Below are 288,358 nucleotides of genomic sequence, written 5' to 3'. Positions count from 1 at the left end.
TGGCAGATAAGACAGTTTCAAACTGAAGGCTAAGTGTGTCCATGGACTGACTTCCTTCTGGCCCTGAATTGATTTCCCATGACTGACTTAGCCATATAACGTGTGGTAATATCATGCTAACGTGTCATAAATCTCCATCTATTCAGCGTTTGACTTTATTACAGTGGGCCTCCTGGAAATGTGGATTACTTCCCTGTCAGGCAGTCTTTACATGGCTTTTTCTGTCCTTAGCCCATTTTCTGTCCTTCCCATTTGTGGGAACTTGTGGTTTTTATGATGTTAGTACAAACAAGTATACTGATAGGCACCAAAGCACCGTATTAATTGTTAACCCAGACTGGAAAAGTTTCACCATTTTCTCTTATTTAATAGACATTTCTTTCAATAGAAAAATAAAAGTTATAAGTAGAAAGCATTATGTGTTGAGATTAGTTAAGAAAATTCCGTTGATGAGCTTTCATTCAATTAATTTTAATTAAATGCAAATATCTTGAAACCCAAAACTAGAACCAGAAATTTTGTCAAGACCTACGAGGAATACGCACAGGGAGAGCTGTGTCCCAGAAATAGAATGATGATGACTTAATAAGCTGCTTTATATACCTCACTAACAAATACTGAAGAAAATTAAGATGGAACCTCTTTTCCTTCTAACACTGGATGGTTCCTAGGTAAATCAGGGTGGAAACGTACGGTGTCTGGTCAGGTAACAAGGAGGCAAGGACGAGAGTACCGATTCAACAGCTACTGTGTGCTGGGTTCTGCAGGCTCTGAGGGTAGAGCAGGGGAGAAGCAGGTTGGTGGGGAGGGGGTTAGGTTAGGGAGATGGGACAGGCAGCTCTCTGATGGCCAGAGCTGTCTGGGCACCTCCATGGCTGAACGTTCTGGGCTCCTCACTCACTTGCCTACTTCTCTGGTTTCAGTGAAGCTCTGTTGCTTGGAAACTCACATAAAATGTGAAGTGGGAGCGTTGCAAACCAACCTATCATAACCCTGTTTTTATTACCTTTATGGCATTTCAAGGTGAAAGGCTATATTTAGCCTTGTCTTTTGCTTTCTCCGGGAAATTCCAGACAACTGCAGAGAAGCTGTGAAGTTTTTCTCGCCTGTCGGTGGGACCCTGTGCTCTCACACTCTGATGTGCAGGAAACCTGACGTCCAGAGGTCCATCTTCTCTAGGACACCAAGAGTCTAGGAGCCAGTTACAAAGCAGGGCATGACTGCCATTCCCTTTATCCCCTCTTAAATTCCATAGCATAACCTTAGGTATGGGAACTTGTTTTTTTAACCTGAGTTTTACATAAAGAAATGGCTGCTAGCTATTTCCAGACCAATTTATCTGCTGTTATGGGAACCCTCTCTAAGAAAAAGACATGATCTGTCTGACATCCTTCATTCACCCCCTCCACTTTCTCTTTTCTAATGAAAAATGTGCTGTGGTAAAGCTACCTTTGCATCAGTCTTAGACTTGAAAGGCCATCTGGTGAACACAGGACACTAGACTTTCCCATAACAAGAAAATAAGCAATTCGGGTCTTTTTAAGTGAATGAAAATAATTCTGCACATTTTTTCAGAAATAACAAAAAACTGGCAGAGAGTCCCAGGGGAAAGCTAGCAAGCATTGCCAATATGCTGAAGTCTCTACATATCTAACAGGAAGAGGGCATTTGACCCTTTCTCCACACCACTGCGTATGTGGATTCCTGACCTTGTTCCTGCTTTATTTATTTGCTGTCTCTCACATGTAAGGTTATAAATCATCACTTCATCTCACCCCAACCCTGCTGGAAAATGTCTCTCCAGTTGAGGGCATGGGGTCTGCAGTCAAAAGATCTGGATTTGAGACCTGTGTCTGTCATGTACTTGCTATATAACTTGAGCACTGTTGTTCACACTAAGCCCATGTCCTCCCGTGTAAAATAGGATACTAGTAGTACCTACTTCAGTTTCCTCATCTATACAAAGGAAACAACAACATGACAAATCTCACTGGGTTAGTGTGAAGACAAAATGAAGTAAATGAACGCAAGGTTCATAGCACAGGGTACGGTATACAGCAGGCATTCAAAAATGGTAGATCTAAAGATGATGCTATTATAAAGATGGCATCTAGAAAATGACTCTCGGGTCAACCATGTCCATTGTTTTGGATTTGTTGATTGTTATCTATCCTTCCTGCAAACCAGGACTCACTCTGAGGCCTCCGTCTCTCACCCTCGGCCTCCCTAACAATTCCACCTCCTGAAAATACCCTGAACCCATCACCCTTGGCACTCCTTGACCACCAGTGCCTTCTATCAAGTCTCGTCCTCTCTCTGCTGCACTACTGCAATGGCCTCTTAGCCACTTTTTCTCCCTAATCTCTTTGCCCTCTGCTTTCCCCTCTTACCCCCTTACCACACATACAGTGGTCATTCTGAAAAGCAGTTTGGTCATGTCACTTCTCTAATGAAGTCCCTCCAATAACTCCCTATTAATAAAAGGATTATCTCCACACTCCTGGGCCAAACATATAGCCCTCCATGCTCTGGCTCTCCCTTCCTATGCCAACCTCATTCCTGCCAATCTCTCATGATTGCCCCACAGTCCAGCAATGGGAAACTCTTCTAATTCCAAGAATATCGTGGTAGTCACACTCCAAGATGGTCCCCAATGATCCCCACCTCCTGGTACTCATGCTCTTATTAAGTCTTCTCCCACACTGTCCCAGAGCTGCTCTGGGTGACCAATAGAATGGCAGAGGTGGTGTGTCACTTGCAAGATGAGGTTATAAGTGACTGAGGCGCCTATCTGGAACTCTGTCTCTCAGATTACTTGCCCTCAGGGAACCCACGTGTGTAAGTAACCCTATGAAAGGCTCACATGGTAAGGACCTGAAACATCCTGCTGACAGTCGCATGACTGAGCTCAGGTACTGCTTTTCCAGCCCCTTCAGATGATTGTGGCCCCAGCCAATGCCTGAGAGCAACTTCGTGAAAGACCATAAGGCAAGACCATCCAGTCAAGACTCGCCCAGACTCATGACTCTCAGCAACTGTATGAGATCTCATTTATTGTTGTAAGCTTCTAAATTTGGGAGTAATTTCTTATGTAGCAACAGATAATTCATGCAAAAGTCCTCTTCATTCATACCTCATTTCCTTTGCACATTTCTTTATACATGATACCTACCGTCCATTCCCATCACGTAAGCCTCAGTGCAAAAGTCACTTACTCCATAAAGCTGTCCCACTCCTCCTCCAACATCCTGTCTGGCCTGTCATTTGTGCTTTTTATATGGCATCTGGCATTTACCTCCACTGTGGCACCTGTCACATTGTCCTGTGTGGTAGACTGAATAATGGTCCCCCAAGGTATCCATGTCTTAATCCCCAGAACCTACAAATTTTACTTTCTATAGCAACAGGGACTTTGCAGATGTGATTTAGTTAAGGATCCTGAGATAGAGAGATCAGCCTGGATTATGTGGGTGGATGGATATCATCACAAAGATCCATGTAAGAGGGACCCAGGAGAATTCAGAGTGAGAGAGACAGCCAGAGATGGTGGAAGGAGAGACTGGAGTAATGTGCTCTGAAGAAGGAACAGGGAGCTACAAGCAGGGAATACAGGCAGCCACTAAAAGCTGAAAAGGGCAAGAAAATGAATCCTCCTCTAGAGCTTCCAAAGGGACACAGCTTCCTGGCCCCTTGATTTTAGTCAAATAAGATCCAGTTTAGATTTCTGATCCCCAGAACCATAAGAGAACAAATGTGTATTTTAAGCCACTAAACTTGTGATCATTTGTTACAGCAGCAATAGGAAACTCATACATCCTGTGTGTGTTTGTTAAACACACCCCGCACCCCATATATACACACTAGACTCTTAGCTCCCTGAAAATCGTGTTTGTTTCCAGAACCTAAAACAATGCCTGGCATATATTAGTGCTCAATAAAATGTTTTGGTTAGTCAAATACATAAACTAGTTTAAATTCTTTAGGCTATAAATTAAATATTCCATTGTATAATCAAATGTAATGACTTCCTCCAAGAAATCTTCTTTCCTGGTGAAGTGTCATTAGTTTCCAGGCAGATCTAGAATTGCTGTCTACAAAAAAAGATCTCAAAGATTTATCTTTGGAGCTAAAAGGAACGTCAAAGGTCATCTCCCAGGTGTGATGACTGAGGTGAAATATATTTCTGGAGTAGATCTTTCTTTAAGCGTAAGACTTAGAAGAGACATGAAAATGTGGACAGTCCAGTGAAGAAACACAAATATAAGTAAAGGGCCAGGATTCTAGGTAGTGGCACCTGCATTTCTGATTGATAGCATCTGATCTTACTGAGGGTACATATACTCTGCCCCTAACTCACTGTGAAACCCTGAAAACTCCACTTATTCCCAGTTACTTCACCTGTATAGTTAAATGATTGATTATAATTCATTCAGTATTTATTCAACGAATATCTGTTGAGAATCTACTATGTTCCAAGCATAGTTCCAAACATTGGGAGCATAGCTTTAAACAATATATCCTACACTCACGGATTCTAGAGGGTAAGTTAGACAATAAAAATAAATACAAAAAATATATAGTATAACAAATGCTATGGAGAAAAATAAGTTAGGAAAGGAGCTCAGTGAATACAGGAGGAGAGGTCAATGAAGAAAGAGAAAGCTTCATTGAGAAGGTGAGGCTTGAATAAAGTCCAGAGGAGGTTAAGGAACAAATCATTCAGGTAATTGGAAGGAAAGGAAGGAATGAAAACAGCAGGTGCAAAGGCCCTGAAGCAGGAGAATGCCTGGTATGCTCCTATGTTCAAAGACTAGCAAGAAAGTCGGCATAGCTGTATTGGAGTGAGTAAGAACAGGAGAGAGCAGGAAACAAGATCCAGAAAGGTTTTAGGGAAGGACCAGATACTGTAGACCAGTGCTAACCAATAGAAATATAATTCAAGCCAGAAATGTGAGCCACATATGTAATTTAAAATTTTCTATTAGCCAGTCTAAAAGAGTAAACAGAAACTGGTGAAATTAATTTTAATAATATATTTTGTTTATCCAATATATTCAAAATATTATAATTTCAATATATAATCAGTAAAAAGATGATTGAATATTTTACATTTTTATTTTTTATTTTTCCAGTTTTATTGATATAATTTACATGTAATACTGTATTTGTTTAAGATGTACAACATAATGATTTGATGTATGTATATATTGCAAAGTGATTCGCACAATAAGTTTAGTTAACTTATATCACCTCACATAGTTATGATTTTTCTTATGATGAGAACTTTTAAGATCTACTCTCTTAGCAACTTTCAAATATACAACACAGTATTGTTAACTATAGTTACCATGCTGTACATGACATCCCCATGACTTGCGTATCATATAACTACAGGTTCGTACCTTCTGACCCTTTCACCTCTTCCTCCAATACCCTACCCACCACCCCTCACCAGCCCTTGCCTTTGGCAACCACTAATCTTCACGTTCATTTTTTTTCAAACTAATTCTTCAAAATCTAATGCGTGTTTTACATCTCAATTCAGGCTGACCACATCTCGGGTGATCTATAGCCACATGCCAACAGTGGTCACCTCTTTGGACAGCAAAGTTATAGAGCTTTATAGGCCTTTGTAAGGGCATTGGCTTTGACTCACTAGACTATGACAGATTTTTGAGCAGAGAAGTGACATGATCTAACTTATATTTTAAAGGATCACTTTGGTTGTCATGTTGAGATAGCCTATAAGGGGTGAGGGGAGAAGCAGGGAGACAAGATGGGAGGCTGTGGTGGTAATGCAGACAAGAGATGGTGGTGGTCCCACCCAAGGGATAATGGTGGAGATGGAAGAAATGGTTGAACTCGGAACCTATTTTGCAGATAGAGCCAACAGGGTTTCTTGACTGACTGAAGTATGAGAGAAAAAGGGGAGTCGAGAAGGAGACCAGTAAAAAAATTTTCATGGGTTTTAATCACTTGGTCAAAGCACTTCACTCTTCTGAGCCCACGTGTGTTTCTCTGTAAGAAGGTGACAGCACCATTCTAGGATGAGGAACCCCAAGATCAGAGGCTGTAGGGCAAAAGTGTACCAGGTTAGCTCAGGTAATACCAGTGTGGTTGAAGAGGTGCCAACAAGGAGGAAAGTAGCAGGAATGTGGTCAGAAGGTAATGGGATGTGGGTAATAAAGGAACCATGTTGCTTTCCCTTCAATTTCAGAAAATATAGAGTATAACAAGTAAACTCACCAAAAAACAAAACTTAGGCCACCATGTTATGGATAAAAACTCAGCTTCAGACTTACCTAGGCCAAAACGATCTATTTTTATGGTCTTTTTTCTTTTCTTCTCCACAAATTCAGTTCATCTAATATATATAGAATGTGTAGACAATGTGAACAACAGAGTTCTTTTGATTTGCTCCAGAATGAGAGAGCTGTTCAGAGGCAGAATTCCCATGAAGGTGATGAAGCTTAATTATGAAGCCTTTTCTAGCACTCTAGACTGGATTTTGTATTCATACGTTTTTTCCCTTAAAGAAAAAAAAAGTGCATACACTTCAGGATCAACAAGACCTAGATCTTCTCCTACTTAGGAAAAACATTCCATCTTAGACATCTCTTGGGAATAAAAATAACTGACTTGGGTAAAAGCAGGGAGGACCTGGACACACCCGTTAAGCACACTTGGCCAGGACCAGTCATTATACCCCAGGAAAGGAGTTAACAACTCCCCTGATTCCGCCCTTTGGAAAGGTACAGTTAAACAAGAGAATTTGTAGGAGGATTTGTGTTTGTCCTTTCTAAGTCTGTTTGATCATAAAATCAGGTGTGTTGCTTTAAAAAAGTAGATTCCTGGGCCTTGTCTGAGATCCACTGATTCAATCTCAGGGGGCAGAGTCCAGGAATCTTTATTGTAAGAAAGCTCCACCCATGGGCACCAGTGTGTTAGGGCTTCTGAAACATACTTTTGAAATAATAAGGTGTAACTCTAGGAATTCCTGGGAGGACGAACAGTCTCAGTCCCAAAAACTGGGTGGGAGAGTTTCCAGGTTATTCATTACTTAGAGAGCAGTTAGGAGAGGCAGAAAAATGAGCTCAGGGTTACCCAACCCCTGTGGATGGGTTGGGTACATGATCTGGCAGATCTGCGATGGCGTTAGCCTGAAGGTGTCAGCAGGGGCAACTCTCCCTGTCCCTATTGCATGGAAGAAAAAATTTGTTTTGCTCTAGGAAAGAATGAGGCCAAGACAGAGCATCAGTGCTGAGAAATGGAAAGAGAAGGAATCCTGATGATGCTGTTGGGTCTCTGGACATATCTTTTTTTGAGCCCAGCCTTGCCTTTTTTCCTCTCACTCTTATGTACCAGTAAATTCTCTTTTTTTTGCTTGAGATAGTTTGAGTTGGGTTTCTGTAACTTGCAGTCAGAGTGTTCTAACTAATAGAAGTATTCTATAAACATTAAGAGAATAATAGACAGACAAATATAAAAGATGATCACAGTGATTATCAAATGAAAAAAGTCAATTTACAGAACCATATCTGCGGTAGCATTCTATTTGTGTATGTAAAGTGTGTTTTGTGTGTGAATTTTACTTTATTTTATCTTATTTCATTTCATTTTATTTTTGTAAATTCCTAGGAATAACTGGAAAGATACTACACCATTAGCAAGAAGTAAGATTGGGGAATTCTTACAGTCCTAGATGGGTTACTGATAATGGTGCTCTCTTCGGCAGCACATATACTAAAATTGGGTTACTGATAATGGGCATGCATTACCTTCATAATAAAAATACTAAATGTAAAAAGAAAAGGGAAGGAAGTTAGTTCGTCACTGAATGGACCAGATACTTGCCTGCCCCCCAAATCCTTGATTTTCTTGGTGGAGAGAAAAGAGAATTAGAGGCAAAAAATAGAATCGGTTCTGCCGTTACCCAATCAATACTATATTGATTGAGATAGTAAGGCAGGGAGAAACAGACAGACTTAGTTACCTACAACTAAGAGAGTTTGCGTCATAGGAAATGAAATGCTCAGAGCCTAACTGGTCGATGAAAATACAAAAAGAGCTGAAAAGTGACCATTACTCTTTAAGTCTCACAACTTGGGGGTGGGGCAGGTGGGTGTGGGAGGGCAAAGCAGTATCCTCCTCGGGGCTTCTCTGTAGAGATGCCAGTTGGAGATTGGAACCCACGGACTAGAAGACAGAGGGAGCCTCTGCAGGTGCTGAGAACTTGCAGCGTTACCACTTCCTGTTACATGGGCTGCCGAGAAGCCCTCGTTGAAACGGTCACTTTAAAGGGAAGACATGAGAGGAGAGGGGGAGGAGAGGGCTCTTGCGGAAGGATTAAGAGGAGTCAGCAAGTCACGGGAATTAAAAAGGTTAATCCAGAAGCAGAAACTCTCCCTGCCAACTGAGGTGGGATGGACCCCAAGGGGGTGGATTTAATGAATTCTGTTACCTCATTCAAAGGACTCAGAGTAAAGGAGACCCCCATGACCTTGTATATCATTAAGGAAGCAACCTAATATATATATATACACATATATATATATATTTCCTCTGATTCACACTATATATGAGTTTAGAGATTAATATAAAAGAAAGTTAATCTCTCAGTAATTACTCACAAATTTCACAGATTTTGCAAATCTGGCATATAGCAAGGAATCTGAGATGGGTTGGTACTTTAGGGCACATGTACCAGAAAGAACATGAGGTAAAAGGGATTGAGTCAGAGGCAGTATCAGCTTCTATTTTCAGAAAACATCCCCCTTGGACACAAACCAAAAAGGTAGGCGGTGTGTATGCACTTGCACTGAGACCGAGCCCACATCAATCTCTGGTCACAGCTGCACACAGAGATAGCAAAGCTCTATCTCCCTATCTGGGGAACTAAGATAAAGATTGCATGACAACATAGTTCTTCCGCAAAGAAAATTTGCATCTGTGGTCACCCCACCTTTGAGTTAAGACTCTTTCTGGCCTCCCCTCTGATCCGCAGCCTGTATTTCCAAGTTCTTTCTCCACCCAGAAGGCCACTTGCCACACTAACCGCCTCTGGACATACCTACCATTAGAGAGCTCTCCTATTTTAGCAGCTAGATAGAGGCAGAAACCCAACCCAAGCACAAGTATTCTCGGCCTGATTTCAAGTTGGCTTTGTTTTTCTTTCTTTGAAACCTGGATTTATGGCAACCCAGGCCATCCATCCATTCACATCCATCTAACCAGGAAAGTGTCAGCACTAATGACAGGTGCTAGACAGATGGAATCAAATAAGACATTAATGGAACCAGATGTGAGTATGATGCTGCCATTATAATGGCATGACCGTGCTTACTACCTCGATCTCAAAACTTCAGTTTCTTCAACCTTAAAGTGCAGCTAAAGATCAGTACCTTTTGGAGTTGGACTGGCAATTAGAACTGAGGGATGTCACCTGCCTAGAACTGCTCCCTACATAACAGTTATTATTATCATTACAGACGATTGGTGGAGGAGACAACTGAATACACTACAGATTACAAGGTAGTGCCACCTACATAATCAACTACATATCAACTGATTAGCAATCTTAGTTCTATCTGCAACCTTCATGCTCCTTTGCCATGTACCCAACCCAACCACAGGTTCTGGGGATTAGGATGTGGGCATGGGAGGGTATGAATTATTCTGCTATAAGCCTAGGTGTGGAATTGCTGAATAACAAGGTATATGGATTTTCAATTTTGCTTCATAATGCCAAATTATTTTCCAAATTAATCACACCAATTTACACTCACTCCAGCAAAGTAAGAGCTCTGCTTGCTCCACACCTCATTAACGCAGCCTGCTCAGACTTCTAAAATTTTGCCCGTCTGGGGGGTGTAAAACTATATCTCAGAGTTTGGATTTCTATTTTGCTAATATTGAGATTGAATATTTTAATATGTTGATTGGTCACATGGGTTTCCTCTTCTGTGAAATGCCTGCTTTTTCATTTGGTTGCTAGCTTTTTTCTTAAAATTTATAGCAATTCTTTATTCATCTGGATATTAGTATTTTGTCAGTTAAACGTACTACAAATGTTTTCTCCCCATTTATGTTCTGATGAACCAAAGTTTCTACTCTGATTGTGCTTGAATTTCTTCAATATTTTTCTTTACAAATTATATTTTTGTGTCTTTAGAAAATTCTTTCTTATCCTGTTGGCATAAGGGAGGTCTCCTATATTTGCTTCCAAAAATTGTAAAGGTTTTTCTTTCATATTTATGTTCTTAATCCATCTGAAATTGATGTTTTTGGTATGATGTGAGGCAAAGATCTAATTGCATTGTATCTTCCATCACCTGGATAACCAATTGTCCAAGGCCAAATACACTTACCTGTGTGCCATTTACATCATATCAAGTTCCTCATATACCATGTCCATTTGGGGGCTTTCTCTTATATTCTATTAGTCAATTTATTTCTTCTTCTGCCAATATCACAGTTTCTTCATGCATTACCTCTGTAATATATCTCTACATTTGATAAGACAAATCTCTACTACCCTTGTTCCTTTTTGAGAGTGCCTTAGATATTCTTTATCCTCTGTGTTCCCACATATTTTAGACCCAGCTCAATTTCTTCAAAACACCCTGTTGAGATTTTTATTACAACTTCACTGTGACTATACATTATTTGTGGTCGAGTTGAAATCTTTATAATAATGAATACCCCTATTCATGAACATGATATATCTCTGTTTATTTAAACATTCTCTAATGTCTTTCAATAAAGTTATATGATGTTTTCATAAAAATCTTGCACATATTTGATGAGAGTTATTCCCAGGTATATTACATTTTTGTTGTACTTGAAAATGATATATTTTTCAAAGTACGTTTTCTTACTCTTTTTGATGGTAATTGATATTAATCTCATATCTATCAAATTGTATTATTAATTTTAATAATTTTCCATAGATTTTTTATTTTTCTATGTGGCTAATTACATCATCTATTAAGTAACGGTAATTAAAACTTGTTATTCTTTTCCTTTTCTAACTGTGTGGCTAGGACTCCCATTATGTGTTGGCTAGACACAGCATTAGCAGGCATTCTTCTCGTCTTACTGATTTCAAAGGAATGCTTCTAACCTTTCACCAGTGAGTAAAATTGTTGTGAGTCTTTGGAAAATATTTTTTATCAACTCAAGGAACGTAATTTCTATTCCTAGTCGGCTAAGAGTTCTTGTTTGCTTGCTTGTTTGTCTTAAGATGAATATTAAATTTTATACAACAATTTGCAACTCTTGAGATAAGTGTGTGTTTATTCTTCATTAACCTATAATTCGGTGAATTACATTAATCGATTTTTCAAAGGTTAAACTATTCTGTGTTCTAAGGATAAACTCAATTTCTGTATTGCCTAATCATATCTTTCATGCTTTTTGGGATATTTTATCTATTAATTATTGAGAGATACATTTAAATGATTCCCTATAGTGGAGAATTTGACAATTTCTCTTTGTAATTATGTCACATTTCCTTTTATGATATTGAAGCTATGTTATCAGGTATGTAAAAATTGAATCATTTTATTCTCCCAGTGAATTAAGTTTGTTATCATTACTGAAGGATCTCCTTTGTCTATCAAGTTTTTTGCCCTAAGATGTATTTTATATGATATATATATTCCAACTCTTTTTTTTAAGTATTTGCTGAAAATATATTTTTCTATCTTTTTACTTTCAACTCTTCTTTATTTATATTTTAGGCATGTCTCTGATAACCAGCACAGACACAGATTTTGATTTTTTAATCCAATCTCACAATCTCACTTTCAACCGGATGTTTAGTCCATTTACTTTTATTGATACATTTTAATTTATCTCTATCATCAATTTTTATTTTTTTTAAAGATTTTGTTTATTTATTCATGAGACACAGAGAGACATAGAAAGAGAGAGAGAGAGAGAGGCAGGCTCCCTGTGGAGCAGGGAGCCCGATACGGGACTCGATCCTGGAACCCTGAGATCATGACCTGAGCTGAAGGCAGATGCTTAACCGACTGAGCCACCCAGGCGCCCCAATTTTTAAACTTTCTATTTGTTCTGACTTTTCTGTTGTTTGTTTTTCCCTTCTTGCCTTGTTTTAATTGATTCAATTTCTTAATTCCAAAATTTTCCCTCCTCTAGTTTTGGAATTATAAGCTTTATTTTTGTTTGTTAAGTAGTTCCTTTGAAATCAGAATATGTATACTTAACCTAACAGAGTCTGTACTTATTATTTTTATAACCTTCCCAAGTATGTAAGGATGGAACTCCTATCATCACTCTACCTTAAAAGCTATTATTTTTTAATACCACACGTTGTACTTTATTATTTATTATTTGTATTCTCTGTATTGTTCAGGTTTACTCAACCATTTGTCTTTTCCTTTACTCAACATTAGATTTTGTCACTCAGACGTTCCTTCTAGATCAGACGTTCCTTCTTCTTGTTCTTTAAAATGTTTAAAGATATATATATTTTTTTATTTTTAAGTAATCTCTACACCCAACATGGGGCTCAAACTTACAACCCCAAGATCAGGAGTCACACGCTCCACCGACTGAGACATCCAGGCACTCCTCATTTACCTTCCTCTTGAAGACATCCTTAGTTCTTTTATTAAGAGTTTACTGATGTTAAATTTTCTCAGTGTTTGTTGATCTAAACTACCTCTATTTTATCCCCATTTTGAAAAAAATAGTTGTGTTAGAGAAAGTTAGTATTTACTAAATATCTGTGTAATTCTCTTCATTTCTCACTCTCTTTTGTATATGGTGTGGGACTTTGTGACTCATTCTGGTCAAAGGACTGTAACTGGAAGTAACGTGTTTCCCTTCCAGAGAAAGGTAGTTGGAATCTGTGTTCTTCTGTGTTCCTCTTTCCCTCCTGAAATGACCTCATCGCTCATGAAGCTCTGGTGATGGAGCTAGAAAGAGCAGAGCTTTGGTCAGCCTGGGTCCCTGAGTGACTGTGTGGAGCAGGGCACTCTCTGACCTCTCCTTAATGCATAATGCAAGAGATAAACTTTTGTTAAGCCACAGAGGTTTCAGAGTTAATTTGTTACCACAGCATAATCTAACTTATTCTGACAAGCAGTTTTAATGGCTAAATAGTTATTTCAGTTACTATCTCTCAGCACATTTAAAATGTTTTCCCACAATCTTTTGTCTTCCATTTTTGCTGCTCAGAATTCACCTTTCTCAATATCATTCCTTTATTAGTAAACTGTATTTTTGGTTTATGGATAATTTTAATATCTTCTGTCTTTGGTATTCTGAAGTTTTACAACAATGTGATTAGGTGATTATGTGTCTGTGTCTGTTTAAATTTATCTCACTGAGGGTTCTTTGGGTTTTAGAATCTGAGGTTACTATCTTTCATCAGTTCTAAAAATGCCTCATTCATTGGGTCCTCAAATATTGCTTTGTCCTTTCCTGTTTTATCTCCTCTTGAAATTCTGATTAGAGGCATACTGAGCCTTCTCATTCTATCCTCCATGACCCAACCTCTCTGTCGTATTTTCCAGCGATTGTCTTTCTGTGCCTATTCTGTGTAAGGTTTTCTAATCTATGCTTCCCACTCCCTAATTCTCCTGTCAGCTATGGTTTCCTCCATACTCTTAATTCTTCCACTGTGTTTTTAATTTCAATCTTATCATCTTTCATTTCTAGAAGTTCTATTTTGTTCTTTTTCAAATGTGATGGATATTTTTATATTCTCTTTCTCCTTCCTCACATTTTTATTTCCCTTAAAATTTATCTTACCATGTTAAACATTCATTTTACTTTTAAATTTATCCATGCATTTAACAAATGATTTATATATTTTATCACTTACGTTAAGTGCTTCAGAGTAAGTGCTCCACCTATTTTTATTTAGTGTTTTTATTACTTCAAATTGCTTAAACTTTAGGATATAAGAAACTTAACACTGGATCCTTCCCTGTTCCTAGATATCTAATTCTGTGTCCAGCTGTCACTCTGGGCACACATCTCACTATATAACATCCATTACTCTAGGTAAACCAATCACCCTACAACTGCTGATAAGTGTGTCTTTCTTCTGCCACTGAGTCAGCCTCCAATTGGTCATGTCTCTACTGCAAACTTCATGATTTTAATTCAGGAGTTTATGATTATTTCTAAATCTCAAGATCTACCCCCTCCTTTCCATATCTCTAGACTGCTGCTGTGTTTTGGAGAATGTCCAAAAATTTGACCTTTCGATAAGGGGATGAGGCTGCACAAACTTTTGCTTCTTAGTACCATCTGCCTGGGAATAAAAATCTCTGGACAGGAAGAAATAAGAAAGGAAGGAAGACATTTTTGGGGAAGTCTATACATACATCCTTCCCACTATGGAGAACATGAGGGCAGGTATCCTGTATTCCAGTGATGAGTTTTCAATAATTAGAGGTAGTTTCAACAACAATTTGATCTACTATTTACTCATTGTTATAAATCCTGGCTTATCAAGTATACTAAAATTATCCTGCATTTTCTAACTGATCTATGGCTTGTGATCCTGTGTCAGTCCAATTCTTACAGTAAGGGAAAGGTATTACATTTTGTAAACTTTCTAGACTAAATTGTCTCAGCAATGTTTATTTATTTCATGTGATAAAACAGATCCCACATTGTTAAAAAAAATACAAAAAAAAACCGGAATTGGTTTTCAAGTGTACACTTGACGCTTCATACATGTAGGTGTGATGGCCAGCGTTCCAGGTGTGAATTTTAGGTATAACAATGTTCACCAGGAACATTTACTTTACCAATATTTATAGGTTTATCATTTAAAGCATATGGATTCATCCTCAATATCAGAACACAAGACCTCCTTTAGTCCCTTAATAAACTCTCTACTGTCCAACACCAAATGTCAATATCCAATATCAAAGTGGCCAATATCAAATCTTGGTTGGGAGAACTAATGTTTATAAAACACTGTTGAATGAAATGCAGTCCATCTGTATTAGTGTCCTAAGACTGCCGTAATAAAGTACCACAAACTGGGTGCCTTAAAACAACAGAAATGTATGCTCTCATAGTCTGGAAGCCAGAGTCTGAATCAAGGTTTTGGCAGAACCAACCTCCCTCTGACACATCCACGGAAGGGTCCTTCCTTGCCTCTTCCAGCTTCTTGGAGCCCCAGGTGTCCCTTAGCTTGAGGCAGCACAATTCCAGTCTTTCCCTTCATCTTCCCTCTATGATTCTGTCTTCACATAGCACCTTCCTCTCTATGTCTCACTTCTTCTTACAGGAATACCTTTTACTCCAGTACAACCGCATCCTAACTAATTATACTCATAATGATTCTATTTCCAAATAAGCTTACATTCTAAGGTACTGGGGATTAGGACTTCAACATATCTTTTTGGAGGATACATTTCAACCCAGTTACATTATTTATTCCTCCAAAGAGAAGATTTTATCTTCCAAATAGGCTTGGATCCCACTATATTTCAACCACAGGAATTTGTCTTCTCTGGACTACATGTAGATGCCAGGTTTCCACCTTTCATTAAACAATACTATAAGAAATAGCTTAATGAATGCCACTATTGTATTTACTAATCAAATTCATTAACAACCCTGCCCCCTTTTATTTTTTTTCAGAACCAAACATTACAAAAATTTTCCCCCTGAATAACTCAAACACTTTCATTTAGAGTCAATGAAAACCATATATTGAAGTACGTGTTTTTTTTTCTTTTTTCTTTTTTCAATTATGTGTTTTTTCTTGCTTTGGTTGCCAGGAAGCTTAAAAATTCAGCCATAATTTAATTTTAACAACTTTGTAGGATGCTGCAGCTTCATACCTTCATTTTTATTTCGACCTGTGGTATTGATATTTTATTTTCATTTGAATATTGAGTAGTTTTTAAAATTGCTTCTTATATTATTATGAGTCACTTGAATACTTTGTTTAAAAATATTAGTAATAAGTAAGGGGGAAAAAAAAGAAATAAGTAAATCTCTCTCTCTCTCCTTCTCCCCCTCCCCCCCTTTCTTTCTCCCTGTCTCTTCTATTTACAGCAGATTTTCCTCCTGTCCCAGCTTATCCATCACTCAATGACTGATCAAAGACTATGAACCATCAACATTCAGTACCCTGGTTTACATTTTAGGTGGATGATTCAAACAGTACACAGGTAAACAGGGAAGGGGAGGCAAGATACTCACTTTATTCTTGAGCAAATCAACGAGATCTCACTGACTTCCTTCAAAGATTAAGAAAAAAAATAGCACAGGACCCATGCAACAGTAAAAATAAAAGAAATCTGGAAAAGCAGAGGAAATAAGTAGAAAAAATTAAATCCCTGAAAATCACACTGAAAGCATCAAGGAGTAGAATTTAAACTGAAGAAAATTGGGACATGGAGGGCAAGCTATTGAAAAAAAAAATCACGTAGAATTTAGTGGAAAATGACACAGAATGAAAGTGACGAGGGGGAAGATGAAAGAGGCAGAAAACAAGTAAGAGAAAACTGACAAGAATGACTGCAATCTTTGAAGCTGTGAATGAATACATGGAATCAAAAAAATTTACATAATAGAAGAATTTTCTGAAATAAAAAAGATCTTAAAATTACATTTTGAAAGGGCTCACCACATTCCAAGAAAATTTAATAAAAGCTTTTTTCTGGAAACCTCAAGGACCGTAAAAAAAAAAAAAATCCTATGGTCACCTAGGCTGAAGGAAAAATGTCATCCTCAAAAATGAAGAAAACAGACAATATTAGATACCAGAAGAAAATGGAAGAGTGGTTAATGAATATTAAAGGAAAAAAATTTTCTATACCTGGTCTAACCTTTCATATGTAATGGTAAGAAAAAGAAAATCTCAAATACATAAGAGCTCAAGAAACATAACATTTATGAACTTCTGAAGAATTTATCAGAGGAAAAAAAATCAAGACAATGGACAGATGAGTAACAATAATGAATTCACAAATGAGAAAGTCATGAGGTAGAAAAGGTTTGGTGTTGAGCTTTGAATCTCTTTGTACATAAAATTATATTTAAGTAACTAGAATCCTAAGTCATAAAATGAAATATAATTGCTATAATGCTTAAAAGAAAAATTACATAATATAAAGAATAATATTTTGATGATAATAGGGACAAGAATCATATTTGCTCTGAAAACTAACATAAAGGGGGAGGGCAGGGAGAAGAAAATAGTCTAAGTAGATTAAGTTCATCATCTTTCACCATCATTTCATTTTAAGGTGAACTGAGAAATATAAATATAAACATATTATTTAATACACTTTACAACTTCCAAATTGCTACAGTGTGGTCGGTGACCTTCTAAAGTGGCTCCCAATGCTCCCCAACTCCTGGTATCATGCCTTTATGTGTAGGCTAGACATAATGACTTGTCTCTAACAAAGAGAATGTGGCAAACTGATGGATTTCACTTCTGAAGTTGAGCTTTGAAAGACTGTGATTTCTGTCTTGCTTACACCCTTTCTCCACCTCTTCTCCCACACTTTCTTTGATTAAGCCAGCTGCCATGTTGTGAGTTGCCCTATGGAGAGGCCCACGTGACAGGAAACTGAGGCTCTCTAGGGCCCATGAGGAACTAAATCCTGTCAACAACCATGTAGGGAAGCTTGAAAGCGGATCCTCCCCAACTGGAGCCCTCAGATGAGAATGGTGCCCAGTACAACACCTGTGAAAACCAAACAGTACAAAACCCTGAAGCAGAGGACTCAGCTAAGCCATGCCAGGATTCCTGACACACAGAAAGTACAAGGTAAACGAGTGTGCTGCTTTAAGCTGCTAGGGTCGGGGGTAGCTTGTTACATAGCAAGAGATAACTAATACACAGAAGAAGATAAAAACAAAAACAAAACAAAATAAAAACAAAGAAAATAGAACATAAAGCAAAAGAGAAAACAAAGAAACAATAAGCATTCAAAAAATAAACAGACATAACAGATCAAGTTAGAGATATCTAAGTAATATAATTTCAAGTAGGATAGAATAAACCGTTTTTAAAAAATGATTGAATGGGACAAAGAGAGACACTTTATAATGGCAAAGGATATACAACTCACAATGAAGTTATTATTGCTAGTATGAATCTTCATATATCAAAGAATAGAGCATTAAAACACATAAAGGAAAACGTCAAGAAATAAAAAAATAAATAAAAGAAATGTTAGGAGACTTCTCCCAAAATCTCCTTCCCGCAAGTCTCCAAACATCCCCTAATCTGTCTCCATGTTCCAGCCCTCCCCAGCCCCTGAAACTCTTCCACCGAGTCCTCTGGAATTTGTGATTCTTCTCCCACATCAGTTTTCATCGTTACCCCTCTGGTTCAAGCCACTATTACTTCTTTGCCCAGGTTACCGCAATAGCTCCTTGCCTATTCAGCTTCCGCCACTGCTCTCTATGATCTCTTCTAGATAGAGCAGCCAGGATAATCCTTCCAAAATATGCCTGACCATGTCACTCCTCTGCTCTAAACTCTCTGGAAGCTGCCCGTTTCATTCAGCATGTAAGCTGAAGTCCCTACAACACCCTACAAGCCCTACATCGCCTGTCCCAACCCAGTGGTCACCCTCGGTCCTCCTCCCTCTCACCCCGGCTCTCTCCAGTCCAGCCACGCTGACATCCTGGCTGTTTCTTGAAAACTCCAGCCACACACTCACCTTGTGGCCTATGCCTAACTGTTTTCTCTCTCTGGAATGTTCTTCTCTCAGAAATCCACGCGGTAATTCCCTTACCAACTCCAAATCTTTTCTTGAATGTCACCTTCTCAATAAAATTTATCCTGATCACTATATTTAACCTTTCAACCTACACTCTCCTGTCTTCCCAATCTCCTTTATCCTACTTTATTTCTTCAAAACACTTTCTAATATGCCATAGAATTTACTTATTTAGTTTATGTTTATTATTTATTGTCTGTCTCTTCCCACATTCACGTTAGAGTATAAGCTCCATAAGGGCAGTAAACATCTCCTGTTTCATTTATTTATGTAGCTCAAGTATCTAGAAAGGTGCCTAGTACATAGTGGGCACTCAAAAGATATTTGTTAACTGACTGAATACATGATTCTCAGCCTTGTCAGACCTAATGCCTCTTTTCACAACAAATATGGGGCAATCCACTCTTTAACATTGTGAAAGGAAAGTCGTAAACTACCTACACATATAATTTTTTTAAAAAATTCAAAGTGATGCCTTAACTGTAATATAAAGGAAAAAGTAAATGTGTGATTCATTACGGAACTGCTCAGGCATCCCTAAACTACTTTTAGTAGTTTACTAAAACTGCTTACAATGAAGCAATCAGATGCTTGATTCACCTGTAGAATCATCGTGAAATGGACAGCCATAAAATCAACTGTATTGGTGATTTGAATTCCAAACACTGTATTGCCATTATATGTACTGCATTCTAGGAAAAGTCAATACATCTTAAAACTGTGTGAAAAACACTTTATGTTTATATATAAAAGAGATTCTAGGCTCCGATAAATATAAATAGGTTTTTGATCTACACGAATGGACAGTAGAATAGTCGTCACACAGCATGTAGGAAATTCTTTGCTATGGCGTACTAGCCTGGGCACTGCAAGATATCTAGCATCTTTTGGCCCCACCAACTACATTCCAGTAGTTCTCCCCAGTCCCTGGGACAAGGAAAATCACTCTGGTAAATTTCCAAAACAACTCCCGGAGGTAGATCCATCCCAACAGACTGGTTCTGTAAATCCAGTAGCCTGCTTTTCTATTGTCACTGGCTACCTCTCTATAGCATTTGACCTGTTAATGAGCTCCTCTTCACTTCTCCTTCCTTCCTTGACTTCCGAGTCACGGCCCTCCTGCAGCTTTCCCAATTTCACTTCCGCCGTTCCTGCCAGGTGTCATTGACTCTTTACCTCCCCTTGCCCATCTCCGTTGACCTTCCTTAAAAAAAAAAAAAAAAAAAAAGGGATTTATTTATTTGAGAGAAAGAGAGAGCAGGGGGAGGGGCAGAGTGAAAGGGAGAGAGAATCTCAAGCAGACTCCCTGCTGAGCACGGAGTGCCAGGCAGGGCTTATCTCACAACCCTGAGATCATGACCTGAGCCGAAAGCAAGAGTCCGATGCCTAACCGACTAAGCCACCCAGATGCCCCTGCCCTTCCTTTTCCCACTCCACATGATCTTCAACTCCCTCTCCTAAGGAATTGACTCTCAAAGTTCTGTTTCTACACAGGATACCCAAATCCACACTTCCAACTGACACTCTGTCATTCATACACAGAAAGCCTGAAGTTATACATGTCCAAAATCAAACTAGTCATCTTCCTCTAAAACCTATTATTCCATCCGTTGTACCTATCATCCATTTAGGCAATCTAGAAATGACAATCATCTTTGTTCCCTAGTCCTCACTGCCACATCCAGCTGACTGCACTGCTCTCTGTCGATTTTGCCTTGGAAGTGTCTCATACCTGTTTCCTTTCTTTTACTGTAGTTCAAGTTCTCATTACCTGTAACTTAAAATACTGTCACAGCCCCCTAACTGTACTTCTACTCCAATTTATCTTTTGATATTTCCACAAAAGGAGGTAATAACAGTATTTATTAGTATTTATAAATAATATTTATATTTAGTATAGTGGTGATCGAGTACTCATTATATGCCAGCCACTATACTAAATGCTTCCCATCTCTTTTAATCTGCACAACCACATCATAAAGTAGGAATTATTATTATTGAAATTTTCAAGATAGGAAAAAGAGGTTTGGGGAAGTTAAATAACTTACCCAAGGTCATAGAGCTAGCTCCGAAGTGACACCAGGATCCCAGCTCCATCTGGCTTCTAAAATCCCTGTTGTTTTTGCCTTTTTTTTTTTTTGATATAACTTTTTCATATTGCCTCTAGTCTCATCACAACCTTCTATTCAGTCTCTACATTTTTCCCACCTGCCATTTCCTTCCTTATCCATCTACCACTTTTCCATATTGCTTCTAGACTGATGACAATCTTCCATTCTGTCTCTATCCTTCCCAGTCCATTCTTCCAATCCATAGGTTCTTTGGTTCTACTTATCTCCTTACTTTGTAAGGATTTATTCATCAGCTATTTCAAGAGAGGCCTTCACAGCAGGTTCCTCTTCTTTCGCTGCGCCCACATCTGCCCTCCTTCTCCGCATTCTCTTCCCAGCTGCTCAGAGCAGGGTTAGAAAAGGGAATGAATAAAGCGGATACAAAAAACTCCCTGCATCTTAAGTTCTTCTCTGCCTAACTCAGTGTTGTTTTATGGTTCCAACATAATGAACCAAATAAAAGGTGTTCTGTAAACTGTAGAGTGCTCTACAAATGTAAAGTGCTGTTATACATTCACCCTACCTTTGCATGCCCCGGGCTTCAACTGAGTTACTCTGTGAACGTCAGCAAAGGTGTTCCAAGTAGAGAACGCCACGTTCGCCTTCGGAGTTAAGGAAGAGTAAGGTCCCAAATAATATGAATTTGGCTCGGGAAATGTCTACTTTGTCGTTATTGCCCAAACCCAGCTTAAAACTTCATCAGGACGTGAGCAAGACAGGGCGATAATGGTATTGGCCTGAAACCCCCCAATTTAAAACTCTCTCTCGGAATGTTCCCCTCCCCCCAGCTCCCTGGAGGTTTTAAGCTGTTGCAAATGTCTTCCCCGACTTTCACAGGGCCCCCTCCCTGTGCCCTCCCTTCCTGACCTCTCCGCTTCCTGGTGGCCCCAGCCCTCGGACCCCCGCCCCGCCCGCCGGCGGAGGACTACAAGTCCCGGCGTGCCGCGCGCCCGCCCGGCCGGCTGCACCAGGGCTGGGCGCGTGGCGGCCGCCGAGCTCTGCGCGGGGGAAAGCCTCCCGGCGCCGGCCGTGCGGGGAGGTAAGTGATACGCTGGTGCTGCGAGGGCACTGGGAACGCGGCCACCCTCTCCCCTCTCCAGGATGAAAGGAAACGAAGAAAACCACAATAAAAATCGCCCTGCCCTCCCTCGTCTCTGCTGTGTCCGGTGCTCCTGCAGCTTGTTGCACCCACGAGCGTGGAATCTGTCACTCTGGAGTGGAACTGGGGGCAGAAGCGTGCCTGGCTCCGCGGAGAGCTGCGGCCCGCCGGGGCTGCGGGGCAGAGCTCGCAGGATGGGACCGGGTAGTGGCACGGCTCTGCTGAGCGCCCAGCGAGCGCCACACCCCCACACTCCCTTTCCACAGACGGGCTCCCCGGGGAGCCCCCAAACTCAAAGACGAACGGTTTCTTCTTGAAAGTCTTAGAAACTTTCCCCTCTTGTCGCCGGTGCCACCAGCGAGTCGTTTGTCTATCGGACGGCGCCGCTCTTCCAAGAGGCTTCCTGGCGTCCCCTCTCCTGCCCTCAGTCTTGCCCCACCGCTCGCTCTCCAGGCCGCTCCTCCCTCTCCCCCGAGACGCCCTTAGGGACGCGGTGCGCTTGGCCCTGCCCTCCGGCGACCTGTCGAGATTTCTTCTGCAGCCACGTGGACCCAGGTCTGCACTCTGCGATGTGGGCTGGACACTCCTGCGGGCCGATTCCTTGACGGGAGGCAGGGCGAGTGGTTCCTTTGGGACAGCGCTGGGTCTCGGGGTGGGGGCTGGGGTGGGGGGAGATGAGTGCTGATCAATAAAAGAAGCCCGGTCGGAGGCACCAGTTTCCCACCCTTGCTGATTCATCTCCCCTCCTGAGCCCATTCCCAGGTGTGCCTGAAAGTTCTGCTTCAGAATCCCAACACGAGGATCTTCCGAGTTATTCTAACATTCTGTAATATCCTGGATCAGAAGATCTTCCTTGTCTGCATCTCTCTCACCCTACACTTAACACACTCCAAACACTCGCCCATAAAAACACACTATGCACACTACACCCTCTACACACGCCACAAACACAGAGCATACACATTACACACAGCATGCACATTACATTCATCACGTAAACATACATACACACACTTCGTTTGTGCTACAAGGCTACACACACATACCATATACAACATACATACACATTTTTATTAGCAGAGGGTTAAATCAGTTTGTTGGAGAGAGGAGGAAGTGGGTGAGTACTAGTATATATACTTATACCCACAAATGTCAATTTATTCCAAAGTTAGAAACTAGATAAGTGAAACCTGCTGTTGTTAGAATTTAGAATGCTTTCTTGACTCCTTTTTGTTTTTCTTCCATAAAATGGGATTGATTTCCTACATCACCTTCTGAAACCCTACTCTTATCTAACAAGCAAACTTTTGATCACAGCAGGGGAGAGAGAAGATGTCCTCTAGGCATAGGAAGAAAATCTTGGAGAAACTTCACAGAAACCTTCCTACTCTAGGGATGTCTAAGGAAAAGTTAGGTGTAACTACATTTTCTTTGCCTCTCCTTCCAAGATTCAGAGCTGAACTGATTTTGTTCTGAGCAATGGCATGACAGTGCTGTTGAGACACCTTTCCCAAACCCCCCACTTCCCCCCAGGACTCACAGCCCAGCCCGTTTGAATTTAGTTGGAGTACATTTCAGGAATTTCAGATCAAGTCCCAAAACATTATGAAATCTATTGGTGAAAGGGCTCTCTATCTCCAGAAGAGTTCATCATTTTCATCAGTGGTGATAAGACTCACCTGTTTGACTGGACTCAAAAAATGGTCCTTAAAAATAAATTAACACTTAGAATTTGTCCCCAAATTATTGTTGTTGTTATTATTATTTTTAGAATTTGTCCCTAAATTATTGTTTGCTTTTTCAAAGGAGCAATGATGAAGATGGGCAGAGAGAGCATTTGAAATCTTTATCAGTGATGATCTTTCATGAAGTTGAACATTTCTAATATTCTTGGGATGAATAAGGGAAAGAAATTTTGACTTTGAAATTCAGGTTGCAAATTTAGATTATAGTTTCTGATCTTCTAGGGCCCTTAAAAATTACTAAAGAAAAGGGAGACCTGCCGCTTTCTCCTCAATTCTTCCTGAATTCTACACAGTCATATAGCAAAGGTGATTTTTTTTTTCCCTAGGATCCTTCTTGGGAACCTGTATTCTCTGCCCTATCTTGAATGGTTTAGTTGGCATCTTGACCTAAAAGTGTCCAAATATTGTTTATTTCGATGACAGCTATGCATGCTTCCTGTGTATCTATGGCATATTTGTGGAATGGGAATGTTTCCCTTCAGCCGTGGTTCCCAGCCAAGCAAGGGAACTGTGAGATTGACCAGAGTAACTTAAAAGATCATGCCTAGTACTCTCTATGCCACCTTCCCATTTCCTGAACGGTAGGAGATACTATGAGTTTGGGGGTTGGCATAGTATCTTCTTTTTCATGTGTAACTAATATAGGACCTGGTGCTCATGGATAGTGTTAGTTAAATTTGTTGAATTATGCTTTGTGTGCAACTGGGATAAACAGTTAAGATTAAAACTCCCAGAACTAATTGTTTTTGTAGAATGAGATTTGTTTCATTTTGAATTTTGGCTGACTTCATCTGGTAGGTTGAATGCCAAAATAAAAGAATGTAGGTGTTCTCAAAAGATCTGGTCATCCACTTTTCATCCTCTGAAATATGTTACTTCCTGCATAATGAAGAAAAGGATTTTCTGCTGGGCAGTGCTTTCCTTATTCTTAAAGAGATTACTTAAAAAAAAAAAAAAAAAAAAAAGAAGCCAGCCCTGGGAACTTTGTCCATGAGTCTCCGTTAGGAAGAAAGAGTAACACAGGACTACAGCTTCTGAGTATTCACTGGTTATAGCCAATGGTTCCTTCTCTTATTTTCTCTTGTTTTTTTCTCCCATGGGGGAGAAAAATAGTTTTCAAAACATGACATTCCTCTTCAGAACAAGAGCAAGGATCTATCATGCAGCAACAATGCAGGGGAAGGAGAAAAATAAGAGGCTATTGATACCGCTTGTTTTTCTTTACAAGACAGGTGCAGGGAGAATTCTGCGGTTCTTGGACTCCTGATTCATTCACTTCCACTAATTGTGCTGAAGGTAGTTAGCAAAAGTGAACAGGCACACTGTAGCTTTAAAAAGTCAGCCATGAACCAGAAGGCAGTTGGTGCAGCTTGTGTGTGATTCCTAACGTCATGTTGGCTGAGAGCCAGCCTGGTTTTATTTCACTGTGTCAAATTGTACCTCCTTATTGAATTCCTTTGCCAGCCTACTTTGTGAAAGAAAACATTGGGGTTTCTTTGGCTGTTCTTGATAAGCCTATAAAAAATGACATGTTTTAGTTGCTTCTAGGTAGGTTTTCTTTTTACTCTTCCACAAAAAAGATAATAATAATAATAATAATAAGACAATGTAGTATGGTGTTACAGAGTATCATTGTGAGTGTTTTGTTTTTATCTGAGATGCTTAGAAAATGGTGAATGTGTAACAGTTTCCAACTGAAGTGAAATCATTCTTTTGGCATGGAGCTGCAGCACTATCTTCTGTCTACTCTGTAACGGTGTGTGAATGTATGTTAATATCTATATGTATATTAAATGTTGGATTTCTCTATGAATGATCTAAGTGGTTTAGCAACTGGAAGTTTGTGTGTGTGTGTGTGTGCGTGCGCGTGTGTGTATGTATGTGTGTATATCAGGAGTGAAGATTATCCCACACTTAACAGTATTATTTGTTAATCATCTACTTCTCGAACAGTGATAAAATCTTGTGACTATACTAAATGATGCACTTGTCATGTCAGAGTAATCCCTAGAGAAGGAGTGCCGAAGTATAAAGTAATCTGAGAGGAAATGTATTTAATTTATGGCTTCGGCTATAGAACAAGCACGTTTCAGAACTAGTTTTTTTAAAGCAGTTTTGTTCATAGCTTTTTCATCTTGCTAATTGCATATTAATTGTGGAGGGTTTTAATTTTTTTCACTGTCCTCATCCTACTAAACAAAAAGACAAAGTGATGGATGCTACTATATCTCCTTGGATGTTTTGGTGATTTTTACCTAAATCTAATGAGCTGCCTCCCCTCTCTTACACACACACACACACACGCACACACACACACACACCCACACCAGCACCACCTTTCTGTGCTAAGGGCTATCTGACATTTTTGTGAGCTTCCAGCTTTACCACAGCATGGCCATCTCACAGACTGGTTTTAAGGCTTTCGTTGAGAATATGTGAGGTAGGGGAATACTTGCTGACAAAAGCTTTCAGTGCTCTTTTGCATTGCAATGAAAAAATAGAAGGTTTGTGAGTGGACCCCCCAAAAAATGCAATTAAAAAAAAAAGAAAAAGAAATCATAGCCCGTGGTCTGAAGGGGCAGGAAAAGGGGGATTGTTTTTCTCGACTTTGACTCATTTACGAGTTGCAGCGTCTTAAGTGAGAGCTTGGCACCCAGGGGAAGCTGTGCCAGTTCACACAGCACTTGTTTTGAACGAGGATTCAATTTCATTTGCAAATGCTTATTGTCAAGGCAGGGAGTGCCAGTACAGATGAAAGCACCCCAATCCGTCTCCTCCAGTTCTTTAGGTTTAATCACATCTCTCCAATCACCGAGGGAACTGGAGGTTTAAACAAACATATGTGAACTGGTGTGAAGCTCTAAAAGGTACCATTATGGGGTTTCCGATTCAGAATATATATTCTTCTCTCACTTTCTAAGAATTAAACACAAGCTTTTCTCCCTTATTGATTAGTTGCTGAAGTAAAGGAACCCTGCAGTCTTCCCATGCTATCTGTTGACATGGAAAACAAGGAAAATGGCTCTGTCGGTGTAAAAAAGTAAGTGAAACTGGCTTGTGAGTTCTGCTTCTGCAAACAACAGAGGGACTTGGTTTCTATTTTTATACTTCTTGCTTATCTACTACAGTACACTGTTTGGGGGTGATTTTGTGTCCCCCCCAACCCCAGTTGCCTTTTTCTTTATTCCATTTCTAAGACAGAGATGACTCAGGCATCAAACTGTGCATAAAGGGTTAGGGTGTCAGGCTTTGGAACAGGGACCGTGGAGGATCTCAGCCCCGCATTCTGTATATTGAAACAAAACACTGAGCAAACAGACTCTGCCTTCCAAGTCCATAGGCTATAAGGGTGGGGGCAGAACAGAGAATTCCAGTCCTTTTAAATAAAATCACCTCTATCAAAACTGAGACCTGTAGTAAAGGAGAGAAAAAAGCTTTAGTTAGAATATGAAGTTGAACAACTCTGTCCTACTAATTTTATGAACTGATCCTTGAATGTGAAACATTTCAGTACATAACATAGTGTTCTGTTTTCATGTCTGTTCTCACATTTGAAACTTTGTTGTGAGTTATATGCTTGATTCTTTTAAAAAGGAAAATTTAGTTGCATTATGTAGCATATTCTGAAACATGCTACATATTTCAGGGTAACTCATAAGATATCTGTGAGTATATGAAAAATATGTATGTCCCTATTTAGATGTTATTTTGAAGCTATAACTACTTTGACTACCAGGAGAAAGTAAGTTCCAAGAGAGTGTTATCTTCCATTTTTCCATGTCATTTAGTTTAAAACTGCCCTCAATTTGAGCTTTGGAGAAAACTAATTAAATATAATCCACAGAAGTTATGATATCTAAATGAGGAAACAGTGTGCTACATGTTTGTGAGTATAGGGTATATTTTGTTTCACAGAAAAGTTACATTAAGATAAACTTAATAAAACTGCTTTTAAAGATTCTCCTGTAATGTATATATATCAATGCCATGCTGGCATGCTTATCCCGTTCTTGAAGTTTAGGGTAGGTAAATGTAGGAGAAATAAAAAAACAGATGCACTCTCCGCGCCCCCCCACCATGAGTTAGATCAGTGCTTTCCAGTAAGTAGTACTTTGAACAGTGATGGAAATGTTCTTCACTTGCGCTATCCAAAATGGTAGCCACTGGCCACATGTGGCTGTTTAAAATTTGAAATGTGCCTAGTGTAAACTGATTAATTGAACTTTTAATTTTAAGCAATTTTAAAAGTTAACAGCTTTGTTGAAATATAATTGACATATAATAAACTGCATGTGTTTAAAGTATAAAATTTGTAAGTTTGGGTATTTGTACACACCCGTGGAACCATTACCACAATTAAGATAACCCCCCAAATTGCCTTATAACCCATTATAATCTCTCCCTCCTGTCCTTCCCTGCCGCCATATCCCCAGGCAACCACTAATATGCTGTCACTATAGATTAGTTTACTTTTTCTACAATTTTATATAAATGGAATTATTAAGAATGTACTCTTTTGAGGGAAGTGTGGGGGTGTGGTTTCTTTTACCCAGCATAATTAATTTAGGATTCACCCATGTTATAGTGTCTATCAATAGTTCATTACTTTTTATTACTGAGTAATATTTCATTATATGGATATACAACAGTTTGTTCACTGTTTATCCATCCACTTGCTGATAGACATTTGGGTTGTTTCCATTTTTTAGGTATTACAAATAAAGCTACTTTTACCATTTGTGTACAGGTCTATGTGTGGACATATCCTTTCATTTTTCTTGGATATATAGGAATGGAATGGCTGGGCTATCTGGAAGGTGTATATTTAACTTTTAAGAAACTTACAAACTATTTTCTCAACTGGTTGTCATTTTACATTCCCACCAGCAATGTGTAAACATTCCAGTTGTTCTATATCCTCATGAACTCAGTATGATCAGTTTTTTTCATATTTGATAATTATATTCGCTATAGTTTGCATTTTCATTTCCCTAATGACTAAAGATGTTGAGCATCTTTTCATGTGCTTATTTGCCATCCATACATCTCTTAAGTAAAATATGGTCCAAATCTTTTGCCCATCTTTTTCTTTATTTATATATTATTTTGTAGACAATTTTCATATATTCTGGATACAAGTCCCTTATATACATGATTTGAAAATATTTTCTAGTAGTATGTGACTTTTCTTTTCATTCTCTCTACAGTGTCTCTCAAAATGTAGGAATTTTTAATTTCAATGAACTCTAGTTTATTAATTTTTTGTTTTATGAATAATGTTTATCTTTTTTTAAGATTTATTTATTTATACAAGAGTGTGCACAGCAGGGTGGGGGAGGGGCAGAAGGAGAGGGAGAGAGAATCTTAAACTGGCTCCATGCCCACAATCGCCCAACATGGGGCTTGATCTCATGACCCTGAGATCATGACCTGAGCCAAAATCAAGAGTCAGATGCTTAACCGACTAAGCCACCCAGGCGCCCCACGAATAGTGCTTTTATTGTCATGTCTAAGAATATTTGCCTAACTTAAGGTCACAAAGATTTACATTTTCTTAGATTTGGGACTGTGATTTTTGAGTTAATTTTTGTGTATGCTGTGATTAGTTTCTGTTGTTGTTGGTGGGTTGGGGCGGGGGTTGCCTATGAATATCCAGTTGTTCCAGCACCATTTGTTGAAATGTTCCTGCAACTTTGTTGAAAAATAATTGATTATATATGTGTGGACCTATTTCTGGACTTTTTTATTCCATTCATAATTTTGTATGTGTTTATGCAAATATGACATAGTTTTATTAACTATAGCTGTATAGCAAATCTTGAAATCAAGTAGGGTTATCTATTTAACTTTGTTCTTTTTTCAGACTTGTTTTGTCTCTCCTAGGTTCTTTGCATTTCCAAATGATTTTCAGAATCAGTTTGTCAATTTCTACAACAAAACACCTGCTGGTGCTTTGATGGCATTGCACTGAATTTATACATCAACTTAGGGAGAACTGATCTCTTAACACTACTGTGTCTTCCAACCCATTAACAGTATTTTTCTCCATTTACTTAGGTCTTCTGAAATTTTTCTCAGTGATATTTTGTAATTTTCCATCTGTAGGTCCTGCACGTCTTTTGTCAGATATATTCCTACATAATTTTATAATTTCAGGCTATTATAAATTTAATATCCAGTTGTTTGTTGATAATATTTTTGCATATTTACCTCATATTCTACAATTTTGATAAACTCATTTATTACTTCTAGTAGCTTTTTGGTAGATTTCATTAGATATTTAACATAGATAATTATGGGGGCGCCTGTGTGGCTCAGTTGGTTAAGCATCTGCCTTGGGCTCAGGTAATGATCTTAGGCTCCTGGAATCAAGCCCCGCATCGAGTTCCCTGCTCAGCAGAGAGCCTGCTTCTCCCTCTCCCTCTGCCCCTACCCCTGCTTGTGCTCGCCTGTTCTCTCTCTGTCAAATAAATAAATAAATAAATAAATAAAATCTTTTTAAAAAAACCATAAATTGTCTTGTGAGTAAAGACAATCTTACTTTGTCCTTCCCAATGTGAATATATTTTACTTCTTTTATCAGCCTTATTGCACAAAATAGGACCTCCACTAACAAGTTGCATAGAAATGGTGAGGTTAGGCAAACTAGTTTTGTTTCTGTTATGGAAAACATTTAATCTTTTTCCTATCTTTGGTTTTCTATATATAATGTGTCTCTTTTTTGTCTGCTTTTAAGATGTTTTTCTTTATCATTGATTTTAAAGCAATTTGATTATGAGACTTTGTATAGTTTTCTTCATCTTTCTTGTGTTTGGAGTTTTGTTTTGTTTTTTGGCTGTATGGACTTAGTTTTCATTTTTTGTTTCCCTCACTCCTCGTTCGGTGACTCCAATTATGTTGTATTTGATCACTTGATATTGTGCCACAATTCATTAATGCCCTAGGTTTTTTTTCATTCTTTTTTCTCTGTGTTTCATTTTAGATAGTTTCTATTATTTTGCCTTCAAGGTCACTAATCTTTCCTTCTGAAATGTATAATCTATTGTTAATCCCACTCAGTGTGTTTTCCATTTCAGGCAGTGTAGTTTTCATCTCTAGAAGTTCAACCTAGGTTTATTTTTATATCTTGATATCTCTATTTAAAATATTCAGTATTTCCTCTTGCTTCTGAACATGTGAAGTACAGTCATTGTAGCTGTTTCAGTGTCCCTGTCTACTAATTCTATCATCTCTCAGTCCACTTCAGTTGACTGATTTCTCAGTGAGAATGAGTTATATTTTTCTACTACTTTTCATACCTGGTAATTTTTGATTGAGTGTCAGATATTGTGAATTTTACCTTGTCAGGTGCTGGATATTTTATAGGAATTATAAATATCCCTGATCTCTGTGCTGGATGCAATTAGGTTACTTGGAAACAATTTGATCCTATTTCGTCTTGCTTTTAAGTTTTGTTAGGCAGGACTAGGGCTGCATTTAGTCTAAGGGTATTTTTCCCCTCTTACTGAGGCAAGACCCATCTTCATACTCTAGCTAATGCTCATGAATTATGAGGCTTTCCTCTCTGGCAGTTGGAAACAAGCACTTTTCCCATCCCTTGCATGATCCCTGAGAATTTTGCTTTCTAATTATTTGGGGTGGTTCTTTCCCCAGACTCAGTTTCCTCACAGGTATGTGATAATCTGTGCCCTGCTGAGGACTTGAGGGAGGCCTCTGCAGATCTCCAGAGTTTTGTGCTGCGAGCTCTCTCCTCTCTAGTCTTCAGGACTCTAAACTCTTTCTTCAGGCAGTAAGTGAATAGAGCTTATCTTGCTTGTTTTCCATCCCTCGGTTGGAAATGTCCAATGTCTTGAGTGCCATTCTTTCATATATTTTTTTCTACTTTTTTAATTATTTAGGCAGAAGGATAAATCTGGGCCTCGTTATTCCATCTTGACCAGAAACAGAAGTTCCAGTTAATTAATACAGCCACAAATGGCTAGTGGCTAACCTAATGGACAGTGCAGAGTTAAATTATAATAAAATCTCAAAAGGCACAAAACATAGGCTCTTATGGCTGTTTCTGAGATCTGCCGAAACTGGGGCTTATTTTGCTTTCATTTCATTTCCGGGCATGGAAAATATATTTGCTTTACTAGGGAAAGTACTGCCACAAAGGGTCATTTCCAAAGAAGTCTGGGATAATAACCCTTATTCACTGGCCACATACTTCTGATCAGAGCTTTAGTTTTGCAAGGCTACTGTTTATGAAGTCCCTTTGTATGTTTAGTACTTTTTTGTGAGACTTGTCAACCTCACAACCATATTTTGAGGTATGTATTATTATTCTTATTTTATAGATAAGAGAACTAAAGCTCTGGGAGGTAAAAAACATATTTACTAAAGAGGTATTTTACATGTTTTGTACTAAATTTTCTAAATCCATTGTGTACTTTGTGCTTTATATCTCAATTTGGATATAAAATTTTCACTGGAAATATTTGATCTGTATTAGATTTCATAAGATTTACAGTTGAAAAAATGGTAGAATCACATACCCAAGTAATTCCAAAGTTAAAAGTTCCAATAAATGAATCAAGTACCAAAAAATTATTTTTATATTATATGCAAATATATTGACACAACTGGTTCTTCTTTTTTAGAAGATTTGATTTGACTTTGAAACAAATGCATATCAGTTTCAAAATGTCTGTCCAAGTTAAATAAATTTACTAAAACTTATACCAACTCAATATAATTAACATTGAATTCAAAGTGGTGTTGTATAAATTTGTAAGCAACTGTAAGGTTATCAATGTCAATATATCATTTTTCAAATTTTTCTTAAAGTTGATTTATGTAAGAAAAATGTAAAATTTCATTGTATACTACTATTGCTCTATTGTATACTCTGACAATTTTCAATTTCAAATTTTATGCCTATTTGGCTGGGTCACAATTAGCTTTTCCTTTTTTTTTTTAGAGGTATAAATTTAGTTCATTCACATGTAGTGTGATATCAGTGAGAAGATATAATATACTGTGCCATTTTTTGATCTTCATTGAAAATTTGGCAAGCAATCATTTGCTTTAATAAAATCTTGAATTGGAACAATACAGTAGATCTTTGTAAAATTCTTTAGGACTTATCCAACAAGCATTGGCAAATAATACACATCATTACTCCTTGTGTTCTATTTTTTTTTCACAATTCCATTATTTGGCATTGATCCATAGCATTTGCAAATATATAATGAATGATTTAACAACGGTATCCATGACATTTCAAGAGTCTGCTTTAAAAAAAACAAACATGAATATCATACAGTGGAGTAAAGCAATAAAGGAAACAGTCAGTTGTTTTAGAATTAAATTAAATCCAGATTTTCTTTAGCTAATGTGACTGAAATACCATCCATCAGAATAGAATTTAATTTTTTCATATCTAGCTGAAATTTGTCTTTGACAGATGTAAAAGATTTAAAAATATTTAAAGTCTGAGTTCAATTTTTTGGTCCATAAATTGACAATATTTCATCATAAATTTGGAAGTTTTTTGAGACAAAGCATACTTCAAGTATTAATTGAGCAATGTCTTTTATGTTCCACTTCATCTAAAGAAAAGTAATTGTATTTTTCAAATTTTGAACCAGTTGATCTTAGATATTGTTAAAAGATTTTGTCTTCTTCAGGCAATTGTTGGGTGGCTTGACTGAAAAATCTTTCACTTTTTGTGAAGTACCTTTTTAGTCTTTTCTCATAATATCCTAAGAAAACTGAACATAACCAGATGTCTATGGAAAAATTGTTTTCTTTTTTGTGCAAGAATCCAAGCCATTTATAGCTATACAAATTTATAAGCTCAGATTCTGTTTGAAATCACTTCAAAACGTTTTGTTGGACATTTAATTATGAATTCAAGTGGCTAATGTCATTAATTCTTTTTTGATTGTTGAGAAGATAGTTACCAAATTTAATATATATTCACTGAAAATGTCTCTTAATAATGTCCATTTTATTATATTTACCATTTTTTTACACAACAAACAGCTTTTTTCCTTTTGCTCTGCTCCAGCAAATTGCAATTGCTATTCATCATGAAATTTCCAATATACTTTCAGCCAGCCTCCTTTTTTCTTTTTCTTTTTTTTTTCCAGCCTCCTTTTTTCTTCACTGTCTGGTTCTAGTGCTAGTTTCTGCATCTCCTCTCAATTCTGCATCAGTAGTTTGATACCTTTTTAAACTTTAAAATTTATCCATACTTATTTTAACTAAAAAATATTTATTATAATTAAAATGTTAAGAATGTCAACTTAATTACCACTTATGACATACAAAGAGATTCCTATAACTTGAGCTGTCTACATCAAACCCATTACAGTGTTACATGGGTATGTAGGAAAACATAATTTGAACTGAATCAATCAGTTGATACCAACTGGATTGGTCATGTGTTTATGTGTAATACTAGAGAGGACACATGCATCTAATAGAAAAACTTCAACAAATTAGCCTAGGTGATGCAGCAGTAAAAGTGAAATGTTGTCACACCAAAACAGTGGAGTGTGTTTAACCAGAAACATATTTTATATCTGTTCAAATTTTTACATTTAAACTAATGAAAATTGAATGCAATTAATAATTCAGTTCCTCAGTCAAATATTAAATGCCTGATAGCCTCATGGGACCAGTGGTTACCATATTGCACAGGTATATATAGCCAGGTGAAGCTCTTGCACACCTGTACCAGGAGAAAGGTTACATGAATATGAAACAGGATGATGATTACCTCAGGTCAGGGGAATGAGGGGGAAGAGATGTAGTTATTGTCAAGATCCTAACTTTTATTTTGCCTGGTGGGTTACTGGGTGTTTATTACGTTTAAAAATAACTAACTAAATAAGTAAGAGGGAGCCATTTTAATAGTTTGGATTATATCCCTGTAGACAGTTTGTATACAAATACTTTCTGTGTCCATAGGTATACACATGGTCATAAATACAAGAATGTACACATGTATTCAAGAATATACACATACATACACACACAAGAATGTATACATATATTCAAAGGACACATAAAATAAGCTTTTATTGAACAAGTGGGATTATAGTATTCTGTTTTTGTGGATTGTAGATGCACAGATTTTGGATTAATCATAAACCTTGTTACATGACACTCTTACCATTGATCTATGTTTGGACATGTTAGATCAATGTTAGAATTTTTACTAAGTTCTAAAAAAAAATTCTAGGTATTTTACATGTATGTGCCTATCTGTACAAATCATGAGTATTCAATGTCAAATTTATTTATTTATTTATTTATTTAGCCATTCACTTAGTCTTCCTCCCTTTTTCAACAGTGGGACCTTTTTTCCTTCTTTCATTTTCTTCTAGGATAGAGGAGGAACCAATGCTCCCACACAATAGATGCTTATAATAAGTTAGCAGCTTTTCAACAGGAAGCAGTTTATTTCTCTACCACCACCATGCCCCTCACCCCTCAGTGGGGAAGCTCTACTGCAATAGAAAACTCACAGTAGCAATGTTTAGTAAGGACTTTTGTTCTTTCTTTCTTTTTTTAAGATTTTATTTATTTATTTGAGAGAGAGAGAAAAGGAGAGCACTAATGTGGGGAGGAGCAGAGGGAGAAGCAGACTCCCCGCTGAGCAGGGAGCCCAACGTGGGCTCCATCCCAGGACCCCGGGATCATGACCTGAGCTGAAGGCAGATGCTTAATTAACTGAGCCACCCAGGTGCCACAGGACTTTCAAAAGAAGTTGTTTCTTATTGATGTCATGTCTTTTTTTGCATCCATATCTCACCATATCCTCTGCCTCTGCACTCAGTGTATGGTTTCATTTTGAAGAAAGACTTTTTTTTTTTTAATTTTGGAACTAAATTAGTAATGTGATACTTTTCTTTGTAACAGGTGCTATAAAATTTTTAACTTGCTTTAATAGTATAAAACTAACTTTTGAGAGGCTGTTAACTGTAGTAACTATTTTTTTTTAACTGTAGTAACTATTAAGCTAAGCATTAAGTTCTTGCCCATGTGAATTAGAGGGTTAGCAGGTGAATGGTAGAAGTAAAATATTAGAGTTAGAAATTATTATTAGCATTGTTAGAATTTCAAAATGCTGACCTTATTGTAGAATTATCAAAGAGACTTTTCATATAACAGTAATAACAATGGCTATTATTATTTAACCTCATTAAAAAAAAAATCTAACAATACTTATGGGTACAACAATCCACCAGTCAGGTCTCCATCTCTAAGGGAAGCAGTCATATCTAGGGTTAAATAAAGAACTTCATGGGATATAGGATACTTGGTTACTTGCCTGGAACACTTGCCTGGCTCCTTAGCGAAGGAAGAAGAGGAAACTGATAGAAATAATTGTGTGTCTGATCACTGGGTTTCAGCTTTTGCTCATTTACTCCTGTCCTTTTGTGGTGCTGCGTAAATAATCAGCAGTCCTTAGACGGATGTTATTTGAAAGCAGTGAGGGAATTGTATCCAGCTGCTAGGTAGTTCCTAGGTACTCTCTCCCCATCAGGCCCCTCTCATCTGTTCTGTCCACCTTTCCCAGACCCACAACCACACTGCTTGACTGTACCTGAATGCAATGAATGATGGTTCCCACCATGATGTTCTTTTCAGGGAACAGCAATCTGGAACAGGCAGGTGATCATAATGGTAAGATTATCTCTATACTAAAAGCAAGGGAAATAAAACTCCCAAAACATTGTAAGTGGCTAAATACCAATGCCTCTTAATGGTTTGTTAGGAAAGAAAGAAGGAAAGGAGGGAGGGAGGGAAGGAAGGAAGGAAGGAAGGGAGGGAGGGAGGGAGGGAAGGAAGAAGAAGAAAAGAATAGGAGGGGAGGGGAGGTAAACTGAGTCCATAATTCAAACTTGAAAAATAACCTTTCTAATCAGGTTATGATGTTATAACTCTTCTGCAGATACGTTTGGTAGGATAAGTTAGGGTGCTATATGGTTTTTTGAATGCAGAAGATATATAGGAATTAAAGGTGATACTTGTAACTGGTACAGTTTTCCTTTTCTTAGTGGAGGCAAAATTTATTCCTTAATATTTTATAGTAATCTGTTCACTCTAATATATACCGTATTGGCTCAGGCAGCCATAACAAAATACCATAGACTGGGTGGTTTAAACAACAGAAATTTATTACTCACAGTTTTGGAAACAGGGAAGTCCAAGATCAAGGTACCAGCAGATTCGGTTCCTGATAAGAGCTGTCTTTCTGGCTTGTAGATGGTCACGTTCTCACTAGGTCTTTACATGGACTTCCTGCGCTATGTGCACGCTGGCTCTTATAAGACCACCAATCATATTGGATTAGGATCCCACCCGTATGACCTCATTTAACCTTAATTGTCCTACCTCCTAAAAGCCCTGTCTCTAAATGCAGTCACATCAAGGGGTAGGGTTTCACCAGATGACTTGGTTGGGGTGGGGGCACAATTCACTTTTGTCATATGGCCTTATGATAAATATTTCATTATTCCCTTAAATGATAACTTAAGAATTGAGTCTGTTTATTGTTTTGATTTGTACCGTTATGTCCATTGCAAATGACTACCTTAAAGAAGTGTACATTTCGAAAGAGTAAAATGTATAAGACCATAGAGTCAGCCAAGCATATCATTCAAAACATGAAAACAACAGGAGTTTCATCAAATCCAGCAAAATTCGTAAACATGCATTATATATGTTTTATACATTATCAGCCCTGAATGGTTGCTGTTTTCTACATAGTTTCTGGCATGCTACTGATACCCCTACAGAAGGAAAACTGAGTTTGTCTAAGCAATAAAGCCACATCTAAGTCCTTTGGAATAGTGACCACTGTGCCGTGGCTCAGAGCAGGGAGGGAAAGCTCTCCAGGTGGTGTTTGCACAGTTGTCTTTAGTTTTGATTGAGATATGAAATATACGCTTGTCTGTGTTTAGCCTGAATTTTGGCATGACTTGGATCTCATAGTGAATAAAAAATTAATTCATTGAATCCTCTTGAGAGGAGTGTCCTTATTTACACTTGTTCAGAGGTCTTTTTTTGCACTACCAAAGTTGAGAACAGGTAGGGAAAGAGGCAGTTAGAGAAATCCCTTGTTTTCAGAAAGATGGGGTGGAGTGCTGGGGAGACATTACCAGCAGCGATACGTCAAAGACAGAGTGCCATGTGATTTCAGAGGAGAGCCATCAGCCTGAAGGAAGGTATCTATTACAGAGGAAAGAAATGCAGGAAGATGTCCTGTCTGTCCCTGGGACCTGCTCCTGGTGTTTCTTCTGATTCAGGGCTCCGAAGCCTCTCTACGTACCTAGCACAGCCTGACTCACCTTGCCATAGTGACTCTTACTTCTCTGCTCTCCTTCCTCCATCTCTCAATTCCTCCTCCTCCTTAACCACTTTTTGGAAGAAGGCAGGGGACACACATAACCATAACCTTTTTTATCATTTAGCTGAGTTGAGATTTTCCCCTTTGCTAGACGATGAGTTCCCATGGCTCATCAGATGCCTGGCTTATAGTAAGCAGATTAAAATTAATGTTGGAACAAAAGATTGGGCATATTAGGAACAGGACTTTTAACCAGTACCTTTTAAAAATGAGTAGGGTTCTGATCTTTGGAAGCTGAACCAATGGAGCTCTGAACAGCATAACCAAGCTGTGGATATGGGAAAATCCAGGATGTTGCCCAGTTGGATTTCAGTACAAACTTAGAATGGGAAATAAGCCTGGAAAATTATGTTTGAATCAAATTTGTGAATGCCAAGCTAAAGAATTTGAAATATACCAAAGGCTTGAAGAATTATTTGCTTTTTTAGTGCTTTCATTGCTTGAGTATGCTGCAGCTAAATGCAGTCAACTCTTATTTATCAGAGTATTAAAAAATGAAAAATGTACTGTCAAGAAACTTTGAATCATCTTTTCTCTTTTTAGCCTGCCTTTTAGCCAGAATCCTGCTAGTTTGGTTGAAGGGAGAGGAAGAAAGGAATAGAGATAAAACTAAAGCTCATTTAATTGCTTCATTGTTAGATATGTCATAGGCAAAAAAAAAAACCCAAAACGATCAATATTAATTTATTACAATCAGAATTATATTGCTTTTAGCCAAAGGCTGTTCTAAGATATGGGCAAAGAGTAATTTAATTTAATTTTGAAAATAAGTTCTAAAGATCAAGGCACTACAAAATTAGAATGCATTTCTGAGTGGAAACATAAGTAACATTGAGAATTACCTTTATAAAAAGAGTAATGTGATAAATATATCACTATAATGTATTAACTAGTGTCTAAAATAACTTTTGCTGTGAACTTTAAAGCAGAAATGCAATTAATGAGTATAATGGGGTTTTTGAAATCTCATGTGGATTACATTTATCTACAGTTTCCTTTTGGTCTGATCAACCCTCAAAATCTAGAATATCGTACTAAAAACTATACACGTGCTAGGTTCTGAGAAAGGGTTTCAACTATGTTCCACCCACCTTCATTAATGTGTAAAGGGGGAAATGGAGACTTCTGCTGCTAGTGCTTAAAATTATAATATGTCAATATGAAAAACACTCACAATAAGGTCTCCATCTGCATGTACCTGGCAAATTTGTTATTTATTGCATTTCTGTCCCAATTATTATGTCTCTAGCTCTCTTTAAAAGTGAGGTGATTGTTTAATTAAGGGATAATTGTTTCCCAGTGTGAATTATCCATGCATGATATAATTTTTATCAATAATACGATGTACTTAACCCAAATGCACAGGGACTAAATGGTGACTCGGTTAAATGAAACATTGATTTGATTAAGTGATGGGATCATAGATAAATTCTGCCCTTCATTTCTTGCTAGTATTTTGTAATAAGTTAAAATACATACATATATATATCCCATACCTGGAAAAATATTCATGAATTTATCATCTTTATATATCATATTTTAAGAAACATTTTTGCTATGATGATAGTGAATAACAAGTATCAAATGATAATGGATTATCATTTTATATCTGCCATCTCATTTCATTGGTGCAAAATTAGCAGCCACAATGGGAACCACCATCTGGGAGGTGTTTTGAACAGTGCCATTTAAATTCCTTCTGGAACTTGACATGCACAAGTTATAAGAAAAGATTTGGAGAGAATGGTCCATTTAAAAGGGAACAAAGTGTCTCAGTTTGGTTACGAATAGCAGTCCTTTAGGAGACGTATGGCTTTCCCAGTGGGGAAGGATGACACTTAAATTCATCCTCTGAAATGTACTCATAATTTCATGTGGCCTCGGCACTCCGCCCCCACCCCCAGCTCCCACTTTCATGTTGCCCTTGATCATCACCAGTTGTCTCCTTAAAACTGTTACCAAAACCACTGGAACCCCAGTGAAATTATTCATCATACTTTATCATAAACAACCTTGAAGTGACATGTGCCTGCATGTACCTGCCTCTGCAAGACATCCCCCCTCAAGGCCTAACTTAGGATGTGTTTGGAGCAATAGACGCGTTTCAAAATTGCTGTTGAAGATCCTGAGGTGTATCAGGCAGAACCTTCTGGGCCCTCCAGCAGTTGCATCCTCAGTAACAGTTGTGCAGCCCTCAGTTCGAGTACTACTTAGAGGTAGCTGTTTACATGTCTGCTTCCCTCACCAGATTGCTAGCTCTTTGAGGGCAAGGACTATGCATTCCTATCCTCATAACCCTGCATCTAACCCTGGACTGAGAAGTCGGTAGGCTTGAAGTAAATATTTGTGGTATCAAGGAGTTGAGTGGAAAAGCATAGATTTGGAAGCAAGTGTATATGGAATCCAATCCTGGCTTTATCTACTATGTGGTTTGGGGTGAGTTTCTTAACCTTTCTGAGCCTTAGTTTTCCTAAATACAGGTTACAGTAGCCAGTTGACAAGGAGTTAGGAGGCTGATAATAGGAAATGTATGAAAAGCATATTGTAGACTCTACATACTCTCTAGTTCTTAGTCCACTGACATAACAGAGCTTTGCTGTTCATCAACAATGCACCTGAGACCTGCGCTAGGTGCAGGAGAGATGAAGAGATGAAGATAGACAGGTTTCTCCTCTCGGGATGTGAGTAGTCTAACACTGTGATTTGTCTTCTACGTTATTTGGGGGTTTTTTGCTCTCAAGCCTAAACTTAGGGTGGATCAATCACTAAATGCACTGATTGGTTTCATGCTCCTCGTTTCTTCTGCATGGGTCTCCTTACCCTAAATATGAGAGAGCGCCTGGTTTTCCATTGCTCCTCTTCCTCATGCTACACTGTCAGCAGTATTGTGACGTCTTTGTTCTCTGCCGCATTGCTGATACTCAAGAATAGTTCACAATTATGGAAGTGATGATGTCCTATCCCAGCGGAATAAGAATCAGGAAAACCTCCTATCCTAAAATTACAATGTAGCATAATTTGTTATTACAATTAGATAACTATTCTTTATGAGGAAATGCAGTTAATTGAAGTCCGCCACAGGGAGAGTGAATTCAGATGTTTTCTGGGGCACTTAAAAGTATATCCGATGAGACTCTCTTCTCACTGCTAGAAGTGAGCTGATTAGGAAACTTAAAGGATTTGTTAGAACAATGAACTCCTTTCTAAACATTCTTTGAACCCACCTTAAGCAAGAGAAGGAAGGAAAATGGTACCTTAAAGGAACTGCCCAGTGTCAGCTCATGATTGCCTATGTTAATGGGATGATGGAAAAAATCCCAGCATATGGATAGTTTTTATTTATTTTTTAATTTTTTTAAAACCTCTGCAATTATTAGTTTATTAGTATCATCCAGGACTCAGATGTTCAGTATTCCTCCTGAAATTACATAAACAAATGCAAATGGAAAGAATCCAAGTCAAAATTATATAACAAACAGCACTCCATCACAAAAGCGTGTAAAATTACAAGCATGCTATTTTAAAACACTAGCACTTTAAGAGAACGATAATCTCAAAAAACCACAAAATTGCCAAATTGTTCCCTAAACTGCTAAGTAGATAAACATGACTCTAATGAATGAGTTAGGGTTTTGTAAAAAAAAATCAAATTCAAATCAGATAACTCATACTGAAATACAAAGTTTTAAGTGTCTTCTTCCCTTAGGTCTATTTGACTTTTATAAAGGAGCAAACTATAATGTAGGAAAATATACCTGATTTTAAATGTGGCATACATTTTAGAAGTTGGCCCAATTAATTAAAAATACCTTTAATGGAAAATCAAGTTTCCTAAGAAATCCATATTCAGATAAATAGAAGACATTTACAGCCAGCACGTTTTTCCAGAGCCTTTGCTGGGACTACTGTCAACAAAAAATTTAATATGGCAGTCTTGTATTTTAAGCTCACGCTTTTGGGGATACATTCTCAGGTCTTCTTTAATGTGGGAACTGCAAATATAACTGCCATTACATGGTGATGGGAGTTAAAGAATGTCGAGTCCTCATGTAAAGATTAGAACATACTTTTCTCTTAGTCCTTCAAGGACAGACTTTTCAAAATTTTTAAAAACCCATTTAACTTTGACTTTAAAATACATAGTTAATATTTGGCAATGTTAGGGTGAAAATAGTTTTTTCCCCCTGTATATTACCTGTTAAATGGTAAGAAGTTGTGTGTGTGTGTGTGTGTGTGTGTGTGTGTGTGTGTGTGTTGTAAGCATGTATATATATGAGTGCGTGTGTACATGGGCATGCAGTGTTTATAGATTCACAATCTCTAAGCTCCAAAGGGAAAACACTATTAACTAGTAAGCATTGCCTTTCAATTAAATGTTGTGTTGATAAATCATTGATCCTGTGTGCCATTGATTAAAGGTTCTCTTGTCTTGAGTTAGGACAGAAGTTTGGTTTTTTAATCAAATATTTTAAGTTCCTACTATGAGCAAAACGTTATGCTGGGGGTGAGGCAGAGATACAGCTAGTCCCTTGACTTTTGGATGTTTAAGGTTTTCAGGAATCCTCAGAGCCTGGGCAATTTCATTTCCATTAAAAGTAACATGAATCCTTTCAACTTTCACTAGCATGTTGAACCTCCCGCCCATGCTTAGTTCTAGGCCAAATTTTCTTCTCACCCTCTCCCAAGATTTCAGTTACTGTCTAAAAATTCTATCTCCCAAATGTGTACCTCCAGCCCACTCATCTGCTTTGAGTATCAGACTCAGTCCCAAATTAAATCTCTGCTTGGATGTAGATGGTACCCAAAATTCAGTGTATTCAACTAAACCTGGCAGTGCCATCTAAGTGAAGTTACTACCATCCATCTAGTTCCATGACACTTCCATCTCCTTCATTCTCTATGTCTAGTCCACCACTAAGTCATGCCGATTTTCTTGGTTAAAAATCCTTTAAATCCACACACTTCCTCCCCCTGTCCATAGTCACCACTCTAGTCTGGATCACCATGATCTCGTGTGTGGATGACTGGTGAAGGCCACCTCTCACTGGTACCCCTTCTTCCCCTCTGGCTCATCTCCAGTTCTCTTTTTCAAAATGCAAATCTGATCAGGTCACCCCCTTTACATAAGACCATTTAGCAAGCTTCATTGCTCATAGACAAAAATCCAGAATCTTCAGTGTGGCCCCCAAGACCTGCATGCTTCCCTTGACTGTATATATTCCTGCCGAGAGCCTGGAATAATCTTCACCTGATTTCATACGGTTAACTTCTGGCTGCTTTCTAGACCTTAACCCAAGATAAACTTCCACAGGAATGCATCCCCTAGCCCCTTAAACTGCCGTAGTACAATGTACCTCTCCTTCATAGCACTTACCACAATGTGCAGCTGTGCATTTAGTTGTATGATTACTGATCATTGTCTATCCCCACAGGACTGTAGGTCCACAAGAGTTAAGGACCATGTCTGTTTGCTCATTAGTGTATTCCTAGCAGGAGAGCTGGCAGGAGCTTTGTTCTGAAGGATTTCCCAAGCCAAGTTAAGCTATTTGGAATTCATCTTAAAGGCAATGGAAAGCTTCTGATGGGTTTTAAGCAGGGGAGCAATGTGATTAGATGTACACTCTGGAAGAATCACTTTGGATGAGGTGTAGAGAAATCCAGACAAATACTCCTGAAAGAGAAATGAGGCAAAGTCGCAGTAATGGCGGGTCCTTGCCATTCTTTCTCTATTTTCCTATCCCTCTTTTCTAAATCCAGTGAGACACATTACCCATAGAAGTTCTCAGATGCGGGCGCCTGGGTGGCTCAGATGGTTAAGCGTCTGCCTTCGGCTCAGGTCATGATCCCAGGGTCCTGGGATCGAGTCCCACATCGGGCTCCCTGCTCCTTGGGAGCCTGCTTCTCCCTCTGCTTCTCTCTCTCTCTCTCTCTCTCTCCCTCTCTCTCTCCTCCTCCTCTGTCTCTCGTGAATAAATAAATAAAAAATCTTTAAAAAAAAAAGAAGTTCTCAGATACTTGATCATCATCTAGTCATGTGAATATTGGTTGAGTTCCTAAGTATATGCTTGACACTAAGAATAATAAAATGGTTCAGGCCCAGATGTGTATCCCTAACCCACACCTCCCACTCTGATGGGAAAGACTGTCCAATAAGTAGAGAGTATAATCCAGTGTGGAAAATGCTGCAATGGGAGTTTGAATGGAGTTCTCAAATGCAGAGGAGTTTATAACTAAAACAGTTCTCTGGTGGGGCCAGAAAATGCCTCACAGAGGAGATGGCATGGGAACTAGGATGAAGTAGGTAGGAATGGTGGATTGTGTCAAGTAGAAACAAACGAGGGGGCATTGTAAGTGGCTGGAAGAGCACGTGCAAAGGCCCAGAACTGTGAAAGGGCACAGCATTTTGGGGAATGGCTTTAGCTCTGCAATTTCACAGCCGTAGAGAGAATGTGTGGGCATGGGAATGGGCAAGGTGGTAGGAGATGGCAAAAGACAGGTACATGGGGGCCATATTGTACAGGGCCTGGTGTTCTTAATTCAGGAGTATGAGTATCATCCTGTGAGTTGCCAGAAATCATGGAACCACTCCTAATATCTCTGGATTAAAAACCAATTCATGAGGAAGCACTTCATATGAAGGGTCTAATGGTTTATTAGGAAAACAATGACTGAGCCAGTAAGAGTAATTATGTCCTGAACCCAAGAAACATAGGAATGATTATGTTCCTGAGAGGTAAACTGGGATCTGGGCCTTTGAGGGACGAGAGGACCATGGTTCTAGCAAGCTTACCAGGGCCTGCCCCTAAGAGACTGAGTAGTGAGCCAGGCCACACACTCTTGCCCTCTCTGCCATGCCAAGTGTCTGGGTTTGTGTTTTGCAGTTCCATGGAGAATGGGAGGCCGCCGGATCCTGCAGACTGGGCCGTGATGGATGTCGTCAACTATTTTCGAACAGCAGGATTTGAGGAGCAAGCTAGTGCTTTTCAGGAGCAGGTAAGTCTGTCTAGAGAAACCCATGATGAACACAGTTACCTCTTCCTCACAGTGAGCAGAGGGAGTGAGGAGGAGGAGGACCGGAGAGCAGGGAGGGATCTGTGAAGCTCTGCATGTCCTCCACATCAAACACCAATCATACCAGAGCACTGAAGGGGGTGGGAAAGGAGAGAAGAAAAGTGACGAGCTAATGACTCCTTCCTGAGAGAGGGGAACCCAAGCCCTGAGACACAGTGACAGCTGCAGGAAGGAGGGCTAACACTCAGTTACATCTGCATCTTCTGAAAGATGGGACAGCCCTACCCTCACCACAGACACACTGGAAAGCAGAAACAGAGAAGAAAGGGAAATGAGGGGCAGATCTGACTAGAGACATGCGCACCATCCACTACTGGCCCCAGCACAAACCGAGCTAGGAAGCCCCCTCCAATTTGTGTTCCAGGTGCTTAGCAAGGTAGAGGGGAAAGAGTACAGATTTAGAGTCAAATCCTGGTTCTTCTAACTCTGTGTGACCCTGGGCAAGTTACTGTCTCTCTCTGAGTGTTGCTTTCACATCCACAACATGAGGCTATCAATGCCCAACTCAATAGGGTGATGGTGTGAGAATTAAGGAACTTTGTTTGCACAGCTGCACATTGTGGTAAGTGCTATGAAGGAGAGGTACATTGTACTACGGCAGTTTAAGGGGCTAGGGGATGCATTCCTGTGGAAGTTTATCTTGGGTTAAGGTCTAGAAAGCAGCCAGAAGTTAACCGTATGAAATCAGGTGAAGATTATTCCAGGCTCTCGGCAGGAATATATACAGTCAAGGGAAGCATGCAGGTCTTGGGGGCCACACTGAAGATTCTGGATTTTTGTCTATGAGCAATGAAGCTTGCTAAATGGTCTTATGTAAAGGGGGTGACCTGATCAGATTTGCATTTTGAAAAAGAGAACTGGAGATGAGCCAGAGGGGAAGAAGGGGTACCAGTGAGAGGTGGCCTTCTCCAGTCATCCACACATCATGGTGATCCAGACTAGAGTGGTGACTATGGACAGGGGGAGGAAGTGTGTGGATTTAAAGGATTTTTAACCAAGAAAATCGGCATGACTTAGTGGTGGACTAGACATAGAGAATGAAGGAGATGGAAGTGTCATGGAACTAGATGGATGGTAGTAACTTCACTTAGATGGCACTGCCAGGTTTAGTTGAATACACTGAATTTTGGGTACCATCTACATCCAAGCAGAGATTTAATGTGTTAAATCTGTCTTGGCACAGTGTTGATGCCCCTCAAAGTGTTAATTCCCTTCCCTCAGGTCCAGGGTTGGTATTGAAAGGAGGGAATAGGGGGTCCCTCTCCATTGTCAGGGTGATTCCCTACTTCCATTTTTTAGGCTGGGCCAGCTCTGTAAGGATGGTGCCCAAGGGGCTTTGACCATGAGGAAGCATATTGAGGAGGCATGTTGTGGTCCTCACCAGACCAGGTCTGTAGGGAAACAGAGATCCTATCTCCCTATCAGTGAAGGCTGCAGTTTTCTAAGCATTACATTTACTTTTCCAGTATTGTAATATAATTGTTAGAATTATAAATTGAAGAATGTGTCTGGATGCTTCTTCCATATCCATTTAGCTATCTCTTATGCTCTTAAGCTGGGTTTGGCTAGGGAAACTTTATATATATATATCTCAATCTCTAAATCTCCTTCAATATTTTCTTCAAACCTGATACCTCTCTCTCTCTCCTTCCCCCCCATATATATATACACACATATATAGTTGTTGCTTAAATTTGGAAAATTTGCTGAAATAGCAGCTTAAATCACTTCACACCCACCAGAATAGCTAAAATTAGAAAGATTGATAAATTTAAATGTTCATGAAGATGTAGAACAAACACATTCTCCTGTATTGTTAGTGGGGATGTAAAATACTCATACATCTACCGCATGATCCAGCAGTTTCATTCCTGAGTATTTACCCAAGGGAAATGAAAACATATGTCCATAAAAGATCTGTACAAAATTATTCTTAGTGGCTTTATTCATAATAGTCTAAAACTGGAAGCCTAAGTGTCCATCATTGGGAGAATGTGGTATAGTCACACAGTGGCATACCACCCAGTAATACAAAGGAACAAACGAGTAATGTGTTAAGAAGTTTGGATGAGTCTCAAGGTATCATATTGAGTAAGAGAACCCTTACACAGGAGTTCTTATTGAACATTTCCTATCTTGGTCTGTTTGGGCTGCTATAACAAAAATACTATAAACTGGGTGGCTTATGAGCAACAAACGTTTATTTCTCACAGTTTCAGAGGCTGGGGATTCCAAGACTAATGAGACTGCGGACTGGGTGTTTGGGGAGGGCCTGCCTCCTAGACAGCTGTCTTTTTGCTGTGCCGTCACGTGGAGGAAGGGATGAGAGAGCTGGGGCTCCTTTTGTAAGGGCACTAATCCATATAATCACCTCCCAAGGGCCCTACCTCCTAACACCATTACCAATTACCTCTAATACCCCCTGGAGATTACATTTCAACATATGAATTTTGGGGAGACACAAACATTCAGACCATAGCAATTTCATCTAGATGAAGGTTGAGAACAGGAAAATGCATCATTGGTAGCAAGAAGTAAAACAGTGGTTGCCTCTGGATAGGTGGGAGTGGAGAATGGCTGGAAAGCAGCATGAAGGAACATCCTCTGTCTTGATGAGGGTTTGGGCTACATGTATCTGCTTCCAGTAGATGCACTGCAGATGCACAGGCATATACAGTTGTTACAGATCTGTGTGCTACATAGCCTCTACATTTTACCTCAAAAGAAAAGGAATTATAAAAAAACATTAAGCAATTAAAAAATTTAAAGTAAAAAAAAACATTAAGCAATCAGTATGTGAACTGAAGTGTTAAGGGGAATACACTGATTTATATAACTTACTTTGAAATGCATCAAAATATGGATTGACAATTGGATAGAGGAATGAGTAGAGGGATAAACATGTGATAAAGCAGTATAGAAAATGTTAATTGTAGAGTCTAAGGTGGTGGTCATGTCAGTGTTCACTATATGTTCTTAAAACTTCATGTTTGAACATTTTTATAATAAAATCGTGGGGGGAAAATCGCTCAGGTTGAAAGGTGAAGGCCTATCAACTGGAACATATTTTATTTTAGTTTTTAATAGAGTAATATCCATTTGTGTCATTATAGTTGAATAACTCTCTTCTAAAATTAAATTTAAATAATATTGTAAAAGGTTAACCAAAGAAAGGAGTCAGCTAAAACGTCTCTTGGCCCAATTCCCAGCTGCCCAAAAGCGTTTTTCAGATTGGACTTTTACTCAGACTCCTCTGAGGCAGATGTCCCAGACTGGGGGGAAGGGGGTGTCCTTTGGGCCTTCCAGATTCTGTGCAGGACCTGAGAATGGAGCTGGCCAGCTCTGAGCTTGGCCCAGGAGCAGGCCCTTTCTCCCAGGGATGACATCATTCTAGCACAGGGATTAGTAGGAAGCAAAAGGGAACAGACTCTCCCAAAGCAATTCATTCAGAAGTCCTTCAAGTGGGGAAAGGGTATCTTGCTACTGTGCTGAGCCCAACTTAGGAGCCTGAGAAATGAATTCCTAGGGCACTGGAGTTTTTTTTTTTTAATTTTTTTATTGTTATGTTAATCACCATACATTACATCATTTGTTTTCGATGTAGTGTTCCATGATTCATTATTTGTTCATAACACCCAGTGCTCCATGCAGAATGAGGGCACTGGAGTTTTGCAAGCATGGTCTAGAAGCTCAAGCTCCTTCATTCTCATGGAAGGGCAGTTGGGTAGAGGAAAGAGTCTGCCTTAAATTATTCCCTGGAAGTGATCCAAATCTTCCTCCTGCCATGTAATTCTCATCATCTTTCCTCTTCTCTTTAAAGGAGGTAGAGGGAGGGCAAGGAGGCAACCACTAGTCAGCCTTAGCCTGATAAGATAAGTAGCTGCTGTGATTTCCATGAGGACTGAGAATCAGGATCCTTTACCAGGTTACCCTGCCTCTTCCGTCATCATGCCTCAGAAGGCTTTATGTTTCACCAAGGATCTTCCTGTCAGTGAACCTCAAGTTCACCCTAGATGAGAAGACCGCCACCCCCAGCCCAAATTGACCCTTTGGAACATGACCCTTCCAGGCACATCTTCTAGGTCACGACAGTGGAGAAACAATAAGAAGGACTACATGTTGAAATCTCCTCAGGGAAAGCTTTGCCCTGCCATTGGACAGAAACAGGACAGAGCTGGAAACTACCCTTACACTACCTTGGAAAAGGGCAGGTCCAGAAAGGATAGTACAGTTGCCAATTATGTGGGGAGCTTAGTGTCATGGCCGACAGTGGTGGACTGAATATTTGTGCCCCTCCAAATCCCTAAATTCATATGTTGAAACCCTAACTCCCAATATGATGATATTATGTGGTGGGCCTTGGGAGATAATCAGATTTAGATGAGGTCATGAGTGTGGAGCCCTCATGATGGGAGTAGTACCCTGAAGAGAAGAGACCAGAGAGCTTGCTCTGTCTTTCTCTGTCGTGTGAGGGTGCAGCAAGAGGATAGCCACCTGCCAGCCAGGAAGAGGGCCTCACCAAGAACCTGACCATGCTGGCACTGTGAGCTTGGACTTCCAGCCTCCAGAACTGTGATCAGAACTTAGGGCTGACTAAAATAGTGACATTGATGCTGGACATGTCCACCCTCAGCCGGGCTGACTTTGAGGAGAATATCCGCCTTCATGGTATGGTCTCACAGTACGATACTGGATATTCTGTTGTTGTAGCAACCAGACAAAGAGGTGGCTTTCTAGTATGCCTCCCTGGAAGATACCAGGCCATTGAATGAGGTTTGTCCAAAGGGCCGGAATGGCATCCCATGTTTCTTTGGTATGAAGCATCTGGTGAAGCTGGTGATCTTTGCATGACCTCCTTTTCTCTGAGCAGGCACACTGCCACATGACAATGATTTCTATTAAATTTCCTTCTGGTGTAATGATTTCTATCAAGTTTTCTTCTGGAAAACCTCCTTTGAGCCTACTGTGTGAGCCACAACTATAAGCCAAAAGAACTGTCGAAAGGGAGGTTCTAACTAAGCCCCTACCCAGACCCTTGCACCACCCGCCATGACCTAGTGTCAGTAGTATGTGTGTTTCAAGTTGTTTTACTGTTCTGGCCAGTCGCCTTTAAGACCAATGATATCCCTCTTCCTTGGCTCGCTGACCTCTTTAACATAGTGCTTCAGAGGGTTCACTGGCCAGTAAGAGCAGGAGCCAGTGGGAGTCCTTCCTAGAGGAGGCAGTAATGACAACTCTGTCAGTACTCTTTCCCATGGACACCGTGGGGTGATGGCTATTTTCCCAAGTGTCTTCTGGCAGGCAGATCTCTCATGCTGTGGTGACTCCTGTTTCTTTTCTCCTGATTGACATTGGCCACTGGAGGATCCTGAAGAGTTTGCCTTTCTAGAACTCAGATTTCTATAACACGAATGTTGATTTAAACAGACAGAATATTGCTCAGGCTGTTGCTTTAATAGTCAAGTGTTAGCTTAGAACTGGCCTTCATGAAGTATGCTTTCAATGCACAGCACAGAGCACAAAACTACTTGAGATGTTATATATGCACAGTTGAATTTTGGTGACTAGATGATAAAAAATTGGCACTTGCCCATAGATGTGGGTTGCCTGGTTTTCAAGAGTCAAAGTACTTCAGGAATTTTACTTTCCTAAGAGCATTAGTTTTTAAGAGAACCTTTTGACTAACTTCATTCCAAAGCATCTCCGCCTTCTTCACAGAACATTTACTACAAGGTTTACTGTGTCAGCCTCTGAAGGCTAAATGAGCACCATTCTCTGGTGGAAAGCCATTTCTATTGACAGTGCTTTTAGTTGCCAGTTAAGGAATGCTGGCAGTCCAGGACAGCACCAACACCACTCAGACTGGACCCTAATGCATGTCCCAGACAGCTCTGCCCCTCGTAATGTAGTCACTTCACTTCCATGTCTTCATCTGTCTGACTCGCATACTCAGATTGTATATGACGAAGATGGAAGGCAGCGATCTGCCATTCAGTCAGTGTCATATAATTCATATTGTTCGGATTCCTCAAACTAACATCAGTGATTCTGTTTCTGATACAGATACAATATGTATCACTGAGGTAATTTGTTTCTTGGAGTACCATGACAACATAGTATGCAATTCATGGTGACAAATTAATTTTACTCTATTATCTCCTCACTTTCCCAAACCACATGTATAAGAGCAGTATTTTACTCTGAAATGCCCAACTGGTTGTTTAAGCCATTCATTTAAAATGCAAAGATTAACATTTTTTTCAGATGACTATTTGCTAACTTTCTGAAGCTACTGACTAAACAAATGTGAGTAAAAATTCTCACTGCTACAAATTGCCAATAACACTACTTCCAAAAGGAGTAGTAAAGTGGGAAGGCCAATCAGAGCAACTCTGAGCCTAGTGGCCTAAGTCATTGCCAGATGGATTTCAACTGTAGTGATTTTGGTGGATATTTTCTTTTTTTTTTTTTTTTAAGATTTTATTTATTTATTTGAGAGAGAGCAAAAGAGCAAGAGAGAGAGAGAGAGAGCAAACACGAGCTGGGAGAGGGACAGGGGGAGAGGGAGAAGCAGACTCCCCACTGAGCAGGGAGCCTCATCTGGGGCTCAGTCCCAGGACCCTGAGATCATAACCAACTGAGCCACCCAGGCACCCCTGTGGTGGATATTTCTACTTAGACCCAGGACAAATCTAGGTTTGGGGAGGTCTAAAGCTTTTACAATTTTAGAGCCCTTCTTGGGGAAAGAAATTCAAAAATATGAATACAGAATTACTGAGGCAAAAGTTAAGCTTTGTTATCTTCATGGTAAATTCAGCTCTGAGTGAGACCAGTTAAAACCCCACAAATTGGTGGGTGCCTGAGTGGCTTAGTTGTTAAGCGTCTGCCTTCAGCTCAGGTCATGGTCCCAAGGTCCTGGGATCGAGCCCCTCATCATGCTCCCTGCTTGGTGGGAAGCCTGCTTCTCCCTCTCCCACTCCCCCTGCTTGTGTTCCCTCTCTCACTGTGTCTCTGTCAAATAAATAAATAAAATCTTTTTTTAAAAACCCACAAATTGGAAGTAACTCTTATTATTTTATCAGCATTTTATAATACCAACTACTGTAAATATTTAAGGTGCTTTGACACATGATATTTCTTAACAGTTGAAGGCTTCTGAAATGCTTAAAACATTTTATAACATAATCAATAGGGGAAGTGGCAACTCAAACTCTGCTGATGCGTCCTTCCAGTCTATAAATATTTAGGAAATAGTTAAAAAATAGATGGATGATGCTAACAATAAGAAAATAGCCAAGAGAACTGAAAGCAAAACTGATAAGGAAAGGACCTTTTGAGTTTTTGATTGAAATAGAGTAGATTTTTATAAGCCAAAAATCCCAAATGGTTGTTTAAGTCATTTATTTGAAATGAGACCAGTTGTAAGACATTATCACTTAGCCAGGTACATACATGGTGCTTCTTTGGCTTATTCACTCATTCAAGTGTTTCAATAGTTGTAGCTTTTTCTAACACTCATTAAAATGAATATAAAACTATTGAAGTAAATAATACTCATTATTACAAGTATTGTTTTACTTTAACAAAACCACCTGAAACCATTGTAGGTTTGGAAACCATTGGAAGGAAGCATAGAATTCCTGGCAGGGGAAGATCAAATACAAAGGCATGAGAAAACATGGTTTATCTTGAGAATTCCAAGTGCCTTGGAATAAGAGGTGTGGAACAGGGAATGTCAAGGGGTAAGACTGAAAGATAAACGGGGGTCCAGAATACAGATAGTCTGGTTTGCCTGGCAGAAGAGAGACTTCACCTGAAAGGCCCTGGGAAACCGTGGAAGGATATTAAGTGGGAAGTGAGCGCCAGGATGAGATTTGTGGTTTTGAACGATCAATCTAGTGGCAATGTGGAGAGTGGATTGGAGGACGAGGAGATGGAAGGTGGGAACACTGCTGCAATAATTCTACTGGGCAAAGGAAAAGATGGATTAGAAAATCTGGGGAAGATGGCCAGAAGAATTTAGTGGATCACTGGCAGTGGAGGTTGAAGATTTGTCCCATCTCTATTCTCCACCATAACCCAAGACCAAGTTCACTGCCCACGAGTGGGAAAGGGAGGGGCTTGGATGACTGCCAAGTTTCCAGACTGGGTGGTTGTAAAGTAGTGCCATTAGCTAGGATGTTTGGGGGAGGTAAGCTGTAAAAGGGATATGATGAGCACAGTTTGGGGTACACTAAATTTGAAGGCCTATGGTAAATTCAGGTGTAGATATCTAGCAGACAGTTCGGGGGAAGAGTGAGACCTAGAGACAGAGATATGAGGTCATCGACAGTCAGAGGAGAGATGACAGGGAGAGAGGCATTTCGAACCGGGAGAGAAAAAGGCCAAGGTCAGCACCCTGGGGAATCCCAAGGTTTTAATTGCTTGGAGAAGAAAGGTAACTAGCAAAAGCAACTGAGAAAGAACCCTCAGGGAGGCGGGGAAAGAACCAGTAATGAGAGTTGTACAGAAACCAATGAAGGAGAAAGTTTTAAGAAAAATGCAATGATCGGCAAGGTCAAATACCTCAAAAAGGTGAAGCCCTCGTGGGGTCTGTGAATGATGGTGGAGTTTCAGTGGAGTTGGGGAAGGGAGAGGGTGGGTGACTGTTTGGGAAGTGGAGGACCCTTTCCTCCAAGTTGAGGCGTGAGTTGGGAGGCAGACAAGTGAAGGGAGAACCAGTAGCTGGAGGGTCATGTAGGCATGAGGGTTCTTTTCTAAGAGAGGAGACACTCAAACTTATTTACATGCAGGAAAGCAGCCAAAAGAATTAGGTTAAAATTGAATGAAATTGAGGACAGTTAAAGAAAGCAAACTCCTTGAGGAGAAGGAAAAGGATGAGATCAAAGAGTGTGGAAGGGCAAGGACAGGGGCCAGTTGGAAACCCCATGCACTGCTGGGTGGAAATGTAAAAGGGTATAGCCACTGTCGGAAAGTTTAGTGGTTCTTCAAAAAGTTGAGCATAGAATTACCATATGGCTCAACAATTCCCCACAAAGAATTGAAAAGAGGGACTCAAATAGATACTTGTACCCAAATGTTCATTGCAGCATTATTCACAATTACCAAAAGATGGAAACAATCCAAGTGTCTATGAACAGATGAATGGATAAACAAAATACAGTATATACATATGACAGGATATTACTCAGCCATAAAAAGGAATGAAGTTCTGACACATGCTATGTGGAGGAACCTTGAAAACACTATACTAAGTGAAGTAAACCACTAAAATATTGTATGATCCATTTATATGAGATATCTAAAAAAGGCAACTTCATGGAGACACAAAGTAGATTAGAGGTTATCAAGGGCTGGGGGCAGGGGGAGTTACTGCATAATAGAGTTTCTATTTGGGGTGATGGAAGAGTTTAAAAAATAGATGGTAGCAATGATTTCACAATGTTGTGAATATAATTAATGCCACTAATTTGTACACTTAAAAATAGTGAACTAAAATGGCCTGCTTCATGTTATACATATTTTACCATAATAAAATATAATGTCGGCCATAATATACATGATTCAGTTCATTCAATTTGGTTCATAAAATATTCAATTCTTTGATTTTTTGTTTTAAAAAAAATATGAAGGGATTAATTCTGAGCAAGATAGGGATATTCTTCCTCTGTCCTTCCTGTGCTTTGGAGGCATAGGTGAGCATGTGTCCAGACCTAGCTAAGATAGCCCTTGTCCCCAGGGACATTAAGGGAGTTCCTGACAGCCTCTATTTCTTTTGCTAAACAAGAGGCAAGTTCCTGCGCTTGGCGTGGACAGGATGGGGAGAGGTTTAGTAAGGAACTGGAGGAGAGCAGTGAAGGTTAAGAGTGGCCATGAAGGGAAAGGGGAGAGGGAACTGAAAAAGGATACATAGAACTGCTAAGGAATTTTCCTGACCCAGCTGAGACTGGCACACGGCTCCTGGATAGTGTTTTGTCTTCACAGCTTGTTTGTTTTCCACAGCTGCACCAGGCATAGGAATCAGAGAAGCTGGATTGCTATTCTGCTCCTGGATGGGGTGTTTGTGGCATGGGTACAGCGGATGACTAATGGCCTAAGAGGGCAATCTGAGAGAGCATATAAAAGAATGGTTCCCAGGGCCAACCAAGGGATGCAGACTTGATACAAACGAGGAGTCTGAAGGAGACCCATGACCCTGGAGAAAGTGAAATTGAAATGTGAAAGTGGGTGTAATGAAAGTGAGGAGCAAGAGATAGGATAGGATTTTGGACTTTAAGGGTTGCAGAGGTAAGACTCTGCTGGTTGATGATATTACTGAAGGTGGAGTTGTGGAAATGGTGTATTACAGTAGACTAACTGCTGTCACAAGTAGATGAAAAGATGTATAATGGCTTAATTATAGTAGAAGTTTATTTCTTATTCAAGTAAAGAGTCCATGGTGGTCTTAGGAGTGTTCTCCTTCACTATAATTCAAGAACCCAAGGTGATGGAGGCTCTGTCATCTTCAGTCAGATCAAGATCATCCAGACATTGATATCCAGTTGGCACAAAGATAAAGAGCAGGGAGGAGCACACATAGGTGGTCTTATGGGCCGGGTGCACAGGAGGAGGTACACATCATCTCTTCATATGACATTGGCCAGAACATGGTCACATGGCCATGCCAAATTGCCAGGAAGTCTGAGAAATGTGTAGCTGTGGGTCCTGGAAAAAAGAGCAACCAGCAGCCCTGGTTACACTTGAGCCTCAAAGTCATTTTTTTAAAGCATCTGATGTTGTGATGCTGCTACTTAGTTTTGTTCTTAAGTCCAGAGATAAGTTTCAAAAAGACTAACTTTATAAAGATAGCTGAAGTGAAAAAGCCTTATCTGACCATACATGGGAAGCCTTCACTTCTAATTCTGTTCCTTGTATTTATTCTGGTGGGTTTTTTTTTTTTTTTTTAATCTAGGCAGACATCTCTGTAACCCAGTTTCCTCATTTGATGAAGTGAGTTTCATTCTTTTTCCTTCATCAGAAATGTGTACAAGATTTTTTGGTAATAGAGCCCCTTTATCACCCACTTTGTGCCAGCAGTGAATATTAAATAACGGGGCGATACCCATTAAGTCACTGAAGGCATTAGCCCTCACAATGAGCCCAAATGGATTTTGTGTCGGATTTAAGGGCAAGACCCATTTTGTTCTGTTACTTTAACAAATGAGGTAAAGACTTCTTTTTGAGCCACACAGATGTTTTTTTTCTGTAAACAAGCTGCTCAGTGTTGGTTTTTTAAACTAGGTGAAGTCTTCCTAATATGTATATTGTCCACCTCAGATTTTCCACCAATAGGAACGCAAGGCAAGCACAGCATCAGCTGAGAGTCATTGGCTGATAATGTTGAGCTCATAGTCACTCCCCCCCACATTGAGCTGTTGGGGGGGTTGGGCAGGGTAGGGGGTGGGAATTGTAGAGGACACCAAAGAGGAATTTCCTCTCCAGAAGAGAGTTTGCTCCAACAACTATATGTTAAGATTCTAAGGGTCTTGGTGTAGCCTGGAGTAGTTCACCATCTTACTTTCCAAAATTACATGGAAGTTCTTCTGAAAACAAACTCTTTGTCTTGGTAAGGAGAGGTCCTTTAAAGAAACATGGTGAATTACTACAAAGTAGTAGGGGTGCCTGAAAACGCACCCCCTCTGATATTAAGAAGGCTTACCACCAGTTAGCTCTTCAGGTACATCCAGACAAGAACCCAGAAAACAGGGAGGCAGCTGAGGAGAAATTCAAACAAGTAGCAGAAGCCTATGAGGTCTTGTCTGATGTCGAGAAACGCAACAACTATGACAAGTCCAAAGAGAACCACATCAAAATGGAAAATACAAGTGACTGCAGAGACAACTGCTTAAAAGAGGAACCACGGTTTGAGAAGTCACACTGTGGGTTTCAAAATGTCTTTGAAGACAAAGACTTCTTCTCAGGAGATTATTTTTCCACTGGTCATGTGGGTAAGGCCAGGAGATTTCGCTCCTCCTCCTTTGATGTGATCCCCATATTGGACACAGGATTTTCCACGTTTGTATCCCTGGACTCCAGACCAAGTCCCCCTTCCTCTGGGACATTTGTGCCCTTTGTAAGCAGTGGAATGGGAAACTTCAGACTGGTCACAACTTGTAGCCAGATAGTGAATGGCAAGAGAGTTGTTACAAAGAAAGTTCTAGAAAACGTGAGAGGGAAGACTGAGGTGGAAAAAGACAGACTATTTCGTCAAATTCGTCCACGTCTTCGGTAAGGAGTCTGTGCTTTGTTCTTTCACAGGGAGACTTTCCTATAAGGCTGGTGAGTCTGATGCTTATCAAAGACAGAATTGGAATCTGAGAGTGTGTTGAACTAGAACGGACAGAAGTCAGCTTAGTCCAAACCTCTCGTTTCACAAAGGAAAGAAATAATGGGCCAGATAATACACAAGAAAATAAGAAGCAGCAGAGTCTGGCTTCCACCCCATCTTCTGGTTCTAACTGAGCCTTCTTTTCCTCTGCACGATATTTGGGACAGTGGAGGTTACCACCACAAATATGATCTTCTGGGTTAGTTGCAGGGCCCTACCATCAGAAAGCCCATTGACTTCTCTTTGACTTTTTCCCTGTCCTTCCTTGCTATTAACCAGTTTCCTCTTTCTTGACAGCCACTCTTTTTCTCTTCCTAACCTCTTTCTCTTTTCTCTTCCTACCTCATCTTTCTTCCCATACATTTCCAATGGACCATATCACAATTAGGCTCAGTTGAAAGATCTACCAAGGTGTAGATTAGCATTTGTAGAGAGAAAGAGTGAAAAGTAAATGGGTTAAGATTTTTTTTATATACTTTTAAAAAAATAGCATTTATTGAGTACTTGGTAGGTATCAGGCATTCTACTTCACCTGTGTTATCTCAATAATCCTTTCAGCAGTGAAATACAGTAACTATTCTTCCTCCATCATATAGATAAGGAAATGAGGCTTAGAGAGATTAAGTAACTTGCCTAGGCCCCACCTAATAAGCAATAAAATAATGTCTTACTCTAAAACACATGCTTATCTACTGAGCTGTGACATCTAAGGATCCCACCCATTTATTTTTACATCTAGGGTCTTGCGCTCATTGGAAATTTACACCTATCATCTCTAAACCTTAACTTCCATGCATGAGTACTTGCTGGAACTTATTAAGTAGGCAAAGATTTCTTGCATAAATATTATTGTTCAACGAGTACTTGGTTACTCTTACATGAAAACAGAAGCCATGTACAAAGTTTCACTGACACTGACAAATGATTATCCCTTAACACAGGGATGTAATCAGGATACCAAGATGTGAACTATCTTTTTGTTTTGGCTTTAATCATGATGTACATGCAAAATCATGGGATTTTTTTTTAATGTTTATTTAACTGGATCTGGTCACCCTCCAACCCCTTCATTTATGCTAATAAACAGACTGGGGTACAGAGGAGTGGCTGCTTGTGGAAAATTACTGATGGAGTCTACATCAGAAACTCTGTCTTCCGGTTCCCAATCTCATGCTCATTCTAGTACACCATGCTGACTGGCAAAATCTGGATTTCATTTGCATCTCAGTCTTTTATAGAAGTTATGTAACAAATGATTCGCTTCCTTAATCAAGGAACTTTTCTGTGTTTGCAATTTTTATGAGACAAATTTTTGATGTAGTCTTTGAGCTTTTTTAATCTCACCAAATCTTCTGAACTTGAACAGGAATACGCCTACATCCCTCTGGCAAAGGGTAGCATTCAGGCAGGGAGCACACTTCCAGAAAGGAAGCAGTAGATGGATTTGGAATTGGAACACATCCTGTTCTTGCCGCTTAGTAGTCATTGAGAACCTCCTGTCTGTCAGGCACTGTGCTAGGTGCCTTACGTGAATGAATAATTTCTAATCTCTAGAATCCTTCAGGGGGTTATTTTCATTTTGCAAGTGAGGAAACTGAGGCTCAGAAAAGTCAGGTCCTTTACACAGGATCACACAATAAGCTGTGGAGACAGGGTTCAGACTGCAGTTTGCTTGACCTGGAAGCTCACATTTCCATCACGTTGTATTCCACTGCCATTCATCTGAGTTGCTATAGTCATGACCAAAGAGGAACATTTGTTTATGTATGAGTTATATTCATTTCCAATTTTTAAAATGAGGATTTCCAGATGGAGCTTTCTTTTACCAGCCCTAGTGTGAGGTGAACTGCAGTGTGGCTACTGAACAAAGGGAAAATCAAATTGGAGCATGAAACTTGATTTTCCATTTTGTCTTAAATAAAATCCAAATTTCAGCATTTTTCACAGACATACTTGGCTTTTGACAGAAATGCTGAGTTGTAGAAGGACTTTTTTGCCACCAAAGATAAAAAAAAAAATTCACTTTCAGTTAGTCAAGGAAGTTTTCTTGCGTAGAAGTGAAAGCAGTGTCATCTCTTCCTGATGCCCATTTAAAATATGTAGGAAGTTAAGTATGAGCAAACAACAAGAAAGGAAAGATGGAGAGCAGGAAGGGTTTTGCTGTTTTCTAAAGTGTTCCAAGTGAGTCCATCTTCATCTCAGTCAATCTAAGATAGACGGTGAGCTTTGAAGGGACCTATGATTCAGATTTCTGTGACCTCAGAGTGCCTTCAGAACTGCTACTGTGGTTTTCACATGTCATAAGTTCCTCTGCCAATTCTCATCCTTACAGGTTTTACTGATGGGCAGTCTTTGGGCTTACTAGCTGCACAGGGAGAAGAAAATATTTTATGGTTGGAAAGTCAAATCATCTGTCCCGAAATAATTTGCCACTCTTGCCCTGTCAACTAACTGCTTTTTTATGCACCATGTTTTTGAATAGTTGTCTCTCACAAATTAATGTAAGACCTTTTTTTTCTAGTTGTCAGCAAAATAAAGGTTTCCAGAGTTCAAAAACACCATAGAGCAGTTACAAGTAATTCCTTGTCCTTCTGTTCTGGCTCATGGTAGGTGGTTGACAAATGACATGAGGACCATGGGCCTGTTGAGAAATAATGACAAGTGATCATACAACTCATAGCTCAGGGAGCATTTGCGAAAGTAATAGGTGACAGAATCCTGTCAGAAACCCAAAAATCCCCACATTACCAACCAAGGAGACAGAGGAGGAAAGAATTTACCTAAGGTCAGAAAGTGGGTGTTTCTTCAGCCCGCTAGACCAGTGCTGTTTCTCCACACACTAAGACATACAAAGCACATTTTCTTCATAGCCGGGCAAAACACAAGGGAGTTTGGAAGAATGGCCTTGTTGGGGACATTGTAGGAAAGAATCACAATTTTATGTAGTTGCAGTTACACCCCCAGCCCCCTTGTCTGTCCATCAGTGGGGAAGAAGGGTACAGACATATGTCTGTACAGACATGTCGAGGCTTACTGAACATGCACAGCTGGTCCATCTCTTGGGCCCAGGCCCCCTAAGAGCCAGCTCCCTTGTCCCCACAATAAAAAAATAACAAAAATAAGGTGGTATTCAGCATCTTTCTCAGTGATCCCTTTCCAAAAGTTCCAAACTACTTTCTGTATTTGGGATCCATATCCCTTTCATGGAAAGCCTGTTTATAGCTCATCCCCAAAGCTTTGTGGTCTCCAGGGCACTCTGGTTGGGTACCTGAAGGGGGTGGGAAGTGGACTCTGAGAGAGCTCTACCCCTCACCACCTTATTTGGAATCTTGAGGACCCACTGAGAGGAAGTATGGTAGGGCCCTCAACATGAGAGGTTGATTTTTGGGTTGAGGCAGGATGGTTCTTCTTTTAAAGGACAGGAAAGAAGTTCACAGAGAGTGAATCATTTTTCCACTGCCCATTGTTGTGATTGACAAGATTCCAGAAAACCAGGATTGTACAACCCCATTGGTTCACCTATACTACACATATTTACTTCCAAGTTTCAAGAGAAACAAAGGCGTTATGGAAAGAACATCGGCTTTGGCTTTAGGCAGATGAGTTCCAATCCTCTGTTTTCCTTGCCTAACTTCTTGATCTTAGGCATGTTAACTTGGTCCTTGGTTTGCCTGTAAAATTAAGCTGATAATCCCTGCCTGTCCTAATATATAGAGTTGTTTGAGGAATTAAGTACACAGAAATTTTGCACAAACTTCAATACATTTTATAAATGGAAAGTGTCATTATTTCTTTCAGAAACAATATCTCTGATCCTTACAGGTATATGTGCCAAGCCTGCTGTCAGTTTTTTAAGATGCAACTTTAGGGATGTGATCTTGAAAACGAGATCAGCTATGGATTGTATTTAATCCAAAACTAAAAGTGGAAGATGGAACATAAAAATAGAGGAGTCCATTTTTTTCCTTTTGACCCAAGTAAAAAAAAGTAATGTTTTTAGCTTGAGGACAATCAATATGTCTTTTTCCTTTGAACTTCTTTTGTTCTTCATTATCCTTGCACTTTTGGACTTAATGTTGGTTTTACCCTCTGCTTCCATTATAGGAAATTGATGGAAAATCCCTGCTGTTGATGACAAGAAATGACGTGTTGACGGGACTTCAGTTAAAACTGGGGCCTGCTCTGAAAATCTACGAGTATCATGTAAAACCTCTGCAGACAAAGCATCTAAAGAACAACTCTTCATAGTACAGTCAAGTTGGGGTCTTAGACCTCAAAAAATACATAATGACATAATTTAGTTTCATGTGATGAAACTTCGTAAACAGAATACATACATGTGTATATGTAAAGAATTTCAGTCAAATGAAACGTTATCCTATGGGATAGACTAGGCAATCCATCGGCTGACCTGAACTCAGCCAGGAGGAGCAGGGAGGACTTGTGGACAGCATGGGTTTCCTGGTGGAGCTTGTCAAACAGAGTTATCTTTGACATGGTTGGACACCCCTCCCCACCAAATGGGTTTTCTTCAGATGGCTTTCCCAAAATCCTTGAAAAAGTATTGAATGGCATGATCCTCTGGTTACAGATGTAGGGAGATTAAAGACAAGAAAACTTGGGGAAGGGGAGAAAAGAGAGAGAGTTTGCTGTCTCCCTTGAATCCCTCTGCTCCTTAGAGTTTGTGTTATTGGGATGGAATTGCCAACACCCTCTTTTATAGAGGGTCCTCCACTTGACCTTATTAAGGTTTCACTGGGATATACTGGAATGTTTGAGAGGAATGTGCATCATGGCCCCTACAGGAGCAGAACCTCTGAAAAGAGAAACTCTGTTGTGTCTTGGGGATCTCCATCCATATTCAGCTTCTTTCACAGGGGTAATGGTATTTTCTGCATAGATTTACTTTCAGATCAGCTCTTTGTTTCCAAAGAAGAAAGCATTTTTTCACTTTATGGTTTGTATTTATACTGATTTGTTTCTGAAGGAATTTGCCCAGAGTTACAGATCAAAAAGCCTTGTTACTAGTACAGAATATTTTTATATATATTCCTTCATGATGGTGTAATATTTTTTTAATTGCTCTGATGCTTTGTTTGATTCTTGGTTCGAGTACTTGTTTTTAAGAACTTGAAAAAAAGCGAGCTTGCTACATCTCTGTTCAAAGAGACATTTGTTCAAATCTCTGTGTGTCAATGCCTCGTTGAATTGGTGCTTTGTGGTCGCAATAAAGCATTGCTTCAGTTTATTGCCAGTGTGTGTTTAATCTTTTCTGTTTGGTTGCCTCTTCAGTTGAGATTAAGGATTAAGGTCATTCCTCAACACCAGGGAAAGAAAGTTAAGCCCTAAAAAAAAACCCAAAACAACAACAACAACAACAAACTTTCAATACATAAAACATTTTGATCTATTTGTGGGTTTATCTTCTTTATAAACTGCATTGTCCAAGTAGGCCTTATTCCTTCTCTTGCCCCCATCCAAAAACCAATTTTAGGTGTCATTTTAGCCAAAGAATTTTTCTTCTTCTTCTTTTTTTTTTCTGTAGGCTAGTGGGGGTCATGATTTTCTGGAAATTCTGATGAAAGCTATGTTCTTTCTCTCCAGGCAAAAGCTCATATTCCCACATATAAAACTTTGCAGAGTTGATGGACTCCCCGAAGTTCTTCTATCTTCCCCTTCCTCAAGTTAAGAGCTGCTATTTTAGAGGGTGTTATAATTCAATCTCCTGTGAAGATAATTTCTCTAAAGAACAGAAAGTCTGAAGATGAGAGTGGAAAAAACACAGGAAGTGGTGTAATGAGTGGGGTTGAAAAATGCATTCCAAATTAATTCAATTATGGAGTGTATGGAGTGTCTGAAATTTAAGTAATGCTTTGTTTTGCATGCTAAGTGGGAGAAGGGGTTACAAAAGACATTTTCCATCCCCATGTTTTCGCAGTCTACAGAACATGCAAAACTAAAAGGCAGAATATAGTTAAGTACTCTGGGGAGCGGTAGTGATAAAAAGTGAGAGGTGTACCTGCTGGAGATGCGGGCAGGAAAGAAGGGACACAGGATACAATAGAAGGAAAATGGGATGAAGAACTGAACTTACCCCTCTGAAAGACTTTCCCACAAGTGAAATAGTAATGACAAGTGACCCCTCTCGGCCTCAAAGGGGGATAGCATGAGAATGTCCCAGCCCCACTTCGGCACATCCACCTGATACTTTATGTATGAGTCTGGAAAAGATTTGGCTATAATCTAAAACTGCCTCCCTGCCTTCACCCACACCCTGCCAGGTAATATAAACAAGACAGAAGGGTGTCTTCATGTAAAACATCCAGGGGGACCAGGGATGGCATGGCTCTCCATGATGTTAGGGATTCCTCCCACCTTTTTGCTCCATCATGCATGCTGTTTATTCCCAGAATCCTTTCATGGCCCAAGACGGCTGCTTCAGCTTTCCCCATCACCACTTGACTTCCAACCAACAGGAAGAAAAAAGGGAAAAGAACATACTGCCTCTCTCTAAGGACACTTCCAAGAAATTGCACAAACTACTTCCTCTTATATCTTGCTGTCCAGAATTCTGTCACATTGCCATACTGAAGCTACAAGAGAGGCTTGAAATAATTCTTTTCCTTAAAGCCCATGGGCCCAACTAAACAAAAGTCCCATTATTTTACAAATAGGGGAGAAGGGATATTAGAGGACAATGTCCTGTCACCACCATCAGCTGGCCATTGAACACTTGGAGCAAATGTCACTGAAAGTATGTCTTTAGTTGTATTTTTCTCTAGATTTGAACTTGGGCTTATACTCCCTTCAGTCTCTAGATGCTTTTATCCCAGCCACCTTTCCCAACTACCGGAAGCCTTGCTCACTAATCCCAACCTGACACAACTAAGCTTTAGACCCAGGCTGCTCCATAAATGCTTGTCAGGGGGTGGGGGAAAGGAAAGGAAAGGAAAGGAAAGGAAAATATCTTAATTGAAAAGCAAACTGAAAAAAAATCATTTCTTAGCCCTCTGTTGACAGCTTTCAGGCAAAATTAGCAAATTAAAGATACTCTGCCTTTCTTACACCCAAAACAATGCCTTGGCAATAACTGAGGGTGCTTTCTCCCCACCCCACCCCACCCCCAATTCAGGGAAAAGGAAATATTATCAAAACAAGACCATCCGGAGGGCTGGAAGTACTTGAAATTCAGCAGGTAGGCAGCCTTTGTCTCCAAACAGCCCTAAAACCGGAAATGTCTGATTCCTTTCCGATCACACCAGATTTCTATTAATGTGATCTGGGTCTGCCGCTAGTAGCAAATAGACACATGGGCCAGCACTTCATAAGCACAAATGGGAAGGAGCATGCCTTGGTGCCAATATATTTTATGTGAGAGTTGTTTAATGTTGAATTTGATTATTCTCAACCAGAGGGGCAGACAGGATATCAGAATCGAGAGGGATTTTAAACAATAATTGCCACTCCACCTCTCCTCCCCACCCCACATTTGAGCCTTGGATTCAGACTCTACGAAGGACCTATAATGAATTGATTTGCAGGCGAGGTCACAAACTTGTCTCTTTTCAGTGGAATCTAAGCTGACATGTTTTCCTTCGGCCAGTGCAGGACGTGTGTGTTCTTAGGACTACATGTGCATTCTTTTAGGTGAGGCTGAAAGCTTCAATTTATTACAGTCTTTTTAATTCCCTAATACCTTGCAGCCAGCAACAGCACCCTTTTACATTTTCATTACAAGGTATATGAAATTTAGACCTCTGATGGAGGCCAAGGACCACACAGAGAGCCTCCTTAGAGTGAGTTAATTCAGGAACTAGAGCTTATCAGTAGATTTAGTTGAAAAAAGGTGGCATAGTGCATTGGAATGTACAGCAGATTTGAGCATCATTTTTGATACTTAATGGACATGATGAATATGAAAGATCTTCATATTCAGAGACCAGTTGGTGGCAGTCTCCTTGTTCTTCCCTCAACAGATACCCTATGTGAGCATGGATTCTGTCCCTCCAAACTTAGCATCCACTGTGTCAGGGGCACATACTGTCCTTCCGTTGCATTAGAGAAATAGATCATAGAAGGAATTTAGTTTGGAAAAGTCTAATGACCCTCAGTTGCCCAACCACTCCTACATTTGGAAGCCAAATGCAAAGAGTACTTACTGGTGGTGATCCATCTGCCTTTGACGGTCATTGCAAATGGGATCTGCAGGGGTCAGGTCTGGGCACAGAGCCATTAAGTGTTTTCTGTAATGATTTGGAAGATGAAGTTAAATGTTCAAAGAGCTGACTGCTGTAGGACAGATACGCTTCTTAGAAGAAAACTTGATAGTTCTGCTTCTAAAGCAGGGACAGAAGCCACAGGAAGGAAAGAGAAAGCAATGGGTGCACTAATGAGCAGCTCATTAGTTTCATGCTGTAGCTCCATAGGCAATTAAGTAGCCTGGGTACCATTTCTGGCCAGTCGTGGCAGTTCCACATAGAGAGAAAAAGATTAAAATGATCACATCTCAGGTTATTTGGTGACTGTGGCTGTGTTATATCTTTGCGAACCTCAAGGAAAGAGTTGTGTCCAGCCTAGCACTGACTGGGACAGAATAATGGAGGGCCCTGTGAGTAAAAACAAGAGGAGTCTTTGGCTGCCCACAAGTAGGGGGCTAGGCTGATATCTCTTCACCTCAGGTAGGCAGAGTGTTCCTGTCTACCATTATCTTTAGGGAGACATCGGGAATGCTGGGGATGCCAGGCAATCTCCAAATAGAAAATGTGCCCCACTTCCACAGAATAGGTGCCTGGGCAGAGCTACCACCTTTACCATAACAGAGGTGGATAAGAGGTCGGTGCGTATAGGTGTCAATAATACTGAACATACTTGTTACCTGTAGGGCAGGCCATGGCCTGGGGAGGCGAGACCTACAAACAACAAAATAAGGGGACAAGATAGAATGTGCTCTCATCTAAGCATCTGAGAGAGATCACAGAGCTTCGAGGCCTTAAGCTTCCAGAAGAGTCAGGTAAAACAACCAAGGAAATATCTTCCACAAGTTTCTCCAGTTCTGTCATCCGTGGGGCAGAGACATCTATGGCAACGTTTGCAAGTTAAATGTCTTCTTTCTAAATTAAAGATAACAGAATCTTTCAGTAAATTGTATTTTTCATTTCCTTTTTCAATGGCCTACACTCTATTTTCACATGCTGGGAAATACACAATTTGAAAATAAAATTATAAAACTCATCAGATTATAAACCTATTTTGAGGCAAACTCAGTAAAACTCTTCAAGCAACCAGCTGTTCCTGCCTTTAAGAATTAGTGTTTGGCACTATATGTTAACTATAATGGAATTAAAATACAAATACATACATACATACATACAAATAAATAAATAAGAAATAGTATTTGGGACAGTGTTCTCTCTCCTGCACCAGAACCCAATGACACCGGTTGAGATACACTGTGCTACAGTGGGTGGGAGCACTGAGGCTGCTCCGCATAGATCTGAGCTTGAGTCCAGCCCCATCATTTACCAGACATGGGAACTCAGGTAGTTGTATGGCTCCTCTTGGCCTCAGGGACCTCACCTATTCTCTAGTGCTGAGACAGAGACAGAGCAGAACAACATTTGCCTGGCACTGTCCAATAAATATATAATGGGAGCCACATGTGTCATTTAAAATTTTCTAGTAGTCCCATTTTTAAAAGTAAAAAGAAACAGGAAAGTAAAAAGAAAAATAATCTATTTAATCTAATAAATTCAAAATATTACCATTTCCATACATAATCAATATCAGAATTATTGATATACTTTACAATCGTTTTAAGATACGTCTTCAAAAGCCACTGCATATTTGACACTTACAGCACATCTCAATTAGGATAGAACAGCTCAAGTGTATCAGTTAAGATTAGTTTCAGTTGGAAACCTAAATAACAATGACTTAGACAAGTAGGATTTCCCTACTGTACAGATGAGGTCTGAAGGTAAGCAGATCAGGGTCAGGATAGACACTCCACAATCGTTGGGTCCCACTGTTTTCCTAGTATGTTCCTCCACCATCTTCAACACACGGCTTCCTGTGTGGTCCAAGATGGCAGCTTAAGTGTCATTTATCACAACTGTGTTCCAGCCAAGAAGGAAAGAAGGGTACCTGTTGTCAGAAGTTGCATACAGCCCTTCTACTTGTATTTCTTGAACCAAGAACTTGGTCATTTGGCCATACCTAGCTGCAGGGGAGACTGGGAGCTGTAGTGTTTGTTTCAGACAGCTGTGTATTCAGCTAAACAAAGACAGGAGGGTGGATACTGTGGGGAAGATAGGAAGCCTTCCATAATACCAATCTCAAGGTTGATGAAGAATTGAATGAGAGTACATAGTTCAGTCATTAGTATAACAGGAAAAATGCATTAAAGTATGATTTTGTTACGATGGTCTCACTCCATTTTTCAAGCCCAGACCAGTCACAGAATTAACAAACAAACATATGCTCAGCCCAAATACTGTTCATTTGATGCATTCTAATATTGCTAAAAGATAAAACAATTACGTTCTTAGGTCCTTGGATTTTGGGTGGTTCTAGATACTTTATTTTCATAAGGACCATAAAAGAAAAACATTTGCATTATTTAAGCTCCATGAAAAATTGTTATGCTGAGGGAAATGTGCTGAGCAAAATGCATATAAGTTTTTATTGGCCCCCAAAGGCCTAGAGAAGTTAGTTCGAGGTATTTGGTGAATTCTAAATACATCTCATCCCTAATTCAAAATGAACATTCAATGACATTCAAAAAAGTTTTGTGAGACTAATGAAAGGGAGACCTCTGATACCTTTGCGATTTTAATGAAGACATGTGTGGGTCAATAACAAACATCAAAAAACATTTTTTTAATTTAAAAATCTAAGATCTGCATTCATTAATTTGAGCCAATTAGGTTGACATCAGTCTGTTTAATTATCTGGGTAGACTTCATAATGAATTTTTAATGCTAAGGTGACTTCTCCCAGCTACCCTAATGTCTGTAGGTTATTCATCAGCCTTCTGTACGGTGTGCATGCAGAATGCAGAGTGAGTTAACATTAGCCTAACCCACACAGAGTTAAAAAGGAAAACACTGAAGCTATGAATCCACATTGGAGGAGGAAGAGAACACTGGACTAGGGGTCAGCAGACCTGGGTTCTGATCCCAGATCTGCTACTGACTTACCTGTAAGACCCTGTACAAGTCTTTTAACTTCTGTTGGTTGAATTGCCTATGTAAAGTAAACAAATCTGACTAGAAGTTTATTTCAGCAATCTCTATGATTTTCTAAGAATCAAATAATTTGAGTTATATGTGTCACTGCTCTCTCCACCATTCAGTGAAAACTCACAACACTGTCCGGTCCTACAATTTCTTTTCCCCCTCATAAACGTTCTAAGATTTCAGTCTGATTGATTGTCTCTTGGCTGTGCAGTGGGCTGGGAACAGCTGTTTTTCTTGAGAATTGCCAAGTTTGTGCATTGTACAAACCTATAGCTTTAAGACACAGCTCTCACTGTGTCCCCTGATGGAAGTATCCTCCCTCTAGGAATAGGGCCTCTACACAATCAGAGCCGAGTTGAGGGGATGCGAAAGCACAAATTTCCCAACTGGGTCACTGGGAATGATGGTGAGGGGGCCACTCTTACTTTTATCCTTTGGTTAACAGATCCATGTGTTCTACCTTCTGGGGACTTAGCACCATGTAAGAGTAAAGTATTTAGGAGATATATCACATCCTGGGGGATGGTACTCCATCATCACGTAGTATCATCTCCAAGCTGGCACCCCAGCTGTACCTTCAAAAGGCCATTCCATCAACCTCATCAGGTCAGCAGCTTCCAGATGGTACAGTATGTGATAGGACCAGTGGATCATATGGTCATTTACAGACTGTCATTATCTCCTTTATTGTAAAGTAGGTCTCATGGTCCCTTGATCTGAATAATCTTGTGCAGGATTGTGTAAGCCCTTGGACAGTGCTGCCAAGTGAATCCCTGTAGGCAGGAAAAGCAAAACCATACTCAAAATACGTATCAATTCTAGTTAAGATAAGGCACTGCCCCTTTCAGAGTGAAAGGGGTCCAATGTACTCAACTCACTGCCAAGTAGCTGCTTAGTGTTCTCAAGGATCAGTGCCATATCAAGTTCTCACTTGATTTTGGTCTCTACTGCTGGAAAGTTGGATGTTTGTGAGCAACAGTTATGATCAGTAATGGAAAGTAGAATCCCATTGGGGCCCATCTATGGCCTCATTCTCTGCTGTCATGGCTTCTTTATTCGTGAGCTCATTATGCCAACATTGAGATTGCCAGTGACAAAGGCTGACTGACATGAACTGGCCAAGTCATTCTGTCTACTTAATCGGTCGGTGCCTCTTCCATGACTGGTACTCTTTGATAGACATTATGCAATACAAAGATCCTCGCATTTAAAAGTCCACTCCCACAGTGACTTGTGCCCAGGTCTTAATTTATAAAGAAGACTCAGTGATAAAAGGGAGAAGCCAATGGCATTGAAGAAAGAATTTATTACTTACATTTCCTAAGAAAAAGGGACATGCCATACCATGCAGGGCCACAAGGGAAGCATCTGGTTTTGGTCAGAAAGCAAAAGCAGGTGTGAGGGGAAAGCCTAGAACAGAACCTTTATTGAGGTTTCCATGGGAAAGGCAAACCAGGGAAGAGCTTAGGATTGGCTGGTTTGAATAATTCTGTCAGGCTTTGGGGCATAGGAGCTGTCTCTTCTCTAGCTGTCTGGTTTCTGGCCCTGGGTTGACTTAGGACAGAAGAAATATTGGTTTGGTATGTGAGTTAGGTAAAGGAGGTGGTTGGATCAGACATGAAAGAATGCTCCTAAGTAACTTTCCTATCTTTAGGAATTAGCTACCCCTGGGAGGGGCCAACTTTCACTGAGTCTGTGAGGCCCACCAAGATGTCAAAACATAAGATACAGAGAATAAAAAGCATAATTAATACATATAGTTCCATTCACAGATCTCTTCCTTCTTCCCAATCTGCCAATCTTTTTCTTTCCAGGAGCCTGACCAACCAAGCCATTTGCCCATGAATTTATATATATTCTTACCTAGGGCCACTTTCTTTCCACACTTTCTTTCTTAGATGACCCTTTGGTGCATTTCCTAAAACTTTATTCATTGAGAGGATTTCCCTTCAATGCTGTCATAAGAGTCCCCTCCTCCTATGACCGTAAGTGTGAGAGGTGCTGGAGAAACACTGGTAGATGACATGAAGGTCGGGTCCCACATCCCTTTCTTGTGTCCTCCAGCCCTATTTGTGCCTGATTCCAGATCTAACATTTCCATCTTACAATGGATTGCTGCTCGGCTTACCAAACCCTAATACTTGGTGGGTTTGGTAGAAACCAGCTCATGATGAACAGCTCTGGACACAAAGTCCCTCCATGTCCCATAATCAGATATTTGTCTTTACCAAGACTCAATAACACACCAGGAGTTATTTTTCTTTTTTTTTTCTTTTTTGAAGATTTTATTTATTTATTTTGACAGAGAGAGACACAGCGAGAGAGGAAACACAAACAGGGGGAGTGAGAGAGGGAGAAGCAGCTCCCCACTGAGCAGCGAGCCCAATGCGGGGCTCGATCCCAGGACCCTGGGATCATGACCTGAGCCTAAGGCAGACGCTTAACGACTGAGCCACCCAGGTGCCCCAGGAGTTATTTTTCAAATAGTGAATAATTCTCGGCTATAGATGGCATGCTCCAGAACCGTAGGAGTCAATGTTGTAATTTTCCTATTGGGGCTTTCTATAAACCCCAATACAATAACTTCCTCAGTCAGGTACATTTCTAATAGCATAGTGTCTGCTAATTCATATGGCTGAAGCATCAGGAATGTTTGCACCCAGCCTGAATCTGCTTTGGGCCCCACACAAAGCTAGAAGTGTTTGTCACCCAGTAAATGGGTTGGACCAGTATTCCCATTGGAATATCCCAGTGAAATATGATGCCTCCAAAACTTGGAAAGACTACCAGGCACTGTGGTAGAAGTGGTAGAAAGTTTGAGATGCAGTAATGTGCCCTTTGGAAGAGATACCTGGAACAACCTAGACCAGAGGTCATGAACCTCCCTATTTAGGCCAGAGATTAAATATTTTGGGCTTTGTAGGCCAAATAGTCTCTATTGCAACTACTCAATACATAAACAATATATAAGCAAATGGCTGTGTTCCAATAAAATTTATTTACAAAAACAGATGATAGGATAGATTTTTCCAACCCCTGTCCCAGACCACTGGATTCCTAAAAACTTCACTAACATGGTGGGCTCCTGATAGGTTTCTCCACCATTCTCTAAAGCACAAGCACCACTTCTTGCTTTTCCAGTTCCATTAACATGATATCATGGGTACGATGAACCAATGTGATGTTCTGTGGAGTGTCCAGATGGTCCAGGTCCCAGATAGAAAAAGTAAGAAATTAATGTAGTCCTAGGGCAAGACCATAAATGTATACAGTGGGCCATCCTATGTGAATGGAAAGTGCTCTGTTCTTCCTCTTGATTTAAAAATCTGAGGAAGGGGTGAGCACTGGGGTGGCTCAGTGGTTAAGCATCTGCCTTTGGCTCAGGTAGCAATCCTAGGGTCCTGGGATCAAGCCCCACATTGGGCTCCCCACTCAGTGGGGGTTCTGCTTCTCCCTCTCCCTCTGCCCCTCCCCCATCTAGTGCTCTCCCCCCTCTCTCTCACTGTCTCTCTCTCTCTCAAATAAATATCTTTTAAAAAAAATAAAAACAAGGGGCGCCTGGGTGGCTCAGTTGGTTAAGCGACTGCCTTCGGCTCAGGTCATGATCCTGGAGTCCCGGGATCGAGCCCCGCATCGGGCTCCCTGCTCAGCAGGGAGTCTGCTTCTCCCTCTGACCCTCCCCTCTCTCGTGTTCTCTCTCTCATTCTCTGTCTCTCTCTCTCAAATAAATAAATAAAATCTTTTAAAAAATTAAAAAATAAATAAATAAATAAATAAAAATAAAAATCTGATAGGTTTTGTCCAAAACCCTCGGGATCCAGTCCCATGTATAATCCTCCAGCTCTCATACACATTGACTGAATCTTTGCCACTCTTTTGGCCTGTAAGCCCCTTCCTACCTTAGAAGTCCAAGCATGTCTCTGGCTGGTATATGATGTAACTTGACCCTATTTATAGGTCTGGTATCCTGAATGGGATGTGAAAATAGACTCCAAGGGGACATGCAGAAGGCTTTGCACTGTCTTCAAGCAAGGGTGGCAGTACTAAATTTTAACAGGGAAAAGTAGTCTACTTCTGCAGGCCCAGAGAATTCAGGGAAATCTGAAGATTTAAGGTTTCAGGTGCATCAATCAGGAGCCTAACCTTGGTGCGTGGACCTCTCAGAACTGAAAATTCAATCTTCCTTGGAGCTCTGCTCTTCTTACAAATAAGTCCTAGGCCTGATCTTAATTTTTTTCTATCATCTGGGTGTAGATTTTCTTCATAGGCTACCAAGGAGGTCCTCTTGCTTTCATGCTTTGCATTACATTGGTTATTAATCATCCTCATCTTTTTATTGTCTTTCTTAACATATTAATGGTTCCCAGCAATATCCAAATTGCATCATCCTTATAATCATTACCCCAAATCTCTCAAGCATCCAGGATATTGTCACTGCCAAAATATTCCCTTCCTCCAGTATCCCATCCCAATTCACCTCAGGGGATAGTTTTAACCATCGCATAATTATAACATTCCAGGAGCTCATCACCAGCTGGACAGTGGGTGGTTCAGCTCCCACAACCCCATTTTAAAGCCTCCTTCCTAAAACACTCTTAGATCCACAGGTTGGCTTCCCTAAGAAATGTACAGTGAGACCCCAAGATTTTCATGCAGCTTTATTAAGGATCACTTCCTGGAACAATGCCTGTGAGCAGCAAAGGAAGCAGAACTGGGCAGAGAAAGAAGTTGGATTATGATGCTGTTGCAACAAAGACCTCAGTCAGTTAGGAGCTCTGGGGCTGGAGTGTCCCCGCAGAATTGTCCCAAATGAGGCAAGAGGGTCGGGACTTTATATCTCCTCCACTAACCAGCACTGGATATGAGCGGCTCCCAGGTGGAAGGTATAAACTGGGGTGAGGCAGCTTCCTTTAGCCCAGGGCAATTCCTGCAGAGGGACCCAATGATAAGCCAGCAGAGGCCAACACTTCCAGCATCTGAGTGCTTTGGTGCCAAGGGAGATTTGGGTGATACACGCTATCTATAACAAGAGTTTACTACCCATTTTGTGACCCCAGGGGAAACATTAACGCCTGTGAGCATGGCAGAGCCAAGGATGGAAACGAGCCTGAGAACATGAAGCCATCCCTGAGTGGCCAGATCAATCCTGAGACAACTTACCTCTAAACTTCTTTTTTTTTTTTTTTAAAGATTTTATTTATTTATTTGAGAGAGAGAGAATGAGAGAGATAGAGAGCACGAGAGGGAAGAGGGTCAGAGGGAGAAGCAGACTCCCTGCTGAGCAGGGAGCCCGATGTGGGACTCGATCCCAGGACTCCAGGATCATGACCTGAGCCGAAGGCAGTCGCTTAACCAACTGAGCCACCCAGGCGCCCCAACCTCTAAACTTCTTAAGTAAACAAGGTGTCCTTCCAGTTGAAGACACTCTGAGATATTTTGTCACTTGCAACCCAAAACATTTTAACTCATGCATGCGTTATCTCAGTTAATCCTCCGTTCATCTGTAAGGTAGTTACTATTATGAGACTCATTTCAAAATTACAGAACTAAAGTTTAGGGTTACTTGCCCAAGGTCACACAGCTAGAAATTGGAGAAGCCCAATCTGAAACTGAGCACAATCTAGATCCAAAGTCCATGCTCTTCACCCTTTTATTTTTTACACATCAGTGTGACAGCTGATCAAGCTGAAAGGGGGATGTGACTATCCCCCAGGTATGAAGGAAACAGTAGCCTATGTGTAGCTGAAGATCCAATATGCACTAGAAGAGCTGCTCTCAAGAAGCTCACTGTCCGCTGACTCACGGGAGTCGGTTGAGTGGTGCCCCCCCAACCAATCCTATGTTTTTGCCTTAATTTGGAACCTGTAATTGTGATCTTATATGGGAAAAAGGTCTTTGTAGATACCATTAAGGAAAGAGATCACCTTGGGTTATTTGGGTGGGCCCTAAATCCAATGACAAGTGTCCTTATAAGAATGACACAGAGGAGACAGACAGAACAGGTAATGTGACCATGGGGGACAAGCCAAGACACCGAAGAAAGTACCAGAAGCTGTAAGACCAAGGACAGAATCTCCTCTAAACCTTTAAAGCAGACACAAACCTACCAACTACCATGACTTTGGCTTCTGGCCTCCAGAACAATGAAGGAATACATTTCTGTTGTTATGTACCATCAAGTTTGTGTTACTTTGTTATGGCAGCCCAAGAAACTAATATACCTGGAGTCCTTCTCTCTTGTTTGTTTGTTTATTTATTTATTTGTTTGGCAAAATTTGTTTTATTAAAGTGGTGTAGAACTGAACCTTCAGTTTCTCCACGGTATGCCTGCAAAACCCAATTGAAGTTTTTTTTTTAATTTTTTAATTTAAATTCAATTAGCCAAGGTATAGTACATCATTAGTTTTTGAACACACTCATTTCCCTTTCTCATATAAAGGAATCAGTATGCCTTTCTTCCAAGTTTGGTTGAATGTATTCCTTATGTGGCAAATTTCCAATGGAATCCTTCGCACTTTAAGGACTGAGAGTAAACCACTTCTATGATGGATGTTGAGGCACCTGTAGAGATGTGAATGAGCGTTTTGCTGAGAGGAAGGTCCATAGCTATTCTTTCTCAATAGGATATCCATAGAATCCAAAAACTTTAAGAATTACTGAGAAAGAGTCTGAGCAAATGGAAGAACGAAAGGCAGCTGAGCTCTGAGAGAAATGAGAACAAAGACTATGAAAAATGCAAAGAGAATAAGTTTCCAATATTTGGAAGCAGGAAGAACCCAGTGAGTCAGAAGGCTTGAAATCCACGTCTCTAGAAAGAAGCCTTGGGTTCCTCTTGAAATGCAGGCGAGGAAGCAGAAGTTACAAAGGTTTTGCAAAAGAGACTACAAAAGGCAAAGTCCGGTCAGTCCCAAGTCTGAAGGGGGAAAAAAATGCTCTTTCTGGACAGAGGGCTAGGAGGTTAGAGGGAAGTTCAGATTTCTGTAGTTAAATCTTGCATGTGGTTGAAAAAGGTAAGTTCTGTTTCAATAACAAACAAGAAAAACACTGTTTCCAAAGAGTGATTTCTATTATATTGAGAACAAAGGGAGAAAAAGCAGGTGACGGAAAGTGAAGAGAGGTATGAACTTAAGTCGGACTCTAAAAAGGAGAAAGAATGGAACATATTTTCTGAGCCTGTTTATGAAGTGGGAGATGAAATTTAGAGGATTTCAACCAAGTCTTAGAATTCTGGCTGCCAAAACCACAAGCCCCAAATGACAGCTGATCCCTTGAGGCCATGCAAACTGCCTCCCAGGCAGCAGATAGGCTGGAGTCACCTGCATTACTCCCCCCTGACTTGAGAGCGGGTTGGGGGAGGCCTGGGGGGAAGGCAGGGGGAGAGCGCTGGAGAGCAAGTCCGCTTCCCAGAAAAACTGGCACAGAGTCCCGGTAGGCTTCTTTAACGACATTACAAAGTGTTTTGATGCAAATGAGCTCACAGGCGTTTCCAGTTCAGGCTGGCCTGCTCCTTTGAGGGCACTGGCAAGACCAGGTGAAACCCCCAGCCTTGTTTTCAGCACATAGTTATGATTTTAACCACAAGAAAACATCCTTCCCAAAATAGGAATCTGGTCCTTGAAAATTTCACAGACAACAGGCTTTCCTGCCGCACCACTGGGTCATAACATCCAAGAGCTCATGTGCAGTCCCTTACAATAAATGTTTTAAGAGCTCAGGAGAAACAAAATGAACGCGTGTATAAAATGGGCCCCAATTTCTAAGGATTCTGCTCTAATACGGATTTCTTCTCAGGAGAAACTACAGTGTTTCTTAAACTTACATGACCGAGAAAATATCTAGCAAGAAGGGCCCAATTAAGTTTTTGTTCTTGTTGTTTGTTTGTTTTTAGGGAAAAAAAATCATGTTAAACTCTAAATTGCTCTTCAAACTGGATCATCAAATCAGCAGAGGAATAAAATGTACCAGCTATTTGGCCATGCAAGTGACATGCTGTAAGCACATTCTGTAACGTGAATATTCAATGTGGCACAAAACTTTCCTTATCAAATTATTTCTTCCTTCTTATCTCATGTTCTTTCCCAGCAGGCACGAGCCTGTGCCTGGCCTCCAGCATCTTCTAGGGCTCGCTGCGCTCAGACCTCCCATCTCCCATCTCACTCACAAAGTCCAATGACGATTTTCTACTTGGGTCTAGTAACACATGAAAAGAAGGCAAGCAATTTCATTTAACAAACACATATAGAAGTTTCTGTGTGTCGGGCATAAATACGACCACAGCACTGTACAGACATTAACCCATTTAATCCTCAAAAAACCTCTGAGATTCTATTCTCACCTCTATTTTACAGATGAGGACACTTGTCATATAGCTAGTAAGAGGAGGATCCAGGAGTGAAGTGAGTTTGTGAAATTAAACACTACGCCATGCTAGCTTAAGGTATAGTACAAGAAGGGGGCGGGGAATGAAGCAGAGTTATCAAACAATACTAAGCACTCATATGTAACCATTTATAAAAAATGGAGATTTAAGAAAATTAATAAATGGAGATTTTTTAAATGGAGGAAGGTTATCTAGAATGTTCATGTGGACAGGTTTTCATCATGGGCTTCTAAAATTACAGTTTATGAAGCTTTATGGTATATATCTATATACAATGGTAGTATTAATCAACTGATACAAAGATAATCACCAGTCAAATCTGTGTACACCTTTAAATCATCAATTATATTTATTTCTCTGATTATAAAAGTAATAACTCTTCATATTTGGAAGATCCAGAAAAGCACATGGCCAAAAAAAAAAAAAAAAATCACCCCTAATCCCACCATCTAGAAATCATCATCACTGATATTTTTTTAAAGATGTATATATTTATTTGAGAGAGAGAGAGAGAGAGAGCCCTCTTGCACAAGCGAACAAGGGGAGGGGCAGAGGGAGAGAGAGAATACTGAAGCAGACTCCCCGAGCATGGAGCCCGATGCAGGACTCGATCCCAGGACCCTAAGACCATGACCGGAGCTGAAACCAGTAATTGGCAACTCAACCAACTGAGCCACCCAGGCGCCCCATCACTGATATTTTTTTTTAATGTTTTATTTATTTATTCATGAGAGTCAGAGAGAGAGAGAGAGAGAGAGAGAAGCAGAGGGAGAAGCAGGCTCACCACAGAGCAGGGAGCCCGATGCGGGACTCGATCCCAGGACCCCGGGATCATGACCCGAGCCGAAGGCAGACGCTTAACCATCTGAGCCACCCAGGCGCCCCCCATCACTGATATTTTTATAGAGAGAGTCTCTCGTCTTCTTTCTCTATGGATATTCACTGATTGGTGTATTGACTTAGCATTTATTAAATGTGCTCTTTTTGGGCCAAAGTGATGCATTATTCAAAGAAAAACAAGTTATATTTTTTTCAGTGTCTACTAAATATTCTCTAAGAGTTGTAAAAGTCATAAAACCAATACATTAAGATTGCAAAAGTACATTTAGAATAGAAATAAGTTCCCAGTGATTCATATACTAGAGCATTCTTAGAAATTCAAATATTCAGTCTAACTGAAGTCACAATGGTGATAGTTTTCAAAATATGATTTTGTCATTACATTTTCTGCATTGCCCAGAGCAAAGTTTTAGCATCAGTAGGTTGAAAACAGTGCTTACTCTTAAATTTGTGCACAAACTAATTGATAGGGCACATCCATTAATTCATGATTATTTTCTTAATACATTGATTCTAAAACTTCTCTAAGATAGGAAGGCACAAGACAACTAAAAGGAAATATTGACTTATGACTCTTCTCATACTGCTTAGCATTTGTGAAGTAAACTGTATCCACCACGCATGTTATAATTACTAATCACAAAACACTTCATTGAGCTAGTAGTAGAACAATTCTTTCCTACAGGAGGAAAATTAACACTATAAATCGACACTCTAGTTTGAACATTTGCATGGCTACATGCTATGATTTCCAGCATCACAAGAGGCTGAAGGAATTCCTCAGTTGAGAGTAGACTTCCGGTGGTGGTGGCTACAATGTCACAGCTTCGAAGCCAGTTTCCTCTTGACTGTCCCAGTAATTTTGCCATATGGATTGTCCAATGGTAGCAAGACCTGTAGAAAAACCACATGGCAACTTCAGAGGCATTAAAATAGGCCTCTCCTTCTTTCTGTGAATCAGTAGTAAGTCAACAGCAAAAACAACCCACTAAACAGGAAAATGTATATGCCCTACGGTCATATAGTTATTTCAAGTATGGGAATGCCTTATTTTTCTGGCAATAGTTGAGAGATGAGTTGATGGTCCCGAAAGTTAAAGGGTTTTTGGAAAACTTTAATCACTGGGATATGAAAGTTTCTCAAATGCGTTATATATCCCCCTGCTTTTTCAATAGAATGTGGTGAACCTAATTTGACCTTTGCTTGATGATTCACTTTGAACATCAGTCATTGTCCAATGCTATAATACCGCCATGGCCTCAGGAACATTTGAGGTCCTCGGGGCTGTTAGCCCAATACTAAATGGCTCCAGACAGCTGTGACTTTAGAGCGGTTCTCTCTTCCCACCCTGTCATTTGTCACTCCTCTGCCATTGTCAGTGTATCCTGACTCCCTGCTTTTCGTGTGTTGCCTTCACTTTGTAGCCGAGAGCAGCTCCGGCCACCGCCAAAGTGCAGACACAGACCTGGGCCAACTTGTTCAGCCTCTCAGGTGCCTTCGTGCAGAGCCCTGGCCCCGAAGGAACTGGGCCTTCCTGCCTCGGGGTCCCCACCCGTTCTTCAGGTGGGAGCTGAGGAAGCTGCAAATCTGACTTCTTGGGTATAGAGACACAACCGGCAAGCTGGCAACAAGTTTTTGAGCTGGGATCGGTGCAAGCCAGAGGTGTCTGGGGGCCCTGAGGAGACCTCCTTTCTCCGCGGGCTTCCTGGGCTAAGCACTGTCTGAGTCATGACACTTGGGCCCTTTTCTATTTGGGGCCCCTTTGTTTTACCTTTGGTGGACATGGCCAAGATTACTTTCAGGTCCCCCTCCTGCTCTTTAGAAGGTAATTGCTTTAAAAGGCTTTATGGGTGGCTCAGTCATTAAGCGTCTGCCTTCAGCTCAGGTCATGATCCCAGGGTCCTGGGATCGAGCCCCGCATCGGGCTCCCTGCTCCGTGGGAAGCCTGCTTCTCCCTCTCCCACTCCCCCTGCTTGTGTTCTCTCTCTCACTGTCTCTGTCAAATGAATAAATAAAATCTTAAAAAAAATAAAATAAAATCTTAAAAAAATCAAAAGACTTTATACTCTAATTAGTGGTATTCTGGTAATCACCATGCTTTCCTTCCACCGCAGTAAACAATGTTGCCTCCCTGCTCAGCTGAGTGAACAGCCCCTTGGATCAAGGTTGCTCTCCTCTGCCACTCAGAGTTTTCTAGTAGCCATCCTGGCACCTAAGCATGACCTTCGTTTCACATGACCTTCAAGTTCCCCAGCCTCCACCTGCAGCTGTGGTGGTGCAGGCCCCGCACAGCCCAGGAACACAATTTGCCGAACAGAAACAAGGTGACTGGCCAGAGGACTGTGGCTAAGAAGAAGGCTCCTAGGCCAGCAGGCCCCAATTCTATGGCCGCAGAGCCACGTTGATAGATGGTCCCTCTCCCTACACACTAAAACAAGCTATCAAGATGATGTTTTTCAAATTCTAGAAGCCTATGCAAGGATGGATCAAATAGAGAAATCCTACCATTCTGAAAGTGGTTCGAGAGGGGAAGGACAGTTCTAATCTCCAAGGCCCTACTATTTCAGGCTGTTGAGTCAGACACTCCCACTCGGTTTAACCTTCTGTCATGGCTTAAAACAAGTCCAGGTAAGTGTTTTTTTCCAAAACAAGGTTTCCTTTCAAAAAGCACACTTCCTCATCTCGCTTTCTATAATTGCAATTGGAAACACAAACACTCTTTCATTTTTCTGTTGACATTATCTGTTTATATGCTACTTAAATTGACGACTTAATCCAAAGTTAAAGACGATGAAGGAAAATGAAAATAGAATCTTTTTCTTCTCGTCGTCGCCTCACCATGGAAGAACAATGAAGCCGTGACCTTGGGTGGCACTTTTCGGAGAAGTAGATCTCAGAGCGGTCTCTTCTGGCACACTCTGTGCTTTCCTTGTCCTTTACTCCCTGCAGACTCCAACCCTCCTCCACAATCACTCATCCACTTCTAGGGTACTCCAGCCTTAGGTATGGAAAGGCCCAGAGTTTAAGAGGACTCTAATCAGTGGCAACTATAAATACTCCAAAAGCAACAACTGTGTAGAGTTTTGCTTGGTGATGCTATCATCCCAAACTTATAAAGACAAGTAAGGGTGTGGGGGCAGGAGGGTGGATGTACTTTAAATGTTTTTAAAGTTCTCTTACCTCTTCCTTGTTGATCAGTCCCATTTTGGACATGTCTATGTTAAAGTAGTGCATGTTGGGCAGGCTGATTTCCATGTCTTCTATCTGGAATCCGAAGTAATACGGATCACACTGGGCAACTGTGAATCTCTCTCCCTCTATCACTCCTCCCCTGCAACCCACCTGCCCAGTAGCCCATTACTCAAGTTCTACCTCTGTCCCTGAGACACCCTCTGATGATCCTCTACTGCTTGACACAGTTGTCTCCTGATAGTCCTATTATTAGATGGTGGACCCAAGCTTTTCCCCTCCGAGTACACAATCTGTTCTCAGAAAAGTAAGAGTTCCTTGGCTCAGAAAGCTGTGGGACCTTCGGTATCCAACTGGCCTCCTGGTGCTGGCCAGTCAACCTCTTAAATTCTTCCTCAGTCCATTTCCTCCTCTCTAGGCCTGTCCCAAACATTTGCAGGCCCTGGGGTAAGAATATAATTGGAGGCCCACATACCAGATGTTTAAAGCTATGAATAAAAAAGTTAAAAAATAAAGTTATGAATCAAGCAAAAAACTTTTAAGTGAAATATGTTCTATCCTTCCAACTTGACAAATATACCTTCATAACAACCTGGAAGGCCAGGATGTAATTTAGAATTCTCTGACTGCTTACAATGCCATGCCAGGATGTGGTAGTATGGGAAAAGCCAGACCCCAGCCCCTGGCCCATCCCACCTTCTCTTTTGGACTCACATGGGTGGACACCCTTGCTTACATGTCAAGTCTCATCCATACCTCCCGCAAACATCTGCCCCTTCACCTACTCTCAGGCCTAAGGGTATATACACTGAGGGCATAATGTGCCTCCAGAGGATGGATCTGAGGAAGAGGTTTGCACAGTTTCTGAAAGTAGTCTCAGGGTTATTTGGGCAGTTAATTCTGGGCTGCAAGTATTCAGAGAATGATCTAGAGAATGTGGGTCCCTGAAGGTTTTGTTGCCTTGGCCCCATTGACTCTTCATGCAGTGAAGAGGGGCATAGCCAGAGAAAGGCTTGGAAAGTGCTGAGCCATGGCAGGTATCCCTCTTGCCCAGGTCTAAGGGTGGTACTCTTCCTCTCCAGGCCAACATGGAACTAAGTTCAGGCCCTTCTTGTGAAATTTCTGCTTCCCAAAAGCCTCCAACATGTCTCCTTGTCTGTAATCTATTATCCTTTTAATTTATCACCCTTTTTTAGAGTGATCTTTCTAGAGTGCAAATCCAGTAGTGCCACACCTTGCTTAAACCCCTCTGTGACTCCTAAGAGCTTTCAAGTTAAAGTACAGAATGTAAACAAGCCCACAAAGATCCTCCTGATCTGGTTCCTGCCTCATCCCTAGGCACATGGAAAGACTTTCATTCATGGAGCTTCATATATGGCAATCCTCAATGGCAAATGACCGCTCTATGATGCCTCCTTCTCTCTATACCTACCAGGCTCCCTCACCCTTGAGTGTGAACCCAGAAAGCCCCTACTTGTCCCTTAAGACTCAACCCAAACACCTCTCCCTCAGAAAGCCTGGCTGGTCCTATGCCCCATACCTGAGTTAGATGCCTTTCCCTGCATTTCCATAATAGTCTATGCTCTACTGCATCATTAGTTTACTTATTTTTTTTTCTTTTACTCAATGATGGACTTTTTGAGGGTAGGCACCCTGTCTAATCTGTCTTTGTATTCTTCATATGTTGACCGAGATATAATAACCATCCAATAACATCAGATGGATAGATGGATGGATGGATGGATGGATGGATGGAATCTGTCTGCATCTATCTTTCATTCCCTGGCTACCCTGAAACATAGACCCTTGGCCTAATTATTCCACCTTCAGGGCATTTCAGTGTCCTGATATGAGGCTTAAATTGTGGCAGGTTGAAAAGACCCACAGAATTTTCAACAAGCCTAAAGAACTATAGCAGTGGCCTGTGTTTTCAGGTTGGACAGATTTTTCCATTTTTTGCTCTCTTCTCACTTGCTATAACAAGCTTTTGAACAACAACAGATGTCATTTTTCATGTGTCTTCCACTGTCTTATTTTAACTCTCAACTCTCTGTCAGAGCTGACGGGAGACACAACAAGTTCTCTTAGTCTTCAGGATGGCAAGTGACAAAACATACCTCAGGAACCCGGCTCAAAGAGTGCACCTGGATGTCATAGAGGGTCTTCTGGACAGAGGGTGAGTACTCTCCTTTGTCATAGGGTCCAGCAAATTTCTCCAGGACAATGTCCCGAACAGTATCACTAAAACACAGAAAAGAGACCTGAGGACTCATAGAGTGGTCTTTTAGGAATGCACTATAAAGCTGGGTAGTGGTGACCTTCTGTCTCCCCAGAAAACAATTTTATTGCTGGTTTTAGAAGAGATTAATATCCTACAATGCCTTCCTCCTGAAAACACCTCACTTCCGATTTCCCTACACACACACACACACATACACACACACACACACACACGCACCCTATTCAACAAAAGTATTGTCACTAGACTATCTTCGTCATCTGGAACTAGGGTCCATTGGGCATTCCAGAGTAAATCTTCCTCACATTTGAAGAACCCATGAAAAGGACTTCTAAGTACGCTAGTGCTCTTACTGCTCAGCTTGGCCATTTCTTTGCATTATTATGTTTTTAGGTGTTTTATTCTGTGCCAGGCTCCGTGTTAAGGATTTTATGTGATTACTTCATTGAATTCTCTCAATATACCTGAGGCAGGTACTATTATTATTCCCAATTTAGACATGAGCAATCTTAAAATTTAAATGATCCACACTAAGTCCCTCTCCTTAGTAGGAGGCCCAACAAAGACCCTGATTCTGCCATGTTCAATTTTGTGCTCTTTCCAACAGAAGTACATCAGCGTGCAGCCAATGGGGAACACTTAAAATAAAAAAGGAAAAAGAAGATTGAAGTGAGGTTCTCTGTAAGCATTTTCAAACCCATCACATAATAAAAGGAGTAGAGCAAAACTACACCAGTGGGAGGAAGCTACCAGGGGGCAGATTCCAGCTTATCAGAAAGTAACGTTTCTAACAATTAGAACTTCAGCAGACGAATGAGATGCCTGGTTAAAAAGCAAACTCAGAGTCCAGAGGCCTAATTACTGCTTGTCAAGGATATTATAATAATAATCACACCTTTACGTTGTTAAGGCATTTATCATTTATAAAATACTGCTTCTGTGAATATCGTCTCATTCTGAGTTTAGCCTACAGTGACCACCTGTCCCAGTTTGCCTATGACCAAGGGGTTTCCTGGGACATGAGACTTTTAAGTATCAAAATCAGAAAAGTCCTTCGCAAACTGGGATGAGTTGGTCATCCTCACGTAGCCCTCTCTGCATCTACTATGAGGTAGTAAACCCAAATATCATTAGCCTCGCTTGATACAGTGATTCTTAAAGTGTGGCTCCTGGGCCAGGAGCATCAACATCAGCTGGGAGCTTACTAGAAATGTAAGTTCTCAGGCCTCACCCCAGACCTACAGAATCAGAGCCTCTGGAGGTGAGCCCAGTAATCTGCATTCTAGCAAGCCCTCCAGGTGATTCTGATACACAATAATGTTTGAGAACTGATGTAATCAATTGAAAAACAGAGGGTCAGGGAAATTAGGTGATCCATTCAAGGTCATTTTAGCTAATAGCATCTAGGATTTCAGTGCAGATTTACTAATTTAAATCAAGAGCATTGTCTTTCTGCTATCCAACAGAAGGACTCTGAACAGTGGGGAGGTTGACTTGGATGGCCTCTAAGTTTCCCTTTCAGATAGAAGAGTCTATGACCTTGGGGCCCCTGGGAAGAGGGCAGAGGTGGTGCCAGGCCCTAGCACAAGCTCATACCAAATAGCATCAAAATCCATGTCTCTGCACCGGTGATAGCGCCATTTGCAGTATACTTGGGTGGCAAAACACCGGTCCTTCACCTCAGGGAGGGTGGTGAACTGGTCCTTGATGAATCCTTCAAATCCAGACTGGGTCGTTTTCAAGACCTTGAGGTCTTTGATTCCAGAATGAATGACTGGAGGTCCTGTTTTAAGTAAAAACGCAAGAAGGAATAAGGTCATAAAATAGTGTCTTCTTACTGATACCTAGCTCTAAGGATCTGGGCCATTAAAACATGGTGCACTATTTGAACAAATAACTACCTCACTGCCCATATTTTCTGTCTCCCTGTCTCCTCTGAAGTCCAAGTGATGAGGATGGTGTGCCTTTCTCTCTATCTGGATTCCATGACTCCCCACCTTTCTCCAGCCCTAGGAGAACTGAAGGTTGGAGACTAAACCTTCTTGTTGTGTTGAAATGAACACCTTCCTCTCAGCTACACGTATAGGTGACTTCTAGGCCAAATACCTTCTACTTTTTGAGCTCTCCTTTACTCAACAGATAATCATGCTGATTAGTAAGCTCCTCCAGAACAGTTCTTCTGTTTGCTACTCTGACTGCCTTTATGCGATAGGGGAGAGTTAGTCCTCATGTTGATCATCTACACTGGGTGATGGCTCCAATGATCATCAGACCCTCAGTTCTCTTGTGGTCATGAGCTCACTGAAACCAGACGACTTCATGAATGGGTAGCATTGCGGACCTGGCTCAGCCTAAATAGAGAGTGGGACGATGAGGCAGTGACCCATAGGGCATAGATCTGCCTAAATGAATACCCATAACAGCTTTTGGTTTGGGCTGAAGGAGAAGGGACAAAGTTGGTTCATGGGGACCTGGGGGAGAGAGGGCAGAGTTGGCAAAAATGGAGGGGATGATAAGGCTCTCCTGCAGTCCCTGACAGCATGAGGTGAATGAGGAAGGTGGAGGGATAATAGGTATAATCTGAAGAAGCTATTTACTTGTGTACCAGGCAGGTCTAGCTTGGGGCCCAGGACAGGTGGGGCACAGAGTTAGTGAGGGGAAGATTCTCTCTTCTTCTATGTGGAACACACTGTAGCTCCAGCAGTTTGGTGAAGCCTGAATAGAACATGGCACCAGGTGACATACTGGGAAATCCCAGAGTACAATGTTCTGTAGAAAGCATCATTCTTCCCAAAGAGCAGGGACAATGAGCACAGCCAATGCTGAGCAGAGCCAGTGAAGCAGTAGTGGTACCCAATGGGTGCAAACTTCTCCCTAAACACGTGTGAAACAGACCTCCAGACTGTCAGGAGGTGGGAGAGTTTGGAGGGATCCAGCAGTTTTGTAATGAGAGAACTACAAGGCCAGAAAAATTCAGGAATTAACATCACCATAGACTTATTTGTGCAGGCTGGTGAGGCTGGATGTTCAGGGCGCACTTGGGTACAAACCCCGAGTGGCATGGTGCCATGACAGGATGACTAAGGTCATCTCTTTTCAGTCTTGAAGTTAGGCCTGATTAATATCTCTCTTTCCTGGCTGGTTTGGTGTATAACTCAAGGGCCAGAGGCATCAAGCATCACTATGTTGTACATGGTTTTAGTTGAAGGACAAGAATATAATTCTATCCTCAGTTAAAATCCAGGGCAGCTCTTAATAACCCAATAGTTTACATCTTCTCAAGTTACTGTGGTTAACTCAGGAGTTGTGGAGTTTAGAAGTAGGTAAATAATGACTATATTTTGATATTTTCCCAGCCACATGTGTACATCTACCAAAGATAGCGATGGCCAGTGGCTAGTGGTAGATCAGTTGATTAAATAAGGTCTTCTGGTCGGAGTGTTCCAGGATAATGAGGCAAAACCGAAATGATATTTGTTTAACATTCTGAAGTCCTCTTTGGAAACTACATCTGAAGAAGGATCAAGAGAAAGGCACTAGCAATGACTGCATGCTTTAAGTTGGCTTGATGTAACAGATTTTAGATGTATGAAGACATAGTTCTACAAAATCAGCATTTCTAAATGCTGTGTAGAGCTGATCCAAGTGAGTCTAAGTTTAAAATCCAAGAGGATTGTAGAAGCAATCAATAAGTATCTATTGAATGAATGAGTGAATGCATGCAACAAGATTGATGCACATCAAAGAATAAATATTTCACAGCTAGTCTCTTTTTTTTCTAGACAGTTCTCCTCCATCAATCTTTACCATTTCCCTTCCTGATCACACCCACCAAACTATAATAGACAGCATGGCAGGGGAGGCGGAGGACATCGCCATTAGCTGAGAACATCTGGACTATTGGCAAGCGTTCAGTTGCTGCCTTTTTCAGTCTTTATTTTACTTAATCCTCGCAATTCTATTAAGCATTTTTAGACAGGAGACTTTCAGTCATTTGCTCATAGTCACGTGGCTAGAAACTGGTAGGCGTGGAATTTGAACTCAGCACTTCATTATTTCCTCCTTTTTGGATCCCCTTCCCCATCCCCACGATGTTTTCCCCTTCCTTTAACTCTCCTCATTTTTTTTTTTTTACAATAAGAGGCCTTTCCAGGAGACAAGAAGGCTGCCACCTTCCCTTCCACAATGTTCTTTGAGAGCCTCAGACAGAATCCCCAGCCTGAAAAATACCATCTCCATTGATCTGAAACAAAAACTTGAAGCATCACTTTTAGAAATGGCCCCTGTGTCTGGAAAACTTTTCATTCCTTAAAAATTTCCTACTGAAATACAAAGACCCCATAAAAAGGTGACTTCTTAAGCCTTTATAAACTAATATAACCTACTTCCAACAGTTATCCCTTCTAAAAAAAAAAGTCCTATAGAAATGAAATGTAGGTTTGCAATAAGGAATGAGGTTAGAACAAGCAGTGGGAATCCTTGAGGGGGGGATAAAGAGAGAGTCAATGAGAACCAAAGGCAAATTTTACCTATTTTATCTTTCCCTATACAGCTGGACTTTATCACCAACATCCAAGTAAGCCAATAAGACCTTGGCTCCTCCAATGGTCTTAGTCATAAAAGGATTCCCGGGTGTAGTGTTGTTGCATAGTGGTTGAAGTCACAGCCTTCGGACTCAAGATTTCCTGAATTCAAACCTTAGTGCTTTCTGTGCCTCTCCTCCCCTATTTATGAGCACTATTCCCCTCAGAAAATACTTAATCCCTCTCTAACTTGAGTTTCTCATCTTGAAAATGGAGATGATCACCATACCTATTTCCTATAATTGATAGATGTCTGAGATAATATCTGTAAAGTGCTTATTAGAATGGCTGCCCCACAGAAAAGGCTTTCTAAAAGCTATCATGATTTTGCAATAATTGACTTTTTCTTATCAACTTTAACTACCTGTGAATGTTTCCCATGTTTTACAAAGGCTCATTGGGTTCTGAAAACTACTTCTGACATGCCATCTCTGTCCACCTCCAACCCTGCGATGAGATTTATTGATCTCTGGGGAGTGTCAGTTCTGCTAGGCAAATTTTAAATGATCTATTTTCTTGCTAGAATCTGAAAATGAAGAAAAAGTTGAATTTTCTAATGTGTTCTGGCCTCAGTTTCACATAGAATAAAATGTTTTTATGTTCCCAAAGACAATTAACCATTGCCACAGTTTTGGCAGAACACAAATCATCTACTCTGGTGCACTCATCATTCTATGAAGAAACAACAACAAAAAACCCCTATTCTCTTTTAATGTGAAAATTTTTTCTTCCTTGGCACACATTAGACACTCTGGATGAAATCAAAGAGCTTATTTTATCTTCTCTGTTGGCGGTGCCCCAGTTTTCTGAACACTGGTACGAACCTGAGCCTTTCAAATTCATGGACCCATCAACTAAAAATATGTTGCCTCACACAGGCTAAAAACAATTCCAATTTATACTAACAGAATTAATTCAACCAAAAGGACTGTCCTTTTCTAGGTTACTTGTCATGAAACCACTTAATCAGCTTTTTTCCTTTTTTTTTTTTGCCATGGTTATAGAGTAATGCAAAAGAAGATTTTTCACATTTTACTTTGCTAGAACATAATCTTTGCTAGCTTTTAGTGTCCTCCTACACACTTAACAGATTGTGGTTTATCTCTCAAAGAAGCATACATCCTACCCCTTAGCTCTCTAAGGGAAAGAAACTCACTGCAAATTAATAGAAAATAAGCCCAATTCCTTACCTACGCATCAGGTGTCACAAAGCACAAAGCTTTATTGAGCCAAGAAAAAAAAAATCCTGTCATGAAGAGGATAATTGCTTCCATGTTTAACACCTCCAAAAAGGACACAAATAGCTAAAAGGAGGATATTTTAAAACTATATTAAATCATTCTAGTAGAAAAACCTCAAACTTGTGAAGTGCTAGAGAAAGTGAAGATTAAATATCATTTGTCTTTGAGAGTCCATTTCACTCATGCAGGGAGAATGCAAGGTACCTCCGTGCAACTCTGGATGGGGAAAATGTGTCAGCCAGGTGGAAGGAAGTTAACTGGGCTTTTGTACAACGAGGTTGTGATAGAGATGATTTAAAAAAAAACCTTGTGTGTACTAAAAAATGAGACTCATCTTTTGGAGAAACTGAAGAGTGTTTCTGTCCTGATATCAAAAAGGACATACACAGCCTTCTTGGCAATGGGCCGTCTCTGTCCTGAGTCTCCAGATCCTCCCTCTCACTTCTGCCGCCTGCAGAGCCTCTGAAATTACTCTCCTCTAGGACTTCAGTTTCATCACCCCTCCTTCCTTGAGACCACCTCCAAGGCCCTACTGGTCTCCGTGTCAATAGATTTTTTTTTTTTTTTTTTACTTCCAGAAGACAATATCTCTTAGCTGACATGTCTTCTCCATCTACCATTCCTCTACTTGGCAATGCCTTAGCTGAATTTTTATACTTACTGTCAGATTGGGAGGAATTTGATTCTTAAAGAATTGTGAGTTATAAATCAAATACTGCACAGGTCTGGGGGGCAATTTAGTCCAAATTAGTGACTCAACCATCTCAGCAACTTCAAGACTTGGCTACGCTTATCGTTCAGGGAGACACATGAGAGAAAGAGTTTGTAGGATCCAGGTTCCCTAGAATGCCTGAACCAACGACTTGCATCACACATGCAGAACCTAGCTCTTCTCTCAGAGTTTGGCAAGTCACAAACATAACATTTGTCATCCCTTTGGGTGAACAAATTTCTCTCTCTCTTCCAGATTCTCCCTTGGAACTAACAGACTTTGAAACAGGTAAAAGTACACTTAATGATGTAGCTTTCAAAGATCCGCTAGGAAAATAGTGTAATGGGAGTTTTACAGCAATTCTAGGGCCTAAAATGGTGCTCGAGATTCAGTAGGCTTTCTATAAATGTGTGTTCAATTGATAAGAAAGAATCCAGTCCTTTAGTTACATATCCTGCTGGGAAGAGTCCCTATTGGGAGTTGCATGGTTGAATGTGTGATTAAGTGCATGTGTTTGAGTGGGCAGAATTCTCACCAACTAGCTAGCCCCTCACCAAAAGCCTTACTTACAAGTTTGTAACAACAGTCTTTGCCATGTGAATTGGGGTTTGGAGGGGCAGGGGTAGATACCCATTATTGTCTTCAGTTAGGCCTATGCAAGGGCATTTCTTATGATAATGCTTGTTCATTGACTTACCTCAAAATACCTGCAGTTTTAGCTCTTGGATAATAAGCAAATTAAGAATTAAACTTTGCTACCCTAAGATCATAGATCCTTACTTTCCAAAGAGGGACAGAGTACAAATGTCATTTTTATGTACACAACACTGGCAGATACACATACTCATATATGCGTCCACACACATACTGCATACACTTAAGGCAACAGATCCCTCTTCCCCTACCCTGATCCCTGCCAGCCCTGCATGATATTCAGAGGGACGCTGGACTCTAGATGAGTCAAGCTGGGGCTTCTGGGAACACCACCATAAGGACTGGAGTACCCTGAAGCATTGAGGCTTTCCGCAGAAAGAAAAAGCTTTCGCCTTATTATGGTGACTAGTTTTTCCATTCTGCAGCAACCAGGTGACTAGAATTCAGGCTGACGATAGCTTCCAGTAATTCCTGGAAAGAACAAGGGTGTAAAGAGTAGACGGTTTTCTTCTTATGGTCAGCGGAGACCTAACCTTGGCCACTCGATTTCCACTTCCAGGCCCTGCTAAAATATTCTTTTGGAAGTCACCAGTGACCCATTTGCCAAACTGCACATTTATTCTTCAGTCTTCTTTCAGTCCAAACTTCTGAACCTTCCTGTGGCAAACACTGCTTGCTGTTTACTAAATCTGTTTCCTCTTCCTCCTGGGTACCTGGGTAGACTACATTTCCCAGCCTCCATTGCAGTTGGGTGTGGCTGTGTGATTGGGTTCTCTCCAGTAGAAGTGCTGTGTGCTAGTCTCAGGCCTGGTGTTATGCTTGAGGGGTTTTGCCTCCTCCTTTTGCTCCTCCAAGCTCTTTTCTTCTCCTGGTTGTCTGGTAAGGGGATCTACTCTCAAGGTGACCCCAAAAAGTAAGGATTAAAAAAATGTAAGGTTGCATCAACCTGGATTCCTGAATAACTTCCTGGAGCAGAGCATCACCCCAACGCATGCACGCACTCACGCGCGCGCGCGCGCACACACACACACACACACACACACACACACACACACACTGAACTGGACTTTTACAAAAAGCAGTGAGCTTCTTGTATGGAGCCAATACATATGAACCTGTGTGTTATGTATCCTGTTATCCTAACACGGTCCCTGATTTCTTGAAATGTATTTTTGTTTTAATTCCATGACACCACTCTCTCCAATCTTCCTTCTCTCTCTCTGTCCTTTCTTCCGTCTGACTTTTCAGACTGCCCAACCCATAAACTGGGGAATTTCCCCCAGTCCTCTCACTTTTCTCCTCTCATTTCACTTGTTTTCCTGAAATGGCTCCTTCTTGCCCACAGCTTCACCCACCATCAGTCTGTTGATGGTCTCCAAATCTACCTCGATCCCTTATTACCCTCATTCACCAGCTTCCCCCGGAACACTTTTTCATCATATGTGTTCTCCTCAGTCAGTTCCTGCGAGCCCCCAGCTTTAGGGCAACTTTAACCTCTCCTTCTCTACCTTCCACCCCTACCCAACCCCTCACACACATTCAGTACCCTTGAGAAATGCCTCATATAATGCCCTCCCCATCTCTACTTCTCACTGCCTGGGATCCGACTCCATCATTTCTCCATCTCTGCAACAAGGTCCCAAATTTCTCACTACTGCCTGTTTCATCCAGGCAGTGCACAGTAACCTTGGTCAGAATTACTGAATGGTACATACACACACACACACACAAAGACCTTTCCCGGGTCTCTATGGCCATCCTAAATAATAATACTAGTAGCTTTCATTTAAGGAGTACTTCCTATGTGCCAGGTACTGTGCTAAAATGCTTTATATTAATATTTATCTCCTTTAATTCTCTGGGCCAGTGAGGTGATCACTGTTATCATCATCTCACAAATGAAAACCAATGAGGTAGCATAAGTAACTTTCTCATAGTCGCAAAGTTATTAAGTAGTGGAGCTCAAATTCAAATATAGCGTAGTCAGATTCCAACACCTATGGCTTTACCACCATGCAAAACTGCCTCCAAGTTAGACCAATCTTGCTAGCATGCTACACAAGGCCCTTCCAAATCCAGCCCAAATCAATCTCTTCATTTTCATCTCAGCTCCTTACATTCTAAGAACTAGACCCTTTAAACTTGCTACTATTCCTCAAATGCTTTGCCCTTTAAAACAAAAATTACTTGCCCAGGGTGGTGGTCAGCAAAAGGCAGATGTCCAAAATATTTTAGTTTCCCTCCTCCACTCCTTCATAGGTCCTACCCATGTACATTCTATTTCTTCCACCTGTAATTTTCTTTACCCTTCTATGCCCAGCACATCCTGAATCATTTTTCAAAAGTCAGTTGGAATATTTCCTCCTCCCCTGTCAAGCCTTCCAGACTACCCTGGGAAGAGTTAGGTTTTTGCACCTCTTTGCCTTCCTCGCATAACTTTGATTCCTTCATTGTGATTTTTAGCCCCTGATATTGCAATAAATCTTTCTATAAGTCTATCTCCTGCTATTCATCTACTGTAAACTCACTAGGGCCAAGCAATGTCTTTTTCACCTCTGAATTTACAGCCCTAGGATACATAAAAAGTCCTCAAAATCCAATTGTTGAATGAATAGTATTTCAATGAATCACATAAACATATTTCATTCATGTTCTCATTTTTTAGTTAGCTCTCCCCAAATCTAATTCTAGCCCCTACTATTATTTTACATACTTGAAAGTCAAAAGAGGGATATACTAAATATTGCAAAATCACTTATGATTTGGTTTAGAGCTATGCTAATTAATATGGTAGTGCTAGCCCCACGTGGCTCTTAAGCACTTGGAATATGGGAAGTGTGAACTGAGATGGCTTGTAAATATAAAATACACCCAGGATTTCAAAGACTTAACTTTTTAAAAAGAATGTGAAATATTTCATTAGTAATTGATATTTATAACATATATAATGGGGCATTGCGGATATATTGGATTAAATAAAATATATTATTAAAATTAATTTCTTTTTTCTTTCCTAATGTGACTACCAGAAAATTTTAATATTACATATGTAGCTTGCATTATATTTCTGCTGGACAGTGCTGTTTAGAATTTATAATTTTTTGAGGCTAGTCCGTGTGGTTTGGGTAAGAAAACCCTGGTTTGGGAGGCAGGAAACATTTTTTTCTCTTTCTCTCCCAAAGTCACATGCAAAAGGAAAGAAGGAAGGAAGGAAGGAAGGAAGGGAGGGAGGAAGGAAGGAAGGAAAGGATGGAAAGAAAGAAGGAACGAAGGAAGGAAGGAAGGGAGGGAGGAAGGAAGGAAGGAAGGAAAGAAGGAAAGAAGGAAAGTTACATTTCAACTAACAGCTCAGTCAGCAAGTCAATATATCACATGGCTAAGCATTTGGGGGATTAAAAAATCATTATCTCTTCAACTTAATTTAACAACTAGTTATTAAGTCTCCTGTATAGGACAATAATTACACAACTGTTAATTAAACACTGAGAAGGCTATGGCTGTGCCTGGAATTTAATACAGATAACGAAAATTATTAAACCACAGCTAATACAATAGAACTTTCTAAGGGAAGGCATTATCCAATAGAATTCCAAAGGGACTTATATTTTATTAACTTTGTAATATTTCCAACATTTATGAGATGCTACCTCCAATTCTTACTGAAGAGAGCTAGAGAAGAGCGAGAAGGAGATACAGCAAAGGAAGGGAAGGGAAGGGAAGGAGAGAAGAGGAGAAGAAAGGGAAGAATCTTTGAAAAGGGAAAAAGTTCAGAGTCCACGTTCTCAATTTATGATGATCATGAAAGTTTTTTTTTTAAAGATTTTATTTATTTATTTGAGAGAGAGAGAGAGACAGCGAGAGAGGGAACACAACAAGCAGGGGGAGTGGGAGAGGGAGGGAGAAGCAGGCTCCCGCGGAGCAGGGAGCCCGATGCGGGGCTCGATCCCAGGACCCTGTGATCATGACCCGAGCCCAAGACAGACGCTTAATGACTGAGACACCCAGGTGCCCCAAAAGTTTATTTTTATTAGGATAGAGACCTATCTACCACGTTTGGCTCCAAGGTTCTTAGAGGTCCTCTACTCTAACTCATAACCAATTATTAAACTCTGCTCTGACCATCTCAACCAAGCAGTGGGAGACAAGCTTTGGGAATTTTGATATTTGCTATGTTCAGTCATCAGTACTAACAAGGTCTATATTGTAATTATGTTCCTCAGTTAAGTTTTAAATTTCTTAGTAAATAGAAAGAATTATATCATTGTCATTGCTATTTAAATGGGGTTCATTCTATAGTAATTATAATAATATCAGTGGTCTTATTATGAAAATAAAATGTCAGGGAAACTCGATTGTTATTTACTGGCTATTTCCTACAAAGTTTGTTATAATTATAGCATGGTATTGTACAAAAAGTACCGGTCAGAAAATTCAGAGATTTGGGGTTCTGTCAGCCTGGACCTTTTTTTCCCTCACCTCAGAATCAGATGATAAAAATGATCTACCTTATTCAACCCCCAGATTTGTTGCAAAATGTATTATTTCATTTTTACACTAGGATAAAAAGCAGATAGTTTTTAATTGTACTCCAGAGTCACAATGCTCATTTCCATCTCAGATTTAAATGCCTTCAAAATTCTCTACAGTTTTCCTCAATGCTAATAAACAGAATTGTTTAGAAGAATAAAATATTGAAATTGCTATTGCAGAATCAAAACATGAAAAATATTTTCTCACCACCCCTCATCTGTTCAACCTCACAGAAGTGCGTTCCAGTGGGAGTGTGAATAAATGCATGGACATGCTTAACTCCATTCTGAAAATTAGAAAAAAAAATTGTTTCCAGTAAAATTTCAGCATATGTCATAAAGCCAATTTCTTTAATTAAGCTGACAGCACAAATAACTGAGGTAACCTTTTCAAAACGCTTCCAAGGGACTTCTTCCACATAGACTTGAGTTCGGATGACATGGTTAAAAGAAGAAAGAAAATGCTCACAGATGTTCATTGCAAAAGTTTCTATGCTTTTGATCTGTAAAAGGAAACAAAATGGTAATGATCAGAAACAACTGCCTCATTTAAAAATAATTTTTAAATACCCATGGAGTTCTCTCTCCTGTTCAAATGTTTCTTTAGAATCAGAGAAATAGAGATTTTGAAAGACTCTGGAGAGGTGAATTGGCCCCTATCTCGATTTTTCACAACGTCTTCTAAGTGTGAGTTAATACATCGCCATTACCAGGTGAGACTGTCCTGTTTTTAAAAGAAACCTGTTTTGCAGGAAGAAATGTGTCAGTGGATGAGCAAAATGAAACTTAACATTTAGATTCTCCTTATGGTGAGCTCAGTCATCACCCACCCCAACTACAGTACCACAGTATACTCCAAAGTGCTCTGGTATCTTTATGACATTGGCCAATGGACCTCCCAGTTTCCCAAGGAAAAACATTAATGTAGAACCACTTCTGCTTCTTTGCTTTGCAAACAGGCCTTCTATGGACCATCCCCAGCTCTCCACCCCATAAAGCAGCTCCCTACTTTCACGCAAATTCTTCATAATAATCTTTAGACAATGGGTTATGGTCTTAGCACAGTCTACAAATGATTTATGTCTGTGCCTAAGGTGGACTGTTTGTACAGGTTTCCCCAGGATAGTTCTGTTTTATGCCTCTTTAGCATCTTATTTCACTCTCAGAAGTGTCCTAGTTTAGAAAACAAAAATACTAACTCAAAAAGATGTATGCTCATTGCAGCATTATTTACAATAGCTAAAATATGGAAACAATTTAAGTGTCCATCAGTGGATAAATGGATAAAGAAAATGTGGTGTGTGTATACATATATATATTTATTTATTTATATTTATGGTTTATATTTATTATTTATACCATATTTATATGGTATATATATGGTGTATATATATTTTATATATATATAATGGAATATTATTCAGCTATAAAAAATGAAATCTTTGTATTTGTGATAACATAGATCATAGATGAACCTTGATGGCATTATGCTAAGTGAAATAAGTCAGGAAAAAACAAATACCATATGTTCTCACTTATATGTGGAATCTAAACAAAACAAAAACAAACAGAAAAAAATCAAGCTCATAGATATAGATAACAGAATACTGTTTGCCAGGCGAGAGGGGGTGAGCAAAATGGGTGAAGAGAGTCAAAAAGTACAACCTTCCAGTTATAAAATAAATAAGTCAGGGGGATACAATGTACAGCACAGCAAATACAGTTAATAATACTGTGTTGCCTATTTGAAAGTAGCTAAGAGAACAAATCTTAAAAGTTCTCATCTCAAGAAATAAATATTTATTTCCCCATATACACAAATATCAAATCATTATGTGGTACACTTGAAACTAATATAAAGTTTTATGCCAATTATACCTCAATTAAAAAAAATCAAAAGAAAAAAATGTCTTGGTTTGGATAAGAAATTATATGGTCATTCTACATATAATGAATAAATTCTAATTGTTTTTAATACCCAGGTCCATTCCATCACTTTTCTGTATCTCTCACACAGTGCAAGAAATACAAGAATCTGTGTTACCTGGTCCTCTTCTATAGCTCAAGACGAAAGCCTATTTTCAATTTAATTTTTCAAGAGAGCAATGCCTTTGTCCATAGTCATGTTTTGTTTTGTTTTTTTATTATGTGATGTTAGTCACCATACAGTACATCATTAGTTTTTGATGCAGTGTTCCATGATTCATTGTTTGCGTCCATAGCCATGTTTATGCTTGCTGGGCCACTCTGATTAGCAAGAGAAAGGTTCAGCAGGGAGGAAGGCCTTGCAGAAATTATATTTCAATTAATCTGTTCATTTCATGCATTCTGAGTGTGCATTCATGCAAAAGCATGAGAAAAGAAGTTTTCCAGTCTACATGTCTTGTCTTTTTAGACTTCTTAGCAAATAGGAAAATTATCTTGCTGAGTGAAATAAGTCAATCAGAGAAAGACACGTATCATATGATCTCACTGATACGAGGAATTCTTAATCTCAGGAAACAAACTGAGGGTTGCTGGAGTGGTGGGGGATGGGAGGGATGGGGTGGCTGGGTGATAGACATCGGGTAGGGTATGTGCTATGGTGAGCGCTGTGAACTGTGCAAGACTGTTGAATCACAGACCTGTAGCTCTGAAACAAATAATACATCATATGTTAAAAAAAAAAAAAGGAAAAAGAAGAAGATAGCAGGAGGGGAAGAATGAAGGGGAGTAAATCGGAGGGGGAGACGAACCATGAGAGACGATGGACCCTGAAAAACAAACTGAGGGTTCTAGAGGGGAGGGGGGTGGGGGGATGCGTTAGCCTGGTGATGGGTATTAAAGAGGGCGCGTTCTGCATGGAGCACTGGGTGTTATACGCAAACAATGAATCATGGAACACTACATCAAAAACTAATGATGCAATGTATGCTGATAAACATAACATAATAAAATAAAAATAAATAAATAAATAAATAAATAAATAAATAAATAAATAACATCTGCATGCCTGTGCAAAAAAAAAGAAAAATTATCTTGAGTTGCCCAGAAATCTGCTAGTGCTCCAACACAGCTTCACTCACACTTAAAGAAAGTGGAAGGTGAAGTGTTAAAATAGCAGATTCTATCCGCTTCAAGACCCTTTTGAAGAGTGCACTTACCACAATATACAGATACTGAGTGGTCATGGAGTTGGGAAAATTAGGAAGGCATCAAAAGTTGGGCAAATATATTTTGAAATATATCTTATACTCAAGATTTTCTTCTATAGTAACAGCAGGAAGAGAAATGGTACTTTTTTCTATAAATGTACACCATTCTAAATTAGCTAGAGGAATCAAAGAAATGTATGACAAAAATGTATAAAATCCTATTCTGAAATCCTCCCAGGGCCTTGATTTGCCAATGATCCTAATTAAGAGAGAACATGTAAATTTGTCAGATAGGATTCTCTTCCTAAAAGATGTAGTAAGTTGAGAACCAAAAAAGAGAAGAAGTGAGGTTAAGAAGAAGAAGAAGAAAAAAAAAGCTTTTCTGTAAGGCTGAGAATTTTAGAATAGAAATTTTTAAAAATTGGTGGCTTAAATGTAAAAATAGGGTTAAAAAATAAAGGGAACTTGCAGTAAGCAAATAATACCCTCAGGTTATAGTACAGTGAGTTCTGCATCAAGATAGGCAGCATCTAAGAAGAATGACACCTACCCCTTTAAACTTTGCCAAGACATGAACTGTGTTCTTGATGGTGTCTGTGGGGATGATGTCTGAATTATCTCCATGCACGTAATCTTTTTTGGAGCTCAGAGTAAGTTGCACTGAAGTTGCCACCTCTTTAATGTTGTGGTATTTTCCATCTCGCTGAATATGAAGAACTCTTACCATATCCTTCCCATAGCCAGTTCGGACGAACTCCACCTCATCATTCTACAACAAAAACACAGTCCTCTTATTGAAGACACTTAACGAAAGCAAAAAGTCAACTCCAAGCTCTTAAGCCTTGATTTAATCACATAATTATAAAAGGTGAGAGTTAAGAGTATTTATGAAAGCAAGACTACATCCGACCTTTGAAGAGAAATGGGAACTTTAACGGAGAAAAGAGAATTATGAGAAACAGATGAAAATATATCCCGCTAGCCTGAAGACAGACAGGTAGAGGGCTTTCCTGATAACAATAACTAATGATAACAATAACAGTATCTCCCGGACTGAACTCTTTACTCTGTTTTATTTAATTCCTGCTAACTTAATCCTTGTAACAGCTCTATATATAAACTCATATTATTCCCATTTACAGAGGGAGAAACTGAGGTTCAAAGAGTTTAAGTGACCTGCTCTACTCCACATAGTTCGTGAAGGATAGAGCCAAGGATTCCTAGTCAGATCTGTTGACTTCAGATTTTGTCCTCCGAACCACTGTGTAGACTGCCCTTCTTCTGTTAACATGTTTTGACTATGTTAACTGAGAATAATTATATCCTCTTTTTTTATACTGAGCAATACTCTGGAGAAAACGCCGTGTGATCAATAAAAACAATTTGCAAACTGCTTCTTCTACTTGCTGCCGGGAAGAAGAGTAATTAGTGACAGGGTCCAGATTACCTTTAGGAGGGCAGAGCCAGGGCCATCTGGCTGCAGAGACAGCTATGCTTTTAGCGAAGAAACACTTAATAAAAGCCTGGTGACTGATTGATTAGTAGCCTTATCTGGAGCCCAAGCTCTCACTAGCGAATGCAATCCAACCCCACTGCTAGGATTCAGAAGATTCGTCCCTGGACTTTACTGGTATTTGAGAGAAGAGGCAGGAGGGAGCAGAGGGGCAGAAAACCCTATTTTAGTTAGGGCCAAAATTGAACATTAAAATGGTAATGAAAGCAAAGTGACAAAAATAAAAGTAAATCAGAAACAACATGCAATGAGAGTCTGGGGAGGGTCACAGAGGAACCTCACCTGCTAATGGCACGTAGGCAATATGCTGATGGCAGCCCCAAATTCTGCTTACGTAAAGCGTCACCAGATCCCCAGGGAGGAATCATAAAGTATGAGAGGCGGTCTTAAGTCTCAGGGACAGAGCCTGCTAGGACATGCTGCTGACTGAAGGGACGACTCTTGGAGAGGTCCCTCAAAAGCCTCTGACCCAGTTTTGGAGGGACTTATCTTCAAGAACAGGATCAATAAGACAACACAAAGAGCGGACTTAAAGGATCTTAATAAGAATGATAATATGGACAAGGAAAGAGTCACCGCTTGTGGTTGCAGGGGCTTTGGAATCAGACCAGGTCCAAATTCTGTCTTGCTGTTTATAGCTTTGTGGCTTGCAACAAATAATTTGTTGGCTCTGGCCCTCAGTTTCCCTGGCTGTACAAACGGAGATAACCACCCCTACTTGTAGGAGTTGCTGGTGAGTGTGAAGGTCCCAGCTCAGTTCCTAGTACCTAGTGGAGCAGCGAGGGCCACCCCCAACTACAGTGACCACATCAGGCCCAGCTGCGGGCACAGCAGCGGCAGGGATGGCAAGAGGGACTTTGAGTGAAGGCACCAGGTTTTAGGGTAGAGAGCACTGCTGGCTGCAGTCGGAGGAAGACCCTGACATGACTTTTGAGCCACAGGGATTCCACCAGGGGGAGGGAGGCACTTGGCTGGCCTGGGGCCCCTGGACGGCATGAATGAGGGGCCCGAACCAAAGGTCTCCCAGATCATCCATCAGCTGCAAGACACAGCAGGACTCAACAAATGTGACCCCTCAGTCCTACGCCCTGCCACTAAATACTCAAGCTACAGTAGCTCAGTCTGTGAAAGCAAGTGGTTCCTACATGATACATAGAAAGATTCAATGATAGCCACCCTTCAGGTCCCCAACCCTGCTCACCTCTCCAACGGCATGTCTTGCCACAGCCTATTTCAAACTCTGTTTCAGCTATCCTGAGCTCATTGGGTTTGCCCAGGCTCTGCATGCTTTCTCTGCCTGTAGGCCTTTGAATATGCTATTCCTTCTTCCTTGGGCACCCTTTCTCTTCCTTCCGGCCAACTACCAACCCCTTCACCTGCCGAACTTATTCTAGTCACCCTTCAGGTCTCAGATGCCACTTCCCCTGGTTATCTGCCCAGTTCTTCAGGGCTGGAGTAGGTGCCTCTTCTATATGCTCTGGAAAGAGTTACTGCCTTAGCAGAGCCTTTATCAAATCATGTTCCAATTGCCTCATCATGTGTCTGTTTGTTAAAAAACGGGCGACCATGAAAGCAGAAACCATTCTATCTTAGTTGTCATGGCAACCCCAGTGCTCAGCACAGTGCCTAGAACATAAATAGGTGCTTAACAAATATGGCATGGCTGAATGAATGGTGCACCATCACCTCCACTTCTTGTGTGGTGACATGGAATAGTTAATGAAAATATCCCAAAGATTTCAATACAGAATTGCCACGTCAGCTCAAACCCTGAGCAGGAAGTTCCTCTTCCTGGGAAAGTGGGGAAGGCACCATCAGCTCTCTGATCGCTGCAGCCTGGAGATCACAGGCACAGCTGACTGGAGAATAAAGGCCCGGGAAGGGCAGAATTGAGTGTAGAGAGAGTCAGGGACGCAGCACAAAGTGCTCACAGTGCTAACAAAACTGAGCACTCCACACAGCGCAGCCATCAGGGAGCTCCTGCGTGATGCGTGCAGGAGAGGTCAGCCTTCCTCCCCGAGCTCCCAACCAGGCCTTGGCACCAGAGCAAAGCTTGAGTAATCACATTTACTGGGTAATAAGTCAGAAGAAAAAGGACATAACCATCTGAGGACGGAGCAGAATGGAACAACAGAGATGTGGGATGCCCGAGAGTCTCTTGGCAGGACCTGACAGATAACGGGTCCAGACCAGAAATGAGGCTGTTCTCCTCAATAAGACTTCCCCCATTTCTGCAGGCAGAGACGTCAGAAGTAGGTGCCAGAACCCTATGGTGTAGAAAGCACAGTGTGGTGCAGAGATCCATATCCAAGATAACTGCACAATAAGATAGGAAGGTGGCTGTCATGTGGAGGGTGGGCAGGTGGCTGAGAGGATGGGCTCTGGGCTCTGGAATCAGGCAGCACAGGGGTGAACCTTTGTTCTGCCACCTATTAGCTCTGCACGTGGAGGTGAATTTCTCCATCTATAAAATGGGAATAATGGTAGTGCCCATCTCTCAGGATTGCTGTGAGGATCCTGTGGGAAAAACCACAAAGCACTCAGAAAAGGGCCTGGCAAATAGTGAGTGTTCAATAAATGTTAGCCATAATTATCATTGATAAATAATAACTACATGTCAAATTTTATATCAAAGGGTTCCAATTACTGTTAGAGATAAATACCCAGATTGCACACCAATCCAGAAAGACTGCTGCTATGACAAGGCCTACTTCTGCCTTCATACTTTGGATGTCCTTCCTCAGCCTTGTGTGGCTTCAGGAAACAAAGTTACAAAAGGAAACTCAATTTCCTAGAGTAATACTCTGGATGAGTTACGTAGCTCTACACAAGGAAAATCCCCTTTTCTTAGACATGTCTTGAAAGATAAGAGGATAGAAATCATTACTTACCCGCAAGTAATGTTGGAGACAACACTTTGAGATTGTAAATTAATCTTATTTTTCACTTCTGTAATGAGATCGTGAGCATTCTCTTATTTGCAAGCCATACTGAAAATGATGAAGGCTGTCACTACAGGTCTAGGGGTCCTTAGCCTGGAGTCTGTTAACCCTAGAAGGCCCAGTGGTTGGATTTGAGGTAGAAAATATTAAGAAAGGTTTAAAAAAAAAACTTTTTTAAATTTAAAAATAACTCACATTTTCTCTTCAGTCTTAGAAGAGCTTCTGTAAGCCTTATCTCTTCCCTCCATAACAGAGACAAATACAAAAGGGCTAGCTATTTAGGACCCAACACAGGTATAAAAATCAACTCAGTTGCAGTGCACCATGATGGAAGAACTGTTCATGGAGACAGGCCTCTCTTTCTGTCTTTGGAATGTTCTGGAGAAGTTCTTCCAATTCTGTGCCCAGGTTTTTCCTTTGCCTGACTATTTTCTTGGGTATTCGTGAACAAAAAGATTTCAGAGAAAGATGCTAAACTAATACGAGAAAAAGGAGTACTCATCTGAACAATCTTAATATCACTTTGGCAGATCTTAACAATACATAAGGATAAGAACAACAATGGTGAATCATAACCTTAGAAGCAGCTGGTATTTCTTTTCTTTTCTTTTTCTTTTCTTTTTTTTTTTTTTTTTGGCTGCCTAGGATCTACTAAATGTCAGATGGGAAAATATTGATATCTGGTAGAAAATGTCATGTTGCTTTAGGCTGTAGAGTGGCTTTATTTTTGCTATCAAGGAGGGCTATGCCCTGAGTTATGTTCAAAGTGTGACTCTAAAGGGATTTGTCAAGCAGATGCTTCAAAAACAGTCTAACAAGTCATATGCATAATTATGGTAGAAGGAAGGTGACCTGTTAGCTAATGAAGATTCTATTTACAGGTGCTCAGTGATTTTCATACTTCTGCCTATTACAAAGGAAGTGAAAGTTCAGTCACTAAATGTCAGGGGAAATGCTAATTTTCTTGCCAACCTCTCCATGGCGCCAGTAGCCTTAGGGCTGGGGACTGGAACAAGGCCCTCAGCAGCTTTCTAGCACTGGGGGCGGGAAACGCCACAACAAGGAATTGATGGAGACCTCCAAGAACTCGGTGGGAAGAAAATGTCACTAAAACGCATACACTGAAAGATACCTCTTTCCAAATGTGCAAGTCTTGAGAATAAAAATAACAGTAGTAACCACTTAGTGAGGGTTTCATCTGTGTCAGGAACTGGGCATCTATTATTCCCTCTGATCCTTTACAAGGACCCTGTGAAGTAGGTTATTTTTAATACAAGCTTGACCAAGGGAGATACTAGGGGTTCAATAGCCTGCCAAGGTCACAAAATTACTCCGTGACAGAAGGCAGGAGGAGAACCCCACCCATTTGCCCCTGAATAACAGGCTCTTCCCCACTACAGGCAGAGCCCCCATCACCCCCTGGATGGCCAGCCCACTCTTTAGGGAGAGAAGGGATATAAGAGGGAGGGAAACGGCCATGCAAACTTGAGTTTCTATACCATTTTTTAAATTCCATTCATTGGAATCTACATTATCTTATCTATTCCTCCCCAGACCCCTGCAATTTAAGAGGAAGAATCCCTATTTGGATATAAAGTGAGCTGCCCAAAGCTATAGGGCTACCAGGCAGACCCGGGCCATGGACAGAGCCCTGCTGAGACTGAAAAGCCGTATTCTGCTTACACTGAACCAGCCAGAACTTATCGACCCCCAGAGAGACCCCAGTCCAAGCCGTCCCTTTTTTCTAGAACGGAAGTCATTGGTTTAAATTGCAGGGGAATTCTCTGCTCTGATCGATTCTGAGTGTATGGCTAGGATGTTTAAGTAGTGAAGTAAGGGGAGAATGAAAAGCTCATTGCCCTTGGGGGCAGGATGAAAATTCAGCTTCCAGTCTTCAGTAACAGGCACTCCATTTGAGTCAAACATTGACTTTTATCTGGGCAAGGACGACTATAAACATGAGCGATGTAGGTGTATTTGTGGTCATTAAACCCATATCACCAAAGGACAGTTTTTAGTCCATCAGCAAAGATAAAGACAGAACAGTGTCACAGAAGAACAGGAAACAAGGAGGGAAGGAACCAGCATTTAATAAGCATTCGTCATGTGCCAGAGGCTATGCACACAGCCCCTCACTGAATCCTGAGAGCACTCTTTGAAAGCACAGATCATGAGCCTCACCTTGAGGGAAGGAAGCTGACAGTGTTGAGGTTAAATAGTTTGGTCAAAACCACATGGCTGTTGTGGGGGCACTTGGCTGGCTCAGTTGGTGGAGCAGGCAACTCTTGATCTAGGGGTTATGAGTTCGAGCCCCATGTTGGGTATGGAGATTACTTAAACATAAAATCTTAAAAAAAAAAAAAAAAAAAGCCAAAAACACAAGGCTTTTTTTTTTTTAAGATTTTTTATTTTTATGACACAGAGAGAGGGGGGACAAGGGGGGAGAACCAACAACAGGGGGGGGGGGGGGCAGCAGAGGGAGAAGCAGGCTCCCCGCTGAGCAAGGAGCCCGATGCAGGACCCTGGGATCATGACCTGAGCCGAAGGCAGATGCTCAACCAACTGAGCCACCCAGGTGCCCCAAAAACCACAAGACTTTTGAGAGGCAGGGCCAGGCATGGAACCCAGGCCTGCCTGATTGTTTTCACTACACCCAGCTGCCTTTTTGACATAACATTGCAAGTTCTTTAAAATTGGATTTTGCCTGCATACTCATTTCTATTTATTTATCTGTTTAGATTTAATTCATTATGAATTCCACATAACCCCAGAATAGAAACCTCTGAAATCGTTTTCATTCAATCCATTCATTCATCGATATTTCTTTAGCTCCTTCTAGGTGATAAGCACCAGGGTAAGTGCTAGAGATACAATAGCAAACCAGGCAGACATTGTTCTGCCCTGATAGGGATTATACATTAGAAGTTTATACCCTTCACACTAGAACAAACCTTTTCAGTAAAAAATCAAGAAGTTCATATTTTAGGCTTTGCAGACCATACAGTCTCTGTTGCAACTACTCAGCTCCGCCATCACAGCGCAAGTAGTTATACATAATACATAAATGAATGGATGTTGCTGTGTTCCCATAAAACTTTATTTACAAAAACAGAGTGGGCCAGATTTGGCTTGAGGACCCCGGCTCTTAAGAAGTCTCAGAAACATAACCAAGTAATTAGAACACATTGTGATAATTACTCCCATTGAAAAAAATACAGTGAACCCTGGGATACCTAAGCCAGATTGAGGGACATCAAGGATAGCTTCCAGGAGGGCCTGGCATCCACAAAGCTATGAATGATGAATAGGAATTAACAAAATAAAATTTTCTGGCCTTCTTCCATTAATTCTACTTATGTTTTCCTTTAACAACATTTTTCATAAACAATTCTTTGTTTCACAAATACCTGTATCAAGTTGCTTGTCTCATCAATTTTCATCAAAATAATTCCAGTCCCCGCCTTCCTCCCACAATAAGGATATCAACTTTTTCCTTCAGTCTGTCACATTCCAGATTTTACTCAGGACATCAACAGTCTTGTAAAAGTTTGAACATTAAGTTAAACTTAAACAGATAAATTTTCTGGCATGTAAATCATACCTCAAAAGCTATTGAAGATAAAAAAAAAAATAAATAAAGCCAGGAGCCTGACTTCCAGAAGTCCTCAAAGGATGACCAAATTTCAGTGAAGCCAGCATAGGCCAGGGGCTGGAGAAATCCAAGTTTATCTCAATCTCAAGAGATTTTCACAGATAAGGCTTCAAAGAATATGGACTCACGGCCGAAAATAAAAAAGCACACAGAGTAGCGAGGTATCATGAGAGAGAGTTGCAGAAACAACAAACAGCAAAGACTTCATTCCAATTTTAGTATACGTGCTGCCGAAGCGAGCACAAACAGCAAAGACTTCAGATATTGGAATTATCAAACACAAAATATAAAATAACATATTTAATATTTTTACAGAAATAAAAGAAAGAACTGAGCATATCTCCTTGAGATAGAGTGTATCTTCTCTTGAGCAAAAAACAAGAGACCATAGAAAAGGCCAAGTAAATCTGAGAATTTTGAAAAAAACCCAATAGAACCTCTAGAAATGCATTACCAAGTGCATTAAGAAACAGATTAAACACAACTGAAGAAATATAATTAGCTATTTGGAAGAGGTAGATTAAGTCACAGAATAATGTTGCCTAAGAGAGAATATGAGAACTGGAAGATAGATCCAAATAAAGAACCGGGATTGATACAGACACACAGGAGACAGAGTGTACGCAAGAGATGTGAAAGGGTCTAGGATGATATGACAGAGCGAGAGTGAAAGAGGCACAATTTCAAGGAGATCAGGACTGAGATCTTGCAGAATTACTGGATGAATGAACGCAAACTTTCAACTATGAACTAAGAAGCCCATGACCAAGTGAAGAACTCTACTTTGTTCACTATACTCGGCTAAGTTATAATGAAGGGGTTTTCTACTGTTTTTAGAGGTAATTGTACTGTGAAGGATCTGTGGTATTTTTGTCATCTTCTACCACTTGGGCTTCAAAAGTGGATATTGTGAAAAACATTCTATCCAGTTTGCGTTTTCTCCATCCACGAAATTCAGTTTCCTTTTACATTACTTCACTGTTTTCAGCAAAAACCAGGACACACTGGAATCTAGTGTTTAGGGTAATGTTGACATCTCTGGAGCCCCTCAATGTCCAGGACAGGGTTTGATACCTAGTGATTGCATAAGAAAAGTCACAGACTGACAATCAGCATGATCAGGTCAGCAACAACTGGAGATAAGAAAGCTTAACTGAAAGTTATATCTGAAAGAAAGTAAGCTAACAGCATTTTTCCAGACCTTGAAATAAAAGTGGATTTAGCAAATAGCATCCTAATACAGATGTCCCCCAGCCCAACCACAGGAAGGGCTCAGGTTGTAGTAAAAATAATCTTACCTAACATTTGTGGATCATTTACTTTTGGCCAGGCCCTGTGCTAAGCATGTAATGAGGAGAAAACAGGAATTATTTTATATCCTATTCAACAAATGTTCCTTAGCCTACATAACTGAAAACAAGTTGCTTATATTCTCTGAATGCATCAATGAATCTTAAGCCTAGGGTACTCAGCTATTACCTTTATACTACCAAAAGCTATCATAAGATAAAATTAATTTTATTTTAACTTAGAAAAATAAACTTCATGCTATGAAATTTTTAAAACTTGATGAAAAGTTTACAGTTGCTGAAATCCTTTTTTTTTTTGGATGCAATAAAAACATATATAAAACAAAATGATACCCACAGAGAAATGATCAGAAATTTTCTTTTTATTTACCAAGTTGATAGGTGGCAAACCTATCAGATACAGCACAGCCTTGGCTCAGGGCAGCAAGCCTCAAAGTTTAGGGTGTACGAGCATCACCACAAACCTTGTAAAAAAAAAAAAAATGCAGATTCCTAAGCCGAAGTGGAAGAATTCTGAGTTAGCAGGTCTGCACTGAGGCTCAGAATTCTGCCCCTTTTGTAAGCACCACAGGAAAATGTGGGTGGGTGGTCCAAACATCCTTCACAAAACTCTGTCTTTAGACAAATAGAGCCCCAACCCCTCACTTTCCCATGAACCTTGAGTCCTGAAAAACTCCAACTCAACCAGAAGATTTGAAAGATTCCAGTTTGGTCTGGGTCCCTAAGTGACTGATCTAGATCCATATTCAGAGGGACAGATCAGAGCCAAAATGATTTCCAGGCAGAGGGTAAAATGCTACTTTTTATGACAGCATCTTTAATAATTGAGTCAATTTAAGAAATTCTCTTCATATGCCTGTCTACTCCCTTCCCTCCCCCAAAAAGAGAATGGTCTCACCTTTTTATAGTCATTGTGGTAATGGGCCATTTTCTCTTGGCCTTCAACTTCAAATTCAGTTTCAAGAGTGAAAAAGAATAGTTTGGGCAAAACAGATGTTTTCTAACATTTTTTATCTGACCTGAAGGGTGAGCAGTCAATATGTTTACCTGATTGCATTAAAACCAATCGGACACCAAGGCCTCTTGGGAAACGAAAGGACCACGCTGAGTGGCTAAAACCAGAGGTGGAGACAATATGTAAACATCTTTGGTGAAATACAATTAAATTTGTTCTGACTTTGAGGCAACCCTTTGAAGTACTTTAGGGAATGTTTACTTAAGACTGAGAGTATTAGAAGTGATAGATCCTAACTATTACTAAGACATAAGGTTTTGTCATTTCTGCTCAATGAGTCAACGACAAGCATTTGCTTTCACTCCTGGGCCATCATGAGGGAAAAACATGAAATATATTTAATTCAACATCTACTGATCAACATGGAGTTCCCCTGCCCACTGAACTTCCTACTATATGATGTTCACTCCAAAGAGTTAACTATATATCCTGCTTTTCTCTCCAGAACTTTTGATGACTTTGCAAACCAGTCAACAATTCAGCACCAAAGCCTCCAGAGTCACGCTGGCCTGTTGTGACAGGACCACACAATGACATGAAGTTCACCCTGTCCTGAAAATGCCCGAACAGCGGTAACAGAGGTAAATGGAATCCCAACGTCAGCACCAGCATGGACTGACTGAGAGAGACCTGAGACTCGGAGTCCTCAGTCTCGGGGGCAGGTTTCCCGCTGTGGCACGGCGTGAAGGTGGCAGATAAAAAAATGACAGCAAGACCTCGGAGAACAGCCCTTGCTTTGCTCTTCTTTAGCCTCTTTGGGGTCCTGGAGGCAACAACAATATCGTGCAGGAATGAAGAAGGCAAAGCTGTGGATTGGTAGGTAAATGCAATGTGTGGATCGGTGCATGCAGCTAGAAAGCCAGAGTATCTGAGGCAAAGCGGCTCACTGTAAAGTTCCAAAGGAGTCTTCCACCCTGCCTCTCCCTTTTAAAAAGAGAGGAAATTAAAGTGTGTAAATGGGCCAAATATCCAAATAGCGGCAGGCTCCTGAGTTGGGGGGGCTTCCCCACTGAGAAAGAGCGCAGCAGCCCCTCGTGAACCTGATTTGCTGGTCCCAGAGGGGCACGGCTGGTGGCCACAGAGGTGGGGGAGGACTGACAGCCTCTCTTGGTTGGCAGTTTCCTTTCATTGCATTGTGCCTTTCTTAACAGAACCCTTCCAACATCCTTTTAGAGATTGACAAAGGAGAGAAGGCAGATTACTTTTTGTCTGACATGGGAGCTTGCTCTTCCCCTTATGAGAAGGAGAAAGAGGGCTTGATCGAACACAGCACTGTTGGGGTAACCTTGTTTATTAGGCAGCACAGGGCAGCTGTTGGAGTGGGTACTAGGTCACTGACCTCCTTCACAGTGTCAGAGAGACTAAGCACAGCATCACATCATGGTCATGGATTCTTCTAAAGCTTTGATCACCTTTTCACTCTTTAATTAAGGTGTTTAGTTTTGACATTATGGTCGGGATCAAGCTTTGCGTAAACTTCAGGCTAGAGAACACAGATACACTCACTCAGTCTCTCAGCAAACAGTTCCTGAGCACATGCCAGGCCCTGTGCTAAGTTTTGAAAATACAGATATGAACAAAACGTGGTTCTTGCCCTCCAGGAGCTCAATTATGGGCTGAGGGCATAGATGGGGCCATTGGGGAGCAGAGAGCCCAAAAAGCTTCTCTGAGGGAGTAGTTTTGAGCTAAGTTTTAAGAACAAAGGTGAGCTGCTCAGAAAAACCAGGGAGCTGCAAGGGCATCCCAGGCCCAGGAGGGAGCAGTGAGGAGATGATACAGGGGCAAAAAGGCAAAAAGCCACAGAGAGGGCATGGCAGCAGTTCAGTGTTGTTGGTGCTTCAGGAGAACGTGGGGAGATGGCGAGAGGGAAGCTCAGCAGGAGGCAATGGCCAGGTCATGAAAGGCTTCGTGTGCTGGGCTTCAGAGTCCACACTTGACCCTCAAAGGGAGCTACTAAAGACCTTCAAGCAGGGATGTGATGAGGTCAGGTTCATATCCGAGAAAGCCCACTGGCGGTACTGTGAAGGCCAGCTGAACGGAGACCAGTCTAGCTAGAGTCATGGAGACCACGAAGACTCACATTATGGGCAAGGCAATGTGTGGACCCACGTCAGAGAAATGGTAGTCAAATTAGAGAGGAAGGAACACTCTGAGAAAACTTGCCCACAAATGGGCTGAGGGTCGTAGGAGAGAGGGAGAAGTTAAGAAAGACTTCTATATTGCTGGCTTCTCTGACCATACAGATAGATGTGTTCCCTAGCTGCAGAGAAGAGCAGAGTTGGAGCAAAATATTAGAAACTTGGTTTCAAAAATATGGAGCTGGAGGTCTCTGGGACATGTATGCATGTAGACTTCTCTGGACCTCAGCAGAGAGGTCTGGGCTACAAACAGATTCAGGAGTCTTCAGAATATAACTGGAAATGGTTGCCCCCCCCCCAAAAAAATGTTTAAAAGCATGAGTTCTCATCGGGTATGTTGTTACACTGAGAGTTCTCCAGGCCTTCAGTGGTGGGCCACCACCGTGTGATTGACACATAAAATGTATTTTTGCCACAACTTAATGGACATCTTACTTAGCAATACCCGTCAGAGGGAATGCTGAACTGAGCAGACAGGGAGGCAGCCTCCAGCTGCTACAACTCACCGTGAGAGTCAAAGGGCGGAGCAACATCAGGCCCGCAGCAAAGAATAATCTCAGGTTTCCTGCCACATGTGAGGACCCTGCCCTGAGAGTAAGAACGCATGTGCAGGGCAGGAAAGAGCGCGTGTAAATAGAAGTGAGCGTAGAATGTGAAGCTTTTACGGGCAGTGTGAGACACTGGCGTGTGGCAATAGTGAAATGCATTAGCAGGTTTGCTTCATTGTATTTGACAGTTCATTGTGGGATTTTTGCTATTAGAGAGTATTTGGCTAGACCCGGGTGACTTTGCCCCCTGGGGACTTTCAACATTGGAAACATTTTTGATTGGCACAGCTGAGGAGTACTACTGTCGTCTAATAGGTAGAGGTCAGGGAGGCTGCGATGCCCAGTACAGCCCCCCACGGCAAAGCATGATCTGGCCTGAAATGTGAACAGAGCACATTGAGAAACCCTGGGCTACATGATCCAACCACCTCTCCTCCCTGTGAAGTCCCTGATGAAGATATACAAACAGGAGATAAGAGTAAAGAAGGCAAAATGCTTACTTGATTGGCTGGTCTTGGCCCTGAATCCTCAATGCAGGGCAGTCTGATAAACAGCTGAAGAATGTGGCCTAGGCCAGAGGCTCAAGGGAGACGCCATCTACTCTGCCTGCCAGACCCAAATCTCCGACCCAGCCAGCTAGCTACAAAGAGATGAGCATGCCAAGCACTTGGGGCAGAAGAGAAAAACACATCCAAGGCCTTTGCAGTCCAGCCCTGGGCTTTGGCCTCTCCCTAATACACCCATAAGGACCGTGGAAACAGAAGAGAGCCACGGTCAATGGGTACAATTCATACATGGGTTTCCCCTACAGGGACCCTCCCCACCGGACTGGTTACTCTCTCGAGACATATCCTGTCAGATTCACATTCCTTCTCTGGGAAGGAGCAAAGCTAAAGGTGAGAATAGAGGCAGAAAGCTGGAGCAAGTCCCTTTCCTTAGGCTTAGGAAACACAAGTGAAATGATATGTTTAGGTGCTTAACACCAGGGGAGCAGTCAATAAACGTTAGTAATTTGTAATTATTTCCTTTGTTAGGTTTATCTTTTACAAGTTACCTAAAAGGCAAGACAAGGAAAGCAGACAGACTGGGTTAGAGTCCCTATACCTAGACTCTACAACCAGAAGCTGGAGGAGGAGTAAGCAGCTCATGAACACCACCAAGAGTGTGTTGGGAAGGACATTACGACAGCTCTATGAAGCCGACGCCTCCAAGGTAAGCTATAGTTAATCATTCATCTGAATCATATGAAATGCGTGAAACAGAATCTAAAGCTTCCAAAAGATTTTAACGGCTAACCTACCAAACCCCCAGTCCTAGCAACTTGAAGTAAGCCAGCGCAGAATCTGAATCAATCTAAAACCTTAAGGCATATGTCATCAGACTCTACAGCAATGCCAAATTATTGGCACATTCAGCACTAGATCCAATAGTATCGCTGGGTAAGGTGTGAACTAATTACATATGGAAGCCTTCTGGCTGCCAGACTCTGCCAATTCACTCAGTACTTGCTATCTTATCCCTCTGACAGAAATAGAAAGGAACCCCCTCCTGTTATAATGCAATAGAGACCTGCAGTCAATATGCCATGAGGGATGGATTCCTGATGCTATGGTGGGGCTGAGTGGTGGTGGCCCACATAAAGGTTTCCACTTGGTCTTCCTTTTAACTTATCATTTTCCGAATAGTAGGTTGAGAGCTAGGGCCCTAGTGCAAGGCCCAGAACTAACTTGCCTGAATGAAGACTAAACCTGCTATCTGGACTTCATCAGGCAATGAGCTAACCAGCCAAAAAGACACAGGTAAGTAGGCTGCTGGCTCACTGTGGGCAGTCTCCCAAAGTTCCAGGCACCATCTGCTGTTCAGTGACAAGATACTGCTTTCCAACCAGCGGTGACAAATAAAATCAAACAATAATATTCAGTTGCATGCACGGATGCATTCCTAACACTTATAGAGAAGTCAATGTGTATAAATGACTCAGCACTTACAGTGTACTGGGCCTTTCTATAGGTCAGTAAATCTAATCCCCACAATGGTGTGTTAGACCCTACCACTATCGTACATGTATATGTGAGTATTTACTTAAAACATGCAGAGAGCCGTCCCTGTGTGGGCTAATACTCACTTTATTCACCTGCCATTAAGACCAGCCTTCAGAGCCAAATTACAAAGTAAGAATTTATTTGTAAGGTGCACCAAGGATGGTTCTAGGTGCTTTTTAAAATTATTGAATCCCAGCAGCAACCCTGTTTTCAATTAATAGATTATTATGTAAAGTCAAAACGGCCTTCTTTCCAAGGTTGGGGATGGAGGCTGGGGGCATAACCCGTCAGTGAGAAAATCAACACTTCTACTGTTCCTTCCCCACTGGGGAGAGAAAGGAAAGAGGAACACGGTAGAGCCTCTGTCATTTACCTTACTTGGGGCAGATGGTTCTTACTTTGGCAGAGTATAATAATGATCTTTGGAGGCACAACACTAGCCCCAGAGCCTAGGAGGGCAAGAGAGCTAAACTGCTCTGCAAAATAGAAAAGAGTAGATGAGAGCTAGGAATTAGAAAGTGTAAGAAACACGGAGGGAGACCGGGAGCAAGTCGGTGTAGTGATGTAAAACCATTCAATGTTTTGTAGCCTCAGTAAAACCTGCTCCTACACAAGACCTTGAGTGATGGATTCAGGAAAGAAAATGACAGTAAAGGGGTTGATTTCCCTGTCTGATTGGCATAGAGCCAAAAGAAGAAGAGCAACAATAGTGGGTGACATCCCAGGGAGACGGGGTGTTCTTTGGAAGCTGGAATTCTGTGCCAGGCGTGATGGTGAGACATAACTCCCCCACCTCCCAACCTGGAATTCTAACAGAAAGCAGAATGCAAGATCAGACCAACTGGTTTTAAATCTCAATTGTCAAGTTGACCTTGGCCAATATCTCAGTTATATTTGGAATTGTTTCCCTTCTTCTGCCTTTGTCAATAAGAACCTTCCATACACCTTCATAGTAACACTTATCAAACTATATTTGTAGTTGCCTGTACTTTCCTGTCTATATTCCCTGCTAGACTAGGGGCCAAGACTGTGCCAGTCTTGTCCAACATCCAGTAGTCAAAATAATACCCAGCCTAGGTGTTAAAGAAATAAAGCTGTCCAGAGGCACATGCGTAGGCCTACCTACTCTTAAGTCCATGGTCTTTCCCCTTTATCAGAGAGCCTCCCTTCACTAGGGCTACATCCCATTTGGTTAGAATAATACACTTTATCTATTATAAGAATAAAGCTCCTCCGGAATCTTCCCAGAGCCCCTTCACATTGCATACTAAAGGCACACAATGGCCTCCTGACCACATTCAGCGCCAGCTCATTGAATCCCTAACTGTCAGAGTCCTCCGGCAGAGGACGTGAACGCCAACAGTAGCTATGGTCAACTGTGGAAACTGAGGGTAAGGAGACAGCTTCTTTTCCTGGATATTCATAAATATAGGAGCCAGGAATGCTTCACAGACTATAGGGTGCATTTAAAAAGAAAGTTTTTAGATTACATCAAATAATGAAGCAACTGTAAGCGACTCCGTTATTGACTTTTTTTTCTGAGAGAAAAGGAGGAGCCTTTTTTTTTTTTTTATAGGAGCTGGGTTGTTCTTTCTTGCTTTTAATTACATCCCCAGATTTTTTTAAATATCAACATTATTGGCTTGAATAAGAATCGCTGCATCATGACACAAATGAAATGGAACCACACAGAACAAATATAAGCACGTTTCCAAAACATGACATAAGAGATACCACCAGAATAATACCTTCATTTTTACTCAGAGATTTGGCCAACTGTTTAGAAAATTTACTCGTATTTCGACTTACCAGAGGAAATCCAATATCACACACTCAACTTCACCACTTTTTCTAAGCAGAAAATATCAGGCAAGAAAGGTGAAGTGACACTGAGAAATGGATTGAAGGGAAATCCTCCCCTATAGGGAAGTAGTGGGAACAGAGAATGAGGAATCCTGATTAAACACAAAACTGTGACCAAGCGGTGAAGCACAACATAGGCAGAGTCACCCCAAAAGACCCTGACAGCCAGTTCCACATTGTGCCTCTAATATCAGTGGAAGAAACCCAGGTGTAATCCTTGGCTGGTTGTTCCTACTTCAGTTCCTGAACAAATATTTAAGTACTCCTTTATTATACCCCGGTTGCCAAATGAGAAACGCGGGTCCAAAACAACCAAGAGAAATAGGAATATTGCCCGTGCATGCACATCACAATGCATAGGGTCCCTGTCACGTGAGACGAAGCCATACATGGTTGAGAATTGACTTCCGGTTCCCTGTCTTGCATGGCTCAAAATTCACATTGATGGGGAAGCTGCCTATTAGGAGAATGGATGACTTCTCATGTGTATTAATGAAAGCTTTGTACTGCAGTCTGGGCGGCTGGTAGAAATGTGGTGAGCATTTATGAGTGTAAGATTTACACCATTATAACCCTAATGTATTCCTGCAGAATAATAACACAGCCTATCTACTATACAATGATGGGGTCCCTACCTCTGTGAATTACAGCAGAAAGTATGGACACACTAAAGGTATGACAAAAGCTGTTAGGTTTCTCTTTCCTCCTGGAAATCAACATTCTCTTAAATGTTCTGTCTTGAATATTCTTACATTCCACGCTAAAAAGATAGCTTTTCTTTTTAATGGTTTGAGTTATCAAAATGCATGATTTCTATATCACAGGTTATAATTACATCATTTGACTTGGAAATCTCCTTTTCACAAATTCCATTTTATTTCTTAACATTTAAAAATACATGCTTTATAGGAGAAATCCAAGGACTGACTACTGGGAATACCAACCAGTCTATCTATGTGTGTGTTGTGTGTGTGTGTGTGTTTGTGTGTGTGTATGCACACATTTCAGTCAGATTCATTGGGGTATAATTTACACAGAATAAAATTCATTCTTCTTAGTGTACAGTTCCTTTTGAAATAAATATTTTTAGTGAAAAGTATTTTAAATAGATTTTTTATATTGTAATTTTGTTACATATATTATAATTTTTATTACAGGAAATTTTATTTTTCTATTTATAAACTATATACATATATATATTATTTAAAAATTCAAAATGCCAAGCCAACAAAATACCTGTAATCCTAGGACCCACTAGATAATCACAATAATCCTTTCTACTTACTTTTTCTATAGTATGTATTTTAAAACATTTTTATAAAACCATTGTAATGACTATTTTCAACCGCTTTTCAACTTAATACATCATGAATAATTTCCCACGGCAACAAGTATTTTTCAGAAGGTCCCAAACACAAATGCCTTCAGGGACAGGCAAATGGACGTCAGCAAGCCAGGTGGGCTGAACTAGCAGGTCACTGAAGAACTGGAGGGTGCATACTTTGTCAAAAGAGGCAGATAGTATTCAGCTTGCCTTTTAGGGATGCAATTTTTCAGGAGATGTTGAAAATTAGTATTTGTGGAAAATTTCCCCAGTGTTTAAATGTTGGCAATGAACTCAAAGTTACTCTGTAAGCATAATAATATGTATCTGCAGGCTAGATTTGACCAGTAGGCTGCCACTTTGCAACCTCTGATTAAGAATATAATTTGTAATGGCTGTCAAATGTCATGAGCATTGAAAGCTTTTGATTTAGCCAAGTTGCCTTCCTGATGGTCCTATTAGCATGGAATTCAGCAATTTTTATAGTACACCACATTCTCCAACCTCTCCTCCAACAACCCTCAACCACCATTCTCACTCCACCCTGTTAGTTGCTAAAAGGGTTTGGGAAAAAGACTGGAAAGGGAATGAGACCCCATGGCCAGAGGGGGTGTTCTCTTTGTCAACAGGTGCCTGACATCCTGTGGCATTAGTACCAGGGGGTTAGGATTTCAGGCAAACAGCACACTCATCTGGGCAGAAGAGAGCCTCTGAAGGTCATCCAGCTCTTTTAGGGAACAGGACTTTGGACATTTTCCCCCTGGACACAGGGAATAGTTCTATATCCACTGAGAGACCAATAGTGTTCTTTCCTAAAGTGTGTCCTTTGCAAAAGAAATAACTGGCAGGCATTTGGTTTCCACTCTAACAATAAGACAAACATGAATACTTTATATTTGCATGGTCATATGCAAACTGGAAAGTCTAGTCAGCATACCAAAACGATCCCAATTTATTTATAAACACAGAAATAGTCACAGATGCCTGTTGGATAGGATTCCTTTTGCCATGTCACAAGATGATGAAAATCTTTCTGTTTCCTTCCTTTCCAGTTTTCATGTTATTTTGCTTTAGAAATCTTCACTAAACACAATTAACTGGGCTGTTTTGGCATGGCTTCTCTTTTAATTCTCTTTGCCTCTTGTTTCTGGGCTTGTGGAATTGACTGGTCTTCTACACATAAGCGAGCATCAGTTTCTTACAACAAATTACCACAGGTACATTTCTCCACTTGATATTTTTCTCTTTCAGCTCTTTTTTAGCCAGCTTTTGAAAATAGCTTAGCTGCTTAGCAGTAAAGAGACTCGTTATCTGAAGCTTGCCAGGTGACTATATAGTTTAACAAGGTCAAATTCCAATTCAGCAAATTTGCATTCTGCCAAAACAAATTCTCCTTATGATTACAACATGAAATTCCTCTTAACTCTTCACAGGGTGGCTGCCCTGGCTCTCTTTTTGGTGGCTTATTATCAGTAATGGGGCAATGTGATGTGTACCTGAATTGGTTTTGAAATCTTTGAAAAACAAGCATAATCTTTGTGACTTTTAACGGAATAAAACATTGGCCTGAAATATAAATGGGCTTAAATGTTGCAGCTTTGAGCCCTATTGTTGAATGGAGATTTGTTTTTCTAATGTATCTGTATTAACTGTATTTTTGGTAGGCTTACTGCTGTGGAACAGAGTCCAGGGAATCTGGCTGATTCATTCTATTCCCCGGTTTCCTCCAACTCCTGAAGAAGGCTATGATTATCCACCCACAGGAAGAAGACATGGACAAACTGGCATCTGCATAACTTTTAAGTATAACCAGTATGAAGCAATAGGTAACACTAGAATGTGTTAAAAAAGAGATAGCAACGTTAAAGAAAGGATTTGGAAATGTATCATCTATTTCTCTATTTCTCTATTCATTAATACTCTGATACCTAGATTCTATTAGATTCTAATATTGGCGTTGCCATGGTGAGACCTTGAACAGGTTCACTTACTAGACCTTTGTTTAGCCACCGATGAAGTCTTTGAAATTGATCAGGGGTAATATTTTCAAATGTCTGCAGTGGCCAGGCAGGTAATGAAAATGGGTGAAACAGACAAACAACACCACATGGGCAGTGGGGACAGTGACAAACTGGGGTGTTGACTCTCCCCTCAAAAGCCTCAGCTCTGCCATGTGGCTCTGCAGAAAAGCAGACCTAATGGTATCAGATCTCTATATTTTTCAAGAGGAACTAGGAATCTAGGGATGGGAGGGTGGGAGAGAGTCGGAAGAAAAGTATGGTCTCAATCTTATTTAAAAAAATAATTGTGCAGATTACATGTTGCTTGCAGACCACCAACTTGACAGCTCCAAGCTGCATGATCTTCCTTTGAGATCCCAAGCTCAAGCAGCCAAAAATGCTTGGATTTGGAAAACTATGGTGGGGGAGAAGGAGAAGTAGGAACACTGTTTTACCAATCTCTTTTTACTGAGGATGCTGCTAAATTGTAGTAAAGAGTGATTTACCTTTAAGTATAGGAGATTTAGAATATGTTTTTCATTAAATTTCTTCCTTATGGCAAGGATTACTGAGGCTCTCACCCAAGTTAAGCCCTAGTTTAACTAACTGAGTTCCCGTAATGATTATAGAGATGAGTAGCATAGAGATTAGGTGTACATGCTGATGAGTTGACCATTCTTTAAGCTGGATGATCAGTGCACGGGAGTTCTCTACTTTTGTATATGTACATATTTGAGAAAGGAACATATGAGCTCCAATGCCAGACTGCCTGGATTTGAATATCAACGCCATCAGTTACAAGCTTTATAACCCTGTGCATGTGACATAAATTCTCCATTAATTCAACTGTAAAATGAAGATAATGATAAAAGAACTTACTTAATAATATGATTATTGTTAGGATTGAATTAGTACACCCATGTAAAACCCATAGAACAATGCCTGGAAAGTAGGAAGTACTCAATAGGTGTCAACTATTTTAACCAAGAGTCATTTGAAAGCTATTGGTTTAAAGAAGGGGCTATTGTTGTTTTTGTTTGTTGGTTTTCTTTTTTTGCTTTGTTTTTTAATTCACAATAAGATCTATAATATCAACAAGAATTTCCATCTGTGTCCTAATTCTCAACTTTTCTTTCTATTTCTTGATCCAGATTCTCAGCTCTTGGTCTATAACCCAAACATTTATAGCTGTTCCATCCCAGCCATCTTTCACCAGGAGCTCGTTCACATGCCCCAGCTGTGTACTGGGTCCAGCTCATCAGAGATCCCTGGCCGGCACCTCACTGCACTTCAGTCAGCCCAGGGCCAAAAATTCCTCCATTTTGCAAAGTCTGATTTCTTCATTGATGGTATGAAAGATCATGATCCAACCATATGTAACTGTGCTGTTGGACTCACTTTGGATTGTACAGAGGAAATATTCTGATTATTCAGGGATAGGGAAGTAGAAGGGAAGGGAGGAAATAGGAAGGAAAGGGAAAAGGGAAGTTGGATCAGTTCAAACATTTGCCTGCTCTGCTTGAATAGCACAATTGCTGATCCAACGGCCAAAGTATCTCACCATCATCCAGCCAGGGGCCAGTGAAAACTCAGTCTCCAGCCTCGGTTGGGCACAGGACCACAGCTGTCTCCTTTTTTTCCATTCCCTAAGCAGCTATTTTAAGCCTTCTTTACTCTCAAGTCCTTTACATTACCCTGACACCTGATTCTCAGCCTCACTTTTTCCTTCATAGAGAGAACAGATATCACCAAGGAGAAACCACTTCAAGGACAAACCCCACCCAAAACAGTAGGAGGTTCCTCAAAAAATTAAAAATAGAAATATCACATGATCCTATAATTCCACTACTGGGTATTTACACAAAGAAAACAAAAACACTAATTCAGAAAGATATATGCAGCCCTATGTTTATTGCAGCATTATTTACAGTAGCTAAGATATGGAAGCAACCGAAGTGTTCATCAATAGATGAATGAATAAAGAAGATGTGGTGTATGTATACACGATGGAATATTACTGAGCCATTAAAAAGAATGAGATCTTACCATTTGTGACAAAATGGATGGACCTAGAGGGTATTATGCTAAGTGAAATAAGTCAAACAGAGGAAGACAATGATTTCACTTATATGTAGAATTAAAAAAAAAATGAACAAACACCCCTCCCAAAAAAAGCAGAAATGGACCCATAAATACATAGAACAAACTGATGATTCCCAGAGGGGAGTGAGTAGAGGGATGGGCAAAATGGGTGAAGGGGAGTGGGAGGTACAGGCTTCCAGTTATGGAATGAATAAGTCACAGGGATGAAAGGAGCAGCCTAGGGAAATAGTGGATGGTATTATAATAGCATTGTATGGTGCCAGATGGGAGCTCCACTGTGGTCAGCATAGCATGATGTACAGAGTTATCGAATCACTATGTTTTATGCCTGAAACTAATGTAATATTGTGTGTCAGCTATACTTCAATTTTTAAAACTAGCTTAAAAAAAAAAAAAGAATATACCCACTCTCAACAATCTTATCTGTTTCCGTTCCTTTTCACGAGTTTTCTCTCATCCCAACAGAAGAAGTGCACCCCTTGTGCCTTGGAACCCCTCCCAGCCTCAGAATACCTTGATTCATCCACCTGATCTGTTCTCCCTCTTCTATTTCAACAGACCCACTCTATAAGCTCTGTCCCCTTAGCGCACAAACATTCCTAAAAACCTTCCCTTAGTTCTAGATCCCCTTCTCTCTGTTTCTTCTTTTCTTCCAAATTTCTTTTTTAAAAAACTCTTCAGAACATTCACTTGCTCGATGCTCCTTCACTGCAGTCTTGAGCCTCTGTCTGTAGAGACTCCAATCTCTCCCCAGTCACCAATGACTCTCTTAGTTGACCTCACTGTCTTCCTTTCTTCCTTGCTTGCTTGCTTGCTTGCTTCCCTCCTTTTATATTAGATAAAATTTACCGAATGCCTACCACTTGCCAAGCCCTGTGTTAGGCACCAGACAGAGATCCAAACATTAACAGGACAGAAATAGCCTCCACAGAATTTGGCACTGTTAAAACTTTTCCTTCCTGAAACACTCCCCCTCCCTGATTTTGGGGAGTATATAGTCTCTTGGTCTTCTTACCACCTCTTGTAAGTCTCTTCTGCCTACTCCTTAGGTGACTGAGTTGCCATGTGGTCCTCTACTCTTCCTTATTTCATTCTACGTACTCACTCTAGGTTCTTCTAGCAAGGCTTCGGGTGATTCCCAAGACTAGATCTGCACCCCAGACCTCTGGACTGGCAGATGTATTCAACAGTGGGTGGGACATTTCTACTTGGAGGTGGCCCAGCCACCCCAAATTCAACCTGCCAAACTCATCATTATCCTTCACAAATCCACTATTTTTTTGTATTCTGCGTAGTCCGCTGGGGACTCTAGATCCCTCCTTTTCCTCACCCGTCTATCAAGTCATCAAATTTAATCAGTTCCAGGTTCTTAGTAACAGTCACATTTATCTTTTCTTCTCCAAACTTTCTGCCACTGCCACAGTCCCACCTATGTTTATTGTCACAGTTATTGTGACAACCTGACGTTTTTCCTATCTCCAATCTAATGCACCTTTCTCAGTTCATCCTCCACATTGCCTCTCGATTGATATTTATGATCATAAACCAGTTTCTATTAATTCTCCATTAATACTTCTTTAAAAACTCCCCCATTGAGGGGCGCCTGGGTGGCTCAGTTGTGTCTCACTCTTGATTTCAGCTCAGGTCATGATCTCAGGGTCATGGGATGGAGCCCTGCATTGGGCTCTGTGCTCAGAGCAGAGTCTGCTTCAGATTTTCTCTCTCCCTTTCACCCTCCCCTCTGCTCACTCTAAATAAATAAATAGCCCCATTGATTTCAGGAAAATCCAAACATTTTGGCATGATTTGCAAAGATCCCTAGAAGCTGGCCCCTGGTTACTTCTTTAGCTTTATTCTTTCCGAAGATCTTTTCAGGACAAAAATATATATTGCTCTCGTTTGCGTGGAACAGAAGACATTTTTAAACACCAATGTCATCTTAGTAATAATGATAATAATTTTTATTTACATATCACTTTAGCACTTACAAAATGTTCTCCCATCCACTATCTCAATTATGTTGTTATTATTGTGCTTGTGACATCCACATATCAGGGGTGAATGATGATTTCCATTGCTGAGGATATTTTCAGGGACTTATCTAAGTATAAATACTAACCTCACTATCTTTCTGCCTGTAAACTCTAGACATCTTTGCAGCCTGGATGGCTCAACGTTTGAAGACACACTTGCTAACAGAAACCTGGCAGCGAAAGAGACAAGAGCTTCCTTCAAACTGCTCCCTTCCTTACCATGTCTACAATGTCAAAGCAATTAAGATATCTGAACAGTCTTATTTCAGTTCTTACCAGGATCATGCCAAATGGTGTGTTTCCCAAAAGAGGACCAAAAATCGCTGGACCTGTATTGGAGACCTAAATCGGAGCCCATACCAAGCCTTCAGAAGTGGAGGATTCATTTGTACCCAGAATCAGCATATTTACCATGCATTTCAAGGCCTGGTTTTATATTATGAGCACTGTAAGTAAACTTGGTGAAAGGACATATTTTCAAAGCTGACAGTGGGTCTTCCCATACTAATCTTACAATCTTAGGCCATTCACTTGAACTCTCTGAGCTTTGGTTTTCTCATCTATGAAATGGAAATAATGTCTAGATGTGTTTAAGCATCTAGCGCAGAGCCTGCCAGAGTTGACACTTAAAAATACTGGTGGAATTTGAATATGAATCCCCCTACCAAGTTAGAAAAGACAAAAGAAAGTGTAGAAATGAGTAATATTTTTCAAAAAAAAATTTTAAGTCAGATTAGGAGAAAGAAGTAAAACAACCCACCAACTTGGGGGTAAATAAAGAAGAGTAACATAAAGAAACCATAATCAAATCTAACAATCTTCATTCCAGTGTGTTTCATTTTGGGAGTTCTAATCACTAAATATAACTATGATATAAATAAACAGTAAATAATAATATTAATTTATTATTAAATAATAAATAAATTTGCATTAAGTACTATTGCTGAATAAAATTTGAAATATGGTTCCCAATTTCAAGAAAATTACAATCTAACAAAAGTAATCACAACAATAACTAAAGCCAGCACTTACTGAGCATTTACTATGTAGTTAACGGTCAACCCATATTTTCTTATTTGATCTTCATAATGATACTATGCAGTGAGAATTATTATATCCCCATTTTACTGACAAGGAAACTGAAGCTTACAAAGCTTCAGTAACTTGCCCAATATTATAGAGGTCTATCTGACCTCTATAACTAAGGCTATGCTCTTTACTTCTTTTCCAAGAGACAATAAAAGAAAATGATGCGAAACAGGATAACATATATATGATGTCTTAATGCCAACCAAAACTCATGGGACATAATGGCACCTGTTCAATGAAAAGCAGAGAAAAAGTTGAATTTGTCTTCCTGTCAGAAGCAAAGATAAGCTAAGGGGATATTGAACACTAGCTAGCTAACTTACATGCTTGAATATATGAAGAGGTCTGATCTTCACAGAGAGAATCTGAGCAAAAATAATTCCAATAAAATAGGATTAAAAGAAAAACTAAAAAGTACAAGATCCTGACTTTAAAGGTGAAGAGGGTCAGAACTTGATCCAATAGCACAAATACAAATGAATGAAAAGGAAAAAGAGAAAGCAAAGGTCAATTGAAGAAGAAATTTTATTGGGCTAAAAATACACACAGTAGGTATGAGCCTCCCCCAAAAGGTAAAACCAGACCTTCTAGAAAAATGGTTTTATCTCAAGCTCAACAGAAGAATCTGAACAAGAGTAGAATCAAAATCAGAATCCATAGAATAAAGAGTACAAGAATGTGACAGAGAGAAGAAAAAGAAGATGTTGGCCTACTGGCAATGCACATTGAGGATGTGCTTCCCAGTGAAGGGGTGAAGGGCAGTGCCTAGACCCTCCTTGAGGACGGAAAAAATGCTGGAAAGGAATTGAACAGCCCCGGGAGTTCAAGGATATCAAATACCGATCTTGAGAGGAAGGAATATACCTTGGTATTGTAGTTCCCTGTGATGGAGCTTAGGAGTAGCCACAGCAGACCAAAGAAATTAGTATTGCTATCTTTCTCAAGCATATACCCAAGCCCATTACCCAATCAACCTGATCCCTATAGGGACACTGGGGAGTATATTTAGGAGAATAACATCATTGGAAGGAAACTGAAACTTTTGAGATTATAGGGGATGTTTTCATTGATTCCCTTTGGGAGGAAGAGAAGGATATGGGAGATATCAATAAATGGTTTAAAATCCTGGAATTAAAGACTCATGTCTAAGATGGAAGTGTACTTTACAAAGAAGTATAAGATTGTATTTGGTTGGAAACTACTTAATGTAATTGCAGAGGAAGGAAATTAAAATCAGAAATAAATCTATGGCAATAATTAGGGTTGAAGATGGCAATTCTAACATGGTAATTCCAAATCATTTCTCCTGTGCCCTCACCCTTCTTAGGTGTGAGCTTCTTAGAAAAGCTATTTTCCCCAGTCTATATCATGTGACCCTTTCTTCTCCAACTCCAAATGCTTGTGACACCAAAGAAAATAAGCCATATGGCATTCCAAGGCAATACCATTCAGAAAATAGCTTGAGGTAAGGGTACCACAACTGAGTCTTGGTGCTTGAGCACTTGATCTGGAGGATTATGTCCACTGGAGATAAGCTCACCATCGCCTGCCTTGTGCTTGCTGAAGCAGATAATGGTGGGCTGCAGAAGCTGGAGAATGGTGCAAATACACCCTGTGTTCAAAGGAGCACAGAGTAACATCAACTCCAAATGTCCAGTTGTCAGATGAGTTCCTTGTGAAGCCCAGCTGTTTTTCCTAGTCACATATTCTGTGACATACCACTATATTCTTTCATTAAGTATCCCATTTTTAGTTTCAGTTGGTTTGAGTAGGTACCTATCTCTTGCAGGCAAACAATTCTCATTTAAGTTATGTAGAAATAAGAACGACAGTGCAAGGGTAGTGCCAAATCATTTCAATTAAGATAATAACTGAGGGGGACACCTGGCTGGCTCAGCTGGTCAACGTGCAACTCTTGATCTCAAGAGTTGTAAGTTCGAGCCCCACGCGGGGTGTAGAGATCACTTACAAATAAAATCTTTTAAAAAAATAAATAAAATAATAAAAAAATAACTGAGAGATGGGTCATGCACAATTCTCACAGACCCACAATCTCAGATTTTTTACATACTAACACAGAACATGGGTTATAAAGGAAGTAGACTAGAGATTGTAGCATGGCATGGTGAATGTACTTTCAAGGGAATAAATAGGAAGGATCTGGTGGGAAAAAAATAAGAAAGAGTAATGAGATAGCTTCAAATATGCGGACATCTACTAAGTGTCTCATTCAGCTAAAATAACTTTTTATTAATTTGTGGCTAAATACACTATTGCATTTCCCAAAGAGTCAATGAAATGACCAGAGGAATTTCAACTCTGAACCTAAGACTTGCAAACAAGGAGTTCATTGGTGAAATGAAAGAAACGGTGCTCCAGGAAAAAAGTGTCCCTGGATGATCATCAGAAAAAGAAAAGTTGCCGGGGGCGCCTGGGTGGCTCAGTTGGTTAAGCGACTGCCTTTGGCTCAGGTCATGATCCTGGAGTCCCGGGATCGAGTCCCACATCGGGCTCCCTGCTGAGCAGGGAGTCTGCTTCTCCCTCTGACTCTCCCCCTTCTCATGTGCTCTCTCTCTCTCTCTCTCTCATTCTCTCTCTCTCTTTCAAATAAATAAATAAATCTTTAAAAAAAAAAGTTGAATGTAGTTCAAGTTTAGAAAGTCTTGAGATTGAGGTACAGAAAACAATATGATTCCATGGCAGAAGATTCTTAAAGGGAATACAGCTCAAGAGTTTAAGATCAAAAAGAAATTCTGACTATATAATTTCTCCATGAGGAAGAAAAGGAGAAAGCAATGTAAATACACAGCCTGCTTTCTCACAGGCTCTTCTATAACTTGCAAAGCATGTGAGAAAAAGCCCATTCAACAAAGAATATAAGAATGGCACCAATCTGTGTACAGAATTATGTGAAACTGTAATATGAAACTTGTTGCAAAAAATGCTCAGGTTAACAAAAAATATTTTATACTTATATTCAATCAGGATTACATTGGAATTAATAGGAGTTTGTGCATGTCAAAAAAAAAAAACCCATAAAAAACCAAAGCAACTTTTGTCTCTTTAACTTCCATCTTTTCAATAAAGATAAATGGTATTTAAACTAAAAAGGTAGAAAAAAATGATCAGGAAGAACTAAATTAAGGCCTCTGCAAAGCAATCTTCAGAGAGCACACAGCGCCCCACCATGAATTCATGTTTCCAGGCTCAATAAATGACAGTGAAAACTACTGAAAGACCAGAGATCACTAAATAAACACAGAAGAGAGGCAAATGTCACTTTCATTTAGAAAATCGAATGGTAGGTGTGTTCTTAAATGTAATCCCCAGGATGTTTCTGCGTGGCTCTTAAAAGGGCCAGATTTTTAAGCACTCACCAAACAATCAACTAGACAATCTGCTGGTTCAAGCATGAACTAGGTTCTCTATGAGTCAGGCATCTCTGACTACCTCATTTCCCTTTTTGATAAGAGTTATAAGACCAGTGGATCATGAGGTTGTAAGAGGTATAGTATCCTTGGGCAGCAACAAACAAATGTCGCTCTTGATATCCTTACGGTCAAGTCAACAACATTGGGTGAATGTGAGTACAGTCCAGTAAATTCATGCATTACTCAAAGAGTGGGTTTGTGTCAGTTTGAAAGGAAGCTCTTGGGTTCATACCCAAGCACTTTTTCCAATTTAATCCATCAAACATACTCTGTACTGGACTCTATGGTGAGCAAAAGGAACAGCAATGAACAAAACAGACAGCTTCTGCCCTTATAAATCTTATACTTAAGTCTGGCCTTAGCCCTGTTCCATAAACATTTTAGATGACTTCAGTGAGTATTCAGAAAACACATTTATTGAATTGGTATATGACAAGCCGGTAAGAGGAATAGTAGATCCACCAGAGGAGGAAATCTCATCCCAAGGGAACTTGAAAGACTGGTATAATGGGTTAAATCAAGTAATACTAAATATACTAATGATAAATGTAAGACTCTGCCCTTGAATAAAAAAACCCTGCACAATGGCCATCACAGAAGTGTGGGTTGAGGGGAAGTACAATTTAATAGCAAATGATATAGAAAATGATCCAGGGGTTTAGGCAAAAAGTCAACATGACTAGACAGTGCAAATGGCTGAAAAAAGAAAAAGAAAAAGCTAATGCAATCTTGAGATGTATGAACAAGACATATTAGAAAGAATAAGGAAATAGACATATGCTATCCTGTGTTGGTGACCTAGATAATCACTGTTAGGAGGAATACAGATTGCACTCAATTTAAATACAAGCTGTGTTGTCCAAACCTCTTGCTCTGACCTATGAGCTCTACAGGCTGTAACCCGGGCTCACTCTCCAGCCGCTCTCTCATCTTCCTCCCACACACTCACTACACTTCACCTACTGCCATTCTTCCTACTCCTCCAACTCTCCAAACTCACCCCCACTTCCCAAGGCATGCACTTGCTGTTCCCGCTGTCCGAAAAACTTTTCTCTCCGATGTATACATGGCTAGCCTGTTCTCATCAGTAAGGCCGTCAGCATTAAAGTAATTTCTTCTAAAAAGTCTCTTCTGGTCACCCTAAGTTAGCATCTCAAGGCACTCTCTAAGGCAACACCCTTTTATTTATTTCATTTTAGTATCTCTCACTATATGATATTATCTTCATGATGAAAAGTAGATTTTTGCATCCTGTTCACTGTCAAATCCCCAGTCCCTTGTTCCCTGCCTGGAATACTGGGTGCTCAGGAAATGTGAGTTGAATGAATGAATGTACAGATGGCAAGATCTGCCAGATATGTGTTTGAGTGAAGAGCAAAAGCTTGTTGGGAAGGCTGTGGTAGAGGGGAGTCACACATAGATTGAGATGCAGAACTGGATGATCTTAAAGTCATTTTCAATCCCGAAATTGTATAATTAGGCACTAAATTGTGGGATGCATGATAATTTCACTATTGGTTCAGAGAAGGGTAATTAATGAAGACTGGAACAGTCAAGAAGATTTCATTGAAGAGGTAGACATCAAGGGCTCTTCAAGGACAGGTGAAATTTAGACAGTTGGAATGGAAAGAAAGATATTCTAGGAGAAAGGAATAGCATGAGCAAAGTCTCAGAGGCAGACCTGAGGAGAGAACCACAAGGAGTTAGGCTTGACTAAAGGAGAGGATGTACTTTAGGAACTTGAGAAAAAAATGAGACTGGACACGTACAGTAGGGCCACAATGCAAGGTGGGACCTTACAGCCAGGCTAGGAGTTGAACTCAAGGGGAAAAACCTGAGAATTCTTGAGAAGATAGATAAACATCATATAAAGACAATGATTTAAGGGAAGTTAGTCTCTGGTAAGGTCTGAGCCTTGAAACTGATTTAGACTAAATGATGTCCCTTCCACCCTAAAACAATTTATTTCTATTCTATTCCATTTTAGGTGGCTCTGACAATAATCCTGATGGGAGATAAGAGGTCCTGACCTAAGACAGTAACAAGTGATACCAGGAAAAGATGAATGTGAGAGACATTTCAAAAAGAAAAAAAAAAAAAGCTGTCAGGATTTCACTTCTAAATTAATAATAACTATAGTTATTTCCAAATGGGAACCCAACATATACTAAGTACTCAATAAATATTTGCTTATGTACCATAAAGAATCCCATCACTGAATACTGGCAAGATAAATACAAGCCTTTGTGTAAGGATGGTCATGGATTTGCACATACTCTCTCATGCAGATTCCTTTGTCACCAGTATCCTGCAGGTGGCTCGCTGATCATGGTCAAGTGGAAAAGATATCCTCTATTACAAACAGACAGCCTCTAAGACTCTATGCTGTGACCTTATTAGAATCATGCTCCATCCAGACCAGTTATAACCTTATGTGACCAGACCCATCTGAGACAGCACCATAAAGGGATTAAAATGATTTTTATCCATCTTGCCAGCGCTTAGACATTCAAACGAATGTATCTCTTTCCAAATAATCACTTTAAAAGCCCATCCTTTAATACCATTCTTCCCGCCCTTTGTGACACTTCTCTTTACGAAAGACTTTCAGAAGCCACACACCAGCCAAACAATTAAAATGCCTCATCACTCTCAGCTGAATCCCCTTTGAAGCATCACCACAACTTCCTGCCTCAAGCAACGATGGTTAGAGATCAAGATCCCTGCGGGCCCTAACCCCATTTCATGCCTCTTCCTTGTCAACTGGCCTCTCTTTCTTCTCTTTGCACTTGACTCATTTATTTCTAATATTGCTTGATTTTTGTTTTTCCCCCAATGTTTTCCAAAGCTCTTTGAAGGAAATGTTAACTATATTAGTATTATTTAAATGAATTCAGTACGCTACCCCTTGAGAGCCCAGTTGAATTTGGGAAGGAGCGTGGCACAGTGTAACAGCTCTGGAATCACACAGCCTGGGTGTGAAAACCGGCTCTGCCGATCTTGAGCAATTACCAGCAGTGTGACCTTGAACAAATTATTTAACCTCTCTAAGCCACTTTCTAAACTGAGAACAAGAACGTTAATGAGAGGAATAAGATAATCTATGTAAAACAGTACCTAGCACATACAGAATTTCCCCATTTTCCATTTTAAACTCTCAGAACAACAACAAATATTAATGATATTAATCAATCTCACTAATTGAGAGGTTGAGGGAAAAGCAAAGGCTCCATCTGTAGTGCATTCAACCAACTACTCAAGTCCATGAAGAAATCAGTCTCACGGGTTAGCATAAATAGAGTAAAGGAACACAGAATGCCCATTTGACTTGTTCCCTTTCTCCATGGTGATAGTGTTTTCTCAGTAACAAACAGACAAACAAATAAAAGCCAGTCTTTTTTTTTTTAAACTTTATCTCACACTTGAGGAATCAGGAAGAAATGAATGGAAGAAAGAAATGCTCTCAGAGAAGAGGAAGTAAAACCATCAACCTTCCAAACATCCGGGAAAATTCTTCACAAATGTTTTCAGTGCAACATTAACAAGCCAACTAAAGGGTGCTGCCGCCATTATTTACAGAGGAAACAGGAAGGAGGCGCTTCAGGAGAGCAGGGCTTCGGAGATTTAAATTCCAGTTCTGCCACTTTCCACGCAGCCTCAGGTGATTTACCTAACCCCTCAAAGCCTCGATTTCCTCATCTGTGAGTTGGAGAAAATTAAGAAAAGTAACATATGTGACGTTCTTATGCAAGGTAAGCAGGCAATGTACATTGCATCCCTCCCTACTCCCTTAGGGCCATGTTAGCTAAATAAAACTGTATGTTCTCATCAGGGTTTCTAGGCTACATCATGTGAAGTGTACATGGTACTTTGGTACAAAGGAAGACTTTGTATCTGAATATTAGGTAGGCAGGTGTTCAATCAATATTTGATCATTTGTTTTGGCTTCCATGGAAGCACTCTGTGTACCCGATATCTAGTCTAGGATTTCCTTCATCACATTCATAGGCAGGGAAGCCACCAGCTTCCTAGGTCTGCACCATACCTAATCCCAAGATCCTGTCTAGTTCATTCACCACTGTTTTTCTTCATTTCCTGTAGTCTCAGAATGTTTCCAGTGGTTTGGCAGGAGAGACATCCAAGGAAGGCAATCTTTTTAAATATGTTTGGACTGTGTGAAGCTTCTACTATGTTTAATTATCACTCTACGACTGGGAGGTATTTCAAACAGAAGTGAAGGAAAAGGAGTAATTTAAAGAATTATCCTAAACAATAAATTGCTCTCAATGTCACATATGTACAACCTTCTGAAAAAAGGGGGCCGTCTCACCGTTTTCCATTTTGGATGAGAAGATTGTCATAACCCCTAGAGGCTATGGATTCCTGATGGGGTGGTGAGCTGCTGATTTGGGGGAGTGTGGGTAGGTGGGGGGGATGGGGGAGGTCCTTTAGAGTCAGGGAGCAAAGCAGGAAATGGAAATTCACCCAGGGAGAAATACATCAATTAATTTTGAAATTACTTCATCTTATAGATACATTTGTTTGCGTTGCTTTTCTATTTTTTATCGTAGTTTTAAATTTTTTTTAGTTTTAAAACTTTTTTCTTATAAAAAAAGAAACGTGGTCATTGAAGAATATTACAATACACAGATAAGTAAAAGGAAGAAAGTATGAGTACTGCGGAAGAGCAGGTCAGAGATTGCCTGGGGCTGGCGGTTGGGGCCATGGCATTGATCAGAAGAGCAGGTCAGAGATTGCCTGGGGCTGGCGGTTGGGGCCATGGCATTGATCAGAAGAGCAGGTCAGAGATTGCCTGGGGCTGGCGGTTGGGGCCATGGCATTGATCAGAAGAGGCATGAAGAAACTTCCAGGGGGGAGATGCACATGTTTTGTCTTGATTGTGATGGCGATTACAAATGTGTATACATTGTCAAAATTCAAGTTGTGTGCTTAAAGTAAGTGTATTTTGTATGTATCTTGAATGAGTATATGTAAATTATACCTTACAGAGCCAGTGAATACTTTTCAAAGTACTTCTGTCATCACCATACAAAACTACTGTTAATACTCTTAAGTACATTTTTTCAAATGATTTTCTATGTATCTATATATACACACATATTTGCTTACACAAAAAATGGTATCATTTTTTTAAGTCCCATCAGTTTAATAACAATAAAAAACCCCCAAAATGGAAAACTGAGGGGGCAGGGAAGAGGCCCCTGGGCCAGGGGCACGGGGAGCCCTGCGCAGGCACCAGGTCTGGCCACAGGGTCCCCCGGGGAATTGCTGTTGCTACGAGGTCGGGGGGCAGCGATTGTCCTGTGGAAGCCACCGTTCACCTGGGTCAAGGACCCTTACTTCTTCTGGGGTGTGCTCAGCTTCTGCATGCCCCGGATCTTGTCCAGCAGGCCAGAGATGAAGGCCTCAATGGGTTTGTAACAGTCAACCAGCAGCTCCTTGACCCTGGCAGCCCGGGTATCATCACTCGCCATGTCGAGGAGTTCGTCCACATCAATCTCCAACTCTGGGATCTCCTCTTCCTGGCAGTCGTAGAGGCGAGTGAGCTGCTCCGGGATCCACCCCTCTAGGTTGAGGCGCTTCCGTAGCTCCTTGCGGTCGTCCTGACCTTGACCTTCCCTTGGCGCCTCACTGGGCCCTCGTCGTCCGCGCCGCCGGGCCCTCGCCTGCAGCCCCAGGGGGGCTCTGAAAGTAGATGCGGGGCCCTGGGCCACCACTGCCCCGCCCGGGGGCTGGGGCCGCCAACGCCACGCCCCCCGCGGGGCCGCTCAAAGTGGTACCATTTTTTTTTTTTAATCAAATGTAACTGGTTCTTATCGATTTAAATTTTTTACTCTCGTACTTGGAAGTAGATTTACCACCATAACCAACTGCTCCTACAGAGCTTATTACATAACACCCAAGGGAAAAAATTGCTTTAGGGAGAGAGAAACAGAAAACTATTTTCACTTGTACAGCCTCCAGGATCTCCTTATTGGCAACTCAATGATCATTGCACACTTAATAGGCAGGGTCTTGCCATATAAATGTTGGATGGCAACACTTGCCATAGATAATTTAATGGCAACCAACTGCTGAGAAACCCACTGGGGCTTGCTGACAACAGCCTTGACCACATCACATGGGCCTCTGAAAATGTGCTTCTACCTGTATGTGTGTGCCTGATGGACAACTATACAAGCCTCTGCATCTAGAGGTTTACTAGACATTTTAAAGGAGAGGACAGCAGAAAAATCTGACCCCTTCCTCCCAAGGCAAAGCTATCATTTTCCAGAGGTAATTGGAAGACAGGGAAAACTTTACCTCTACTTTCCTAGAGTCTCCAGCTGGGTCTAAGAATTAAACTGACATAAAACTAATTAACAGGAGAAAATCATACACGTTTTATTTAATGTAAGTTTTATGTGACATGGGAAGCCTTTGTAAGGAAATGAAGACCCAAAAAGGTGGCAAAACCTAAATGCTTTTATACAAGGTTGGTTATTAGAGAGAACTGTGGAAAAGTTACTAAAAATATGGGGGAGCTAAAGGAAAGAAAAGAGTCATTTTAACAAGGTCTGTTTGTACAGAATTCTCTCAGCTTCAACTACCCGATTCTGGTGATAAGAATGTTTTTTACCTCCAGGTACAGAGAAGACATCTTTCACATGGGAGTTTCATCTCCTGCTTTTAGGAAGAAAAGGGAAGGTCAGAGCACCCTTCTTGAGCTGGCTGTTTTTCAAGTGCCTTTAGCTCGAAATAATCCTCTGCCAAAATGGCATATTTTGGAGTGACATTGTGGTTTCCTTCATAATTCTGGACTCCTCAGTGCCAGTTCCTTCTGTCTATGGGAGACCTCAGGAACGAGGAAGGAGCCAGAGAAAGTAGAGGGAAACCATCCTGCAGTTATTATGGATGTCAGTGTGCAGACCCAATTATCACCCACCTCTGCCTCTGTGTGCACGTGTGTGCAGGTATGCCAAAGAAAGACGTATACCTCCCACCAGGGGTAGACAAAGCTTCTAACTGTGGGGTAATCTGTCTGGGGTTAGTTCCTAGAGAGCAGGAAAGGAAGCTGTAAAAATCTAGCTACTTTTACCAGGGACAAAATAATTTGGCCCCATTGACAGGAAAACAAAAACAGAAGTAAGACACTAGTCAGGTTTCATGACTCATTTACAGCAGTGCCCTATAGCTCAGGACCATATGCAGATGAGGGTTTAATGAGAGCCTCCTGATGACTCAGGTCTATACACCTCCAGGAGAAAGAAGAGTGCCTGGAGACCACAGGGAGGCTCAACCAAGCTGTAGGGCTTGCCAATTGTGTCTCTATACCCAAGAAGTCAGATTTGCAGCTTCCTCAGCTCCCACCTGAAGAACGGGTGGGGACCCCGAGGCAGGAAGGCCCAGTTCCTTCGGGCCAGGGCTCTGCATGAAGGCACCTGAGAGGCTGAACAAGTTGGCCCAGGTCTGTGTCTGCACTTTGGCGGTGGCCGGAGCTGCTCTCGGCTACAAAGTGAAGGCAACACACGAAAAGCAGGGAGTCAGGATACACTGACAATGGCAGAGGAGTGACAAATGACAGGGTGGGAAGAGAGAACCCCTCTAAAGTCACAGCTGTCTGGAGCCATTTAGTATTGGGCTAACAGCCCCGAGGACCTCAAATGTTCCTGAGGCCATGGCGGTATTATAGCATTGGACAATGACTGATGTTCAAAGTGAATCATCAAGCAAAGGTCAAATTAGGTTCAGAACATTTTGTTTAAGAAGGCAAAGTAAAGCATTTTGGAAAAATCACTTTTCAAGATAAAATGTTAAAGTCATCATTTAAGTTTGGGTTATACTCTGTGGCTATTAATAGTTCCTCCACTTAAAATATTAGGTATATTCTATGTTATTATATGAAAAATCCCATCCAGAGAGAATTGATTTTTATCTTATACAGTCTTACTGATATATAAATGTATATACACACACACATATATATACCTATTTTTAAATCAAATTCCATAACTTCCTTCCTCTTCTAGGACCTGATACCATTATTTATCTCCCACGTTTTCAGCCACGTGCTCTCTTTCTCTTCAGCATATAAGCATGTTCAAGTTTCTCCTGTCTTGAAAACAAAACAAACAGAAAACCTGCCTACAGCACCTGCACCTACAGCACCCCACCCCCTCCCAGAATTGACCTTTTCCTTTCCTTCATAATCAAACTTTTAAGAATGGTCTGAATCTCGGTGGCCACTTGTCCGAGGAATCTTCTCTTGCTGAAGTTCAGTGCTCTCTATTTAAACTTTTAATCTTGGGGCGCCTGGGTGTCTCAGTTGGTTAGGCATCTGCCTTCAGCTCAGGTCGTGATCCCAGGATGGGATCAAGCCCCACATCGGGCAGTCTGCTCAGCAAGGAGTCTGCTTCTCCCTCTCCCTCTGACTCTCCTCCCCACTTGTGCTCTCTCTGTCTCAAATAAATAAATAAAAAATAAAGTTTTAATCGTATCTTTTGTGCCTTTCATTTGCACATTTCACTGTGCCCGCTTCTTAAGCCGTGCTTTCCTCCAGATCCCTGCGATACTGCTCTGCTTTATTTTCTTCCTACCTCTGTCCTACCAGCGTCTCCTTTCAAGTTTCCTCTTCCCCTCAATGTCAATATTTCTCAGGGTTCTATCTCTGGATCTCTTTTCACTTGAAACATTCTCCCTGGGCAGTCTTATCCACTATGGCTTTGATGACACCCGCATCTATGTTTCTGACAAAGTTCTCACTTATGTATGTGCTTACGTGCATCTGAGTGTATAAAACAGCATGGGAGACATCTCTATTGGAAGGGCACTTAAAAGGTCCCATATTCAAGATTCCTTTCTGCTCATCAGACCTGCTCCTCCTCTGTTTTTCCCTGTTTGGGAACCACTCATCCAGTCACCCAACTTTAGAGACATCATAGATTCTTCCCTTTCCATCCTCCACTCATCCAATAAACACCACTTCTTGATTCTTCTTCCTCAATATCTCTCCTGTCTATCTCCTCAGCCTGCCTACTGTGTGCTACTTTACTTACACATTGGGTCAGGATAGGGCCTCAGTCCTCATCTTCAAACTTTAGGTCTTGATCCCAGAACTTCTGTGTTGTACTGCCTGGCTTCTCTTTGGAATTTTTCGTTTGGTAATCTGGTTTTATTCTCACTCACTATCCAGGACATGAGGTCCTGGTTCTGTTGTGCAAGCCAAAGACCATTCTTCCCCTACTCTTAACCACCACCCTCCATAAGGATAAGAGAGAAACAGGATAATTTCTCTTGACTGAGGACACTCCCTTGCAAATCATAGCCTAATCATAAGTAATTCTGTATTGGAATGGTTGGTTCCTTTGTTGTCTTCCACTTTATGCTCTGAATTATTTTATAGTTCTTTCAATATCTAGATCATCAGTGGGCCTAGTTCTATTATCTGCCTTGTCCCTTGGCTATTAGCCATGTTTTATTGGCTCATCACATGTCTATTAATTTTATATTATATGCCAAACATTAAGCATAAAAATATCACAGAGAGTCCGAGTGTTACCTTCTACCAGGGAAGGTTCCCCATTTTTCTCTGTTAGAGAGGGTAAGGACTGGTTCCTTCAGTTATGTGAGAAATTGAGATGTGTTGGGTCTGAATTGCAATTTAACTAAGATTTGCTCTACCTCTGACCTGCCCCTTGTTCCTAGGGCATGGCTCTCCTGGGTTTATATTTCTGAGCCTAAGGGTCTTCTTCGTCCTGACAGATTGCAGGAGATCCAGCCCTGCCCTTCAGAAATTCCAGCCCACCTCTTCAGCCTACCTACCTGTCCCCCACAACTTCAATATCTGGTCAATGTCTTAAGGAGAGACAAGAAGCATTTTGAAACAAGGTTCTCCCCAGAGGGTCTTTGATTTCTAAGCATTTCGAGTGAAGTCTGTCTTTTAGAAGCTTTTACCCTAGCTCTGTAGCCTCCTGTGTAGTACCGGAATTCAGCAAATACGTTACGGGGGAAATCAGTCATGCATTTGAGTCTCCTCCCTCTTATTTGTCACATCACCCCTATTGTCACATCATCCTTTTATAACTGCTAAGAACTTAACTGGTTTTTCTTTGCCCCAGTAGAGGTTCTCTGTGTGAGCAATCCCCTCACCCAACCCTCTAAACAGCACACGCCCTAGGGAAAAAATTATCAGACGGTGTCTTCTCACTACCGAAAGGATTCTTACTCTCTCTGGGATTTTAGTGCATGTAATCCTCAGTGATTTCATAGCAACCTGATGCCTTTAAAGTACAATTTTTGTCACTTATAATAGGTTATTCTAATTGTATGAGGAGTGTTGGTCTGCCATGGTCTACTACAGCTGACCCAGAAAAGAAAGTCCTTTATAAGACTTTTTTGATACCCATCTCAGTATTTTGTGAGTATTCAATACACAATAACATGCCAAGCAAATTTTAAATTAATGAAAAAAGAAATCATTTAACTTTTCTTAGCATCATTTCCTCCTAGTAAGATAGTAACATATTCCATAAATGTAATGCTTAATGCTATACAAAGTATTTTCAGCTCAAGAAAGAATACGGTCCTTATTCCATATTCATTTCATTCTTATAATATCTCTTCAGTAGGATTCGTAATAACGACAAAAAGGATAAAGGCAGCTAGTAGTTACTGAGTGCTTGTTTTGTGTCAAACCCTATGCTAAGTAGTTTACGTATATTATCTTATTTAATCCTTACAATAAACTGGGAGATAGGTATTTCTCTCTCCAATTCCATAAAGAAAGGGAAACTGGAGGGGCGCCTGGGTGGCTCAGTTGGTTAAGCAACTGCCTTCGGCTCAGGTCACGATCCCAGGGTCCTGGGATCGAGCCCCACATCAGGCTCCTTGCTCAGTGGGGAGCCTGCTTCTCCCCGTTCCCCCTGTTTGTGCTTTCTCTCTGTCAACTAAATAAAAATAAAATCTTGAAAAAAAAAAAAGAAATGGAGGCTGGACAATGTTAAGTGACATGTCTAAGTGCTGAAAGGTGATAAATGAAAAGAGTTGGATTCAAATACTGCATATTTAGTTCCCTGCCCTGGATAGTTTTCACTGTACTTCAGCTTTGTGTCTGGTATAATATCAGGTTTCCTATAGGGTTCAACGACAATACCTAAAATTCTTCAACCTACAATCTTTCCTAAGTACTATATAAATATAAAATTTAACAATGAATGAGCTGTCCCAAGATGATACTGAAAATACTTAGAGGTAGGGTAAGGAACTTGAGCTGATTGTCCTCTTATTGATACAAATGGTTTTGCTTTCTTCAGATGACATTTCTTTGGTCTCATATCTGGACAGCAATAATAATTGGTAGGATGAATGAATATTTAGGATTAGAGATGGGTCTGTGGCCATAGTAGTGAGTAAATCTAAACCTCACAGGTTAGGTTAACCTCTGAGTTGACCAGTCATAGATCGAAGAGATCAAATTGCATTCTATGATGGAAGAATATATTGGTAAAAATGAAAGCTATCCTAATGATGTACTGTATGTTGGCTAATTGAATTTTAAGGGAAAAAAAGGAAAGCCATCCCATTTGTTTCTTTAAAAATCACTACGTAGAAAAATAATAATCTTAATGTTATATGTTAAATTATTTGTTGTCATGTGGAAAAAGAGAAAGATTTACTGAAAAAAAACCCCAGCCATTTTAGAAACTAAGTGAATAAAATGCACACTTTTTATCATAATGAACTAGATTTCTCTTTATTCAGAATCATGTATATTTTTGTCCTCTATTTCTCTCAAACTGCTTACAAAAAATTTTGATGCCATCCTTCTATTCGGGGTAGAAATAAGACGAAGGAAAAGTGAACTGACAATGTGTTTAATCAGGTATATTATTAGATAAGGATGGGCGTGTCTTAAAAGCTTTAAAGCATCACTTCTAATTCTTTCTTTATAAAACACACATGGGAAATAGGAGATACAAACTTCTCCTCACCAATAGAGAATTTTAGGAAGTATGGGACGCCTGGGTGGCTCAGTTGGTTAAGCAGCTGCCTTCAGCTCAGGTCATGATCCCAGGGTCCTGGGATTGAGCCCCACATCGGGCTCCCTGCTCAGCGGGGAGCCTGCTTCTCCCTCTCCCTCTGCCTGACGCTCTGCCTGCTTGTGCTCTCTCTCTCTCTTTCTCGGACAAATAAATAAATTTTTTAAAAATCTTAAAAAAAAATTTTAGGAAGTAAACAATTATCAAGAGTCCTGGATTTTTTATTATTTCTGCCTGTAAGCTATTATTATTCTCAGTGAGTGGCTGGAATAATTATTATAAACAGTGTAATACTTTCAGAAAGAATTGTCCTTAACCTGTTTACCTCCTGTGTGTATAGATTGCATTGGTACAGAAAGATTTTATATATATATATATATATATATATATATACACACACACACACAGATTTTATATATAGCTCACAGAGCTATACATATACATAAATATACACACACACATATATATATGTGCATGTACTTACACACACATGGGGTACATAGGCACTCTGTATGCATCTAAGCCTATATACATACGGACATGTGTCAAACTAGATCTTCTGTGTAAATTATTATATAGCTATTTCCTGATCTTTTGAGGTGTTTTCAAATCTACTATATCATTTGCTCTTCACGATGTTATTAAAAGCAGCAATCATGGTACAGAGTTAGGTGAACTATTTTGTCCGTGGTCACGAGCAGAATCCAGATGAGACCTGGTCTCCTGACTCTTCCTTCTCACGGGGCTGCCACCCTGGCCTGATGGGCTTCACTCCAGCTGAGTGTGGGAAGGACACCATGTCCTCATTGCCATCTTCTTGAATCCATTCACTCAAACAAAAGGTCGTTTTAGACAGAAACCTGGTTTTGACTGATTTCTTTCACTGCATTGACCAGTTTCAATAAAATGAGCAAATCAGTGTCTTTGTTTCTGTGTCACATAGACGCTGCCTAAATACTGACCAGGTGCTGTAACACTAGCTTCTGTGACCCATTTTAAACCCTGGCTCCTGGTTTAAACAAACGCCTCTCTCTCTAATTGGAATGTGACCAAAAGGCAAGACGGGATGAAAACACAGCAGATGACATCTTCTTAAGCAAACACTATTCAATTAGAGAGGCGAAAAAAAGCTATTTTTAACAATTTCAACCACGAGGGAGCAAATGTATTGATCCTATCGTTGTTGTTTTCTTCCTCCCTGTTGCTAGGATGTGGTCTCTATTAAAGATAGTTGTTGCCTTGGTGAAAATCTTCCCAGAGCAAAGTAGTAGTGCTCCCCCTGCTGGCCGAGAAGCCAGGTTGGGTTTTTTTGTTTTGTTTTGTTTTTTTAATTTTAAACAAAACCACAGAAACAAAACATTTTTTGTTTTTATTTACTATCTTTAGTAAGCAGCTTAGGACTTTATCCGTAAAATTGTTATTTCAAGAATATTGGAAACAGCACTGGATAGTTTCTTTCCTGTTATATATGACAACAGGAAAGGCGAATTCTGGCCAGGTGCCAGGTTTCTCTCTGCTTGGGGCTATTTCTTTGTTTTATCTCTTTAACTCAGGGTGAGCCTGGAGAGTAAGACTTTTCTCACCTTGATAATTTAAGCAGTTTGGGTGCCATCTGAATTTCTGAAAAGGCCCGGGGCAGGAAATCGCTTATAATACTAACTAGTGATTTTTGCTTGTCACTAGTTACTTGTAATAGAGGAGGGGGGAAAGAAAGAGAAATCCACAAAGTTTTAGTTTCTTTCACCATGGAAATTGTGAAAGTCCCGACATTAAAGCTGAAAAGTAGGCAGGGATTTGGTGGTCAGATTATGGAGGGGCAAGTGCACCCTGCTGAATTTGAAGGGCCTGCAACCTATCCAGTCAGCTATGACCAGAGGGAGTAGGGTTCAAGAGAGGGATTGGGAAATGAAGTTATAGACTTAAAAATCAACAGCCTATATGTCAGAGTTGAAGTCACAGGTGTGGGTGAGGTCATCCAAAGAGAAAATATAGAGAATGAAGAGAAGAGGGCTAAGCATGGAAACTTGGGGAACATCACCAATCGTTAAAGAATGGGCAGAAGAGGAAACATTAGTGGAAACTGAGACAGAATCCTCAGGGTTTTCTGGGGGGGGTGGGGAACTAAGAGAAATTAACAGATTGACCGAAGGAGGAGAAAATGTCAAGAAGGAAGAAGTCAACGGTGTAAAAAGCCAAAGGGAAACCAGCAAGTCTAAGAACTTGAAGAAACCATTGGCTTTGTTATTTAGGAGGTCCCTGGTGACCCCAAAAGAGTATAATGGTGGAGACAAAAGCCTGATTTAGTGATAAATGAGAAAGTAAAGGTAATGAGGACAAACAACACTATGGAGAAATTTGGCAGGGAAGTAGAAGAGAGAAAGGATGGTGCCCACAGGAGAGAGTGGGGCAGGAGAAACTTCCCTAAGACCAGCTGGCTTGAATATGCTTGGAGGGTAATGAGGAAGAGCCCGTGAAGCGGGAGAGACAGAGAAAAGAATGAGTGGTTCAGACAGATTCAAGAGAAGTTGGGAAGGGAAAGGATCGAGAACACAGCTGAGTTTTAATGATTTTTTTTTTTTAGGATTTTATTTATTTGTGAGAGAAAGAGAGAGCACAAGCAGGGGTAAAGTCAGAGGGAGAGGGAGAAGCAGGCTCCCCCTGAGCAAGGAGCCTGATGTAGGACTTGATCCCAAGACCCTAGGATCATGACCTGAGCCGAAGGCAGATGCTTAACGACTGAGCCACCCAGGCATCCCACAGGCTGAGTCTTTAAAAGAGTAGAATACATCTTCTTCTGGGACAGCTGGACAGCAAAAAAGGATGTGCAGATGACTTCTGAACGGTGGTCAGGAGGTGGTGATTTCTGGAGGACCACACTGAGATGAGAGTTTAAGGAGACAGGTAAAGGTTTTTACTGCCAGAGGAGTTGCCATAAGAGAAAGGGAAAATCAAACCTACTAAATCTTCTACTAACGATTTGTAAAAGGCTCCCTGGGCAGTGTTGAGGGGACAAACAGTGAGACTGCAAACATAAACTGAAGGACATGAGCATCGACACAGTGGAGTGCTTTTTCTCCAGCAGCAACACGTAAACCAAAGGCATGAGAAGAAAGTCTAAGTAATGGGGCTGCTCCAGAATTCTAGATTGCCAAGGCCAAGGGAATGGACAAGAGAGTATTGTCTTGGTGAGACTGTGGCAGTGAATGTCCGGTTGTTGTGTGCTGGAGGGATATGAAAGGAAACGAAGCCGGTGTGGAGAGAAGGGAGAGGGTGAAGGGGTGCGGCTGACAGTTTGGGAAACTAAGATGAGATCCAGAGACACCAAAGAGACTGAAAAGCCCATTCAGTGAGAATGTAAACTTAAAGAGGTTGAAGGACAGAAGCTGGAGTCTGGAGCGGGTTTTGAGAACTCAGGAGCTCTGGGACAGAGCAATTGCTGGTCTATGAATTGCTGGAGGGGGACATTCATGACACCCTTGAAGGGAGAATGAAACCAAATCCAGATGCCAAAACCTTGAGAGAATGCCTCATAGAATGTGGCAAGTTGAACCTAAATATCAGGTTATGATTATAACGAGGGGAATCTGTAATGGGCTCCCATCCTTTAAGCTCCTACTCTGTACCAGGCACTCTGTGGAGGTAAGTTGTATAGATTATCTCACTTCATTCCCATTTGTTGCTACTCCTAAGGCGTTACTCACATTTTACAAAAGATGAAACGGAAGCTCAAAGAGACTAAGTGATTTGCTCAGGATTATTCGCAAACAATGAATCATGGAACACTATCAAAAACTAATGATGTAATGTATGGTGACTAACATAATAAAATGAAATTTAAAAAAAGATCTCTAAGGAGTACAAAGATGGAATTCGAATCTCCCCCAGGCCACGAACACAATATTGTACAATTTAGTGTTGTGTCCCCGGCAGCGAACAACGCCAAGCACATTTTAGGAGGCTAAAAATATTGTTAAGAAAAGAAGAAGTAAAGGAAGGAAGAGAGAACATAAAGTGATGACAAAAAAAGAAATGAATAAAGGACTTGAAAGCTCCTGTGTTTCTCCTCTACCCCGTAGCCTCCCCGGAAGGGTGTGGTCTAATCTAACCGGCAAAATCGAATTACCAGCAAGGAAAAACAAAGGAGCCTTCACTGCTCCCCTCCCCTTCCCTCACCGTTAAACATAGGGTTTTATTTGTAAATCAGAACCTAAACTAAATGAAGTTGCCAACATCAAGCCTTCCTGATTATCTTCCATCCATCCTAAATTGTCATGTGGGCCACGTAAGTAAAAACAATTTGTTCTTCTCTAACACAGACCTCTCCGAACACGGATCACCACTATTAGCTTCATGCCAATCCTCCCTCCACTTCCATTAAAGTAATGAAAATGAGCTCAGATTCCTCTGAGGACAGAGATAATTGATATGAAAGGAGATGCAGCTGGATTCCTCTGGTCAAAAGCTGAAGTGAGAATGAGGAATGTTTCGTGTCTCTGTAAACTCCCAGGGACGTGCTTTCCCCCCAGAGTCACTGGAAAGGAGGACATTTTCACAAGTCTCTATTTTTTGCTCAATATTTTTAAGAGTGCAATGTTGTAAATGAGCAAAAACTTAGCACTTGAATGCAGGCTCTTGGAATAGTTTCAAGGACCCTTATCCATCAAACCTAGCCTCATGACATGCTGGTGAGGTATTGCTAACCCTGGGACTGCCAGGGGGCTGGCACCTCACATCCCACGTAAGTTGGGGGCAGGTAAGTATCAGCCTCAATATCATCAGCACAGAGATCAGACCTCTGAGAGGCAGGAAGAAGTACAAAATGAAGCTCTTGGACAAGTCCCTTCCAGCAAATCAGGCCGTTTTCAGAGGTCTTTATGGGAGAGTGGAGGAGGTCTTTACGCTCTGGGCTGCTCTGGGGACATGGAGGGTGAGAAGGAGAAGTGGGAGGAGCCTGGGGACCCATTGCCCTTCTGTCTAGCACAGCTCTACTTTTACTTCTTTCGTGTACTAAATTTCTAAATAAGATTTCTTTTAAGCAAAGATCATGCTAATTAAGAAAAACAAAAATAGAAAAGCTGTGAGGTTCTTTCTAGTTTTAAAAATATGCTCTGATTATAAATCTATAGAGCAGCCACCCCCAAAGTGGAACGCTGTGATTTGCTGTGGCTTAAGGAGATCCACAAGGGTTTGTTTTTTCAAAAATCTATCCTGTAAGATCCTAGAGGGAGGATTGAAGAGGAATGGCAGCTAGGAGAGGTTCAGATTGCTCTGGGGAGGAAAGGGACCTACCAATGAGCCTGAGGGGAAGCACAAACTGCCTAGGGACATCACAGGGGCACAGAGAACCTGCAAAGAAGGGCCTTGAACAAGGCAATGAGCACCTAGGAAAATTCCATGCTTTAGCCAAGACTGGCCCTATACACAGGTTAGGCAAAAAGCCTGAATTTTTTTTTCTGGTATCCAAGGAAACAGAATTAAGGGGACACAGGTGGTAATCCCTCCTAGAATTGACAAAAATTCCTCAAAGCTTTGAATACTAGGTTTGTGTCAAACAAACAAGCTTGGCTAATCAGAGGAAATCAGAAACTCCAATTAGATAAGATGAGATAAATGTTAAAGAACTTTGGGCATGGATGGGAAGTGGAAAGATAAGGGCCTTTATTAGATCCTTGTCTCTTCTAAGCCTGAGGAAGAGAGAAGACAGTGATTCTCAAATCCAGGGTCAATATAGAGAAGGTAACATTCTATCTTTGTAATATTTTATGTGACCAGGATTCATTTTGAGCTTATGAATAGTAAACCTTAAGGACAGAGGTAGAGTTATTATTCGTAGAAAAGTATAGATTGAAGATAATTCAGACATGTATTAGGCTATTTCTTTTGATTCTTGAATATCTGTATTCCCTCAGCAGCTTGCACATAATAGGTGTTGAATAAATAAGTGTTGCATGAACAAATAATGAAAAATATTTTTTTAAAAGATTTTATGTATTTATTTGACAGAGGCAGAGACAGCACAAGCAGGGGGAGCAGCAGGGAGAGGGAGAAACAGGCTCCCCGATGAGCAGGGAGCCCTATATGAGGCAGGGCTCACATGGGGCTCCATCCCAGGACCCCAGGATCACGACCTGAGCCGAAGGCAGACGCTTAAGTAACTGAGCCACCCAGGCACCCCAATATTGGAAAATGTTTGTGAGTATTAAGCCATGGGATCATTAAATGCTTTCCTTACCTGAAGCCACGAATAAAATCTTCTAGGGAGCAGGAGGTGAATCCTTGAGCATTCTCACATGGGTGTTAGCTGAACATCATCACTATTATTATATACTTTAATATCCAGAATCAAGGATTCCTTCGTGGAAGGGTTGTGTAGGGATCTCTGTACATCTAAAAATGTGCTAAGCCTCTTGCTAGCAGTGTATATAGAAACCACAGTTTACTTGCAGGGACTAGCTTTTGGGGTGACAATGTTAAAGTTTTCCAATAATTAATTACAAAAATAAACTGAATTTACTACAGTGGCAATGCAGTGCATTTAAAGTAATTCTAGGAAAACGAAAACAATTGCAATGTAAACAAAGACTTTTCTGGAAAGTAGATCTGGTGTGAAGGCTGAGTTTCTATACATGAAAGAAAAGAAAGCAAGTTTTTATTCCATTTCTTGTCAAAAGATCTTCCTGGTTAGAATTTTTAGACTAGATTGACACAGTCAAGAAGGGCCTGCTCTTTCAGAAGAGGAACTACTCCTAAATGTTCTAAATTTCTTTCTGTGTAAGTCATGATTTTGTGAAATGGGATATGTTTATGCAAACACAGAATGTTAATTAGAATCATATTTACATGTCTATTCCCAAATCTCATCATTCACTTGTTTAAATAACAATCTCCTTGATGATTACTGCTGAGCCAACTGTTGCATACTTTAAAAAATTATTCCCTGCTTAGTGTTCAACTTTTTTATGATACGGTTGTTATTAATGACAAACCTTGATCATGGCAAGCACCCTGTACTTTTCTAACAAATTCTTGGTTCATGAAGCTGTGCATATTCCAGAGAAGATGGGATGATTATAAACCCAAAATCCAGCCTTCTAGCCATCCATTCTATTTTTACCTTTATCTGCTTTTATTCTATTCTGTTAAAAAAGGTGTCAGAATATCTCACTCCTCTGCTCAAAACCCTACAGCAGCCTAAACCCCAAATCCTTACATAGTCTGTACGCTCCTGCCTGGCCTCATCTTCTATGGCCCTGCACCTGTTCACTCTGCTCCAACCACACTGGCCTTAAATAAGCCAGCCACACACACACACACACACACACACACACACACACACACACACTGCTCGGGACTTTTGCACTTGCTGTTACCTGTACATGGAACATTCTTCTCCCAAATATCCTTGTGGTTTGCTCTGCTCTTCCACAACTTCTCTCAAATGTCACCTCCTCAGTATCTAACATCTCCCCTATTTAACACTGTAATATTACTCTCACTCTGGACATTCTGGACCCCTTTCCTCTGTTTTATTTTTTTCTCCTTAGCACTAATCACCATCTAAAATAATATATATTTTACCTTAGTATCTTTCTTATCTGTCCCCTCACTAGAGGATAAGCTCTGTGAGAGGAAGGGTAGTCCTCTGTTTTGTTCCCTGCAGTCTCCCCACCATCTAAAAGAGTGCCTGGTATCTAACAAATACGCATAGATATTTGTTGAATGAAATGCATGAAGTCAAATAGCACTAATCTCCTGAACCAAGAATAAATAGAAAAAAGGTGAGAAAATATGGAACTTCAATTCATTAGGCTTTACTACTTTGGATCAACTGCTTTTGATACGGTTGGAACACCTGTATTATTTGAAGCTTCTGATTAGCAAATATTTTTCATTTACCCAGAGGTTTCTATCTTCCCACAAAAGCTTCCAAAGATGATATAATGAGTAGAAAAAATACTGCTTTGTATTTCATCCACTTTCTTTATTCCTTTCTATCACTTTAAAGGCATAATGAGAGAGATTAGAAGTAAAAGCAAAAATTATAGATAATGTCAAATTGGGCAAACAGTCCCTGAAAAAAAAAAGACAGTTGGTCTTTTTTTCTTTTTCTTTAAATTTTTTATTGTTATGTTAATCACCATACATTACATCATTAGTTTTTGATGTAGTGTTCCATGATTCATTGTTTGTGCATAACACCCAGTGCTCCATGCAGAACGTGCCCTCCTTAATACCCATCACTGGGCTAACCCATCCCCCCAACCCCCTAAAAGACAGTTGGTCTTATCAATGGAAATTATCAAGCATGGCCACAAAAAGGTTTTCTTCAATGAGGCACCCTACCTGGTTTGGGTTGTTTAAGCCACTTAATTCAAATGAAAACATTTTTCCAAAAAATTATGTCGACTAATGGGCTGGGAGGTAATTCTCTTACACAAGGAGGCAGTGTTGCTCAGAAAAACTAAAGATTCCACTTCTTTAGCTAAGTCATGGATATGAATCATCATCATATACCCAAAACCACTACAGAAAGAACCAGCATAATTTTCCATATAACTATTTGTTCAACTTCTCCAAAACTCATTACGTTCTGAATGAAAGTTGCTGCAAGAAACCCAACACAAGTATATTTATAAAAGCCCACTGGAAGGTGCTCTGTTTGAATGTTCACTCAATACAACCTTGTTTCAGATCCGGATTTTGCCTTCCACAAGATCTCCGATAAGATTTTCTTCCAAGAATGCTTTTAAAAGGTAACTTTAAGTGCAAAAAGCAGGCCTTTATAGTCTACAAATTTTCAAGTGTTAAACTTGTTTCAGCAGGAAGTAGAGTCTTACTTCATTTAAGTCTGCACCTAACCGGGGCTTTGTCAGTGCTAGTGATGAGTGCTAAGGATCTCCCTTCTGATGCTCTATCAGTATCTTATTAATTCACTCTTAGAGATAAAGATATTGACAAGGTATGCCATGGAGATTAGAGTTACTGCTGAACAAAGTCACAAATCAACCAGCGTAATGGGTTTTGCTTGTGAAATCAACTCTCAATTATTCCCTATGTGGATTACTATTTGGTACATTTTCTGCGTGGAATGTTAATACCAGCCTGGCTTTCTGCTGCTATCAGCATTCTCCCAAACCCACTCAGCCCACTCCCAGCTGATGGGTGCTTCTCAAACTAAAGTCATTATCAATACCACCCGCTTAAAGCCAATCATAATTAGGAAGGAAAATCCACTACAGGATAATAATGCAACAAATTCCAAGACCAAACAAACTACTCAAAGTTTTAAATAATTAGCACCACAGTCACTCCTGTTTCCTATGATACTGGTTGCTAATAGAATTGTACCTTTTTTTGAAGACATCATATTTCTTAGGCATACTCCTTTTATTTTTTGTAGTTTCATGCTTTTATTTAAATTCCAGTTAGTTAACATAGAGTGTAATATTAGTTTTAGGGGAATTCAGTGATTCATCACTTACATATAACACCCCACACTCATCACAAGTGCCCTCCTTAATCCCCATCACCCATTTAGCCCATCCCCCCCCCACTTAGGCCAACCGTCCATTTGTTCTCTATAGCTAAGAGTCTGTTTTATGATTTGCCTCTCTTTTTCCCCCCATGTTCATCTGTTTTGTTTTTTAATTCCACATATGAGTGAAATCATATGGTATTTGCCTTTCTCCGACTGACTTATTTCACCTAGCATAATATACTCTAGCTGCATCCACATCATTGCAAATGGCAAGATTTCATTCTTTTTGATGGCTAAGTAATATTCCATTGTGTGTATATATACCACATTGTCTTTATCCGTTCATCAGTCAGTGGACATTTGAGCTCTTTCCGTAGTTTGGCGATTGTTGATAAGGCTACTATAAACATCCAGGAGCATGTATCCCTTTGAATTAGTATTTTTGTATCCTTTGGGCAAATTCCTAGTGGTGTGATTGCTGGATCATAGGGTAGTTCTATTTTTAACTTTTTGAGGAACCTCCATACAGTTTTCCAGAGTGACTGCACCAGTTTGCATTCCCACCAACAGTGTAAGAGGATTCCCCTTTCTCTGCATCCTGGCCAACATCAGCTGTTGCAGGTATTGTTAATTTTAGCCATTCTGACAGGTGTGAGGTGATATCACATTGTAGTTTTGATTTGTATTTCCCTGATGATCAGTGATGTTGAGCATATTTTCATGTGTCTGTTAGCCATCGGGATGTTTTCTTTAGAAAAAGTATCTATTGATGTCTTCTGCCCATTTTTTAACTGGATTATTTGTTTTTGGGGTGTTGAGTTTTATAAGTTCTTCATAGATTTTGGAAGCTAACCATTTATCAGATGTGTCATTTGCAAATATCTTCTCCCATTCTGGTTGCCTTTTAGTTTGTTGATTATTTCCCTCGCTGTGCAGAAGCTTTTTATCTTGATGAAGTCCCGTGGGTTCCTGTTTGCTTTTGTTTCCCTTGCTAGGCATAAACCTAAAGGCTTAATTCAGGACCCTGGATGACCCAATGACTTGCATTTTGACGAGTTGATTCAGAGAAGAACAGATGTGTTTAGAGCTCTCCCTGGATTCTTAGGAATAAATCCAAGGAGCACTTTTCCAATCATTACTTATTTCCTCTTCAGTTCTCTCCTCTATTCCAAATCAAGGTTGACATGTGTTTTAATTTGACAGAAAGTTGGTACAGGAAACTTTTCCAATCTCAGGATAATCTGGGCATGGCTTAGTATTAAAAAGCAGGATTTTTCCAAAAAATTGAACAGTCAAGATAGTACAAAACCCATTGGGGCCAGTTATAATATTTTTTTTCTATTACACATGAATAAGAGAGCTTAAATAGGTGCTCTTGAGTAACAATAAAGACAAGGAAACAGGGTGTTTACAAGGAGACCCAATACTTAGTTTCAATATATAAGTCACTAGAATTTAAGGAATGAGCCAATGAGTACAAGAACATCTAAGTGACTATTATGTGAGCCCAAGTTGGGCACTCCAGGTTTTGTTAGAGAATATTATCATCGCCCTTTGTGCCGCAAACCATCAATGAATGTATATCTGAAAAAAATGTGTTGCTGACCACAACTGCAATGTTATTTGCACTCCAGTTTCTTTCCAAAAATATGATTTTATACACGTTGCTGCTAAACTCACATGGGCAGCTTACCAACCAGAAATATTTAATAAGAGTTGCCTCCCAAATATGCCATACATTTATTTCTCTAAATCAGTGATTTTTCACTTTTTTAAAGGCAAAGATTGCTTTCTTCAAAGTAAATCATATTTAGAACCCCAACTTTTAAATAAAATAAGGCTACCCTGGTTGAAATGGGGGTGGAGGCTCAGAGCCCCTTTCCCACACACCACTGACAGACCCCCAGTAAGACCTCTGTGCCACCCTAAAGCTCTGAGTGGTTTGAATCCATTGAATCCAAGATGGATATTCTCAATCTTCTTGTTGTATCAAACCAAACCATCAGAGAGATATACATCTGAACAATGATCTGGGTCTTTATAGAATTAATTTTCCAAAACTGCATCAAATTTATTCAAATTGCATTGAGTTACCTTATTTTCAAATTAATTTGGATATACTTAAAAAGTAAGTCCTACGATAAGAGTCGTGTTTAGTATAATGATCAAAGGTGTAGATTTCAGAGCTAGACTGACCAGGTTTCAAATCACAGACCTACCATTTATGAATTGCATGATCTCATGCAAATTACTTGACCTCCTTGTGCCTTTGCTTTCTCATCTGGGAAAAGGAGTTGAGGGCAATAACAGTACCTACCAGAGAATGCTGTGAGGACTACATAAAACAATTGGAACAACACTATTTTTGAAGCACCATGGAGAATTCTTTTCTTTAGCCGTCAGCATTAAGAAAGTGTATCTTTCACCCTAAACTGTATATTTTTATTATGAAAGTATTGCCATTCTTTTATAATGACTATGAATTCTTTGTTGTGGCTAAATATAAGGATGTGTCTCCACTTCTCCCTTCAGGGCTCATGGGTGGCACAACTAGCCACTCTCACACTGAAATCATACAAAGCCTCAGAATATTTTGTGAATAATCCAGGTAACTACTTCTACTCCTCCTCCTCCTCCTCCTCCTACTAGGTCAAAGCTGTCATGTAAGTAAAACGTGCTACTCTCCACATGCTGCAAGTGCTCCTTCCATTAAACCACCTTGCATTCCAGGTCAAAGGAAGAGCAACACCAGAGAAATGAATATGGAACATGCTTATGAAATAAAAGAAGTCAGCCTAAGTTTTTATTTATCAAAAATTAACATTAAGATACTATGTACCAGGTACTTTGAAATATGAAGTGTTAATATTAAATAATATAAACCTCATGATAGCCCTTTTGAGGTAGATATGATTATCCCTATTTTACGTATAAGAGAAGTGAGGCAGAGAAAAGTTGAGAAGCTTCCCAAGATCACACAGCTAGTAAATGGTAACGCAGGCAGATCGACTGCAAAGGACAGCGTTTAATCACCTAGTGATGAAGCCTCTTTGGAGTAAGGAAGAGAGAATGTCAGAGCTGGACTTTAAGAGGATTAACCAGAGGGCAGAAAGTAGAATGAACTAGGAGAGCTGAGCAGTGACATTTATTATTATGTGCTGAACACTGATTATGTGCCAGGCATTCTACTGAGTACATACATTCTGTCAGCTAATGCTCACAGCAAGCCTTTGAAGTCAACACAATTGTGTTCCCCATTTTACAGGGAAGGTAACTAAGGGTCAGGGAGGTTCAGCAATGACACATAGGCAGGAAGTGGCAGAGCTAGGACTCAAACCTAGTTCTGCTTGACTCCAAACCTATGTTCTTAACTGCTCACAAAATATGACTTTATGGGGCACCTGGATGGTGCAGTCAGTTGAGCGCCCAGCTCTTGGTTTCAGCTCAGGTCATGATCTTGGGGTCATGAGATCAAGCCCCATGTCAGGCTCTGCTCTCTCTCTCTCTCTCCCTCTGCCCCTCCTGCTCATACACACACTCTCTCTAAAGTAAATAAATAAATCTTTAAAAAAATATGCCTTTATGTGACATATGTGAAAAATAATAGGAATGAAGAAGGAAAATTGATGTAAGATATACGGCAAAGGAGAAATCCATGGAGTTTAGACGGTTGCAACATTATCAAAGAAAGAGGAAGGGTTAGAGATGACTAAGGTTTGAAGTGTGAGTAACTTGGAGAAGAATGACACTGATCAAAGAGATGGAGAAGTCAGGAAGAGCCAGCTTCTGAGAGCCAGGTGAGTTCATACTTAGACAATACTCATTCTGGAGCAGGAAAACCGTGTGTGGGACAGAGTTGTCATTTTTACACTAGCTCACATTACTCAACCATCAGATTTTTCTAATACTCATGCAGAGGCTGGACTGGAACTCCTGGTTTTTGCTTACCCAAACAGATTTCTCTGATCTCTTTTACTTTGTGAACAATGAACATGATTTTAAAAGTCAAGTAAGAAGGAAAAAAATTTTAAGTTGTTGGTTTCTTAAAGAACAGGTTGGTCTATTTCTTCAGGAGTTACCGGTCTGTGTTTAACTTTTAGGCGAACAACAAAACCTCTGCACAACAGTCACCAATATCTTTTTTTAAAGATTTATTGATTGATTGATTTGAGTGAGAGAGAGAGAGAGTGAGTGAGCATGCACATGAACAGAGGGAGAGGCTGAGGGAAAGGGAGAGAGAATCCCAAGCAGACTCCACGCTAAGCATTGGAGCCTGACACGGGACTCGGATGCTTAACCAACTAAACGACCCAGGTGCCCCAATAGTCACCAATATTTTGGGGTGAGATATACAAGGAACATCCTAATAGGCAATGCCATCTTAGCAGAAGGAGTTCCACATTTTTGTGAAAACTTCTGTTTCTTCTATACACATTATCACCACCACCACTGCAAAAAGATAGTGAGAAGAATTGTTCTGAGAAAAAAATTCTCAGTTGATAAAAATGTCAGGTTTTGGCTATTAATTAGTTGTGTGACCTAGACAAGTAATGTGACTTTTCTGTTCTCACCTCCTCCCTCTATAAACTAAGGAGGTTGTTTAGATTCAGTTTAGCTCAGACTTAACTAACATTAAGGGACCCGATGGTAGGAAATTTTCCCACACTTTATATTCCATTATTCAAGAAGGTAGAAAGAGGAACTAAAGGTCTGGAGCCTAAACAGAACATTAGAGCTGAATGTGCTGCTTCAGGTCAATTCATGCAATTCCCTTAGTTTATAAACCAAGAAAATGAGGCACAGAGCTTGGATCCAGCTCGGTAGCAATGAAGTCCAATCCAGAACCAAAATCCTGATTCCCAGTCTTAGGTTTTTCCCAGTACACCCCATTGTCTTTTCTAACCAAATGACTGATTTAGAAATATTTGCCTTGGATGAACTCAGAATGAGTTGGAAAAAAAAAAAAAAAAGCCAAAATACAAAGCTTCCCTGACCAGAGAGAGATTCGTGTGTTAGACTTAAGGTCCTTATAAAATGAAATCCCACAACACTTCAATTGCAATATAAAAGTATTAGACTGTGTTGTGTGCTTTTTATAGAGCGGTATAATGGCGCAAGCCTCAGACAGAACTTCTGGTCTTGCTACTACAAACACAGTGTAACCTGGAAAAGTCACTCTGAAGTCTCAACTCCTAAGACCACAAAACGGAGGTGATAGTATCCTCCTACTTAGGGAATGCCCTTGGCCAAGTCTGCATTTGCTCCCCACATTGACTCAGCAGCTGGAGGAGCAAAGAGGAAAAGAAGATGTCCTGAATACTATAGACAGGAAAGAAAGTGGGTGACAGAGAGAGTGCCAGCCAAGTCCTCCACCCACATCCCAGATCCCCATCGTCAATTCCCTCTCTCTTTACCACTGGCCCTAAAAGGATATAGAAATAGAGGAACAGCAAATACAAAATCCAAGCACAGAAACTGAAGTGAGAGTCAGCTTGTCACTGCCTGAGGAGCTATGGGCAGAAGTACACCCTGCCCACCCCAAGGGCTGGCTCTGCTCACACCTCTGTACTGAGTTGCCAGGTGTAACACAACCATCTGGGAATTATCTTGGAATTCCTTAGAGATAAGCACTCAATGAACACAGAAAAAGAAAAAAAACCAACAAATAAAACAATTTCATTGTTTTTACAATCAGGGTATTTATACCTTCCAAACAAGAGCAAAAATGAAAAGATGAAATTCACCACATGCCTCCTTTGAGGCAAAACCAACCTGGAACATAAAATAGCCACCCCCTCTGAACATAAAGGAGCATGCCTCCTCTGACACTTAGATCTTCAAATCTACTTTGGGGTCCTTTTCTGAATGATGGACCTTCTGCTATTCACAATTCCAGGCCAAACGTGTTTAGGACAACTCTTACTCCAAAATGAATTTCTTAAAAAAAAAAAAAACACATTAATATTCATTCACTAAGAAGTATTTATGAAGTGGCTTCTATGTGCCAGGCACTGTTCTGAGTGCTAGGGAGTACAGTGAAGGAAACAGACAAAAATCCTGTGCTCGCGGAGCTTACGTTCTGGTTGAAATTTCTCCCTCTTTGTTTGCAAAGTGCTTAATTTCATAGATGTTTGTTGAATGAATAAATGACAAAGAATATTTGGGGTAACCTGTGAGAATCAAATAGATTACTGTATAAAGATGAGTAGTGAGCCACATAAAACTTAAAATGTATATATATATTTTAATCAATCCTTAAATTTCATCTCCATTCCCCTTCAACTCTCCTTTTTCTTATTGACTAGACTGTAACAAAAATGGAGGTAATTCCTAGGAAGTGTTTCCCAAGGCCCAGTTAAAATATCAACAAAGGAAAAAAGAAGCTCTTACAAAGAGAAAAGAAGGGAGAGCCTACTAATGATCACCGTCATTCAGTGAAGTCCTACATTTAGACACCTCACACTTCTATGCTGAGCATCAATTTTTTTATTGAAGAATAGTTGACATACCATATTATATTAGTTTCAGGTGTCCAATGTACAACATAGTGATTTGATACTCATATACATTATGAAATGACCACCATAACAAGTGTAGTTACCATCTGTCCCAAACAAAGTTGTTGCATGTTAGTGACTTTATTTTCTGCTGTACATTAAATCCTCATGTCTTAATTATTTTATAACTAGAAGATTGTACCTTTTAATCCCCTTCACCTATTTTGTCTATCCCTCTATCTCCAAGCATCAATTTTTTAGAAATCCAATGACGTGGCATCTCAAAACCAATACTAAAATAAGTAATAATCTGGCTGAAAACTTACTTCAAGGAGGTTCAGAGATGACCCTCTACAGGATGGTCTTTGGGGTTCCATGTTGGTTTAGGTTCGTCTGAACCCAGCAGAGTACTGCTGGCCTCCAGTCAGTGGCGACTTCATTTTCATAGTGTCCTGGGTGGTGCAACCTATGGAGGGATGGGTCAGACAAACCCAGGTGTTTCATAATATAGTCAGGCACAAAGCGTGTCCTTTGCCTCTGGGGAGTAAAGTTATGAGGATAAAAGGTTATGAGGGAAATCACCTCCAGCATCAAGGAATGGCAACAAATACGGAAACATAGACATCAAAGCCGAGGTGATTATTAAAACAAATCTCCAAAGAAAGAAATGCCATCATTGGATGAAGCCACCCCTCACCCTCCCCTTCTAAGGTAACTAGATGAAAGAAGAGAGATATTTATTATTATATCAGAAAGTTAAAAAATAACAAAATACCAGAACACCACAATCACATAACATTTGGTAGCACAACAACGCTACCTTCACCTCAGTGTAGCCTCTCCTTGGAAGGAAAGCCTATAATAAAAGGAATGAACTTGGCTTTCTTTGCCATCCCTCTTGAGCAAAGTACCATTTATATTACTATCAGTTACATCCATATCCCAACAAAACAGCAGAAGTCAAACAAAAGTTTTCAAATAATTCTAAGGACATACAGGTGAAAAGAAATCATATATATATATTTATATTTATATTTATATGTATATTTATATATAACATATAATTTATATATGTTATATATGACATATAATTACATATAATTACATGTATGTGTGTGTTTGTGTGTGTGTGTGTGTGTATATATATATATATATATATAAAACATGAGCAAGAATAGAAAATGACATTACAAGGCCAAGAGGACAAGCTACCTACATCTGATGATGGTAGCAAGAGGTGGAGTCAAATCTTGATTCCCCTCTTGGGTCACCCTGTAAGAAGGACAACTTTACTACTGGTAATGAGAAAGCAGTCAGAAGTAGTTCTCTGTTTAGAAGAACCTAAGTAATGATGAGCAATAACTCTAATATGTATATTGAGAGAACATGTTCAAAACCATGGTGACTTTTGTGAAATGTCCCTCGTCAGCTGAAATGTTCTGTATAAGAAAGGTTTGGGCAGGAGATAGATGGTGGTGGAGATGCAGATGTAAAAAGAGAGAAGGCATACGTGCTACTTTATGTGTTTCTGTTGACACCTTCTCTTCGCCTCCATCCTCTATGTATGGCAAGGCCCCGAATTTCTGTGTCGAAGGAAGGAACAACACGCAAAGGGAGAATGAGAATATGATCAGGATTAGAGGAAGAACTGTTTTTCTCCCTTGAGCACTGGTTCTGTGAAAAGATTTGTATAAGCTGGTGAGAAATATTGCAGAATGTGGCAGAGATGGACAGTTAGGAAAGGAAGTCCACCATTCTAAATTCCAGTCCTGACACGTGATTCACTGTACCTCCATGCATTCCCCCATCTGGGTTTTATTTACATAAATAAATACAGGAAGCTTGGAATGGCAGACATCAGAAGGTGTTCATGAAAGAGATGACTAAGACAACACCTTGCCAGTGACCCGAAAGCCAATGTTTAAGATGGATAGGCTGTGTCCCAAACACTCTGACCGGAAGGAAGAGTGGCTTCCAAGAGCTCTTTCAGATGATCTAGAAAATGCATAAAGATTGTTCACCTTTGGACACAGGCATAATCATTGCTGGCATTTTACTGACTAAAAAGAGCCACTATAGACCCAAGAAGGCAATCTAATACATCTAGTAATAAACGTACACTCGTGAGTTAAATATTAAGTAAAACAAAATATACAAAAAACACAGCAAAGTGATAATAAAGATGTCTTGAAAGATACCACTATTTTTATATTAAACTACTGGGGTGTTTTAAAGTGTGAACTTCTTTTCTTTTCTTCTTTTGTGTCTTTTCATTTTTCTTCTACCTCCAACCCTTTTCCCAATTCAAGGACATAGGAATTTATGTGTTTATTGGCTCTGAGTAGCTTTTGGGCAAAGTGGAAAGTAGAAGAGGCCTTCAAATCTTTCATTACTCTTCTAGGACCTTGGGAGAACATAGTAGTTTTAGGAGGGAGATGAAAGTCTCTATGCTAAACATTGGAAAAAGTGTCTTGGCCAGAAATAAAAAGGAAAGAGGATTTTCACAGGTAGAGATCTCCCTTGTTCCACATTGGTGGTTGAGGGGAGAAGAGAATGTGCGCGGAGGAGGTCTGCAGGTTCTGAGAGCAAAGCAAACCTAGTCCTACTTCTTGCCAGCATACTAGTCCAGCAGCAAGACCCACGGAGGAAAGGGCTGCCTGCTGTTTCTAAGCTTGTGGGAATACAACAACCTTAGTACAAAATTTCAAGCTATTTTTCAGTAGGTAAAGGTAAGCAGAGCATCCCCACAGGTGAGGTATAAATCAAGGTACTTGGCTTGGAAGCAAACTACACCTGGTTTGCGCAAAAAAGAATGTGTTACCGTCAAGCAAAAATGGAATTCATTGGAAGGTTATGGGGAAGTTCAAAGAATCAAAAGCAGTCTGGAAACACCTAGTTTCAGAAAGGGGAAGACTGAGGTAAATTTGGAGGCCTGGATAACAGGAAGTATGGGCTTCCTCCAGGGTGCTGACAGCGAGTGAATCAGCTATAATCTTTTCTCATCCTCGAGTCACTCCTCGCAAAATTTAAGCTCCTGGAGAAAAGGAAGGAAGCTTGCTCAGATCCTTTGTTCAACTTTCAGCTAAGGAGGGTCTGACAGCTTGTTTGATCATTGTAGGCGATTGTAGGCATTGGAGAAGTGTTAATACTCCAAAGAAAGACGAGCTGCTATTATAAAAAAAATGGAAGAAGGAAAGAATGGAGGCTGGGCCGTCATAAACAGTATATTCCCACTACAGATGGCCCTTAAGATACGCAAAAATCTCACATGCTTGATTACTGCTTAAAACACTATTCATGTGTGATAATCGATTGGAAGAAGCTGGAGCTCATTTTGACTGAGCATTCAATACATCCTGTCACTTCCCTGCTTACAACCATTTATTGACTCTGTTCTTTCCAATAAAGTTCCAAATTCCTTCCTGTTCTTCTAGTCCTTGCAACTTCCTCCAGCTTCATCTTTAATTCTCTTCCTTCCCTGAACCTTATGTCCCCGCAATACTATGGGACTTACAGTTCCTTGAACACATTATCCTATTTCATATCTATGAATCTTTACATGTGCCATACCCTCTGCTCAGAATTGCCTTCCCGATTCCTTGTCTGCCCGGAGAACTCGCTCACCGTATTCAAACATTTCCTCTTTAGGAATGCCTCTCTGATGCCTTCTTATTCCTATCACCCCTTCCCCCCACTACTTCTCTTCTTCATTTTGGTACTCCTACTATACATCTTGCACATGTCTCTATTTTTAAATTTATTCTCCTGTGTTGTAATTATTTGTGTATGTGTTTATCTCCCCTACAGATCTATGAGCTTTTCGGGGGGGGGGTAGGTTCTGAATAGATGGTTGTTGAATGAACTAATGAACTTTCCAATCAGACACCAATATTCACCAAGGACCCACTCTGCCACAGAAGGCGTTAATAGAGAGTCATGCAGCATATCAACTAAAGGAGTAAGTCTCTAGGAGGGGTATGCCGACTATCAGTAGGCAGAAAAAAGTGGTCTAGGTAGGACAAAAGGTTTTTATTAGAATCTCCAAATAGTCATTCTTCCTTAATCCCCATGTCCACTTGCAAGCATAGGGCACCACTTTTTGCCTACTTTATTTGCTTTATTTACTTTTGCAAATTTTTACTTCTCTTCATTTCACATCTGTAGTGGTAAAGTGTATACTCCAAAATATTATCATCTTTTTACTTATTAGTGAAACACTTGGTTTCATATAGTGGATCATTTTATAGTGTAGCCCCTAAGAATATGGGTACAGGAGCCAGACTGCCTGCATGTGGATCCTGGTTCTAGTCCAATGACTCTGGGCAAGATATTTAATTTCTGTGTGCCTCAAATGTCTAATCTATAAAAATGAGGCTCGCTATAGTACCCAGTTCATGGAACTGTTGAGAGGATTAAATGAGTCATAGATGTAAAGCACTCAGAACACTGCTTGGCATGTGAACAGTGCTAAATAAATGTTAGCTGCCATTATTATTGCAATAAAATGTACTTCCTACCATATTACCACAATTTTTGGTCAGTAAAATAATATAGTAAATGAGAAGTATAATAACAGAATGCCCGTAACCATGAGTTTGTTTTCATCATCGTAAGATTCAGGTTCTTGGTGAAGAAATTATCAGGACATAAGACACAATTCAAAACCACTGTAATTGAGAATGACCCTTAAGGAATTGATAAATAAGTGGGGGCAGAGAATAAACACAAGTCCAAATCCACTCAGGGATAGTTGAATATGCTTTCTTGCATAAGAGCTTAGTAATTGGACAATAATCAAATATGAGTCCAAAGGAGTTACTTAATTTGAGTGGCCAAAAAAAGAAAGGGGGCTGCCTTTTCGTTTGGAAGGAAGGCAGGAAAAAGTCTCAACCTTTCTGAAAAACATTTTTTTTTTGCCCCCCTTAACATGGGGAACTAGAACTAATTAATGAATCTAGTTGGTTCATGAGTCATTATTTACATTTTCAGTCAGTCTCATTTCCTAGGGTCAGAGCTACAAGGTTTATTAATCAGCCATGTATCAGAGTCTACTCATTTACCCCAAAACTGACTTTCATTAAAGGGAATTTATGTAATTTGCCTACTCACCTAAGTCTGTAAATCCAGTTTAAGCTGGTGCTAGATAAAACTGGCTTTCCTGGTTTTCTAAGCATGCTGGTCGCTCAGTAAAAATGATATAAGTGAGATATATATTTCCAAATGGTCACTTTGTTTATACGGGAAGATGTTTGAAAATCCAAACTTATTTCTGTAGTTTTTATTACAAATTGATATTTTTGTGGTCATGAAAATAAGCACTGGCTTTAAGGTCCAGGGTCAAAGCTGAGTGATCTTAATGATAATTAAGCCTTCCGAATCCTGAAATCACTGAAATATATTTTCCTCTTCCCTGATCTCTTAGGGTTTAGCTTTGTTGGGGTGTATATTAATGAGGGCAATGAGATTACTGGCTATGGAAAAGTAACTGTGTTATTTCAGTACATTTGGAACAATATGTGAGGATGTCTTGGAGGGTGAGAGAGACACGTCACCTTGGAAAACGCCTTAGTCAAATGGAATTTGGAATCTAAGAGCCTTCCCCTGATGATGGTAAAGCAATAATAATGAATAGTCTTTTTTTCAGTTAGCTAAAACCTCACCCTATGACCTCACCTCTACTACCTCAACAGGTCAGAAACTCTCGGTTTCCCAAACTGAAACCTACACCTCTATGTAAAATTGCACCCACCCTTTCTCACTTTCCTTTTTCCTATCTAAGGTTGGTCCTCTTCTGGTGCTCTGGATCCCATCCCAAGTGCCTTCTCTCATGTGTTCAATTCCTAATGCCCTCTGTACTGGATCCTTTGCATCAGCTTTCAAACACACTCAGTCTCTTCACCTCTGAAACATTCTCCTTCAACTCTACCTCCTCCCCCTACTACCCCCCTGTCACTGTCCTCCCCTCCACGAACAAACTGAGAAAGGATTTGTCCACTCTGTCTTCCTTCTCTCACTACACACTGCTTTTCAGACCCACTTCAATCTAACTTCCATTTGCACTCCCTTGAAAGGACTGTCACTAAGTCACCAATGGTCTCTAGGTTGTTAAACCCAATGGACATTTTAGTCTTAACCTTACTTCATCTCTCAGCAACGTTCAACATGTTGATGATTCTTCTTATCTCTTGGGTTCTAGTCTGTCACACACTCCTTGTTTTTCTTCTACTAGTCTTCCTCAGTCTCTTTTGCCAAGTTATCGTCCTCTATTCAGCATTTAACTGTTGGAGTTCTTCAAAGAGCCGTCCTAGACCTACTGTTCTTCTCAAGCTATGTCCTCTCGAGCTGGTTACACGCATATTGATGCCCTCAATTATTATCTATACAACAACGACTCCTAAATTTCTACTCCTATCTCCAGCTTCTTGGAGCACCAGGCTCTTTGTCTAGCTACCTAGTTGATAATTCCAGCTAGATGTTTAAAAAGTACCTCACGTTTGAACCCTGCAAAATCAAAGTCAGGGCCTCTCCTCTACCCTGACAACCTGGTCCTTTCTTGACTTAACTTTGTCTCACCATCCCTTCATTTTCTAGGTCAGACATGTGGAATCACCCTTGACTTTCTTCTCCCTCGTCTCCCATATTTGGTGTTTCGGGATGGTAAACTGTTCTCTCCCTGTGCTCTCAGGATTGCTACCAAAGCTCCAGAGCTGAAGACAACAGGCATCAAGGAACTTCCATCATCTAAAGATATCCAGTGGGTTAATGAGATGCAGCAGAACCGGTTTTGCCCTCCCAAGCGTCAGTCTCCTTTCCTTGTCTCTTCTCCCCCGCACTGTGTGTGTGTGTGTCTGTGTGTGCGCGCGCGCGCGCGCGCTCGCACGCGCACGTGCGTGTGCCTATGTGCACACACGTATACTAGAGGAACATGAAGGGAGTCCCCAGGGGCAAATGATGTGCCTCTTCCCTTCCCACAAGCCAAGTTAGAAAATCCAAATTAATTGCAAAGACAAGAAAAGCCTTCAAGAAAAAGACACAAGCATCTCATTGCTAATTGGACATCTACTAAGGCAATAGACTTGCCAATTTGCGGGCGCCTGGGTGGCTCAGTTGGTTAAGCGACTGCCTTCGGCTCAGGTCATGGTCCCGGAGTCCCGGGATCGAGTCCCGCATCGGGCTCCCTGCTCAGCAAAGGAGCCTGCTTCTCCCTCTGACCCTCCCCTCTCTCATGTGCTCTCTCTCTCTCTCAAATAAATAAATAAATCTTTAAAAAAGAAATAGACTTGCTAATTTGCTCTCAGCAGAAAAACAAGAATTGGAGAACAAAGAGAAGTAGCACCAGTTGGGGTGGCAAGATGTTCAGATTTCTCAGAAGGCACCAGAGAAGAAAGCCACACTTGGAAGAAATTGCTGGTATCTTCCCAAGAGGGCCACACCCAAGTGAGGGGACCCCAACACCAAGAGGCTGTGGGGTACCTTGCTAAGGTAAGCTGTCGAAAGAGGTGACTCCTCCCACAGAGGCCCTTGCAGGGCGTGTCTTTTTTCAGCTATGTCTAGTACATTAGGTGCGTCCTCATTTTGTACAATGCTAGAACGGCACAGTCTTCTAACAGTTCAAACGGTACACCTTCTTTTAGCAGCTCAAATTTTAAACCTCCCCATGAATGGTTTGAATGTAAAATCTTATTCCTGAGAAAAATTTTTTATTCCTGAGAAAGAAACCGGGAAGATCAATCAATCATGCTCCTGGTCTCTAGACCAGCAATTTTGTAATTGTGTCAGCCAAGTAATTTTCAGTTTATTACCTCACCTCCGGGAATCAAAAAGATCATTTTTCCCACTTTCTATAATTGGGAACCCCTGAGGTAAGTCTCCCTAGTTTAATTACATATATGGGAAACAATACATCAAATGTTTATATATTTTTTAGCTTAAATTCATTTTGCCAGGGCCCCTGAGTGCCTTTGGCTCAGGTTATGATCCCAGCATCCTGGGATCGAGCCCCGCCTCAGGCTCCATGCTCAGCGGGGAGCCTGCTTCTCCCTCTCCCCCATGCTTGTGCTCTCTCTTGCTATCTCTATTTCTTTCTCTCAAGTAAATGATAAGATCTTTAAAAAATAATTCATTTTGCCAAAATTGTATCAAGCTCCACCATATGTGCAAAAGAAAACAGGTTGAAGTAGTTCAGTGTAAAACAAATATTGCGCCTACATTCACTACTTCAAACTTCATGTGTCTGACTCTTTTAAAGAATCCACACTGCACTTCATCCAGTGCTTTGTTCCTCATCATTCCCTGCAGTCAAGAAAAGAAAATGAGTTATATGCAGATGTATGGGGTTGTGTTCATTTAATAATTTACTCTAAGTAACATGGATCTAAAGGCATGACTCATGATTAGTTGAAAGAGCAATGGCCTAAGAATTATAATTTGTGGTTTAATCTGGATGCTGTTTTTTATCTCTTTGAATTACCATTTTCCCATTGGAAGAATGGTGATAATTCCTACCCTGCATCTATTTATAAGAATTTTAGAAGGTGTGAGATGATATATTGGAAACATTTTGAAAAACTCTAATGTTAGATGTATCATTATTCTTCATATTTTAAGTAGATTTGGTTTTTGTTTACAGAAATACTACCAACGAATATCAGAGAGCTAAATGGTTCCTTCTGTTACACACCTTTTTCAGAATTTCTCAACACATATAAAGAGCCACAGCAAGATAATATTTGTGATCCTTAATTACCTTAAAAAGCAAAATATAATAAAACAAAAAGCATGGAAGAAATAAGACTGGTAACTTTCTGTTAGCCCAAAATTTATTTTAGAAATGTTAACTTCACCACGAACTATTCACCTTCAGTCTTGAGTGTATTTCATATGGATGATTTAAATTTTTGATATTCTGGTTTCCACTGACAAATTCTGCATTTTGACAAGTTTTGATGAAGTCTATTCATTCTAGACAATTTATGCAAACCTAACTTGAATACTTGATTTTGACTTTATCCCTTTGAGTTCCTAGAACCGCCCTGATTAAATTTTAAAATATAATTACAGGTAGCACATTGAGTCAGTCAGTTAGTCAGAGAAATCTGAGCTCTGAATGCCTACTTCCTGCAGTGCACTGCATTAAGTGCTCTGGAGGAGGACGGGGGTGGATGGGAACAGTCATCCACGAAATGATTTGAGGATTATTATTAAAACAACATATCACCAAGTACAAAGTACTCAAGTAGGAACTATACATAAAAGTTCAAGGAATGAAGAGTAAAGGAAGCACATTTCCGCTTTAATAGCCTGTCCTATATATTTAGCAAATGTGTTTGGTGACTGTTAGTAATCATCTCTTGCTGGCATCCCAAGGAAACAAATTAAACAATGTTGCTCCACCTGACAAATGGGCAGCCTGGGTTGGTCGAGAGCAGTTCTCTAATTTCTTTTATCTGATAATACTTCAACAGCTTTGTTAAATGAAGGGTCAGGCAGAGCTGATGAGGTTTGTTTTAATAATTTTTAAATTTTGGAATAATTTTAGATTTGTGAAAATGTTGCAAAAGTAATACAGAGAGTTCCTGTACACCCTCATCCAGTTTTCCCTAGTCTTAACCTTCTACTTTGCCACACCACATTTCTCAAAAGTAAGAACCAACAGTGGCACATTACTATTACTGAACTTTAGACTTCATTCAGTGTTCATTAATTTTCTGCTAATGTCTTTTTCCAGTTCCAGGATTCAATCCATATATCACATTGCAAAGAAACTTTAACGTCTTTCGGCTGAGATTTTAAAAATCAGCCATTTGGGGGCAATGAAGCTAATCATTGTCAAAATATTAACGTGAGGAATAATAAAAATAAACTGAGAGTCTAAGAGCCACCTGAGCAAACCACAGTGTCAGGTTCTTAACTAACTGTAGCAAGAAGTAAGCATGATCTTATGGTCAGTCATTATCTCTCTTTTATTTACTTAAAGACTATGATTGCATCAATATGAGCTTTACCATCATTGCTAGGGTATTTTTTTATATCCATGAGAATTATTCTTTTTGTATCACATAGGATGGGCACCTACATTTTCCTATATGAAGACACAGATACAGGCTGATTGGGTTTCCAGTTAGGGAAGCTTACCACAGTCACTAGAGAAACAAAACCTTAAATACTCTGCTTGTATGAATCAGAAGATGATAATGGATCAAGACAAGTGGGTCTACAACTGGGGTATGCATCAGGATCACCTAGAGGGCTTATTAAAACACAGATTTCTGAGTCCTGTCCCCAGAGCCTCTGATTCAAAGGGTCTGGGTTAACCCAGGCATCTGCAATTCCAACAAGATTTCTGGAGACGTGGATGCTCCTTGGTCCTGGTACTACACTTTGAAAATCACTTTTGTTGATAGTTGCCTGAGAGAAAAGTAAAGTCATTTTGTTCTGACAAGGTATCATATAGGTCCCTAGATTAATGTTGCCTATCAGTCAGATAGGGAATCTGTTAAATCTCATTCCAAATCTGTGCAAGGACCAAGTTGAAAAATAAAACAAAAATATTAGTTTTCCATAATGGTTTTCACCATTTGTCTTCCTTTCAGGGAATGCAATCATTTTTAAAATAACAAAATATTGTTTTTAACAATAGTAAAATATCATTATAAATAAATCTTAAATTTGTGGCCTGAAACAAGGCCTCTGGCTGATCAATAGAAATCAATAGGGGTGAGGGATGTAACTAACACACATCTGCTTCAGCAGTGTTTCTTAAACTTTAACATCTTTATGAATCATCTAGGGGTCTTTTAGTTCATCTTGGGATGGACCCTGTGATTCTGCATTTTTACCAACTTCTAGATGATGTCATTGCTGCTGGCCCACTTTTGCAAAGTTTTAGCAAATACAAGGTGTTCTAGCATCCAGTCAGTGATCCCTGGAGAACATTGGAACTTCTTAGCATGTCTCTGTCATAGAAAGAGTGCCATTAACTAAGGCAAATTTTGGAATATATCAATCTGTATCCTGAACGCTAAACTTTAGAATAAAGAAGGGATGGTTATAGGGAAACTAAATTAATAATATCTCCCTGGAGTATGACTGGAACATGGTGGAACTTTTGGAATCTGATCACTTACTGAGGGGACTTTTATTCCTAATCTCTACTTTTTCAGCCTAGTATCAATCTAGTAAGAATGACATAGGGAAAAAATACATAGGATAAGAGCATAATCCAATTTTGCAATCTCTGCCCATATCACTATTGTTAATGCTGATCTCATAAACAAATCTTCAGTTCCTCAGACCGATCATCCATCTCCTTACCTCTCTCTATTCCAGAGGTCCTCCTGGCTCTTGTGATGAAGTTTCAAGAAAGCTACTGACGTTTGTTATTTCCCCTAAATGAAGCTTAGCAATTTCTCAATTTTTTGAAAGCAAAGACCAACATGATATAAGATCTTATCATCCCTATTGGAGTGTAAAGGGATAAATAAGGTGTCTTTTCTTGCTTTTTTTTTTTTAAGATTTGTTTATTTATTTGAGAGAGCGTGCACATGCGAGCAGGGGAGGGGCAGAGGAAGAGGGAGAGAGAGGTAATCTCAAGCTGACTCCCTGCTGGGTGCAGAGCCCAACCTAGGGCTTGATCTCACAACCCTGAGATCATGACCTGAGTTGAAACCACGACTCGGACACTTAACCAACTGAGCCACCCAGGCACCCCAAGGTGTCTTTTATTTCTATTTGATCTGGTTGCTACAGGAAAAAAAAAAAAAAAGGAAACTTCAGAAAAATTGAAAAGGTTTGTTGATTGCCTCAGGAGAAGACAGACTATGAGAATGCATTCTCTTCCACGGTGGATCAGAAAAGAAAAACACTTCAGTCAAAAGCAACAAATGGTACAAACATTGGCTCCCTCAAGATGCTGCCTTATGATCCATCATATGGTGGGTTGGTAGCTTATATCCTGCACAAATTAATAGGGTGGAGGAACCCCAACAAAGCAGTCCCTGGACTGCCTCTGTAAGTAGACCAAATATATTCAGGTCTTCTGATAACTTTGCTCTTGCTAACTAACGGTGGCAACGGAAAAGTAAGCCAACTTTCAGGGGTCCACAGATAAAGGAAAGGCCCTCATCACACACAACTCCCCTAAACCCCTGCTTCCAGCCCCTGCATTGTCATCAGTAATGGGGGTTGGGGGTAGGGGAGGTGGGAGAAAGTCCCCATCCAGTAAAAATCAGAATTTGGGGAAACTTTTCTCTACCACTATAAGCTTGACAGCTTACCAGTACCAGTATTTGAAGACTTCTGATGAGATTAGCAGTGATTTTAACAAATGTGATTTTTTGATGTTGTATAATGAAATGTGTCAACTTTTGGAAGATATGCATAACTCAGTGAACCAATAGTTTTCAAATGACCAATAAATGTATGATGTTACAAAGTCATGCATGGGTAAAAGATCCATTCAAAATGCAAGACAGACCTGTAGATTTTAACGTGATAGAGTACATATAGTCTGTTAATATGATTTCAGATTACACAGTACAACGAACCTTTAGGAAACTTAAAACTTCTCAATTTTTGGTGTAATATCAAAGATGAATATCCGTAGTTAACTGAAAAATCTCTTAAATACTCCCTTTTTCAGCCACATACATGTTTGAGGCCACATTTTCTTCATATACCTCAACCAAAACAGTATGTCACAACTGGTTAAATGCAGAAGTAGGTATAAATCCAGCTATTTCCTATTAAGCCAGACATAAAAGAAATTTGCAAAGCATGTAAAAAATGCTACTCTTCTCACTAATTTTTTTTTGTTTTGGAAAATACAGTCATTTCCATAGAGTGTGTATATTATCATAAAATGAGTTTATTGTCACTATTTTTAGATAAACAAATACATATTTAATTTGTTCTCAGTTTTAATTTCTACAGTGTATATATTGATATAATCTAAATAAATAAAAACTCTTTGGCGTTCTCAATAATTTTTAAGAGTGTGCAGGGGTTCTGAGACAAAACGTTTAAGACTTGCTACTCTAAGCTAAGGACTATGCTTCATTACTTTTCATTTTATTTTATTTTTTTAATTTTTATTTAAATTCTAGGTAGTTAATATACAGTGTACCTTTCTTTTCTTTTATTCATTTGAGAGAGAGAGCAGGGGGAGGGGCAGAGGGAGAGAGAGAGAGAGAGTTTTAAGCAGACTCTGCGCTGAGCGTGGAGCCCAACATGGGGTTCCATCTCACAACCCTAAGATCATGACCTGAGCTGAAACCAAAAATTGGACAGTTAACCGACTGCACCACCCAGGTGCCCCCTTTCATTTTGAATATTGTGTCTCTAATAATTGCCCAAAATGTTTGTTATATTTTATGTTTGTGAAATGTATAGTAGAGAATGTTTTATTTCACATAGTAATTCTTTCTAAGGTTATGGAAAATTAAAACATAAATATGGAGAAAAATTAAACAGTAGTGGCTGAAAACAAAAGAAACAAATATTTGTGTCTTTAGTCTGGGTGATCTAATCACTACATATAGGTTAATTTTTATGGAAAATATATCCTCAGGTACCAAGGAGGGACTTACAAATACACCTAATCTGGCTCTTAGAAGACATGAGAAAGTGTAATTCTAAATTTGGTCTTGACTATACAACAAAGTAGCAGTCATAGAAACTTTTACACTTTTTGGATTTGCTTGTGTGATGGTTTGTCTTTCCCAATGAAGTTCTTTGATGACAGGGAATAGTTTCTTTTTGACTGCTATAGCCAGAGGATCTGGCATAAAGTATGACTTAATAAATATGTGTTGAATGAATGAATCAACAGAAAAAATTCTTAGACACATAAAAGCCAGTCCAGGTTGTTATTTAAGTTGTATTTATGGTTACTCCATTATCAGAAACGTAAGCCAGAGACACCATATACATTCCAAAGATATAAATGAAAGCTCCTTTGATGAACTCAACCAATCAGAAATCATTTTAGGAGATAATATTTTAGTGAAACTGAAATTTGATTGTGGTGTTGCTTTCCCTGGTCAGGTAGGAGTCAAGAATATGTATCACCAGAGGTGCCTGTCTGGCTCTGTTGATAGGGCATGCGACTCAATCTCAGCGTCATGAGTTCAAGCTTCACATTGGGCTTGGGGCCTACTTAATTCAAAAAATAAAATTAAGTTAAATTAAATTAAAGTAAAATAAACTAAAAGTGTATCACCAGACAAGACACATGTGGAACTATATACACTATGGAAATATTAACAGACAGAAAAAAATCTGTTTATCCAAGCAGCTCACCTTACTGCTAAGGATCAAGCTACTTGGAAAATATAGCAAAAATTGCCCTTGTATCCTATAGCATCATGACCAAATTTAGAATATGCTGGAAAAAGTTAAATTCCACCGGGGAATGATGAGAAAATATTCCAAAGTCACAATCTGAAGACTTATTTCTGGAAGAAAACTTTTGGTTTCCTAATATATTTCTGGTTTCTGGAAAGGCCAGCGTATACATTAAGTCTCTTTCATAGTGTGGAGTATACAGAGATGACATTATTCACCATATGATTACTCTTCAGTTTTTTAATATTTGAAAAGATTTCATGTTTGAGTCATTAATTCATTTTCCAGTAGGAGGGGGTGTGACTCTAACATCTCCCAAAATTGTACTGATTCTATTCTTCTTGACTTTAACTTCTTTCAAAGGAGAGTGGCTATTGTGAGAGTCCTATTGACACTATAAATCCCTATAATAACTTTTCAACCTACTTCCTGGCTCAGTAAAGCCTGAGAAACAAACCTCATTAATCACCTAGATAACCTAAAGTATAGAACAAACAAAAAAGAGTTCTCAAAATTCCTTGAGATAAGTAGTTGAAGTGCCAAAAACAGCTCTCGGGTACCTATGAGACATCCACAGATGAGAGGCTAGCTCTGTAACAGGTCTATTGTTCTTGTCAAAAGAAAATTCTGAGAGCTTTATTTGATATGAACATTCTATTGAGCAAGAAACAAAACTGTTCACAGACCAACAGGGAGACTTCAAGCTAAAAGGGGCTAGGAGCTCAGCTTTTAGCAGCTACAGCTCAGTTTATAAATCATGAATGAGGTAGTACTTTGGGAGTTTTTTAAAATTGTGATTGGTTACTAAAAACTTAGTCTTTTCAGCGTAGTAGCACCGTGCAAGCTTAATTGTGTGCAGCTGATTGGCTAGGAAGCTATAAAATGACATTGACCTGAAAAAAGCTTAAGTTTTGTTTTAGGTCAATCAGTATTTTGTGGAAATCAGGATAGTTTAAGTTTTGGTTACATGAATATGAGTGCTGGTCTAGGCATATTTTCAAACTGTGGTCTTCATGTTGGTTTTTCTTTAGCAGTTCTTACCAACAAATTATATGGCATAATTCAAGTTCAGGAAGCATTAATTAACTTGGTGTTTGTCAAAGGTTTATACCACATTGTAAATAAAACATCTTCCAACCCCTAAACTGGTGCCCCTTGTTCTTATGCAATGGATTCATATTTTGTGCCTTTGGAATAGTTTTGTGATACAAAGAGCTTAAGTCATATTGTAAAATGATAGATCCAATATTCTGAACAGAACTTTGGTCATTTATTAGTTTGTATCGTTGAATTCATCTGGCGTCCAAGAGTTGTATTTTAGGGTAGCTCATGTGTCAGAACTAAAACAAGCAAAAAAATATTTATTAAATATTTAAAATAAGTGTTTCATTTTAAAATAACATATACTCTATTGGGAATGTGCCCTAAAACAATGAAGCAATTAGTGGGAAAAAGCAAATGGCTGAAATGGTTAGATTTCAATAGTTAAGAAGCACTCTACACTGACCACTATTCAATACACACACTAGAATTGTGCTTCAACTTCTTCTAAACTATAAGCTACTTGAGGGCAATTATGTCTTTTTTTTCTCCACAATGTTTGGCATAATCTCTTATACCTAGAATTATAAAAACAGCTTGTTAGCATTTATCGGCTGTGTTTCTACATGGCAATATAATTAGCCCCATTTACAGATCAAGAAATTGAGGCTCACATTGAGATTATGTGATTTAATTGAGATTTTATAGCATCTAGGTGACTGAGTAAAGGTCTGAACACAGACCTGAACATAGAGCCCACTGTTTCCGTCATATTCATTCACACTGTTCATTTATTGAGTAGCTTAAATATATATCTGCTGAATTGACCGAAGCTTTTGTGACTTCTTCAGAGTAAGGATTTTATTCTGATCACAGAAATCCTTTCATTCAACTCACACAACTGTTATTACAAATAGGCCATGAAGGAAAAATAGGAAGTCTCTATGTTAAACAGCTATGGTCTCATTTGTATGGTACCTCTGAATAAATTTAAGACAGTTAATTAAATCCATTTCAGGATTGTTTTGTGTTTTTATGAGGCAAGGGTATATTAAATGTAGGGAGATATAATATTAAGACTAGAAGATACTTCCAAAATATTTTTTCAGTCTATATTTTTTCGATAAAGGCTGGTTTGTCTCCTCTTGCTTCCCCCTCCTCCTCGTTTTTGATCTGGTTATTCCTCTTTAAATAAGTGACATAATATTTTATGACTTATTGCAGCCAAACCCATATGTCAGGGATTTTAAAGCTCAACATTTTTTCCTTTCTATTGTATTGCATAAGTCAGATCCAGTGTTGTATCTAAGGATGATGGTTTTAGTTTTCTAATTACATTTTCAGACTTACAGCTTCATAGCAGGTTTTGATGGAGTTTGTATTCTGGAGAATGCAGTTTTGATGTTTTCAATATCCTGTTTAAAAGAACTTAAATGGGTAAAAAATGCAGTGTGGACACCAAACTACTGGAGTATCAAAACACTCAATGTCAATACTGAAACATATTATTTCAAAGTAAGGCAGTTTCTAACAATAAACCAAAAGGAATTCTTTTGTCTCTGGAGGACATTTTCATAAAATTAAAATGAGGAATACAGAAAAATTTAACCATTGGGTAAATACTGTCTTCACTTGGCTTCTATGACACTCCCTTCATTTTCCTTTCTCATTCTCTTTTACTGGGTTCTCCTTTTCTCTCCAGCTCTTTATGTAGGACTGTTCCAGTGATAAGTCCTTGGTCCTCTTCTCTTTTTCAGTTCTTTATCCACACTCACTATAATGATTTGAAATACTCTCTGTATGCCAACGACTCCTAAATTTTTATCTCTAGTCCATACCTTTCTCTCCTACTGCAGAATCATACGTCCCAACTGAAAACAACAATCAGTTGACTACTGTCTCAAACTCAATTATTTCCAGAACTGAAATCTTGAACTTACCCTTCAAATTTGCTCTACCTGAAGTCTCTCTCATCTCAATTGATGGTAACCCCATCCTTCCAGTCGCTTAGTTCAAAAGTCTTGGGGTCATCCTCGACTTCTCTCTCTCATGTGCTTCATTCAATCATCAGGAACTCCACCTTGCAAAAGAATCTGATCACTTCTCACTACCTCCCTCAGAACTACTCTAGTTGAAGCCATTGTCATTTCTCCCCTTTCACTTTCCTTCCCCTAAATAAAGTCTATTCTCCAAAGAAGAGCCTGAATGATGCTTTCAAAATGTAAGTCAAATCATGTTGTTTCTTTTCTCAAAATCCTCCAGGAGATGTGCATCTCACATAAAATAAAAGCCTAAGTTCTTACAAAATCCTACACAATCTGCTATGTCTAAACCCTTCCCCCACCTACTCTCCTCCTTTCTCATATTACTCCTGGCTTCTATGGTGTTACACAAACATACCATGGTTGCTCTAGACTACGAGTCTTGGAATTCTATGTTTCTGTTGCTTGGGCAGCTTTTCTCCTAGATAACCAGCTTTACTCAGATAAGCAGCTCTTCCCTCAAATAACTGCATAGTTTACCCATTACCTCTTTCAAATCTCTGCTTAATTTAACTTTTTCAATGAAGGCTACTCTGACAATCCTATTTAAAAGGTGCAACCGGCCCCTTTACCCTCTCATCTTCCTTTATCCTATTCTATTCTCTCCATGCCATGTGTTACTTTCTAGCTCACCACCCTGTTTGTGTGCTCATTTCACGTCTTCTTCCAGTAGGACATAAACTTTATACAGCAAAGGCTGTTTTGTTCCAATATTTTGAGGGCTTGGCCCATAGTAGATGCTCAATAAAGGATTCTAACAAACTCATCATTTCAGTATTCATACAGCTGGGCAAACCCCCTAAACTTTTCTCAAAGCTAAATTTCACCATTTCTTTTTATTTATTTAAGATTTTATTTTATTTGAGAGACAGAGTGAGCGAGAATGAGCAGGGGGAGGAGCAGAGAGGGAAGCCGACTCCCCGTTGAGCAGGGAACGAATGAGTGGCTCGATCCTGGAATTCCGGGATCATGGCCTGAGCTGAAGGCCGACCCTTAACGCCTGAGCCACCCAGGCGCCCCTAAATTCCGCCACCTTCTTAAATGGCTAAAGATCACAAAGTAGTAGTCCACCTTTTTCTTTAAGAACTTCCTGACCCCGGAAGTAAAAGATTAAGTAAGGGAGTCTCAGGGGGAGCTATTTCCGTTTCCGTACAGACGCCTAGAAGCAAACACCATGGCGAAAGCCGGGGATAAGAGCGGCAGCCGAGGAAAGAAAGGCCTGAAACGGAAAGCGACCGCCGAAGAACCTCAGGAGGCTGCAGCCGCTGAGGATGGGGCGCCGGAAAGCGGGGTCCAACTCCCGAAAGCGGCTGCCTTCCCCCCGGGCTTCAGCATTTCGGAAATTAAGAACAAACAACGGCGACACTTAATGTTCACGCGGTGGAAACAGCAGCAGCGTAAGGTAGGACGGGGCGGAGGCGGCAGGGCGCATGCGCCGCGTCATTCTTGCGCGCGTGTGGCAGTGGGGCGGGGAATAGCGCTTGCGTGGTCGCTCTTGCCTCGCGTCCCGGAGACGGTAATTAATCTAGACGAGTGAGAATGATGTTTTTGTGTCCTGGTCCCCTCGCACTGTTTGGGAGACTTTCTCTAGGTTCAGCTTTTTACCTGAACGTCAAGGTTTCTCTTCCTTTCTAGCCCCTTTCTAGGTTCCCCCTCTGAGAATGAAAGCGAGAAGTACCGCTCTCCTAGCAGTGAAAATACCCTGCTGACCTGGATGGCGAAATTCTTCCATCTCTGTGCTTCGCCTACTCCATCTAACTTTGGCTGATTCCTAGAATCTGTAAAACGGGCACTGCATAAACCCAAAGTGATGCTTCTCTGATTCCTGGACAGCAACTCTTACCGAAATTAATTCTGTGAAGTTTCTAGTAATTGTGTTTACAACGTTCCCTTCAGCCTGTTCTAGGAGATAAATATGAGGAGATAAAGCTCAAGGTCACAGTGCTTATTTGTGGCTAAATTGAAATTGGAAGCAAGCATTTGTTTATTCTTGTACGTCATAAAAGTTACACACATAATATTCTTTTTACTTGCCTGTCTCCTCTTACTAGATGCTAGATTTTTTGAGGCGGTGGATTGTGCCTTATTCATTATAAGCGCCAAAGTGCTATTGGAGTACATAGAGAATCTAACTCATTCTAGGTGAGCGCGTTTGCGGGAAAGGTCTCCTAGAATTCTGACTTCTTGACACCATAATCTGAAACTTGATGGGTGGAGGGTAGATAGGCACTGGGGGGTGGGGGGGAGAGTACTTTGTATTGTGTGTTAAGCATTCTGTTTAGAAATATCCGGAAGGTACAGATTTACAGTACAATTGTAATTCACCTTGCAAGTTCTTAATAATTTTAAAAGCATATTTTGATTATAAGATTTATGGAAAACTAATGGTGGTTCATTGGAAGCAATCTGAAAACATATCTCCCATTCTCATTTATTTTTAGTACTTTCCAAAAGAAACAAGCAGCATAGCCATGGTTTTCTTTAGAACGCACCTTGTTAGGAATGCAAAATAAAACAAAAACTTGTTTTAAGTATACATTTTACATTTTTACTTAAATTGAGACTTTTTTTTTTTAAAGATTTTATTTATTTATTTATTTGAGAGAGAGAATGAGATAGCGAGAGAGAGCATGAGACGGGGGAAGGTCAGAGGGAGAAGCAGACTCCCTGTTGAGCAGGGAGCCCGATGCGGGACTCCATCCCGGGACTCCAGGATCATGACCTGAGCCGAAGGCAGTCGCTTAACCAACTGAGCCACCCAGGCGCCCCAAGATCTTTATTTTTTATTGATTGGCCAGCTTATTTGGTTTACATTAACTTAGGTATGAAAATCTGTGTCAGGATGTTTAATACATTACAAAGATTGCTCAGTTTAAGTATTCATAGCATTAGTAATGTAGAGTTTCGGTATGTGTTTGTGATATAACTGGTGGTTTCTCAATATTGTTCTTTGCTTTAAACTTTTTAGGAGAAGTTGGCAATTAAGAAAAAACTTAAGAAAGAGAGAGAAGCTCTTGGTGATAAGGTAAATAAAATTTTTAGCCATCTGCTTTTTGTCTTATATTGAGGAATGCTTCCAGATATTTATGTTGTATCATTTTCTTTTAAATTTATTATAAAATATTCCCAGTGTATAAAAGATGTGAAAATAAATAGTATAACAAACCCCTTTCTATTCTTCACTCAGCTTAGAAACAGTGCGTTTAGCAAATAATATTCAAAGTCTTTTGGATGCTTCTTCCTGATTGCTTTCCCTTCCAAAGATAAGCACTTATGAAATTGTCATGTTTTGTTCCCATGCACTTCTTTTTTTGTGTCCCTAAACAATGAAGACAATAGTGGTGTTTTGCATTTTTTTCAAAATTTCATATAAATGGTGTGTCTGCTTCATCGTGCTTATTTTACTTAATTTAATGTGTTTGAGAGACAGAAACTCATCTTCCTGACTTTGGGAATGGGGAAGCTCCCCAGTCTACGCCTTGCCAGACTTGCCAGTATTAGACTGTTTTGACTTGCAGAATCCTATCAAGTAACGTTAGTCTCTTAATTTTCTCAGTAATCAGTCAATTACAGCAAATATGCCAATCACCATTTGGAAATTTCACCATTCTTGTTTTTTGGACTGAAAGATGACTTCCTAGAACTGCCTCCTTTAAGAAATTACTTTTAAAACTTAATATTTGTTTCATAGAATAATAAAAAATAAAATCCTAGTTTATCAGTTCATACTTCTTCATATCTCTGGTAGCATACATATGTTTTGAATTTGTTTTAGTCAGTGTAGGCTTACAATTCTGTGTTCCTGCTCCTTAGCATTTCATTTACACAGCTTTTTGGTCTAAGCTGAGAATGTATGTTGCCAATTCTAACAGTATTCCATTATGTTAAAGTGTCGTAGTCATTACCCTCTTATGTTGGATATTTGCCCTATTTGCTGTTCATTTCCACCAGTAATAGTGACACTGCATATTTGTTTATATATTGTTTCTCCCTTTCATTCCTTACCATAAATGCCTCAAACTAGAATTACTAGCTCAGAAGATTAGATTTGTAGCTTTTGTTACTTATTTCTGAATAGCTTTCTGGAAGTATTGGAAAGGTAGATATACCTTTGTACAGCCAACCCTTGAACAGCATGGCAGTTGGGTTGCAGACCATCTCCACTCCTGCACAGTTGAAAGTCCCAAAAACTTAACTATGAATACCCTACTATTCATCTGAAGTCTTAATGATAATGTAAATAATCAATTAACACATATTTTATATGTTATATTTACTATATACTGTATGCTTACTATAAAATAAGCTAGAGAAAAGAAAATATTCAGAAAATTATAAGAAAATACATTTTTAGTCTTGCACTGTAAAAAATTCGCATGTAAGAGGGCCTGCACAGTTCAAATCTATGTTGTTTTAGGGTCAACTGTAATTTTTTTCATTCTGTTTAATAAACTTAGCAGATAATTATTTTAATTCCACTTTCTTCTTTCAGCTACTTCTGTATGGTTTTATGTCATTTCATTCAGTTAGCAATTCTTCTGGGATGTTTATGTTTCTGCTCAGAGTTAAAAACCTCTTACTCGGTATTATTTTTAGGATTGATGTAGCAGTGGAAGTGAGGAACAGATTTAGTTTTTGGATTATTTGTAAATTTCTGTTACTCTTCCGCAATCAGAATGCAAAATTATTAATGTAAATTGTTTCTAAAACTTAATCTTTTTTTCTTTTATTTAGGCTCCACCAAAGCCTATACCAAAGACCATTGACAACCAGAGAGTATATGATGAAACTGTAGTAGACCCTAATGATGAAGAGGTAATGTTACAAGTCTTAAATAAATTTGGATGGCCACATTTGCTAAATCATTTGTTCATATATTGATACTTAAAGTACTGGCTGGTGAAGTTGTATAATGGACTGATTCAGCTATAATGTTGGCATATTATTTGCTATAGATTATTTCATAATTGAATTTCTCAAATATTCTAGAAAAAGGCAGTGGGATTACTTATTTTCTAGAAATGTATGATATTTTATGCCTAGGTAAACTTTTTGTCATTTAGTATCTTGTGTAGTGCTTCTGTTGTTTTTAATATTCGAAAATTATTCCTCATACTATAGATTTTTGTAGTATTAGACATTTTGATTTAAGGATAACATTTGGTGGTATTTCCTGTGTCCTCATAAAACTCTTGGCTTCAAGATAATATCCACTTGTCACTTTTCACATTTTCCTTTTAAATAGTTGGCAACAGTACAGTGAGAGAATCAGCATTTTTAAACTTTTTTTTTTGTATAGCAGATTTGGTTTTGGTTATATTTGCTCTCCAACAGTACTGTTAGTGACAGTCTTTAACATTTCCTGATATAGTCATTCATTCAATCAGTCTGTCAATCTTCCAGCAAATGTTTGATTGCCTGCCATGTATTGGGATCTGTTTTAGGGACTTGGAACCCACCAGTGCACCAAACACTCTGCCATATATACACACAAAGTATCAGCCCACCTGGAACTTACATTCTAGGGAGAGAGACAAACAGTGAACATAATAAAATAAATTATGTGTTGCGGGGGTGAAAGAGGGGGCCTGGGTGGCTCAGTCAGTTATGCGTCCCAGCTTGATTCTGGCTCATGTCATGATCTCAGGGTTGTGAGATCGAGCCCCAACTCAGACTCTGAGCCCCAACTCAGACTCTGTGCTCCGCGGGGAGTCTGTTTGAGATTTTCTTTCTTCCTCTCCTCCTGCATGCGCCTGCTCTCTCTCCTAAAATAAATCATAAAAAAAAATTGGGTAAAGTAGATTTAGGACTACCTGAAGTAGAGAGAGTTTGCAATTTTATATATAGGAGTATGTGTGTATGTACGTTTTATTTAGTTTGACATAATTTCAGACTTAATAGAAAAGTGGGAATTCATATATGCCCTTCACCTAGATTTCCTAAATACTAAATTGTACCACACATGTTTTTCTTTTGTATTCTGTCTGCAATGCTTGAGAGTAAATGGCAGCCATGAAGCCTGTTTACTCCTATATAATATAGTGGATTTTACTTATAAACAAGTGTGTTTTTCTTAAACACAGGGTATAGTTATCAAAATCACAGAATTAACATTGATTATTATCTAGTCTAGACATCTTACTCAGATGTCTACAGTTGTCCAAATGGTGTCATTTTTAGCAAAAGAAAAATCCAGCTCATGCATTTTATTCCATTATAAGGACTTTAACCTCCCTCAATTTGGAACAGTTCCTCGGACTTTCTTTGCTTTTAGTGTCCAGGTATTTTGTGGAATGTCACTTAATATGAGTTTCATAATTGCTCATGATTATGTTCAGTTTATGTACTTTTCTTTTTAATCAGTTGTTTGTTCATGTCTATTGCCCATTCTGTTGGTTAGGGTTGCAATTCTATATAATGATGGTCAGAGTAGGCTTCATTGAGAAGATGACCTTTTAGCAAAGACTTGAAGGATGTAAAGAAATTAGCCATTTTTGGATGTAAAGAAATTGACCTCCTTGCAGTTCTGCCCCACTTGTTTCCAAGGGATGGCCAATGTAAAAACTAGTGCATAAACAGTTAATGCAAAAGCTCTAAGGCAGGAGGAGCATGTTTAGTATGTTTTTGAAGAAGAGCAAGGAAGCCAGTATGCTGAAATATAGTGAGCAAGAGAGAGGGTTATAGAAGAGGTGCCAGGGAAAGTATTGGGAAGAGCAGAGGCCAGAGCAGTGGCTTTGTTGCCCATCGTGAGGACTTAGGCTTTTATACTTAGTGAAATGAGCCATTGGATGGTTTTGTACAGAGGAATGATATGATCACACTTAGTTTTTAATAGTAATTGGTTGCTGTCTGAGAATGTAATTAGAGAGGCAAATAGATACTTAGGAAGCTACTGCAGTAATCCAAGAAAGAGATTATGATGATGATGACTTGGGCTATTGGGCTACAGTGGTTACAGTGTGTGTTGAGAATCAGTTTGATTCGGGTTTTTTCCCCGGGTGTATATTTTGAAATTAGAGCCACTAGAATTTCTTGATAGATTGGAAATGGGATATGAGAGAAAGAGGATTCAAAGATGGTATTGAGGTTTTTAGCCTGAGCAGTTAGAAGGATAGAAGGATGGAATTGTCATTGAAGAGATACAGAAGAGGTCTTGGCTGGAGATAAATTGGAAATCATAGGTATTTAGAGGCTACATATATGTAAAAATTTCCTAAATATTTACCTGGGGGAGAATTGTTGGGTCATGAGGTGTGTAAATGTTCAACTTTACATGGTGGTGCCAAAATGTTTTTCAAAGTAGTGGTATCATTTTTCACTTGCATAGAATAAGGGCAGTATTTCTGGTCATCTACATTCTGACCAATACTTCTACATTCTGACCAGGACTTTGCCTAGTATAAAGGACTATCTCGTTGTGGTTTGAGTTTGCGTTTCCCTTACTCCTAATGTGGTTGAGCATCTTTTTCATGTATGCACTGTTTTTGTTAAAGTTATGCAAGCTTATGTCTTTTGCCCAGTTTTTTATCCTATAGTATATTTTACTGATTTGTAGAACTTCTTTTTATATTTTGGATACTAATCTTTTATTAAGTATCTTCCAATTTGTGGATGCTCTTTTTACTTTTTCTGTGTTGTCTTTTGGTGAATAAAAGTCCTTAATATAGTTGAGTTTAAAGTTTTTTAATACTTAATGTTTTTTTGGTCATATTTAAGAAATCTTTATCCTGTGATCATATGTTCTCATATTTTTTTTCCTAAAAAAAATTGAAGAGTTGATTTTCACATTTATGTACATAATCACCAGGAATCGATTTTTTTTGTTTGGTAGGAGAAAGAAAACCAGTTTCTTTCTTTCTTCCCCTGCCCCTTTTCCTACCCCCACCATATGTAACCAGTTTCCCCAGCACCATTTTTGCAATAGTACAACTTTTCCCACTGAATTATAATGCCGTGTCATAAATCAAGTATCCATATATACTTGGCCTTTTTCTGGACTATTGGTCAGTTTGTTGCTATATGACTTCTTTATTTTCTTAATTATTTATCTTCATGGTAAGTTTTGGTATCTGTTAGAGCAGAATGCCCCTCTCCGTCCCTATCCTTTAATCTCTCTCTTCAGGAACGTTCTCTCTCTGAAACTTTCATCTGCCATATAAAATTATAAATTGTATTAAAGCAGATAACTTAGGGGTTCCATTTATATATTGCTTTTTTTAGATAGGTCTTCTTACTGAAAATGCATTTCAATGAATATAGTTTTCTTCATGCAAGTTTTATACATAAATTTTGTTAGAGCTATTGCTGTGTATCTTGTGTTTTTTATTAGTGTAAATCACATCTCTGAAAATTGTTTTATTTGCTGATTTATAAAAATGCCATTGATTTTTGGATTGTGATCTTCTAAACAGTAGTTTACCTAAATTCGTTTCTAATAATTTGATTAAATATTGTTTTCATTTCATGTTTAACTAATCATTTCTGCAAATAACTTTCAGTCCATTAATAATTTATTTCTTTTGTGCTGACTAGAACCTCCAGCATGTCAAATAAATAGAAACAGCAATAGTGTTATCTGTGCCATGTTCCTAATTTTAAAGAGAATCCTTCTAACATGTCATCATTAATGTTTATCTTTAATGGTAGATTCTCCTTATGAGTTAAGAAAATCCATTTATTCTTTTCTTGCTGGCGGGGTTGTTTGTTTTATCATGAATGAATGTAAAATGTTACCAGATACTTTTTCTGCAAATATTGAGATGAGTATGCAGCTTTTCTCCTTTATTGTATTAATGTAGGAAATGAAATAGATTCTCTAATGTTAAATCTCTTTTGCATTCTTGGGATAAATTCAATTTAATTAAGATGTTTTATCTTTTACACATTGTTTTGGTTTGTCAGAACTTTGGAATATGTGTATCTGTGTATATAAGGGAGACTGCAGTAATGTTCCTTTCCATTCCTAATATTATCTATTTGGGCTTTTCACCGGAGATAAAATGTTTTGTTAACTCTTTTCAAACTACTTTTTTGATCATCCCTATTTGAAACTTTGTTTTCTAATTTATTTATATCTTACCTTATCTTTATCATTTATTTCCTATTACTCTCTTGAGTTTATTCTTTTTATTTGATTAACTTATTTTTCAACTTCCTTTCTATAATGAGCAATTAAGGCCACAAAATTCCCTCTAAGTACCACTTTTGGTATATCCCCCAAGCTTTAAGATGTGTGTCCTTCCTTATTGTTCAAATTTTAGTATCTCTTATAATGAAAGATTTGTTGATTTCTTCTTGTAATTTCATGTTTTTGGTTTTGCTTTTGTTTTGTTTTTGCTTGGTGTATTTTATTTATTTTCCCCTGATCCTTGTATTTCTTTTCTTCTACTTACCTAAGGTTTCATTTATTCTTCTTTTTCTAGTTTCTTAAAATGGAATCTTACATTACTAGGTTTATACTTTTCTTTCTTTTTAATATAATCACATAAAGCTATGGTTTTCCTCCTAAGCACTGCGGTAGCCACAGCCCATACATTTTGATATGTTGTTGTGTTTTCATTTTCATTCTGTTCAAGATATTTTCTAATTTCTCTTGGGATTTCTTCTTTGGTTCATTGATTATCAAGAAGTGTGTTGCTCAATTTCCAAATACTTGAGGATTTCCCAGATATATTTCTGCTGTTGATTTCTAATCCAATTTTATTGTGGTTCTGGAACATACTCTGTTTGATTTTAGTCCTTTTCAAGTAAAGAGACTGTTCTGTGTTCTAGGGCAAGATCTATTCTGGAGAATGTTCTGTGTTCCTTTGGAAAACATGTATGTTCTACTGTTTTGAAGTAGATTGTTAAGAGAGTTGTTTTCAGTTGGTTGATTGTGTGGTTCAGATTTTCTATATACTTGCTGAATTTCTAATTCTATCAGTTACTGAAAGAGGAATATTGAAATCTCTAATTATAATTTTCGAATTATTCATTTCTTCCATTCCTTTCAGTTTTGCTTCATGTCTTTTTGGGGGTTCTTTTGTTAGGTACATACCTATTTTTTTTTAATAATTTTTTATTGTTGTGTTAATCACCACACATTACATCATTAGTTTTTGATGTGTTCCATGATTCATTGTTTATGCATAATACCCAGTGCTCCACGCAGAATGTGCCCTCTTTAATACCCATCACCAGGCTAACCCATCCCCCCACCCCCTCCCCTCTAGAACCCTCTGTTTTTCAGAGTCCATTGTCTCTCATGGTTCATCTCCCCCTCCGACTTACTCCACTTCATTCTTCCCCTCCTGCTATCTTCTTTTTTTTTTTTCTTAACATATATTGCATTATTTGTTTCAGAAGTACAGATCCGTGATTCATCAGTCTTGTACAATTCACAGTGCTCACCGTAGCACATACCCTCCCCAATGTCTATCACCCAGCCACCCAATCCCTCCCACCCCCCACCACTCCAGCAACCCTCAGTTTGTTTCTGAGATTAAGAATTACTCATATCAGTGAGGTCATATGATACATGTCTTTCTCTGATTGACTTACTTCACTCAGCATAACACCCTCCAGTTCCATCCACGTCGTTGCAAATGGCAAGATCTCATTCCTTTTGATGGCTGCATAATATTCCATTGTGTATATACACCACATCTTCTTTATCCATTCATCTGTCGATGGACATCTTGGCTCTTTCCACAGTTTGGTATTGTGGACATTGCTGCTATAAACATTGGGGTGCACGTACCCCTTCGGATCCCTACATTTGTATCTTTGTGGTAAATACCCAGTAGTGCAATTGCTGGATCGTATGGTAGCTCTATTTTCAACTGTTTGAGGAACCTCCATACTGTTTTCCAGAGTGGTTGCACCAGCTTGCATTCCCACCAACAGTGTAGGAGGGTTCCCCTTTCTCCACATCCCCGCCAACATCTGTCGTTTCCTGACTTGTTAATTTTAGCCATTCTGACGGGTGTGAGGTGGTATCTCATTGAGGTTTTGATTTGGATTTCCCTGATGCCGAGCGATGTTGAGCACTTTTTCATGTGCCTGTTGGCCATTTGGATGTCTTCTTTGGAAAATTTCTGTTCATGTCTTCTGCCCATTTCTTGATTGGATCATTTGTTCTTTGGGTGTTGAGTTGGATAAGTTCTTTATAGATTTTGGATACTAGCCCTTTATCTGATATGTCATTTGCAAATATTTTCTCCCATTCTGTCGGTTGTCTTTTGGTTTTGTGGACTGTTTCTTTGGCTGTGCAAAAGCTTTTTATCTTGATGACATCCCAGTAGTTCATTTTTGCCCTGGCTTCCCTTGCCTTTGGCGATGTTTCTAGGAAGAAGTTGCTGTGGCTGAGGTCGAAGAGGTTGCTGCCTGTGTTCTCCTTTAGGATTTTGATGGACTCCTGTCTCACATTTAGGTCTTTCAACCATTTGGAGTCTATTTTTGTGTGTGGTGTAAGGAAATGGTCCAGTTTCATTCTTCTGCATGTGGCTGTCCAATTTTCCCAACACCATTTGTTGAAGAGACTGTCTTTTTTCCATTGGACATTCTTTCCTGCTTTGTCAAAGATTAGTTGACCATAGAGTTGAGGGTCCATTTCTGGGCTCTCGATTCTGTTCCATTGATCTATGTGTCTGTTTTTGTGCCAGTACCATACTGTCTTAATGATGACAAGTTTGTAATAGAGCTGGAAGTCCGGAATTGTGGTGCCGCCAGCTTTGCTTTTCTTTTTCAATATTCCTGTGGCTATTCGGGGTCTCTTCTGGTTCCATACAAATTTTAGGATTATTTGTTCCATTTCTTTGAAAAAGGTGGATGGTATTTTGATGGGGATTGCATTGAATGTGTAGATTGCTCTAGGTAGCATTGACATCTTCACAATGTTTATTCTTCCAATCCATGAGCATGGAACGTTTTTCCATTTCTTTGTGTCTTCTTCAATTTCTTTCATGAGTATTTTATAGTTTTCTGAGTACAGATCCTTTGCCTCTTTGGTTAAATTTATTCCTAGGTGTCTTATGGTTTTGGGTGCAATTGTGAATGGGATCGACTCCTTGATTTGTCTCTCTTCTGTCTTGTTGTTGGTGTATAGGAATGCCACTGATTTCTGTGCATTGATTTTATATCCTCCTACTTTACTGAATTCCTGTATGAGTTCTAGCAATTTTGGGGTGGAGTCTTTTGGGTTTTGCACACACAGTATCATATCATCTGCAAAGAGTGAGAGTTTGACTTCCTCTTTGCCGATTTGGATGCCTTTGATTTCTTTTTGTTGTCTGATTGCTGTGGCTAGGACTTCTAATACTATGTTCAATAGCAGTGGTGAGAGTGGACATCCCTGCCGCGTTCCTGACCTTAGGGGAAAAGCTCTCAGCTTTTCCCCATTGAGAATGATATTCGCTGTAGGTTTTTCATAGATGGCTTTTATGATATTGAGGTATAGGTACATACCTATTTTTAATTTTTTTTTTGTTTTTACTTTTCTTCAGGTATGTGTCCGCTTACAATTACTGTATCTTCCTAATGTACTGACTCGTAATCCAGTGTCCCTTATTGTCCCGTCCCTTAAATTGTTCACTGCAGCATTTCTTTTCTTAATGTCTATTTTGTCGCATGTACACATAGCCATCTAAATTCTCTTATGGTTACTGTTCACATGGTATATCTTTTTTCATGCTTTTACTTTTAACCAGTTTGTATCTTTGAATTTAAAATGTCACTTACAGACAGCATATGGTTGGATATTGCTCTTTCATTCAGTCTGACAATTAGTGTTTAGTGTTAATTATTGATGTAGTTATATTTATATCTGCCATTTTGCTTTTTTTAACATATTTTATAACTTTATTTTTCTTGTTTCTCCTTGACTGCTTTCTTTTATATTAAAAAATATTTTTTAGTATGCTATTTTAATTCCTCTTAATCTTTTGAATTATATATTTAGGGTTCTTTTAGCAGTTTCTCTAGGAATTACAGCATACTTCTTTATTTATCACAATCTACTTCAAGTAAATATAGACGTGATGCTGGTAAAGTATAGCAGGTTTATACCAGTGTAGCTTTGTTTCCTCCACTGTTGTTTATGGTGTTGTCATATATACAACATCTGCCTATGTTATAAATGCAGTGTTATAATTTCTGCTTTAAATAATCTCATTAAAAAAAAGAAATTAAGAGTGTACACACACACACAAAGTCTTTTGTGGTTACCTTTGTATTTACCATTTATAGTGCTGTTCTTTCTTTTCCTTGGATCCGAGTTACCATCTGCTGTCATTTTCTTTCAGCCTGTAGAATCTCCTTATGTTTTTGTTTTTATAACAGATCTAATAGCTAATTACCTCATTTTTGTTTATTTGAAAATACGCTTATTTTACCTTCAGTTTTGAAAGAATTTTGCAAATTACAAAATTCTTGGTTGACTTTTTTTTTTTCTTTTAGTATTTGGAACATATTCCATTACATTTTGACCTTCATAATTTCTGATGAGACATCAGCCATTTTAATAGTTGTTCACCTACACATGATTTTTCTTATTTCTTTCAAAATGTTCTGTTTTTGGCTCTTAGCAGTTTGACTTTGATGTGTTTAGGTTATTCTTTTTATCCTATTTGGGGTTTGTTGAGCTTGTAGCTGTATGTTAAGAATTTTTCACCCATTATTTCTTCAAATACTTTTTTCTACATTCTCTTTCCTTCAAAGAGTTCCTTTTTTTTTTTTTTTAAGATTTATTTATTTATTTATTAGAGAGAGAGAGAGAGAGAGAGAGAGAAGGATCAGGGGGAGAGGGAGAGGGAGAAGCAGGTTCCCCGATGAGCAGGGAGCCCAGTGTGGGGCTTGATCCCAGGACCCTGGGATCATGACCTGAGCTGAAGGCAGACGCTTAATGGACTGAGCCACCCAGGTGCCCCAGAGACTTCCTTTTCACACACTATTGAAATGGTTAACATTGTCCTAAGTTTCTTCAGTTTTACTCTTTTTTTGATGATTGTTTTCTCTGTTCTTCAGATTGGATATTTATTAATCCAATTTCAAATTCATTGATTCTTTTACCATCTTAGATCCACATTAAGCTCCTCTTTTCTCTTAATTTCTTGAATAGATTTATTATGCTACTTTGAAATTTTCACTAAATTCAACATCTAGGCCCAGTCAGAGACAGTTTTTATTGGCTGCTTTTTTCCTCATTATAGGTCATACTAAATACCTAATTTTTGGCCAAAAGCTGGACATTTTAGACAACATATTACAGTAGTTCTGGACTGTTTTATTTTCTGAGTTACTGATTTTTTTGTTCTAGTAACTTGCCTAGATTTAAACTGTGTAATGAATATGTCTCCCCATCAGTAGCACTGTCAATGCAAAATGAACAAATCTTTTAGAATTTCTAAAAAAAAAGAGAGAGAGAGAGAGAAAGGAAAGCAAGCAGCCAAGCCCAGTTGAGGACAGCTGGTCAGGATACAGTCTTGACAAAGAAGAGAGTACTCTGGAGAAGGAACATCTAATACAGGGTTATGTATGTTTTTTGTTACATCAAGAGTTTGTTACAAAGCATCATGACAAAGGACATTTCAGAAAATTACAAACTTTATCTTATGCTTTTAGTATGTGCAAGGTTGCAGGCTTTGGAGGTATGGGAGTGGAATTTAGGGAGATTTTTACTCATCTTTAGTTTAAAGTGTTCTTCTGGAAAGTTATTTGTTAACAAAGTAGATATACAGTGTGTGTTTGGGGCAGAAATAGAGCCCATGCTTTGAAGTTTGGTGAAGTCATGCTAACCTTGGTAAAAGTTCGCTTCCTTGGGAGCCCAGGAGCAGGGCCCACAAACATTAAAAGTTGAATTTCCTTTATCAGCAATGGGTGTCTCTCCTTGTTTTTTTTATTGTTATTTCTAACCCCTCCCTAGAGATCATCTCTTTGTTTGTATGGCTTAATGGTAAGCCAGTGATTTGGGTAGAGATTGTGTTGAGGTACCTTGAGCCTCTCAACTTCTATCAACTGAGCTGGGTGTGGGTTGAGGATTGCATTCAAAGTTGCAGCCGGTTCTCAAGTCTCTTTCGCCTTTCATGTGAATTGGTTTCTTAGAACGCTCCCATGTGTAGTTCAGCTGTCAGCCAGGGATTTGTGGAGATTATCTCAGCCCCTCTATGGCTCTTTCACTTCCTTAGCTCTCCTTTATATTTCTGGTTGGTCCACACCTACCCTGAACTGGCCCAGTAACCTTGGACTAGCAAAGCAATGGTTTTCAAATCCACCTCTCCCCAATCCAGTCCACCACCCTTGGATTCAAGATTGCTGGTTCTTGCCTACCATCAGACCTAAAGTTGATAAAGTTACTATTTTCACAGCCATGTTGATGGAAGAAATGGAATAGTTCTAAGCAAGATTCCTGATGTCCTTGCCCCTAGCCCTAGCCATTTTTCAAAAATGAACACAGCTCAGGGCGCCTAAGTGGTTCATTTGGTTAAGCACCCAACTTTTGATTTCAGGTCAGGTCATGATCTCAGGGTCGTGAGATCGAGTCCTGTGTTGGGTTCTGCACTCAGCACGGAGTCTGCCTGAGATTGTCTCCCTCTTCCTCTGCCCCTCCCCCTGCTCACACACTCTTCTCTCTCTCTAAATAAATAAATAAATAATCTTCAAAAGAATAAACACAGCTCAGTTTGTGTCTTGAAATTGTTTTTTGACAATTTTTTCCAGTTTTATACTTGTATTCTGCAAATAGAAAATCACTCAGCCTGTTCATGTTGCCATTGATATAAGTCCTTCTTGGCTTTCTTTAAATCCCCTATCAGCTAGGAAGGTAGTCAGTGTCATAGAATCCTGCTGGAGCTACTTTTAAAATTTTGGCCTAGTAGAGTATTTGTTTGATATAAGATTATATTTTTTTCTGTTCACAGGTTGCTTATGATGAAGCTACAGATGAATTTGCTTCTTACTTCAACAGACAAACTTCTCCCAAGATTCTCATCACAACATCAGATAGACCTCATGGGGTAAACATATCAATCAGTATAGTTATTGAATTCTTAATTTTCTTACATTACTTAGACTATTTAAAAGAACTCCTTTCAGAAGATCTGAGTTAAATTATTAGTAATTGCCATAGATAATACCTGTGAATAAGCTAAATAAAATTAATACTGTGATGTGATACAGCTTCTCTAAGCATGATTTTTCAGGATAGGGTTTATCAGCCTCAGCACTATTAGCATTCTGGGCTGCATCATTTTTTATCATGGGGATAGTCCTGTTCATCATAGGATGTTTAGGAGCATGCCTGGCCTCTGCCCACTAGATACCACTACCCACCACCCCTACCACTACCACCAGTTAGAACTATTTTTGCCAAGTGTCCTCCAGTGGGGAATAATCACCCCCAATTGAGAACCACTGCTTTAGGATGATCAGCCTTTGATAAAGGATTAAATACTGTTCAGATACCATTCTTTCCCTACCCTTGCCCTTTATTAATAACACTTATATTAATCATTGCTTTTTTCTTTATAAATGTATTCCACATAAGACTGATTCCTTTTCACCTTCTAGGATTTCTGTTATTTTGTTTTGCAGAGAACAGTACGACTCTGTGAACAGCTCTCCACAGTTATACCAAACTCACATGTTTATTACAGAAGAGGACTGGCTCTGAAAAAAATTATTCCACAGTGCATTTCAAGAGATTTCACAGATCTGATTGTTATTAATGAAGATCGTAAAACACCAAGTATCCTTTCTTTATTAAAGAAGTTTTCCTGTCTCACCTTCAGCCCCCTTTTAAAATATATTTGAAAGAATAAGGAAATGTTTTCTATAACTTTAAGAACATAATTTTTTAAGCTAGAAAATTATGAATCTAAGATTCTATGAACTTTTCATGTAGCAAATATTCATCAAGTAAATGCTACAGGCAAGACATTACTTTAATCCTTAGTAAAAGATGCAGAGATGAACAAGAGCTTCAGGGAGTTCATAATCTAGTAGGAGAAAATAGATAAGCAAACTAACAAAAATGGAGAGTGGATAGTACAATTAAAGAGAGAAATACACTGCACACTCTGGTAAAATCTGTCCTGGGGATATCAGGGAGGGAGGACTTGACAGAAAATATGCTTAAGCTCAGTCAAGGTGAATATGGGTAAATGAGGTGAATAAGGTGGAAGAAGAGTGCCCAGTGCAGATATACTATTTGTAAAGGCAGAGGCATGGTGGAGCTCACCCAACTGGGGATCTGCAGGTAGTTAGATATGGCTAGATTTTATGTTACCAGGGGTGGTATCACAGGATTACATTTTTGAGGTAGATGTTTGAGCCCATATTATGTATTTGCTACTGTTTCAGATGCCAAGAATACTCTATCCTTTTTTCTGTGAGTCTCAGATCTGAGGTGACTGTGTCACATGAAACCAAGGTATTTTTTTTTCCTGTTTGGAGATGAAAGAGCACATAAAGATGCCTAGGTTTGTTTTTGTTGTTGCTGCTGTTTTACTTATTTATTGAATGGTGCCTATGAGCTCATTAATGTAATTTAATTTTTTTTAAGATTTATTTATTTTTAGAGAGCACATGAAGCAGGGGAAGGAGCAGAGGCAGTGGGGCTCAACCCCAGGATCCTGAGATCATGACCTGAGCAAAAATTAAGAGTTAACTCAGCCACCCAGGCTCCTCTGTGAGCTCATTAATTTTGAAGATGATCATTTGAATGGGTCAAATTATTAAAATTATTAAGGATTCATAAAAAATAGGGATAGGACTTTGCTGCTCCCAGAATAACATTTTTTTTTAAATCAATGAACGCTGCCTTTTTTTTTTTTTTTTCATAATAGTTTAAAAGCTATGTTTTAAAAACCTAAATAACTTTTAGGGCCTTATTATTTTCAGTATAAGTTAAAGACATTGTCCACTTGTACAGGTTGCTTTCCAGAGACTAAAATAGGCTAAAACTAGCTTTCTAATGTGATGTTTTGTTGGCCATATTATAATTTGGCTTGGATTGTGGGTTAATGTACCAAAATAACTAAAATCTCTTGAATACGTAACTATTCCAGAAGAGATGTTTTTAATGTAGTTTCTGCTTTCTTTAAAACTGTCTCTCAAAATAAAGTGGCAGGGTCTGTGTTCCTCTCTTATTTTTGGCAGTTAAAAAATTATTACCATTTTAAGGCTGCTAGCAGGCATTCATCAATTCAATAAACATTGTATCCTTGTTTTAGTTGAGGTATTTTATATAGGTTCGTAAGTTTCACTTATACCATCTATTGCCTTTAGACTTATGTTCTCTTTTCCTTATAAAATTGTATTGTCTTTTTACCCAAAATATATTAATATTTTTCTGGTTACCATATTGGACACCTTCAGATCATTAAGGTACCATCAGTACATAGACCAGATTTATATTAAGGAAATAACTAGACTAATTAACCCAAGTGTGAGATTATATTCCTATACACATAAATATATATATGCATACATACATATGCATGTGTTAGGTATCCCATGATTGTAGGTTTTGAGAATAGAATTGTGTAGTTTTTAAAAGTCCTAATGAATAGAATTTTTATAAGTATAATCCTGCCTGGATGTTGATTTTTTTGTTTTTTAGATTTTATTTATTTGAGAGAGGGAGATAGTGACAGAGATAGTGAGAGAGAGCACAAGCGGGAAGGAGAGGGAGAAGCAGGCTCCAGTGGGAGCCTGACGTGGGGCTTGATCCCAGGACGCTGGGATCATGACCTGAGCCAAAGGCAGACGCTTAACTGACTGAGCCACCCAGGTGCCCCTGAATGTTGATTTTTATAATTTCAAAGGTACTTCATTTTCTTTTCTAATTGATATGTACTAATGCAGTTGATGGCAAAGTGTTGGTGGAAGAAGCTAGGAAAGCAAACCTCCTAAATTGCTTTTGTGTTCTCTTAACAGAGAATGGTCTTTAAGACTAATAAGGACATTGATAAGGGGCATTGGAAGTCCATCTTGGTTAAAAAGATTTTTAAGATAAGGCCTAGAAACTCTGAATAAGGTCAGATATCCTGGCTTCAAAGAATATCTGCACAAACTTGTAAATGAGACTTTGCTAACTCTGAGGAAGATATGAGACAGGCAAATGGAAGGAGGAGGGGGAGAGGACTGCCAGTTAGTATTTGCCATGATCCAGAAAAAACATGTAGAATAATTAAAGGGAGAATAATTTGTAGGCACATAATAGGAATGGCAGTGTGATTCCTAGAGACTTAACATGGGCTTACAAATAGTAAGTCACGATTCCTAATGGTGACACTTGGAAAAAAGTTGAAAGAATTGAGGATATTCGGCCTGTGGGAAATTAGAATATGGGGGCATGACAAGATACTGGAAGGGCTGCTATAAAAGAGTAGTGCCAAATGGTGGAAATTTATGGAGATATAAACTTGATTTCCTCTAGAAAAGAGCTTTGTCAGTTATGTAAACTGTAGTATAGTGGCTTTGGGTCAGGCAGATGTGATGTCAAATACACTTCATTACTTGCTGCTTTTGTAATTTTTGTCAAGTTTCTTAGCTACTCGGTTTTCTCCTATTTTAAAGTAAGAAAAAATAGCTAAATCTTTAGGGTTCCCACAAAGACCACATGAAATGTATTATATTTCCGTGGCTTAATGCCTGGTCTGTTGTAGGCATGTTAGTAAATGATATAGGGGGAAGCATGGAAGTTTTTTCTGGAGGGACCTATGTCCTCTATTCAGTATTTTTAAATGGAAATTTGAGCTAGGTAAGTCTTTGTGCTGTACTTTTGGCGGCTTGTAGGCTGTTTTGCATTCTTGGCCTTTGGGTACTAAAAGTCAGTTTTACCTCAGTCTTCATAACAGAATGCCTCTATGCATTAGGGCTTGTGCACAGGTGTAATCCCACCTAGTAAGATCTGCCACCTAGCTCTGAAATTTGGGCTAATCTGCCTAACCCTTCTCAACCTCTTTTCCTTGTTACTGAAATAGGGATAATGACTCCTATTCTTCATGGTTTATGTTAGGAATTATCAATAACATAAGTAGTAAAGCTTTTTGTACATTGCAGGTACTTAGGAACTGATAATTTTGGATTTTGTAGTTTTCTTTTGACAGAAGCCACAATTTAGTGGGAATGTTCTAGGAAGGAGTCAAGTCTTGATTTATGTTGGAAGAAATTATCTTTACCTTCTTAGCATCCTGAGATTTCATGGTTTTTTCCAGTGTGCAAATGATCCAGAAATACTTTTGGTTATACCTCATGAAATTGAACCTGTGGTGAATTTTTGAGAAGTAGGAAAGAATTCAAATAACACTGATTATCTGCTATGTGGTAGGCACTAGTATTTATTAGAAACAAAACAAGTCTTCCAAGAGTTAACAGATTAGTTGGGAAGAAAGTCATTTACATGATTATAAGTCAAATAAGTGACAGGTGCTAAAGTTAAGTAACAGTGACAGCTGAGATTTAAAGCTTAATTTTAACTGTGTAAAAAGAGGTGGCATTTGAAGTAGGCCTCAACAGTACTGCCCTTCTTGGTCAAGCTTGCCTCAGTCCTAGCACGGCGAGCCCCTTCCCCAGAAGACCAGCACCATGTCTCCTGACCAAAGAGTTCTGCAGGGCTTCAGATCTAGTGGAAGTAGTATCAGGTCTCATTTAACAAACAGATCAGAGCACACCTAGTTAAAACGCACCAGATTCTGGCCGAGGACCAAACACTGCCCACTGCAGGCCAGGAGAGCCTCTGCAGACAGCTGGCCTGAAGGACAGAACAGCCAGAACACAAGGTAGAGCACACACAGCACACACCAGGGACACTTCCTAAAGTGCCAGACCCTGGGCCGTATAGGACCTCTACTTCCTAAAGCCATTACTGTTTGGAGCAGGAAACATAACGAGCTTTTCTAACACAAAAGAAAGCAGAGACTTTGACAGAATGCCAGATGGAAAAATTTATCCCGAATGAAAGAACAAGATAATGTCACAGCCAGAGATCTAAGCAAAACAGATATAAGTAACATGTCTGCTGGAGAATTTAAAGCAACAATCAAGGATATTCGTTGGGCTTGAGAAAAGAGATTTCAGGGAGGCCCTTACCACAGAGATAAAAGAGTTAAAAGTCAGAAACGAAAAATGCAATGACTGAGATTGGAAACAGGCTAGATACAGTGAACACAAGGCTAGAAGAAGCAGAGGAATGAGTAAGTGATATAGAAGACAATAACGGAAAATAAGCTGAACAAAAGAATTATGGAACATGAGAACAGATTTAGGGAATTCAGTGACTCCATCAAACATAACAATACTCATAAGAGTGCCAGAAGAAGAGAGAAAAGGGGGCAGAAAATTTGAGGAAATAATAGTTGAAAACTTCCCTAATCTGGGGAAGGGAATAGACATCCACATCCAGGAGGCATAGAGAACTCCCATCAAAATCAACAAAAACAGGCCATCACCAAGATACGTTGTAGTTAAAATGTCAAAATATAGTGATAAAAAAAATCTTAAAAAAAACCCAGTAAGACAAAAGGAAGTCCCCAACTTACAAGAGAAGACCCAAAAGGCTAGCTGCAGATTTCTCAACAAACTTGGCAAGCTAGAAGGCAGTGGTATGGTGTATTCAAAGGGCTGAATGGGAAAAATCTGCAGCCAAGAATGTTCTATCCAGCAAGGCTACCATTCAGAATAGGAGAGAGAGTTTCCCAAACAAAAACTAATGGAGTTTGTGACCACTGAACCAGTCCTGCAAGAAGTATTAAAGGAGACTCTTGAGAGTAGAAAGATCTCCAGAAACAATGACAAAACAAGTAATAAAATGGCACTAAATACATATCTGTCAGTAATTACTCTGAATGTAAATGGACTAAACACTCCAAACAGAATGGATAGAGAAGACCCATCTATATGCTGCCTACAAGAGACCCATTTTAAACTAAAGATACATGCCAATTGAAAGTGAGGGGATGGAGAAGCAAAGATACATGCCAATTGAAAGTGAGGGGATGGAGAAGCAAAATGGATGTAAAAAAAAAGCTGGGGTATCAGTGCTTATATCAGACTTACAAACTAGACTTCAAAGACTAACGAGATGCAGAAGAACACTATCATAATATAGGGGACAGTTGAACAAGATCTAACAGTTGTAAATATGCACCCAACAAGGGGGCACCCGGATATATAAAACAATAACAAACATAAAGGCATTCATTAGTGGGTCTTAGGGATGAGTTAAAAAATGCAGGTATTTGAAATAGCATGAACAAAAAATACATAATAGCATTAATATGTATGGTGTATAAGAGATTGTGTGCCTACCAGTTAAGAAACATAGGCATAAAGGGAGACAGATTAGAAAGGTGATTTGGGGCCACGTGAGAGCTGTACTGATATCTTTGTTTTGTAGATGAGCAGTCATGAGAGTAGTTTGAAATTAGCTTACAGCTGTCAAGACTCAAGGTGTATCTAGTTTGCTTTTCACTTAGCGTGAGAAACCGTGGTAGATAAAATGACAGTTGCGTCCCATACCTTATTACATATAAACTTGATTTACAGTCTATTAGAAAATGTACTTGGAATGGTAAGGGGTCAGACCAACTAGGATACTGTTTTAATGTGGTGGAAAATCTCAAGGACCTCAACTAAGAGAATAGCAGTAAGGGTAAAGAGGAGGCTATGGAAGTCCTTAATGTGAGGGTAAAAGCAGTAAATAGGATTTGGTAAGGAAGGGAAGGAGGAAGTTGAAGATAACCCATGGGCTAATGGGAGAATGTTGATGCCTTTATAAAAAGATGGCAACATTTGTTTTGTAAAACCATGTGCAGATAATTTGGAATAGTCTGATTCTGACCTTTTAAGGTTCCATATTTGGAAGAATCAAGTTGTGTCACAAAGACTTGAGGAATGTTGTATAGGTAGCTGCGTTCCAGACTTTTAAAGCCCTTGGGCTGCTACCCCTGCCAGTTGTAGATATATTTCATTTATAGTTTAGTACGTTTGCCGGGAGTCTCTGTGGTAGTCAGTAAAAACCTGGTTATTAATTAGTTGATTTTACTTTGTGGCACAGTAATCCCAAGAATAAGAGCTTGTCTTTTGAGAAACACTAATAACTTTGATTTCAAAAAGGGAGCTTAGGAGTCTCTAGTCTTATGGGACAGTATTCAAAGCTGACAGCATATACTAACCCTACAAATGTATAAAAAAATATGCACACAAGTGTGTTTATGTATGAAAGTGCATTTTTAGAGTTATAAGGCCTCTGAACATGGAGGTAAACTTTTTGTTTGCAATGCTAAAATCATGCTAGAATCCCATCTTGTCTTATTACTGTTAGGGTAGTGGACATAAGCTCCTTTTGCCTAGTTTTGATGAATACCCAACGCACCCTCTTGTGGGTGATGAGTCATTTATCATATGAAGAGAAAAAGTGGGAGTACTATAGGTTAATCTTTTTTTGAAATACTGGGTTGACTTACGGGGCTTTAGTTTTTTTTTTTTTTTTTTTTTAAAGATCTTACTTGACAGACACAGCGAGAGCAGGAACACAAGCAGGGGGAGTGGGAGAAGGAGAAGCAGGCTTCCCGCTGAGCAGGGAGCCCGATGTGGGACTCGATCCCAGGACCCTGGGATCATGACCTGAGCCAAAGGCAGATGCTTAACAACTGAGCCACCCAGGCACCCACGGGGCTTTAGTTTTGAGTGTGGTAAACTGTTAACCCAGAGGCATACATGTACCTACCTATTCACCTAGCTACAAATTTTATAAGCCTTTGGACATACAGAGGCCCAGTTATTTATACAATTTAAGATTTAAATTACAGCGTTCAGTGTGTTCTTAGCTTTATGAACAGATGGATTAATTCTAAGTCACTTGCCAAATGGCCCAACTGCTCATTTTAAGATGAGCAGTGTTCGTTTGCGTAAAGAAATTAAGGTAAGTTTTATTCATTCCTTGATTGGCATTGGTCTCCTTATAGTGTATGCTTAGTCAACTCTGTAGACTTGCAGATTGAATTGCTTTTATAATGGCATTGGTCCTTCTGCTTAAAGCAAGTTTCATCTACTGGCAGTTTCCTTATGAGATTGTAATTGAGTTATAGCAGACAGGCAATAGCCTTCATTACTATGAAACAGGTTACTTTTCTAGTAGGACTTTCTGGTACAGTCAACTGCATGTTAAAATAATTTTAGATGTATTTTATTTAATGGGATTGATAAGTCATCTGTGGTAGTTTGTCATTAAGATAGATACCTTTAAAATTTTTCAGTTTGTCACATAAATTCTTAAACTCACAGTATCAGGATATAGATTAATTCCTTATTGTGATATTTTTCATCATTTTTCCAGAGAAGAGGCAAGGACCCTACAGAACACATACCTGAAATAATTTTGAATAACTTTACGACGAGACTGGGTCATTCTGTTGGACGTATGTTTGCATCTCTCTTTCCCCATAATCCTCAGTTTATTGGGAGGCAAGTTGCCACATTCCACAATCAACGGGACTATATCTTCTTCAGATTTCATAGGTGAGGAAGGTACTTTAACTCCTTAGACTTTGACTTAAATCATGAAATATATTTTCAATGTAAACATATTTTCTAACGTATTGTGACAAGTATTGCAGATGAGAAATAAATTTATCTTTTGAACTCTGTCACGTGAAATTACATTTGATTCATTCAGACTGTTTTCCCTTCTTTCATTTATCTTTGAAGGTACATATTCAAGAGTGAAAAGAAAGTGGGAATTCAGGAACTTGGACCACGTTTTACCTTAAAATTAAGATCTCTTCAGAAAGGAACCTTTGATTCTAAATATGGAGAGTATGAATGGGTCCATAAGGTATGTGCCTTATTTCAAAAACCATTTAGATCATTTTAAAAGAATGGAATGAGAAGGAAACCATGTACTTTATGCTTTGAGAGTGCTTACATCTCAAGCTATGCTTCTGACCTCCATAAGCTTGAAAAAAAACCATAAGCTTGAAAAAACCAATCTCTAATAGGGTATTTTGCTCTGGTGATGAACCCTGGTTTATTTGAATTATCCTAAAGATCAGTGGTCCTCAAAGTAGGCCAGCAGCATCACCTAGGAACCTGTTAGGAAGGCAAATTGTTGGCCCACAGACCTACCAAATCAGCATCTTAGGGAGTGGGGCCCAGCACTCCATTTATAAGCCAGTGTTACGATTCTGCTCTATGTTTGAAAACTTTTGCTATAGAGGTTTTGTAAAGTTTGTAGATCATTTTAAATCACAAATGAAAACTTCAATATTTTAAAACCGTCTCTTTTCTAGTAAGCAATAATTCACTTAGGTATTTTTACTTCAAAATTTTATATGTATATTATACACCTACATATTAGAAAAGTAACTTGTAATACCTTTATTAGACCTAGACTATGCAGTCTCTGAAATGGACCCAGAAGGGTTTTTTTTTTTTTAAAGCATTGTTACCTATAAATTGTTTTACTTTTTTTTTTTCCTAATTTTCAGCCCCGGGAAATGGATACAAGTAGAAGAAAATTCCATTTATAAAATACTGAAGGAATAGTATTGAATTGTGCTAAACAGGCCAATCCTGGATTTATGACAGAAGACCCTTTTCAAAATGTCATTTACTGGTTTCATAAACCTTTTCATGTCTGGACAAAGTATCAAGTGCCATGAATTACCATTCACCGTCTATGTAGTAAATACAAATAAAAGTCATTTTGGTGAATTTAGAAGTTGCAGTTTAGGTTTCCTAAAAATTCTCTTATTTCTAGGTACTTATAAGTTGGACTCAAGATTCAAACTAACTTTTCCACGTGTACTTTCATGGAACATGTGGCCTGGAGAGAAAATACAGTCCTTGGTAGATACTAACCCAATCAATGGTTTTCTACCAGCCTAATCTTGGATCTGGCACATAACTTTAATTCTGTTTCCTGCATGAATATATATTGGGAGGCCAGGTTTCTGGGATGTTTTAATATTTCCTTAAGCCTTTCAGAATGGTAAAAATTTAAAGCAAAATGGTTTACCAAGGACTTAACAGTTGCAAATTACTGAAGCTAAACTTTGGTTCCTTTTTTCTTGGTACTTTGTACCTCATTACATCGTACTATAGTATTCCACCCAAGAAACGTTTAAAAGTCTGTTTTTCTTAACATCTTCTAATGGAATTCCTATGTCCAGTCTTTACTGTCCTTATTAGGAGAGTAATCTATTAAGAAGTAATTAACTCTTAGCTATAATGGTAATAACCCTACACAAGAGCTTATTAGAAATATTTATTATTAAAACAAAGTTAATCCTGCAAATAACTCATGAGTAGGACTAGTACTAGCAGCTTCCTCCTGACCTTGAAAGGATACAAAAGTCTGCAACTTACCTTTAATTCCCTATAGTCTTTCAAATAAATGTATGGCATAAAATTATATGTGAGATGAGTTGGTAGGAAAAAACACTATAACTTAACCCCTTCTTAATGACAATGGGAAACTGTCATGTATCTTAGGTATTCAAAATACATTAATAGTCTATTTAATACCAGTAATTAACCAAAAAACTTTTACACTAAGTATTTTATTGTATGCTGCTGCCAGTGTATATATAAAATAATTACCCTTGTGAAATAGAAATTTATGAAAATTCAGAGAGGTAGATGTTAAGGACTGACAAAAGTAGAAGTTTATATAGTATGGCACGTGTTACAGGGATAATAAGCTTTTGTACAGGCTTCAAATTTAATTCTCCTTTGATATTCACTGGTTCATGAAAAGTGGCTGAGAAAACCTGAAATGGAAAAGAAAGAGTGAATTAGGGTACAGTACCAAAGCACAATAGTTTTTTCTGAAAAGTAATACATCTATTACTTTAAGGGCATTCATTTGCATATGAGCTTATAAAGTGCTTTCAATTAAACTAAGTCTGTTTTATTTTTTAAAAAGATTTATTTATTTCAGAGAGAGCCAGCACTGGTGTGTGCGCAACTGGGGGGTGGGGAGCACGGGAGAAAATATCCAAGCAGACTCCTGACTTGGGGCTCGATCTCAGGACCAATGAGATCAAGATGACTCAGCCACCCAGGTGCCCCCAACTAAGCCAGTTTTGTTTTGTTCTGTTTTTTTAAAGCAGACATATCGCAGGGTTTCTAGGGGGAAAAAATGAGAAACAGATCTCTGATGTATAAAATGTAACTTCCTCTTAATTTTCACAACCACTCTGAAGAACAAATCACTTCTGGTTTATAAGCAACAGACTTAAAGATTAACTTGCCAAGATCACTCCCAAAGATACTCTTATGTCCTAATAAAAAAAAGTTAATGTAAAACTCTCTTAAATTCTGAAAAATCTGAACATCCCTAGAAAATGAGCAGTTAGCATTGATGAGAGCAGTCTGGCTCCATCTACTAAGGTAAAAGATGCAATCCCACTTCTATTTACCTAGATAAACCTACGCTTAAAGAGAGACATGTACACGGATATTGACTATAGTGGTGTTTTAACAGCAAAGAACTTGAAAGAGCCTAAATGTAACGCAATAGGGGAATAGATAAACCAGGATTTATACATATTGTTAAATACTATACAGCAGTTAAAACAATTTACATGGATCAACACAAATCTCAAAAATAATACAGTAGTTGTTCCTAAAAAACAGTAAGTTATATGGAAAGGTAGAAAAAGTATATCTTTTTAAAAAATTTCTTTTTGATACATGGTTCTCTACTTATTTGAAAATTTCTGATATTTTATAACAAAAATGTTCAAGAAGCTTAAACAGAATCAGTGATGAAAAAACAAAATGTCTAACCTCAACATCTGAATTAATGCAAATTTAAAAAACTAAATAGGCAGAAAATGAGGGTTGTTTAGCAAGAGCTCAACAAAAAAAGCATTCTTAAGGTCCAGGTGGAAAGTTTCCTCCTAGTTATCAAGTGTCATTAAATTTTAAATGTCATTAGTTATTGAATAATTTTACTTTTATTTTTTAAAGATTTTATTTGAGAGAGTGAGGAAGAGAGAGCTTTAAGCCAGGGGGAGGAGAGCAGAGAGGAACAAGCAGACTCCACCCAACACGGGGCTCTTTCCCACAACCCTGAGCTCACGACCTGAGCTGAAATCAAGAGTCAGAAGCTTCCAACTGAGCCACCCAGGCACCCCTAAATAATTTTACTTTTAAGAAATCGATCTTAAGGAAACAGGTAAACTATACACAGGAGTACCAAGATGTTTGCCTCAGTGTAGCTTCAAACTTGGAAACCTCAATATTTAATGATGTTTAAGTCATAACCATTGAAAATCTCGTTTACAAAGAATTTTTAAAGAAAATTCAAGTGTTTTTTTAAAAGCAGAATAAAAACTACATACTATGATCCTTATTGTCTGTAAACCTGCCCATAAATATTTCTTCCTCTTAAAAGGAAATCTAATCTATTAACAGTGATTGCTTCTAAGTGTGCTGATCATGGTAATTTCTATTTTCCTTGTACTCTATCTACTACTAAATTATGTTGTCTTAATTTAAATGATCAAAACTATATATTTTTAAAAGATGTGAAAGACTGACATGTAGATTCTTTGCATCCAGGCCATTTCACTGTGGGCCACCCAGGACCACCAGCATCAATATAACCTGGGAGTCTGTAAGAAGTGGTTCACCCCTAGAATTCAGACCTATTGAGAATTTGCTTCTGAACAAGGTGATTTGCAGATACAGTCAAGTTTGAGAAGAAATGCTTTTACATCCAAATGTCCTTTTCCTGGACCAAGGTGTTTCAAATCATACCTACAAACTTGTTTTATTATACCGCCAGGATTAGTAGCAATTATTTTACTCTGAAATCTGGGTTCTTATCCTAGCTATATTTATAACTTTGAGCAAGTCATTTAAAAACCTATCTGCAGACTCTTGTGAAATGAAACCGTTAACAGCCAGATAAGAAGCCAGGCTTCTTAACAGTATTTTATATCAAATGAAAATAAACCCCTTTGTAAAGTGAATACAACGGGAACAGAGGTTAAAAAAGAATCTTTAATAAGCCATAAAAAGAAATTTCTAAAAACTGCCATGAAGAATTAATATTACTAGAGTCAAAGAACTATTAACTATTCCAAAATGAACGTGTTAAGCTGTTAAAAAGAATGACTTCCTCATGGGAAACCTGTTACTCAAAGGTGGTTTCTGGTGTTTCAAAATCTTAACCAATTTAACCATTTTATTTACTGGAAAGGGCACAACTATGTAACACGGTATTTTAGGAAGCAGCTTCCTGAACTTTGAGGAGTTAGAATGTTTGTAAAGGGTGTGTGCCACACAGTTTTTTTTAAAGCACTATTATTTTACAGTTGCTTCTCAGAGGTCAGTACAGGTGAGTAAACCCTCTGACTAAAGTACCGCGTATTTATAAAAGCACCCTTGGATTACATTTTAAATTCTCCACAGCATGTTTTTTGGTCACAACTCTCTTGGATTAACATTCTATACTTTTGCACACACTGACATTTGATCTGGAAGGTACAGATTAATATATAGACACATGCCTTAAACCAGCAAATTCTTTAGTTTCTTAATCTTCTGAAGTCAAATCCGCTGCCTGCCACCGTGAACTCATACACTTCATTTCTCTCTTGTTCTATCTTTACTTAACAATTATAAAGAGTAAAACCTGTTATTCCCCACTACAAATGTCAGTTTATTCAATGATCTCTTGATTTTCTCTTACATTCCCAACTCCCAATTCTTTGCTATGCTGCGTTATAGCTGGGTTCTATTAGAGAAATGACATCAGGATTAATCCAAATCAGTTGGTAGTATTTAAAAATCATCCCCATAAACAATGCAGATTTTTTTAAAACTGTCTAAATATTAAGGCAACTTACCATCCAAAGATTCATTTTACTACAAAAAGGAACAGACTTTTTGGGGTCTGAAGGGATTCGTACTTGAAGATACACCAGTTAGCAGGGGGTCGTGTTGGGCATTCTGCAGACAGAATTGTTTCAAATCTGCAGCTGCCTGGGAAACCTGTATAAGACAAGGAAAGGGTAGTGGGAAGAGGCGAGAATATTTTTTTAAATTTTATTTTATTATGTTAATCACCATACATCATTAGTTTTTGATGTTGTGTTCCATGATTCATTGCTTACGCATAACACCCAGTGCTCCATTCAATACGTGCCCTCTTTAATACCCATCACCAGGTTAACCCATCCCCCCACCCCCCTCCCCTCCAGAACCCTCAGTTTGTTTCTCAGAGTCCATAGTCTCTCATGGTCCGTCTCCCCCTCCAATTTACCCCCTTCATTTTTCCCTTCCTATGATCTTTTTTTTCTTTTTATGTGCTATGGTGAGCACTGTGAATTGTGTAAGACTGATGAATCACAGCGAGAATGTTTTAATGAAGGTTTTCGTCAAATCTTTGAAATACCTGCAATAAATACCTCTCTCTCTTTTTAAAGATTCTGAGCCACCCAGGCGCCCCTATAAACACTTAAGTCAAAAGATACATACTAATTGAAAGTCAACAATCATATATATACTGAGCTCATACTCAAAACACTACATGTACAGAGGACTAGTTTATGTTTTCTTTTGCTTGCTTATTAAAAGCATCAAATGATTCAGTACATCTGCAAAATAAAACCTATCTTGCTAGTTTATTAATAATCTTCAGAGGTATTCCACCTTCAGGGCCTCAATGTTTTTTATTAAAAGCCGTACACTAGATACAAAAGGTGTTAAAATTCTAGCCAACTATTATTTTGTCTTGAAAGCAATATTATTGGAAAAATGCTACTGTGAATGAACATTATGTTCTAAATCTGAACCATTCAGTTCATTGTTTTGGTATTATGTACCATTGCTGTTTAAGGTTACGAAACTAAACAGTGACTGCTTTCTGCTTAATGTCATGTGACTGAAAGGCTGATAGCAGACTTCAAATTATTTTAATAACTTCACTGAGCAGCCTGCCTTTAAAAAGCAGTCTGTTTGCTTAAATGTGATTTTAACAATTTTCATATACATATACAATGCCACTCAAACAGGACTTAAGGAATTATCACTTAAATGTCTACTATTTGTATACTGATAAGGTGATGTAGAATACCAAAATAACCAAATGGTTCAAATGTAGAACATGAATAACTAAAAGATGTACCAAATGAATACAATATCCTCAGTCTTGAGGTTTAGGAAGATGGGAAAAATAATCATTTATTTTCAGTTTCAACTATCCCCAAGGAGGGTGAGAGCAGGTGTCCAGTCCGGCTGGGCATTTGCCTATGAAAGGGAGGTAAGAGCATCACAAATACCCTCTATAAGAAGAAATCCTGCAGATTACTGCTGTATCCCAGACATTTACCTGGTGGTAAAAGGATACATGATCCTGAGATGAATCTCAAGTCTTGAAATCTATTTGTATGTTTGGGTTATACTACAGTCCAGAGTAATTGAGTTCCATAGGTTTATTTAGCAACTGTGTTAAAATATAATGTAAATACCTGATACCAAGTGCTACAAAAAATGGCCACCCTGTTTACCCACCAAAAGAAGGTGTAAAGGAAGGTGTGGCTAAAGTGGGGAGTATGCATGGTATCATTCTGCACAATCTTAAAACTTGGTTTCATTCACATTAACTAGCAGTAAGGATAAAGTATTAATTTTCTGCCTAAAAGGGAGGCAGGCTCCAACTTAACTAATTCCCTTTTACAAACTTCTCAAGCACTAGTATGTGCCAAATATACTCTAGGCACCGAGAATACCTAAGAACAGCCAGGTCCTTGTTACGGAGGTGACAGTTCGGAGGAAAATACAGTTGAGTGGTAAGATCGTGCCTTAAGGGAAGGTGTCTCTGGGGAGGTGGTATTTAAACTTGAGATCTCAAAGACAAGAGAACCAGCCAGGTAACTATCAGTGAGAAACCAATCAGAATTCTAAGCAGTGGGGAGAACTAAGACAAAGGCTCTAAAACTCAAAACAAACTGCTAGCCCCTAAAGCATTGTAATAATCACTATCCAGGAGGTTGAAACCCTATAATCCTGGCATAATTATTACTGCCTCTTTCACTCAAAACTGTCCTGGGTTGGCGAAACAACGTATATCACCCTACATATGGTAGAGTTTGTCAAGCATTTGTGAAAATTTCTATCAACTGTACTCAAACAAAGGTTTAACAGTAAACTTGGCTAGTTTAAAAATAAAAGAACACCCAAAAAAGCATCTAGCAGAGTCATGGATAAAATAGGCACACAAAATAAAATCGAACTAACCACATTTTACAACAGATTTAAAGAAAAGTTCATTTAAAGTCTCAAGGTGGGATGCCCTCCCTTCCTTGCTACAGCCCCTAGCAGGAGATGAAATAAGAACTCTAAAACCAAATCACCTATGGTGGCTTTAAGGCTCCTGACCAGAAGCCTCCTGAAGAAATGAAGTATAGGGAACAGGCATCACTCTGGAGAGTTACTGGAGTAGCTGAGGTTTTCATGGTAAACCCTCAAGTACTTTTGTCTGAGGACTTCCATCTCATTTTCTTTTGAGACAAGGGCTAAGTACTCCTACTGAACACTTAACTGCTTTCAACCAAACTTTTTTTTTCCTTTTGCCTCCCATACCCCTCCCCATTTTTTTCGTTCCTGAGCCACTCCAACTATGGTAAAGGCACACCTGAATGATAATGTAATGGTTGGTTAAGAAACAAATTTCAGAGTTAAATCCAGCCAAGAGTGACCATAAACCACTGGGATGAAGTATCTGGATATGAGAGAAATGGACTCCAACAACAATGGAGTCTACAGCACTTAAGGCCAGGAAGGGAGGGGAATCCCACACCAAAACTGATGGGAATTTCCCTCCCGTCCTGAGGTGACCACAACTGGTCCCTGACATTTCTATTTAAGGAAATAGGTAAATGGGAGGCTGTCTTACTCCACAGAACATTTCAGGGAGAAGTAAAGACTAGCCCGATAAGTACACAATCAAGTCATCTTGGAAACTGGCTGTTTTTCAACGGAGTGCATGATTTATATTCTTCTGTTTCATTTTTTTTAATTACAAGAGTTTCACTTGTAAGCTGACCTGTGCCAGAAAGAAGCCAATCCATTTAGGATTTTAAAAATCAGGAGAAACTTGGAATAGCATGTCAATGTCAGGTTATCCTACCAACACACACAAAAGGTTTTTTTCCCCCAAAGTAAACGCCCAAGGTCAGCGTTAACCAGTCGGCAAAACAAATAAAACTTGTCCACCCTGTTCAGTAAGATAGAGCAGACCAGTAGATATTCCCAAGGTCGGATCCCAGCAAACTGTGCCAAATAGGTATGCAATGCACGCTTTGTACGAGGTTGTACAGGGCACCAGTGGGTACCTTAGACACTGGGAACGTTCTGAAAACAAACACGCTTCTTTAACCTAAAGTTTGCGTTTGCAAAAATTCGTTTTCAAGTATGTGTTCGGTGGATAAGAAGAGCTGGAGGTAAGAATCTAGTACTAAAAGGAGTGGGTTTGGGAACGTTCTTGACATGAAAAGAAAATTGGTTGTCCTGAATTAAAAGATAAAACTGTCCAGTGAAAAGAAAGGGTGGAGTCTGGTAAGCTGAGGACTGGAAGGGTGCAGACGGCGCGCGGAGGAGCAGCTGTTGCCCAAGCCAGCCACGGAGTCACTGCGGAGGGAGGGAGAGAGAAGGGCGAACGGAATGCGGAAAGCCGCAGTTCAGCCCCGGGACCAGCCGCCTTGGAAAGCCCTGGCCGCAGAAGGGCGCACTAACCGGTACCCCAAGCCACGGCGCCGACCCGCGCCCCTACTTTTTTAAAGTTGGCCGCTCCCGGAGCCTCGCCGCCGAGCGCGCGCCCTACCCAAGGGAAGCGGGAGCCGGACGCGAGTGCAGCCAGTCCCAGCCACCTCGGCCTCCCGATCCCACCCTCCGCCTCCGCCCTCCCCTCCCCCTCGGCCGCCCGCCCCCGCTCACCTTCACGCGGTTGAGCCCGGCTTCCAGCCGGAGCTGTTGAACCACTTTCTTCATAGCGGCGACGCTGGAGGAACCAGACATGGCGCTCTCAAGAGCGGGCAGATTCGTCCGTGCGTGGATCGGTCGGTTCGTGGGTCCGCTGGGCCAGACAGTGGGGCAGCGCGGCGGGGGGCGGGGCTCGGAACTTTGTCTCTTAAGTTTCCGGTTCTTTGCCCAGCGGCTCCACCCGCGGCGCGCATGCGCGCTCCTCCTCCGAGCTCAGTTCCAGCTCCTCACCCCGGCGGGGAGCGGAGCCGGAGGGAGGGGGAGAAGGGAGCGAGAAGGGGCGGAGCGGACTGTGGGCAGAGTAGCTGCTGGACGCGAGCGCGACCGGACGCCCATCTTCTCCTTCCTCTCCCGAGGGGCCGACTTCGGAAAGGTAAAAAAGAAGAAAAAAAAAAAAGTTTGTCATTAGCCGCCAAGACCCGAGGGGGACCCTGAAGAGGACTGGAGAGGGAAGTCAGGTGCTTGAGGGAGTTTATAAAAGACGTGGTGGCAGGCTGACAAGGAGGTTCTAGCTTTCCTGACGGCGTTGGTGGCAGAGGTTGAGGGAAGACAAGGACCCAGCCGAGGTGTATAGGAGCCAGAAGTACCGGGCGCGAGTCACTGATACCCTACCCTGTCTCCTTAGAGACATGTCTCTAAGTGACTCGAGTTTGTTCAACGGGCGGCCAGTCCTCAGCCAGCTTCCCGCCATCAGACCCCTGAGGCCGAAAAAGGGCACGTAGGTTGCTGTAACCGACCGCGGAGGAGCGGGGCGACCGGGGGGGGGGGGAGCAGGGGTGCTGTTTTGCTAGGGAAAAGCGCTTCCCAGGATTTGGCTTCTTTCGCCTCTTACCTCTTGGTTTTCTCGAAGAGGTTGTGAACAAGCCAAGGTACTTGCTGAAGATTACACCCATCACTTGTTACCCATTTCATTTGGGGGATTAACGCTTATACCTTAAAATACAACATGTGTATGTTTCGGGAAAGTTTGTTCTGCATTTCAGTTGAAACTCGTTACCTGCTGCCTGAAATTGACCTTCAGAGGAGTTTCTGGAGAGAGAAACAGTGGGATCTAATCAAGCGAAATAGACTCAGGCAAAGTGTGTTTCACCCATGGAAACGTATTTATTATGGCACAGCACGTAGAACAAGTGTTTCCTATGCAGCGATTCAAGTACATCAACAAATACACTGATGTTTTCAATAAACGGGAATAATTTAATCACTAAGACGTTACAGATTTTTTGTATGGTGAGAAAATCCACATATAATTTTCCCTAATTGACAAAACCTAACTTATTTACTAAACGGTTTAAATCATTTTTTAAAAATGTACAATGTGCTTTAGTATATTAATTCATACGATAGATGTAATGACTAGGGTTATAAACCAAGGTATAAGTCCTGGCACTACGGCTTACCTTGGTATTCCTAGGCAAGCCACTTTAACTTCCCCGAGCCTCTTGTTTCCTCATTTTTTTTCCTAAAGATTTTATTTGACGAAGAGAGAAAGAGCACAAGTAGGAGGAGCGGCAGACTGAGGTAGAGGGAGAATCAGGCTTCCTGATGAGCAAGGAGCCTGATGTGGGGCTCGATCCCAGTACTGTGGGATCATGACCTGAGCGGAAGGCAGACTCTTAACCCACTGAGCCATCCATGTGCCCCTGTTTACTAATTTCATAATGAAATAATAAAGCTTCCCAGAATTTTTTTTTAATTGACAACTTCATTATGCTGTGCTCACCACAAGTATAGCTACCATCTGTCACCATACAATGCTATTACAGTACCATTGATTATATTCCATGCTGTACCTTTCATCTGGGAGACTTATTCCATAACTGGAAGCTTGTACCTCCCACTCCCCTTCACCCATTGTGCCTATCCTCTCAACCTCCCTCCCTCTGGCCACCATAAGTTTGTTCTCTAAAATTATGGGTCTATTTCTGGTTTTGTTTGTTCCTTTGTTTTTTAGATTCCACATATAAGTGAAATCATATTGTATTTGTCATTCTCTGATTTATTTCACCTAGCATAATATCCTCTAGGTCCATTCATGTTGTAAAGGGCAAGACCTCATTCTTTTTCATGGCTGAGTAATATTCCATTACTGAGTAATATTCTACATATTCTTTATACACTCATCTATTGGTGGACACTTGGGTTGCTTCCATACCTTGGCTATTGTAAATAATGTTGCAATAAACACAGTGGTTCGTAGGGGGCACCTGGGTGGCTTGGTCTGTTAAAAGTCTGCCTTGGGCTCAGGTCATGAGCTCAGGGTCCTGGGATGGAGCCCTGCATCAGGCTCCCTGCTCAGTGGGGAGTCTGCTTCTCCTCCTTCCTCTGCCACTCCCCCTCCTCATGCTCGCTCTCTCGCGCACGCACTCTCTCTCTCTCTCTCTCTCTCTGTGTCTCTCAAATAAGTAAATAAAATCTTAAAAAAAAAACATAGGGGTGCATATATCTTTTCAAATTAGTGTTTTTGTTTTCTTTGGGTAATATCAAGTAGAATTATTGGATGGTAGGCATTTCTATTTTTTTATGGTATTTCTATTTTTAATTTTTAAAGAAACTGCATACTGTTTTCTATAGTGGCTGCATCAGTTTATATTCCCACCAACAGTGCATGAGAATACCTTTTTCTCCACATCCTTGCCAACACTTGTTATTTCTTGTCTTTCTGAAACTAGCCATTGTGAGGGGTGTGAAGTGGTATCTCCTTGTTTTGATTTCTCTAATGATTAGTGATGTTGAGCATCTTTTCATATGTCTGTTGGCCATCTGTGCATTGTCTTTGGAAAAATTCCTGTTCAGGTGCTCTGCCCATTTTTTTTAAAGATTTTATTTATTTATTTTGAGAAAGAATGTGAGCAGAGGGAGGGGCAGAGGGAGAGAGAATCTTAAGCAGACTTCATGTCTAGTGGGGCTCAGTCTCAGGACCCTGAAATCATGACCTGAGCCAAAATCAAGAGTTGGATGCTTAACTGACTGAGCCACCCAGGCAACCCTCCTCTGCCCATTTTTTAATATCAGATTGTTTTTTGTTACTGAAGTATAATTAACATACAATATTATATTAGTTTCAGGTGTATAACATAATGATTCAATAGTTTCATATATTATTCAGTGCTCACCACCATAAGTATACTCACCATCTATCACCAATGTTATCACAATATTATTGACTATATTTTTCATGCTGTACTTTTTATTTCCATGACTTATTTTATCACTGGAAGTTTGTACTTTTTAATCCCCTTTATTTCACTCATCTCTTTATGGTCCTCTGGCAACCATCAGTTTGTTCTTTGTATTTAAGCATCTAGTTTTTTGTTCATTTCTTTTTTAGATTCCACATATAAGTGAAATCATATGGTATTTGTCTTTCTGAGTCTGACTTATTTCACTTAGCATAATACCCTCTAGTTCCATCCATGTTGTTGCAAAGGGCAAGATCTCATTTTTTTTTTTTTTAAGATTTTATTTATTTGACAGAGAGAGACAGAGAGGGAACACAAGCAGGGGGAGTGGGAGAGGGAGAAGCAGGTGCCCTGCTGAGCAGGGAGCCCGATGTGGGGCTTGATCCCAGGACGCTGGGATCACGACCTGAGCTGTAGGCAGATGCTTAACGACTGAGCCACCCAGGCGCCCCAAAGATCTTTCTTTATGGCTGAGTAATATTCCATTGTGTGTATGTATACCACATCTTCATTCATCTATCAGTGGACTCTTGGGTTGCTTCCATATCTTGGTTATTATAAATAATGCTGCTATAAACATAGGAGTACATATATCTTTTTGAATCAGTTTTTGTTTCTTTGGTAAATACCTAGCAGTGGAATTACTGGATCATATGGTGTTTCTATTTTTAATTTTTGAGGAACCTGCATAGTGTTTTCCACAGTGGCTGCACCAACTTGCATTACCACCAACAGTGCATGGGTGATTCTTTTTCTCCACATCCTCACCAACACTTGTTTCTTGTCTTTTTGATTCTAATCATTCTGACGTGTGTAAAGTGGTATTTCATTGTGGTTTTGATTTGCATTTCCCTGATGGTTAGTGATGTTGAGCATCTTTTCATGTGTCTACTGCCATTTATATACCTTCTTTGGAAAAGCATCTATTCAGTTCCTCTGCCCATTTTTTAGTTGGATTATTTGTGGTTTTGGTGTAGATTGTGTAAGTTCTTCATGTATTTTGCATATTAACATCTTATCAGATATATCATATGCCAAAATCTTCTCCCATTCAGTAGGTTGCCTTTTCATTTTGTTATGGTTTCCTTCACTGTGCAAAAGCTTTTTTTGATGTAGGCCTAATAGTTTATTTTTTCTTTTATTTCCCTTCCTTGAGGAGGCATATCTAGGAAAATGTTGCTAAGGCTGATGTCAGAGAGATTGCTGCCTATGTTTTCTTCAGGTCTCACATTTAGGTCTTTAATCCATTTTGAGTTTATTTTTGTGTATGGGTGGAGACAGTCCAGTTTCTTTTCCCTTTTTTTTTTTTTTTTGTCACTGTCCCATTTTCCCAGCACCATTTGTTGAAGAGACTATCTTTTCCCCCATTGTATATTCTTGCCTCCTTTGTTATAGATTAAGTGACCATATAATCATTGTTTTATTTCTGGGCTCTCTGTTCTGTTTCAATGATCTATGTGTCTCTTTTTGTGCCAGTACCGTATTATTTTGACTACTACAGCTTTGCAATATATCTGGAAATCTGGGGTTGTAATCCCTCCATCTTTATTCTTTTCTCTCAAGATTGCTTTGGCGATTTCAGATCTTTTGTACTTCCGTACAAATTTTGTATTATTTCTTCTAGTTTTATAAAAAATGCTGTTGATGTTTTGATAGGGAATACATTGAATTTGTAGATTGCTTTGGGTGGGTAGTGTGGACATTTGAATAATATTAAATCTTCCATGAGCATGCAGTATCTTTCCCTTTGTGTTATCTTTAATGTCTTTCATCAGTGTTTTATGGTTTACAGAGTATGGGTTTTTTTACCCACTCATTAAGCTTATTTTTAGGTATTTTATTCTTTTGGTGCAATTGTGAATGGAACTGTTCTCTTAATTTCTCTTTCTGGTACTTCATTATTAGTGTATAGAAACACAACAGATTTCTGTTTATTCTGTATCCTGCACTTTTACCGAATTCATTTATCAGTTCTAGCGGTTTTTTAGTGGAGTCTTTAAGGTTTTCTATATATAATATATATTATGTCATCTATACATGGGGACAGTTTAAGTTCTTCCTTACCAGTTTGGATGCATTTTATTTCTTTTTCTTGTCTAATTGCTGCAGCCTGGACTTCCAATGCTATGTTGAATAAAAGCAGTGAAAGTGGGCATCCTTGTCTTGTTATTGAGCTTAGAGGAAAAGCTCTGTTTTTCACCATTGAGTATGATGTTAGCTGTGACTTTTTCATGTGTGGCCTTATTATGTTGATGTTCTCTAAACCTATCATGTTGAGAGTTTTTATCATGAATGGATGTTGTACTTTCTCAAATGCTTTTTCTGCATCTATCGAAATGATCATATGGTTTTTATACTTTCTCATTAGTGTGACTTACTATGTTGATTGATTTGTGAATATTGCAGCCCCCCTTGTATCCCTAGAATAAATCCTACTTGATTGTGGTAAATGATTGTTTTAAATTTTGAAATTCATTTGTTAACATCTTGTAGAAGATGTGATTTTCTCCTTTTTTGTATTGTCTTTGTCTGGTTTTAGTATCAGGGTAATGCTGGCCTGGTAGAATGAATTTGGAAGTTTTCCTTCCTCTTCTGTTTTTTTGGAAAAGTTTGAGAAGAGTGGGTAGTAACTCTTCTTCAAATGTTTGGTAAATTCACCTGTGAATCTACCTGGTGCCCTGACTTTTGTTTGTTAGGACCTTTTTGATTACTGATTGAATTTTGTTACTAGTAATCGGTCTGTTCAGATTTTTTCTTTCTTTTTGATCCAGTCTTGGCGTATTGTATTTTCTATGAATTTATTTCTTTTAGGCTGTCCAATTTGTTGGCATATAATTTCTCATAGTAGTCTTTTATAATCCTTTGTATTTCTGTGATGAAGTTTATTCTCTTTCATTTCTGATATTATTAAATCCTCTCCCTTTTTTCTTGAATCTGGCTAACAGTTTATTAATTTTGTTTATCTTTTCAAAGACCCACTCTTTGTTTCATTGATTTTTTTTAATAAAAAATAAAAGATGTTTTGTCCCAGGATATAATTTTTAAATTTTGATACCATTAGAACAATTAGTGATCTCTGGTATGATTTCATAAAGCTGTAATCAGTACCAAATTACAGAAATTGTACACTTTTTTTTTTAACTCACTAATTTAATATAAATCAAGATGGAGCAATGCTTTGGAATCTTGGAGAGGCTTCTGTTCTGGTATCGCTATCTTTTTGTATCCTTAAGGATTGTCCAACTTTGATAATTCTTTTTTACAGTAATTCAGCTCCCTTATTTTTTAATTTTTATATAATTTAAATTTTACTGTGTTTTCTTGTAAACTGTTATAAATCCTCAGAGGAAAAATACAGGAAACAATACACAAACATAGCTTAAAATACTTAAAAACTGATATTTTCATCTGGAATAATTGTTCACATTTATTATTGAGGTATCCAAGCCTAGGAAGAAATACATGTGGTAAAATGGTTTTCATCATTCTATAGCCATTTGTACAAATTTAGTCTTTCCACTTCCAGAAGCATAGTTCTACTTTATGTAAAATACCATATATATTTAACTTTAATTTTCAAACTTGAGAAAATGAATTGTTTAGAATAGTAAAATATGCCCTGATCACAATTCTATCATAATATAACTTAGCACTCTATTTAGTTGTATGGGATATATGTTCATTTTATTGCATTCCCAGTCCTACTTACTAGTAATATGTCTTTTCAAATTACTATAATGAGTGTATACATTCCTAAGTTTTCATTTTTGGTCTATTTTAAAGCCTTCTGTGTTTTTCTTTTCACTTTCGAATGAATCAGAAACCAGAAATGAGTGGAATGCTGTCTTAAGTCAAAAATCTGTTACAACCTTTATAAATACTACTTAAATGAAGAAAGATAAAAAAAAAACCCACAGAATTCCAACTGATAATTACCCCATTCAGACACTGGTGAATATGTCCCTCAGTCCAAGCCGACCTTCCTCCTCAGAGGTAAGAAAATCTTTTAAAATAAAATATAAGAAAGACTTGCTTAACATTGCTTTTGAAGAGTTCTGAGGAAGAAAAAATATGGATTGTATAAAGTTTTAGATATTAACTCCACTGTGTATCTCATTGTCTGATTATAGTTATTTTATTACAGTTCTTTTATCTCTAGCTGATTGTACTGGAACCCCCCCAGTGCATTGATGCTATCACTTTTTTTTTTTTTAATTCTTCACCTTGTGATGCCCTCCATAGCTTAAATACCACAGAGCAGTCTTGATTACTCTCTTGCTTATACTTTTGACTCTTTGCCTCTCTCATTTCATCATACTGCTTGGCAAAACAAAAACCCTGGTTTATTGAATTCTTCACCTATGCTATACCCATGCCAGCAATGGAACGTGACTGGAAGAAAAGTATACCAACATGAAGACTGTTCTCACTTTAAAGTCATGACCATGAATCTAAACTAGAACCTTTTGCTGGTAGGCAAACAGACTATCTTCTGCTCACTCACTTTTCTACTGTTCTAGACAACTATTTCATACCTTTCCATACCCTCAGTACCTTCTCCATTTTCTCTTTAAACCAACTGTGATCACTTTCTTTCTACTACTGCACCAAAATTGCTCTTGTTAAATTTACTTCTACATCACTAAATATGTTGTTTAATTCTTACCCCATATAGTCTGATCTATCTGTGCAAAACAGTTGACACTATTGATCACTCTTCTTTGACATAATTCCTTCACTTTTAGCATACATATATCTTGGTTTTCCTTCTACTTGTTCATTTTCAGTCTTCTTTGCTGGTTTTTCTTCTTTTTGACCTCTTAATATTGGAGAATTTCAGGAACCAGCTCTTTGTTCTCTTCTGTAAATGCACTTACTCTTTGATGATCTCCTTCAGTATAATAGCTTTAAATACCAACTTTATGCTAAGGATCCCAAATTTATATCCCCAATCTAGTCCTCTTTCCCAAACTACAGATGTGTATTTTCAACTGCCTACTTGACATCTCCACCTGGATGGCCAGTAAACATCTTAAAATTAGCATGTCTCAAACTGAATTATGAATCTTTTCCCCCCTCCCCTAAACATGTTCTATTTGACTTTCTCCATCTCAGGTAATGGCAAATCCATCCTTTGACTATCTAAGGCCAAATGCCCTGGAGTTGTACTTCTTTCTTAAACTTCACTTCCAATGTACTGACTTTAGCTTCAAATTATATAAAAAATCTGACCACTTCCCATCATCTCTACTGCTCGTACCTTGGAGTGAGCCACCATCATCTCATATTTTAATTATTCTGATAGCTTCATAACAGTTTCCATTTTCTTATCCCTTACAACCTAATCTATTATCCCTTTAATAGTTACTAAACATAGCAAAATTTGCAAGTGTAACATTATATGTGTCCTGATGTGAAGCAATATGAAATACAGGGCACCATTTATAAAGTTTTATGCCCCTAGGTGACTAATTTGCATCAGTTGAAGGCTGTACAGAGAGATAGAGGACTTCATTTCAAAAATGCTTATGAAATGAGGTTGGCTGGGAAGATGGCAGAATAGGAGGACCCTAAGCTCACCTCATTCCATGGATACAACTAGATAACATTCTTATCAGTGTAAGTAACCCAGAAAATGACATGAAAAAGACTGGCAGAACAGACTCTTCAACTAAAGGCAGGGAAAAAGCCACACCAAAGGAGTTAGGAAGGGCAAAGACATGGTCTGAGAGCAAAATGGACCATGGCCATCTTCACTGGGCAGAGAACCAGTGGTAGGGAGGGGGCGGAAAATAGATTTTCACACCAGGGAGCCCATGAACAGGGAGGACGAATCCCTGTAATATTTGCCTTTGTAAATGAGAGGGGCTGAATTTCTTGAGTTCTAACAACCAGTGCGACTTAAAGCCTGGAATTTTAAAAATCAGCAGGCTCTGCTCTGGGAGAGGACAGAGGGCAGTAGGAAGTGGAGGCCCTGCCCATACAGAGCTCACAAAACAGCCCATGCAGATACAAGGTAGAACCAGCAGTTAGAAAACCGCTGGGGGAAGGAAAGTGATTTGCTCATCTCAGAGCATACCTCAGAGACACAGGGATCACCAGGAGACCCCTCCAGGAACAAAGGAACTGGTAGGTGCCATTTCCCTCCCCCACCCCCAGAATAAACAGTGGCCACTTGTAGGAACCAGTTGTTACCTAACTTGCTTACGCCAAGCCCTGCGCCCTCATGCTTTGGCAGATCAGCCCTTCCCAGTCCCGCTTGTCTCAGACCTGGTGCTGCAGGTTCTTCCCCCAGAAGACTGGTGCAAACCCTGCCAGCACCAAATCTGCTCACTCATGCATTTCTGATAGTAGCAGGAGCAGGTCTTATTTCATAAGCAGATAACCACACACCTTGTTAAAATGCACCCCATTCCTGCTGGGGACAAAATGATACTCATAATAGGCAAAGAGAGCCTCTGCAGATGACTAAAGGAAAAAGAGGCCAAGACTCAACAGCAGAGCACATGCAACACACATAGGAGACACTCTCTGAAGCTCCAGGCCCTGGGGAATGGGACACTGCACTGCAGGGCACTCTAGGACCTCTTCTTCATAAGACTATTATTGTTAAGAGCAAGAGAAATAGCTGACTTTCCTAACACAGAGAAACAGACATAGAAAGTCAAACAAAATGAGACAGAAATCTCTCCCAAATGAAAGAACAGGACCAAACCACTGCAAAATACCACAGTAAAACATATAAGTAATATGCCTGATAGAGAATTTAAAGTAATGATCATAAACATACTCCTGGACTTGAGAAAAGAGTGGAGGACATCAGTGAGACCCTTAAGAAAGAGATTAAAAAAAAGATCAGAGATGAAGAACACAGTAAGTGAAATTAAAAATACATTTAATGGAATAAATGCCAGTCTAGATAAAGCAGAGGAACAAATTAATGACCTGGAAGACAAGTAATGGAAAATAACCAAGCTGAGCAAAGGAGAGGAAGGAAAATTATGCATATTGAGAACAGTCTTCGGGAACTCAGTGACTCCATCAAGCATAATAACATTTGCATTATAGGGATCTCAGAAGAAAACAAAAATTACATGGAAACAAAATGAAAACACAATGGCCCAAAATCTTTGGGCTGCAGCAGAAGTGGTCCCTAAGAGGGAAATTTATAGCTTATAGCAATACAGGCCTACTTCAAGAAGCAAGAAAAGTCTCAGAGAACCTAACTTTACACCTAAAGAGCTAGAAAAAGAGAAACAAAACCCAAACCCAGCAAAAGGAAGGAAATAATAAAGATTAGAATAGATATAAATGATAACTTAAAAAAAAAAAACCAATAGAACAGATCAGTGAAACCAGGAGCTGTTTCTTTGAAAAGATCAACAAAATTGATAAACCTCTAGCAAGATTCATTAAAAAAAAAAAAAGGACCCAAATAAAATCACTAATGCAAAAGGAGAAATAACACCAGAGAAATACAAACAATTGTAACAGAATATTTTGAAAACCTTTATGCCAACGAATTGGACAATTTATATGAGTAAATTCCTAGAAACATATAACCTACCAAAACTAAAGCAGAAAGAAATAGAAAATTTGACTAGACCAATTACCAGCAATGAAATTGAATCAGTAATCAAAAACTTCCCAAAAAACAAAAGTCCAGGGCTAGATGGCTTCACAAGGAAATTCTACCAAACATTTAAAGAGTTAATACCTATTCTTTTTAAACTGCTCCAAAAAATACAAGAGGAAAGAAGACTTCTAAATCCAATTTATGAAGCCAGTATCCACCTGATACCAAAACTAGATAAAGACACCGTAAAAAGAACTACAGGCCAGTATCTCTCATGAATATAGATAAAAAAATCCTCAACAAAATATTAGCAAACCAAATCCAACAATACGTTTAAAAAAATCGTACACCACAATCAAGTGGGATTTATTCCTGGTATGCACAGGTAATTCAATATTCATAAAACCATAAACATGATATGTAATATCAATAAGAGAAAGGATAAAAACCGTATCATTTCAATAGATGCAGAAAAAGCATTTGACAAAGTACAACATCCATTCATGATTAAAAACTCTGCAAGGTAAATCTGGAGGTAACGTACCTCAACATAATAAAGGCCTTATATGAATAACTCACAACCAACATCATACTCAGTGGTGAAAACCTGACAGCTTTTCTCCCAGGGTCAGGAATAAGATAAGGATGTCCACTCTTACCACTTTTATTCATCATAGTACCAGAAGTCCTAGCCATAGCAATTAGACAACGTAAATAAAAGGCATCCAAATTGGTAGAAGGAAGGAAGAAGTAAAATTTTCACAATTTGTGGATGACATACTATATATAGAAAACCCTGAAGACTCCACCAAAAAACTAAAACTCATAAATGAATTCAGTAAAGTCACAGGATACAAAATCAATGTATAGAAATCTGTTGCATTCCTATACACTAATAATAAAGCAGCAGAAAGTGCAGTTAAGAAAATAATCCCATCTACAATTGCACCAAAAACAATAAAATATCTAGAAATAAACTTAACCAAAGAGGTGAAAGACCTGTACTCTGAAAACCATAAAACACTGATGAAAGAAATTCAAGACCGTGCAAAGCCATTCCATACTCATGGGTTAGAAGAGCAAATATTGTTAAAATGTTTATAATACCCAAAGCAATCTACAGATTTAATGCAATCCCCATCAAAATACCAATAGCATTTTTCACAGAACTAGAACGAACAAACCTAAAATTTGTATGGAACCACAAAAGACCTCGAATAGCCAAAGCAATCTTGAAAAACGAAACTAGAGGAATCACAATTCCAGATTTCAAGTCATATTACAAAGCAGTAGCAATTAAAACAGTATGGCACTGACATAAAAATACACACATAGATCAATGGAATAGTACAGAAAACCCAGAAATAAACCCATAATTATATGGTCAATTAATCTTCGACAAGGAATGAATATACAGTGGGAAAAAGACAGTTTCTTCAACAAATGGTGTTGGGAATACTGGACAGCCACATGCAAAGAATGAAACTAGACCACTTTCTTTCACCATACACAGAAATAAACTCAAAATGGATTAAAGACCTAAATGCAAAACCTGAAACCATAAAAATCCTGGAAAGTAATTTCTCTGACATCGGTCAGAGCAACAGTTTTCTAGATATGTCTCCTGAGGCAAGGGAAATAAAAGCAAAAATTAACTATTGGGACTACATCAAAATAAAAGGCTTCTGCACTGTGAAGGAAACAATCAACAAAACTAAAAGGCAACCTATGGAATGGGAGAAGATATTGCAGATAACATCCAGTAAAGGGTTAGTGTTCCAAAGTATGTAACAAACTGATACAACTCAATACCCCAAAAAAATAATAAAAAATGGGCAGAAGACATGAACAGACATTTCTCCAAAGACATCCAGATGGCCAACAGACACATGAAAAGATGCTCAACATCACTCATCATCAAGAAAATGCAAATCAAAACTACAATGAGTTATCACCCCATAATACAAGAAACCAGTGTTGGAAAGGCTATGGAGAAAAAGGAATCTTCTTGCACTGTTGGTGGGACTGCAAACTGGTGCAGCCACCATGGAAACAGTATGAAGATTCCTCAAAAAATTAAAAATAGAATTAACCTTCAATCCAGTAATCACACTACTATTTACCCAAAGAATATAAAAACATTAATTCAAAAGAGTACATGCACCCCTATGCTTATTACAGCATTACTTATAGTAGCCAAACTATGTAAGCAGATGAAGTGTCCATTTGTAGGTGACCAGGTAAAGAAGAAGTCTTTATATACAATGGAGTATTATTCAACCATAAAGAATGAAATCTTGCCATTTGCAACAAAATGGGTAGAGCTAGAGAGTATAGTGCTTAGCGAAATAAGTCAGAGAAAGACAAATACTATGTGATCCTACTCATATGCGGAATTTCAGAAACAAATGAGCAAAGAAAAGGGGAGAGAGACGAACCAAGAAACAGACTCTTAACTGTAGAAAACAAACTGATGGTTATCAGAGGTGAGGGGGGTTGGGGGAATGAGGAAATAGGGGATGGGGATTGAAGAATACACTTTTCATGATTAAAAAAATCTTAAACTATACTATGTTTTTAAAAAAAGGGATTGGAGAATTAAGTTAAATGACATCTTGAGATAATAAGGTAAATTCAGAATGCAAAACATTCTTTGAAACAACTGGCCCAGTCTCTTCAAGAAGTTAATGCCATGAAGGAGGGGAAAAAGAAAACAGGTATGGAAGAATTTGCGGATTAAGATTAAGGATGTGACAAACCAGATGCAAAGTGCTATCCTTGATTGGATTGTAGATTGAAAAAACATTGAGGAAATTTGAATATGGAATGGATACTATTTTACATTAAGGGATTATTAATTTTCTTAAATGTGATATGGTACTGTGATCATGTTGGAGAAATCCTTATTTTTAGAAGATGGCTGCCAAGGTATTAGAAGTATATTTTCACAATGTCTAATTTACTTTGAATGGTTTATCAAGAAAGGGATAGAGGATGTGAGGACACTCTGCAACATTTGTCAGCCCATTGATCGCCAAGGTTGATTTGGCTGATCTGGCTGGCTAGGTGGGTGTCCCCTTCCTCCCTCACTGCTCCATGTGCATCCCTCCCAAAGCTGCATGCTGGGTTGAAGAGGAGGACCTTCCCCAATAAAGGAGCACCATTCTTCAGTCAAGGGTATACGAGCAGCTGTGCTCCCCTGCTAGAACCTCCAAACAAGCTCTCAAGGTCCATTTGTAGGAGAAGGTAGGGTAGTCAAACTTCTAAGACTTAAGACACATCCAAATAAAGCGCTGCAATGTGGCAGTCTGCCTTTAAAAAAGAGAGAGAGAGGGTGAGAGAAAGTAAATGTGGCCTGATGTTAATTTTTGAATCTACATAGTAGGTATTTGGGTATTCATAGTATTATTCCTTTTATTTGTATGTATGTTTAGAATTTTTCTTGTTAAAATAAAACTGTAAAATGAATGTCAGATGTCCTTCTATTAAAACTCTGTATCGGCTTCCCATTTTCTGAAATGGAAGATCTTAAAATGGCCTGGAAAACCCAATTTATTTTGTTCCTTGTCTTCCTCATTTTTCTTACTTTATGTCTTACTGTTCCCTGCTTCAGTCATACTAGCACACTCTCACCTTAAGACCTTTATTTTAGGGGTGCCTCGGTGGCTCAGTTGGTTAAGTGGTTAAGTGTCTGCCTTCAGTCCAGGACCCTGGGATCTAGCTCCCTGCTCAGCAGGGAGTGTGCTTCTCCCTCTGCCCCTGACTCCACTCTCTCTCTAGCAAATAAATAAAATCTTAAAAAAAACAAAAACAAAAAACAGAAAAAAACTTTGCTTTAGCTCTTCTTGGAACTCTTTCCCTCTGCATCATCACTTGGCTAGTTGTTTCTTCCCCTGCAATCTTTACTTCAATCTCACCTTTTCTATAAGACCTGCCCAGACTATTTAAAACTGAAACCTATTTCCCCTTTTATCTTTCCAGTTTGCCTTACCCTGCTCTTCTTGTCCTTTTCCCCAGTACTTAGCCCTTTCTCATGTGCTGTATAATGTAGAAGTGTTTTATATTTAGTAGTTATTGTCTGTGTCCTTCACAGGCCTGGGACTAGTCTGAGGCAAATGAGTCACTTGCCTTGGGTGCAATATTTAGGGGGCACACACACAACCTCCATAATTACGATAAATAATCAATACAAGATTTTTTTTTAATGAAAAACTGATGCAAAAGATCCATAAAAGCAACATTTTAAATAGAAATAGAATCTGATAGTGCTATGCCTAGCCATTTTGGAGCCTGAGGCAAAAGGCAAGATATGTGCCCCTAAAAATACCTTTTAGTATATTTTTAAATGGTTAATAGTTTTGATGAAAATATTACTGATGAGCTTGCTTCCATGAGAGCCAGGAAGGTAAAATTATAATAAATTCATGTTTTGATATAAATAGAATATTTGACCTTAAAATAATGTTGTGAATTTTAATACACACTTTTGAAATTTTCAGTATTTTTTTCAACTACTTGGTTATTCTGGAAAAAGTTGACCATTAAGAAATGTATTTTTTTTTTAAGAAACATGTATTGAAGTTCATATTTTTCCTCTTTCCTCAGGCTCTAATAGTAGTATTAAATTCTGTATTTAAATTTTTGATATTTTGTTTATCATGAAATTTTTTGCGTTGAGTTGCGTTTTTTTTTAATGTTATTTATCTTGATCACTGAGGTTTTGGTACAGCCTTAAATTTTGTATCTGCGGTGAGTGCCTCACTTGCCTCACCCTTCTTATCCTGATACCTCATTAGAATGTAAAACTATACGCAGGCAAGGATCTTTGTCTTATTGACTGCATATTCCTGTTGCCTAGACCAGTGCTGGCACATGGTAGACATTCAGTAAATATTTGCTGAGGGAATGAATAAATACAAATTCACTATAAATTATTTTACAGAAATGTTTTATTAACTATATTTTCTCTGTATTGCCTACTCATTTAATTAAGGAATTAAATCTGTACAAACACTTTTATAGTTCATGAATTATAAAAAATATTGACAGAATTTACTTGGTTTATAAGAACAGAGTAAAATGTTTAGTTCAATAAATATTTTTATCCTGTAAATTATTAATGCATCTATATAAAGGATAAGGTCATATTAAGTCTTCTGAAGGTTTTGCAAATATATAATTGTATAACTATTAAATATTCTAGTATTAATAGTATAGTGTAGTGTTAGCTAAGAATAGTATAATATAGCTAGGGAATTTTAAATGCTCTGGTGTTCAAAATATAGAATATGGCAAACTTCACATCAGATCTATACATGTATCAAATGCATAGAAATAATTTACTTGGTCTATAAAAACAACTTGAGCAAAACATTCATTTCAAAAATGAATTTTATCTCCTGTAAAAATTTCTATTTTTAATGATAGGTCATATTCAACTTTTTAAAGTTTTTCTCAGGTATTTAATATTGTAGAGCATAATCATCTAAATTTTAATATGCAATGAATAACATCATTAGACTAAAGGATAGGAATATTTGCTATAATTGTTCTGTTTCTGTTGTAATAATCTAAATATTCTTCTAAGTAGAAGGATTCTAATTGAGGTTTAACAAAACACTAATAGAAAAGAAAGTGGCCTTTATAAGGACAGTCAAGCTAAACTGACAGACATGACCTATGTAAGAACAACCATTTCCTTCCCTATAACCATCAGGAATAGGTTCTTCCTAGAATTCAGGGAAACAACAATATTTCCCAAACCACAGTATTCACACTTTTGCAGTTGCTAGGAACTAGCAGTTATCACAACTATGTTAGGGAGACAATATATAAAGTATAAGGATTCCACAAGATCACCCCAACAGAACTGAGTAGGTAGGGATCAGGGGAAAGGAAAAGGTTGGTAAGCAGAAACTGATGTTGGTGGTCTCGTACTCTTACTTCAAGCCACAGAAAGAACACTGTATTCAGAGATGTTAGGGTACCCTAGGACCACGTCTATGACATTGTTTTTAAGGAAAAGATGTGCTCCAAGTGCCAAGTAGCCAACTAACCAAAATTTTGGCTCTTCATTTTGTTTTCTGTGTTTGTTCAGAAGGATACATGTATTCCATGTTTATTTTAATTATGTTTATTAAGCTTAAAATTCTAGAGGACATCAGTTATTTTTTTCACTTTAAAAATATTTTAACTGACATTCTTCTCAATTTATTCAGTTGGTGGAACTTCATGTTTTCTATGTCCCTGAAGGATCATGGAACTATAAGCTAAATACCATTTCAATAGAAGTTGTTAACAAATTCATTTCAGCTGGATTTATAAGGCAAGTATTTTGTGGTCATGTTATAATGTGCCTGAAAAGCAGTCTTTTTTTTCTGCAGAGAAAAATGTTTTTTGGAAATTTAAGTTGTAAGTGAAAAACTCTGGTCCATGTTATGGATCCAGTTTCTAACTTAATACTATCAATAAATAATGCTATGTAACAGTTAATAAGTACTGTAGAAACAGATGTCACTTAGCCAGGTGTCACTGACACCCAGAGAAAAGGGTATAACTGGGGTATTACTATCATTACACACAAAGAGAATTAATAGAGAAATTATCTGTATTTAGAACCTGTTGAGCTGTGAATAGTGGTTAAATCAGTATATCCACAATGACTTTTTTCACTGAACTGTTTCAAAATCGAAACAGACTATATGTGTACATACACTTACATGTATGTATATGTAAATGTATATACATGTATGAAGCGCACATGACATTATTCCTTATCTTCCCCATCACTTCAAGCATACTGGCCTTGTTTTTGTTCTGGAACACATCAGATATGGACCTACCTCAGGACCCTTGTACTTGCTCTTCTCTTAGTCTAGAATGCTCTTTCTGCCATTAGATATCCTATTTCTTCTTTAGCTCTTTACTTCAATATTACTTTTTTGTTTAGATCTTCTCTGATCACTATATTTAAAATTGTAGCTACCCTTCCTTCACTGCTTTATTTTTCTTTATAATACTTAGCAGTGTCTTAGGAATTATATGTTTTCATAGTTTGTCTCTTTTTCTTTCCCACCATTAGATTTATAAAGTCTATAAGAGCAGAGATTTTTGTCTCTTTTGTTGATTGCCATTTTCCCATCCTTAGAACAATGCCTGACATATAGTGGGGGCTCAATAAATATTTTTTGGTTGAATGAATTAATTACATAATGTTTCCCGTAAGATTCTAAAAAACAAAACCTCAAAACAGTACCATAAATGATGGCTTTAAATTTTAGATGTTGAGGAGTGAAGTATTCCTAATGAGCAGAGATGTGGAGTCTGACAATACTTGATTATCAAAGAAATTTTAAGCACTAGCTAATCCTGTCAAACTTCCAAAATAAATATCTGTGGCTAAATCATTCTTTATGTATAAAAGTATATAAATTCCATAGCAAAGTTTTTTTTTTAATAATACAGTTCGGAGTATCCTTCTGTGTTGATGATGAGAAAAGTAGACAAGCATTTTCCTTTTCAGTACAGAAAGGACTTTTTATAAACAGTATTTATTTGCATAATCATTTTATTTTTTAAAAATTTCCTGAAGTTTTACAAAGTGCCACACAATGTAAAAACACAATATATTGATCTATATGTGATACATTAAATTAGTATTTATGTTTGAGATAGCTGACTAATGTTATAGAATTTGTAGTATAGCTGAAACCTATTTCATTTTACATTATAAGGCAATGTCATGATATTTCAGAGTATCTCCTCACCTTACTTTACAAGCGCTGAGAGAGCGACTTGGTGAGTTCCTTGGTGAAGATGCTGTTGCAGAAAAATTTTTATTTCTGAAATGCATTGGAAATAATCTAGCTGTGGTAAGTTTTCTTATTTTTTTCCTTTTGATTAAAAAAAAGCATAACTTAACAAATTATGTTTTTTAAATGCTTATCAACTCAGCTTCTTGTCAATTCAGCTTCTATAAATGGGATAAGTATTATCAATCATGACAAAATGGAAATATCACTAAATACATAGATCATCAAGAAAGAAATGGGTCTTTTTGGCATATTATTGGGCACTAAAAGGATGGGGATATTTTGGAGTGTGCATTTCCTTGGGAAGAAAAGGAAGACAAAGTTAAAATGTGATTATGTACATAATATGTATTTTTAAATTTAAATGAGTGTTTAAAAACTTTTGAGAGCGAGAGAGAAAGCACACGCATGTGTGTGCATGAGCTGGGGGGGTGGGTGCGGGGCGTGGGGCAAAGGGAAAGAGAGAATCTTAAGCAGTCTTCACATTCAATGTGAGCCTGACATAGGGCTCAATCTCACAACCCTGAATCCAAATCATGAGTCGGCCGCTTAACTGACTGAGCCACCCAGGCACCCCCTAAAACATTTAAATAAGTACTTGTGTTCTGGACAAAAATGGGTTCTCATTGTTCGGGCCACAGCTAGCCTCATTTGATGTGAAATGATAGGACTCCAACAATTTTTTGTTTGTTTGTTTCAACTATTATCTCTTGAACACTCCTGTTTATAGTTTCTGTGATTTAATGGCAGGATTTTCTAAGTAGAATTTTCCTAGCTAAAATTCTTAATCCAGCAAGCTATCAGATCTCAAAGTTTCTGGTTTCTTTTAACTACATAAGGTTTATTTCTTTAATCAAGATTTTCTATATTAAAAATAAGGTATATTCCTATTTCACTCTAATTAACATATTGTCTTTAGTATTTATGTGATTGTTTATTTAACATCTGACTCTGCCATTAGACTATATTTGATTATCAAATAAATTTTTATATAACTCCCTGTGAACTGGGACTTTATTCACAATTATACGGTGCCTAACAAAGTGTTTAGCACTTAGAGGCATTTAAATGCTTATTGGACAAATTAAATAATGGTAATGGGGAAAAAAAGCATTCCCAAAGTAATTTGCTATGTGGAATTCTCAAGATCAGCTAAATATGAAGTTTTTGTCATTTGAATTCTATTCAGTATGGTAAAATATCAATTTACTCATCTTTAAGTTTTTCTCAAACAAGGAAGAAAAAGAACAATTCTTTTTGTTCATAATATCTAAAATACAAAATATCAATCACAGAATCCTATGTTGGAAGAGACCTTAATAAAGATAATTTAAATCAACTTCTGAAGTCCTAATATTTATTGATGTTTTTCTATAAACAAAATGAGAAAAAAGAACTGGATATGGATCCTGCCCTTAAAGAGTATTCACTGTAGTGGTGAAGAGAGAATACGTAAATAATTAAAATAGTGTATTTTGTATATTCAGAAGAAAAAAGGACTTCTTCCAGTAGGAGAAGAAGGGAGATAGAGGACTTTCGTTTGGATCTTGAAAGATAAATATTTGGGGGCACCTGGGTGGCTCAGTCAGTTAAGCATCTGCCTTTGGCTCAGGTCATGATCCCAGAGTCCTGGAATAGAGCCCTGCGTCGGGCTCCCTACTCAGGGCTCCCTGCTCAGCAGAGAGCCTGCTTCTCCCTCTGCTTCTCATTGGTGCGCTCTCTCTTGCTCTCTCACTCTCTCTCAAATAAATTAAATCTTTAAAAAAAATAAATATTTGATCTTGCAAAAATGTTGGGTAGGAAAAGCTTTCTGAGCAGAGAAAATAGAATGAGCACAGAAGTGGAAAAACAGGCAACTAAGAAAGACTAAATGTTTCCTTTTTTATTGGAACATGGTGTAAAATGTAATAGTAGAGAACAAGTTGTAAAGTGATTTGTTGAAGGTCTTGAATGCCAGATTAATGAGTTTTGTTTGTTTCTGAAGCATTGGAGTTTTTGAGCAAAGGATGACGTGACTGGAGCCTTCAGAGACTAGAGGCAGGGATTGTAACTAGGAGACTTTAGGAGACTTTTGCAATGGTTAGGCCAGAGATACGGAGGGCCTAAGGAATAGCAGATGAAATCTGCTGCTATTTTTCTTCTTGGTTCTCCATTTCAAACGCAAAAATCCTTGGTCCTCAAATACAACAAACTCCTTTCTGATTTATGTTCTTTGCACTTGCCTGGAAATTACTTCCCCATGATTTTCAAATAACTTGCTTTTTCTTTTCATAATTCACGTTCTCAGTCTCAAGTACTATCTTTGCAAAAGGGTCTTCTCTGACCCTTTTTTAGAATATTTTAGATATTCTTTCTCTTAAGTTGTTCTCTATTACATCAGTTTTTTGTTTTCATAAATCACATATCACTATCCTAAATCATGTTTATTTAACATCCATTCTCTTAAGTAGAATATAAGCTACATGAGAGCAAGGACTTTGCCCTGTTTACCATTGTATCTCCCACCATATAGAACACATAGTTCTGACCCATAGTGTGGGTCTGCCTGACCCATAGTATGCCCTAGTATTTGTTGAATGAATGAATGAATGGATGGATGGATGAATAACAAATGAACTCTGTGGGTTGTATATTTAGGAAATAAAGTTTACGACATTGGACTCTGGAGCCAGATTATCTGGTTTTGCATCCCAATTTGGAAAATTTGTAGTTATAAAATCACGGGCAAGTTATTTAACTTCTCTTTCCTCAATCTTACTGTCTGTGAACTATATGTAATATGTGTGCCTATCACATGGAATTGTGAGGATTAACTGAGCTAATGTATGTAAAGCACTTAAAATAGTGCTTGGCATATAGTGAGTCCATGCAAGTGATAGCCATAATTATTACTACTAAATGACATAGAATTTCTTTTATGTTTTGTATAGTGAATAGAAATAGGATTATGTTCTACATTTTCTAGACTCTAGCCTTAGTTATCAGCTTTTAGATTTGATTTTTATGTTACAGGTATGTGCCTTCTGCAAAAAAAAGGAATAAAAATAATTGAAAACTTACAAAAGCTTTATTTTTTTGTCATTTATTTATTTCTAGGTGAAGGTAAAGCAAGAATCAGAACTGAAACTCAAATCATTTGCTCCTCCATATGTATGTAATGTGACATTTTAAACTTATGTTAATTTTTTTTAACTTTTTTAAATTACAAACTAATTTTTTTTAATTTTCTATATGTTTTAGGCTCTTCAACCAGAATTATATTTGCTTCCTATAATGGATCATTTAGGAAATATTTATTCAGCATCAACTGTTTCTTTAGATGGGCAGCAGACTAATAATGGTGTTGCTGAGGCTGATGGAATAATCCACAGACCACTTAGTGTAACTTTGTTGAACGAAGAACCTGGAACAGATCCCAGTTTTTTAGTAAACACTTTGAAAGAGCTTCTTAACAAAAATCAGGAAGAAGGTGATTTCAACTGGAATGGGAAAAACAAAGAGGTTATTATAGTACGTTTTAGTAGTCAGGTCTGTGAGCAAATTCTGGGCAAATCTAGCCTTACACAAATGTAGCAGTATAAAAGGAAAGCTACAATTCCATTTGGGGATTTTTAAAAATAGTTTCACCAAGTGAGAGAAAAAAAAATTTAATTACTATGTTAAAAGCCAAATCAAAATACTTATCGCACTTAAACTCTACTACCTTCTTATATAATAGTTTCAGATAAAGTTAAGGCTAAAGGAAAAAGGAAGTGATCACTGCATAGAACCTTGGTGTTATTACTGTAAGTGAGAAGGATCTTAGCCACAATAACTGTATCAAACCAAAGCAAATCAACTTTAATGCTGGGAGACATTTGTATTTCAAAGAATCATAAATTTTTATATGATTACATTCATCAGTGTAGTGATAGTTCAGTTCTTAAAAAGTGGTAGATAAACAAAATTAAACCTATAAATAAAGCTGGAACTGTACTATAAGAACTTACTGAAAAAATATTGTGTAAGGAAATAAACTGTGATGGAAAAGCAAATATATTAAACATTTGTAAATGAACCCCTCCAATTAATGACAACGTCCATTACAGCTGCAAAATATACATGTTCTTAACCAGTTGCATTTTTCTCCATCATCAATTATAGCCATTCTTACATTCTAAGTTTGTGCTATATCCAATAATAGTTCAAACTTAGCACCTTCTTTAGTATTTACCCTTCTGATATGTTTTATTATTTCTGATGAGACATGTGGATGAGATCCACCTATTTTATTTGATGCCAGTGAGATGCTCAGTGAGAATCTTTACCTCCTTGATTTAGGCTTGTCTCTGCTACACTGTTAAATATTGCTTCCCAGTCATGGCATTACTTAAAGGTTAAAGGGGAAAAAGACCTGGGAAAAAAAATTCAGAGTAGAATCCCAGCATTCCTGAAAAGTACAAAGTCAGGTGGCTGATGAAGTGGGCAGTTGCCTACATAAAGCTGTGAGTAGTGTCATATTTCATATCCTGGGCTACTGGCCAGACATTTGCACAAAACCCCAAAAAATCTGTGGTGGGAGTATTTAACCCTTGAATTTTGTACAAGTGTAGTTTTTAAATTGTATTAATTTCTTGGTGCTTTACTCCAAAAAAAGTATGCTGGCCAGCATATGCTCATTTTTAAAAAGTTCTAGAAACACCAATAACTATGAAGAAGAAAATTAAGATTAAAAATAATTCTACCATCCAGAGATGGCTTCTGTTAGTATTCTGGTTTATATTCTTTCAGTTATTTTTTTCAGTTCTTGTATGTAATAAATATTTTTAACTTTTAAAAATGAAGATACAAACCCTCTTAGAGCCTCTTCTTGTATTTTAGAATATATTGTAGATATTTCATATCAATAACTATAGATGTACATCATTATAGAATTCCTTGTGGTATAACTTATGTACCCAACACTGTATCAGTGTTTTTGCTGTTATGAATACTGCTGCAAGCAACATTTTTCTAAGTGCTTTGTGCATTTGTCCTGTTAATTTTTTTTTTTATTAGAAGTTAATGGCTGTTTCTAAGGCTGTGTTTTTTGTTGTTATTCTTTTTCTTATAAGAACTTTTCAACATTGTGTGTCTTCCTCTGGTCACATCCTCTTTCTTCCTAGAGATGATTACTACTTTGATTTTTTTGAGATAATTGTTTTCTTTATAGTTTTACAACCTAAATATGTATTCCTTAACAGTAGTTTAGTTTTGTATGTTTTGAATTGCATTAAGATGAAATAATATTGAAAGTATTTTATTTTTGACGACTTTTGTTCAACATTGCAAGATTCAATCGTGTTTCACGTAAAATACCATTTCATTTTTTCATTGTTGTATAATATTCCATTATATGACTGTACCATAATTGATTTATTATGATGATGGACATTTGGTTTGTTGCCAGTTTGCAGGTATTACAAATATGCTTTTATGTGCATTATTTTACATGACTCTTAAATGTACATGTGCATAAGGATATCAAGACAGTGTACCTAGCACTGGCATTGTTTGTACATATTCAGCCTTACTAAATAATGTCCACATGTTTTCCAAGGGGGTTGTACCCAGCAGCAATGTCTGAAAGTTCTATTGAACCATAACTTGCCATTGTATCAGATATTTTCTGTCTCCTGTTTCTCTGCTGTACATTTTGGATAATTTCTGCAGATTTTTCTTCCAAATCTATTTTACTAATTCTCTCTTTAGTTGTGTCTTATCTGCTGTTAAATCCTTACACTGAATTTTTAATTCCAAATATTTTATTTTTCTTTTCTAATGGTTTTCTTTGGTTGAACATGTTTTCATATGTTTAATGGCCATTTGGATTTGCCTTCACTCAAATGTTTTGCTCATTTTCTTTCAAATACTGATTCATTTAATATACATATGTATTTTTTCCACGATGTGTGTGTGTGTGTGTCTGTGTATTTAATTCATTCTAGATTTTAGTTCATGGCTTGTCTTTTTATTATCTTTATGATTCTTTTGATGAAAGGAATTCTTAAATTTTGTCAACATGCTCTAACAGTTGCAAGGATTATGTTGACATCTTCAACTTCAAATCAGTTTTGCTTTATGTATTTTGAAGCTGTTATTAAATGCATGCACATTTAGGATTATTGTGTCTTCTTGATGAATTGACCCCAATGTGATTATGTAATGTTTCTCTTTATTTCTGGCAATAGTCTTTATTTTAAAGTTTATTTAGTCTGATATTAATATAGTCACTCAAGCTTTCTCTTTATTAGTGTTTGCATGGTGTATCTTTCTCCATTCTTTTATCTGTTACTGAATATCCAAAGTGGGTTTCTTGTAGACTACAAATATTTAGATCTTACTTTTTAGTCCAGTTTGACAATCTGTGCCTTTTACTAGGGGTATTTAGACCACTTACATTCAGTGTAATTATTGATGTGGTTGGTTTTAAATCTACCATCTTGCTATTTGTTTTCTATTTGTCTCATGTCTTCTATCTTCCTAGTTTTTCCATTTTCTTGCCTTTTTTTAGATTGAGAAGTTTTTTATGATTCACTTTTATCTCCATTATTGGCCCACTATTTCTCATTTTAGAAAATTGTTACTGGTTGCTATAGGGTAGAGGTCAGCAAATACCTATATTTATACTTTTTAGATTTTTCTTTTTAATTTTTAAGTAATCGCTACACCCAATGTGGAGCTCAAACTCACAACCCCAAGATCAAGAGTTGCATGTTCTACTGACTGAGCCAGCCAGGCACCCCTATTTTATTTTAATCTACGCCTATGGCTTGTTTTCATAAATAAACTTTTATTGGAACACAGCCATACCCATTTGTTTACATATTTTCAATGATTGTTTTTATACTACAATGACAGACTTGAGTAGTTGTGATAAAGACCAAATGTCCATGAGCCTGAAATATTTAGTATCTGGCCCTTTAAGAAAAGGTTTGCTGACTCTTGCTCTAAGGTATACATTACACACTTTTAGTTTGAAGTCTACTTTCAAATTATATACAACTTCATATATAAGAACCATATAGCAGTATTATTTCTATTTCCTCCCTCAATTCCTTTGTGCTATTGTCATACATTTTACTTCTGTGTATAACTCCACAATAAATTTTTACCATTTTTACTTTACGTTGTTAGTTATCTTTAAAGAAATTAAAAGTAAGGGAAAAAATGACTTCTTATATTTAGGAGAGAGTTTTTTCCCCCACCCAGTGGTAGTAAACCTATGCTTTGTATCAGTGCATGATCCTGGGTCTGAGATGATCCTTACGGCTTTTGCTTCTACCCTTCCTTTAGGCCTTGCCTTGGACTGGTGATAAGAGGGTTTCCTACCCCCTCCCCAGTGATAAGACCTTTCAAAGCTAATATTGTTGGAAGGAGAGTCACCTGCTTTTCCCTTTAGAGCTGATGGCTTTTGCCTCTGTTCCTCCATGAGAGCAAATAGGTATTTGTGTGGGTTCTCAGATGGGAGAGTTTCTTGTTCCTCCCCCCAGTGGCTTAAGTCTTTTGCTTTGTGTGAAGGGGTTTCTCTCCTATGTGCCAATGATGGTTCTTTCAGGTCTCCTCTACCCCCAGTCTTTCCTATAAGTATGATACAGGCACATGGAAAGGAGCTTGCTATTAAGTATTGACTTCCCTTTGTGTTTGAGGATCCCAGAGATTCTAAGCTATCCTGGTAGCCTACATTGGCCTTTAGAATTCCTTTAAATTTTATCTGTTTTCTTATTCTTTCTTCTAATAGTAGTTACTCCTTCCTCCTGTGTTCTGCCAAAGATGAAACAATTTTCTCCTAGGAGGGAATTGGAATTCAACTCCTTGCAACTATAATTCTCTAATGAGTTCAAGAAAAGTTATTATTTTATAGGTTATTTACCTTTTTCTCCTTGTTCAAGTGGGAGCACTGTTTCATCTTTCTATAATCCTAAGCAGGAATGGAACTGTAGTTCTTAAATTTTAATATCATCAAGTTTACTGGCATTTTCATTTATAGGTAGTTATGTCTTTTTAAAAAATCCCTTTTCTGCCCTGAGATGTAACATTTTATGGTTTCCTTTTCCAATTTAGTTTATTAATCTACCAGGAACTAATTTTTATATGTGATGTGAGATAAAGTTCCTTAATTTTTTTCCATATGTACTCTTCCCATTTGTTGATTGTTGTGCAGTTTCTTAAAAATGCCAAATTACTCTTTTGTGGTGCATGAGAATGCAAAATATCTGAGGTCTAACATTATATTATTAAATATAGCTGTTAAGAATGTGCATTTACAAGTCCTTTAATGAAGTAGACAAGAGTAATGCTTTACTCATTTTCATATTGAAATGGGTATTCCCTTCCATTAGATATCTTCTGTTCTTTCCCATGGGTCTGTGCTGCACACCTCTACATTTTTGTTTAATGTGTTTAATACTTGACTCTATTGTTGCCCCCAAATAAGTATACTTTTTTGACTTCTTTGGTTTCATCATTCTTCTAGTTGTTCAGACTTTAAGCTTTGAAATATTCCTCACTGTAGAATAATAGATTGTTAGAGTAAAGGAACCTTGAAAACCATTTCGTAGCCTCCTTATAATCTGCTTTCCAGTCTGTTCTCCAGAACGTAGTCAGCATCATTCTTCTTGTTACAGGCTGGATTATTTATCTCCCTGCTTGAAAACCTTTGAAAGACTCATTAATTACTATTTAAAGTCCAAGTTCTTTAAGATGATTTAGAGAACCCTTTGTATTCTGACTTCAAAACCAGGGTTGCAAACCCAGGGTTGCAGATGTTTGGCCATGCAGATTGTTCACTGCCTAATGCCAGAAGGCTTCCTTCACAGAGATCATGATATGAATAGAGCTTTCAGGATTTGCTTAATGTGGTAGTTGGTTCGGTAACTTTATTATCATTACTACTACTACTACTACTACTACTACTACTACTACTATAGTTTGGGGGTAGAAGGGAAGGAAGAAGTACCATGAAGTACAACTGGAGAGGTAGGTAGGGACTTGAACTCCAAGAGCCTTTGTTCCAAAACTAAGGAATTTTTAGGCAATGAGAAGCCATCTGAGCTTGTGTTTGTTTATTTCAAGTTTTTATTTAAATTCCAGTTAGTTGGGGGGTGGGAGGGATGGGGTGGCTGGGTGATAGACATTGGGGAGGGTATGTGCTAGGGTGAGCGCTGTGAATCGTTTAAGACTGTTGAATCACGGACCTGTAGCTCTGAAACAAATAATACATATGTTTAAAAAAAAATAGGGGAAAATGAAGAGGGGGAAATCAGAGGGGGAGACGAACCATGAGAGACTATGGACTCTGAGAAACAAACTGAGGGTTCTAGGGGGGTGGGGGGATGGGTAGCCTGGTGATGGGTATTAAAGAGGGCACATACTGAATGGAGCACTGGGTGTTATATGCAAACAATGAATCATGGAACACTACATCAAAAACTAATGATGTATGGTGATTAACATAAAATTTAAAAAATAAAAAAAAATTCCTGTTAACATACTGTGTAATATTAGTCTCAGGAGTAGAATTTAGTGATTCATCACTTATGTTTAACACCCAGTGCTCATCACAAGGGCCTGCCTTAATACCCATCACCATTTAACCCATCCCTCCATGTGGGGGGTGTATATTCCTGGTAGGGTTCCTTAATTCTTTTTTTCTCAAACTATTGAACAAAGAATTCTTCACATAAACTGTTTCATGAAATTCACTTTGGAAATTGTTGCCTTATATCATGAATTGTAGAGTCCATGGAGATTCTGAAACATGGGACAAGATTATAGTATGTACATATATATATATTTGTATGAAATTTTATTTTACTATTTTCTTAATATTATGAACTTTATTTGCCATGGATGAACAGCACCATCAGCTGGGGGAAAAGCCACTCCAAAAGAAAACCAGACTGGAAAAAATCACATTGGAAATTCTGAAGTTCCAGGATCATTGGGAGAATCAAATAGTGATTATTTTAGCAACAAAAAAAGGTAATTAGTTTAGATGTTGATTCCACATATCATAGTCTAAGCTATAAGAAAGAGTGAGATATCAGGGTACTTTTATAAGGACTTCTAATTAGAACAAACATGAGTGAAATTAGTGATATTTTTAGTTAAAATGACCTTGATTCTAATCTCTACTGTTATATATGAACATGCCTCTCTAACATAATGAATAATTTATCACTTAAATTTATTTCCATTGTAATTATTTTATCATCAAGGGCAGAGTAATGACAGAAAAATTTGTCTTTATTTGCCCTTATTAGAATTTTTCTGCCTCACTTAGATTCCTGGTTATGGGTAAACTAACCAGTGTGTTTGAGCTTCATATGGAATCATTTCATTCAGAATTATAGTATTTAGACAACAGTTTTGCATATAGTCTTTTGAAGTTAAGGGATTTTATAAACTTTCTCAAAAGAACTACAAATAAAATATGTTTCCAAAATTTTTATTTTACTTTGCTATAGACATTGCAATGTGATTTGAATTTAGCTGTAATATAATTAAATATGATTTTCTTACTCAAGCTAAATGTTTATGTTGATCATTAATGAGTTTGAAAGATAATATGCTAATGGTCTCAGGCTTTTTAAAAGGTTTTAATGTTACATTTGTGTTTACAGAATATCAAATAAGATATATAAAATGTGAATAATATTCATGGAATCTTTTTAATATGATTTTCAAATCTGTCATTCCCTTTAAGTCAATTTCTTTGGAAAAATGAAGATGATGGAGTTAATATCATTAGAAGAGAGGACAATCAGGTATGATTTTTAAAGTTTTTGTTTAAATGCAGTATTGCAACAACATTTATACTTAAATTGAAACAAAACTGCAGCTTAAAATGTTTAAGGCTATAGGATGGGAGATAAGCCTCAAGAAAATTCAGGAGCTTGCCATTTCAGTGAAATTTTGGGGTGTTCCATGGTATGGGTGGGACATGTTGAGGTACGCCCTTTAAGTGAAAGCTAGGTTTGTATATCTTACCCTAGTTATCACTGAGAATGAGTCATTTGATGGACCTCTTGAATTTGGAGAAAGATTTGCCACATTTGGATGTGCTGCTTCAGATTTTTTGTTTTGTTTTTTGTTTTTAATCAAGTAATCTAAAAGATGCCAACTTTGGGCCCAAAGCAAGAGAGGTTCAGAGGGTGATCTGAAAGACATTGCAAGCAGTGTTGCCACTTGTGTTTTAATGGCCAGCTCATATAGTGCTGCCTGACGTGTAGTAGGTTGGAATGCTGAATGGAGTCTGAGACAAGCCCTGGCAGGGGAATCACAGCTCAGAGCCCTTGGGTTTTAGAGCAAAAGGTGCATCATCTTCAGCAAATAATTGTTCTATTTTTGCTGGATATTAATAAAACATGCTATCTTCATGCTTTAAAATTTTTGTTGGTCTAGTGGATGCTTACTGCTATCCATGGTTTGAATTTTAATTTCCCAGATTATCCATAAAGTTGGTCCTGTTTTAATATTTTTATGGACTCCATTTTGGTAACCTTTTGAAAGTACCTTTTCAAGTGTTTCTTTTGAGTTGTTTGCTATATGTTTCTGATTATATATATAATTATATAATATAGAGTATATATATCATATATATGATATATATATGATAATGTATAATTTTTTTAAGTACTCTGAAGATATTTCTTTGATGCTTGTGTATGTTGCAAGCATCTTCTACTCTGCGCCTGTCTGCACTCTACCTTGCTGAGTGCCTTCAGTGTTCCATATCCTTTTTTCCCATATCCTTATTATTTTCTCTTGCTATGTCGTAGACTGAGAATGGTATATTAGAATCTCCTATTATTAGTGTGTTACTGTTTATCCTTACATTTCCTGTGTTTTCTGATCTATTTAGATTTCTATATGTTATTTGGCATGAAGTTCTTATGTGAATACTAAAATCACTTTTGCACTTTTTTGACTCTTTTAATGCTTTTTTTTTGGCCTGAATTCTTCTTTATTGCGTATCAAGATACTAACCTGCTTTCTTTTTGTATACATTTATTTGGCAATACCCTTATCTTCCTTCCCCACTTCTTATCCAGCCTTTCTGAATTGCTTTGTTTTAGGTATGTCTTTTTTTTTTTTTTTAAGATTATTTATTTATTTATTTGAGAGAGAGCACAGCAAGAGAGAGCGAGCATGAGCTGGGGTGAGGGGCAGAGGGAGAGGGACAAGCAGACTCCCTAGTGAGCAGGGAGCCCGATACAGGGCTCGATTCCAGGACCCTTAGATCATGGCCTGAACGGAGGCAGACGCTTAACTGCCTAAGCCACCCAGGCGCCCCTAGGTATGTCTTATATGTACAGCTTAGATAGAGTTGGGTTTTGCTTTGTGAGACAGTCTGAAAATATTTTTCATTTAGTAGGTGAGTTATGTCTGCTTACGTTGATAGGACTGATGTGTTTGTCCTGAGATTTGTCATTTTATTTTATGTTACAGTTAGTATGAGTTACTATGTAGTTTATTTGTACTTTTCCCCCCCTCCTCGTTTTAGGAGGGTTGTATTTTTGTTCTAGTGCTTACCTTTATACTAATACATTTATACTAGTATTCTTAGTCTTTTTCCTTTTTTAAAAATGTATGCTTCCGCTTTTGTTACCTCTAAAATTATCCACTGACTCCTACCTGTTATATTCAGGGCAATCAAAAAAATCTTTCTTCTCTCATGTATTTTTAGTTGTGTTATTTCTACTGTGTCAAAGAATATAACATTTATATACCATACTTCTAGTCTACCCCCTCACCTTTTGTTTTAGTCTCAGATCTCAAATAATTAAATATATTCAACACTTACTGCCAGTTCTTTTGCAGATTTTTCAATCATCTCTTGGTTGGATTAAACTCAATTTAAAAAAGCACCTCACTATTCTCTTCTTCCACATTTAAAACTTTGTCTAGAGCAGAGTTAAGCAAACTAGGGCCTGCAGACTGTTTGGTAAGGCCTTGGACCTAAGAGTGTTTTCTACATTTTTAAGGAATTGAAAAAAAGAAGAATCATGACAGAGACCATATGTGGCCCACAAAGCCTAAATTATTTACTCTCTGGCCCTTTACAAAATTTGTTAATCCCCGCTATAGAATTTTGTTACCTGAAGGATAGCTTGATTGGATATCACATCCTTGGCTTAGATCTTTTTTCCTTTCAGTTTCTTTGAAATGTTGCTCTACTGATGTCTTGTTTTATATATGTTACTAATAAGCGTGGTGCCTCGTTTTCTTTTCTTTGTACACTAGCTTGCATATATTTTCCTGGAAGGTCAGAGGATTCCTTTAATGTGTACTAGTTTTACCAGACTGTATCTCAATTGAGAATTCTAGGTCAGGTTTTTCTGGGTACACAGTGGATCCTTGCAGTGTGAAAATTAGGACTTCTTTATTTCAGGAATTAAAATTATAATTTCAGAAAATTCAGTTAGATCCATTCTACTGTTTTGTTTTCTTTTTTCTTCTTTACCTTTTATATATGTTACTTTCTCTAAATAACGTATATAAAATAGATATAAATAAAAATAGTAAAATAGATATATTTTACTATATTTTTGTGTTTCATCTTCGTTGCTCTTTTTATTTGTATTCTCCACTGTCCTTTTTTTGGCCCTATTTGTTCCTTCTTGGATACGTGCTAATTTGTTCATTTGTGAAACAATTTTGTTTTTCCCTTAATTTCTTTCTTCAGTTTAGCCAACTTTCATATCTTCCTGTTGTTTTTCCTATTTTATTCCGAGTTTTAAAATTCCTGATTTATTGTGTTGTTGGTATCTGCAAATGCTTGCTTAATTATATTTAATCTATATTGGAAGTATTAAGTCTTTCTCTGCTTCGTGGCTGCCTGTTTTGTCTTAGTTCTCAGTTTTGAGGGTTTTAAAAAGTACATTTGTGTGGATCCTAGATTATTTTGTATTATGTTTACTTGTGTTGGATTTCTCCATGTAAGTAATAATAACAGGTGTTCTTACAGAGGAACAGGGAGTGGTGGTTTGGTAGTTTCTTTTGCTTTTTAGATCAGGAGCTCCCTCTTCTGTTGATATAGCAAAATGCAGCTATTTATTTATTTCTTAAATGGAGTCTTTGGTGTCTATTTTCTTTTTTTTCTTTTTTTTTTTTAATTTATTTGACAGAGATACAGCGAGGGAGGGAACACAAGCAGGGGGAGCGGGAGAGGGAGAAGCAGGGGGAGCGGGAGAGGGAGAAGCAGGCTTCCTGCTGAGCAGAGAGCCCAATGCGGGTCTCGATCCCAGGACCCTGGGATCATGACCTGAGCTGAAGGCAGACGCTCAACCGTCTGAGCCACCCAGGTGCCCCAGTGTCTATTTTCTTTGAATTCTCTTCTACTAATTTAATTTGGCAAAGCTGTTATTTTGGCCACTTTCTTCTTTTCTCTTACCACCTGGCCCTTGGGAACACCTCTTCCAAAGTATTTTTCTCTCTCCTAGAAGCTGTCTTCCCATGATTACCACCTCTGGCCCCCTACATTTTATAATCCATTTCTTTTGGCCTCCTACTCAAAAGTGCTCTAATTTACCAGATCTTATCCTTACTCTCAGTATTTCTTCTATGCATGTGGGGCCCTCTCCTTCTAGACTAAATCGTGGTTGTTTATTGTGTTATCTTTATATAGCAATCTCTAATGCACAGTCCACATATATTTGTAGGTGGGCACACTCTGCTAGTCTAGGGTGTTTATTTCCCCACTTATATGTAAAGTGTGTGTAAATTAAAGGAGTCTGTGTACTAGTTATGCTGTAGACATAAATTATGGGTAATTTTATTTGCTTTCCTTTTATAGTAATTGGGAAGATATATGGAGAGATTGTAATTTAGGTGGTTGCCATTATCTTATTGGAACCTGAACATTAAAAACTAGGAAAGAACAATAAAACAAAGGGGTAAGGACTTAATGAAGATAGAAGAAGAAACTAAGAAGTTAACAGAAGTAAAAAACCTAGCAGAATTGAAAACAACTCAAGATCTATGAAGTGCTAGTGAGAGAAACATCAGCATCGGTAAGGCTTAAGGTAGTTTATCATAAAAGGGTGGTAACACAAAAGTTAGGAAAGGTAAAGGTGATACAAACAAATACAGAGCAGATAAAATATATGAGAATAAAATATATGCTAAAATTTGAAAATATACATTTTCTAATTTTCAAAGCAGATATAAATTATCAAAGTTGACCCAATTTAAAAAAAAATCAATAGTCATCTTAGAAAAATTTTAAAATCATAACTAAGAAATCTTGGAAAGAAATCATGTTTAGGAAGGATTAATGGATTTTTTTTTCCTATTAAGTGAAGTGCCTGTGTATAATATCCAAGGAATAGTGGAGAAGCTGGAGCACAAGAGAGAATCTCTGTAGTTATAAATAAAGATTTGGGAGTTTGTCACCATATGAGTAAAAAAAATGCATTGCTGTTGTGAATTATCAGATGCTTACAGATAGGTGAAAAGTAATGTGTCATCCTACCAGTTCTACTGATTTTCATATTTGCTTATAGATAGGTAAAAAAGAATGCATCACCCTACCAGATCTTATTGATTTTCCTTCACTTCCTTGTCAGCCTGCTCTTTCTCCCAGAATAACTGATACCTCTTTATTACACATTGAAAGTAAGTATGATGACATTATAAGTACAGATGATTCTATGAGATAAAGTTAACTATTAATGGGAAGTTATTGCCTAATGGGTACAGAGTTTCAATTTGGGAAGATAAGGTTCTAGAGATAGATGGTGGCGATGGCTGCAAAGCATCATGAATGTACATAATGCCACTGAACTGTACATTTAAAAATAGTTAAAACTAAATTTTATTATATGTATTTTACCACAAAAATGTTACATTATTTTAAAGTGTGTGAATTATATGTTAATTACTGCATATGTTTAATCACTAATATTTGTGGGTTTTTTTGTTTTTTTTTTTTAAGGTTTTATTTATTTGACAGAGAGATAGCACAAGTAGGCAGAGCAGCAGGCAGAGGGAGAGGGAGAAGCAGACTTCCCGCTGAGCAGGGAGCCCGATGTGGGGCTCGATCCCAGGACCCTGGAATCATGACCTGAGCCGAAGGCAGACGCTTAACGACTGAGCCACCCAGGCGCCCCATATTTGTGTTTTTAAAAATATACATTTGTTGAGGCACCTGGGTGGCTCAGTCTGTTAAGCATCCGACTCTTGATTTCAGCTCAGGTCATGATCTCAGGGTTGTGAGACTGAGCCCCAGGTTGGGCTCTGTGCTCAGTGCAGAGTCTGCTTGAGATTTCTCTCTCCCTCTCCCTCTGCCTCTGCCTCTGCCCATGCATGCACTCTCTCTCTCTCTCAAAAATAAATAAAATCTTTAAATATATATGTGTGTACACACATTTTTTATGTAAGGACAATAAGTCTAGGTCCAAGATAAATTTACCAAAAGAATTAAACCAAGATGCATAACTACTTTACCTAATTTCTACACATATATGTAAATGTAAAAGAGACATATGATATTCTTTACTTATCTGGAAATCCTCTTATGTATCCCTGTTAGAAACTGAAATGACTCCTCAGTATTTGCCATAGTGGCAAATGCTATACTGCAGCAAAAAAAAAACAGACTTTTGGGTAAAATTTACTCTTGCTATTTTAATTACTTTTAAGTTTTACACTCCCAGCTTTTAGCTTTTAGACATTGATGGGTTATTACCTTTTAGGAGAGAAGATTATTGAACAAATGAAACAAGTAAAGGAAGAAAGGCAATATCTGGAAAGAATTAGAGAAGAACTAATAAAAAAAGTTGAAAAGCTATTTGAACAAAGAAAATTGAAGCGATATCATGGTAAAGTTTTACATCTTTTATCACTAGCATGCTTTACAGGTGGTTTTTAAAATTTAAGTTCAAATTTTTTTATAATTGACATTCATTTATTTGTTTATTCATTATTGTCTACTGAATTTAGCCACTGTTCTAGGGACTCAGGAGATAGTAATAGGCAGACACAGTTTTGTTTCTGCCCTCAAAGAGCTTATAGTCCAGTGAGGAAATGATAATCAAAAAAATGATGCATCCTGATGATCCTATGATAAAGGAATTACAGAATAGTACACAGAGGAGTACAGAGAAAGAACACCCAAATTAGATGGAAGAGATCAAGAAAGGCTTCCAGGAAAAGTGTTAAGTATGCTAGAATCTGAAGTGTGCCTCCTCTTGGCTTTAGGCCTTCAGACATGTTTTTCCCTCTGTCAGCTACATCTTTTCCTTCTATCTCCCCTCTTCCCAGCTCACCTGGCTATTTCCTACTAGTCATTCAATCTCAGCTTAGATAGCACTTACTCTAGAAGCAATCTCTGGATCCTAGTCCTCCCTCTATGCTTAATTTTGTGCTATGTGTCTATCTACTTTGCTAACCTAAATGAGTGAATTGAAGGAATGAGAGAAATTAGGTAGAAAAGCAGCTAGTTTTCTTGCAACAGAGTTAGAAACAAGTTTATTATTATTAGAAAAAATGAGCCAGAATGGAGAAAGTATGGGATAATGGTTTGAGAAGTGTTAAAGGGTTTGAAAGGACTGCATTTTGGATTGTATTTGAGGGTTATATGAATAAAAGGTATATATGGAATTAACTGGTTTTAGAATCCTCAATTGACAGCAAAATTATTGCTTCAGTACTAGAATTGACTGAAGGTTATAGGCAGTGTCAGGAGATACTTCTGCAAGTTCCACCTCATAATATTAAGTGTTATCCTGGAAATGGTGGCAGTGACTCAGCTTTGTTGTACTGTTAAAAGTGATTTTATCAGACAAATTTGAGTAATGGACTAAAAATCATAGGACCAAGATTCTAATACCAGAGGAATCTTTCACTTTTTTCTCCTCTTCGTGCCTCCCTTTTTCTATTTATAAAATGAGAATGATCATTTTCTATTTCAACAGGAACGTTTCAAGATAAAAGGCATGTATCAGCCATCAAATATTTACTGAGGTTATGTGCTCCATTCCCTACATTGTTTTAAATGCTGAGGATATAGCAACAAACAAGATAAACAAGGCCCTGCTCATAAGGAGCTTGCTTCTAATGGGAGGAGACAGACAGTAAACAAATAAGACAATATCAGCTACTGACCAGAGCTCAGAAGTCCATTTAAAAAAAAAGAAAAAAGAAAAAAAGCATATTAAAGGGTGATGGGGCAGGAGAGATGCTTTAGCTAGGGTTTTCAAGGAAGGCATCACTGAGGCGATACCATTATGATGTGATTAATAAGGAGACAGGCAGGTAAAGAGAGGGGAAAAAACAATCTGAACAGAAGGAACACTAAAATGTCAAGGTCTAGAGATGGAAATGAGCTTGCAGTAGTAAGGACCTGAAAGGAGGCTAGTGTGGCTGGAATGTAATACAGAGTAATGTAGAGGAAAATAAAAGCTCAGCAAGGAACAGGCCAATTCAAGACGTTTAGATTTTATTCTAAGTAAGGTAGGATGCCATTGTTGGGTTTTTAAGCTAGAGGTTTATATGATTTAAAAAATATTTTTAAAAGATCAGAATGACTGCTATATGGAATAGCCTGTTAGAGGGGCAAGAATGGAAGCAGGGAGACCAGTTAGAAACATAATGTACTTTCAAAAGATGATAGTGGGGTGCCTGGATGGCTCAGTCAATTAAGCATCTGACTTGATTTCAGCTCAGGTCATGATCTCAGGGTCGTGAGCTCGAGCCCCATGTTGGGCTCTGAATTCAGTGGGTAGTCTGCTTGAGATTCTTCTCCCTCATCCTCTGCACACACACATGTGCACGCTCTCAGGATAAATCTTAAAAAAAAAAAAAAAAAGATAGTGGATTGACTAGGGACATAACTTTGAAGAAGGTAGAACGTGCCAGATGCTGGAAGTATTTTGGCAATAGTACCAATAGAACTTGCTGAGGGATTGGATATAAGGCATGAGGGAAATAAACTCTTGAATTTTAATCAAATCACCATATAGACTTTTTAAATTTGGGGTTTTCATTTCTTTGATAATCTTTTAAACATATGCATATTCTGATATAGTAGCATGCAGTTTATGTTCCTGTTAAGTTTGTATGTAGACTCTTCTTGGTGTCAAAGTGATTCCCTAAATTGGCAGTATTTAATTTCTAATTTTCTCAACTAAGGGGCTCAGAGTTTAGGAAATTCTGCCCTATATAAGCTTGGGGATATATTTGGAATAATTTTAATAAGTGATGAATCAGAATCAGCTTATTTTATAAAACATTTTGGGGGCTGAAAAATATGCCTTTTTGTTTATCATTTTAAATTAATGACTTCAAATCAGATTATGGAAAAAAGTGATCAAAATATACACATTTTGCTATAGGTAGTATTTTTAATCAAGATTTTTCAGAAATAATTACAAGTTTAAAGAACTTGGTTCCTGTGTTTATCACTACTATATTCGTAAGGCAAATCCTTTTATTATCTAATAAACATTTCAGTCTTTGCTTTAATTTCTTCAACATATGAGGGAAGAAGGGTAGGGTCGTAGAAGGGTTTAAATTAACTCTAGTGTCCTTTCCAGTTTGAAAAGTTTAATCCTTTAGTCAGACTCACACTATAGTCTTTTTTTTGTAGCCTGTGATGGTTGGAAGAAAAAATACTTTGAAACAAAGAAAATTACAGCATCATTAGAGGAGGTTTTAACAAAACTTCAAGAAGATTTGGAACTTTACTATAAAAAACTGCTCATGCAACTTGAAGCCAGGGAGATCAAGATGAGACCAAAGAATCTGGCAAACATCACAGACTCTAAGGTACTTATTACTAAATGTGTTCACATTCTATTAGAGAATTCTACTCAAAATACATGGTTTATCATTATTAGTATTATCATATGTAGGATGCTTTGGGCTACAGGTAACAAAACCTTGACTTAACCTGACTTAATAAGAAAATTTATGATCTCATATAATGGGTGCTGAAAGGTTATAATCAGCAGCTTAATATCTTTAAACAGACTAGGTGCTTCCAATAGTTCTTCCCTATTATTTTCAGTGTTGGCTTCATTATAAGACTGCTTTTCCTCATGGTACAAGTAGAGTTGCCAATGGCTAGTAGGGCTATATGCCTCCTAAACAAGAATATATAAAATTTTTCCTTTAGCCTGATGGGGTTCAGCCAGGCCTAACCTGGATTAACTTAGACTACTTGGGGTCTACCTCTGTACCTGGGGATAGGGTCACTTTCTTTGAATCAATGGAAGAGATGAATACCTGATGGAATATGGCAAGGGATCAACAGTATGCACTACATTCCTTTTCTTTAGCTGGGGAATAGTTAATAAGACCCACAGAATCTAAAGGTATTAATATTCTAAGGAAATTATTAAATTATATTAAATTTTGATTTTTTTTCTTGAGATAGTATTGAACCTTGATAGATCAGAAATATGTTTACTTTTTAATTGAGTGATTCTACCATATATAAACAAATTCTAGAGGCCATTTATCAATTTTTCTTGGTTGACCAAAAAAGATTATATGTTAATTATGATTAAAAGTATGGATTTAATTTTAGACTTGATGAAATAGTACAAGTTTGCTCTTTTATTTTTCCCATCTTCTTGAGATATAATTGGCATATAACATTAGATATAAAGTATACAACATGATTTGATATATGTATATATTGTGAAATGATTACTACAATGTTTAGTTATAAACTATTTTCCTTGTGATGAGAACTTTTAAGGTCTATTCTCTAAGCAACTTTCAAATACACAATACAATATTTTTAACTATAGTTGTCATGCTGGACATTATATCCTCAGGACTTCACCCATTTCCCCCTATTTTCTACCCACCCACCCCCACGAATCTGTTCTGTTTCTATGAGTAAAAGCTTACTATTTTAGAGAAATCTAATGTAAAACTCAAATAGGTTCAAGTAATGGTTTGTCCATTTTAGCTGATACTTTTTATTTTGCATAGCTCATTTTTTGTTTTACCAAATAGTTCTTGTTGACCACTATACTTAATAAACTTTTCTAAACAAAAATAGCCAAAAAGACTTCTTATATAAAATACAGTATTTCATTATTAACTATTTTAAAGTAATAATCTGATTCAGCTAATGAAGTATAATGACAATTTCAAAAGCTTTCCTAGTATCTTCCTTTTGTAGTAATAGTTCTTGCCTTTGTGGTGCTAATTTAATGGCAACTTGTACAGATATCTACTTATTTTAATAAAACATGAATAAAGGTAGTAGAACAGAAGAGAATGTGGTCCCTGAGACATAAGAAATTTACTCCAAAGCAATGAGTTTATTTTATGCAATAGGTTATTCTTATGATTTGCTTTTTTGGTATTACCACTTCGTAGTTTACAAGGCAATTAAAAATAAAAATAGATGTTATACTAAATAAGGATATCTTTATGTATTTCACACAGAATTACCTTATAATCCAGATCACTGAAGTACAGCATGAAATTGACCAACTTAAGAGAAAACTGGATACTGACAAAATGAAACTCATAATAGAAGTTAAGGTAATTTGCATTTCTCCTAATCAGATAACATTTATCCTGAAATAAATTGTCTTAGTGTTTTAATTTTGGGTATCAATAGCATAAGGATAGTAAGGATTGTCTTAAAATTGTTACCTTAACAACCAAGAGCAGGAGTGAAAAAAATGCAAGAATTAAATCCTGTGTAAAGGTGCATGTTATAACAAGGCCAAAGTAAAATTAGTAGAATTTCCCTAAGATTTAAAGGAAAAGGACCTTCTGAATCAGTATATAGAGTCTCAGTATTTTAAAAGTAATTTTCATATATTAGAGTCATCCATAAATAAGTCTGACAAACCACTGAACTCTGAGCTCAATTTTTTTTTTTTTTTTACCCGTTCTGGGGGTAATTATCTCATGCTGATTATTTTCATATATATATAATTATATAAAAGCTCAGAGTTCACTTCTTTTATCTTAATCTTCTATTTCTTTATCAGAAATAGCTCTATGACATGAATAATGACCCCTTTCTAGAATCAGAACTTTCTGCAATGATAGAAATGTTCTGTATCTGCACTGATACAGCCGCCACATGAGGATATTGAGCACTTGAAATGGAGCTTGTTGTGTAACTGGGGAACTGATTATGATTTGTTACTATAAGTAGCTACATGTGGCACTTAGCTACTGTACTGAATAATGCAATTCTAGATTCTTTTCACTAGCAGCATTCAATTAGGGCTGTCTCAATTTTAGAAGGGTAAGATCAAAGTTCATTTTTGAAAGGTGATTCTTTTTATAGATGAGAAAACAAGCGGTTTCAGATTTACGCACATTGAAAGCTGAACTGGCACAGAAGAAAATTAACACATCTTTACAATCCCAAGTAGGTATGTTAATTTAAAACTTGTCAAAAAATTTAACCATTATTCTCCTTGGCACAATATTTTATATAAATCATAAGTTTTATATTTTTTCACTTTTCGTGTGGATTTTACAAAGTGTTTCAGGAAATATTAGATGTAAAAAAGCAAACCGGTGGCTATTTAGTTTTGAAGCTTTTAAGTATTATAGTCTTAGAGACAGTTTGTTCATTGTATTTTAATTAAAAGCAATCTGGAAATATAAAATGGGGATATTGAACTTACATCCAGAGCTATGATACAGATTAGTGTCTAAGAATTTAAAATTTTAGAAATACAAATAGTAATTCAACAAATCTATGGAAAATGGTTGGTTTTCCTCTGCCATAAATAATTCGGTAAATAGGAAATGAAATATTCTCAATAATTCCAATTTGAAGGCAGAATATACAGGGAAGACAGATTTATGTAAGTCCAGAGTTCAAGGATGCAGATTTTTTAATCGGTGTTTATAGGAACTAATATTATTCTTAACTGCCCTAAGAGAACAGAGACCTCTATACATTTAGAAAAATTCTAATTGTGCAAATAATTGAGAAACCAATGTCTTTAGATAATTTAAAATGCATATATAAGCTAAGAAATTATAGATGTATTAGAAAGGTAAACAAAAATTTTGGTGAAAAATATTAGGTAGCTCTAACCTACTAATTCAAAATATTGTATTTAATTCAAAATATTATCTTGTATTTTAATCCTTTCCCCCCACCCCGGAGGCTTGTGAGTTTACTTGAAGTGCATCAGAGAACTTGAGTACTATATGAAATCAGGAAGCAGAAAAATTGCATCAGCTTGATGCAGGTTTTAAATTTATTGAACAAAAAGTATAGAGCAAAAGTAAACCTATTCTGAGCAAATTTCCGCTTCAAATTATACATATTTTTGAAATTAGCATAAAATTCTGAAAACAGTTTTTCCTAATTATAGTATTAAACATAGACAGTTGATTTCTTACCTTTGTTTTTAGACAACCAAAGCATTTATCTGCTTTTAAGTAGAATAAAATATATGACATGACAAAAATGTGTACATTTTTATTCAAGAAACTGATTTATACTGATCATTTTTCTAAATCTTAATAGTTTGACAAAACTATTATCTGTCACAGCTTTGGTTTTAAGACTTCCCACATTTCTTCAGTTTGCTGTTTGGCCACAGCATCTCCAGAATAGTCAAGACAATTTGTGTGCCACATGCCAATGCCTCGTAAGCCATGCTTTTGTATGTATGCTGCTTTTAAAGAAATGCTCTGAGGGTTATCATACCACACTTGATGAAAATGGCCAGAAGAATCCTATAAGAATAAATTATTCAGTACAATATTAGAAATTTTAGCGCACAGTACTTTATGCTTCCATAGTTCTGTATGTGATTCTAGATGATTGTGGTATTCTCACAACAGCAGAGATTACACAAATGAGCTTTGTAATACAGTCTGTACTGTATTTAAAGTCCTTCTCATGTTCCCATGCCCTAAGATTCCTTCCTTGGTCTGATCTGATGATTATCAACCAAGATGTACAAGAGCTTTTCAAAATACAAACTCCTGGGACCCACATGAAACCTACTTAATCAGAATATTCCAGGGTTGGAACTAGGACATATATTTGTGTTTTGCCATCCCATTAGATAATTCTGATACACAGATATAGTTAAGGAGGATCACTGCTATGGTCCTCTAAAACCAGCTTATGCATTTTTTTTGTACTCCCTGCAGTTCCTGGAAATGTACTTAGGAGCTCAGCAGATGATTTTGTTTATGACGAATCGGCCAAATCAAAAGGTAATGGGTGGGGAAAATATCTCCTTTAAATCTTACAGAATTAAGAACCATAAACTAGCCTGTAAAGTCCTCCCCAGCATCAACTGCCTCTATCTAGGACTAACACAGTCTCTCTCAGAAGGTAGGTAAGCTATTGGATAAGGGATAAAAAGAACTAGGCAAAAGGGTTAAGGAAAAGGCAGTTCTCAGTGGATGCCAGTAATGTGTTTATGGTAGCACCACTGGAATTAGAGTAGTCCCCTAAGGTAAATGAATAAACTGTGGCATATTTAAGTACTGTAGACTCATTTGCTACTACAAGCATATCTCATGTTCTTTAAAACTTTAAAGAAATGTCAAATGCCTCAAAATAGTGAAGGATGAAAAACTGAGTAAATGTAAGATTAACGTATGCATGATTAAGGCATATTATTGAGTGCATGATGAAAGTGCATAAGAAAGCAGAATGATTCTCTTCAGTCACAGCAAGAAATTTGATTTGGTTGCTATGGAATTTTACAATAAATGAAAGAGAAAATAGTTTTATAACTAGATTGTTGTCTAAAGTGCCATTAAATGAATGGCCTTCAAAGGCTTATCAAAATGTTTCCTGAATTCTAAAACTTTAAAGAAGCAAAGACAGGAGTATAATATGGATCTGAATTATATAAATTACAAGCCTAATTAATGAATAGGTATAGAATTTTAATGAATAGGTATAGAATTTTCAAAATTTAGAAAGCTCTACATCAAAGCTTCCTATGTAATTGATGTACATGCCTGTATAACAAAATTAAATATGTTTACCAGATTATTAAAGAATATAAATTCTTACTGAAATCAACTTACATCATGACACTTTAGGGCTCCTTTTACAGTGACAAAATCCAAAGTAAATTCAAAGATGATTTGTAATTAGATTTTTGAGGTGTGGAAAAGTTTTATTATGCTAAAGGTAAATTATGAAAAATGTAACTTTTCTTTGCCTCTTTGGTATAGCAATTCCTATTTATCTAAATGACCAGAGCAAGTCTGTCAGGTAGTGTTTCTTCAGTGTTTGTTTGTAATATAATTTGTCTAATATCACATAGTTTATACCATTTTCCACTAACGCATTTCTTATTCTCAGCATCATGCCTCCCTATAAGAATCCTCAGACTACTTTGAAATGGAGGTTTACAGAGCCAGTAACCTATTTTGGCCCAAAGCCACAGTTATCGTACATAATTAAGGAAATCCTGTTTGTGATATAACACCATCTAAAATGACAAGTGGCCCATGCAGAGCAGTTCCATTATTACTATAACTTGACCTGCTCACCGGCAAAGTAAAGTACTTGATTAGACAAGTTTACTCATGTAAACAGTAGTCTGTATATTGTACCCTAAAAGAAAATGGATAGAATAGAGGTTCATAATTTGTGAAAAGTCTTACTTTATAATTATAATAAGAAGCTTGCTGATCTTTATCCCAGTGGCTTCCAGAAATAGAACTATTTACTTGCTTCATAATTATTTTATAGGGCACCTGACGTCCTGAGGTAATACCACAAGAAGCCCTCCAGGAAGGGACTTTTGGAATGGTACAGACACGATCCTAGAAATACAAAAATGTTCATGATATAGATTTAAGCAAATCAGAAAAACTATATTAGAAATAAAACGTATACTATAACACTGACTATACAGAATAAAAGTTTATTAAAATGTAACACTCAAACTTCCATGGGATTAAATAATTAAAAATAAACTCTACTTTTAGTCTCAAACTTCTACATATGAAAGAAAACAGGCTTTAAAGAATAGAAAGAAAAAAATTATATAAGAAAAATCCTTACTTACCTCTAATAGATTTAGACAGGTATAATCATAACCATACCAGGGAACACCCATTACAAGTTTCTTAGGGTTAATGCCTATCTTGATGTAGTCATCATACCCTAATCAAATTGGGACAGAAAAAGCATATTTTTTCTTTTTATATTCTAATGGGTTTATACAAACTATGCAGCCATTCAGAATTGAAGTCAGAAATGAAGTTTGAAAAAACAAGTACATTTATGCAAAATACTAATACAGTGTTTCCCTAACATGACATTATAAACATCATCCCTTAAGAACTATAAATTCTGTATCACTTGATAAATGATTTCTTTTTGAATATAGAAAGCATTCAAAAGATCAAACTGAAGCAAAAAATTCACAAAATTTAATTCTAGGAAGAATGACATTTCAGGAGAAAGTATGTTAATTTTGTCTATTAACTGCTGAGATATATTTGATTTTCTAGATTCTGAAGTTCCAGAAAAGTTCATAAACTTTCTGGAAGGGATGGTCTCAGAATTTTTTTTTTTAAGATTTTATTTGAGAGAGAGAGCACACATAAGCAGACTCCCCCACTGAGCTTGATCCCAAGACCCCAGGATCATGACCTGAGCTGAAGGCAGACACTTAACCGACTGAGCCACCCCGGCACCCCTCACTTGTGCTTTCTAGAATTACAGCCAGGGACAAGAAATGTCCCCTCAATCTGTAGTTATGGCAAAGAGAAAAATGAACAAATTCCTGGTCATTCCCTTTTGTGCCCAATGCAAAATGTTTTCCCACCAAAAGATGTTCCAAGATTATCTAGAATGTTTAAGTAAATTTGCCGTTTTTCAGAGCCTTTAAAGTTATTACGTACTATTAAATATCCAGGTCTCAAACATACTTGATAATGAGCCTTTTATTGATAGAACACAGTTATCTCCTTTATGAAATAGTTTGGGAACACTGGATTAAATAATTGCTTTGTAACTGTAACAATTATTTTTTATTTTTAAATAGCATATGATCAGACTGTTAACTTGGATGTGATAAGGCTAGGTTTTAAGACTTTATCTCTAAAATAAAGGGTTTTTATTTATAAATCAGGGCCAATTATCCCAGAAAATTTCACTTGAGTCCAAAAGATAGCAAGCAATTGTTTATTCAGTTGGCTGATGGGATACAAACCAAACTTCAGAAAGGCTAATGCAAAGCCCACATCATATGAATGACAGAATAGTGATGTCATTTTTAATATAGCATGGGCACTAATAATAAATGCCAAGTAAGACAGTCCTCTATCAATCATGCATAGTAGGTACTCACATTATAACTATCTTAGCTATTAAATTATTTAATGGTTATTTCAGCAAAAATATCCTATCAAATTCTAGAAAAGCAAATATCTCCTTCATGTAATTTTGGGACAAGAGGTTTGACTTGAAGTTAGTAGTCAGCTGCTCGAGTCCCAACTAAATAATACCTTAATATAAGCAGTGCAATGAGAACTTAACACTCATCATCTGATCTATAATAGAGGATTAATATACCTATCCCACAAGATTTTTAGAAGAATTAAGTGAAAACTTTAGAATGTGTAAACTTGAAAGCTCTCCAAATTAAGTGATATTCATGTTTCAAAGAAGCTTTATAAATGGAAAAGGTATACAAATGACTTAGAAATACTAAAATAAGCTTATTGTTTAAGTGCTCATTTGTGAATTCTTACCAGTTAATGTCTCCTTATAGGGAGCATTGGCTGCTGCAATACATTCTGACAAGGCCTGACTTTGTTCATCATAAGACATCACAAAGAGAAAGTCACAAGCATCTGCAATTCCAGCATAATTATAGCACCTGTCTTTGCACTTTGGAGACCAAGTTACATCAAAGGTTACCTGCGGAAAAACACATGCCTTTTTATGTAACATGATCAAATATGATTATGTCCGTTGTTTTTTTGATTATATTTTCTTGCCTCATACTATCCAAGAAAAAAGACCTGTTTACGTATATGAACATAGGGTTTGACACTTACAGAAATAGAACAGTTCTAAGATGATTGAGCTAGATATATATTTGGACAGGAGCAGGACGCTGTGTAGAAAAGGAGTTTTAAACATAGGTGTAATGACAGTAGGGTGTAGTGGGGCCTCCAAGCAACTAGACAGTAAAGAAAGCACACTAAAAGAATTCAAATACCGTGTTTTTTTAAAATATCGTGCAGGCTAAATAGGTCATCTCTTGGCACAGGTTGACTCTCCTGTGTCAGGAGTTTAACCCCCTGATACACAATTACATTACATGATAGGTTTAATCCAACATTACAGTTAAAGAATAGTGGTTTAGGGCTATAGGGATAAATCAACTCAAAATGTTGAACAAATCACTTAAATGGTCTTATTTTATGGGACTAGTCAAATAAAACTTGAGTGATGAATTTTGGTGAGCCAGTCTTCCACAAGGGTGAGTCTATTTAAAATATTTATTGCCTTAGCCAAATGTTAGCCTTATTTTATATACGTGCAAGTGTTCTAAAGTGTCAGTAAAGGCTTTTTTCTCTCATTAAACACATTACAAAAATTGAGATAGTTCAGTTAAAATTTTTATATTTTGGCCAATTTATCCTATTATAACTTTTTAGGACTTTGTCAAAATTTCATAATTGTCTAAGTATTAGCACTGAAGGAAGCTCAGCTTCACAGGTACAAGCTTTCCTCAGCACTACAGCAAAATAGGTTATAAAGTGAATTTTTTTTTTACACATCCGATCCCATTTTATCACTGCCTATTATAAAATAGGAGCTGTATTCTAGTAATAGAGAAACTTAATGATCACCTCTAAACAGGTAAATTTCAAATCCATTGTATAAGTCCTTACCCTCTGCTGAGCATTGAGTATTTTTACCTGGATTTTCTGTCATAGTTCATCTCCAGCATTAGTATATTAGACAAACCAAAATGATTTTGGTTTTACTCTTGGCTCTATTATAACTGGGTCTATGTCCTTAAAACATCTGAATCTGTTTTCCTACCTGTAAAAAATGATGGTGTAGAAAGAACTCAGGAGGATTTCTAACTCTTTAATTCAATGACCATAATTCTGTAATCTTAATCATCTTTTCCCCAAAAGTCATTTCTCCTTCCGACTCTATTTAGTCATTTTTTTCTGGTGGCCAGTTTAAGAACTTTTGGGTCATTATTTGACTTCTCTCACACCCCAAAACTAATCTCACATTTTCCTTTCTGTGGCTTCTCACAGCTGTTCTGCCTCTTTCTTTTCATTAATTAATATTTATTAAACACTTCTTGGTGTTAAGGTTATGCCATCATCCTAATCCAAACTATAAATCTCAAATTAGTAGACTTGGATTAGTCAGTACTGGTCTCCATTTCTCCTCTAAACTACTAAATACATACTACTATGGAATAACCTCCCCCACTTTGTACCATGTAAACTCATTACATACAGAATAAAATGCATGTACTTCAATCTGACATTCTGGATATTCCATAATCTGACCTGTCTTGGCAACTGTACCTCCCCCTAATTTTGAAATTGAATTTGACAGAGTAGCCCAAATTGTTCGCCTTGCCCCTCAAACATGGAAATATTCCTACTGCAAAGTCTTTGTTCAGTTTCTTCCTCCTTGCCCTTTCACTGTAGGAAAATCAGTACTAACAAAGAGATTGTTTCCCACACACTAATTCTAACCTATTAGTAACAGCAATCTAGAGACTGAAGGAAAAGTTTTCTAAGAAGAAAATTTGTCAGGAGTATGGTGGCCTGCATACCAGGTATAAGATTTTATTTATTTATTTGAGAGAGAGAGAATGAGAGCGAGCACGAGAGGGAAGAGGGTCAGAGGGAGAAGCAGACTCCCGGCTGAGCAGGGAGCCCGATGCGGGACTTGATCCCGGGACTCCACACCATGACCCGAGCCGAAGGCAGCCGCCCAACCAACTGAGCCACCCACGCGCCCCCCAGGTATTTGCTATTTTTGATCTAAATTGTATTCATCTGAGGAGGGAGAGTTCAATTCAGTGAGTAGGAAAACCCAGAAATCACCTGCTCCATAGACACACCAAACCTACACCTCTCTATAGAGCAATTTCTCCTGAAGAACTGAGGACTGACTGAACAGCTTTTATACAACAGAAGATAAACACACCACCTAGAGAACAGCAAGAGAGACACAGTAACAAAGGAAATCCCCACCCCCTGATGCTGCTAACTGCAGTGGGGAAGGATATATACTGGGAGACCGTGAGCAGATTTTTCTGCCTTGGGGCACAGGAGGGAGAAAGCAACTGTGTAAAAGACCAACTAGAATATACAAGATCCAGTCCTAGAACTTTGTCGGACAGTGGGAGAGCAGCTGGAACTCTTGGGATTAGAAGGGCTAGAGAGCACCATGGTTTACATTCCTTCTCTACCTTGATAGCATAAGCATGAACAGGAACAGGGTCTGGGTGATCGCCAAAGCCAACCTACTACCTCAGTAAGCCCTGGGCTCCTAGCCCACACCAGCCCCACCCGTCCCACCAATGCAGATTGAGTACAATGCACACAGGACACCCCTGGTCAACACTAACTTCAGTTCCAGGTGTCTCACCAAGGTGACACAGGTGCCAAACACCCTAGAACACTCCAGGCCTGCACTGCTTTGGCTCCAAGTGATTTGCCGGGGTACCCCCTGAGCAAAGCACCCTGGGACACCCTGGCCTGCACCTGCCTCTGCTCCAGCCACCCTGCCAGGTATCCCTGCACAGATGCCCCAAGACTCCCCCGCCCACCTTCCACCCACTTAATCTTCAGCTGTCCTGCCAAGGCGTCTTCTGTGCAAAGAGCCCTGGACTGCCCCGGCCCATGCCCACTTCAGCTCTAACCATCCCACCAGGGTTGCCCCAATCTACAGGACATCCACAGCTCCAGCCAGCCAGCCAAAATCATCAGGTGCTACAGTCCGCACAGGGGATGATCATACACAAGACCATTTCTTCAAGTTTAGAAGTAGCTCTTCCATCTAATTCATAGAAACAAACACAGAAGGTCAATCAAAATGATAAAGAGGAATATGCTCCAAATGAAAGAACTCAGAAAAAGAACTAAGTGAAATAAACATAAGCAATCTACCTGATAAAGAGTTCAAAATAATGATCATAAAGATAGTCACCAGAGGAAAGAGTGGATAAACTCAGAACATCAAGAAGAGATTAAAAAAAATTTTTTTTAATCAGAGTTGAATATGGTTACCAAGATGGAAGATACACTAGAGGGAATCAAGAGTAGATTAGAAGATGCAGAAAAATGGACCAGCAATCTAGAAGACAGAGTAATGGAAAGTACCCAACCTGAGCAGCAAAAAGAAAAAACAATGAGGGTAGCTTAAGGGTTATCTTGGACATCGAATGAACAAGCATCCACATTCTAGGGGCCCCAGAAGAGGAGAGAGGAAGGCGGAGAACTTATTTGAAGAAACAATAGCTGAAAATGTCCCTAACCTAGGAAGGAAACAGACATCCAGGTTCAAGAATCACAGAGAGTTCCAAAGAAGATGAACTCAAGGAGGGCCACAAGACAATAATAATTAAAATGTCAAAGATTAAAGAATTTTAAAAGCAGCAAAAGGAATTAGTTACATACAAAGGTTAAAACACTATCAGCTTATTTTTCAGCAGAAACTTTGTAGGCCAGAAGAGATTGGCATGATATATTGAAAGCATGGAAAGGAAAAAACCTCCAAGAATACTCTACCTGGCAAAGTTATCATTCAGAATTAAGGAAAGGGAGAGTTTCCCAAACAAAAGTTAAACAAATTTATCACCACAGTTACAAGAAATGTTAAAGGCACTCCCTTAAGTGGAAAAGAAAAAGGCCAGATTAGAAGAAAATTATAAAGAATTTCATGAGTAAAGGAAACAAAATAAAGGCAGTAGAGCAATCACTTATAAAGCTAGTATGAAGGTTAAAAGTAGTAAATCAATTTTATCTAAAAAAAAGTAGTTAATGGGACTCACAAAATAAGAAGATATAAAATATGACCACATATACATAGGGGGGACTGAAAATGAAGTTCATATAAAATGTGTTTGAACATAACTGACCATCAACTTACTATAGACTGCTATACACTTAAAATATTATATATGAACCTCTTGGTAACCACAAACCAAAAACCTATAATAGATACACAAAAAATGAAGAGAAAGAAAGCAAAACACTAAAAAAAGTCATCCATTACAAAGAGCAAGAGAAGAAAGGGACAAAAACTACCAAAAAAATTAGAGTCATCTGGGTGGTACAGTTGGTTAAGCGTACAACTCTTGGTTTTGGCTCAGGTTGTGATCTCAGAGTCATGAGATCAAGCCCCGTGTCAGGCTCCATGCTCAACGTGGAGTCTGCTTAAGACTCTTTCTCTCCTTCTCCCTCTGCCCCTTCCACCTGTGCACAGGCTTTCTCTAATAAATAAATCTTCAAATCTTTAAAAAAATAATTACTTTAAATGTAAATGGTGTAAATATTCCAAAAGACCTAGACAAAATGGTTAAAAAAAGACAAGACCCATCAAAACAAAACAAAAACAAGACCCATCAATATGTTCCTGCAAGAGATTCATTTCAGACATAAAGACACATAGAGACTGAAAGTAACAGGATGGGAAATAGCCCAGGCAAATGGAAGGGGGAAAAAAGGTGGGGGCATCTGGGTGGCTCAGTTGGTTAAGCGTCTGCCTTCGGCTCAGGTCCTGATCCCAGGGTCCTGGGATCAAGTTCCGTGTCAGGCTCCCTGCTCAGTGGGGAGTCTGCTTCACCATCTCCCTCTGCTACTCACTCTCTCTCTGTCAAATAAAATAAAATAAAATAAAATAAAATAAAATAAAAGTGGGGTACCAACTCTTAGACCTAATAGACTTTAAAACAAGTCTGTAACGAGACTGAGGTGAACATACATAATGATAAAAGGATCAATCCAATGAGAGGATACAACAGTTGTAAAAATCTATTATGCAGCCAACATTGGAGCACCTAACTACATAAAGCAAATATTAACAGCAGACATAAAGGAAAAAATGGACAGCAATACATAATGGTAGAAGAATTTAAACCCCACATACATCAATGGATAGATCATCCAGACATAAAATCAACAGATTACACATTCTTTTCAAACATACATGGAATATTCTTCAAAATAGATCACGTGTTAGGCCACAAAACAAGTCTTGATAAATTCAAGAAAACTGAAATCATATTAAACATTTTCTAACCACGATGGAATGAAACTAGAAATCAATTATCTGGAAAAAGCAAACACATGGAGGCTAAAAACATGCCACTAAACAACAAATGAGTTAAAGAAAGAGGAAATAGATAATACATGGAGACAAATATGAAAATACAATGGTCCAAAATCTATGGGACACAGCAAAAGCAGTCGGAGGGAAGTTTATAGCAATTCAGGACTACCTCAAGAAACAAGACAGATCTCAAATAGACACTTCAACCTTACACTAAAGGAACTAGGGGAAAAAAGCTCAAAGTTAGAAGAAATTAATAAGGATCAGATTAATAAATGAAATAGAGAATTAAAAAAAGATAAATGAAACTATTTGAAAAGATAAAGTTAAAACTTTAGTGAAACTCATCAAGAAGACAGAGGACTCAAATCAGAAATAGAAGAACTCCACAGAAATATAAAAGATTATAATAAACTACTACTGAAAAACTATATGCAAATTGGACAACCTAAAAGAAATGGGTAAATTCCTAGAAATAAAGAACCTACCTCCCAAAATGAAATTAGGAAGAAATAAAAAATCTGAACAGACCAATTAATAGCAACAAAATTGAATTTATAATCCAAAATCTCCCAACAAACAAAAGTCCAGAACCAGATGTATTTACAGGTGAATTCTACCAAACATTGAAAAAAGAGGTAACCTATTCTTCTCAAACTCTTCCGAAAAAAAGAAAAGACTCCACATTCCTTATATGAGACCCTGACACCAGAACAGGACAAAGACAAAACAAAAAAGAGAAAACAAGCCAACCAAATATTAGCAAGCCAATATTCAACACTATATTGTTGCAAATTCAACAATATATTAAAAGAATCATCCACCAAGTGGGATTTATTCCAGGGATGCAAGAATGGTTCAATATCCACATACCAACATGATATACCACAGTTAACACAATGAAAGATAAAATCATATGATCAAAATAGATGCAGAAAATGCATTTGACAAAATTCAATATCCTTTCATGATAAAAACTCTCAAAGGGGGTTTAGAGGTAACATACCTCAACATGATAAAGCTATATATGATAAAACCCACAGATAAGATCATACTCAATGGTGAAAAACAGTTTTTCCTCTAAGTTCAGAAACAAGGGTGTCCACACTCACCACTTTTATTCAATATAATATTAGAAGTCCTAGCTGTAGCAATCAAACAAGAAATAAATGGCATCCACATTGGTAAGGAAGAAGTAAAACTGTTACTATTTTCATATAACATGATACTATATATAAAAAAACCCTAAAGACTGCACCAAAAACTAGACCTGATAAATGAGTTAAGTTGCAGGATATGAAATTAATATGCAGAAACCTGTTGCATTTCAATACACTAATAATGAAGTAGCAGAAAGAGAAATTAAGAAATAATTCCATCTACAGTTGTACCAAGAATCAAATAAAATACCTAGGAATAAACTTAACCAAGGAGGTAAAAAACCTGTACTCTAAAAACTATAAAACATTTATGAAAGAAATTGGGGATGACACAAATGGAAAGATAATCCATGCTCATAGATTGGAAGAATTAATATTGTTAAAATGTCCATACTACCCAAAGCAATCTACAGATTTAATGCAATCTTTACCAAAATACAAGTACCATTTTTTTTTTTTTTTACAGAACTAGAATAAATACTAAAATACTTATGGTACAACCAACAAAGTTGGAAGGATCACAATTCCAGATTTCAAAATACACTATATAATAATCAAAACAGTATGGTACTGGCACAAAAAGAGACACAAAGATCAATGTTACAGAATACAAAGCCCAGAAATAAACCCCCATTTATATGGTCAATTAATCTACAACAAAGGAGGCAAGAATATACAATGGGGAAAAGAAAGTCTCTTCTTCAACAGATGGTAATCAGAAAATAACACACTACATGCAAAAAAAAAAAATGAAATTGAACCACTTTCTCAAACCATATACAAAAATAAACTCAAAATGAATTAAAGATCTAAATGTGAGACCTGAAACCAAAAGTCTTCTAGAAGAAAACATGTCTAGTAATCTCTTTGAAATCAGCCTTAGCAACATTTTTCTAGATATGCCTCCACAGGCAAGGGAAACAAAAGCAAAAATGAACTATTGGGACTACAACAAAATAAAAAGCTTTTGCACAGTGAAGTAAACCATCAACAAAATGAAAAACCTATTGAATGGGAGATTTTTGTGAATGATCTATCCAATAAGGGATTAATACCCAAAATATGTAAAAAGTGTACACAACACCCAAAACACAAATAGTCCAATTAAAAATGGGCAGAGGACCTGAATAGACATTTTTCCAAAGATGACATACAAATGGCCAACAGACACATGAAAAGATGCTCAACATTACTAATCATCAAGGAAATGCAAATCAAAACCACAAGGAGATATCACCTATCAGAATGGCTACTATCAAAAAGACAAGAAATAAGTATTGACAAGGATGAGGAGAATGTTTGTGCACTGTTGGTGAGGATGTGATTGGTGCATTCACTATGGAAAACAGTATGGAGTTTCCTCAAAAAAATTAAAAACAAATACCATATGATCCAGTAATTCCACTACTGGGTATTTACCCAAAGAAAATGAAAACACTAACTCAAAGATATGTGCATCCCTGTGTTTATTGCAGCATTATTTACAATAGTCAAGATATGGAGGCGATCCAAGTGTCTATCCATAGATGAAGGGATAAAGATGCGGGTATGCTTCTATGTCTGTCTCCCCCTCTCTCTCCCTCTTTCCCTCCCTCTCTCTATATATATGATGGAATATTTCTCAGCCATAAAGAATGAGATCCTACTCTTTGCAACAACATGGATGGACCTAGAAGGTATTATGCTAAGTGAAATAAGACAAATACCATATGATTTAGTCATATGTGGAATTTAAGAAACAAAACAAGTGAACAAAGGAACAAACAAAAAACGGACTTCTAAATACAGAGAACTGGTAGTTGCGAGAGGGGAGTGTGTGGGGAGATGGGGTAAATAAATAGGTAATAAATTGTACTCAGCTGAAAAGCCAGTTTCTATACTGATAAAACTTCCTTGCTTACATAAAGCCACAGAGATATCAGTCCTTATATCATTTATTATTTTCCAGTGAATCTCAAATTCATGTTGACCAATTGTACCAAAATCACCTAGCACAGTTGGTAAAAATACAGTTCCTAGGCTCTATGCCAGACCTACTGAATCAATCTCTCGAGTTGGTTTATCAGGTGATTCTCAGATAGTATAAACCAGTGACTCTAAACCTATTTATATGAAATAGAATATATATTTCATATGTATATATTTCCTACTTAACTAGATTTTAAATATTTGAAAGGCAGATATCATTTATTCACTAAATAAACAATTTTTAACATTGTGTTAGAAAGGAGCTGGTCCCCACCTTCAAAAATCTCACTATTTAGTCTTGTATAGGTATATCTCATTTTATTATGTTTCACAGATACTGTTTTTTTTTTTTTACACAGATTTAAAGTTTTTGGCAACCCTGCATCAAGCAAGTCTATCAGCACCATTATTCCAACAGCATTTGCTCACTTCATGTCTCTGTGTCACATTTTGGTAAATCTCACAATATATCAAACTTTTTCATTATTTGTTCTGATTTGTGATCAGTAATTTTTAATGTTACTATTGTAATAAGTTTAGGGTGCCACAAACCATGCCCATATAAGATGGCAAACAAGCCATAAATGTGTGTGTTCTGACTGCCTCACCCACTGGTTGTTTCCCTGTCTCTATCCCTCTTCTTGGGCCTCCCTATTCCCTGAAACACAATAACGTTGAAATTAGAACAAATTAATAACTCTACATGGCCTCTAAGTGTTCAAGTGAAAGGAAGAGTCACACGTCTCTCACTTCGAATAAAAAGGCAAAAATGAAGGGTGCCTGGGTGGCTCAGTCATTAAGCATCTGCCTTCGGATCAGGTCATGATCCCAGGGTCCTGGGTTCAAGCCCCACATCGGGCTCCCTGCTCAGCAGGAAGCCTGCTTCTCCCTCTCACTCTCCGAGCTTGTGTTCCCTCTCTCGCTGTGTCTCTCTCTGTCAAATAAATAAAATCTTTAAAAAAAAAAGGCAAAAATGATTAAGCTTAGTGAGGAAAATTTGTCAAAAGCTGAGAAAGGCCAAAAGCTAGGCTTCTTGTGCCAAACAGCCAAGTTGTGAAAGCAAAAAGTTCTTGAAGGAATTAAAAGTGCTACTCCAGTGAACACATGTATTATAAGAAAGCATCAAAAACTAATGATGTAACGTATGGTGATTAACATAATAAAATAATTAAAATAATATTAAAAATTAAAAAAATAAAGCAAAACAGCCATATTGCTGATATGGAAAAAGTTGTAGTGGTCTGGATGGAAGATCAAACCACCCAAAACATCCCCTTAAGCCATAGCCTAATCCAGAGAATAAGGCCTTGAATTCTGTGAAGGTTGGGAGAAGTAAGGAAGCTGCAAAAATAAGTTTGGAGCAACAGAGTTTGTTTCATGAGGTTTAAGGGAAGAAGTTTTTTCCATTAAAAAAAAAAAGTACAACGTGAAGCAGCAAGTGCTGATATAGAAGCTGTGGTGAATTATCTAGAAGATCTAGCTAAGGTAATTAATGAAGGTGGCTATACTAAACAACAGATTTTTAAGGTAGACAAAACAGCCTTCTATTGGAGGAAGATGCCATCTAGGACTTCCATACCTGGAAAGAAGTCAATGCATGGCTTCAAGGCTTCATAGGACAGGCTGAGTCTCTCATTAGGGGCTAAAGTAGCTAGTGACTTTAAGTTGAAGCCATTTCTCATTGACCATTCTGAAAATCCTAGGCCCCTTAAGAATTATGTTAAATCTACTCTGCCTGTGCTCTATAAATGGAATAAAAAAAGCCTGGATATGGGCACATCTGTTTACAACATGGTTTACTGAATGTTTTAAGCCCACGATTAAGAGCTACTGAAGAAAGATTCCTTTCAAAATATGACTACTCATTGACAACGTACCTGGTTACTGAAGAGCTCTGATGGAGATAGACAATGAGATGCATGTTGTTTTCATGCTGGCTAACACAACATCCATTCTGCAGCCCATGGATCAAATAGTCATTCCAAATTTCAAATCTTATTATTTAAAAAACATATTTAGTAGGACTACAGTTGCCACAGACAATGATTCTGCTGAAGGATCCGGGCAAAGTAAATTGAAAACCTTCTGGAAAGGATTCACCATTCTATATGCCATTAAGAACATTTGTGATTCATGGGGGAAAAAATCAAAATATTAACAGTAAGAGGAGTTTGGAACAGGAGGGTTGATACCTACCCTCAGGGAGGACGCTGAGGGGTTTAAGACTTTCATGGAGGCAGTAACTGTAGATGTGGTAGACCTAGCAGGAGAACTAGAAGTAGAAGTGGAGCCTGAAGATGTGACTGAATGGCTGCTATCTCATGATAAAACTTTCACAAATGAGGAATTGCTTCTTATGAATGAGCAAAGAAAGTGGTTTCTTGAGATGGAATCTACTGGTGGAGATGCTATGAAGATCGTTGAAATGACAACAGAAGATTTAGAAAATTACATACATTTAGTCAATAAAGCAGCAGCAAGATTTGAGAGAATGGACTCCAATTTTGGGAGAAGTCCTACTGTGGGTAAAATGCTATTTAAACAGCATTGCATGATACAAAGATATTGTTTGTGAAAGGAAGAGTCCATCAGTGCAGCAAACTTCATTTTTGTTTTAAGGAATTGCCACAGCCTCCCCCACCTTTAGCAACCACCACCCTGGTCAGTCACAGCCATTAACATCAAGGCAAGACCCTTTCCCAGCAAAAAGATTACAACTTGCTGAAAAGCTCAGATGATGGTTAGCATTTTTAGCAATACAGTATTTTTTAATTAAGGTATTTACATTATTTTTCAGATGTAATACTATTGCACACTCAATAGACTATAGTAAAGAGTAAACATAACTTTATATGTACTGGAAAGCCAAAAAGTTCATTTGACTTGCTTCATTGCAGTGTGTGTGTGTGTGTGTGTGTGTGTGTGTGTGTGTCTGTTTAAAGACTTGGTTATGTTGGGGTGCCTGGGTGGCTCAGTCGGATAAGTGTGTGGCTCTTGATTTTGGCTCAGGTCATGATCTCAGGGTCATAAGATCAAGCCCTGGAACCAGGCTCTGTGCTGAGCATGGAGCCTACTTAAGATTCTCTCTGCTCCTCCCTTTGCCCCTCCCCTGCCTGCTTGCATGCTCTCAAAAAAAGGAAAAAAAAAAAGAAAGACTTGGTTATCTTAATATGTGGTCAGGTTTGAGATCACTGATCCAAGGCCACATTATCTTTTATTACCCATATATTGCCTTGCAAAATGCCTTCTGCTGTGATCTGCTGTAATCATGCTCACTATGGCAATGGGGAAGGCTTGGTCATAGCTCTGTCAAATTATATGGAGTTAGTACTTAGAGCTTTCTTGGACGTCAGGTGCTTTAGAGCCTATGAAGTGAGTGAGACACTTCCCCAGAACTATGTCTACTCTTAGGCAAGAGCTATTTCTGTCCTACCCTAGTGAAAGCAGGGCCTGGACAGCTAAGCACTTCCTGATTCTTGCTGATCCAATTGCCTATTTAATATCTCTAACCCTGCTGCAAGGCAAGTAGGGAGAATAATCTCAATGCTGTGTCTTCATATGGACAGAGAACAGGGCACCTTAAAATTCTGTAAAACTCTAAGAACCTCAAAAGTTCCAGAAAATATTTTGAGGATATATGTGCTGAAATTCTCTCCTACTCAGTAAAGCTGAGATTCTATTAGTCATACTTTCATGAATACATTTTGATAGGGAAAATAAGGAGATCCAAAAAATAATAAATGAACTTTTACCTGTGATCCCTTAATTTCACGATGGAAAGAGTCTGTGGTTTCTTTGACTAAAGTGGTTAATGCATAATATTCCGGTGATAAACAATTAGCTTCTTGCTCTATGTCTATATTAATTCCATCCATATATTGTGTTTTGGCCAACTTAACTTTTTGAGCTATCCAGGATGCTCTGAAAATAGGATCAGTGATACCCTTTAAGGGTGCATCTCCTATGGAAGAAATATACATCTTTTGTGCATATATGCTTTTTGCAGTTTAATGACATTTATTTCACAAAACCTTTAAAACATCTCATTACTTTGGAATACTAAGCCCCCGACTTAAGTTTTTGAAGTAGAGAAATAATATACCAAAATAATAGAAAGTCATTGCTCAATCTCCAAAATAACCATTATGAATAATTAGTAATATAATTCTCAAATTAGAAGTAGAAATTGAAGACTATGACTAGCTAAAAGTCATCATGCTAATTAGGATTCACATTTTGCTCAAAATCATAGTGGCTTATTTTTTTTTAAGATTTTATTTATTTATCTGAGAGAATGGGGGAGAGAGAGTGCATGAGGGGGGAGGGTCAGAGGGAGAAGCAGACTCCCCTCTGAGTGGGGAGCCCGACGTGGGACTCGATCCCGGGACTCCAGAATAATGACCTGAGCCGAAGGCAGACACTTAACGACTGAGCCACCCAGGCGCCCTCATAGATAGTTATTTTAACTATCTCTCCCACTGCCCCTGCTTGTGTTCCCTCTCTTGTTGTCTCTGTCAAATAAATAAATAAAATCTTTTAAAAAAATCTGTGAAATGAATTAGTATATAAGGTTAATTTTAGGATGATAAAAAATATACCAGATAAACATGAAAAGGGATTTGGAAAGTCAGGATGGCAAACAATGCAAGTAAATTGACTTATTGGCTGGACACATCTGGTAAAAACTGTAACTCACCTTTTAGCACTACTCTGGCTCCATGTGAATGAGCATAACACATAAGTTCTGGGTCATATTTTCCAAAAATCACCACAGTTGTAATCTGTGACCAATCATAAAATTTCCAAGTTTTATTTCCAACATCGAAAGCAAACACCTGCCAAAACAGCAAAGATAAGCATCATCACTTAAACCAAGAAGAATACAATGCTGACCACCCAAAATAACATTAAACACTGATCATATGCCAGGCATTAAGAGTACAACATCAAACAAGACATAGGTGTCCTAATATAATTGGTGGTGGGAAAAATTAGCCAGGCCTCAAAAGTAGGGCTAGGAAGAAATAATGGAAAGAGCCAAGACCTGGAGGCAGAGAAAGCATGGTGATTGCATAAGTAAGTATTAGGTATAGCTGACACCTTGAATTTGGAAGGAGATAGCAATAAAGAACCAAAGAGTGGTAGGCAGGGTTAAGTCATAAAAGGCCTTGTAAACTCTCCTGAAAAATTAGTACATTATCCTGAGGGGAAGGGTTTTAAAAGGAGAATGTATACATTTTAGGTATGCATTTATATATACATTTTAGAAAAATACCTTCAGCTGAAGTGGAAACAGAGGCTAAAACTGAAAGAATAATAGGAAATCTGTTAGAAGAATCTATGCAGGAGATGATGACCTCAAATTAAACTTGTAGAAAGGCAGAGATAAATAAGATAAATGAACAGATAGGGAAGATCCTAAGGGCAAAATTAACAGGACTTTGAAACTAATGAATGAGTAAAGTAAGAGAAAGGGAGGTTGGTTAGTACTTGTTTCTGGCTGCTGTAGATGGAGCTACTCCATCTATACAAATGTACCAGATCCTGCATTTACTATGAATGGTTTTTGGTGAGACAGACTTCTTAGAATAGTTCTAAGGTGGTAGATGTTATGTTTCACCAGTATCCAACCCCCACTCCCCGCCCAGATACTTCTAGAAGCACAGAAGTCTCATCATTTTATTCCAAATAAGATGTTAATTCATTGATTTAGCAAATATTTATTGAATTTCAGTAAGCCAATTTCAGGAGCCAATCTGACCCACAGGACTGTCCATGGGAGGGAGGGATGCCATAGGTACAGGGAGCAGTGGGGAGCAGACCCCATACCGGGCAACCTGGGCACAGGGAATCCACATTGGGAAGACAAATCCCCATAACATTTGGCTTTGAAAATGGGAGAGGCCAAATTTCATGAATTCTTACCATCAAAGGGGATTAATACCTGGAATTTAAAAAAATCAGCTGGCTTGGCTCTGAGAGAGCTAGAGGGCAATAGGAAACTGAGTTCTCACCCTTAAAGAGACAGCACACCAAAGAGCCCCTCTAAGACACAGCATAGAGCAGCAGTTTGAAAAACACCAGGAGTATACAAGAAGGAGATTTACTTAATAATAGTGTGTGTTGGAGGGGCAGGGATCTTTGGGAGACTTTAACAACAAAAGAGCTGGTAGATGCCATTTCCTTCCCCTAGACTAGATACACAGACAACTGCAGAAGACAGTGCTGCAGGAACACTCTCTACCTAGCTTGCTAACAGCATGCTTCACCCCCACGTTCTTCTGTAGGTCTGCCCCTCCACAAACTGGCTGGCCTTGGCAGGTTTCCTGGGTGGCTGCAGCTCCTCTCCCACTTTGGACCAGCACAAACCTTGCTGGCACCATGCATCCTGCCCCCACATTCTCCTGCAGATCTTCCCCCTCCAATACAACCTTAGCCTGAGCCCATCTAAAGTGGTGCCACAAACCTGGAAGTCTACCAGCAGCCCCAACAGGGGCCAGCATCACTCCAAAATGACTCCCTGCCCTTGGGAGAGGGGAAGATAACTACACAGACCAGTCCAACTGCAGCCCCAGCAGTAGGCTAGGGGCAGACATCTGATGGCCCTGCCCACCAAAGCTTCTCAGGGGACCACACAGAAAAAGTGTCCTATAGTTCCACGCTACTGCATCCCTGGAAAACACCTGGTCAAACTCAACTCAAGCCAAAGGCAGCCCCAGACTAACCCTCTAACAACACAGGTACTAAGCTCTGCCCACAAGAGGCAAAAAGGGCCATTGCAGATGACTGGACTGAAGGCAAACACAGCTGAGGCACAATAGCAGGGTGCATACAACACACATAGGAGGCATCCCTGAAGCACCAGGTTCTGGTGAACAGGGGACATTGCACTGCAGAGCACCACAGAACCTCTTATTCATAAGGCCACTACTTTCAAGAGCAAGAGATGTAGCTGACTTTCCTAACACAGGAAACTGACACAAAGAGTCAAAATGAGGAGAGGAATATGTCCCAAATGAAAGAACAGGACAAAACCACAGGAAGAGAGCTAAATGAAACAGATAAGTAATATGCCTGATAGAGAATTTAAAGTGTCATAAAGATACTCACTGGACTTGAGAAAAGAGTGAAGGACCTCTGTCAGACCCTCAACAAAGAGACAGAAAACATCAAAAAGAATGAATCAGGTTCATCTAAGTTCTAGTAAGAACTTAATAACTGAAATTAAAAAACACTAGAGGGAATAAATAGTAAAGTAGAAGAAACAGAAGAATAGATCAGTGACCTGGAGGACAGAGTAATAGAAAGCAATCAAGCTGAACAGGAGACTAAATAACTAATAAATAAATAAATAAACCCAAAATGAAAATAGATGAAAGGGGACTCAAAAACACCATCAAGCATAATAACGTTTGCATTATAGGATCCCAGAAGGAGAAGAGAGAGAAAAGGGGACAGAAAATGTATTTGAAGTAATAGTTTAAAACTTCCTGAATCTTGGGAAGAAAACAGATATCCAGATGTAGGAGGCACAGAGAACCCCCAACAAAATCAAGCCAAGGAGGTCCACATCAAGACACACAGTAATTAAAATGGTAAAAAGGAATGGTCAACAGAGAATTTTAAATGTAGCAAGAGCAAACAGTTACATACAAGGGAACTCCCATAAGGTTATCTGATTTTTCAGCAGAAACTTTGTAGACCAGAGGAGAGCAGCATGATATATTCAAAGTGCTAAAAAAACAAACAAAATCTGCAATCAAGAATACTCTATCCAGCAAGGTTTTCATTCAGAATAGAAGGAAAGATAGTTTCCCAGACAAACAAAAGTTGAAGGAATTCATCACCACTAATCTAGTGCTATAGAAATAGGAAATGTTAAAGGGGACTCTTTGAGTGGAAAGAGAAAGAAAAGTAGGAAACACAAAATCAGTAAAATTAAATATATCTATAAAAATCAGTCAAGGAATTCACAAAATAAAAGGATGTAAAGTAGGATACCATATACTGAAAACATGAAGGGGAGAGGAGTAAAAATTTAGTGCTTTCAGAATGGATTCAAACTTAAGTGACTATCCATTTAGTATAGACTGATAAATGCCTAAGATGTTATATATGAACCTAACTGTAACCAAATCAACAACCAGAAACAGATATACAAAAAATAGAAAGAAATCCAAGTATATCATTAAAGAAAGCCAGCAAACTGTGGAGGAAGAGAGCAAGAGAAGAAAGGAACAGAAAAAAACTACAAAAACAATTGAAAAACAAGTAACAAAATGGCAATAAGTACATACCTATCAATAATTACTTTGAATGTAAATGGACTAAAGGCTCCAATCAAAAGACATAAGGTGACAGAATGGATAAAAAAGCAAGGCCCAGGGCACATGGGTGGCTCAGTCAGTTGAGCATCTGATTCTTGATCTCAGCCCACATTGGGCTCCACACTGAGCATTCAGCCTACTAAAAAAAAAAAAAAAAAAAAAAAAAGCAAGACCCATCTCTATGCTTCCTACAAGGGACTCATTTTAGACATAAAGACACATGCAGGTTGAAACTGAAGGGATAGAAAGGCATTTCTCATTCAAATGGAAATGAAAAGAAAGCTGAGGTAGCAATACTTACATCAGACAAAATATTTTAAAATAAAGACTATAACAAGAGATAAAGACACTATATAATAAAAGGGACAATCCCACAAGAAGATATAACAAATGTAAACATTTATGCACCCAACAAGAGAGCACCCAGATACATAAAGCAGCTAATAACAAACGAAGTAATCAGTAGCGATGCAATAATAGGAAGGGACTTTAACAACCTACTTACATCAATGGATAGATTATCTAAACAGAATCAATGAAACAGTGGCTTTGAATGACACATTGAACCAGATGGATCTAATATATTCAGAATATTCCATCCTGAAACAGCAGAATACACATTCTTTTCAAGGGCACATGAAACATTCTCCAGGATAAATCACATGTGAGGCCACAAAATAAGTCAACAAATTCAAAAAGATAGAAGTCATACCATGCATCTTTTCTCATCACAATGCTATGAGATGAGAAATCAACCACAAGAAAAAATCTGGAAAGACCACAAATACATGGAGGTAATACAATATGCTACTAAACAATGAGACAGCCAACCAAGAAATCAAAGAGGAAATAAAATACATGGAGACAAATGAAAATGAAAACACAACCATCTAAAATCTTTGGGATGCAGCAAAAGCTGTTCTCAGAGGAAATTTTAGAGGAATAGAGGCTTGTCTCAATAAGAAAAATCTCAAACAACCTAACTTTACACCTAAAGGAGCTAGAAAAAGAACAAAACAAACCCAAAACCAGTAAGATGGACATAATAAAAATTGGAACCGATCGATGAAATCAGGAGCCACTACTTTGAAAAGATAAACAAAATTAATAAACTTTAGCCAAAACTATCAAAAAAAAAGAAAAGAGAAGACTCAAAATCAGAAATAAAAGAGAAGTAACAACCAGCAACACAGAAATATATGACAAAAATTGGGACAACCTAGAAGAAATAGATAAATTCCTAGAGACATATAACCTCCTGAAACTGAATTAGAAAGAAATAGAAAATTTGAACAGACTGATTACCAGCAATGAAGTTGAGTCAATAATCAAAAAATGCCCAACAAACGAAAATCCAGGATCAGATGGCTTCACAGGTGAATTCTACCAAACATTTAAAGAAGAGTTAATATCTATTCTTCTCAAACTATTCCAAAAAAATAGAAGAGGAAAGACAGCTTCCAAATTCATCCAATGAGGCCAGCATTACCCAGATACCCAAACCAAAGACACTACCAAAAAAAAAAAAAAAAAAAAAAAAAACTACAGGCCAATATCTCTGGTAAATATAGATGCAAGAAATCCTCAACAAACTATTAGCAAACCAAATCCAACAATACATTAAAAAAAAATCATTCCCCAGGATTTATTCCTGGGCTAGAAGAGTGATTCAATATTCACAAATCAATCAACATGATACATCACGTCAACAAGGGATAAAAACCATATGATCATTTCAATAGATTCAGAAAATGCATTCAGCAAAGTACAACATCCATTCAACTGAAAACAAATTTAGAGGGAAAATACCTCAAAAAATAAAGGCTATATAAGAAAAACCCACAGCTAACATCATATTCAATGGTGAAAAACTGAGAGCTTCCCCCCTAAGATCAGGAACAAGACAAGGATGTTCACACTCCCCGCTTTTAGTCAACATAGTTCTGGAAGTCCTAGCCACAGCAATAGGACAAGAAAAAGAAATAAAAATGCATCCAAGTTGGTAAGGAAGATCTAAAACTGTTACTATTTGCAGATGACATAGCACTATATATAGAAAACCCTAAAAACTTCACCAAAAAAGCTACTAAAAGTGATAAATGAATTCAGTAAGATTTCAGGATGTAAAATCAATAGAGAAATCCATTACATTTCTATACAGTAATGAAGTAGCAGAAAGAGAAATTAAGAAAACAATCCCATTTATAATTGCACCAAAAATAATAAAATACCTAGGAATAAACTTATCCAAGGAGGTGAAAGACCTATACTCTGAAAACTATAAAACAATGATGAAAGAAATTGAAGACAACACAAATTGAAAGATATTCCATGCTCATAGATTGGAAGAACCAATATTGTTAAAATGTCCATACTACCCAAAGCAATCTACAGGTTTAATGCAGTCCCCATCAAAATACCAACAGCATTTTTCAAAGAACTAGAATAATACTAAAATTTCTATGGAACCACAAAAGACCTCAAATAGCCAATGTAATCTTGAAAAAAAGAACAAAACTCGAGGTATCACAATCCTATATTTCAAGATATACTGCAAAGCTACAGTAATCAAAACAGTATGGTACTGGCACAAAAACAGACACATAGATCAGTGGAACAGAATAATAGAGCCCAGAAATAAACCCACAATTATATGGACATTAATCTTTGACAAAGGAGACAAGAAAATGCAATTGGAAAAAGATGGTCTCTTCAACAAATGATGTTGGGAAAATTGGACAGCTACATGCAAAATAATGAAACCAGACCATTTTCTCATATCATACAGAAAAATAAACTCAAAATGGATTAAATGTGAGATCTGACACCATAAAAATCCTAGAGGAGAATACAGGCAGTAATTTCTCTGATATTGGCTATAGTAACATTTTTCTAGATAGATCTCTTGAAGCAAGAGGATAAAAGCAAAAGTATACTATTGGGACTACATCAAAATAAGAAGCTTCTGCACATTGAAGGAATCAGTCAACAAAACTAAAAGGCAACCTATTGAATGGGAGAAGATATTTGTAGATGACATATCTGATAAAGGGTTGGTATCCAAATTATATAAAGAACCCCAAAACCCCAAATAATCCAATTAAAAATGGGCAGAAGGCATGAACAGACATTTCTTCAAAGAAGACTTTCAGATGGCCAACAGACACATGAAAATATGCTCAACATCACTAATCATCAGGGAAATGCAAAACAAAACCACAATGAGATATCACCTCACACTTGTCAGAATGGCAAAAATCAAAAACACAAGAAACAAGTGTTGGTGAGGCTGTGGAGGAAAAGGAACCCTCATGCACTCTTCGTGGGAAAGCAAACTGGTGCAGCCACTGTGGAAAACTGTATGGAGCTTCTTCAAAAAATTAAAAATAGAACTTCCCTAGGATGTAGCAGTTCCACTACTGGGTATTTACCCAAAGAATACAAAATACTAATTCAAAAAGATATATGCAACCCCATGTTTATTACAGAATTATCTACTACAATAGCCAAATTATAGAAGTCCAAGTATCCACCGATAGATGAACGAATAAAGGTGTAGTGTGTACACACATGTACACGTACACACACACACACACACACACACACACACACTGGAATATTACTCCACCATCAAAAAGAATGATATCTTGCCATTTGCAACAACATGGATGGATCTAAAGGGTATAATGCTAAGGGAAATAAGTCAGAGAAAGACAAATCCATATGATTTCACTCATATGTGGAATTTAAGAAACAAAGAAAAAAAAGACAAAAAAAAAAAAACCATTGTTAAATAGAGACCAGAGAATAAAGATGGCGGAGCAGTAGGGGACCCTATTCCAACTGGTTCCCTGAATTGAGCTGGATATCTACCAGACCACTCTGAACACCCCACCAAATCAGCCTGAGATGTTAAAAGATATATCTGGATCTCTACAAACAGAATATCGCAGGCAGTTGCTTTCAAGATATGAAGCGGGGAGCTGTGATTCCACAGGCACATATCTGAAGATAAATGGAAGAGGGAGGGAGCCATGGGGATCCTACACTGCTGGTGAGCAAAAGCCTCCCACGCTGGGGATGGGGCACAGACTCACAGACAGGTAGCAGCGAGGAAAGGACTTTAGGGCAGCCCCCCAGGCTGAAACCTGGAGTGGTGGGGCTGTGCCTGCGAACTGGGGGTGGCTGGCTGTTTTAGAAGCACCAAAGGGCAGAGATGAGCCCTGACCTGGAGGTGAGGACTGGGAGGGCTGCTGAGGGGTGCAAAATCCAGGACACCGCAGTTTATAGCAGCAGGGACAGAAATGGAGATAGTGTGGCCTGGAGAACTCACTGAAGAACAGACTGTGATCTCTCTGTTCTGAGGCAGGGGGTTGGAAACGATCTCTTCTGCTCTCTCAGAAGAGACGCGGAAAGCCGCCAGAGAACAAAAGCCCCCCAAAAACAGTTTTCACTGAGCCCATCCCCCACCACAGGGGGCAGAGCAACTCTGCCCAAACAGGGTTGCCTGAGTAACAGCGAGGCAGGCCCCTCTCCCAGAAGACAGGCTGGGAGAACAAGAGGCCAACAACTCTAAGGTGCCTATAAAACAGGTGCATCTTGCTTGGGTTGTGGTCAATAATTTGGACTCTGTACATTCCCTCGACCACCCCTCAAAAGAATGACTAGGAGGAGGAACCCCCAAAATAGGAAAGACTCAGAGACTGTGACTTCTGCCACAGATTTACAAATGGATACAGATACAACCAAGATGTCGGAGATGGACTTCAGGGTAGCAGTTATGAAGACAATAGCTAGAATGGAGAAATTGATTAATGGCAACATAGTCTCTAAGGGCAGAAATGAAAGCTGAATTGGCAGAACTTAAAAATACTATCAGTGAGATTCAATCTAAACTAGACAATCTAACAGCTAAGGTAAGCGAGGCAGAAGAATGAATTAGTAATTTAGAAGACAAATTGATAGAAAAGAAGGAAAAAGAGGAAGCCAGGGAGAAACTGAAATAGAACAGAAATTTACAGAGACAATCTATAGAAACAAGGACTTCACAGGCAACATGATGACAAATTCATATCTTTCAATAATCACTCTTAACGTGAACGGCCTAAATGGGCCCATAAAACGGCACAGCATTGCAGACTGGATAAAAAGACAGGACCCCTCCATATGCTGTCTACAAGAGACTCATTTTGAACCTAAAGATGCATCCAGACTGAAAGTGAAGGGATGGAGATCCATCTTCCATGCCAACAGACCTCAAAAGAAAGCTGGGGTAGCAATTCTTATATCAGACAAATTAGATTTTAAGCTAAAGACTTTAGTTGGATACACAGGACACTATATCATTCTTAAAGGATCTATCCAACAAGAAGATCTAACAATTATAAATATCTATGCCCCCAATGGGAGCAGCCATCTACATAAGCCAACTGTTAACCAAAATAAAGAGTCCTACTGATAATAATACATTAATTGTAGGAGACCTCAATACTCCACTCTCAGCAATAGACAGATCATCTAAGCAGAAAATCAACAAAGAAACAAGAGCTTTGAATGACACACTGGACCAGATGGACCTCATAGATATATACAGAACATTCCACCCTAAAACAACAGAATACTCATCCTTCTTGAGCGCACACAGAACTTTCTCCAGAATAGACCACATACTGGGTCACAAATCAGGTCTCAACCAATACCAAAAGATTGAGATTATTCCCTGCATATTCTCAGGCCATAATGCTTTAAAACTGGAACTCAATCAAAAGAAAAAATTTGGGAGAAATTCGAACACTTGGAAGCTAAAGACCACTCTGCTCAAGAATGTTTGGGTCAACCAGGAAATCAAAGAAGAACTTAAACAATTTATGGAAACCAATGAGAACGAAAATACATTGGTCCAGAACCGATGGGACACTGCAAAGGCAGTCCTAAGGGGGAAATACATAGCCATCCAAGTCTCACTCAAAAAAAATAGAAAAATCCTGAATTCACCAACTAACTTTACACCTTAAAGAACTAGAGAAAAAGCAACAAACAATGTCTAAGCCATGCATTAGAAGAGAAATAATTAAGATTAGAGCAGAGATCAATGAATTAGAAACCAGAAACACAGTAGACCAGATCAATGAAACTAGAAGCTGGTTCTTTGAAAGAATTAATAAGATCGATAAACCACTGGCCAGACTTATCCAAAAGAAAAGAGAAAGAATGCAAATTAATAAAATTATGAATGAAAGGGGAGAGATCACGACTAACACCAAGGAAATAGAAACAATTATTAGAAATTATTATCAACAACCATATGCCAATAAATTGAGCAATCTGGAAGAAATGGATGCCTTCCTGGAAACCTACAAACTCCCAAGACTGAAACAGGAAGAACTTAATAACCTGAATAGGCCAATAACCAGTAACGAGATTGAAGCAGTGATCAAAAACCTCCCAAAAAACAAGAGTCCAGAGCCTGATGGATTCCCTGGGGAGCTCTACCACATTCAAAAAAGAAATAATAGTTATTCTCCTGAAACTGTTTCAAAAAACAGAAACAGAAGGAAAGCTTCCAGACTCATTCTATGAGGCCAGCATTACCTTAATCCCCAAACCAGGCAAAGACCCCCATCAAAAAGGAGAATTTCGGACCGATATCCCTGATGAATATGGATTCCAAAATTCTCAACAAAATCCTAGCTAATAGGATCCAACAATACATTAAGAGGATCATCTACCACGACCAAGTGAGATTTATCCCTGGGATGCAAGGGTGGTTCAACATTCGCAAATCAATCAACGTGATAGAACACATTAATAAGAGGAGAGAGAAGAACCATATGGTCCTCTCAACAGATGCAGAAAAAGCATTTGACAAAATACAGCATCCTTTCCTGATTAAAACTCTTGAGTATAGGGATAGAGGGAACATTCCCTGGGTTCATAAAATCCATCTATGAAAAACACACAACGAATATCATCCTCAATGGGGAAAAGAGGAGAGCCTTTCCCTTAAGATCAGGAACACATCAAGAATGCCCACTCTCACCACTATTGTTCAACATAGTACTAGAAGTCCTAGCAACAGCAATCAGACAACAAAAAAAAAAAGGTATTCAAATTGGCAAAAAAGAAGTCCAACTCTCTCTTTTCACAGATGACATGATACTTTATGTGCAAAACCCAAAAGACTCCACCCCCAAATTACTAGAACTCATACAGCAATTCAGTAATGTGGCAGAATACAAAATCAATACCCAGAAATCAGTTGCTTTCTTATACACTAACAATGCAACTGTAGAAAGAAATTAGAGAAATGATTCCATTTACAATAGCACCAAAAACCATAAGATACTTTGGAATAAACCTAACCAAAGAGGTAAAGGATCTATACTCTAGGAACTACAGAACACTCAGGAAAGAAATTGAAGACACAAAAAGATGGAAAAACATTTCATGCTCATGGATCAGAAGAATAAACATTGTTAAAATGTCTATGCTGCCCAGAGCAATCTATACCTTCAACGCCATCCCAATCAAAATTCCAATGACATTTTTCAAGTGCTGGAACAAACATTCCTAAAATTTGTATGGAATCAGAAAAGACCCTGAATTGCCAAGAAAATGTTGAAAAAGAAAAAGCTGGGGGCATCATGTTGCCTGATTTCAAGCTATATTACAAAGCTGTGATCACCAAGACAGCATGGTACTGGCACAAAAACAGACATATAGACCAATGGAATAGAGAGCCCAGATATGGACTCTCAACTCTATGGTCAAATAATCTTTGACAAAGCAGGAAAAAATATGCAATGGAAAAAAGACAGTCTCTTCAATAAATGGTGCTGTGAAAATTGGACAGCTATATATAGGAGAATGAAACTTGACCATTCTCTAACACCATACACAAAGATTAACTCAAAATGGATGAAAGACCTCAATGTGAGACAGAAATCCATCAAAATCCTAGAGAACATAGGCAGTAACCTCTCCAACATCGGCCACAGCAACTTCTCTCAAGATACATCTCCAAAGGCAAGTGAAACAAAAGCAGAAATGAACTTTTGGGACTTCATCAAGATAAAAAGCTTCTGCACAGCAAAGGAAACAGTCAACAAAACAAAGAGGCAACCCACAGAATGGGAGAAGATATTTGCAAATGACGCTACAGACAGAGGGCTGATTTCTAAGATCTATAAAGAACTTCTCAAACTCAACACCCAAAAAAACGAATAAATCAAAAAATGAGAAGACATGAACAGACACGTGTCAAAAGAAGACATACAAATGGCTAACAGACACATGAAAAAATGTTCATCGTCATTAGCCATCAGGGAAATTCAAATCAAAACCACATTGAGATACCACCTTACACCAGTTAGAATGGCAAAAATTGACAAGGCAAGAAATGACAAATGTTGAGAAGTTGTGGAGAAAGGGGAACCCTCTTACACTGTTGGTGGGAATGCAAGTTGGTACAGCCTCTTTGGAAAACAGTGTGGAGGTTCCTCAAAAAATTAAAAATAGAGCTACCCTATGACCCAGCAATTGCCCTCCTGGGTATCCACCCCAAAGACACAGATGTAGTGAAAAGAAGGGCCATATGCATCCCAATGTTCATAGCAGCAATGTCCGCAATAGCCAAACTGTGGAAAAAGCCGAGATGCCCTTCAACAGATGAACGGATAAGGAAGATGTGGTCCATATATACAATGGAATATTACTCAGTCATCAGAAAGGGTGAATACCCAACTTTTGCATCAACATGGATGGGACTGGAGGAGATTATGCTAAGTGAAATAAGTCAAGCAGAGAAAGTCAATTATCATATGGTTTCACTTATTTGTGGAACATACGGAATAGCATGGAGGACATTAGGAGAAGGAAGGGAAAAAAAAATGAAGGGGGGGGAGTTTGAGGGAGAGACGAACCATGAGACGATGGACTCTGAGAAACAAACTGAGGGTTCTAGAGGGGAGGGGGGTGGGGGGATGGGTTAGCCTGGTGGTGGGTATTAAGTAGGGCACGTACTGCATGGAGCACTGGGTATTACATGAAAACAGTAAATCATGGAACACCACATCAGAAACTAATGATGTATTGTATGGTGACTAACATAATTAAATTTAAAAAATTAAAAAATTAAAAATAGAGAACTGATGGATACTGAGGGGGATGGAGTGATGGGTAAAATAGGTGAAAGGGATTAAGAACATACTTATGATGAGCACTGAGTAATGTACAGAATTGTTGAATCACCATATTGTACACCCTGAAATTAATACAACACTGTATGCTAATTATACTGGAATTTAAAAAATTTTAAACAAAGTATAGTTATTTTTAATAGAAGCAATTAGACCTTTACAATATTGAAGTATATATCTCCTTTTATTAACTGTGGGTCAGAGGAGGCGGGGCAAAGTGCACTGGATGCCCTATGACTATTACAAGGGTGAGAGCGAGGAGTTCAAATGGGGGTAGATCTGAGATTTAGAGGACCAACAGTAGTGCTTTAGGCCAAGGTATTTGGAGGATCTCTATTAATTTTGCCAGTTGAATCTTAATAGTGCCATTAGTGCATGTGACTAACCCTGAGGATTGAGGACAATATGCACAATGAAAGTGTTGTAAAACCAGCCAAACAGCATAGAACCTGACCAGTAAAATAGGTTCCCCAATCACTGAAATATTTGAGAGGGGTGTCCCAGGTATAATCTTTTCTGACAGAAGCATTGGCCTGACTTAGAAAACTTTGGTCCAGTGAGAAAACACACAAACCATGACTAAAATATATTTATCCATGAGAGGGGAAGTTGTACAAAATGCATTTGTAGGAACAGATTTCTCTGGATGGTAGGCACTTTGGAAAGCCTCATTAACTTTTCCCCACCAAAATTTGTTCATAAATGCTATCATTTGTCAGTAGACCAATTGTTCAATGCATGTACAGTGGTTAAGTACAGGAAATTTTAGAATTTCTGGTAGGGCCATGGTGTTATTTGGCCCACAACAGAGTTGTCTTTTTATGGAGCCAAGAATTACTAGATTTCCAATATTTTTCCCTTCTCTAGGGCCAATTGTTGGGTATTTCTTGTCAATTTTTCCAAAATTATCATTTGAGAGAACATCCCTTTGAGCTATGGCAGAGGTTTGGCCAATGATTTCCTTGAGAAGAGCAATTTTGGCAGAAATAGTGAGGTGGATTACTTTGTCCTCCAGGGAGTGAGTCTGAAATGCCCAGGAACCTTTAGAGCCAGGGCAGTCAACAAAAATATGGCATCTAATAAATTTTGGACATAGGAGCCATTTTAAATTTTATTTCCATTGGAGATAAGGACAGCCCATTGTCCCCATAATATTCCAAAGTCATGAGCTACCCCCAAAACATAACAGTATAAATGTTTGCAATTTTACCCTTGGCTAAATGGGGGAGGGGGTTAGGAGCCACAGGGTGCCAAGAAATAACAATGTTATTTATTGCTTGGAGGTCTTTGGCAAACCTCCATCCTCATCATTGGGTTTTCTCGTAGCTAAAATAGGGGTATTACAGGCACTACTGCAGGAGATGATGAAGCTCCGAGCATTGTAATATTCTATTATGGACTTGATGTCTCCTTGAGAGGCTTATTGACAGGGCATTAATTATGGGAGAGGTTTTAAGGGATTTGAATCTTGATGGGAGGTGCACTGGGGATTTTGCCAGTATCAATTGAGGCTTTTGCCCATAAAAAGGATGGTAGCTTGCCAATACAAATAAATAAAATATGTTGAAGGGTCATTTAATTTCCTTGGTTGGCTCTTTTCATTACTGTTGTCAAATTCTAGAATTATTTTTCCCTACTGAGAAAAATATTGGCATGATACTTTTCTAAGAAATCTCAGCCCAATAAATGGAGGTAGAATAACTAAAGAGAAAAATAGTAGGTCTCAAAGGGCCTACACAAAAGGGAAAAGGTTCAGAGACAGGATCTTGTTGAGATTTATTAGAGACCCCCCCACTATTTGAACTGTTTTAGTGCTCTAAGGCAGGGGCTGCTCTGTAGCAGTGGGGTTAAGCACTGAGAGTAGCTCTGGTATCAATAAAAACAGATTTTCATTTCCAGTTCTGGAGAGTGGTTTCTCTGAAGCCAATGAAGAGGGAGGATTGAGAAGAGCCCCTATAATTCCTTGGAACTCTGTTACCGGGAATTAAGAGGACATTGGAAAGGCCAACAAGAAGGCTGAAGGTACCATTTAAGAATGCTTAAATTCATAAAACTTTTTCCCAATGCCCTGGCTCTTTAGAGAGGTAACAACAGAAACTACGGGAATTTTGGTTTTGTTTAGGGGTCTTCATTTGCTGGAGTTGAAAACTGAGATTTTTAGCAGTCTTTCTTTTAGGTGGTTCATCAAGGATGTGAGTGAGCGGATTTGCCAGATTAACTAAATCTGGAGTGGTAAGTTTCTTATTTCATCCTGATCCTTTTAACTAAAAGAGAAAGGTCCCAGTTAAGACCATTAATAAACAGAATGAAATGCTACCCAGGTGGATTCAACATCTACAGAAAGACCAGAATATTCTTAAAATACAATTTGGAGTTGATTGTAATAATCATAAACAGGTTTGTCAGGTCTTTGTGTATAAGCTTGAATCTTGTTTCAATCAGCAGGCTTAACAAAAGCTACTCTAATTGCTCAGTAGAGATTTCCAGTGAGTGTTCTAGCATCTTGTCAAAAGTTTGGGGTTTTTCTAAATCACCATCAGGATGTTACCTCAGGGTTAGTTTCATCCAATATTTGGCCTGGTCCTCACCACTAAGCAGGTGGACTAGTTGATAGAAATCTGAGAAATGAAGTCTGAATATGCTAAATTCTTCAGCAAATTTATGGGGTACTCAGTCACTTTAGGAAACTTTATGGCTCACAATTCGGCCTTAGTCCAGGGATCATAAGAAACTTGGGTTTTGTTTAGGTCAACAAAAACTTTAAAGAGGAAGGTTCTGGGGCACGGGTGGCTCAGTCGGTTAAGCGTCTGCCTTCAGCTCAGGTCATGATTTCAGGGTCCAGGGATCGAGCCCCACCTTGGGCTCTCTGCTCAGCAATCAGTGGGGAGTCTGCTTTTCCCTCTCCCTCTGCCCTTCTCACTCATGTGTTCTCTCCCTCTCTCTGATAAATAAAAAATAAAGTTTAAAAAAATAAAGAATATGGTTTTTAAGAGGCTCAGGAGAGGAAGGAGACAGAGATTCATGTCTGCAAAGAAGATGAGGGAGGGAAAGGGGGCCTCAGAAGCCATTTAGACTCCTTTCAATTGTTTGCCTCAGTTAGGTTAGAAATAGTATCTTTCAAAGAGGCAAACTTAGAATCCTAAGAACATCTAGAAGCCTCGAGGTACCATTTAAAATAAGCATCCCATTCAGTTTTTTGTTTTGGAGCCATAGCTAACTTTGAGTAAAGCAGGTTTGGGGAGATCGAAATTCCCCATAATGGCCATTGATGTTCTACATTTTGGTTAAGTCAGTCCATTTAGTTATAAATGCATATGAGAGAGACCATAGTTTTTTTGTTTTCTTAAAGATTTTATTTATTTGAGAGTGCAAGAGCGAGCCAGCAGGGGCGGGGGAGGCAGAAGGAGCAGGCTCCCCACTGAGCAGGGAACCCTACACGGGGCTTGATCCCAGGACCCCGAGATTACAACCTGAGCCAAAGGCAGCTGCTCAACTGAGCCACCCAGGTGCCCTGAGACCATAGTTTTTTTAAAACAAAACTGGCCAGAGCCTGGCCGGGGGCACCCTCAAAGCATTCTGATGACTGGGATCCCATTTCCTAAGGTTTTTCTCTAAAGAGAAAAATTCCTAAACAGCAGTTTCAGCAGAACAGCCTGGTTCCAGAAGGAATCAGACCAAAGGCCAGCACAGTTCCAGTAGGAACAGTCCAGTTCCAAATAGGAGTCCTACCAAGGGCCGAGTACTCCCAGAAAACAAACAAAAACATGGCCTTAAAACAAATCCCAAATAATGTCTGGAAAACTCAAACACAAAACATGGAGCTTGAAATCCAGGAAAAAACTTACCTTCAAACCCCAGGGTCGGCAAGAAAGCAATGAGCACAGGTTGTTTGCTTACCAGCCTCAGAGCTGCTGTGATCTTCTCTGGATCCCACCTCTGATCACTAAGTAATTTCAACCTTAAAAAAACTCAGCTATTTTACCAGCAAAGAAGTGTTTATTTGGGAATAGCAGAGAATTACAAACCAGGACAAAGAGCTACAGCAAAACCACAAAACAAAGGAGAAAAACACTCTTTTTGGAGGAAAAGGGGAAGTTAGGAAGACTGTTATAAACAAAATATCAATTGGAGTAAACTGGGAGTTTGAAGTATAGTGGCTTTTGATTGGCTAAGTTGTAACGATGTCTCATTGATTGGGCTGTTGCCAGAAAGGAGGAAAGCCTTTCTTCTCCCTGTTAGGGTAGTAAAGTAGCACCACCTGCAAAGTACCCCTGCTTTCCCTATTGGGTCTGTGCTTGAGGAGGAGGTGAGCGCTCCCCCTGCCTGGCCTCCTGACCATTACTTTAGGAAGCTTTCTTCCTTTCTTTTTTTAATTTAAATTTTAGTTAGTGAGCATAAATGCAGTGCAATATGGGTTTCTGGAGTAGAATTCAGTGATTCCCCTCCATCACTTATACACAACACCCAGTGCTCATCAAAACAAGTGCCCTCTTTAATACCGAAGAAACAGATGTTGGCAGGGATGCAGAAAAAGGGGAACCCTCTTGCACTGTAGGTGGGAATGCAAACGGAGGCAGCCACTCTGGAGAACAGCATGGAGGCTCCTCAAAAACGTTTCCGTCTATTATTTTTCACAGGATTAAGCCTTTCCTCCTTCAACTCCTGTTGTAGTTATCAAACTGTGAAAATGGTTTTCACATTGCCTGTGAAAGGGTGTTTGATTAAAGTTCCCCAAAGCCTTATAAATTGTTAGGTGGGTACAAGGAGAATTATTTTTACCATCCTTCTTGGAATGTTTTGAGGCGCCAGAAGAAGGGCTGGTAGATAGGGAAAAGCAAAGGTAAGTAGAACATTCTGCATTCCAGTGCGTGTTGGAGTGCTGAGATTCTCTCATGCTAAATATTCATTCTCTTAGAAAATGGTGGAACTTGCTACTTAGGAAATACCTCATTATCCTACCTCCTCGCTAGTATGTCCAGAGTGCTCCCCGAAGAGGCACTGCAGGGCAATGGAAGGAACTTGCCTTTGGGGGTCAGACCTGGGTTTGAACGCCTGCCTCAACCTCTCGGAGTTTCCTCATCACACGAGGAAGGCAATCCATGAAGAGGCCCTCAGGGAGTGGTCAAAGTTGGTGACTGCACCCACAACCACCTCTTTGTAGGGCTGAGTTTTGCTCTAACTTCTTACCAGGCCATAAGGACCAGACCCGAAAGGGCAAGGGAGAGGCACTGACCTCGAAGTCATGGTGCTGGGTGATGGGCTGGCACAACGCTAGATCCTGGCAAGGGCAGTGGGCCCCTGCCCAGAATGGCAGCAATAGCACAGCGAGCCCGGGGACGCCATGTGGTGGGCGGACAAGGAGGCGCAGGTGACCAAGCTTCGGCGGGGACATGACGGCAGCCACTCCTCGGCGACAGTGGGTTCCTCCACCTGCTGGCTCCGGTTGAGACTCTCAGCAAGGCGGGCCCTGCCTCGGGGCAGAGCGGACTTGGGAGGGGCTGACACAGGAAGGGCTGGGCAGTCTTGGCCAATGGGGACAAGAAGGTGGGGTGAAGGGGAAAGGCTGCCTTGAACACCTGCCCTGGCAAGCCAGTGCCTCGGGCCCCCAGCAGACCTGTTGACTCAATCAAGTCAACATCATCAGTACCGTTTATACCCCCTCAACACTCTGCACCTGCCTTCGTGTCATGGCCCTTTGTACTCCTTGTACAGTTTGAAAGTGGAGGGGGGCCCCCAAATGGAGAAGTAGGGGACCTTGAGAGGGATGACTGAGCACTATTGCTTGAATGGGGGCGGGGGTTCGGGAGCTTTCCTGGTGTGCTTTGAAACTGGCACCCGCACACAGAGGGCAGGGAGAGACGGAAGAAAGAGGCAGGTCACTCCAGGTTGGCAGGTGGCCGTTTTAATAAGACCAGCGGAGCTTACATACGAGGCTTGAGCGACAGCCCTCCAGATCTTAAAAAGCTTTATAAAGGGGCCCCAACTGGGCTCAGTCACATAGGCCATGCAGGTGCTTTCAATACTCCATCACTATCTCAAGGTTATGTCCTTGGAACAGCCCTCGGGAGCCAGAAAGGCCAGCGGAACCCACGTTCCAAGGACAGGCGCGGTGAGGAGCCTCAGAGTGCTCACAGGTCAATCGGCGGTTGTGTCTTTTTGATGACACTCCCAACACTCTACCCCTGGTGACCAGCTCTTACAATCTCATGTGCCCCCCTCTTCCACAATGAGGCTTGAGTGGCCAGCAAGGGGTTTCATTAACATGGAGGTGGCTCTTTTGGTGGCTGGCTGGGCATTGGAGGCAGATGCCATAGTGACGATACAGGTACAAGTAAGAGAAAACACAGATGAAGACAATAATTCCCCAGGTTAGTGACAACGCTTTCTATCAAAAGCCCTGGGATCCAAACCATCAATTTATTAAATCCTCTAAGCTGGGAGTTGGATCACTCGGGGCATTCACCTGTGTCTTCATGTGATTTAATAAGGATGATACATTAGCAGACTCATTAGATGGGAGCTGAGAACATTTTGTTTTGATAATGGCACAGGTGCCTCCCTGTGAGGTAGGAATAATGTCCAAGGCCATCCTATTTTAGAGGACAGTTTTTCTCAGAGTCATTTCAGTGTTCAGTAAGGACAGATTGTTTTGGCTATCAGGGCTTGCTGACTGAATTCAGTAAGGGTTTCTCCATGTGCTGTACCACCCTCCAAGCCTGTGGAGGGAACAAAGACTGTAGCCAGTAATCATACCTGTGAGACAGTGTCCACCTGGGCTTGAGGAGAGAGGGAGGTTGGCAGCTTTAGGAATTTGCCTCAGTTGTGCGTACTATGCATGTTGGCCAGGGGAGGCAGCACTGTCAGGCATGAGGAGATAGACCGAGGACAGGATATGCCAGAATAGGGCCCTCACCTTCTCCTCTCTCAACGTGTATATTCCATTTCAGGCATAGTGCATTTCAACAGGTCCAGCTTGCAGCAGGACAGTGGATCCCAGTGGAGAATGAGTAGTCCCTCCTCACCCAGGAATGTGAAGTAACTCGCCAGCCCTGTCAGCATGCCCCATTGCAAATTCCAGTAGATAATTCCTTTCCCAGGCATGACGGGGCTTGGTGTTCTCAGCAGCATGGCATGCTGACCCATGGTTGAGAGTTGGAGCAAGGGCTGTTTCCTGTCACATCCACACCTGTTTGGTGTTGGGGGCCTTGTCAGGGGTCCCCAGTCTGGGATATGGGGCAACTGGTCCTACTCACTGATTATTCAAAAGTATTAAAGCCTAGACAGTACTTTAGTCTACCTGCCGAAGGTGGTCTTATCTATTAATTTAATCTGCTGTGTTAATATTTTTTCTACCAACCCTGCTGCTTATGGATCATCGGGGAGATAAAACCTCCATTTGATGTCTCTTTTTTTTTTTTTTTTGCCCGGTCTTATATATCATGACCTTCAAAACGTGACTCCCCAATTGCTATTTGATGAGGCTACCCATACATAGTACTCAGTTTCTCTGATCCCCTAATTGTGGCAGCCTGCCGTGCGCAGCGGCAGGGGAAAGCTTGGGTTAGGCCAGATGCAGTGTGCACACAAACCAGGGTATATATGGAATCTTCACTTGGAGGGGGCCAATATAATCAGTTTGCCAGTTCTTCACCGGTTGGGAACTGCAGCAAATGGCCCCAGATTCTTTCAGCAGATGCCTTGAGAGTTGTTTAGAACACAAAGGACAGCCTGTTCCTTCCTTAGTGAAGTCACTGTACTCCGAGGGCAATTTGGCATCATTGACAAAATGCCATCCCGCCCGGGCATTGTGATGGCCATTCTTTCTGTGCACTCAATCTGCTGTACCTACTGAAGGGTCAGTAGCTAAAGCCTGTGCCTGAGGAAGAGCATCAACTTCCTGATTGCCAGGGGGGTCAGTGCCTTATGAGCTGTGGCACGGAAAACTGTGAGGCCTGCCTCAGACAAGATCTTGCAGATGGACTCGAATGTCTTCCCACACATCTTTACCCCACAAGGGCTTATTCATAATCATCCACCCCTTGGCCTCGCATTGTCCAAGCCATAGAGCTAATCCCTTTGGTAAAGCCCAGCTGTCAGTGTAAGGGGTTAACGGTGAGGGCTCCTGCGTGATCACCAGCCAGACCACTCAGCTCCACCCAGCGGCTGCAGTGGGAGAGGCCCTACCTGGGGGAGCACTGTGTACCCTGCTAGGAGCAGCTGCTCTATGGGGTATGTTGGGTTTCTGCCCCCTTCCAGAACTGGGACCAAAACCGTAGGGGCACTCTCCCCTGTCCACCCGTATCTTTGGGAGTCACGGGCATATTTAATTCAAATGTTAGCCCTATTTGGGAGATGCCCAGACCTTTAATCGGCTTTGCCAGTATTTTTGCTTTCTCAAAACCAGCTTGCTGCTCTGATCCCCAGTTCCACGTGTGCCCTTTCTTTACCCGGCAGAATAAGAGATGGAGGCACTGTGCCAGGTAGGGAAGAAAAGTCCTCCCCAACCCCCAAATCTCTACAGAGGCTTGTACTTCCTTCACATTTTTAGGGGTTGGATAGAATTGTACGTTATCAATCATAACTTTCGGGACAACGTAAATCTTACCTGACCAGATGACACCCAAAACCTTACGGCAGTGCCTGGGCCTTGAATTTTCTGTGGATTCACTGCCCCTCCTTTCCCTCGCAGAGGCTCCAGCAAAGCCTGTAAGGTGTCCTATGGCAGAGGCAAATCTCTAACATGTTAACATTATGCCCACTGATGTACATGTTACTGATGTGAGGAAGGAGAACAGGGACACGTCCCCGGCCACCATCCCATGACATACTGTGGGGCTATGCAGGTAACCTTGGGGGAGTACTTAAGAGGTTTATTATCATCCCTCCTACATGAAGGCAAATTGATCCTGGTTACCGGAAACCTGTACTTGTCAGTCTTTTCCACGGAATCTCCTGAGGAAAACAGCAACTCTGCAAGTAACAGACTTAAAAATGGCCATGGTTAAATGATGGGAGTTTCTTATAAACCTGGTAAAGATAAGACCTACAAACCTTGTTTTTAATTTAACTATAAACTTTGTTTATAATTTTTAAATTTAATTTCATTATAAACCTTTGTTTATAATTTTTTATCAAGAGCAGACCAACAATACAAGAAAA

The 288,358-nt window shown here is 38.9% G+C and overlaps 7 protein-coding genes, 1 long non-coding RNA gene and 1 pseudogene across 21 annotated transcripts; 4 read left to right on the top strand and 5 right to left on the bottom strand.

Moving 5' to 3' along the window:
- The first annotated feature begins 8,168 nt into the window (after nt 1–8,168).
- SAMD13 (sterile alpha motif domain containing 13) lies at nt 8,169–61,844 on the top strand. Its single transcript, XM_073896020.1, has 5 exons — nt 8,169–8,381; nt 21,692–21,893; nt 26,654–26,738; nt 44,987–45,098; nt 61,648–61,844. The coding sequence occupies exons 1-5, from the start codon at nt 8,169–8,171 to the stop codon at nt 61,789–61,791; spliced, it is 756 nt and encodes a 251-aa protein (XP_073752121.1). The 3' UTR covers nt 61,792–61,844.
- Nucleotides 61,845–77,871: 16,027 nt separating this feature from the next.
- LOC112824201 (uricase) lies at nt 77,872–112,001 on the bottom strand. Of its 4 annotated transcripts, XM_073896414.1 has the most exons (9): nt 108,597–108,655; nt 108,069–108,162; nt 98,832–99,050; nt 95,534–95,650; nt 95,356–95,434; nt 85,025–85,211; nt 83,307–83,430; nt 81,181–81,264; nt 77,872–78,894 (listed from the first exon to the last, which is right to left on the bottom strand). In XM_073896414.1, exons 3-9 carry the CDS (start codon nt 99,006–99,008, stop codon nt 78,820–78,822), a joined length of 843 nt encoding a protein of 280 aa, XP_073752515.1. In that variant the 5' UTR covers nt 99,009–99,050; nt 108,069–108,162; nt 108,597–108,655; the 3' UTR covers nt 77,872–78,819. The 4 variants fall into 4 exon arrangements, with proteins under 4 accessions (XP_073752515.1, XP_073752517.1, XP_025727815.1 ...); XM_073896416.1 differs by lacking the exons at nt 108,069–108,162; nt 108,597–108,655 and adding an exon at nt 111,900–112,001; XM_025872030.2 differs by lacking the exon at nt 108,069–108,162 and having other exon boundaries at nt 108,597–108,710.
- DNASE2B (deoxyribonuclease 2 beta) lies at nt 109,417–125,319 on the top strand. The gene is made up of 6 exons (XM_025871963.2): nt 109,417–109,529; nt 112,434–112,611; nt 115,896–115,977; nt 118,293–118,454; nt 119,780–119,977; nt 122,880–125,319. The coding sequence occupies exons 1-6, from the start codon at nt 109,417–109,419 to the stop codon at nt 123,218–123,220; spliced, it is 1,074 nt and encodes a 357-aa protein (XP_025727748.2). The 3' UTR covers nt 123,221–125,319.
- Nucleotides 125,320–132,572: 7,253 nt separating this feature from the next.
- On the bottom strand, nt 132,573–144,285 carry LOC112824193 (protein phosphatase 1 regulatory subunit 14B-like; annotated as a pseudogene).
- Nucleotides 144,286–170,672: 26,387 nt separating this feature from the next.
- LOC112824674 (uncharacterized) lies at nt 170,673–173,718 on the bottom strand. The gene is made up of 3 exons (XR_003208489.2): nt 172,622–173,718; nt 172,032–172,096; nt 170,673–170,980 (listed from the first exon to the last, which is right to left on the bottom strand). It is a non-coding gene; the product is annotated as an uncharacterized lncRNA (long non-coding RNA).
- Nucleotides 173,719–173,860: 142 nt separating this feature from the next.
- On the top strand, nt 173,861–198,422 carry RPF1 (ribosome production factor 1 homolog). The gene is made up of 9 exons (XM_025872087.2): nt 173,861–174,125; nt 175,692–175,748; nt 177,458–177,538; nt 188,617–188,712; nt 189,290–189,443; nt 196,543–196,625; nt 197,040–197,221; nt 197,411–197,537; nt 198,190–198,422. The coding sequence occupies exons 1-9, from the start codon at nt 173,898–173,900 to the stop codon at nt 198,229–198,231; spliced, it is 1,050 nt and encodes a 349-aa protein (XP_025727872.1). The 5' UTR covers nt 173,861–173,897; the 3' UTR covers nt 198,232–198,422.
- Nucleotides 198,423–199,345: 923 nt separating this feature from the next.
- GNG5 (G protein subunit gamma 5) lies at nt 199,346–206,780 on the bottom strand. The gene is made up of 3 exons (XM_025872095.2): nt 206,654–206,780; nt 202,564–202,708; nt 199,346–199,473 (listed from the first exon to the last, which is right to left on the bottom strand). Exons 1-2 carry the CDS (start codon nt 206,732–206,734, stop codon nt 202,583–202,585), a joined length of 207 nt encoding a protein of 68 aa, XP_025727880.1. The 5' UTR covers nt 206,735–206,780; the 3' UTR covers nt 199,346–199,473; nt 202,564–202,582.
- Nucleotides 206,733–262,449, top strand: SPATA1 (spermatogenesis associated 1). 11 transcript variants are annotated; one of them, XM_073896412.1, is made up of 16 exons: nt 206,970–207,071; nt 207,682–207,928; nt 213,701–213,873; nt 223,675–223,781; nt 225,210–225,327; nt 228,364–228,417; nt 228,508–228,736; nt 235,146–235,269; nt 235,994–236,054; nt 240,795–240,906; nt 241,986–242,111; nt 244,880–245,058; nt 246,697–246,795; nt 247,559–247,646; nt 249,397–249,462; nt 262,035–262,449. In XM_073896412.1, exons 3-16 carry the CDS (start codon nt 213,769–213,771, stop codon nt 262,130–262,132), a joined length of 1,566 nt encoding a protein of 521 aa, XP_073752513.1. In that variant the 5' UTR covers nt 206,970–207,071; nt 207,682–207,928; nt 213,701–213,768; the 3' UTR covers nt 262,133–262,449. The 11 variants fall into 11 exon arrangements, with proteins under 11 accessions (XP_073752507.1, XP_073752504.1, XP_073752509.1 ...); XM_073896406.1 differs by lacking the exons at nt 207,682–207,928; nt 213,701–213,873; nt 262,035–262,449 and adding exons at nt 250,964–251,023; nt 252,996–254,744 and having other exon boundaries at nt 206,733–207,071; XM_073896411.1 differs by lacking the exon at nt 207,682–207,928 and having other exon boundaries at nt 206,935–207,071.
- On the bottom strand, nt 248,782–284,847 carry CTBS (chitobiase). Its single transcript, XM_073896417.1, has 7 exons — nt 284,433–284,847; nt 266,372–266,510; nt 265,428–265,636; nt 252,976–253,144; nt 251,283–251,380; nt 250,876–251,037; nt 248,782–248,973 (listed from the first exon to the last, which is right to left on the bottom strand). Exons 1-7 carry the CDS (start codon nt 284,589–284,591, stop codon nt 248,782–248,784), a joined length of 1,128 nt encoding a protein of 375 aa, XP_073752518.1. The 5' UTR covers nt 284,592–284,847.
- Nucleotides 284,848–288,358: the final 3,511 nt, after the last annotated feature.

The sequence above is a fragment of the Callorhinus ursinus genome, unplaced genomic scaffold (assembly GCF_003265705.2).
Source record: "Callorhinus ursinus isolate GAN/ISIS: 27379988/994484 unplaced genomic scaffold, GSC_fseal_2.0 scaffold9, whole genome shotgun sequence".
NCBI classification, from domain to species: domain Eukaryota; kingdom Metazoa; phylum Chordata; class Mammalia; order Carnivora; family Otariidae; genus Callorhinus; species Callorhinus ursinus.
This window is presented reverse-complemented; position numbering and strand designations above follow the sequence as displayed.

Coding starts and splice junctions, on each gene's coding strand:
- SAMD13 (XM_073896020.1), top strand. CDS start 8,169: ATGCCAGTTGGAGATTGGAACCCACGGACTAGAAGACAGAGGGAGCCT. Junction 26,739..44,986: donor GGCTCTGTCGGTGTAAAAAA/GTAAGTGAAACT, acceptor TGTGTTTTGCAG/TTCCATGGAGAATGGGAGGC. Junction 45,099..61,647: donor CTAGTGCTTTTCAGGAGCAG/GTAAGTCTGTCT, acceptor CTTCCATTATAG/GAAATTGATGGAAAATCCCT.
- LOC112824201 (XM_025872030.2), bottom strand. CDS start 108,626: ATGGCCCATTACCACAATGACTATAAAAAG. Junction 85,212..95,355: donor GGTTGAACAGATGAGGGGTG/GTGAGAAAATAT, acceptor TACTTAAAACAG/GACCTCCAGTCATTCATTCT. Junction 83,431..85,024: donor ATGGATTTTGATGCTATTTG/GTATGAGCTTGT, acceptor TCTGTGTTTTAG/TGATACTGTTCGGGACATTG.
- DNASE2B (XM_025871963.2), top strand. CDS start 109,417: ATGACAGCAAGACCTCGGAGAACAGCCCTTGCTTTGCTCTTCTTTAGC. Junction 118,455..119,779: donor TAACCAGTATGAAGCAATAG/GTAACACTAGAA, acceptor TTCTTGATCCAG/ATTCTCAGCTCTTGGTCTAT. Junction 119,978..122,879: donor GTCTGATTTCTTCATTGATG/GTATGAAAGATC, acceptor TGTAAACTCTAG/ACATCTTTGCAGCCTGGATG.
- RPF1 (XM_025872087.2), top strand. CDS start 173,898: ATGGCGAAAGCCGGGGATAAGAGCGGCAGCCGAGGAAAGAAAGGCCTG. Junction 196,626..197,039: donor GTTTGCGTAAAGAAATTAAG/GTAAGTTTTATT, acceptor TCATTTTTCCAG/AGAAGAGGCAAGGACCCTAC. Junction 197,222..197,410: donor ATCTTCTTCAGATTTCATAG/GTGAGGAAGGTA, acceptor TTATCTTTGAAG/GTACATATTCAAGAGTGAAA.
- SPATA1 (XM_073896403.1), top strand. CDS start 206,733: ATGGCGCTCTCAAGAGCGGGCAGATTCGTCCGTGCGTGGATCGGTCGG. Junction 246,796..247,558: donor AACTCATAATAGAAGTTAAG/GTAATTTGCATT, acceptor TTCTTTTTATAG/ATGAGAAAACAAGCGGTTTC. Junction 249,463..262,034: donor CGAATCGGCCAAATCAAAAG/GTAATGGGTGGG, acceptor TTTTTTACACAG/ATTTAAAGTTTTTGGCAACC.
- GNG5 (XM_025872095.2), bottom strand. CDS start 206,734: ATGTCTGGTTCCTCCAGCGTCGCCGCTATGAAGAAAGTGGTTCAACAG. Junction 202,709..206,653: donor CCGGGCTCAACCGCGTGAAG/GTGAGCGGGGGC, acceptor TGTCTTATACAG/GTTTCCCAGGCAGCTGCAGA.
- CTBS (XM_073896417.1), bottom strand. CDS start 284,591: ATGTCCCCGCCGAAGCTTGGTCACCTGCGCCTCCTTGTCCGCCCACCA. Junction 265,637..266,371: donor AGCCAGAGTAGTGCTAAAAG/GTGAGTTACAGT, acceptor TTTCTTCCATAG/GAGATGCACCCTTAAAGGGT. Junction 251,038..251,282: donor CCTGTCTAAATCTATTAGAG/GTAAGTAAGGAT, acceptor TTGTATTTCTAG/GATCGTGTCTGTACCATTCC.